Source organism: Lissotriton vulgaris, chromosome 12 (assembly GCF_964263255.1).
Source record: "Lissotriton vulgaris chromosome 12, aLisVul1.2, whole genome shotgun sequence".
Classification (NCBI taxonomy): domain Eukaryota; kingdom Metazoa; phylum Chordata; class Amphibia; order Caudata; family Salamandridae; genus Lissotriton; species Lissotriton vulgaris.
In genome coordinates, this window is record NC_141700.1 from 732,238,672 (window position 1) to 732,527,029 (window position 288,358).

Consider the following 288,358-nt stretch of genomic DNA (forward strand, 5'->3'; position numbering starts at 1 on the left):
GGCACAAGCAGGCAACAGGGGCACACAGAGGCACAAGCAGGCAACAGGGGCACAAAGGCGAAGGAGGTGAGACGCATGAGAATCTATGAAGGATACCAGTGCTGCAGAACAGCACTTACAGGCCTGCAACATTTTTCTGTTAATCAGAAACGGTAATTAAGTTACCTTGGAATAATAAGGTTTTGATTGAAGAGAATTAAGATTTCATAGGAAGGGGAGATGACATTTTGGTGGAGGGTGGTTACACCAATGATTCAGTAAATATAAGGACCATTAATCTATCCCACCACCTCAAGTGTAATGACTTCAAATACAGATTTAGCACTAAAAACATTCTGCAATTGAAAAAGGAAGAGGCATGCCAGAAACCGCATAAGTATAAGTATCAGTATGAAAGCTCAGCGCAGAAACTAGAGACTATGTCAGGAGCTTGAAGAAGTGGGGAAAGTAGCCAGCTACACTAGGCTAAGAATACCCACTTAAAATATCAACGTCAGACCCAGCAATGTTGGAAAGGCAAGGAGTCCAAGCAAGAGCACGCACTTGTGTCTTAGACCATATCCCTCACAGGAAGAAAAAAACATTTCAATATATTAAGAAAAGCTTTCCAGTCCCCCCGGATCAAAAGGCAGCTGACTTAACATTTGCTTTCCATCCCACACCCGATTTGTGACCTCCAACAGCTTGACCACAATATGACCTTCGATCTCCTACCTTCCAGACTTGGTGAGGACGATAATGGCTCCACTGGAGCATTTGAAGGAGGCCTCCACAGCTCCAACAGCAGTTGCTTCAGTTGGGTCACAAGTTAGGGGTGATACCCGCCGGAGTTCCTCAAACAGCTGACGGTGAAAGATGGCAGCTTCTGCCTCGCGGGCAATCTACAAAGCAATACGTGTGCAGGGGAGGGGGATGGAAACAAGTCAGTCAGCACATGGTGGGCACAGGATAGAGGCAGCCTGAGAGGAGACCACAGCAGAATTAACAAGCGTGTCATGCCTTGTAGAAACCATTACAAAGGATGGTTCGATATACACTGATGCACTGTGTAACAAGTGCACTTTGCACAAAACTCAATTAAATGAATGACATTCCTATGGAATGGTTTCACATGGTCATGCTAAAGTTTTCTGCCGAGTCATCCAAAGACCTTCCTCCTTCCAGTGTCCTCCCTGACACTCCTGTCGAACTGCCAAGATTCTGCTCCCCTTACCTACCTTGCACCAAACTGAGCAGCAATCTGCAAAACCAGATCGCTCAAGGTCCCTTCTGCCTCGTGTAAGTGGTTCATTTTAACTAAGTTATTTTATTTGTATTCTGGGTCTTGTAACTGATTTTCTCATTATAAGCCCGAGAATGCAAAGAACAAGACTGGACTGGATGAAAGAGAAATAGAATGAGCATCTCAAACAAAGACCTGGAGGGTCTCACCCCTGCCCCAGTTCATCCCTGTAAAACCAGTCACCCTGAGCTCCCCTGCAGAGTGGGCCTCCACGCTGCGCATTCGCACACCAACTCTCCACACCTAAGACGTAGGCGTAGCAGCCCTCACCGAGACCAGCCACACACCTTGTTCTACCCACTCTAAGCATCCACGCACCAAATCTAAAATCCGAGAATCACTCCTGGGAAGCAATCAAATTTTGAGCACACCAAAATGACCCAGCCAAAGTTTTAACCCAGAATATACACCAGAACTGATCAAATAAGAAACTTTACAATGCAATGTTAAATCCCAGAATAAATACGCATGCCTTCCATGGGCACAACAAAGTCTACAATTAGGACGAATATGCAGTCATTACTATCATGGCTGGGTGACTGGGGTAATATTAAACAAACGCTGCACTCAGATCTGTTCGCTCCGAAGCGAACAGCGTTTCTTCCATGAAAGCAGCATTGCATGTTACTCAGAAAAAAAATTACAGCAGATTTAGGAAAGAATGACAGCAGTTTCGGGCTTACATTAAGTTGTGTACTTCCTGTTGCAAAAGGAAAGATTGCTAGAGCAGATGGTAATTAAAGAGGGTTGTGCTGCAGTTTAAAGGCGTGTGTCTGGGTTATTGTACTACAACATCACTACAAGCAGGGAGCTGTCACACTGTGGCGTCACATTGTTGCTGTAGCTAGTTGGACGGTCAAGGGCATCACATTTGAAACGAAACAATGGGTGCACAGTTTTCGCTTTCAGCTGTAAAACTTCGAGTGTTTGATAACTGGAAGTGTGGGGGAGGGAGAGAGGCGAGGGAACGGCACAAAAAATACACCACATATACAAAGAGGCATGCAGACAGAAGTGCACACAGGACAGGTGCACCGACACCTGCACACACAGAGCAATCCAGACACACTCACAAACAGACGCTGCCCCAAACATATACACGCGCACGGGACACCCGGACGAACCACACCGACTCGCCCTCGAAGAATACACAGACTCACGCTGTCACACACAAACACACCGACATAAAATGCACCGAAAATAAGGTAAGTGGCATACAGACACCACAATACCCAATCCCACACACAAAAAGCCCTCACTCGCACTCAGTTGAATACAGAGTCACACACTCTCCGACTGATACAGATACCCCTCTGCACACAGTCACGCAAACAGGTGCATACACCGACTTAAAAATACACGTAAACTCAGGGGCATGGCACACAGAGACCGGAACACGCGAACTCACACACTAAAAACCAACATGTGGACACAGCCAATACTCAGGCACATACACGCCGGCAAACACACAAAGACACAAATACCCCTGTGCACACCAGCACTCACAGTTACACAAACACGCCACAAATGTGCGTTCTCTACCTAACGTCGTGCAGTGAATCTCTGCCGCGTACATAGCTTCGGGTGCCCTTCGCTGCACCTGCAGACACCCTGCCGCTGCGCATGCTCAAACACTAAAAGGCGCGCTCCACGGCACGAGCAGTATTCGGTGCAGGTGCACCTGCCTCGCGCCTTCCCAGCTACCGTCACGCGCTTCCTCAGCGTGAACCCGCCACTGGGCTGTGTGTGACTGGCGTCCTGACCTCACACCTTGCTGAGGTTTGGCTGTAGTATAAACGCATGAACAGAAAAGACAGACTCCCCCCCCCCCCCCCTCCCCCCCTTCGGAGACAGGCCGAGAGGCTCTTACCTGGCAGGTGCACGAGATGCACGGGTTGTCGGTGATGAATGGCACTTTATTGATCATAACACCTGTTGTGCGTAGCGCTTAATAACTCTATTCTGCCGTTTAGATACCTCTGCACCTCTCTCCTCAGACCTCGCCAAGCCTCAGTACCTCTCTCACCAGCATGTCTACAGATCTTTCTAGCTCACTCTGCCGAACCAACAAATGTCTGCACTTGTCTCTGAAGAATTCACGGAGGCTCTCGAACCTCTCCTCTAGTTCGTATTTATCCGAGAACACTGCCGAGTTTACAGATCACATAACCTCTCTCTGCAGAAGGAAGGTACATCGTGTGGACACTCTGTATGACGAAATTGCGCCGCCATACTGCTTGCCGTCTTCCTTCTGCGGGGGGCGGGCACTTCCGGCCGGCCGCGCTAGGATTGGCCGGCCGGCCAGTCACGGGGCGGGAAACGGGGGAGAAGAGACGCAGTAGTGCCGGCAATGCCGGACCAGACACGGGGGCGTTCCCGGCGTCCCGTGACGTCGGCAAAAGCCAAAGAATGTCGGGAACGCCCCCGTGTCTGGTCCGGCATTGACGGACAGGCCCCTCGTCCAATGGCAAGGCTCCGTTTACGGAGCCAGCCAATCAATGACGAGGGCCGAACCAAGCCACACTACAGTTCTCATCAGGTTTTCGCCTGCGCCGAAAAGATGCGCAGAGCGCATCTTTGGCGAGGCAAAACCTAAAAAGGATCTTTGTGAATGGGAGTTTTTCTATGTGTGAAACTCAGTAAAAATAGTTAAATTTAACTGTTACCTGGCTATCTTTTTCACTTCAGGATGAAGTAATGGCCAGCGTAGCCTAGTTGTTTTTAGGCTGCATTATTGCCTATTATCTCTTAATTGTCTATGCAGGACTACAGAAGAGGACAACTTAAGAGAGGATATATCTAATGAAGTGCTCCGGGGTCCACACACATGGGCGGGACTATTCACGTGATTATGAATATCAGAGATACCCCTACTACAGAACTGGAGTTACAGGTAAGAAAATACTCTTTTGAGAGAAAAGTGCATGGACCAGAGATCCTGATACTGGATATAAATTCCTAGTGTTTTGGAGGAACTTTTGCTCAAGGCTCTGGACCTTTACAGCCTTGAATAAACAATTTAGGGAGAGGTTGTGAGCAGGTTTTCCTCCTTTCCAAGGGGATATCATTATTAGAGAATAATTCCATATTCAAGTAAACGCAATAATCCAAGATCGTTTGAGTGAAGTTAGTTCTTTTTATTCACCACATTTTTATGATCATTTCACTTTACCCTAGGACCCGACGAGAGACTATTCTCCTTACGATCACCAAGAATTGGCTTTTAATTACAATACCCGTCTATGAAAATGTACAGATTCATCACTGATATCCTGATGCTAGAATGTAAAGATTAGCCTTGAGAAAGCCCTGGCTCCATCAGCCACATATGGCGAAACACGTGTCTGCTGTTCATTCTTGCTAAAAAAAAACGACTTTATTAAAAACTATTGAAATGATCATAAAAATGTGAATAAAAAGAACTAACTTCACTCAAACCAACTTGGATTATTGTCTTTACTTAAATAAGGAATTATCCTCTAATAATAATATCCCCTTGGAAAGGATGAACACCTGCCCACAACCTCTCCCTTAAAAACTACTCCTCACCTCCTGCCCAACGTGTTTTCTGTGTCCTCGCTGCTGCAGGCTCTGGATGCAGTGTGCTTCCTCCTGGCGCTCTCCTCTGCTGACTTTGGTGGAAAGAGAAGGCCTTCCGTCCTAGTACAACGCAAACCCAGCCAATCCTGGAGCTGCGCTGCAGCTACCGGATTGGCTGGAGCAGGCTAACACAGCGCTCCTTTTGAGGCTGGGGGCCTGCAGCTGAAATCCCTCTGCTGTTTCTCAGCCTTTGGATTGCAGGCTCTGAAGTGCGCAGGTCATTTTGGTTGCCTGTAGCCAATATGACCTGCACACTGGCAGGGGGCTGCATTACTAGTGCAATCACACTGATCAGCGCCACCCCCTGCCATCGCGCTGCAACAGCGCAACCCTGGGACACATTAATAAAATGGTATTCATTACCATTTTATTAATATGCATGCCTACTGCACTCACTGCAGATGGGGGTGACGCTTCACTGCCATACGGAGCAGCCGACACTGCGTGTATATCTGTATTGTATACACCACAAACCCCAAAAGGTGGTGAGAGTACAGTTTGCTAGTTGGTGTGGTTATGGCCACTAGAATGGTTTGAGTCATTTGTAGAAGGAGGTTGTTGTTAGCTAAAAGATGGATTTGGGATGCTTCTAAAGTGTTGAGGAGAGTTCCTCTGCTGTTTAACTAAAAAGATTGGGTCTCCATATCCCTTGCTTGAGATGGATACTACGCTTAATTCATTCTTTCTCTCCCAGTACTATCCACCCCCATCCTCACTGCCCATCCTCCTTTAACATCTTCCCTTTACCTGACTCTCCATCCATCCTGTTCTAAATCAGTCCTATTTCTACATCTACATCCTTCTCCCTTTCTGCCTTAATGTTATCAGTCCCTCTATTTTTCATCCTGTGATTAATGCCTTGGGCACTGCCTTATTATTAGCATCATTTAATGTTATTTGCTCTAACCACTCCCTGCCTCTGCAGTTACTCCTTGATCAGAGGACTCACTGAGCTCCTTTATATAATGAGCAGCTCCTAAACCTCTTGGTCTGCTCCGCCACTGCTGAGGTATCGCTTGTCTTTGACACTGTTTGTCCTTTCAGTTCAACTGTTTTAAACTTTCTCTTAGTTTTCATTGTATTACTGCGCTGCAGTTGTTAAACTTTGTTTTGTTGCTATTGTAGTGTTTGCGCTTCTCCTGCTGTTTTTCTCCGGCTAATTTCTTCCTGCTTCACACCTCCTGCCAGCCCCTCCCACCTCCCAGGACTAATTATGGAAGCCGTAGTGGGTGCGCTGCTGGCATGCCAAAGGCAAACCAGTCTGCTCCTGTCCGCGCCTAGTCTGTGCCCAGCGCCTAATAGAACACTGGCTCTACCACTACCCGAAGATCCAGAGCCGACAAGCGCCAAGACTAAGACCCAGGACCTCTCAATAACAACTTTTCCGCACCTCTCCCCGATGGGACCTTTTTTTACCTGTCGGCACTGGCTATTCGCCTGTAACACGAAACGCCAGCACGCACAGTGACCACTACTATGACCACCACATAACTTCTCCATGGCCTCCTGCTCAACACACAATCTCTATGCAAGCACCCCACAGAGATTTGGGACACCATCATCTTCTCCTTCCCCCAGTCATCTTCCTCGCCAAAACCTGGCTCCGCCCTGCATCCGCCCCCGATATGGTCTCTGCTACGCCCGAATGCACTGAGCTAACATCCTTCTGTTGCTCTTTTTCCTAACTCCATTTTGACACAAGATCACACACCGAGATCGCATCTACAAGCACAGGGTGGAATCACCATCATGCACAAGAAAAATATCCACTGCAGACAATGTCACCCTGATCATGGAACACCTCAACTTCAAACCAACAGAAAAACCACCATCAGAGGCATCCTCACCCACAGACCTCCAGGACCTTGCCCCAGTTTCTGCAACGCCATTCCTGATTTCATCCCTCCACTTGCCATCGACTCCAAAAACGACAAGTTCTCAATTTTCCCCTCGACGACCGCAACAATACCAACACTCCAACCTCCTCGAAAGCATGAGCAACATTGGCCTCACCGAGCTTGTCACCAGCACCACACACATTGCCGGACATGCACTCAACCCCTTCTTCATGTCCGACGACAGAGTCAAGTACAGCCATGTCACCAAGCTCACCTGGACAGACCTTGCCATCATTCACTTCACCATCTCAGGATCACCCGCCACTACCCCCAAGCTGCATATCACTCCATACTTCAGCAGGAACAAGGTCTCGGAGAACAATTTCCTCAATTCCACCCATCCTCACACTGCAACCAACCTAGAGCAGGCGGTCACAAACCTCTCCGCCTGGATCACAGGCTGAACTAACAGTCGCCCCCTAGCAAACCCATCAAGCTCAAGAGGTCCTCCAAGCAAGCCAGGTGGTATACCACAGATCTACGAATCACAAAAATAACCTGCAAATTACTCAAACGGAGATGGAGCCCACAGACCGAACCACATTCAAGACAACCAATACCACCAACTTTTGAAAAAGATTAAAAGAATTACTATGGCAGATCACATCGAAGCAAGCTCCAGCCGCAGCAAGGAACTCTTCAACATTGTCAGTTTCTAGCTCCATATCCACCGAAAACATCACCCCTTCCCAGGAACTCTGCGACACCCGGGCAGATTTCTTCCACAGCAAGATCTCCACCATCTACAAACACTTTGCACCCCAATCCACTGACATCCACAGCCATTATTCATCCACGAATGAGGAACACTACAATCACCTGCTCACCACGCAGAAGTCAAACTGATACTCAAGAAATCATCCACCGGACCAGACAAACTCGAGAACTACCACCCTAGTTCTCTGCTGCCCTTTCCTGCTAAAGTATCACGAGAAGGTCATCAACCCCCAATTCACAGAACACCTGGAGAATGACAATTTTTGGGACACTTCCCAATCTGTGTTCCACACCAACATCACCGAATCCGCCCTGATTGAAGCCACGGACGACATCAGATCTCTCCTTGACCAAGGAAAAACAGTGACCCTGATCCTCCTTGACCTCTCAGCTGCATTCGACACAGTATCACACCACACCCTGATCAAAAGGCTTCACAACATTGGAATCCAAGGAGACACCCTCAAGTGGATCACCTCCTTCCTCACTGGAAGAACCCCGAGAATCCGCCTTCCTCCCGCCACCTCGGAACCCTAGAACACAATCTGAGGCATCCCTCAAGGTTCCTCCCTCAGCTCTGCCCTGATAAACACCTACATTACTCCCCTGGCCAGCGTGGTCAGATTCCATGGACTGAACATTGTATCTTACGCCGACGATACCCAACTCATCCTCTCCCTATCGGAAGACCGCTCTGACACGCTGACCAACTTCCTGGTTATCTTCGCTGACTGGATGGCAGACAACTGCCTATAACTCAACACAGACAAAATAGAAATGTTAATCTTCGGGAACAACATGTCCCCATGGAATGACGCCTGGTGTCCCCCTGAACTAGGACCCTCACCCACTCCAACCGACCATGGCGCAACATCAGCATCATCATAGATATCAAACTCACAATGAAAATACAGAGCAACGCAGCCTCGTTCGCCTGCTTCCTAAACCCTCGCATGGTACACAAAATCTTTACATGGCTCCCCATCGACCCAAGACGGACCGTCACACAAGCCCTTCCCACCAGTCGACTGGACTACAGCAACACACTATGTAGGAATCCCCTCATACCTCTTCAAGAGACTGTCCAGAACTCAGCGGTCAGACTCATCCTTGACCTTGGACTTGCTTGCATGAACTACTGATGAATTTCCACCTTCCTCCCAACACCTGCGATCCCCTTACTTCTGTCTCACCCACACCCCTCACAATCGCCACAGCAGCAGTGGAGGATGCTGGAATTCGGAAAAAGGACTCCACCTAGCTGTTCAACTCAGCGCCTCCCCTGCAGCAGCACTCACAGCAGCTGGATACCCTCATGGGCGATTAGCCAGGCTATACAAATCTAGATTGATTGAGCTTGCAATTTGTTATGTCCTGATGATGACCTTTTAAACCACTTATAAGGTTGAAATGCCATCAACATCCCTCCAGCCAGACTAAGGAATGTAATAAGTTACTGAATGTCTGGTTGTTTATTTAAAATCTGCGAGACCTTGCTCGATTATATACCTTTGTGAATACACATGCTTATTTTATTTTTTTAACTATCACTGTTTCACTGTGATCACCTTAGAGCACATCCCATTATATGAGACATGCATACCAAATGAGTCTGTAGGGAGCCACTGTATTTATGTTTGTGGGAGTGAAACCTTCAGCATGAAGATCTTTGAATGGACCCTTGATGCACTGAGCTAACAGCCTTCTGTTGCTTCTTTTCCTGAGTCCATTTTGATACTCTATACATCACCTACTTTTTGGGTACCTTCCTCTGTTTCTGAACCACAATCCCAGCTTGCCTTCCTCGTTGTCTTTGCATCACTGCTTGTTTCTTCCACCTCTTCTTTGCTTCTTACCTCCGCTGCTCGTACCTCCATTTCCCCTTCTCTTCTTTCTCCCCATCACGCATCCCCTCTTTCAGCACATCTTTTACTCAGCCTCTCTCTTCTGTCCTTCTCCCTGCTTTCAGTTGTTCTCCATGTACCAACTTCTCCAAGTTTCGCCCACCCTCTCTGTCCTCTCTTCTCCTACATCTCCCACTTATAGCATCACTCGCCACTTATCTACAGCTTCCTGTGCTCCTGCCTCCTAGTTACCACTCCTTTCCAGTTACCATTTTAATTCATTTCCTTGCTCTACGTCTGCTTTTTCCCCCCTAACCACCTCCCTTTTCTTTTTGTGTGCCTCTCCCTCCCCCTTCAAATGGCTTCTCCCCCTTGGCTTTCATCATCTACTTCCCTTAGTCTTCCCCCTTAATCTTCTGCCTCCCCTAGAAGTCTTAAGTTGTCTCATGACATATGTCCTGGTGTTTTTGCACTCTGGCCTTTGCATTTTATTGGAAAAACAAAACTACAAATACAAGGAGCCAAAACAGCTATTTAACCTACTGGCCTAGCCAATGCTTCTGTTAAACCACAAGAATGGCAGGAAAAAGAGGGAGAAACATGTAAGAGATTTGAGGCACATCAATATTAAGAGGTGGAACCTTCATCTCTGCACTCAAAGCAGGAGAAGGTTTGAGAGTACATGCTAGTCTGTGCCCTGGCAGCCAAAATACTAGTAAATGAGACTCCCTTATGTCAATGCAATGCCTTTACTCCAGCCATGGATTTCAGAATGTTTGAGAACTTAGACCTGAACCTTCAACAAGGCACCTTCTACGTTCATATTTGTAAGTGCTTCCTTTTGGGAAAATTAAATCCTACATATATGTTACCAAGCTGAGTCAATAAGTTTGCATCAAATTTCCACCTAAAATTAGTTCTATCTATTGGTTGATTAATGACTGCTTCCTCGCTGGGTGAAGATCTAGTGATAAAGCCCCACTACTGCATTGTGAAAGTCAGCAGGACTATCTTTCCAGTGATTGATTTTGTCTCCATGTGCTGCTTTCTTAAACTTTAGATAACATGGGCACAAGAGTTATTATTGAACTCTTCATGCAAAGAATATGTGTTTCCAAAAAATAAATATATAAATAAAAGTTCTAGCACAGCGACCGCGAATGTGCATGCGTTCACGGCAGCCATCTTAGAAGTGGATTTGCTAAAATAACCTTTATAATCCTCACCCACAAATGCCTGCACAACACCGGACCCAAATACCTCAATGACAGAATCAACTTCCACGTACTGAAAAGGAACCGCTGATCCTCCAACCTCGCACTGGCTGAAACCCCGCGCATCCACGGAGCCAGAGCAGGCGGAATCCTCATTCCCCCATATCGGGGCCAAAACCTGGAACGAAGATGGCTGCTCAGGATGCATGTGTGCGCAGGCAGCCGTCTTAAAATGGGGAAAAACATTTAATAAGCACCAGCCAATAGGATGGCTGGCAATCAAAACTTTAAAATAAAATAAACGGAAAAGGGGCCTCTTGTACAATGTAGACATCTAGTACCAAGGTAGATTAGATGCGTTGGTATATGTAAGATAGAAGATAATAAGAGCCTCACCAGGAGCAGCCGTCTTGCTGCTCAGCCCATCCTCCAACTGACTCCCTCACTCATCCAACATTCCACAACATCATCACACACACACCACCATTCCACGCCAGTCACACTGGCTGAGCAGCAGGTATAACACATCTCCCTTCTTTTCACAGAATAACATTAGACTCTTGCATGGTGTTTACCATATTACAATGAGAAGCAATGCAGATGCACGAAGAAAACAGGTGGAAAACATTGCATGCATTATGCACAACTAGACAAGAACCACACACAAAAAATGCATGTGAAAAACAGATGAAAACATTGCAAGCATTATGCGTAACTGAATGAGCAACACAATAATTGCAACGGCCCATGAATGTAACAGCAAATAGTAATAATAACCCCTTCTCCCTTTCTACCCAGAACACAACATACACACTTCACCACACCACTAATCTTCAAACAGACCACAAAATGCCACAAACATGCCAGCTGGCCAGGCTGACATAAAGATAGCAAGAAGGGAACCAACCACAGAGGCGCAGTGGTGGACTGCCTATAGCAAAAGAACAAAACAAGAGGAAAGATGAGCCACCTTGACTGGTGAACACAGTTGGCTTGAATAATGGCCTTCACCCTAAACCGTAGTAAGGGTGGTACAAACCTTCAAACACACGTCACTTGGCTTACACACAGCCCCTCACCCTAATACACCGTAAGGGTGGAATAACACACCTATCACATGTAACTTTACGCTTAAATACAGTCCCTCACCCTAACATAGTGAGAGTGGAACAAAACTTCACACACACGTGGTTTGGCTTCAACCCTACCCTTCACCTTAACCCGTAGTAGGGGTGGAACAACACTTCACATAAGTCATTTGGCTTAAACCTTGCCCTTCACCCTTACCCTGTAGGTAGGGTGGAACAACATCAACTCTGCCCTTCACCCACACTCCCATGGATAGGGTGGCACACCTACTTAAACCACAAGTAGTTTGGGCTTAGCTCTGTCCTTCTAACCCAAATGATTACTACTCAAAGTCAATACATAAACTGCAGTAGTTGGTGATATTACTGCACCATCCCACACCCACATAGAGTGGTAGACTCCAACCCAACCGCTACGCCATCCCACAACCACATGGAGTCGTAAAACATGAATGACTTCTCCTCACGCAGATGGGTGACTTACCACCTCAAAGTCGTCCCCCAAGGATACATCACTAGTAATATATATGTGCTTATTTTATGGGAAAAACCAAAACAAATAAAATGACAAGCAAGAACATCCTTACATAACACAGCAAATCATGTCAAAAATGCACCTAAAAAAAACGTTTAAATATGGTGAAACATTTGAAAGCACGCCATAATGAGCGTATGCGGAACAAATACCCAAGAAGGAAACATGACATTACTGTTGGTACACTGGTGTTGTTCAGAGTCATAAAGGCCTATCACTTTGGATTACAGCAAGGGTATTCAGTGTGACCTCTGGCCCGACCAAGTTTCTCCCTGCAACTGACGGTCATACTCAAATGTCTCCCTGAGAGTGAGCGCAACCAAAGGCTACCTTGCATTCTGTCCCTTATTGTGCCCTCCGAGTCCTTACACAAACGAGCTACGGCCAGCAGGGAAGACTTCCCAAAACGTCGTGACCACGACGAAAATAAAAGTACTTCTTCCCTACGACTGAAAATGGCCGCCAGTGCGTAGGTTTGCGTGTGTTTTTGAAGATGAATGGACCTTCTGATACTGACATATGTCCGTTTTCGAAGGGAAATAGAGTTTCAAGCTAAGTACAAAGGTAGACAACGGCGGACACACTGACCGCACTTCCTCTGCTGTGTTCCCTTGGTATTAAGATTAACCCCTTGCATGCTCGTGACGGAACCATTCTGTCACGAGCCACGGTGGTGCTGTGCTGGTGACGGAATGGTTTTGTAATGACCCGGCCGCCGTGCCTGCGCGGCGCTGATTACGCACCTGCGCTGAGCGTTCTATTAGGCGGGCAGGAAATTCCGTCACAAGCGCAGCACAACCCCGGCTTGTGCTGGAGCGGTTCCATCACGAGCATGGCAGCCCCGCGCGGCCCCCCTTTCCCCCCTAGTGCCGTGGCGGAATTACTGCTGCGGCCAAGGGGTTAATAGTCAATCAGGTTGGGTGTGCACTAACTACTCCAGCACCTGCTGTTGTTTGGTGCTAACTGCAATGCAGAGAGTTGCTGAACCCTAGTTCTAGTGAAATAGAGTTTCCTTCCGATACTGCCATGCGTCCATTTTAGGTGGGAAATAGAGCTTCATTCCGATCCTGCCCGTAACAGAGACAAGTTCCAATTGCGGTAAGGCTCGCACGTACCTTGCGCTGCACATGTGGTACATTTCAAATCCTAACCGCAGTGCAGACCATAACCGCAACACAACACTAAAGTACTCACTGAAATGTATCAAGTTGAGACTTCCATTCTACAGGTTCTTGCACGAATCAGTCCTCTGTAAGGGAACTCCAGTCGATGACCCTGGCACAGGTCTGTTGGTCCTCTCGCTGCCACTTCACTTCTGCCACTTCACTCAGGCAAGTGTTGGCATTAACACATGGACCACACAGCTGACCACTTGTCACACATGACGTTGCCGAGACACAGCTATGTCCCCAGCACAGCTCGCAAAAATTCACTAGTTCCTCAGCCGGTTCACAGAATTGAACCGCTGCTGGTTACCACCTCAACCGACCACAGGCTGCAGACGTCATCCACATATGTCTTCGCCTTACTTTCACACCCTCCATTTGACCACTGAAAGAAGTGAAGTCCTGAGGCAACAAACACTCAGCTCACTAGCGGTGCTGGTTGTCCTTATTTCCAATTGTAACACAGAGGACCCCAGGGCCACATGAAATTCCCATCCCTGAGACCTGATGGATGTTACAGCAACAAGCTGTCCAATTGAAGTATGCCCTGGCTGGTAGGCTGTCCGGTGGAACGGGAGGCTGGTGAGGCTGAAGGGCATACTGTTTTTCTCTGTACATTAGTTTGCTTTAAAATTCTTCTTCCAATTGTTTCCTCAGCTTAGTTTCTTGTCGGTTAGTATCCATAATTTGTCTTACACAGTTCCCACATGTAGATTCTTCTTTGGTTCCTTTTAAAATCGTCGCCAAAATATGTTGTACAATGTAGACGTCCAGTACCAAGGCAGATTAGATAAGTTGGTTTATTTAAGAGGGATGATCACAAGAGACCCACCAGGAGCAGCCATCTTGCTGCTCAGCCCATCCCCCAACTGACTCCCTCACACCGACATTCCACACTACAGTCACACTGGCAGAGCAACAGGTATAACGGGGCGGGAGAGGGCAGAGAAGGAACATAGGAGCAGGTAGAGAGAGAATTTTTTTTTTTTTAATGCAGAATGGGGAGGGGTGGCGGAAGCAATGGTCAAACTGGTACGGGCGAAATGGTCTCGGCGCAACATGGAAAATGAGGCAGGGAAAAGCGAAAGGGGAAACACTAAATAGAGTAGAAGAAAAAAATAATTCCTTCAACGGAAGCAAGATCAGCAGTGTAATAAGACAAGTCATCCAATCAGAATACTGTATGACTGAAATGCTCATGAGTGGAACAAGCACATGATTAGGGAGGAAAGCTATTGAACCTGGAGCAGAGAAGTGAGGTAGGCAACAAACCAATACAATCATGAGCAAAAGGCTGACCTAAATCCCACTCTATGTATGTTGGAAATATTAGGTCTGGCCAATAGACATCCAGAGCTGCCTGTAGTCGAGACCTAAAGATTGGTCTGAGCGAATTGCTAACTCCTATCTTGAGATGAGTTGAGACCACTGCTCTCCTGCCACTAACCCTGGCCCTTCTTTCCCCTTCATGTTTCTACAATCCTTCTTCTGCCACTCTTGATCTCAGCTCCTGTGTGCCAGTCTTGCCTCGCCCCACCCACTACCTTGATCAATTTGACTGCAGTGGTCAAATGCCTGCTACTGACTGCACTGTTTACTTTCACTCAATATTGAAATAGCTCAGGTTGCCAGGCGGTCACCTTGCAGAAAAGCCAGCCTAGCTGACAGGGTAGTAGAATGCAGAGAAGATGACCTGCAGATCTACCCTGAGACTTCGCCGGCAGCAACGCCTTGATTGTTGTTGTCATTTCTTTTATTCCCCTAGCTGATAACCCCAAGCACACACAACTCTGCACCAGTCTGCATCCGATTTGAAAAGTGTCTTTGAAGTTGTAGGAGGCCTGGGACGTATTACACAAAGTGCCCTGGGGCACTACAGGTGTGTATGTTCAATTTCCACACCCAGTGGTGTTATTACATAAGGGATGCTTACACTGCATCTTCTGTAGTACAGATCACACCAGCACAGTCTCAAGGGGGCGCTATATCATTTTCATGGAGGTGGGTCCCTTACAAATGAGGCAACACTACGGGTCTGAGCCCATGGCGTGTTACTGATATGGATGCAGAGGCAAATGAGCTAATAGTAGACGCGCAGAGTATGTGCAACAAAAAGGTAGTGCACAGTCAGTGCACCTTTTGAAGAAGCCCCTTCACAGTAAGCAAGTGGAGATCCATGGACCTTCCACTCATCCCCCTGCAGGTAGGTGCAGTCACTTACTGCACAGGCTTTCAAGAGGTGTGCTGCCTCCCTTTGCAAAGGAATGGTCAGAAAAATAAATTCCCCCTACCTCTGAACCATTTCCCAAGTAGCTCTGAGCGAGGATGTGGCAAGGGAACCCAGCAGCTGTTTGGGAGATTGCTCCCCCTAAGGGAATTTGAAGTTCCAAAATGTCCTTCCTTCTGTACAGCTTTCTTTCAGTCTTTTGTCTGTTTTTCTACATTCTGTCTTTTTCCATCCTGCTTTCCTTCTCATGGGTCAGCTCCTCCGTAATTGCGGCGAAGCGTCGCCCCAGTCATTAGAGTAATTGACAGAAAAATAAAATCATAAAACAACATCATTTTATTTTTCTGTGACTGGTTTAGGCATGTGTGTAGGGCAGGGCCGGGAGGCGTGTTGGGCACTTAGAAGTGTGCATGTAAGTTTGGCCGGCCAAACAGACAAGCACATTTTTTATTTCTTCAACCCAGCTGTGTACACAGCTGGGTTGAAGAAAAGCCACAGGCTCCCAGGAACTGTCTGAGTGGCTGAGTAGGCCGCTCAGACCAATCCTGGTGCTGCTCTCATAGAATGAGAGACGCGCCTGGATTGGGTAGGGAGCCTGATTTCCCAGAGACTGCTGGGAGAGCACCAAGGCAGACGTCGGAGGCAGCTGCAACAAAATGAATGGCACTTTTCTTTAAAATGATTATGTTCCCTGTCCCTCGCCCCGGTCCATTCGCCGACCTCCCCCTCACTTTTGTTTTAGGCGGCCGCTGCTGTCCTTCTTTATTTTCACCCATTCTGTATTTTTTCCTTCCAACCATCGTTCACTTCTTCTTTGTCTGTTTCCTTCATTCATCATCCATCCTTCCTCCTCGCCATTCATCCATGCATCCATTGTTCTACCCATCCATCCAGCGAACCTTCTTTCTCATCCATGACAGTACCGTTCTTTCCATGCAAACATCATCCATCCTTTTCTCCATTTATCCCCTCATCCTCTTCTCCAGCAGTTCAGTATCCCCTCCATCATCTATCCATCCTTCTCTCCATCTATCACTTCAGCTTTCTCTGCATTCATCCATCCTCTTTAACTCCCTTCTACTGCAAGAGATCATACTTATGAGCTTCTTAGAAACTAGAGTCTTCAAATAACTTCACACCAGCCACAAATAAAAAAAATTCATGTTCCTGAGATCTGCCAACATACACCCACTACTGCTCAAGTTGCTAAGGTTGTGTAATGATGCCCTACCGTTTGTTAAGCATGCTAGTTTGTCGGCTGCAAAGATGAACCAGTGGCTTCAAACAACTGGCCCATCTTTCATGAATGTGCTGTCCTCAGAGAAGGCCTGAGCAGTTGTGCTGAAACAGGTTTTGTATTTGGGGTGTTAGCCCTGAATGTTATTCCTCAAAGTTGGGAGAGGTTCCCTGTTTATCAAAAGGGACAGGGTCTGAAAGTGAATTCACAACTAGAAAAGAGTCCTTTGTAGCCCTCCTTCACTTATTCATACCAACCATAACTCCATCTCTCATTCAAGTAAAATAAAAAAAGTCACCTATTGACTACCAAATAACAACTTTCTCTAGTCACTGACCACTATATTATGTAAATGCTACAGGAGACATTAGTAAAGGTTCACCTGGCATCCACACGATATTAGTCAGGACTCCGAGTGAGACAGAGACATGAATTGTGTGATGCAGGAGTCCCATACTTATCTGGAAGTCTGGGGATGTGCAGCTCTGGCCATCCACCTGGTATCAACGTCGGAACTAGAAAGGGAAAAGAGGAAGGGAAACAGGACTTGGGAAGAAGTCGGTAGCGGAAAGATGTACACACTGGAAACTCTATGTTGGAACTGGCACGTTCTGTTTGGGCGAGGCAATCCCTCAGCTAGGCAGAACCTACCACTCCCATCAGGCGCGGGGGATTACACACACTGCATGACCTGTGCTCACCCTTGGGTAGCTTGGCACCGAGCAGTCAGTCTTACCACAGAGGCAATATGTAAGGCATTAGCACAGCACTCAAGATAAATAACTGGAGCATCACAAAAGAGGCTTCACACATGATGTATTTAAAGAACGTTTATATTCAACACACACATAATAATCAGCATAACATGAACATTGTGTACTTCTTGGAATACATAACATTGAGAATTATTTCTAGCAGTACTAGGACCAGTGGTGTTCTAAGACATCTATAACAACAAAAAATGTCCATGGGTCTCCTGCATTCAACCACGAACCTGTGTGTGGCTTACAAACAACCATAAAGGTATCTCTCAAGCATGAAAGATACCCATCAGTTACTGTCCGTTGCCGCCCTTGTCATCATCTGGGTTTCCTCATACCAAGGAGATAATGGCTGTAGCTATGATGTAAAGCTGAAAAGTGCTACAAACTCCGTGATGCAAGAATTGAATATGCGATGTCGACAATCGTTTGACATAAACTGATTTGCAGTGCGTGTGAGACAAAAAACTTGATCTAAAATTGGAGAGATAAGAGGCCAAGAATCTTTATTAGTGCCCCTCAACCTTCCAATATTTAAAAACAGTGCAAAAACGTAGCAGTTTAAATAAATATCTGCTACCATATAATCAGGGTCAACATGTTTCAGCAGATAAGATGGACGTGAGCGTCCTCTGCCTTCATCAGGACCTATTTTAGCTACTGCAATATGTGAAAGAAAAAATAAAAGTGAATCGTCACCATGTCACCTGGTCATTCTTGGGACATCTGGTTGCTCCTCCTGATTGCTGTATCATGTAAGAGAGAACAGAAAAAATTCTTTGCAAGTCACACACAGGACACAATGAAGTCCATAGATGTTCTATTTATCTAAACATCCAAAAAGGTACCATCAATACCACATAATCAGTCTGAGTATAAATACGTGATTAAGGCAGGGGAAACCCAATATACCCTTGTAGGCTTGGGCGCTGGATGATTAAGGTCAAAATATGCTACAAGGGACTTGATTTGGGGAACAATAAATCTCAGTTAGGAGTCGTACTCAATTATCACACTCCAGTTTATCCACAGGATATCACATTTAAAAATCAGAATAGAATAAATCACGGGAAGGAGAAGAGAAGCACGGAGGAAGTAAAATTGTATTGAAAGAAAATTTTTATATTTAGTGATGAAGCATCAAATGAAAATCTGGGGAGACATATACAGAGAAATAAATTCAAGCAAAAAGAAGTTATGAACAGAGGTATAAATAACATCTACTCATCAGTTCACAACTAAACATCAACTCCTGATAATTATAACAGACAACCAAATTCATTAATAAACAATGGTCGTGTGTTGGTGCCAACGCAACGCTTCTGGAGATGATGGAAATGTCGACGTTTCAGTCTAGTATGCAGTCGTCATGAAGACCATCATCAGGACAAAATAATTCATTGCTGGGAAAACCCCCTATATTAAAACAGTAAATCAAAAATTACTTTCTATACAGGTTAAAAAGTGTATCATCAAATTATTAAAAATTATTTAAACTCCTTGTGTCAGGTAAAAAAGGGGTGTCCAACATTACTAAGCATATTACCCCTTCAAAGTACTGCTTAGTTGGAGAAATCGAACCACAATTATTAGTAAACTGGACTTATTAATAATCTCTCAAATGTAAAACGATAAAGGTAACTGTTAACGTATCCTAATCAATAACAGGCGATAAGTAAATCATTCTTATATCTAAAAAACATAATTGAAAAGTAATGCAGAAATTGACATTTATACAAAAAGTTGTAAAGAAGATTTCATCATGCTATACCTAGATATTCCAGCAAAGCTGATAAGGAACAATACTAGTAAAATTGTCAGCTTTGTTACAGAATTGTTTTTGAATTAGGTTTGCTGGTTCTTGCTAGAGCATTGCAAAATCGGGGGAAACTGTAAAGCATCTCACAAAGCAATACACAATGACAGGCGGTAGATAATGAATTATTGTATCCTAGTTCATTATTACAAAACACCAAATAATTGACATTTTATGTAACTGTATTGAAGAGATGATTTTAAATAGCTAGTAAGGTACAGCGCTAATAAACGGTCACGTATGTCACCTGAAATTTCCACAAAAGAGTGCTTCTCTTTTCAATGAGCAGCAAGGGAAGTGGAAGTGGGATCCAGAAGATAGTTTCGAATCTAGAGAAATGTATGACTAAAATAAGTAAATTGGAATTCTTGTATCTGGTACCTAACTGCAGGAAAACGGTTCAACACATACCTGCAATACGGCGTGTTTGAGCTTACTGGTGCAACGCTATCGAAAAAACAACCGTAAAGCACTCAGTGCAGCCGTAGGAATCTGCAAAAGTTAACATAGCGTCTTAGTTGGCTAATATTATTACAGCGGATGTCTGGTTTAAACAGAAAGTATATCTGATAATCAAAGAAAGTGAGTCATGGTGCTCCTTGGTTAAATCAGCGTAGCTGCGTAAATCTATCAACGTGAACATCGCGTATTCATTAGTAAACATTATGAGAAAAATGTCTGGTTTAAAATGCGAAGCATGTCGAGTAATTGAACCAAATGAATTGCAATCACAAGACATAAACAATACGCTGTAATAATATTAGCCAACTAAGACGCTATGTTAACTTTTGCAGATTCCTACGGCTGCGCTGAGTGCTTTACGGTTGTTTTTTCGATAGCGTTGACAGTATGTTATATATCGGTACACCAACATTTTTTTTCCAGAGTTACATTGAGTCAGGCTAGCTTATTTACCAAAAGATGAGTGAGGTAGGTTGGTGTACAATGAGTTGTTATATCGACCTCCTCTTTGTTTTAATGGAGCGGTGCTTCACTTACCTGAGCCGCAGCCAGGTGAGGCGATGCCATTCACTCCTACTGAAATTGGTAAGCAGTCAATCAACTATACAGTTCTAATCAGCTGCTGTATTTATACTCAGACTGATTATGTGGTATTGATGGTACCTTTTTGGATGTTTCGATAAATAGAACATCTATGGACTTCATTGTGTCCTGTGTGTGACTTGCAAATAATTTTTTCTGTTCTCTCTTACATGATACAGCAATCAGGAGGAGCAACCAGATGTCCCAAGAATGACCAGGTGGCATGGTGACGATTCACTTTTATTTTTTCTTTCACATATTGCAGTAGCTAAAATAGGTCCTGATGAAGGTAGAGGACGCTCACGTCCATCTTATCTGCTGAAACATGTTGACCCTGATTATATGGTAGCAGATATTTATTTAAACTGCTACGTTTTTGCACTGTTTTTAAATATTGGAAGGTTGAGGGGCGCTAATAAAGATGCTTGGCCTCTTATCTCTCCAATTTTAGATCACATTTTTTGTTTCACACGCACTGCAAATCAGTTTATGTCAAACGATTGCTGACATCGCATATTCAATTCTTGCATCACGGGGTTTGTAGCACTTTTCAGCTTTACATCATAGCTACAGCCATTATCTCCTTGGTATGAGGAAACCCAGATGATGACAAGGATGGCAACGGACAGTAACTGATGGGTATCTTTCATGCTTGAGAGATACCTTTATGGTTGTTTGTAAGCCACACACAGGTTCGTGATTGAATGCAGGAGACCCATGAACACTTTTTGTTGTTATAGTATTATTTGTATCGGATTTGTTGATGTTCTAAGACATCAGCAACATGCACACTTGGGAAAGATTCGATCCACCACTCCCCAGCACCCTCATGCAGTGCAATAAGATGTCCACCCCTGGCCCACCCCAACAATTATTATACGTCAACACCACACAGTTAGAAGGTGCACCCTGGGAAATAACAATATCAAATATATATACATCCACCAAATGAAACCACTTTTTAGCAGCACCGCTGGCCGAGGCTGCTCGGTAAAACCAATGTTAAAGGTAATGGATTTCTAGCAAGAAATCATTCATACGGCAAACCACCGGCCAGTGACGTGAATCTAAGGCAGTTCAACTGTTGTCAGTCACACACTCACTCTGCACCACTACGCAGTGCAACAGCTATCAGGCAGATCTGTATGGCACACACACATACGCACCTAGCACCCTAATGTGGTGCCACTGATACCCAGCAGGTAAATTGGTAACACGCTGGTAATGCCTGTGGCCCAATACTCTCTCCACTTTCCAACTCACTCAGACTATCCTACACCCCGGTGATTGAAGACACCCTGTCCTTGCCCCTGGCACAAGGATGCATGTGGCCAAAGCCACTCAGTTAGGGTCCCAGGGAAGCAGGTGGGGGTAGCCAGTAAGGTCAATTTGGAGAAAATCGGCAAAAGGGTTTTTTGTAGCCACTGGAGAAGTTCACCCACAGGATGCAAAGCAGGCATGGGCTGAGGGCAATTGTCCACAAGGGCCTTTCGGCACCAGCCCAATTACCCAAAGTACAGGGGGTTCGCGCAGTCTCTTGATTCACTTCCAATTGTTCTCAAAAGCATTCCTCTAGCCCAGCCAATCACTCTCACTCCCCAGGCTCTAGCCGGGCAATACTACCTGACACCAAGGTGTCATCAGGGAAAGCCAGGTGAGGAGGGGGCAGTTGGTCTGCTGCGCTGAGGGCCAGAAAAGGAACAATCGCGGAATGAGGAATGAAGCAGAGATGGGGGTCCCCCAGAAGTAGGAGGAAGCCCACCAGGTACACATCGATCAGAGTTACACCCCACAATCTGGGCACCATGGCTGGTGCGCGATGATATGAGTCCCACCCGTGGGCATCAATTAATCAAAATCCCTGGGGTAGCAAAAGTGATATCACATGCCCTTTGACCTTAATGGTATCACAGGATGTGACATTATATGACCCTCAATCCTGTTTTTTTACAAGAAACTCATGTCATATGACCTTAACCATGATGATATCACAAATATCCATGTTAGATGCCACATATGCTGATATGATCTTTGAAATTTCTGGGAAGTAAATCTCACCCTGTATTGTAGTGAGCAAGCTAAGCCAAAAAGCCAGGCTTCTACTAAGAGGTTCCCTCCTCATTCAAAAAAGTTGTGAAAAGCATGTGGTCATAGAATGCATATTACAGCACAATTTTCAAATGAATTTGCTAAAATGTCATAGGCTCTGAATGGCACTCACTACATTTTCAAATCCTTTCATGGTGTGCCAAGCTGATGTAGCCTTATCCTCCCCAAGTAATAGATCCAATTTTTTCCAAAAGGTGTTATGGATGCCACCATGTGTCAACAATTGTACCAGGGACAGCATTTTGTCATGGATGCACCAAATGCCACGGGTACCCCAGATGTTCCAGTGCCAGAATGTTTCCATTTATGCCATCTATATATCACAGATGCCTTATTGTAAAAAATGACCTCAGTTTATCATGACACCATTTTGCCATAGGTGCCCTCCTCCCTTTGTGCCAAGGAATACCTCTAGTGTACTCGCACTAACTATACCTCTAGTACAGTGGTTCCCAAACTTTTTGGACCCGTGGCTCCCTTGACCTAATTGGCAGATGGCCGTGGCTCCCCACCGATTTTTTTTTGGTGGGCAGGTTATTGGCCCTTATCTGACTTGCGGCCTGAGCGCCAGGCATGGGTACATGAAAACGGTAAAAGACGTTTATTTGTCAATAGAGTTATTAGCCATACCTATTGTCAGTTGTTATATTGGCACACAGAAGCATCTGGGTAGACTTCTAGACATCGTCCCTTACACTTTCTGTAAGGATACAGCCTCTGCTGATGGCATTTATCAGGTTGTTATGGATTGAATTTCAAGGAACGTAATTAAACAGACAGCATCCTCATACTGCACAGGACGCGAGGGAGCACAGCTGGTATCAAGAGGCACAAGGTTCAGGATTGAAGAAAAGATTACAAATTTGCTCATTTGAAATTCTAAGACACTGAGACACGAATTTAAAAAGGCTTTGTGCCAGTGATTGTGTGAAGGGACGCTTTACAAATCAGCATATGCTTTTTATTATCCTAGGCAAAATACCATGAAGCATGATAAAACAGGTAAAATGAATCAAGTGACCTCATCACATTCACCGCAGCAAAGACGCACAGACAAATGACAACACTGAACCAAGAGAGCATACCTGTGTAAAACACACAAATGCTAACCCCAGGGCAGTGTGCACGATGCCCTTCATCTCTAAATTACATACTTGGGGCCGCACGAGCAATCTGGTCTTCAGGCACTATTCTTAGTTCAACGCCCATGCCGTGCTACTCATTGGATTTCAGCAAGCGATGTGGGCACGGCTCTCCATATATTACAGGTAGAAGATGTGGGTCCCTTGTAGGAGATCTTTAATGTCCCTGAGACCTCCGAAGAACAGGGGGCAAGCTTGACAGGCCCATGACGGCACACTTCAGGGCACCACACAGCAGCAGATAGTTGACCCAGGCCAGACACTAATCAGGGAGCACACGGTCTCTTTCAATGACAGCAATCCTTCTTGTGCACAACAAATTCCTCTGACAGTGTGCCCCATGTAGCTCCAGGTTCTTCGGTCCCATGTCCCCACAAGTGTATCTCACTGTTTGCTGAAGTGTGTCACCCGTAGTTATACTACTGTGTGATCATGAAGTTGTGGGATGGTTCAGAGGATCTCCCTTTGAACCACAGAGGTCTCCCCTAAATGTCAGTCCTGCCAGCCATGAGGCGGGGAAATGTAGACCCTAATCATTAGTGAGGCCATGATCTGGCTCCAGAGGCCAAGTGTCAAAACCTCTCCCTCCAATCATTCAATTGAGACCCGCACACGGCAGATGTCTGTTGTTCCCGTTGCATGCCCAGTGTTTTACAGTTGTCACTGGGGAATGCCCAGATGTTCTCCCCCAACATTCAGTTTGGACTGAAGCCAAGCACAAAGGCACACCAGAGAGTTGTAGAGCAAATACCAGCCCATGTTTTAGTAGTGGCATTTCCACTCGAATCCAGTTGAAGCCACCTTTACCAAGGAAAGGGGTTGTCACTATGAATCCAATGATAGGAAACGTAAGGAGGTTGTGCCACTGCAATCCATGGTTGTAACCCACAGTACCAGTCTGCAATGGCAGGCCGGACACTTATTTCAAGGCACCAATCAATGCCAGTACGCCCACCAGGGGCGAGCCGGACACAAGTTTAGCCACACCCTCGGTGCAACACCCCAGTATGCAATGACAGATGTGACATGTATTTGGGAATACCAGCGGTGCACACAATTATGTAATGGCAGGCTGGCCATGTATTTGGAAATACTAGTGGCACAACACAAACCAGTCTGCAATGACAGGCTGGTCACGTATTGGGAAATACCAGCAGTGCACACGCACACCAGGTAAGCACCACTTCCCAACGGGTGTAGGGAAAGTGCGCATGCACTTACCCCTTGCATCTACAGTAAGAAAGTGCCCTAATCCCTAAGGCCACCACAAGAGAATCAACAAAACCTGGGAGGAGAAAGCAAAAAGTCTGGGGAAACGCCACCTGAAAGGTTCAAGTCTAACACTGTGCTCCCCACCCGACGGATCTGCTACAAAACGGTGGACGTCGAACACCTGTGGAGGACGTCCCTGACCCTGAGCGACAGGAAAAGGGAGCCATACCACAAAGAGAGGAACAGGCGAAGAGTCCCAAATCGGACTGAAGCCAGATGACTTCATACCAGAGTCCGCTCCAGGGGGCGAAGACAGCAAAACCCAGCTAAACTGCCGGCTGACCGAAGGATGCAGAGGGTATTCACCAGCCCACCCCGTCCACACCATTGCCCACCAATGTAAATGGTTTTGGTGTGGTGTATGTATATCAGGCGTGTGAATTGATAGTAAAGTAGTTGGCACCTTGATGTGGCATTCTAATATTAAAATGATCTTATTAATACAGATTTCTGAATTTAAATGATATGATATCAGTTGTTAATAACAGATGCTCTTGAACCCTGCACATCTGGTTGTGCTAAAACCAACTGGCACGAGTCTGCACTTGAGTAATGAATGGGTGTGCAATATTAATCAGAATTGCCTCATAGAAATTCAAATGTCTTTCAAATAAGTATCTAACATAATTTGACCTCTCCTTGTTAATCCCAAATGTTATACATGAGAATTAACAGCCAATTAACATCTTGTTCACATTAACAATGCTAACATTGTGGAAAACAAGACAGGAAACTGGTATAGTCAGACTTGAGTCCCGTGCTCTCCATGCCACTGGAGTCAAGCTAGCCTGGCTGATGAGGGCTGAAAGCCCGAAACCAGTCCTAGGATGCTTGTTTCTTGTCCAGGGAGGATCTGGCTTGGCAGTTCAGGCTGGACTGTTCCCATGGGGCACAGGGTCAAGTCTGATTTGCATATGGCTGGGTCCAAACTGGAATGGCATGGTGAGTAAAAAAATGATGGATTTATGCCCAGCTCTCTGTACTGGGGTGAATGTATGACATTGTTCTGCATTCTGTCCATCAACTATTGTTTTTACATTTGTAATTCCAAATGTCATACATGAGATTTAACAGCCAATTAACATCTTGTTCACATTAACATAGGTCAACATTGTGGGAAACAAGACAGGAAATGTCCCTGATGTCTTAGGTTAGTTTTCTAACTTTCACTGCCAGAGTGCAAGTCTTCTTCGAGGACAGGATTAATGAACAGTAAGAAAGTCATTTTAGGGGCCATCCTAACACAGATCCCCATATTGATGTCAGTCTCACCTATGAATTTTCTGCTGCAAGTATTTCCTCAGCAGGTGAAGAATCCAGTATTATAGAAGTTCCACTCCTCCTTGAGTGCTTGCAAAATTCCCTAGCAAACTGTATACTCTGTGTTGGCAATGGTGGAGTGAAACAGATCAAGCCGCCCTGGAAAGCCAGATTAGGCTGTATACAGCTACATTTCTCTTACCATGTTGAAATTAAACGTTATTCCTAAATCAGGTCTGGTGCTAGTTACTTGTGGTTTTTCGCATTCATTACAGTGTTTGCTAAAACATACAAATCGTCGAACAGATGTATTTAAATTTCGACTTTTGGTCACAAATCTGACGGATTTGGCTAACTTGAAGCCAAACAATTGAGGACTTCAGTTATCTCCTTTTGCTGGAAAAGAGGATGTGTAAAGAGTGAACAGTATAGTGTTCCTGGCTGGCTATTCTTTGTCTAATTAAATATTGGTATGTTTTCAATAAATATTCCTACATTCAACCATTTTACTGTTTAAGCGCTGACGAAGAGGTGGACTGAGAAAATATATCATCCGAATGCCCAAAAAGGAAATTTTTGAGAATTGCCAAGACCTGCTTGGAAAGTATTTTACCCCGCTGAGGACTTTTCGGCTCCTGGAAACTGTGGTTTCCACTAGGTATTGAGTGTCCAGGGGCACTCGCAGATTTATTATGGATGGCAAGTTATTTGGGTATCAGAAGAGCACCATGCCCAGGACTGTGAGGTGAGCCGGTGGTGGTGCTTCAGTTCTTCTGTGGGGCACGCGCAGACCTTTTTCCATAAGTGGATGGAGTCACTGGAGGCCTGGCCTGAAGAATCCTGAAAGAAAACTACTGGGAACATCTTCGAATAACACTAAAGAGTACAGATTTGCATCAAGGTTTGCCCCAACCTTTCTCGCTTTGGACGGAGGCTTGCATGTGAATGTCCCTGCTACTCAGCTGCCTTTGACAGCCATTTATAATAATACTATTCTGGATATGGAATAATGTATTCATTTTACTATTTAAAAGCATTAGGAAGGTGTGCATCTGAAGGAAGTTCATAGAGCTGCCACCCATGCTGCATGAGATCTGGGGGGAGCTTATACCACAGCTCGCTCTCCGCTGCACCTGTTCAATGTGTGAAGGAAGCTTGCAAAGCTGCCACCTAGGCTGTATCTGTTCTGTGTGACAAGCTTGCACTGCTGCCCTCTGCTGCTTACGTTCACTGTGTGTAGGAGGCTTGCAGAGCTGCAACCCACGTGGTATCTGTTCTCTGTGAGAAGTCTGCACTGCTGCCCTCTCTGCGGTATATGTTCTATGTGTGAAGTAAGCTAGCAGAGCTGCTAACCATGCTGTATCTGTTCTCTGTGAGAAGCTTGCACTGCTGCCCTCTCTGCGGTATATGTTCTATGTGTGAATTAAGCTTGCAGAGCTCCCGCCCATGCTATATCTGTTCTGCGTGAGACGCCTGCACTGCTGTCCTCTCTGCTGCTTACGTTCACCGTGTGAAGGAAGCTTGCAGAACTGCTACCCATGCTGTATCTGTTTTGTGCGAGAAGCCAGCACCGCTGCCCTCTCTGCAAATTACATTCTGTGTGTGAAGGAAGCTTGCAGAGCTGCAACCCATCCGGTATCTGTTCTCTGTGAGAAGCCTGCACTGCTGCCCTCTCTGCGGCATATATTCTATGTGTGAAGGAAGCTTGCAGAGCTGCTTAACATGCAGCATCTGTTCTGTGTGAGAAGCTTTCACTACTGTCCTCTGCTGCTTACGCTCACTGTGTGAAGGAAGCTTGCAGAGCTGCTACCCATGCTGTATCTGTTTTGTGTGAGAAGCCTGCACTGCTGCCTTCTCTGTGGCATATGTTATATCTCCCCCTTTCACTCATCCTCTTTGTCTTTCCTCCGTTTACACTAGTTTTTCACTGATTTAATCTTCCCCTCTCCCTCTCTTTCTGTCTTTCCCCCACTTTTCTTGCACCTTTCACTGCCTCATTTCCATTCTTTCCTCTCTTTTTGCCTTTTCTGCCCGTTTTACCCTGCCGCTGCTGCCCCCGCGGCCCCTCCCCCAGCACGACCAATGCGACCGGTCCAATCCAGCTCCCCTCCCCACCTCCCAGCTGCCCAGCCCTCCCGACCCCTACTGAATAACGTCAACGCAGCGGGCGCGCCGCTGGCGTGCCAAAAGCAAGCCCATCTGTGCTCGTCCGCGACCCGACCCGACCCGACCGCGACCAGCGCAAGGGACCCGACCCGACCGCAACCAGCGCAAGGAACCCTGGACCTCCTCATCGCCAACGCTATGACCCAGCGGCAATCCACGCTCTCAACCCAGGACGCAACAACAACTGCAAGCTAGCATCACCAGCCGACACCCACGGACCACACCTGCAGCACCGCCAAGACCACGGACCCTGCACAACCCACCCACAAGACCACAACCCAACCGAAGACCCTGCAATGCATCCTCCACAACGTTCGATCCCTTCACAAACACGCCACCGAAATGTGGGACCTCCTCAACAGCACCACCCCGGACGTAGCGTTCTTCACCGAAACATGGACCAACACCATCTCGGGACCGGACATCCCTATCGCTATTCCCCAAGGATACAAACCCACAGACCTGATGGAAAACCTTCACTTCAAGATACTGGCCACAATACCACCACCCACCGAGGAGCCCTCATCTATCGACCCCCTGGACCCCGTGGACTTTTCGCCAACTCCATCACTGACATCATCTCCCCGCATGCCATCGCGTCCACTAACTACACCCTACTGGGAGACCTCAACTTCCACCTCTACAACCAACTGGACCCCAGCACCACATCCCTCCAAGACAACGTCCACAACATTGGACTCTGCCAGATCTTGACCGAACCCACGCACTCAGCAGGACACACCGTCAACGCCCTCTTCACAACAGGTGACTCCATCACCTTCAGCCACACCACCGAACTCCCATGGACTGACCATCGATGCGTCCACTTCACCCTCAGAACACCCACCATCCACAGACACCTGCACCTGCTCCCACTAAGCTGTCCCAGAATCACTGATGACCAGCTAACCTCATCACTCAGCAACTCCACCCCAACCATCGTGGATAACAACAAAGCCAACACCGCAGCCCGAACCCTGCACAGATGAAATGAATGAAATGAAATTTGATTTGTAGAGCGCATGGCTGCCCGAAAGCGTCCCAGCGCTTGCTTAGGGAACCCGTCCTGGTATTTCCCTGCGAGATAACCCATTACTGGGCATCCCCAAGGTGAAAGCCAGGCATCCCGCTGCGAGTGGCCGTTGTGGAGATTAAGCAAGCTATTGCCCAGAGTTACAGAGTGGGACTCCATGATTGGAATAGGCACCGAGGCGAGAATTGTCAGGTCCGGGGAAATTTGAGCCCAAGACCCGCCGAGGCGGGGAATTGAACCCTGGTCCGGGCCAGACCTCTGCATCAGGGTCTGCCGCTCCAACCACTTGAGCCACACTTCTCCACAGATGGATCTCCGACAGCGCCAACACCATAGCCCCCCTCAAGAAAAACAACAAGACCCACGCCAAAAAAAGCCAGATGGTTTACCACCGAACTTCAAGAGTCCAGACACACTTGCCGCCACCTCAAAAAGGCCTGGAGAAACACCAAATCCACAGAAGCCTACTACAACTTCAGAGCCGCCACCAAAGCCCACCACCAACTCATCAGAAAAACAAGGATAAAAGCGATTGAAGACAGAATCTCCACTCACACACACAACAGCAAAGAACTCTTCAACATCATCAAGGAGTTCGCCCAAACCACTAGCGAGTCCAAAGACACCCTCCCTCACAAGACCCCTGCGACAAACTCAGCACCTTTTTCCATCACAAAAACAAGAGCATCTACAACAACTTTGATGAAGACAACCAACACACTGAACCCTCACCACCCACCCCAACACCCTGAAGCCAGCGATTGAAAACTAGACAGCCCTCACCACCGAAGACACACTGAAGACGATGAAGTCAATCCACTCCGGGGCCCCCACAGACCCCTGCCCCCACCACATTTTCAACAGAGCCGCCGACACCATCGCACCGATGCTCTGCCACACCATCAACCACTCCCTGGCAACCACCACGTTCCCTGACGACTGGAAACATGCCAAGGTTAACCCCCTCCTGAAGAAACCATGGTGGACCCCACCGACCTCAAAAACTACAGACCCATCTCCCTGCTCCCGTTCCTAGTGAAAGTCATTGAGAAAGCCATCAACAGCCAACTGACCACATTCATCGAAGCGCACAACATCCTCGACTCCTAGCAATCCGGCTTCAGAAAAAAACACAGTACGGAAACCACCCTCCTCGTGCAAAAGACAACATCCGCTCAATACTGGACAAAAGAGAAACAGAAGCCCTCATCCTCCTCGACCTCACAGCGGCTTTCGACACAGTCCCTTACCGCACCTAATACACAGACTCCACGACGCAGGGATCCAAGACAAGGCCCTCAAGTGGATCTGCTCCTTCCTCTCCGGCAGAACGCAGCGGGTCAGACTCACCCCTTTCCTCTCTGACCCTACACCTACCACCTGCGGAGTCCCCCAGGGGTACTCCCTCAGCCCTCCACTCTTCAACGTCTACATGGCTCCGCTAGCCCCCATCGTCAGAACTTACGGACTCAACATTGTGTCATATGCAGACGACACCCAACTCACCCTCTCCCTATCCAACGAACCCAATACCGCCAGACAACATTTTTGAGACGGCATGGAAGCCGTCGCCAAATGGATGAAAAAGAGCTGCCTACAACTAAACACCAACAAAACAGAAGTACTCATCATAGGCCCAAACTCCGACGCATGGAATGACAAACACCCGGTGGCGCCCACCCACCCCCTCAGACCACGCACACAACCTGGGAATCATCCTGGACTCCAAGCTCAAAATGGACCGCCAAATCAATAATATCTCATCCTCCTGCTTCCACACCCTCCGCCTCCTACGTAAGACCTTCAAATGGATCCCCCTCGAACACAGAAAGACCGTCACTCACGCCCTGGTCACCAGCAGACTTGACTACGGCAACACACTCTACGCCAGAATAAACAAAAATCTCACTGCAAGCTACAGAACATCCAGAATGCTGCTGCAAGACTGGTCCTCGATCTGCCAAGACACTGCCACATCTCTCAGCACCTGCGCACACTCCCATGGCTCCCCATCAAGGCTAGAGTCACCTTCGAGATGCTCACCTACGCACACAAGCCCCTCCACGACACCGGACCAGCATACCTGAACAGCTGACTCAAATTCCACGCACCCCAGAGGACCCTACGATCTGCCCAGCTCTCCTACGCTGTGGTCCCCGGCACCAGAAAGACCAGATCTGGAGGCCGCTCCTTCTCCTTCCTCACAGCCCGAGCCTGAAACCCCCTGCCGCTCCACCTCAGACAGACATTATCGCTCCCCATCTTCGCAAGAAACCTCAAAACTTGGCTCGTCGACAGACCCCCCCCCTTGATGGACTGGAGCCTGCTAACCCCCCCAGCTCCTTGAGACCCTTACGGGTGACTAGTTGCGCTTAACAAACGCTTGATTGATTGATTGATTGATTGATCTATGAAGGAAGCTTGCAGGGCTACTACCCATGTGGCATCTGTTCTGTGTGAGAAGCTTGCACCGCTGCCCTCTGCTGCTTACGTCCTGTGTGTGAAGGAAGCTTGCAGAGCTGCCACATATGTGGGATTTGTTCTCTGTGAGATGCCTGCACTGCTGCCCTCTCTGCGGCATATGTTCTATGTGTGAAAGAAGCTGGCAGGGCTGCTACTTATGCAGCATCTGTTCTGTGTGAGAAGCTTTTACCACTGCCCTCTGCTGCTTACGTTCACTGTGTGAAGGAAGCTTGCAAAGCGGCCACCCATGCGGTATCTGTTCTGTGTGAGAAGCCTGCCCTGCTGCCCTCTCTGCAGTATATGCTCTATGTGTGAAGGAAGCTTGCAGGGCTGCTACCCATGTGGCATCTATTCTGTGGGTGAAGCTTGCACCGCTGCCCTCTGCTGTTTACGTTCACTGTTTGAAGGAAGCTTGCAAAGCTGCCGCCCATGCTGTATCTGTTCTCTGTGAGATGCCTGTACTGCTGCCATCTCTGCTGCAGACGTTTTATGTGTGAAGGAAGCTTGCATCTCAGCCCTCTCTACTACATATGTTCTCTGTGTGAATGAAGTTCATAGAGCAGCCATCCATGCTCGATGAGTTCTGTGGAATAGCTTATACCACAGCTAGATCTCTGCTGCACCTGTTCTGTGTGTGAAGGAAGCATGCAAAGCTGCCACCCATGCAGTATCTGTTCTGTGTGAGAAACTTTTATCGCTGCCCTCTCTGCAGTATATGTTCTACATGTGAAGGAAGCTTGCATCGCTGCCTTCTCTGCTGTATATGTTCTATATGTGAAGGAAGCTTGCAGATCTGCCACCCATGCTCAATTAGTTATGTGAGAAGCTTGTACCGCAGCTCTCTTTACTTTACCTGTTCTGAGTGGGGGAGGAGTCGGCTCGCATTGCTTCCAGTGGGGAACGTCCTGCTCGATAGATATTGTGCAACTGATAAACCTCAGTGAATAGACCATTAATGAAATGTCACCGGCATGACTCACTCTTTGTGATCAGAAACCTGTTTGACAAGGGCACAGCCTTGGACCCTTCCCTCCCTGTAAACAGCGGCTTCTTTCTCTCACTTGGGTTCTGTACTGTGTGCCCTTCTGCAAGTCACTCCTATAGGGTGTGTGTACAGTCTGGAGGCCACGCCTATAGTGTGTGCACAGTTCTGGAGGCCACGCCTATAGTGTGTGCACAGTTCTGGAGGCCACGCCTATAGTGTGTGTACAGTTCTGGAGGTCACATCTGTGGTGTGTGTACATTTCTCAGATCCACATCTGGAGTATTGTGTCTTGTTCTGGCCACAACAACTGAGCATTGGAAGCAGTTCTGATGACCGAGTCTAGAGTGGGAGTAAGTTCTGAAGTTCACATCTGGAGCCACAATGTGTGTAGGATGTACTGCCTTGGTCTGCTGCCTGGTGTGCCTCTAATAGGGCGCGTCATACTCAGACGTGGTAGTGGGTTCTATTACAATGAATGTGCGGCCCCCATGGCAGCAGGGATTATTGTTTCTGCCCTGGTAGCAGCACATTATTGAAAGACCAACAGGCTATTTTAAGCAGCTTGCCCATCTTTCACTGTGCGACGGCAAGGCGGCCTGGCTTTCAGAGGGCGATAGAGATAAACCTACAGGCAGGTGCGGGAATTACTTCACCCATCTGCAGGGGGTTGTTAGCCCCCTTCTGAGGATCACTCTCAGAAGGCACACTGACTGTGTACCACCACTTTGTGGTGCACTCAGTGCGACCACATGTATAATACGGCACGGGTGCAGAGGCAAAGTGTTCCCTCATCTGCATTGAGCGATGCCTTGTTGCATAAAATGTATGCAACAAGGTTACCAGCTAGGTATATTACGAACTGCACATTTCCATATAGGCACGACTAACAGGGATACCCTGCACATTTGGTTTATTATATTCTTGCACAGATCGTATTACTTTTACTGATCTTTCAATCCCTTTGCACAGTTTGGATGTACCTCACACTTGTTTACCATTTCTCATTATTAATTTTTCATTTCAGAGTGCAAATTCTATTCACTTTGATTGTAAGAAATGTACATATTGGTTCTGTATATATTTGCTACTTTTTGAGACTTTGGTACTTATTGCATTTGTAGGTTCCTTTGGAAAGAAAACATGAACATTATCTGGAACTTAGAATCATTTATATTCCCCTGAAGAAGGGTTTGTGCTTCATAGAACCCGAAATGCATTGGGATTTGCTTCTTGCATTGCTCGTTTGACTTTTGTATAACCAAAGTGTATATTTTGATTCACTTTAGCCCAATATGAATTGTTTGATAGCTCACAAATTTATGTTGCTCCAGAAATGAAATGTTAATTCAGTTGCAGATTAAATAATTCTTGTGGAATAATCAAAATGTGCTAAATGTTCAATTAAACTCAGCACCTTTGAGTGTACCAATTTAAAGTTTACTAATTTTGGTTTCAAATACCAGGAGACGACTTTGGTCGCCCCACTAATGCTGTGCTCCACCCAATAGGTTGTGGAGATTCCACAGCCCTTTCACAATTGATTGATGCATAAAATGGCACCATCCACACCTCCACCCCCTCCCCATCTACTGAGTCCACACCGACGCATGTAGCACTGGGACACTCTGTATTACAGAAGGGGTCGTGCAAGCATCTGCAGTCCATTTTGTAATAATAAAGTGCCACAGAAGTCAGAGTGGGTGCACAGGCCCATTGCACTCCCAGGGAACATTGTCTAATAGAGCCCTTGGAGTATTGTGTACACTTCTGCGGACCACATCTACTGTGCAAGAACAGTTCTGAAGGCCATAAATGGAGTATTGTGTCTAGCTATGGAGACTGCATCAATAGGGTGTATAAAGCTTGGAAGTACATATATCTAGAGTGTTGTGCCAATCAGGTCAATAGTGCGGGTACAGTTCTGAAAATCACACATGTAGTATGCTCTCTCTTTCTGGACTCAAGATCTTAAGTATTATGTCCAGTTCTGAAGGTTACATCTATGGTGTGTGTAAAGTTCTGAAGTGTTGTGTCGCACTCTGGATGCAACATCTAGAGTATTTTGGCGAGTTCTGATAGCTGCATCTATAGCCAGTATATAGTTCTGAAGCACATATGTACATACGTGCAGCACTGTGTGCAGTTCTACAAGTCATATCTGTATTGTGTATAGAGTACTCAAATCAACATCTGTAGTGTTGTGTCTCATTGTGGTGCAATCCCTAGAGGATTGTGTCCAATTCCCGAAGCCACATCTATTGAAGGGTGTAAAGTTCTGAAGTGGAGTGGTGTGGCTCACTGATTAGAGGCGGCAGACCCGGGAGCAGAAGTCGGCCGGGACCAGGGCTCAATTCCCGACGCGCCATGTTCGTGGACTTGGGTTAGCGGACTCGATAATTCTCGCTTCGGTGCCTACTCTAATCAGGGGTCCCACTCGGCAACTCTGGGCATTAGCTTGTCTAATCTCCACAACGGCCCCATCAACACCGGGGATGCCTGGCTCCACCTTGCGGACTCCCAGCAGGGACCATCCCACAGGGAAAGCCAGGACGGGTTCCCCAGCGTTATACAGCGCCAGGAAACCTACGGGTAGCAGTGCGCTTTACAAGCTGAAACATTAATTATTTAATTAAATTAAATAAATTAAAGTACATATTTGAAGTACTAAAAAAAGAATAAGACAATTTATAAAGCAAATGGTTACACCTTGCGGTGTGTCCCCACACTAGTACTGCATGTAGTTCTGCAAGGCAGGTCTATAGTGAGTGCATAGTTATGAAATCCACGGGTGGAGTGTTGTGCCTCATTCTGGACACACAATAGTGTGTGTACGGTTCTGGAATCCATGACTTGAATATTGTCTCTTGTTCTGGAGGCCACATCTAGATCATTGTGTACAGTTATGTAGGTAATCTTTATAGTGTGTGCAGAGTCCTGAAATCCACACATGTACATTGTCTGTGGGACAGAAGAGAGGTGAGAGACATGATGGACCCATGCAAAACACAGGTGTATAAACTCAGTCCTGGAGAGAGAAGAACATACAGGAAATGAGCATTCCCAGTGGAGGAGTAACTATAGTGATGTCACAGAGTAACAACTCTAGAGGAAAAGGAGCGTGTGTGTGTGTTGGCAATGTCACCCCCCTTCCCCACCCCCAGGTGACAATGTCCTAGAAGGGGACATGTTTTTTTCTGCTAAAATATGCTTCTTTTTTGAAACTGATGCCCAGTGAGACTTACTAGGGCGAATCCAGAGACTTTGTGATAAGGCCTGACAGTTATTACACAAACTGGGGCTAAAGTCTTTTTCTCTCTGCATTTTAGGTCTCACCTGCGGACAGCGCATCAATATTGCTTGTGACGCATTTTGGTTACTTCAGGGGCCAAGGGCCTGTCCATTTCTTAAAGTTGGTTGGCTTCATCGTGACTCATTTCCTTGCTTCTCCTTGGTCAGCGTGTGCCGGCTTCACTTCCTCTCTGTATGTTTGTACCGCCCTCGGAGCATGCCCAAAGTACTGCTTCCTTACCCAGAATGTGTCCTTCCACTGCTCGTTGGACTTCAAATGTACTTTTATTTTAGTTCCAACAGTGCATGTCCTTGCAGGTTGTCGTTGCTGTTGTTTTCCCCATTGTTTTTGCCTGCTCCATTGTTGTTGCATTGTTGCTTGGCCAGTCCTTGCTTCCCCGTCCCCAACTACGTTGCTACTTGCCATGTCCATCTCACATTGTTCCATTGATGCTGTGGCCAGCACCCCCACCCCTGTTGTTGCTTTGCTCCACCACCACCTGCTTCCCGTGTTGCGTTTAGGCTCGCCCCACCCCATCTCACCCTACCAGAAAAAAAATGTGCTATGACGTGGCCAGCACTAGCGGATGCTGTGCAGCATGACTAAAACCCTATAGGTCATAAAGGCGAGACCTGCTGACTCTGCCAATGCCTGTTACATTAGAGTTCTTAATAAGCTGGGAGAATGACACATTTGCTAGTGTTGTGCACATGCTGGTACCACTAGCATTTCACTGATAACAAAAGTGTGCACAAGTATTACAAAATTGGGTTTAACGTGTGCAACACTCCTACCCCTCCATGACTCCACGTGAGTTGTTTTACGCCACGCTAAACATATGGCACAAAATCTCCTGAATAGGTCAGTCAAATTCTATTTGCACTCTAATGGTTTTGCACCCGTTAATTGGCAATGCCAGCTGGACAGATAACCAAACTAAGTGAGGAGCACAACCAACAATGTTTACAAGAGTCTAAAAGGATCTCTTACACATCATAATGTCGGTAACCGAATTTGTAACACAACTCTTGACAGCAAACATTCATATAATACACCACATTCTTCCACGTTTTTTTCATCAATTTTTATTCATAATTTTCAAGTAAAAACAAGATGACATATCCTGGTGTTAAGAAGTACTCTGCAGACTGAAGTAGTGTGAAGTAGGATTTATTATAACAGCCCCACACGGTGGTGATGCGTGGGTGAACGGAACATCAATAATGACAGTTGGTGTCAACGTAATCAGCTGGGGTTAGGAATGGAATGTGGGGGAACCAATGGGAAGGGGAGAAGCTGGGAAGTTTCACGCGCAGGGGAAAGGAAGGTACCATGCGCATGGGTGCAGGGGGGTGGCATGGGTGAGATACAACACATCTTCCTCTCTATAGAGTATTGGCAACAGCGCCACAGGAAGGGGTGGCAAATAAACAGGAGGTGCAAAAACAGTAGGGTAGTTAGTCACACTCATAATCATCCAAACGTTTAGGTCTGCGGATGGTCCTACCAAACCTTCCAGAGGTCGCAGGTAAGTGTGGTGCACATTCGGTGTCCGAATGAGAGTCAACGTTGGATCTGCCGAACCTACCACTGAATCTGTGACCATCAGACACCACTTCAGAATCCGAATGAGGGTCATCCTGACAACTCCGATTACAAGTCGAAGTGCTGGGATGGACACCTGCAGACCGATCTGTCGATTGGCCATCATCAGAGTCAGAGTCGGGTTGGAGGTCACGTGTGCTGTTGTTTCTAGGCCTATTATCCTCATCAGTACTAGATCTATCAACATCTACCCACAAATCATTGCTAACGGTAACATGCTGCTGGTGACCCTGGGCCTTGTCACTGGGATGATAGTTCGCCAGTCTGCTCATGTGCCAGACCTTCCCATCACTGAGTCTTGCCGCATTGTTAAACAGTTCGTCAATGTGAAGTGGGGCGGTAAATCTGCTTTCTCCTTTCTTTACTTTTTTCTCCAAACGAACTTTCACCAGATCGCCAACCTTGAATGAATGATCTTTTGCACTGTGTCTAGAATCATACCATTCTTTGTAGTACTGCTGTGCCTTGATGATGTTCTTTCTTATGTTTTCAGGTGACCATTCAATTTGTTTTGATTCAGACATCCATCCTAGATCAACGCTCATGGGCTGTCTGCTTCTCATGAGAATGAATGGTGCAGTGCGAGTGCTTGCACAAGGAGCAATCCTGAATGCCCAGATGAGTTTGTATATTTCCTCTTCCCAGTTTAAGTTTGCATTTCTGGATAGTTGAGTGTGTCCCTTCAAGACACGGTTAAAGCGTTCAGTGAGGCCGTTTCCTTCAGGGTGATAAATTGACGTGGTGTGGTGGGTGATGCAGTTCCTAGCAAGGAATGACTTGAATGCTTCGGAACAGAATTGCCGGCCATTATCGGTGAGGACGGATTTTGGTAAACCTTCACTGAGAAAGAGCTTGTCCAAGAAGTCTATACATTTGAAACTGTCAATTTCCTCTACAATCTTAATTTCTGGCCACTTGGAGAAGTGATCTATTGCCACCAAGATGTACTTGATTGCTCCATCATGTCCTTCTACAGGCCCCACGATGTCCAAACCTAATTTCTCCCATGCCATTTGCGGGGGTTGAATCGGAGAGAGACTGACTTTTGACGTTTTGAGAGTTTTGTCTGAGTCACAGCATTCCAAACAGTTCCTGACCTGAATTTCAATTTGCTTGTCAATGCCCGGCCACCAATAACTTGCTCTGACACGCTGCTTGGTTTTGGTGATGCCTAGGTGGCCAACGTGACACAAACTTAGGATTTTGTCTCTGAGCGTGGCAGGGGCTATGGCTTTACCCATTCTGTACAACACGCCATTTTCCAAACTGAGTTCATTCCTAGTTTCCCAATACACCTTGACATTGTCCTGTAGGTTGCGCTTATCTGGCCATGCGGAGTTGATGAATTGGCATACCATTTGCAGAGTGGAGTCGCGCGACATGTGTTGACCCCATTCTTCCGCTGATATTCCATCCAGGTCCGTGTTGAAGAGTAGAGCAACCTTCTCCTCGTCTTCTTGAGCGACTATGCTTTCCATGTGAGGCAGGGGTAATCTGCTGAGGAAGTCCGCGATTTTGTTTTTCACTCCTGGCCAATATTCTGCCGAGTAGTTGTAATCCAGCAGCTTGATCGACATTTTGCTGAGTCTTGGTGAAGCGTTTTGTAGACCTGAGGCTGTTAGAATCTTTATTAACGGTTTGTGGTCAGTGCGGAGATGGATTTTGTAACCCCACACATAAGCTCTGAAGTAATTGAGCGCCCACGAACAAGCTAGCATTTCGCGTTCTATGACAGAGTACTTTTCCTCCGCAGAGGTGAGCGACCTGGAGGCAAAGGCTACAACCCACTCTTGGTTAGATGAGTCCTTCTGTGCTAGCACTGCTCCAATACCTTTGTTGCTTGCATCTGTGGTGAGGTAAATATCTGCTTTGGGGTCAAAACCTTTGAGGAAGGGCGCCTCGCTGATTTCTTTCTTGATGGTAACAAAAGTGTTCTGACAGTCCGATGACCAGACAAATTTGGTTTTGTTTTTCAATAGTTGTCTTATGCTGTAGGTTTTTTCAGAGAAGTTTCTTATGAATTTGGAGTAATACTCCGTCAAGCCGAGAAAGGCTCTTACATCCTCTTTGCTTGAGGGACATGGAGCATTGTGGATGGCATCCACCAAACCCTGTTTGGGTTTGATCCCATCACGGCTGATAGTGTGCCCAAGGTAAACCACTTTGTCCTGTGAAATTTTACATTTGTCTAACTCTACTGTTAACCCATGCATTTTCAGTTTGCAAAACACTTGTCTAAGGCGTGTGTCATGTTCCGATTGGTTGCTGCCCATGACCAGGATATCGTCCTGGAAAAACCTGATACCTTCAACACCTTCCAGAATGGATGTCATGACCCTCTGGAAAAGTGCTGCGGCAGAGGCTAAACCAAATGGTACCCTGGTAAACCGATAGCAACCAAAGGGTGAGATAAAGGTAGTGAATTTTTTACTGTCTGCGTGCAGGGGTATTTGGTGATATGCAGATTTTAAGTCAATTATGGAAAATACACACATATCATTGGTGGCACTAAACATTTCGCAAATACGTGGTAGGGGATACTGATCAACAATAATGTTCTTATTGAGGTCCCTGAGATCGATGCAGAGTCTGATTTTCCCATTGGGACGTTTGACAACAACCAAGGGGGAAACCCACTCCGCCGATTCCACTGCTTCTATAATGCCATCCTTGACAAGCCTGTTCAGTTCTGCTTGTACATCACTTCTCACCGAAACTGGTAGATGTCTTACCTTGTGAATGCAAGGAACAGCCGAGTCCTTAAGTTCAATTTTGTGTTCGAAACTGTTAAGCAGACCAACTTTACCTGAGAACACTTCGGGGAAGTCTTTTTGTATAGACTGTTTACAGGAATCATTTATGGACAAGACAGGATCATCACTATTGGGATCGAGCATGATGCCTAGATCAGCTTGGTCACTCCAGCCAAGGACAGAGGGGCCTTTTTTTGCAACATACAGTCGGCAAAATGCTCTTCGATTTTTGAATTCAAACTCCAGATCACGTGTTCCTAGGAATTCGATGTTGTTTCCAGTGTAGCTTCTAGCAATAACTCTGGGTTTTTCTAGATTTTAACCTATTTTATCCGTGAATTGCTTCCAAATGTTTTCGTTGATAATCGTGAAGGGTGACCCAGAGTCTGCCATCAGATTGACTGTCACCCCACCCAGACTGACATCACACATGGGTTTTTTCTTCTTTGTGGGCGTGACTTCTAACACGTTGTATTCAATTGAGAAAACATAACTGACATTGTCGGAGTCAGAGTACTCCGAGTCCTCTTCGGTGGAATCACTCTCTTCCTGAATTTGTCGTACCTGTCTGCTTTGTCTGTACATTTTCTTGTTGCAGACCTTAGCGATGTGTCCAGTCATGCCGCAAGACAAGCATTTTTGATGAAGAGCTGGGCACTTTTTAGAATCGGCAAGATGAGTTGGAGACCCACAGCGATAGCATTTAAGATCAGGAAAATCATTGACTCTTGTATTCATGCGTCTATCACAGCTATGTTTCGATCTGGTAGACTCACTTCTCTTGTGAAGATCATGACTCATTTCTTTTTTGTTTCCTTTCTGTTTGTATTTGGAGGATTTAATAGCTTTTATTTCTGCTGGTTCATCAATTACTGCTTTGGCACATCTGCCAGTAAGTTCAGCCTTCTTGACAAGGGCAACAACCTCCTTCAAGGAAGCCTCGCCATTGACCCAGAGTTTATCTTGGATGTTGGGGTTGCTCGCATGCATTATTATTTGATCACGCACAAACTCTTCCTGCAGCGCTCCGAATCTGCAGGTCAAGGCCAAGTTATTCAGAGCAGCCACATAATCCTCCACGCTCTCATCTTTTCCTTGCTTCCTTCTTGAGAACTTGTATCGATCAACAGCAACACATACAATGGGCGAGAAGTGATCGTCTAGATCATCTAGGGCATGTTGATAAACATCATCACCTGTTCTCACTTTCTTCTCAATGTTATTGTAGGTCTTAAGACCACCAGGACCCAAACAGTACAGAAGTACCTTTTTCTTCTTTTCAGCAGTGAAGTCATCATCCTCAACTGTCTCAATGTAATTGACAAAATACTCTTTCCACTCTTTCCAAGGCATGCAAGGTGCACCTTTAAGAGGTAGAAATGCTTGAGGTTGTGAAAGATTCAAGGAACTGAGAGCACACATGACGGTTGATTAATTTAAAGGCTCAAGATACACACTGCGAGGATTCCAATGACACTTTGTACACAATCCTTGTGATGAGTGAACCTTCAATCAACAAGATCAGGTTAAACGACGTGCTGCTGGTAGTGTGTGACACTTATTTATTTTATTTCATAGACACGTGCTTGCCCTGTCGTTTGTGACCTTTCTTTTATTTTGGTTTAAATCACAAAGTCACACGAGTTCGGAGCTTGGACTAGACTCGAACACTAGCTTGAAGAAAACGAGAGTTTTTTTTTTTCAAAATGGCACCCAGCGCCGCGTTCCAGTGACGTCACGCGTCACCAGGCATGCGCAGATGCAAGGAAACACAGGCGCGAAAACAGCTGACAGGAATATCCGTTCCGAAAGCGCCAGGAAAGAACAGTGCCACTGACAGGAATCAAAGCGCGTCAAGGACAGCTCGGCCAGGGAGGAGCGTCGAGCGCGCGAAGAAGGCACACACGAAGGGGAGTCCCCCAAGCACTGCAGCGGTCCTACCTCCGTGTGGCGCAGCAGCCGGTCGTTGTGAGATGCGCGGCCGGTCGTTGTGAGATGCTCAAATCTCGGAAGAAGGTACGCGGCCACTTCACCCTGGACGGCTGTGTAGTTCGCGTCTTCGTTCGCCACGAAGAGAAGGCAAGGAATTCCTCAGGTAAGAAGATTTGCCTCAATGAATCGATGGATTACCGAATGCAGCAAGGTGAAAGTCCATCATCTGTCCCACGGTGTGAGGCTGTAGTTCCTCTGCTAACCTCGTCGCCACTGTTAAGAAGTACTCTGCAGACTGAAGTAGTGTGAAGTAGGATTTATTATAACAGCCCCACACGGTGGTGATGCGTGGGTGAACGGAACATCAATAATGACAGTTGGTGTCAACGTAATCAGCTGGGGTTAGGAATGGAATGTGGGGGAACCAATGGGAAGGGGAGAAGCTGGGAAGGTTCACGCGCAGGGGAAAGGAAGGTACCATGCGCATGGGTGCAGGGGGGTGGCATGGGTGAGATACAACACCTGGATGAATAGCCTTTGCGTTTCGTCCCTATTCACTGTGGGACTTCTTCACGGATGTTAGACATAAAAACATAAAAACATACAAACACACAATACATTATAAAAAACAATCAAACACAAATCTATTACCAATAACTACAATTCCCCTGAAAGGAGTTATCATTCAAATCTGTTCCTTATAATTTATTGTGGAAGTAAACAATATATTTCTAAAAGTTATATAAATATATATATATTAAGCTCACTGTCCATCTGCTCTCCTTCACTCTTGGCCGGGTGCTCGAGCGGCGGGTGACGGCACCACGCAGGTCACAATAGGACAAAGCTCTACTGCACAAAGGCACACAGCACTCACGGGGAAAGTTCCAATATGTTTATTGGACAAAAGACACTCTTGCAAGACGCGTTTCGGCCACCGCCTTTCTCAATTAGAGGCCGGCGCCACCATCAGGCAGAGTTTAAATACATCCAATCAGGAAAATAAAGAAAGGACAATTTCTATGCATTATCAGCCACCATTACTAAGTGGTGTAAGTTCAGTTACAATCATTGTTATAATTGTGCCCTGGATGGGCAAACACAGTACAAAACGCACAAATTATATAGTAATTTTCACAATTTAGCCCTGAATGGGCATATCCACAGAAATGTATGAGAGCATTATTATGTACATCTTACAGTTTTAAGAAAGAATCAATGCAGAAGAAAATCATAAATGGACCGCTAACTCCTCCCCAACATTGAGGCCACCTGGTTTCTTAGTTTGGATCTCAATGATATGTTGAGATTCCAGCCTACGAAGCTGGAGCAGCCTGTTCCCTCCCCTAATATCTGCAGGCACCTGATCCATGCAGTAAAAGCTGAGGAGTTCTCAGTTACTTTGGTGAAACACTTCAACGTGTCTCGCCACTGGGTACGTGGGATCCTTATTTTGTATGGCCCTCAGGTGTTCTAAGATCCTGTTCTTGGTTGGGTGAGTTGTACTCCCAATGTAACGCAAGCCGCACGGACATACAAGACAGTACACCGTGTGGCTTGTGTTACAATTCATTAAAATAGTGATCTTTTTGGGCTCCTTCATCCCAGGTATTTGGTAATTAGTCACCTTTTTACTGTTCTTGCAAGCCTTGCATTTGAGGCATGGGTAAAACCCTGTCAGTTTCCCAAATGGTGGAGGTTTCTCCTCTTTCCTACAGTGGCTTTGCACTACACTCGAGCCCAGTGATCTTGCTCTCCTAAAAGTTATTAATGGAGATTTGGGTAAATCCTTGCCAATGACTGGATCGGATTTAAGTATGTGCCAGTTCTTCACACACTTCTTTCTGATGTCATAGTCATCACTGGAATAATTCATAATCAATCTCATGCTGTTCTGGTTGGTCTTATGTTTTTTAATTGCCACTGTACTGTCCTTTGAAATTAGATCAGATCTCAATTTTTTATCCGCTTTCAATTTAGCCTCCTGTAATATATCTTTACTGTATCCTCTCACTCGGAACCTCATCATACTGTCATTGGCCGCTTTCTCATAATCACTTTGTCGTGTACAATTTCTTTTTATTCTCAGTAGTTCGCCATAGGGTATACTGGATATGGTTTTTCCCGGATGGCAACTATTCGCATGAAGCACGGAGTTACCCGCTGTGGGTTTCCTGTGTAATGCGGTACAGATCTTCCCTTCCCTTCCCTTTAGATTATTTCTGTTTAGTACCTCGACATATGATTGTGTGACGTCAGATTTATGGGCCGTGTCTCCAAGTACCATTTTACATATATATATATATAGTTTGACGTATTCAGCGTTGCACTGTAAAATTTATTGAGCTCCATACGGTGTTTGCTATATCTTCATCTCGTTATTGGAGTTTATTGTTTAACCTCTCACTGTCTGTACATTGTTTGTGTTTCACTTTTCACTTTATTATCGCCTCTCAGTCCATTTTCTTTGGCTGATAGGCTTTTAGCGCACTTAAAATTGCACAGCCTACAGTGGTGCGTCATGTGATCAAGCTCCGTCCGCGGAGCGAAACGCGTAATGGAGGGCAGCCGCCCGAAATTTGCACAATAAATACTCTGCAACTGCTTACACTTTCTGGTGTTTGATGGCTCGTCATTGAACGTTTTGATTCTGGGGAGGAGGTCGGTACCTGCTTGGTGCCGTTGTATATGCAGCGGCCAGGACTTGCTCTTTGAGATATATATATATATATATATATCCTTCCCAAATTGCTTACGAACAGCCGCCGCATCTCCTGATCAGTGGGCGCGTCGTCAGGCGGACCTCTCAAGCTCGGTGTCACGTTTACAACCAGGTTGAGAGGATGAATGTGGATATGAAACTTTAGGACTACATATCCCAGAAAACCTGGAGATAAGTCTGTCTTCCCTGCCTCTTATTACTTTTCTGCTACTTCCTAGTTATGCTCCTCCTTTCCCTCGGTGCGGTGCTTGTCACCTGTATTCATTAGTGGAGTCCAATTCCTAAGGAGAGGAGCGCCGTGTTTTTGTTTCTTATGCGCCTGATTGCCGGTCTTCCTAGTGGATGCCGAGTGGAGTGGAGACTCGCCGTCGGTGAGTCCGGTGGGCATCCTGTGCACTCGTCGGCAGAATTCAGGAGCTGCGGTTGTTACCTGATAATTGCCGTTTTTCTTTTTTAGTTCGCAAACGCGCTGGAGCGCATACGCGACCTTTGTACCGCCCGCAGTAACAGACGGCCTCTGAGGAGCTCACAGCTCATGACGCTCTGGTGCACAAGGACGAGACAGAGCCTGTTTATTCTTTTTTCATAAACTGTAGTATTTTCCTGCTACCGGGCCCCACACGAATGCGCTCGTGAGGAAACTAGCGCATTCATTGAGTTGTTTTTCACAGTTCTACCTTTTCACCTACAAGAACGGGTGTTTCAAGAAAACCTCTCTTGGACTACTTTGACTTTTGGGATAATTGCCTAGTAGAGCCGTTGAGAGGCTCGGATCAGCAACTTAGGTCCTGGATACAGCAAGGTGTTCCCTGTTCACGAAGGCACTTTCAGATAAGTAGATGTCTTCCATGACTTTCTATATTGTTGAATCATTTAAGTGCTGAAACAATTGCAACCTTGAACAATTTAAAGCAAGGAACTATTTTCTTTTCTTTACTTTATTTTTTCCATGTTTGTGCCTTTTTACCTTCTCAAGATAATTGTGGCAATTGTTATGTGAGTTGGTCACTTTTTCAATATATATACACATACTGCTTATAGTGGGTAAAGGGGGGAAAATGTCATGCCTGTCTGTTGTGTCTTTCATACAGGGAACAAGATACAGTCATAGGAGTGAGACCACAACTCCTTCGACCCATGCTGTAGAAGGTTCTGGCAGCCACATTGTTTTGTTTTGTTTATCCCTTTTTTCCCCTTCCCCTACTGAGGTCATATCTGTGGAGTGATTCATTACAACTTGCAGGTAGTGCTGTAATCAGGGAAGGGGTTAATCAGCGTCATCATCGCTCCTGCTGTACCCGGCTTTTCAAGGTCAGTCAACCATCCTATGTTGTGACACACGGTCCGTATTAATGAAAACAAAACTCCTCCACAAGTTAGGAATGACGACGCAATGGCTTGACAGTTCAAATTAGGATGTAATCATTGGCTGTGTCTGACGTGTTTGCCTGAATCAGCAGGCTTGTTCACCAACTTTGTTTTGCCAAAAACCATCATTTTTATGCTGTGCATGTGATTTAGTCATTTGTGAAACTACAACTATAATGGGCTATACAACAGACTCGTTGTTTTTACATTCAATCCTATTGCGAACTACCATGGAATACAGAGCAGTAAACGTTACAAATCAATAAATGTTGGGGCAACAGTATAAAAGCATGATAAAGTGCAAAATGGTACAAATCACATACCTCAAACTTACAAATCCATTGCTTATTATCCGAACCTTAATATGGCACATGTCAAGATTAACATATTTCAAGCTTTGAGCGCCTTCGCCGGCCCCAGTGGGCGTATCCTGCCCCATAAGCTCTGATTCTCATTGATTCATTTTTATGCCCGATGGTTAAGCTATTACCCTCTTTTATTCAGGACAAGGGTGATTTTTTGAAAGGCATCTATGATCTACCATGGGAGATGGTATGCTTTTAATGACCATTGATGTAACCACGCTCTATACGAGCATTAGGCATGAGGATGGTCTTAATGCCATTAAACACTACTTAGGCACAAGATCGATATCACTGTGGTCCCATACACAGATGTTGTCCTCCATGGTGGAAACTTGTCTAAAAAATAAGTTTTTCCTCTTTAATGGGGAATTGTTCCATCAGTTGTGTGGTACTGCGATGGGCACCTGCTTCGCCCCCAACTATGCAAATCTGCATATGGGCTGGTGGGAGGAGCAGGTGATCCGGAAGCAGTACCAGGAGGAATGGCACAATAACATCCTTCATTGGAGTCGGTTTATAGACGACTTATTTGTCATCTGGAGAGGGACTGAGTTGTCGGCCAGGCAATTTGTCAAACAACTTCAAAATAATAGTCTTAATCTAAAATTCAAAAGCACTATTAGTGACAGTGAAGTGAACTTTCTTGACCTTACAGTTTATGTCAAAAATGCCAACTGCCCACTAAGATTTATCGTAAACCAACAGCGGGGAACACGTTGCTGCAAGCAACTAGTTTCCACCCCAGTAACCCAATTAGAAGCATCCCCTATGGTGAATGCATAAGAACGGTGCGTAATTGTAGTGAACTTGCTACAATTGAGGCAGAATTGAAGACCTTACATTCTCGTTTCAAAACAAGAGGTTACAGGGAGGATTGTATCCAGAGTGCAATTCATAAGGTCAAGTATAAAACAAGAGAGGAAATTTTATTCCAACAATCTGAAACCAGTAAGCGACTGCAGAGTAGAGCGGATGGCATGAATGAATGCAGAATGATAACGACATACAATAAACAACATGGCCAAGTAAGAAACATCTTAGCGAAACACTGGCATGTGATTCAGAATGATCCAGTGTTAAGTCAAATTGTATCTAATAAACCTTTTGCAACTTTCTGAAGAGCAAAATCATTCAAGCAGATGCTCGTGAGTAATATGGCACCTAAACCCAAGGTTCAGCCAATTAAATCGTCATGGCTGCAACGTAAAAATGGGTTTTGTTAAATGTATGAAGTGCAAGGCATGCTAGCATGGCAAAAACGCAACAAAATTCTTGACAGGTTGCTCTAAAATTGAGAAGAATATAAGAGGGCAATTTGATTGCTAAACAGAATTTGCTGTGTACTTATTGAGCTGTCCATGCAATTCTTCCAGTTCACAGGGGGGTGCTTCAACACCCAAGAGCCATAAAACATGTAGATAGAGCTTACCCTGTGGCCCGCCATTTTGCAAAATTGCCATGAGAGCAATGTGGCTGGCCTTACGTACTTTGTCATTGATGCAATCGCTCCCAATCTAAGAGGGGGTGATAAGCAAAAAAGTTGAAGAAAACTAGAATCCCGCTACATTGTAGAACTTAATACCAATGCCCCTATGGGCCTCAATATGGAAGAGGATCTGTGTACACATTTGTAAAACATCTAAGAAAAGGGCCTCAAATAGCAAACTGTAATATAATCAGTAACTTAGCTCTCTTGAATTTCCGTTTTAATATATTTTGTTTTGTTAGTTTGCTTTTAATGTAGGTGTGGCACTTTTATTTTTATTTGCACTTTGTTGTGAAAAGCTTTGTCTGTATAAATGGGTAATACACAAAAATTGGCATGCCCACTGGGGCCGAATTAGGAGAATCAGAGCTTATGGGGCAGGATACGCCCACTGGGGCGTCATGTCAGTTAAGCCAGCGAAGGCGCTCAAAGCTTGAAATATGTTAATCTTGACATGTGCCGTATTAAGGTTCAGATAATAAGCAATGGATTTGTAAGTTCGAGGTATGTGATTTGTACCATTTTGCACTTTATCATGCTTTTATACTGTTGCCCCAACGTTTATTGATTTGTAACGTTTACTGCTCTGTATTCCATGCTAGTTCGCAATAGGATTAAATGTAAAAACTATGAGTCTGTTGTTCAGCCCATTACAGTTGTACTTTCACATGTGACTAAATCACATGCACAGCATAAAAATGGCGGTTTTTGGCAAAACAAAGTTGGTGAACAAGCCTGCTGGTTCAGGCGAAACGCGTCCGACACAGCCAATGATTAAAACCTAATTTGAACTGTCTAGACATTGCGTCGTCAATCCTTACTTGTGGAGTTTTGTTTTCACAAATATATATATATATATATATATATATATATACACACATTTCAAAGAAGTTGCACCATATGCTCTCTTATGTACAGAAAAGCCACATGTTCAATTCTTACAAGGTACCTTGGCATTGTGCACTTGTCATCTGAACATTTTTGGTTGTGCTCCTCACTTGGTTTGGTTATATATATAGATTTGGGTTTTTGCGGTTGTCCCAAAAGAGTGAGCATATCTAACAACACTAGGGACAAACGGTGTGCAGGCGAAAATATACCATAACCGTCTTGCTATTGTGATATTGCCTGCTGGATAGACGTCACTAAAAAAGGCTAGGGCAGAGTCAGACAGTGCAGTGATCAGAATGTGAGAGCAAACCCATGATGGGGGGGGGGGGGGGGGGGCAGGTGTCCTTCCTCGGAGCCCACAGTACCCCCGTCAGAGACAATAACTCATCTGCGCCGTTTTCTTCCATTGCATTCTGGTACCTGTAGTTCCATTTCTGTATTATAAATGTGTAGATGTAAGTAGGTTATTGCAAAGGGGGGAAAGAACTGGGTGAGCTACCAACTTGACATATAACAACTTGAGAGTTCAATATGTCGACCAGGCAGGGGCGTAGCTTGGTCAGCAAGATTGGAGGCGGGGAGGGGGGGGGGGTTCAGATTCCCCAACAATCATGCTAGCATAGCCCGTAAAAATACATTATATGAGAAGCAGAACATGAGGGGGGGCTTAAGAGGCAGTGGGAATGAGTGCAGATTGTTAGGGGTACTTAAAACACAATATTCTGCGAACTAACCAAGATTTAAGGCCTCCAAAACTGAGACGAGCGAAAGTGTGTTAGTGTGGGCATGTAAAGTTCCAGGATAAAATCCGACAGATACCTCGCCATACCCCACTGAAAGCACCTGTACCCAATTATTTGCAGCAAAATACATTTTTAAGGCGGATGTAACACCCCCCGAAGCTACGCCTCCGCCGTCAGGTCACTATTCGCAGACCCTATTACCTTGGGGTAGGAGGTCCTTTCATTTAGCTGTTGTAGTATTGCCCTACATATCCCCCCCCCCCCCCCCCCCCAACCACACGCATCGATTGACAGGATGCACTGCCCTATGTTAGCACAGCGACACGTAGTCCAGGTCCGCGACTGACGCACCGTGTGCTCCTGGGCCGGTTCCTTCCCCGCTGCTGCCCACGCCACAGGTTATGGTGGAGGTGCTGCTGCCTTGGGAGGTGCCAGTGTTCATACGCCCGGGATAGGCGTCGTCCCCGGAGGGAGACCTGTTTGTAAAGCCAGTTTCGAGAGAGGGAGGGAGGGAACTGCCCAGGCTGTGTCGGGACGTCGTCCGGGAAGTGGCTCTCTTCAGGAAATGTACGCCGACCGGTTCTGTAAGGCGCCGATGCATGGATAAAGCGCTGCGAAACATCTGCGAGGGGCTGTAGGGACCTTCGGGTTCGGCCACGAAGCTCATCTCCCGGTTTCATCGTCTTAGACCAAACTTAACGCGCCCTGAAGCTTCTGCGGGTGTGACGTTCTAGGCTGGGCGCTCTTGCAAGGTAAATGTTTACTCCACAGCATTCCCTTCGTCACGCGACGCTTTGCGCAGTGAATAATGTATACATTTGTTTAGGTTCTGCTCCGAGATAAACCTACCTGCTACTAGGACACCTTCAACCAGTCCTGTCAGGTCAGATGAAACCAAACTGCAAGTCCCAGAATGCAACATGTTCTTGTACAAAGACAGGAGCGGCTGAAGTGGTCAGCCATGACACTGGGCCACTTTCCAGCGAAAGATAAGATCCCAGGGCGGGATCGACGCGCCCTGCGGGGCTGGCTCGAGCACAGGTGTCGTTCGGGAGACACTGGAAGAGGCGCTAGCCCTGCAGCTTGCACCTTCTCGGCGCTGCTCCCGAACGACGTTGTGTTTTCAGACCCCACACCTGCGGTAAGGGTCCCTATTTGTTTTCATACACCCGTTGTCCATATTTGCGTGCAATCCGAAGCGCAGGTGCGGCTTCTCAGCATTTCATCATTCTGGGGACAAGTTAAAACGAGCGCCCCCGAGACGGAAAATAGTAACGCCTAGCGCTTTGAAACTAAGGGGGCTGTACAGCAAATTATTGACTGTTTAGACTAGAGAAAGTGGGTGTTCTTTGAGCGAAGTTTTGCGGTGATGAAACGCTGGATAAGATGCCGAGCTGCTGAACAAGTTTTGACAAATGGGCTTATTGCTGCTAGGCGGACTTTGCCGTGCGTGTCACTGTTGCCTCTTTGCATTCTGGGGGTTGCAGTACTAGACGTATGATATGACAACAAACACATCAAGATGATGGACGGAGTGCCGACATTTTTCAACCCCTCACCCCCAGTCTCATCTCTGGGTTTAATTCATGGTTCCTTTGCCCACTTCACCACCCTAGAATAGATCTGGCCATATGCAGATCAGTCTTGATCCTGTTCCTCATGGGAACAGTCCAGTCCAGGCCAGGTCCTCCTTGGACCGGAAACAAGCATCCTAGGACCGGTTCGGTGTGAAACCCAGCCAGGCTAGCGTGAATCCAGTGGCAGAGCGAGCCCGAGACCCACGTCTGGGCATACCCTGCCAACTTAGGGCGAACAAAGCAAACACAAGGAGATGATGGACAGAGTGCTGAAACATTTCAACCACTCCCCCCGCCCCCCAGTCACAGATCTGGGTTTAATTCATCATTCTTTTGCTCACAATGCCACCCAGTTTTCTTTATGTGTTATTTCTATGGCACAAACCTACCCAAAGGAGCGAGAAACGCTGTACATGGTCTAAGGCGAGCTTAAAGTGTACGAGTAACAGGAGAGGAAGCCGAGGTGTGGACTGTTGATGCAGTGTTCTTTAACCCCTTAGCTGCGGCGGCTATTCCGCCGCAGTGCTAAGGGGGGGTGGGGGGCGCTCCCATGCTCGTGACGGAACCGCTCCGTTACGAGCCTCGGGTGGGCTGTGCTTGTGACGGAACGGTTCCGTCACGGCCCCGCCCGCCTAATAGAATCTTCAGTGCAGGTGTGGAATTTGCGCCCGGCAAACGCGGCGAGTGGGCCGTGACGGAACCGTTCCGTCACCAGCACAGCCCACTCGAGGCTCGTGACGGAACGGTTCCGTCACGAGCACCCAAGGGGTTAAAGAGAGGAGTCTTCAACTTGCTTCCCAACTTGAGTAGGGTGGGAGCAATCCGGATGGATACAGGGCGTTGTTCCAGATCCTGGGTGCATGGATGGAAAAGGCCTCCTGCCTTTCTATTTTCTTAGTCTGCAGTCTGATGGTGTTCTGCCTGCCCGTGTGCCGGGAACCACCAGAGATGGCGCACTTGCCTTCAAGATAAGCAGGGTGTTGGTCGTGATGGCTTTGTAAAATGATGGCGCCAGCGCTTAATTTGTATAAGAATGAGTACCAGTGCCCACGGCTCAGAAGCCCACAGTCCGTGCAATTAAATGTTGGCGCACTGAATACCAAGGCTGCATAGTCTCGATTCGACCTCATGTCTCTTCCATCCACTGGCGGACACTCCCTGCCCCTTTGACTTACCCTTGCGGGTTCCCCCTTTCTCCCTGTGTGGTGTTTTTTTTTCCCAATCTTTCCGCTTGGTCTGTTTTTCCCTCTGTTGTTCTCGGTAAAAGTCTGATGGCCAAAAATACATGCCGGTCCCCAAAAATGAGCGCCAATGGCCCCCAGCAGCTCAGATGAAGCACTGAATGCAGCTGGTTCTGAAGAGGGTGCGAGCCTGCAAGGGGAGCCAATGGAGGGCCACCAGTTGGGGGGGATGGGACCATATTTCTTCAGGCCTTGAATGAGATGTGCTGTGGCACGTAGGACGCCCTTAAGGGGTAGATTAATATGGATTATTTGTTTTGTTTCTTTGCATTGTTATAACGCCTTAGGGTACTCTCTTATTTACTGCCTCTTCAGAACATGTTGAGACACTGTAAAGCTCTATAAACAAGCATTTGCAATGCAATAGGTCTAGAATCTTCAAGAGTTAGAGCTATTGGAGTTTTAAATGACAATTTCTTTACCTATGTGTTTTGGTTTGGAGTGGAGAGGATGTAAGTGTTGTGGAATTATGTGGATTGCATTGGAATTGTTAGTTGTGGAATTGTGAGGTATGGAGTGTATTTGTGCAGTGAAATTGCATAGTATGGTGAATAGATAGAGGTGAGAACTGTACTGAAGGGTAGAAAGGAAGATCGAGAGGGATAGGTCGTTTGTGGATGAAGTGGTGAATGAACTCCGGACAGAGGAGCAAAGGAGTGTGTGAGGAAGAGAGAAAGAAGAGGCGAGCAGGCCACAGACACATAAAGAAGGAGCGCCTGTGTATGCAGAAGGGACTCTAAGAAGAGGAGGAGAGCGTGGGTTGGAAGGACGGAAACCTTGAAAAAGTTTTGAAAATAAATTATGCTTGAAGACCTGAAGTGAACTATATAAGAGAGGTGGGAAGAGTGCGTGAGAGAGCGAGAGAGAGGGATTAGAGAGAATACGAGAGAAAGAGAGAGATAGAGGGGTGCGCTGGAGGGTTATCTAGAGGGTGCGGTGAGAAGTGGACTACCAGACAGTGTGAGAGGTACAGGAAGGTAGGATGTGTGAGCAGGCAGTATAGAGCGCGGATGGAGTGTGAGATGTGGCAGTGGGATTTCGAGATGAGATGGGTTAGTGGTAGTGTGGTATGTTTGAGAGCAGTGTTGCTGCTGTGTAGTATGTTGAACAGTTATAACATGTTATAAGTATTCCTGTCTCTTTATATATAACATAGAGTGTGAAATTAGCATTATGTAATATACATAAAAGTATAGAGGTGAGAGATAGAGAATGAAACAGTGAGGTAATAGGGTTTGTGTAGGGTCAAAGAAATAAATATGTGAGAAAGACAGAGTGAGTTAGCATTTGAGGCGAGCAATAGAATGGAAATATTGGTAACCAGAGGAAGGAGAAATGGTGCCAGAAAGAGAAATAAGAGAGAAAGAATAAGAAATAGTGTTCTTGAGAGAGAGTAAGCGAGCGAGAAAGAGTGATTGTGCGAAAGGGTGGTTAGATATTGTTTGTTAAAATGATAGTAATTACAGGAGATATTAAAAGAAATAAAGAATAAGTTCCTGTGTTGTATGACAGTGAAAGATTTATAGCAAATATATGACAAATTATTGTGATGGAAAATGTTCTATGGGCTGTGTTTTCCCTCTTTGAATGCAAACTAAAAAGATATATGAAGGTTTGAAGTCTAACGAAATTTTTTCACAAACAAAATGTTGAACTTTATTTAAGAAGAGTGTTTTATAGCACATATTAGATTGGCACACAGACTGCTTTGCTTATGCGGTGCAATGTTGGCTGGAGAAGGGGAGTCTCAATCCTTGCATGTAAAACAGGAGTGTGATGTTTTGTTAACATGATATGATAATAGTGGAGCACTTATGTTAATTGGTTGTCACGCTTCGCGCTTGTGTAAAGGAGGTGGAACCTAAAAATAACATGAATGCCTCCTGTAATAGTAAAGACAGAGATGGAGGCTAGGTACTACAGTGCTGCTGTTAATACATGTTTGCATTCAAAATAGACGGATCCCTTCCTAATATTAACCCCTTTGTACAGGGTAAGAAGACAACATCAAGAGGTTCAGCATAAAAATGTTTGTGTATGTATGTGTGTGTGTGTGTGTGTGTATATATATATATATATATATATATATATATATATATATATATGCTACAGAAGGTCGGCTTGGGATCACCTGTATCTCGGTGATCGAACACAAAAGACCAACGAATCCCAAATGATGGCAAAGGATATTTTATTCCTGAGAGAAGTACAGCAGCGTGGCAGACGACCCGTTTTGGGCAGTTGCCCGTGTGTGTGTGTGTGTGTGTATATATTACCTACTGGCGGTCGCCAGTAGGTATATATAGTTAGGATTTTTTTCCTATGGAACTTTTGAAAATTCTATGTCTAATAACTTTGGCGTTTGTGGACGGAATCGGCTGAAATTTTCAGGAAAATGGCATATTTTGTTTCTGAGCAGCCCCTGAAAATTTGGGGGGGTTTCGTCAAGGGGGGGCCGAGAAAAAAGGGGGGTCCCAAAACGCGTTTTCCCCATGTTAATTTCCATAGGGCGGTTGGCCTCACTTTTAGCTCGAACGGCTGAATGGATTTGCACGAAACTTGGCAAAATTATAGGGACTGTTAGCCCGATGTGCCTTTGCTAGGTCTCAATATATGTGCTTCAGTGGATTTTGAGAAATTAACGTTTAAAACAAGATATATATCTGTGACAGCGCTCCGGGCTGCGCTCCGGTCCGCTTACTTTTCGCGAAACGGAACTTTGCGATGCGAAGCTGATTGGCTCCCCGGTGTCTGTCAATATTCTAAACAGTCCGGAGCGGCCGCCATCTTATCTCTCGGTAGGATCGAGAGAAGAAGAGGTGAAAAACGAAGGGGGAATTTAATGAAAGGGGGCAAGGTATACCCCTCTTGACCCCCTAGGAATGTTGTTGGGGTTATTAAAGGGTCCCGTGGGGAAAATAAAAAAAAAAAAATATTTTTCACGGTAGAAGCGCTTCACGGGCCGCGAACTGGGCCGCAAACTGGTAGCGAAACGGGAATTCGCCATTTTGTGCTTCGTTTTAATTAAATTACTAGGTATAAGGGGGTGCGGGAGACGTATCCTAATCCCTTATGTTTTTTGAGGGGGGCTGAGGAGGCTCATATATGTTGATACATGTCTTCCAGCGGCTGTGCGTGAGCTTTTTTTTTTTTTGCTGCGTGACGTCTGTTAACGTTCGATTCGATGGAAATCAGGAAGTGTTGACCGCCAATTTGTCAGTGCGATAAAATATTTTGTAATAAATGAATCCTTATTGTTAAACATTGTCTACGCCATCTTGCCTTTTTTCCAATGCCACAATTTTGTTGTGCACGACAGCCATTTTAGATGCCAGGCCGGTCCCAGGCTATCACCTAGCCCTGCGGATGTAGTTTATGGCCCCAGCTGTAGAGAATCCAGACATGCCAACCCTCCCGATTCAGGCGTGAGACTACTGATTTCAGTGCTAGTCTCCCGCCTCCCGATTTCTGCAAGCAAAAACCCGGGGGCATATTACCAACAACTAGCGATAATTTTTGTCTCTAACTTGTTTAGAGACAAAAATTATCGCCGCACATCGGCGATTTTTATCGCAGATAAACCTTGCTATTAGCAAGGTATATCGCAAATGCGAAAAAAAACGGCCGCAATGCATGAATATCGCTGAAAAGTCAGCGATATTCATGCATTATCGAGCAAATGCTCTTAGCCATGTTATCCACCTCCCATTGGATAACATGGCTAAGAACTGCTCAGGGCAGGTGTTAGCTTTTGGAGATATTCGCGCTTAGCGCGAATATCTCCAAAAGTTGGTAATAGGAGATAGCGATGTTAGGGACTGTTTCCAGTCGCTAACATCTTGGCACGCCCACTTTGCATGTCATTAGTGATAAATATCACTGACATGCAAAGCGGGGCCCAAGATGGTCGCTATCTCCTTTTAGCTGTCACTAACTGGTGTTAGCGACAGCTTGGTAATAGGGAGATAATTTTATCTCCGCTTTCTTGGCTTTTAAAGCCAAAAAAGCGGAGATAAACCCCCTTGATAATATGCCCCACGATTCCTCGGGGGTTTCAGCTGACAAGGCTTGGTATTGTGTTATGTGGTAATTCTTCCAGGAAACGTCAGAGGGTCGATGCAGGGGTTCTAGAAGGGGTGATAAACCATTTAAGCCTCATGAACAAGCGCATGGTCTTTTAAAGATCTGTGAAGTACTCAGGGCGGCGGTGTGTGTGTGTCCTCTTTCAGGAGCGGGCGGGGGGGGGGGGCACTGCCAGTAACTTGCCAGGCCAGGCAGTGTTCAACACTTGCATCACCCTTTCTCTGCCTGCTATTGCGCTCCATGCTTCGGAAAAGTAAGAAAAAGAACGTGCATTTGAGTTTGAAATGTCCGATCCTGTAGCAGTACACTTGCAAAGCCCACACATTACAATAACCCGATTCAAGGCCCCATTCACCCGATTTTTTAAAAATATATAGCACTCCAACAAAGTAGGATTATAAAACTTTATTAACTTTTAAATATAACGAACGGAACAAAAACTGTAACAAACATTTAAACATTTTTGACAAAAAAAAACAACAATGGTCAGAAGCTGTCTTTTGTGCGAATAGTCCCAAGGCAGCACAACGTGCTGAGTTCTGGACGGCACCCAGGTGATGTCACCTGGGTGCCGCACTGGTTTTTGGGATCCTACAATGCAGCTCAAAAAAACAGCGCGGGGCGTCCCGGGTGGTGCGGGGGGAGGCCTCGTCAGTAGCGGTCTGTTGTGCGAATAGTCCCAAGGCAGCAGAACGCGCTGAGATGTGGATGGCACCCAGGTGATGTCCAGTAAACTGCCGCACTGGTTTTGGTATCCTACAATGCTGCTCCGAAAATTGGCGTGGGGCGGCCCGGGGGGGGGGCGTGGGGGAGGCGGCGTGAACGGGCCTCCCCAGGTGGCGGCCATCCAGCTGAGTTGCGCCCGCTCTTGCGGCTACAGCGTCTCGCTCACCATGTAGTTGAGTTGCTCCCACTCTTGCAGTGCAGCGATAGGCGGCTGCCACAGGACTCTTAAAATGGCGGCCGGCTCTTCGGTTTTGGGCCTGGTCCACTAAAATGGCCCTGGGACACCTTGGAACTCGGACGCTTGCCTGCTAGGGCTTGGGCTCCATTCTCGAAAGTGTCCCCTCAGCCGTGAAGATTCTACAAAAGTCTTGGGGGCCCTCGACTCCTGCAGGCTTCCGGTGGGGAGCGGCTGCCATGATTGCTCGCGGAATGACCACGACGGAGCCACGAGATGGTGGTGCTCTCATGGTGACGCCAGCTTCAGTCTGAATCATCCAGAAACAAGGTGGGGCTTTCATCGTTTGGGAAAAAAAATGTTCTAAACCAATGAAAAGTGTTATTTTTAGGTCATATGACCAAGCCTTCCATCTTTAGGAAACCAAAAGTAAAATGAACCAATGAAAAGTTTTATAAACAAGTCACATGACCTGTTATGCGGCATAAGGCTACAAAAAGCGTAGAAAATCCGTTGGCACGTGAGGCGGCGTCAGTAGCGGACCGGTGTGCGAATAGGCCGAAGGCAGCACAACGCGCCGAGATCCGGATGGCACCGAGTTAGTGTCCAGCAAGTTGCTGCACTGGTGTGGCTATCCTACAATGCTGCGCCGAAAGTCGGCGTGGGGCGCCCCATTGGCCTGTGAGGTCGCGTCAGTCAGTGGGGGCTGTGCGTCTCCCCCAAGATGGAGGCTCCTCGGCTGCAGTGGAGCGCCCCTTAGCGTTTCACTCGCCGTCCAACTGAGTTGCGTCCGCACTTCCGGCTACAGTAGGCCGAAGGCAGCACAACGCGCCGAGATCCGGATGGCACCGAGGTGGTGTCCAGCAAATTGCCGCACTGGTGTGGCCATCCTACAATGCTGCGCCGAAAGACGGCGTGTCCAGCTGAGTTCCGGTCACTCTTGCGGTACAGTGACTCGAACGCGCCGAGATCCGGATGGCACCGAGGTGGTGTCCAGCAAGTTGCCGCACTGGTGTGGCCATCCTACAATGCTGCGCCGAAAGTCGGCGTGGGGTGCCCCGTTGGCTTATGAGGTGATGTCAGTAGTGGATCGATGTGTGAATAGGTTGGAACCAGCACAAGGCGCCAAGATCCGAATGGCAAGTCCTGGATGTTGAGTGCCATAGTTGAGAGTTCTGAGCAGTGCTTGTAAGACTGTCTGAAGCTTATTTGCACCTGCTGCAGCTTCACTATTGCCCTGGTGTGGCCAAAGGTCGCACATGACATAGGCGGCCGGCTCCCGAGGTCCGGCTGAACTTTTTTCCTTTTCCTTTTTGCTTCTTGTCCCACAATCCGTTTCATCTGAAGACACGACCAGGTCCCTGAATGTGTGCAGGGGGACGTTATTGATTGAATCAAAATGGCGGCTTGACACAAAGCTGACTCAAGCGTTGCTGTTGATGCTATACAGACAAAAATTGGTTTTCAGTTTGTACATTCTTCAGGATTTTTTTTTCCATCCAAGGCTGATTGAGAGTTTGTAGAAAAATGGCTTCAGATTTTCCACATACTACTCTTCAACATTCTTCCTAAATGTAACAATGTGAGACTCACTAGGAGAACGGCTGTTTATCTTTCCTTTCAAAATGCTGCCAACAATATTTTCTGAATGGAAGACACCATCTTGTAGCATAAAGGGCCGAAAGGGGTTCTGGTCTGGCCGATGGTTGGTGGAGACATTTTGACTATATCTTGGACCTGCCCGGCCTCGCCCAAAATGGCGCCGGTATAAATGGGACTCGTAACTCCTTGTTGTGTACTGGTTGAACAACCTTGATATCACGAGATATGAATGCAGTTTTGATGCTAATGGCGGGCGGGGATGAGAATTGATTGAATATTTCGACATCCCTATTGATATTAAGTTCTGATGTGTTATTGATTACTGTACTATTGAAAGTTCGAATTAACGTCACCCATGGTACTTGCACGCAAATGTATATCTAGATAACTTTTTTGTAAGTGGCCCTGTCGTATTTTAATTACAAAATGTACGTCCACCGATTCCGCAACTGTTAGACACCTTAGTTCTTGCAACCTAATGGCTCGCTCGTTACGTTCCTCTATAATGTCAATGTCTCCTCATCATATACGATTTCAGTTTGCTCCGTGGCCGGCCCACGTGGTTATAGGCCCGTATTTGTATACTGACATTTTCACAATAAAGGTTTTTAAAACAAAACATGGTAGTAGTATTTACATTGGTAAAGTTTTTACTTTTAGTCACTGTTTTCGAATCAGTAAAAGGCAAGTGAAATAAAGCAGTCCAATTACATGACGGATAAAAGGTATAATATGTAGGAACGCAGTAAAGATAAATGGTCAAGGGCAGTTGTGTTTTCCACTCCTGCAACATAAAGTGATCGATAAGAATCTGATAATCAGGCGTATCGGCGACTAAGACAGCAGGCCGAGTCTCTTTTACTCAACGGTTCCGTCATGGAACGAAGAAACGCCCTTTTTCTCGAAAAAGGAATATATTTTACTTGCAGGACAGTTGTAAATTTTCCGGGAAAGTACATTAGCCTGGAATATTATAACATATATGTTTTAAAAAAAAAAGTTCGAAATCAATAAAAAGCGTATTTTTTAGGTCATATGACCAAGCTTTTCATTATTAAAATAACAAAAGTAAAATGAACCAATAAAAAGTTTTATTAACAAGTCACATGACCTGTTATGCTTACGTTGCGCGCCGCGCCCCGGATCACTTCCGGGTGCGCTAACGCGATACGCGACAACGTAGGTCAAGAATATAGTCAAAATGTCTCCACCAACCAGCGTTCGGAACACAACCCCTTTCAGCAGTCCAAAAAGTTCTGTAAAATGACAACAGAGGGGACAGGCAACAAGAACCATCAGTCAAAGAGGGGAGGGCAAGTTCTTCTCTACCGGGTCATGTTGGGGCGCTACCGGAACTGATTGAATTGGTAGTCTACAGTGTTTCTGGATGTTTCAGACTAAAGCTGGCGTCAGCATGAGAGCACTACCATCTCGTAGGTCCGTCGTGGCCATTCCACGAGTAAACATGGCAGCCGCTCCCCACCAGAAGCCTGCGGGAGTCGGGGGGCCCCCAAGACTTTTGTAGAATCTTCACGGCTGAGGGGACGCTTTCGAGAATGGGACCCAAGCCCTATCAGGGAAGCGTCCGAGTTCCAAGGTGTCCCAGGGCCATTTTAGTGGACCACGCCCAAATCTGAAGAGCCGGCTGCCATTTTGAGAGTCCTGTGGTAGTCGCTTATTGTTGCATCGCAAGAGCGGGAGCAACTCAACTACATGGTGAGCGAGACGCTGTAGTCGCAAGAGCGGGCGGTAAACAGCTGAATGGCAGAAGAGGCACAGTGTAGCAAAAGCGGCCGGAATGGCAACTAAAACGGTAAAGGGGCGCCCCACTACAGCGTGTCTTCAGGTCAAACGGATTGTGGGACAAGGTCCAGAATAGAAGAGTCATCAAAAGGCAAAAAGTTCCGCCGGACCCCGGGAGCCGGCCGCCTATGTCGGGGGCGATCTCAGGCTAAACCGGTGCTATAAGACTTGGGGAGGGGGTCGGAGCCAAGCGTCTTCTCCGAGTCCGTGCCATCACACCGCCCCTCGGGGGCCTCCGTCAAGCGGTTTAGGGAGGTACCATATCACATTGTTTTCAAATGCAGTCAGGTCCACAAACGACACTCACTTACTTTGAGAATAGTGAAGCTGCAGTAGGTGGAAATAAGCTTCAGACAGTGTTACAAGCGCTGCTCAGAACTCTGAACTATGGCACCCAACATCCAGAACTTATGCCATTTGAGAATGGCAGTGACATTGAAGCAACTCAGGGACCAAAACCATTAACGTACTTTCACGTATAAAAATCTTACTTGGGGAGGGGGCAGGAGCGAAGCGCCCCCTCCCAGTCCGCGCCACCACACCGTATGTTGAAAATCTGAAGCCATCGTTCTACAAACTCAACCAACCTTGGATGGAAAAATCTAGAAAAATGTACAAACTGAAAACCAGTTTTGGTCTGCATAGCATCAGTAGCATTGCTTGCTATCAGAGTGCATGAGTTTCATGCTCGATCGATTGAGCTAGCCGGATCGGGCAATAAAAAGTATAAAATAGTTATGTAAATAGTTATTTAATAAAATGTTTTACCCTGTTTGTTTGCTGGTGTGTTGTATATATTTTTAATATTTGCATAGGGTTTGTCGTTATTTTGGGCGGGGTGGGTGACGGAGCCGAGCTGTCTTGCAGCCCTCATGGTGTGGAGCTCAGTTCATCTCACTATTTTCGTATTTCTCATGAAGGGTTGTTCCTAATATTTCTATTTTAGCGAGGTCAAAAAGAGATCCAATTAGTGGCCTACTGATTTTGCTCGATTACTTTTATTTTTTTACTCGATTTTTCACTATCTGCAAAGACTAAACAGAGTATTGCGACTTTGTGCTTGTTTGTAAATAGAGAATGAACCAAAGAGAATCAATTGTAAAACAGTAAATGCTTGGATAACAATCAATTAAATGGAGAGACAAGCAGGCACGACGGATTACAACGGTGGTAAAGGCCTGCGTTAACTACTCTTCACTATCTGCAAAGAGAGAGTACTACTAAGAGAAAAGAGGGGAGGGGGGCAGCGTTCAAAGCACATCAGCGTGCATAAACACAAAAAAGTTTTTACCTATCACGTACTTGACATTTTACAGCTTTTGATATTTGCTATTAAAAAAACAATGAAATTCACTGAAAAAAACATAGGTTATAGGCCATATATAGTTAGGAATTTGCATTGACAAAACCTTGAAAATTCACTGAAAAAACCATTGGTTATAGACCATATATAGTTAGGGATTAGCCTTTTCAAAACTTTATTTTACTCACACAAAACCATTGAAATTTCATATATAGTTAGTTCCACTAACTATATATCGCGCACCCGCCATCCACTGCTGATGATGTCACATATTACATCATTCATGACATGGTTAGTGACATCACTGATGACATCACTGATGACATCTCAAATGACATCACTGATGACATCTCAAATGACATCACTGATGACATCTCAAATGACATCACTGATAAAATCACTGATAACATCTCATTTGACATGACTGATCACATCACTGATGATATCATTCATGTGATAATACCATGAACCTCTTCAGACTCTAATATAACCTTAGATACAATCAGTGTAAACAGACAGTCACAGACTGTCACTCATTCATGGAGTTACTCACACACCTAGTCAGTTATGCAAAAAATCAATCACACCTCCATTTTCTCAACTATACAGTTATACACACCTTACTTATTCAAACATATACTAACACATATTTACTTTACTCTCTTATACAATCCCTGATACATGTTCACAATGATCCATACAGCCACTCACACATTCACTGGCTCTTATGCACAGTTATTTATATATGTCAACTCTCACATGTACTGTGTTTTACATATGTACTTACTTTGACATGTAGCACTGAGATATCCATTCACTCACTAATACACTCATGCACAGTCAACCGCCCATACAGCTGTTTCCACATGCACTTTTGAACCCATACATATAGTGAATCAACTACTCACACATCTATGTACAGAGTCACACACCTCCCAGCCACCCATACACACACACTCAGTTTCCCATACAAATACTTGGACAACCAATGAATAACCCATACAGTTACTCATATAGCTACTGATCAACATATGCAGCAGTTTGTAGAACAACAGATATAATGATGCACAAATTAAAACAGTTTAGTCACTAACCCATGCACTCAGTGAGACACATTTAATCACTCACTCATACAGTCAGTCATGCACCTACTAAATCCTTCATCCAGACACTTATACATCCACTCATTCTTCAATATGTAAGACATATTTTAACTTTACGGAAGCATACAGTCACTGGATGTTGTCATCAGTGATGTCATCAGTGATGTCATTTGAGATGTCATCAGTGATGTCATCAGTGATGTCACTAACCATGTCATGAATGATGTAATATGTGACATCATCAGCAGTGGATTGCGGGTGCGCGATATATAGTTAGTGGAACTAACTATATATGAAATTTCAATGGTTTTGTGTGAGTAAAATAAGGTTTTGAAAAGGCTAATCCCTAACTATATATGGTCTATAACCAATGGTTTTTTCAGTGAATATATATATATATATATATATATATATATATATATATATATATATATATATATATATATAGTAGGAAGGTAGGCTCCTTCTTATGGTTACCCCTACTTTTTGCCTGGTACTAAGCTGTGTTTTGAATAGTCTGACTGTGACCCTGCTAATAAGAACCCCAGTGTATTTGCTTTTTCCCTAAATTGTTGTGTTCAGTACTTGGGTACATCCCAGATTGGATACCGGGGTACCCTCATCAGTCCCTAGTGTGTGGTACTAAGGTACCCAGGGCACAGGTAGATCTAAGGTCTCCCAGGGGCTAAAGCATGTATTATGCCACCAATGAGACACCATTCAAAATGGAACTACAGGCCTGCCATTGCAGCCTGTGTGAGTAGGTGCTTGCACAACTTACTTAAGATATAAGATTACTGTATCTAAGGGTCACTGCAATGAAAACCTATAAGCCACCCCTATAGCAGGCATATGCAATTCTGAAGGCAGGGTGCTTAGTTCTAAATGAGAGGGTGCCCCTGCATGAGCAGGACACCCCTGCAGCCTACGGAGTCCATTCTCCCGGGATGTCAGTGAAGCAGCCATATACTATATAGAGGGGCTTCGCGTAATTGCACGATGACCATCCAGAAAACAGCTGCCACAAATCCCATCATGTTTGGTATCAAACATGTTGCAGTCATACCCCCACACCATAAACGGTGTGGGAGGTATGATTCCAAGCACTGGAACAGCCATCCGCTAAGCTCTGTGTTCCTGGTACCAGCCTTCTTGACCCGGACAACACAAAATGGTTGCTGCCACCCAGAGACCCATTTCTGGCCTCCTGCTGCTGCGCCAAGTTCGAGCAAGGGAAGACAGAACAATAAGCATCCAGTCACAGGGAGGTGACCACCTCCCAGGCAGAACTTAGTGTATTGGGATCAGGTGGGTGCGTTTGCCAGCGCCAGAAAGTCTGCATGAGGGGCCCATTTGGTGTTCCTGTGCATAGTCCTGTTCAAACCACTCTTGGGAGCCATTGTCTCCAGCTCTGGCACGGCACGGAACTGGACAAAGGACATGGGAGTAACCTCCCCCTGTCCAGACCCTCCCCTGGGAGGGTCCCCTGAATCATCCCAATTTTTTCCCTAGGCTACTTAAGGGCTTACCTGGGGTGTAGGTCCCTAGATTTATTGTGGGACACAATTCAATTCTAACACCACTTACTCTTCGACCATCTGAACACTCTGGACTTCGTAAGGGCCCGACTTAGTCCTCCTGCTTGTCTGCTGCTTCGTTGGTACCCGTGCTTCATTCAGAACCCATCTAAGGCCTGTGGATCTTCAAAGACACTTGAAGGAATCTCCCTTGAAGTGAAGGAGCCACTTCCCTGCATTTGCATGCACCTCAACACTGCTGATCGGTCGGCTGATCCCAAGCTCCTGCGGACTCCAAAGGGTTGAACAACACAGGTTGTGGCTTTCTACGCCCGTTGAGGCCTGAGCTGTCATCTTACTGAATTTGAGGCCAGTATCCCTTGTGGGGGCTGCAATAACTGAACCCCTGTGCACCGCGTTCTTTTGCAAGTGCAAAAGCTTGTTGGCCACTTTGCAACAAGCGCATTGAGCTCCAAGTAGCCCCAACCTCTGGAAACTCCTTCCACCAAGATCTTCAGCCACACCGCCTCGTGAGCACTGTGGCTTGCTCCTTTGGTGAACTGCTCGAGGTCCTCTCACGACTCCAGTGCCTCCGGCCTGTGGGTCCATTTGAGGGTCACCTTTGTTTCCTTTGGGCTCCCATGATTGCTTGGGGCCTGCCCTGACTCCCCTGCTTGTGGTGAGTCCCCTGGCTGGACACTTTACAACTTCTTGACTTCCTGCATGGGATGCATTTGCAAAGGCTTGTTGGTGCTCCCTTCTGGACACCGAACCCTCTGCACTCTACATCCTTAGTGTGGCAGCTCGTATCCAGGTCCTGGTCTATCTCAGCATCGCCTGGTTCTCACTGCTGCAGAGTAGAAGTCATCGTCATCTTCCCTGAATCACCCGACATCGGAGGGCATTCGTCTTCCAAGTCTCCTGGTCACTCCAGAGTGACATAAACTCTGTCCCCTTTGCTTTCAGGTACTCATCTTCAACAATCCACGTTTTCCCACGGACACTTTCTCCTCTTCCAGCAGTGGCACTATCTTGAAGTCCTCCATTGGGTTCCCGACACCACTTCACCCCTTTGCACCCGGCATCCATGGTGTAGGTAACGTGGGTACTAGGGTATCCATGGGTGGGGTGACTCTTCCAACCTTCTGTCCTCCAAGCAGTTTCCTCAGGGTCCCCTGGGAAGGGTCCTTATTCTTTAAAAATCCAACCATGACTTGCACATAGACTTGTGCGGAACCTGCAGTCGTGTTACCACACTGCGCACACTCTCCGTGGGGTCCCTATCTACTTGCCATTGGTGGTTCTGTGGGTCTCCAGAAATTCTACGTCCTCCTGACACTGTCTTGATTCGAGTCGTGGTTCTTATACCACTTTCTTAATATATGGGTTGGTCCCCCCTGGGGTCCACTGTGTATATCGTTCTATTTACTCTGTTTCTAACTAAAGTATTGTATGCATTGTGTTTTTCTTTGTTTGAGATATTTGAACATACAAGACAGTATTCTATAATAAATACATATTTTTATAAATATTTGATGTGGTTCTTTTCACTTAATCTACACCATAAGATTGCAATCTGGTAAAACAATCTGCTTTACACTCTTTCTGGACTAAACCTCCAGGCTGCGCTCCACAGCTACCCCTGAAAGAGCTTTCTAAGGTTGTCTAAGACCTCTTAAATGACCATAATGGTTGTCTGGACTGGTGCAAGGTGTCCACTCACATAAGTGTACATCATATACCATGCCAGCTTTTCACATATATAGCACATGCACTTAAATAACAGTCCACAAACCAAGGGTATATTTCTGCTTTTCCTTACAATGATAAAAGGCGGAGCCAACTAGAACGGATTGCAGTCTGTGAGCTGAAGGACACATGCTTATTTATGTAAGAGCTCCAACAATTGAGGCCGCTTAGCATTGATCAACCCACCGAGCTGTCTTACCAGACTACCAGGGGCCATCTCACAGAAAAGTTTCACTGATGAAAAGGGAGCATTACTACTTTTGTATCCTCTTTTGCTCTCTTGGAACTAAAGAATGGAATAAACAGATTTTACCCAGTACGTATTACAGAAAGATTTTTCCACCAGGCCAAAAACATAGAAAACAGACTCTAAAAGGAAATGCTGCACAAATTTTGCGTGTAAATTATTTAAGTGATCAATATTTTAACAGTGAAATCCTATTCCACAAATAACTCTAAAAGATAGAGCTAACTTATTTTGCACTACGTTTCTTCTTACGTAGTAAACAGCTGGAGGGGCAAATATGTGCTAAAATAAGCAAAACCCAAATCAGTGCATATGTGCAACCTTCTCAGTTGCCTATTCAAAGAAGCAGGGCCTTGTGTTTGTGGCATGGATTGGATGGGCATTTACCTGTAGTAAGTCAAGTTAAAGTACTGCATATCAAAGATGGCAGTAAAAAACAAGAGATGGGCAGTGGGAAGAAAGATGTAATAAACCAATGGGCGGGTAATTGTGGTGCACAGTGGGTGCATCAAGTTAGCTAAGCTGCAGTACTCCAGAGTATATAACGGGTGAGGTTTCACTGCAGTACCTGGGGGTATCAAGTAGTGTATGCCATATGTGCATGAGCACCACAGGGGACATTAGTACCAAGGGGTGAGGGGCACACAACAGATTAGGGCGTCAACATGCAATGCATGAGTGTACAGGCTGCAGACTGCAGAGCGAGAGACTGCAAATAGAGGGCTAGAGCAGACAGCACAATGGGGCTAGCAATCGGTGAGGTGGGCTTTAAACTTAAGTGGGGTATATTAACTGGTGGAGGCTTGCTGCACATAATGGATATTTAGAGATAACTTCAGGTCATGTTATTAGGTGAGATGCGTTGGATTTGACCTGGTGAGTTCAGTGCTCCTATAAATAGAGGAACACTGTGGCACATAGCGACTGCCGCAAAACCTCCATCTAAAATGACCAAAAATCCAAATTGATAGGGGCCAGGACTCCACTATAATGATATGAGAAAGCGCACAGCTTCAAAGTGGAGAAATTAAGCAAGGCAACTCACCTCTACTGTCCACTCCACACCGGCTCTTACGTCCTCATCCTCGGGGCGGGGGCAGTATGGTGGGATACTAGAAGCGCGGACGGACAAAGAATAGGCCCGAATGGGGCGGGTGGTGGGTGGGCAGTGCATCATGTAATGCATTGAGCAATGCTAACTCTACACAACAGAGAATGGGCACGTGACCTCAAGATGTCCGGTGGGTGCGTATTCCCTGGTGGGTGCCCCAGGGCAACCTGAAAAGTACAGAGTAAAAAGCGCTTCTCTCGTATCAAGGTGAGGAGAAAGAAATTGAAACCCTGCAAGGGTAAACATCTTTTTGTTTTAAACTGCAAGACAAGCTCATGAAAACATAACAGGGGAGGTATGTACTTTTTTTTCATGCGGAACAGTAAAGATTTCTGCTCTTGCTTGCCAAAAGCTGTTATTTCCAAATAGAAATGGGAGTGTTGGGGGCAAGTTTCCAACATATATGCAGCAGTTATTGTTTTCGGTGGAACCTCAACTGATGCCTTCTGCCACGTCGACCAGAGAGGCAGCCGGATAGTGGTATAAGCCGCAGGTGAGGCAGAATATAAAATAAGAAACACAACACTTCACAAAAGACAACAAGAACCCCCCACCCCCCTTGCAAATGTGAATTGCACGAAGCCTGGCATCCATGAACAGTGTGAGAAATGCAGAATGTCTGCATGCGACCTCCTGTCGAGTGCATGCTAGACGAAGTAAAGCAAACCGGGCCAGAAACACCTCATGACAACATAAGCTGATGCAGGAAACAAAAAAAAGAGTTCTCCACACAAAAGATTAACAATGAAAGCGTAGCTAAACTTTAGTAGGCGGGTGTTCTTCAGCATAAAATAAAAATGATGTATCTGGAGCACCAACCAATAAGAAGCTAAGAAAGAATAGCAACGCAGGAGTGAACCAATGGCAAGCAGCAGGCGGGATTACACTCCGTACAGTGAATACTGCAGGTCTTCCAGACAGCGCATGCGTGCTGCTTAGGCTCAACCTAAAGAAGAGTGAGATTTTACGGAAAAAGGCAGTTGCAAGATGCAGACCACCACTGGGTGTGAGTGCACGAGTCCAGGGTTAATAGGCAGCACTCCTATGTACAAATATTCATGAAAAAAGTTCATTCTTTTCAGTATTATTTAATACTTTGAGAATAACCTTCTGCTGTTCATATTTTCTGTTTATATTTTTGAGTTATGTCTATTTCTCTTCTTACCAATATATATATGTTTAAGCCCACACTATGGTATGGTGTCCACTACTCAAATTTACTTCACATCCCAGTTTTTTACTTTTTTCCAATGTTTTTTTCTCTGTGGATTTTTTTTCTCATCCGAGATTTCTCCCCTGCTCACTGACTGGCCCGACTGGTTGCCTTGAGAAAATCAAGACAGGAAGCATCTCTCGACATTGCCCGGAGTCTGCCTATCTGGTTCCACCTTTTGAAGGCCATCTGGGTGCAATGTATGCTTCAGGTTTATCCTTGCTGTGCCAAGAAGTATGATGGCCCAAGAAAATGCAATTTTTGTTTTCTTAACCAATGAAGTGACTCATTCAATGACCTGGCATCGTATGTCAACATCACCAATGCAGTAGATAAGCATATTGGGGTTGGCAGTGCTTAATTTGTAAAATAAAAGACACACAATTGATGGACGGAATTCAGAACAAATCAAAACATTCACCCCCAGTCGAGATCTGGGTTAAATTAATCATTCTTTTGTGAAATAAGGCATGCCGGTGCCCAAACCTCTGCTCAGAAGCCACGGCCAATGCAATTTAACATCAACGCGCCAAATACCAAGGCTGGTGGTCTAGAGTCCACCTCGTGCCTCTGTAATCCACTGCCAGACACTCCCCGTCCCCAGTCTTTAAATGGAAACATAGAACTGCTGGTACTTCACTATTTGGAGTACCGGTCTGCGCCTGAGAAGTGCCGGTACACCCATTATATGTACCGCAACAGTGAGGAGAAGTGCAAGTACTGTCCCTTTCAAAATATAGGAGTGCAGGCCTTCCACTAAGGACAGTACCTGTCATTTAATGCACTGCTCGTCTCTCTAACTCAATCTTGCAGGATCCTGCTTTCTCCCTTTGTGACGGTTTTTCTGTCTTTTTCTTACTCCTTCTTTCCGATTTTGTTTTTTTCCCTCTTGTTCTTGGGGAATATCTGATGTGAAAATGCAAGTGCCGATCCCCTAAAGTAAGTGCCTTTGTGCCCCATCATCAACCACCGGCTCAAATTAAGCCCTGGTCGAAAGTGTCAATTTCCACTGATAAATCAGGCAAGATCAGGAAACTGGCCCTGATTGTGCTCCATGCAGAGGTTGTGCATAGCCTCAACCATGGCCGATTCCATTCTATTACCAGGGAGAGCCAAGAATAACGTGATTTTTTTTTCTAAAATACAACCCAACCTCACCACAGATATGGGAGAGGATGTGGCGCTATGGACAGAGCTGCTGCCATTGGAACTGGGGAGCCTGGTTCAAGTCTCAGCCACAGCTGGACGTCCTGGGATCCTGAGCAAATCACTTAACCTCCCCGAGCCCCAAAAAAATAATTAATGTGCCCTTGCATCACGTAACTGGTGCTCAGGTAAAGCGCTCCAATACCTTCTGGTCCAGTTAGCTCTACATAAAACTGCAACAAAAAAAGCTGTTGTAAAAGAATTGAAAAAACCACAGTTGATGGACAGAATGCAGAACAATGTCATACATTCACCCCAGTACAGAGATCTGGGCCTAAATCCATCATTTTTTAGCACTCCACACCAACCCAGTTCAGACATGGCCATATGCAAATCAGTCTGACCCTGTGCCTCATGGGAACAGTCCAGCCCGAACTGCCAAGCCATGCCTTCCCTGGACCGGAAACAAGCTTCCGAGGACCAGTTTCTGGCATTCCAGCCGTCTTCAGCCCGGCTTGCTTGAATCCAGTGGTGTAGAGTACATGGGACTCACGTCCGAGCATACCCATCCCACTCGGGGTGACAATTGCAAAAACCACAGTTGATGGACAGAATGCAGAACAATGTCATACATTCACCCCAGTACAGAGATCTGGGCCTAAATCCATCGTTTTTTTGCACTCCACACCACCCCAGTTCAGACATGGCCATATGCAAATCGGTCTGACCCTGTGCCTAATGGGAACAGTCCAGCCCGAACTGCCAAGCCATGCCTTCCCTGGACCGGAAACAAGCTTCCGAGGACCGGTTTCTGGCATTCCAGCCGTCTTCAGCCCGGCTTGCTTGAATCCAGTGGTGTGGAGTGCATGGGACTCACGTCTGAGCATACCCATCCCATTCGGGGTGACAATTGCAACAAGCAGGCGCATGCTTTGCGGGCTCTCAGAGGGATTGGAAGAGCGGTAACTGCTCCTTAGCAGGCAGACCTCGGTTGAAGCTGCATGATACAAATAGGGCGGCACATATAGTAAAATGACAATTATATAGTTGGTTGTGCTTTTCATTTCTACTATGTATCCAATGCCCTCCTTTGAAATTAGGGCTCATTTAATAGAAGCGGTTTTAAGTACCCTGCTGAGTAGTGTGTTCAGAGCAGCCCTGCTTTGCCCGCTCTGTCCCTTACACATTCAAGCATACGCACATACACAACACACAGACTCACAGCTTTATGAATACGCACACATACACTCACAAAACACTGACATACATCTGCAGATATGTACCCCTGCACTAAGTGCACAGATAAACACGCTAACAGCACTGATGCACTCAGAGATATTCCGATATGTGAAAACGCCCACATGCACACACTTGTACAAACACACGCACGTGCATGCGTACACACTCACCAAAACACAGACGCAACAGACATGCAGGCACAGTCACAGATCTGCACGTGCGTGCCCCCTCCCTCGCCCCATACATATATATCACCAGGTCAATGCTTTCAACATCGATTGGTTACAATATATCCCTTCAACGAGGGAGGGAACAAATTGGCGTGAGGATGACCGAATGAGTCGAGGTTTGGGTAAATGAGCGACTTTTGAGTCGAGGTGTGAAATAGCAGGTGAAAAAATCCCGAGAATCTGAGTGAGCGAGTAAAGCCATTTGCCTAGCACTCGTCAGGACACATAGGGGTTGAGCAGTCAGTCAGTGGTAGAACACCCATATTCAGATCGGGTGAAGCCAGGGCACTTTACTAAGCTAATTTACAAAGCCTCATCTCCTCAAGCTTCAGTTGTCGCCAGTAATTAACCACATGTCTAAGCTCACCTTTGTAGAGACACTCCGGCCACCGTCCAGGACATGCTTTCACTAAACACAATACACTCATGGTTTGTAAATCCATTTTAATGCTCAGTTTAAAGTATTTTAAGTACTCCTAAAGAAATCCCACTGTCTGATTTACGGCATGCGGGCCCTAGCTCTGAATGTGCAGAGGGTTTTTCATAGTCATTCACCATGCCAGACGGTGTAAGTGATACTATGGCACTATTTATGAAGGCCGGGTTCATCTCGCAGAAGGTTGCACAATTTCTGAGAGCGTGAAATCTGTGTTAGATGGAAGCCTCACTTGCCCCATGTGTGTCGTTCCTCTGATCTGCAGTCATCAACGGTCTCCCACTAGACAGGGCTTTTGTGTTTTCAATAGTACTGGCGCTGCATTACTGCTCAGTTGTGTAGTCTAATTTACAAACACGGCTATTAATCGTCTGAAACGTTAAAAACAAGGCGGAAGAGACGCGAGACGCCAGCGGCCAGTCGCGTGCACATTTTGTAGTGATCGGGAGAGTGCCGCCGCGCTGCCCGTGGCGACCCGGAAGCTCTTGGCCGGCCGGCCAATCCGCTCGCGGCCGACCGGAAGTCCCGCCTCCTGAGGTCCGTGAGAAGGCCTGCCGGCGCATGGAGCGCCCTGCCAGTCCTGGGTTGCCCGGGTCCCCAGGAGGGGGCCGGGGAAAAGGAGGAGTGTGGCGCCTGTTGCGGGGCTCCTCTGACCTGAGGAAGCCCCGATTGAGAAGAGGAGATGCGCCGTGAGGAGCCCCGCCGGAAGAGCGCAGTCGGTGAGTGGGGCCCAGGGCTGATGTGAAGTCCGTGCGTGCCTGTGTGTATGCCTGTGGGGGAGGGGAGGGGAGGGGGGGGGAGTGTGCGCGCGTGTTCGCGCGTGTGTGCGTGAGGGAATGTGTGTGCGCATGCGTGACTGTGTGTGATTGAGAGAATGCGAGGCAGGGGATAGTGTGCCGTGTGCCTGTATGTGTGCCGTGTGCCTGCGTGTGCATGCGCGCGCCTGTGTGTGTGTGTGCGTGCGTGCATGCAGAGGGGTGGGGGCTGCCTGTCTCTGTGTGTGAGCAAGGGCTTTGCTCCATGCAGAGGGGTGGGGGCTGCCTGTCTCTGTGTGTGAGCAAGGGCTTTGCTCCGCGCAAGCGCAGCTCAGACGTGCGCTCCCGAGGTGAAATCTGACATTGTCAAAGCGCGCGTCTGATAGCTGTCCACATTCCTAAATACGGGCCACAATAGGTCTGAAGCAGACACCTTCAATGCTCACGCATTGAGGGTAGGTCTGCTCGACCTAAAAACCACAGTTGATGGACAGAATGCAGAACAATGTCATACATTCACTCCAGTACATAGATCTGGGCCTAAATCCATCGTTTTTTTGCACTCCACACCACCCGAGTTCAGACATGGCCATATGCAAATCAGTCTGACCCTGTGCCTCATGGGAACAGTCCAGCCCGAACTGCCAAGCCATGCCTTCCCTGGACCGGAAACAAGCTTCCGGGGACCGGTTTCTGGCATTCCAGCCGTCTTCAGCCCGGCTTGCTTGAATCCAGTGGTGTGGAGTGCATGGGACTCACGTCTGAGCATACCCATCCCACTCGGGGTGACAATTGCAAAAACCACAGTTGATGGACAGAATGCAGAACAATGTCATACATTCACCCCAGTACAGAGATCTGGGCCTAAATCCCTCGTTTTTTTGCACTCCACACCACCCCAGTTCAGACATGGCCATATGCAAATCAGTCTGATCCTGTGCCTCATGGGAACAGTCCAGCCTGAACTGCCAAGCCATGCCTTCCCTGGACCGGAAACAAGCTTCCGAGAACCGGTTTCTGGCATTCCAGCCGTCTTCAGCCCGGCTTGCTTGAATCCAGTGGTGTGGAGTGCATGGGACTCACGTCTGAGCATACCCATCCCACTCGGGGTGACAATTGCAAAAACCACAGTTGATGGACAGAATGCAGAACAATGTCATACATTCACCCCAGTACAGAGATCTGGGCCTAAATCCATCGTTTTTTTGCACTCCACACCACCCCAGTTCAGACATGGCCATATGCAAATCAGTCTGACCCTGTGCCTCATGGGAACAGTTCAGCCCGAACTGCCAAGCCTTGCCTTCCTTGGACCGGAAACAAGCTTCCGAGGACCGGTTTCTGGTGTTCCAGCCGTCTTCAGCCCGAGATTCGCGAAATTCGTTCACCAAATTAGGTTCGCTTTAAAGGTCAATAACGAAAGTATTCCAACACATGGGAAGCCCACGGCGAAAGCACCATTGATATTGCCTCTCCTGCAAGCCTCCTAAAGAAAGAAATGTCCCCTGCACAGACTAATTCCAAGGCATACAAGGTTGGAAAAATGCCAACCATATGGGACTCAGTCAGGGGTGCCGTATCCTTTTATTATATTCTGCTTTCTTAAACAGTTTTTTAGTTATTTTTTCTTTTAATTGTCTAGTATAGTAGCATACATTTTACCAAGCAAAGAAGCTTACAATCACTGTTCTTTGTACCCTTTCCTTTTACTGTAAAGATTTTAATTAATTGTACAGTTAACAATAAAACGTATCGGAGACTTGTTCTGTTTTTTAATGAGGAATTTCCCAATGGGCACTCGATGGAGTGTCCCCGGCCCCACCCTGTGTTATTTGGGCTGATGGCACTGCCTACAGTGTTAAGGGATGTGATAGGTTAGAGGCAGAGTAGTGACCAGTCTGAGGGCCGGCGTCTATTTGCCAAATCATTCTCTCTTATAGGTGGGACCAATTAGGTGTTTGGGATATGTGTGAGGTTGAAGGGGGGGATAGGTACATCTGATGTATGAGAGGCTGGGTCTTGGTTTGTTTTATTGACACACAGACCTGTCCTATTAAGTGGCCTTTTTCACTTTAAACGTCTGGGCGCTCAATACCCTCTTTAATTCCTTCAGGACCAGGCCTGGCTGAGGAGCACGATTAATTACCTCTGTCAACAAGGCACTCAATAGGGGGAGACCTTTATGTAGCACAACTTAATGTATGGATGGGTTCATGGGACACCCAGACTTGCATTTTTAATGACAATGTTCTGGATTTCAGTTGAGAGAATCGCTCAGAAAAATGGACAAGTAGTGCTGGCGGCTTCAAAGAGCTGAAAGTAGGACTTTCCTGGGTCCAGTCCTGCCTGTAAGTTAAGCCGTGCCTGAAAAATCTTGTTGATTTATAAAAAAAAAAACTAAAAAAAAAACTAAAACAAATTGCACAGGGAATTAAATGAATTAACCGTAGGACAGATAATGGAGGATACTAGCGGTTTGTTAAGGATTTAACAAAAATCGTCAAGTTTTCTCTCCACTGACAGAACACGGTCTGAATTGGAGGCAGGGAGGACAAGCACCTTGTGTTTTTTGTTTTTTTAAGCAGATTTTTTGTGAATTAGGTGCTAAGAGGCCTAGTCTCAACAGCTATTTTGAATTATGTAAAGTGTAGCTTCCATTGGTGCAGCTGGTGCAGTGTACCGGGGCCCACTGAGCCCTAATTATTGCTGTATTTTACAATTCAAACAGCAGCCAGTGGGCCAGTTTCCTTCCTTTCACTCTGGCCTCTTACACACTGGGTACACTGCGGGTACTACTTTACGGACTCCAAAATTCAGTTCACAAACCTCTTGCCGGCGGTCTTTGCCTTTCCTATCATTTCTGTACAGAGAGCTACACCCTCGTGGCAGAGATGTCCACGCATGTAGGTATAGGGTTTAGTATTTAATGTGGGAAGGGCAAGGAATGGTGGCAAAATGAGGAATAATTATTACAAAATAGGCGGGCTAAAGGAAATTGAAGAGGGTAGGGAGGTACATGTTAATTCAAATTAAGTAATATATAACAGCGATCCAAGATTGCGACACATTTAACACAAACGATAGTGTAACGTCTTAGTTTGAAAAAAAAGAATGAAAATTATTTATTTTTTTAAACTTACTGTTAAGTTTTAGTATAGGATTGTTGTCCCCTGTTACTATGGTGGTTCGAGGTGGACAGGAGTCCGAGGAATGTGTTTTGATATTTTTAATTAGAAAATAATATATATTTTTAATTAAGAAATAAAATCTGAATTTTTTTTGTTACTTTCTGTAAAAAAAATATCCACCCCGTTGGTGAAGATCTCCACAAACGGGTTGAAAGTTACTAATAGTAACTTTTAGTTGGAAATTCAATCCTTTACTCACCAGGTGTCAGTCGCTGGTTTTATCGATGCATGAGTGTGTTTTTAGAACAATTTCTTGTAGTGTTCTGTATTGTCACTCCATATATCCAGCTGGAATGTAAGTCTGCGCTCACTCAAATGTTGTGTTGAAACTTGTTACGGTGTACACCAAGCGTCGTGTTGTACCGTGCTTGGCCTACTTTTGTTATTCTTTTGTTTGTCTATTCATTCATTGTTGTACATAAAAGGTGTGTATCCATTGATTGTCCCTGTACCCTGTGTTGGAAAATGTTTGCTTCCGGGACTTCTTTTTAAATGTATTCTTGGGCGTGGTTGGGCTCCTTAGATGTCAAACAGCCTAAGAGCGCCAGACATTAACTCTTTATCGCTGTTGAAGCGACAGACTCTGATTTGGGCACGGTGCCCAGGTTGTAGCGTGGAGGATGAGCAGAACCGAGGGATCCACTCTCGGCTTCCCTGCTTGATCAAATGGTGTGATCCTGGCCAATTTATATGTAAGTTCCAATCAATGTAATGTTGGGAGTCGGGAGAGTGGGAGTTCCCAGCGATTCCTCGTGTATCTGGCAACTACTTGCATTTGTCTCATTCGGCTTTCATGTATGTGTGACCAGAGGACATCATCCAGTGAAAGTTGCTAGGAAGTAAAAAAAAAAAAAAAAGCATTGACAAAGCCAATAGGCCTCCCCTATGTGAGGTATAGACTTTGTCAATGTTTTTAGCCATGCTGCTCATTAGCATGGCTGAAAGGTAAAAATAAAAAGAGTGCTGTAACGCAGTCCACGCTGACCACATCGTAGTGTTTTTTAAAACTATCACCCATGCTGCACAGGAGCCACAATGCTGTTTAACGTGGCTAAAACCATTGGCAAAGGCAATAAGTGGGGCAGGTGAAACCTATTGGCTGTGCCAATGCTTGTTTAATGAGAAGTGCCACAAAGCTACATTATAGGATGAGGATTACCCAAGTGATAGCGGGACCTGAGGGTGGTGGTAGCCATAAGGAGCAGGCAGGAAAGTAGGAATCCCTTGAAGCTTCCGAAGACAATAAAATTCAGCTGACGAGAACATTCCTGGATGGGAAACTGGTGGTTGATGCACTGTCCTGACCACAGTGATCGAGATTCCAAAGTTGTCCCGCGGAGCAGAGGTGATCACAGTCCAGATTTCACTGGAGAACTGGGAACTGAGTGGCCAGAGGAGCCGCAGCGAGTGGAAGGGTCTCTGCCACTGTCCACTCAGGCTGTGCAAAGGCCGGGGTGGTGGGTGGTTTTAGTGCTGGTGAAGGCCTTAAGCTGGTTAAGCGATGTGAGAAACAGAGAGGTTGTCATTGATGTTTGCTCAGCCCGGTGGACCAGGGGCTGGCAGAAGCCATTCTAGTAAGAGGTGACGGGTGGGCCCTTTACTGGGCAGGGGTTTTGCGGTTACTAAACATCAGCAGGTGAGATGGGGAGGAGGATTCTGGAAGGTTGGGCTTGGTCCACTTGTGCTACTTCAGCTCTGAAGAGAAATTGTGGAAGGCAGTGTTGATATACATATTATTTAGGGCAGCTGGTCTTTTGTAGCTGGTGGACTGAGGTGGGAGAAAATGTATGGCCAAATTGTCGAGTCGGGTGAAAAGGAAACCAGTATTTTGTGACCTCACCCAAAATAAATCGGAAGGGCATTGGTTTGGGGTATGACCGGGTGAAGCTGGCCACCGTGTATTATGTACGGTATCGGCAAAGCAGGAATTTTTGTAGATGTAAGAAATGAGGGTGGCAGCGGTGGGTCGTGCAGGTATGTGCGGTGGGGCAGGGCGGGAGCTGGGCACAGGTATCGGAGCCATGGCATTTGTTGCACCCCAATGGGGTCAAGCTCGCTAAGTTGCAGGAAGTCGCCCTTTGCACTGAGTGCCCCAAGATGCACCAGATAGCGCCTTGAGTCGTTCTGATGGGCTAATATTCCCCATCTCTCATTTGAGAACTCCCTTTAGACCCGGCAGAGAGGGGAAAAGGACTTCAGGTTGTCATGGGGATGGTTCAAACCAAATAGGAGGAAGAAAGAAGCAGAGGCTCATTCAGCTTCCAAGTGACAATAGTCATTATTAAAAAATAGGGGGGAGGGGAATTAACCACAATAGTCTATATACCAGAGTCTCAGGGAAAATTGTCTCGGTGACCCTCAACCACACGTTCACAGTTGGCGGGGTACATCATCTCTGCTAGGGTGGATTGGTGCATCGTGTCATCAGTGGGTCCCTTTCTCCAAGTGAATAAACATCCTCCACCAGGAGGAAGAATGTCTGGATGTTGACAGTGGTGTATAGACTGTTCTGGTTCATTTTACCCCCTTTTTTAATTATGTCATAGGGTTGGCTCAGGGGACTCACTGCAAGAACTGTGGAAGGTCTCAAGTTTGTAGTCTGCTATTTTGGGACTTAATAGCCTTCACCTAAGACTGAGCCATCTGTGAGGTGAAACTGGTTTCCACATGGTGACACTGTTACAGAGGCGTCGGCCTAGCCCCCACCTGCGGTGTCACTCTCTCATTCAAGCTTGTATTGCTCACAGAGTGTCCCACTCACCCTGGGGCTGCTGTCTGAACCTTGAGGTACAAGACATAAGGCACCCACTTCGGAGGCGGTAGTAGGGGTTGCCAAAGGTGCCATGTGGTGCCTTATGTGTACATGGGTGCAGTTTCCCTCCTGATTTGGGAAGATTAAGTTAACTTACCTCTGCACCAACCCCTGCAGCCCTGTCCATCCTATCTTTCAGCACAGGTTGCTGAAAGGAATTTGTCCTTGACTACTTTCTGTTTGTGGCATATAGTGAAGGTAGAATAGCAAGGGCCTCAGCAAAGGCGTGTACACAGAGAATAGAATATCCCCCACTTTGAACCGTGTCCTAAAAAGACCTAAGTGAGCGAGTGAGGCTGGCACTCATTGAAGGCAAGTGCTCGCTCCCCCGCCCCAAGTTATTTCAGAAAACAATGTGACCAATTGGTGCATTTCAGACCTCGGTTCTCAAAGAACTTTGCAAAAAAGTTAGACCCTTCCCAAGCAGCTCTATATTGGCACTCATTAAAAAATACATTAATCAAGGGTTTCCTACGAGGCTGCCTTCCTCAGGAATGGTCAATGGTCAATCCTTCTAAAGAATATTTTTTTTAAAATAGGCCCACGGTGTTCATCTTACTGAAAAAATTCAAACACATTGGCTGAAAAATGCTATATGTTTTGCAGGCAGTTGAGAAGGAGCACTGACTCACAAGAGAAGGTGTATCCATTTATAATCCATCCGTTCTTCCTTCCATTTTCTCATCCTTTTGTCTTTTTCCATCCATCTATCCTTCTTGCCTTCCTTCCCTTCATTTAGCCAAGGAAGAAAGCCTCACTCTCTCGCTCAGTGCCATTTTGGACTTGGGGGATCGTTCCTTTCTTCCTCCTCCATCCAACAACAGTCTATCCACCCATTGTAATTGTATTTATATAACGCTTACCACCCCTGACGAGGAGTCAAAGTGCTTTTTGGCGAGTAGCATACTACTCAGGGAGCCAAAATAATTAGTGGTGAATTAGTATAGGGAAATATGAGTTCGTTTGAGCGGTGGACATGTAAGTCTGTTACTTGGATTGAAAAGGATAGTGGAGGAATGGAAGAGGTGGCAGTCTAGAAAGTATTTATTGAGAGATCATAGAAGTAGGACGAGGTTTGGGATAAGTAAAGAGGAGATGGAGGGAAGAGTCTCTAGAAATGGATTAGGGAGATCATGTTCCATCTTTCTCTCCATCCACGGGTCCTCCTCTTCACCCGTCCCTTTTTATTCATCCATTTATCCTTTCTCTCCATTCATGCGTCCATGCTGGTCTCCATCGTCCCCTCTTCTTTGCATCCATCCATCTTTCTCCGCAGTCCTCTCTCCATCCATTCTAACTTGTCTTATGGTCATTTGTTCCCCTCACCCCACAGCTGCAGTGTTGGTATATATAAGCATGTGTTTGGGGACCAGCATCTCCAATTACAGGCACAGAAGAATCAAACAACTTAACAACAATGAAAAAGTGGGAGGGGAGGGGGGGATCATGATGCCCTGGGCACCAGGAGCTGGTGGCCATAGCAGCGGGGACGTTTGGTAAGGGGTGGCTGTGTGAGGCGTGGGAAGAAGGAATATGGTTTGCCTGGTGCCGGGCTTAATTTAAGCCGGTGGTTGCAGTTGGAGCCCACCTGCACTCTTTTGGAGATCAGCACTTATGTTTAATCATCATAGATTGAACCAGAACAAGAGAGCGGAAAAGAGGAAGAGAAAGATGGAAAAACAGTGACAAAGGGAGAAAGCAGGAATGAAATAGAACCTATGACACTGCGATATAGGGGCAGAGAGTATAGGTTGGTGGATAAAAGAGATATGATGCCCCAGTCTGTAACTGAAAAAACAATGATTATGTATGTCATTATTTTAAAATTATGTTAAGCACAATACAAGGTAGACTTCTGTAAGCATTCAGTGAGTGTTTTAATATTAAACAAGTGCTTTCATAATCTATATTTTAGTAATAGACACTCGGACTGTTCATAGATTTTTTCTGTGTGTCTGCTGAAAAAGTCTTGCAAAATTATACAGGGCTTTTGATGGTAAAGTTGAACATACTTCAAATACATTTATTTCAACAGTCTGTTACAACTAAGGCAACTCCTTATTCTTTTTAGGTGGTACTTGTGTTTGATGTATACAGAGAAGCAGGGTGAATTACAAATTGCTTTTTGAAAGTCAGACCAGTTGACTTTGCCAATGCTTCTTTTATCCTAGTCCAACCCAAGCTGTGTGCCAAGTGGCTTCCGAGGATTTCCATAGGACAGAGACATTTCCAGTTACTCCTCGTCTTATACTTGAGTATAAGTCTAGTAACTTGGTAATCGTGCTCTTCAGACGGCAGGGCTATAGATCCGGCAATAGGGCAGCACGCGGCTCACAGCAGGATGTGGCGGTGGCTCTTGTTTGCATATTTAGGTTCACCAGAACAAGCCTTGTGCTTCTCACACTTTGCATAAAACAGATGTGTGCCAGCAGTGGTTGGGGCACAAACAGTGCATGAATTCTAAAGTGCCTGAGGGCAGAGCGGGTGGAGTGGCATGCCTGAGTAAGTATGGGTAGAGCTGGGGGCAGCAGGCCTCCTGTACAAAGAATGCATTAGATAAAATAGGTCACAATTTGTGCACCAACTTTACCAATTGTATTCTTATTTTGTGAACCGAGCTATGCAATAAGAGGTTGGTAAACAAAAAACAGAATCATAGTGGGTCCAGAGAAATTCAGCAGTTCCAGTTACCTGAGCTAACTATAACTCACCACCCGCAATGCACTGCTTATGACTTCACATATTGCATCACTCATGAATTGGTCATTGACATCACTGATCTCATCATCCAGTAAACCACTCACACACCCACTAACATCCCTATACAATATCTCACACACCCCCTGTCACACCACCACTGACTACCCATTTACAGTGGCGGCTGGCAGGGAATGAAGGTGGAGAGCTGGGGGAACAAACGGGGGTGAGAGGGAGGGGGGACAAAAGATTTTTTTTCTAAATACCACCTACCTCTTCCACCGGCTGTGAATCCTGGAAGCAGGAGGCACCCAGGTTCCCCATAGCCATTCACAATGCTGTTGCAATGCGCCGTTGTGAATGGCTCCCCTAAGCCCCTCACAATGCTTTAATGCCGTACTGTGATTGGTCTGAGCACCATGGATCGCAGCTCAGATGGGGACTCGGGTCCTGGGCATGTTCCCCACCAGGCTGTGTAATGCAGCCTCGTGGGGAACCAGCAAAGTGCACATGACTGTTTGGCCGGGCCAAGACGGACGGCCAAGCAGTCATGCACACCTGGAGGGTGCAAACCACTGCTCCCCCTGTCCCTCGAGCCCCACCCTAACCCAGCCACTAACTGGCAAAAAAAATTATCAGAATAACTATGTTATTATAATTTTATTTTTCTTTCTCAAAGAGCAGTGGGGCAACGCTCCTCCGCCTTAGCAGAGGAGCCCTCGCTGCCCATTCACAGGCCCATGGAAACCTTCACTCACCTACTCACTTATCAATCGAGGTACTCACACATACTCACCCATACACCCACTAACACAACTCACATAAACAGCCACTCATGCTCCTGCTCACTGAACAATAAAGGCACTCGCACATCAAGACATACAGACACTTACATGTCCACACATACACCTATACAACCACTGACACACTGAGTCATCCTTACACATACTCACACTTACTTACTCACCTATACAGTCCCTCATATAGCCACTCACTCATCCATATAGTTACACACACATACACATACTCATACATATATGTATTCACTTGTATTCACTCACATATACAGTCACTAAGACAAGCATATAGTCTCCCATACAACCTCACTCACAGTAATTTACTAAATTAGCATTCACACACCCATCCACTCACCCATATATCCAGTCACACACCCTATTAATCATCGATACACCCAGTTACATGCCCATTCACGCACCTGTACAACCATTCATATATCCTGTTACTCGCCAATACAGACACGTAGATCCCTCCACAGCCACCATTCACTCACTCATGCAGTCACACATTTACCATTTACAGCCACTGACACACCCGTTCACTCACCCATACAAGCCACTCCTTCATCCTCTTATTCACTTTTACAGCCACTTCCACACCTTCTCTCTCACCCATACAGATATTCACACGGCCACTCACTCATACATGAACTCACTCATGTTAGTCTCTCAATACCCACTCACTCTTCTACACACCACATACGCAGCCACTGACTCACCCATACAGACAATCCTTCAGCTATTTACCTTACTATATATATATTTAACACTGAATACGTTTTAGAAAACACACAATCATTGGATGATGTCATCAGTGATGCCATTTAAGATATCATCAGTGATGTCACTGACCATGTCATGAGTGATGTCCTAAGGTCATAAGAAGGTCATTGCGGAGGCATGAGTTATAGTTTGTTCAGGTAACTATAACTGGTGAATTTCTCTGGTTTTGTACGAGTGAAATGTGGGCCTAACTATATTGTTCCTGTAACCTTTGTTTTTTTCAGTGAATTTCTAAAGTTTTTAAAAAAATTCTATTTCCTAACTATAATGTCCCTGTAACCTTTGTTATTTTTTAGTGAGTGATTGAATTAGGATATGAGTGGTGCATGCATGATTGAATAAGTGCATGAATGGTGCATGAATGATTGAATGAGTGCGTGGGTGATGCATGGATGATTGCATGAATGGTGATGGATGATTACTGGAGTGTATGAGTGGTGCATGAATGAGTGCACTGAGTGCTTTATGGATAATTGAATAAGTGCATGAGTGGTGCATACAAGATTGAGGATGTAAGTGGTGCATGGATGATTGAATGAGTTCATGGGTGGTGCATGCACGGTTGAATGAGGATGTGAGTGCTGTATGGAGGATTGAATGACTGCATGAGTAGTGAATGGATGACTAAATGTGTGAATGAATAACTGAATGAGTGCATGAGTGGTGCAAGGATAACTTAGTGCATCAGTGGAGCATGGATGGTTGGGTGCATGAGTGAGGCATGGATGATTGAATGAGTTCATGAGTGGTGCATGAATGCTTGAATGAGTGCATGAGTGGTGCAAAGATGAATGAATATATGAGTGGTATATACATGTTAGAATGAGTGTGAGTGGTGGATGAATGATTGAGTGGTGCATGTATAATTGAATGAGTGCATGAGGGCTGAATCAATGATTGCATGAGTGGTGCATGGATGTTTGAACGACGGCGTGAGTGGTGCATGGATGATTGAATTAATTCTTGAGTGATGCATAGATAATTGCATGAGTACATCACTGTGCATAGATGATGGAATGAGTGTGTGAGTGGTGATCGGATGATTGATTGAGTGTGTGAGTGATGCATGGATGATTGAATTCATTCTTGAGTGATGCATGGATCACTGCATGAGTACTTCTGTGCATAGATGATGGAATGAGTGTGTGAGTGGTGATCGGATGATGGAATGAGTGTGTGAGTGGTGATCGAATGATGGAATAAGTGTGTGAGTGGTGATCGGATGATTGATTGAGTGTGTGAGTGGTGCATGAATGATTGAATGAGTGCATGATTGGTGCATGGATATTAGAATGAGTGGTGCATGGATGTTAGATTGATGCATGAGTGGTGGAAAGATGACTGAGTGCATTAGTGGTGGATGGATGATTGAATGAGTTTGAGTGGTGTATGGATGTTAGAATATGTTTGAGTGGTGCATGGATGATTGAGCGCATTAGTTGAATGAGTGCATGAACTGTGTATGGATAATTGAGTGCATGAGCTGTGCATGGACGTTAGAATGAGTGTATGAGATGTGCATGGATGAGTTAAATAGTGCATGAGTAGTGCATGGTTGATTGGATGAGTTATGCATGAATGATTGAATGGCAGCATCAAATAGTACGTAGATTATTGAATGAGGGTGAAAGTGGTGTATGAATGATTAAATGAGTGTATGAGTGGTGTATGGATGATTGAATGAGTGTATGAGTGGTGTATGAATAATTGAATTAGTGCATATGTGCTTTTTGACTACGACTACGCCTGTAAGTGGGTGTGTCAGTGTCATAGTGCAACTATGAGTGTATGTATATATATGTATATATATTTTCCTCACAAAGCAGTAAGCATTCCTTCGCTTCCCAAATTAAGAGGCACACGCAGGGTGAAGATATAAAGCTAAAAATGCTTTATTAGGTGCTTTTGTTCCCTCTCCCCTCCTTCTCGACAGACGCGTTTCACCTCGCGGCTTTTAAAAAAAATAATTAGGATTTTTTCTCTATGGGACTTTTGAAAATTCTATGTCTAATAACTTTGGCGTTTGTGGATGGAATCGGCTGAAATTTTCAGGAAAATGGCACATTTTGTTTCTGAGCAGCCCCTGAAAATGTGGGGGGGTTTCGTCAAGGGGGGCTGAGAAAAAAGGGGGGTCCCAAAACGCGTTTTTCCCATGTTAATTTTCATAGGGCGTTTGGCCTCACTTTTACAACGGCTGAATGGATTTCCACGAAACTTGGCAAAATTGTAGGGACTGTTAGCCCGATGTGCCTTTGCTGGGTCTCAATATATGTGCTCCAGTGGATTTTGAGAAATTAACGTTTTAAAAAACAGATATATCTGTGACAGCGTCCTGGATAGCGCTCCAGATCGCGTACTTTTCGCGTAACGGAGCTTTGCGAAGCGAAGCTGATTGGCTCTCCGGTGTCTGTCAACATTCTAAACAGTCCGGAGCGGCCGCCATCTTGTCTCTCGGTAGGATCGAGAGACAAGAGGAGGAGAAAAACGAAGGGGGAATTTAATGAAAGGGGGCAAGGTAGACCCCTCTTGACCCCCTAGGAATGATGTTGGGGTTATTAAAGGGTCCCGTGGGGAAAATAAAAAAAATTTGATTTTTCACGGTAGAAGCGCTTCCCGGTTCGCGAACCGGGCCGCAAACTGGTAGCGAAACGGGAATTCGCCATTTTGTGTTTCGGTTTAATTAAATTACAGGGTATAAGGGGGTACGGGAGACGTATCCTGAACCCTTATGTTTTCTGAGGGTGGCTGAGGAGGCTCATATATGTTGATACATGTCTTCCAGCGGCTGTGCGTGAGCGTTTTTTTTTTTTGCTGCGTGACGTCTGTTAACGTTCGATTCGATGGAAATCAGGAACTGTTGACCGCCATTTTGTCACTGCGAGTAAATATTTTGTTAAAAATAATTGTTATAAATGAATCCTTATTGATAAACATTGTCTGCGCCATCTTGCCTTTTTTGCAATGCCACACTTTTGTTGAGCACGGCAGCCATTTTAGATGCCTTGACCAGACCCACTCTCTGCACGCCGCCGATCCTCAGCATGGCTCCCCACCCTCGCAAGCATCTCCCCCACGCACTGGTCACCCCCGCTCTCTCTCTCATGCATGGGCCAGAAACCTCCTCCCATCTGCGCTGTTCTTCTCTGAGAATCACACCCTGTGCCCGCCCGACACCTCCCTTTCACCCTATTCACTACCGCACCCTCTGACACTCCTCTTCCTCCGTGTCCGATTGTCCAGGCCGGTCCCAGGCTATCACCTAGCCCTGCAGATGTAGTTTATGGCCCCAGCTGTAAAGAATCACCCCTCTTCAAAGGAGTTACAGTAGATCAAGGCCCCCACCCGATGAGATCCGTCACACCACACGCGTTCCTACTATCTGATAACCATCCTGTATTGTGCTTGGGGAGGGGATTCTCACTGTGAGGGTGTGTGGGTCCGAGCCTGAAGCGGAAGATTCCAGGGATGCCTCTTTGTACATCAAAGTTTTTACAATTATGTGTCACATTAAAAATATATAGCACTCCAACAAAGTAGTAGGATTATAAAACTTTAATAACTTATAAATATATACAACGCAACAAAAACAGTAAATACATTTAAACATTTTTTTGAAAAAAGAAGCAACAATGGTCAGTAGCTGTGTTTTGTGCGAATAGTCCCAAGGCAGCACAACATGCTGAGTTCTGGACGGCACCCAGGTGATGTTACCTGGGTGCTGCACTGGTTTTTCTTATCCTACAATGCAGCTCAGAAAAACGGCGTGGGGCGTCCCGGGGGGTGCGGGGGGAGTCCTCGTCAGTAGCGGTCTGTTGTGCGAATAGTCCCAAGGCAGCAGAACGCACTGAGATGTGGATGGCACCCAGGTGATGTCCAGGAAGTTGCTCCGAAAAACGGCGTGGGGCGCCCCGGGGGGGGGGGGGGGGGTAGGGGGGTGGCGGCGTGAACGGGCCTCCCCAGGTGGAGGCTCGTCTGCTGTAGTGGGGCACCCCTTTACCGTTTCAGTTGCCATTCCGCCCGCTTTTGGTACACTGTGCCAAAATCCGCCATTCAGCTGAGTTGCGCCCACTCTTGCGGTTCAGCGATAGGCGGCTGCTACAGGACTCTCAAAATGGCGGCAGGCTCTTTCCTTTTTGGGCCTGGTCCACTAAAATGGCCCTGGGACACCTTGGAACTCGGACGCTTGTCTGCTAGGTCTTGGACCCCATTCTCGAAAGCGTCCCCTGAGCCTTGAAGATTCTACAAAAGTCTTGGGGGCCCCCGACTCCTGCAGGCTTCCGGTGGGGAGCGGCTGCCATGATTGCTCGCGGAATGACCACGACGGAGCCACGAGATGGTGGTGCTTTCATGCTGACGCCAGCTTCAGTCTGAAACATCTAGAAACAAGGTGGGGCTTTCATCGTTTGGGAAAAAAAAATGTTTTAATCCAATGAAAAGTGTTATTTTTAGGTCATATGATCAAGCCTTCCATCATTAGGAAACCAAAAGTAAAATGAACCAATGAAAAGTTTTATAAACAAGTCACATGACCTGTTATGCTTACGTTACGCGCTGGTATAAAAAGCGTAGAAAATCCGTTGGCACGTGAGGCGGTGTCAGTAGCGGACCGATGTGCGAATAGGCCGAAGGCAGCACAACGCGCCAAGATCCGGATGGCACCGAGGTGGTGTCCAGCAAGTTGCCGCACTGGTGTGGCCATCCTACAATGCTGCGCCGAAAGTCGGCGTGGGGCGCCCCGTTGGCCTGTGAGGTCGCGTCAGTCAGTGGGGCTGTTTGAGGATCTGACTGCATTGGAAAGCAATGTGATGCTGTGCGTCGCCCCCAAGATGGAGGCTCCTCGGCTGCAGTGGGGCGCCCCTTGGTGTTTCACTCGCTATCCAGCTGAGTTGCGTCCGCACTTGCAGCTACAGTAGGCCGAAGGCAGCACAACGCGCCGAGATCTGGATGGCACCGAGGTGGTGTCCAGCAAGTTGCCACACTGGTGTGGCCATCCTACAATGCTGTGCCGAAAGTCGGCGTGGGGTGCCCCGTTGGCCTGTGAGGTGGTGTCAGTAGCGGACCGATGTGTGAATAGGCCGGAACCAGCACAAGGCGCCAAGATCCGGATGGCACCGAGGTGGTGTCATAGTTGAGAGTTCTGAGCAGTGCTTGTAACACTGTCTGAAGCTTATTTGCACCTGATGCAGCTTTACTATTGCCCTGGTGTGGCCAAAGATCGCCCATGACATAGGCGGCCGGCTCCCGGGGTCCGGTGGAACTTTTTTCCTTTTCCTTTCTGCATCTTGTCCCACAATCCGTTTGACCTGAAGACACGACCAGGTCCCTGAATGTGTGCAGGGGGACGCTATTGATTGAATCAAAATGGCGGCTTCACACAAAGCTGACTCAAGCGTTGCTGCTGATGCTATACAGTCAAAAACTGGTTTTCAGTTTGTACATTCTTCAGGATTTTTCCATCCAAGGCTGGTTGAGAGTTTGTAGAACAATGGCTTCAGATTTTCAACATACTACTCTTCAACATTCTTCCTAAATGTAACAATGTGAGACTCACTAGGAGAACGGCTGTTTATCTTTCCTTTCAAAATGCTGCCAACAATATTTTCTGAATGGAAGACACCACAAGGCGCTGAGATCCGGTTGGCACCGAGGTGGTGTCCAGCAAGTTGCCGCACTGGTGTGGCCATCCTACAATGCTGCGCCGAAAGTCGGCGAGGGGTGCCCGAAGGGGGGGGGAGGCGGCGCAAACGAGCCGAAATATAGTTATGGTAATTATACCATGCATCGTCATATGGAGAGGTGGCACCGATTAATTATAGTGCTGCACAAATGAGAGATTTGGTGGACAACCCCTGACCTGCCAGTACATCCACCAATGAAGTGGCACTGACAGCATCAGAGGCAAGGGAAACGGTCCCAAATATTCAGAAGAACTTTGGAAAGATTAAAATGACATGTTTAGATTGTGGCAAATTAATTTCATGTGGACAGATGAGTGTTACTCTAATAAATAGAGCTTATGAACATCATCATAGTCGATGGTTGGTGGAGACATTTTGACTATATCCTGGACCTGCCCGGCCTCGCCCAAAATGGCGCCGGTATAAATGGGACTCGTAACTCCTTGTTGTGTACTGGTTGCACAACCTTGATATCACGAGATACGTATGCAGTTTTGAAGCACATGGCGGGCGGGGACGAGAATTAATTGAATATTTCGACATCCCTATTGATATTAAGTTCTGATGTGTTATTGATTACTGTACTATTGAAAGTTCGAATTAACGTCACCCATGGTACTTGCCCGCAAATGTATATCTAGATAATTTTATTATAAGTGGCCCTGTCGTATTTTAATTACAAAATGTTCGTCCACCGATTCCGCAACTGTTAGACACCTTAGTTCTTGCAACCTAATGGCCCGCTCGTTACGTTCCTCTACAGTGTAAATGTCTCCTCATCATATACGATTCCAGTTTGCTCCGTGGCCGGCCCACGTGGTTATAGGCCCGTATTTGTATACTGACATTTTCACAATAAAGGTTTTTAAAACAAAACATGGTAGTAGTATTTACATTGGTAAAGTTTTTTATTTTAGTCACTGTTTTCGAATCAGTAAAAGGCAAGTGAAATAAAGCAGTCCAATTACATGATGGATAAAAGGTATAATACGCAGGAACGCAGTAAAGATAAATGGTCAAGGGCTGTTGTGTTTTCTACTCCTGCAACATAAAGTGATCAATAAGAATCTGATATTCAGGCGTATCGGCGACTAAGACAGCAGGCCGAGCCTCTTTTGCTCAACGGCTCCGTCATGGGACGAAGAAACGCCCTTTTTCTCGAAAAAGGAATATATTTTACTTGCAGGACAGTTGTAAATTTTCCGGGAAAGTACATTAGCCTGGAACATTATAACATATATGTTTAAGAAAAAATAATGTTCGAAAGCAATAAAAAGCGTAATTTTTAGGTCATATGACAAAGCCTTTCATCATTAGAATAACAAAAGTAAAATGAACCAATGAAAAGTTTTATTAACAAGTCACATGACCTGTTATGCTTACGTTACGCGCTGCGCGCCGCGCCCCGGATCGCTTCCGGGAAGCTGCGCTTCGCGCACCGGAGCACTTCCGGGTGCGCTAACGCGGCGTGTCATATAACGCATTACGCGACAACGTAGGTCCAGAATATAGTCAAAATGTCTCCACCAACCAGCGGTCGGAACACAACCCCTTTCAGCAGTCTAAAAAGTTCTGTTAAATGACAACAGAAGGGACAGGCAACAAGAACCATCAGTCAAAGAGGGGAGGGCAAGTTCTTCTCTACCGGGTCACGTTGGGGCGCTACCGGAACTGATCGAATTGGTAGTCTACAGTGTTTCTGGATGTTTCGGACTGAAGCTGGCGTCAGCATGAGAGCACCACCATCTCGTAGCTCAGTCGTGGCCATTCCACGAGCAATCATGGCAGCCGCTCCCCACCAGAAGCCTGCGGGAGTCGGGGGCCCCCAAGACTTTTGTAGAATCTTCAAGGCTGAGGGGATGCTTTCGAGAATGGGGCCCAAGCCCTAGCAGACAAGCGTCCGAGTTCCAAGGTGTCCCAGGGCCATTTTAGTGGACCGCGCCCAAATCTGAAGAGCCTGCCGCCATTTTGAGAGTCCTGTGGCAGCCGCCTATCGCTGCATCGCAAGAGCGGGAGCAACTCAACTACATGGTGAGCGAGACGCTGTAGTCGCAAGAGCGGGCGGTAAACAGCTGAATGGCGGAAGAGGCACAGTGTAGCAAAAGTGGGCGGAATGGCAACTGAAACGGTAAAGGGGCGCCCCACTACAGCGTGTCTTCAGGTCAAACGGATTGTGGGACAAGGTCCAGAATGGAAGAGTCATCAAAAGGCAAAAAGTTCCGCCGGACCCCGGGAGCCGGCCGCCTATGTCGGGGGCGATCTTAGGCCACACCAGGGCAACACGACTTGGGGAGGGGGCAGGAGCCAAGCGCCCCGTCCCAGTCCGCGCCACCACACCGTATGTTGAAAATCTGAAGCCATCGTTCTACAAACTCTCAACCAGCCTTGGATGGAAAAATCTTGAAGAATGTACAAACTGAAAACCAGTTTTTGTCTGCATAGCATCAGCAGCAACGCTTGCTATCAGAGTGCATGAGTTTCATGCTCGATCGATTGAGCTAGCCGGATCAGGCAACAAAAAGTATAAAATAGTTATGTAAATAGTTATTTAATAAAATGTTTTACCCTGTTACTTTGCTGGTGTGTTGTATATATTTATAATATTTGCATAGAGTTTATCGTTATTTTGGGCGTGGTGGGTGGCGGAGCCGAGCTGTCTTGCAGCCATCATGGTGTGGAGCTCAGTTCATCTCACTAGTTTCGTATTTCTCATGAAGGGTTGTTCCTAATGTTTCTATTTTAGCGAGGTCAAAAAGAGATCCCATTAGTGGCCTACTGATTTTGCTCGATTACTTTTGTTTTTTTTACACGATTTTTCACTATCTGCAAAGACTAAACAGAGTATTGCGACTCTGTGCTTGTTTGTAAATAGAGAATGAACCAAAGAGAATCAATTCTACAACAGTAAATGCTTGGATAACAATCAATCAAATGGAGAGACAAGCAGGCACGACGGATTACAATGGGGGCAAAGGCCTGCGTTAACTACCCTTCACTATCTGCAAAGAGAGAGTACTACTAAGAGAAAAGAGGGGGGGGCTGCGTTCAAAGCACATCAGCGTGCATAAACACGAAAATGTTTTTACCCATCACGTACTTGACATTTGACAGCTTTTGATATTTGCTATTAAAAAACCATTGAAATTCACTGAAAAAACCATAGGTTATAGACCATATATAGTTAGGAATTAGCATTTACAAAACCTTGAAAATTCAATGAAAAAACCATAGGTTATAGACCATATATAGTTAGGAATTAGCATTTACAAAACCTTATTTTACTCGCACAAAACCATAGAAATTCGCATATATAGTTAGTTGCAATAACTATATATCGCGCACCCGCAATCCACTGCTGATGATGTCACATATTACATCATTCATGACATGGTCAGTGACATCACTGATGACATCACTGATGACATCTCAAATGACATCACTGATGACATCACTGATGACAACATCCAGTGACTGTATGTTTCTGTAAAATTAAAATATGTCTTACATATTGAAGAATGAGTGGATGTATAAGTGTCTGGATGAAGGATTTAGTAGGTGCGTGACTGACTGAGTGAGTGAATAAATGTGTCTTACTGAATGCATGGATTAGTGACTAAACTGTCTGAAAGTGTGCATCAATATGTCTGTTGTTGTGCAAACTGCTGCATGGTTTGATCAGTAGCTATATGAGTGGCTATATGGGTTATTGATTGGTTGCCCAAGTATTTGTATGGAAGACTGAGTGTGTGTGTGGCTGGCTGGGAGGTGTGTGACTCTGTGCACATCAATGTGTACTTGTATCAGTAATTGTATAAGAGAGTAAGTATGTGTTAGTATATGTTTGAATAAATAAGGTGTTCTGTGTTTAACTGTATAGATGAGGAAATCGAAGTGTGATTGATTATTTACAGGACTGACTAGGTGTGTGAGTAACTCTATGGATGAGTGGCAGTGTTTGAGTGTCTGCATAGGTTTATGAGTGCATATGATAGTGTTGTAATAATGAGTGACTGTATGTATGAGTGATTGTATGGGTGAATGAGTGAATGTGTGTGTAGACGTAGGAATCAGTGAGTGCGTATGTAGTAACTGGTATTGGTGTGTCAATGGTTCAAAAAATTAAACTCTGTATTTAACACTGGGTGTAACAGAGGTTATTTTAGAGTGTGAGGAGGTGCATTGTATTATCACATCAATTATATCATCAGTGATGTCAAATGAGATGTCATCAGTGATGTCATCAGTGATGTCATTTGAGATGTCATCAGTGATGTTATCAGTGATGTCATTTGAGATGTCATCAGTGATGTCATCAGTGATGTCACTGACCATGTCATGAATGATGTAATATGTGACATCATCAGCAGTGGATTGCGGGTGCGCGATATATAGTTATTGCAACTAACTATATATGCGAATTTCTATGGTTTTGTGCGAGTAAAATAAGGTTTTGTAAATGCTAATTCCTAACTATATATGGTCTATAACGTATGGTTTTTTCATTGAATATATATATATATGTGTCAAGAACTTCGTTACTACACCAGGAAACTGGAAGTAAAAAACGAACCGGACCCAACCAGGTATTTTTAGCACGTATTTTTATTTGTGCATCCTATCGTCCGCCATGACGCGTTTCGGGCCCTGGAGCCCTTGATCACAAGATATATATATATATATATTTTGGTTTCTGAATGGGTGTTTCACTGGGTGCATGTGTCGTTAACTGAGTGAGAGCTGAAAGGAAAAGTCAGGGTGGGTGTGTGTGAAAAATTATATATATTTTTTACCAATAATCGCGAACTCACTGCAGTGTTACATGGGGGACAGAGCTGATGATCACGATGTCATCGTAAATATTGTGCGTAGTCAGGAAAATCGATTTTGGATACATAACTTGTCATTACCACCCTCATTTGTCAAACATGGGATCAGAGTATCTCTACCCTGACCCCTAATATCAACTTTCACTGACATTTTCAGCCCTGGGAACCGTTCCCCAATCCATTTAGTGGCAGCCACAACTTTCTCTTCAGGTTGCGGCGAGCCGATCTCAGCATTGCTGTTGGCTTGTGTCGTCACTATTAATTGCAGTGTCTCCGCAAAATATGCTCGACCACAGATATCGCTAACTTCTTCTTCTTAAATTTCTCCAAAACTACGAACAAATTTACACCAAATAACCAAAAGCACAAATCTACCTTTCTACCAAATGTTGTGTCATTCCCTCCAGCAGTTTGGGTTGTAGTCGTGTTGACAGGTCCTATAGGAATTAACATGGCAAGTGCACCCTTTTGTTCAACCCCATTTTCCTCAGCCCATGCTTCATGAATCGCCCCAAAAATTTCCATCCACCACAAGACTCACAGGAGCACTTTCTGGAGAAAATGTTGTGAGGATTCATCAAACAGCATCAAAGACATAGGCAAGTCAAAAAACGCTTTACCTATGGAAACATGGCCCTAACTAATACTACCTACTGGCGACCGCCAATGGGTAATGAAATAAAATGATACACAAATGACAAAAATCCAATCAGTAGAACCAGCATTATTCATTTTTTAAGATTCTACTAAACATAGCGCCACAAAGCGCCAAGTGGGTTACCTTGTTGCACTGGACAGAGTCAAAGCCACAAATTCCGACTGACCACGCTGGAGGGCAGGTTGGCCACAGGAACCAGGTTTGTCCTGCTGAAGATTTTACCTTTTCAGAGTCCAAGTCCACATGTGTAGCCACAAGGCAGCTTTGCGTTGGTGGTCGACGCAAGGAGTCTGTTGGTGGCAAGAGGAGGATGTCGGGCATCACAGAAGGTCTCTGTTCTGTATGAAGAGTCAGTAGTCCCTGGAGTTTTACTTTGGTGAATGCCACAGACGGTCACCATTGCAGCTGGATCTCAAAGCAGATGTGAAAAGCAGGCCATCGCTGGAGGTTCGCTTTGACTGGTGTAACGGATTGTCACCTGGAGTTTGTTTGCAAAGACACCAAAGACTCCTGGAGCTCTGGACTTGTTATTTGAGGCAGGAGGAGTACACACTGATGCCAGTCAAGGCCCAGAGCCTCGAGGGGCACCTCTTTGGGATCAGACTCCTAGGGCAGCTAGGCATAGGTATAAGCTACATTTGGCAGTGGCAGGGCAGGCAGCCCTTAGAAGTCAATAAAGGGGTTGATCAAGCCGCGGTGCTACTCTTAGAAGCTCAGGAAGGTCGAAGTACAACCCCAGGACATCCTTCTCTGGAGTGCAACAGCCGACCCCAAGCCCCTTTTGTTCCCCATATCTGAAAGGAATACACAAAAAACCACAGGAGAGCCATTTACAGTCATGTGACAATTGACATTGGCAGAATGGCTCATTTGGTTTAGGCAGAAAAATGACAACTTTCTCAAAGTGGGATTTTCAGACTAGTAACTTAAAATCTGACTTTACCATTCATTAAATATATAATTTTACATTTTAATTCATTTGAGTGAAATTAATCTATCTGTCTTTTATCTATCTGTTCCCTTGGGGTCCCCTTTCCATTAGCGAATGAGCTACTCCTTTTGGTTGGTGGTATAATGTTAACATTTTGCAACTGGATTACCGTCACAAAACATTAATGCATACCAAAAAGAATCAGTATTTGTAAGGAACACCCTCAAAACCCCCTTTCAAATTGTGAATTATTCATGTTTCCTAAACCCATTTAACATTTCCGAAATCCTTTTCCAAATCTTTAAATAGGTTTAGTACATGTTTAAGTGTTTTAGCAGCTGCAAACCCCCAGATTTACAAAATGTTAAATGTTGTACACGAGGCCATGCGTGCCCAGAGCTGGGTCTGGATCCACTGTCTACAAGGTAAAGGCAAGTTGATGGGCCTTGGAGGTGCCTATCTGCAGGGAATGGCCAAACTTGATGGGTTCGACTTTAAAAATCTCTGAGGGTGGGAGACCGGATAGGCCCAGCAGTACTTTTTTGCAAGGAATGGCCAGACTGAATGGGTGTGGCACAATTATCTGCAAGGGATGGATGGATGGTTGGATAGGCCTGTAGGTTTGCACATGGAGGGAATGACCAGACTGGATGGGTCTGGCTGCATGTCTGTAAGGAAGACCGGACAGGTCTGGTGGTCTTCCCATGGAACGGAGGGCAAGATTGGCCTTGTTGTCCTTCTGTGCTGCCACAATTGTCTGTTTTCATCTTTGTCAAATTATCACTCCCCCTACCCTGCCTAAAATAATAAGGTTGGGCTGGTAGCATTTTTTTTCTACAGCACCAACCAATGAGCGTCATAGTAGTTTTTAGAAAGTTAGTGTGTAGTACCAGGATCCGAAAGATGACATTGTCCGAAAAGGGTATTTTTTTCGTGAGTCTGGGCCTAAGGCTAGTTGCATTGTATTGCAACATTTACATAGCGCTTACTACCATTATCTGGGGTGCTGAAGCACTTGCCTATATGGGTAACTGTTCTAATACAAAGTCCACTAGCTGAGGTGTATATTCTATAGATGAGTTATTTAAGGTTAGTTACAAGGTAAGTTCCAGGCAAGTAGGTAGATGATAACAGCCCCACCAGGAGCAGCCTTCCTGCTGCCCAGTCTGCAGACTCCAACTGACACTCAGTACATCACCAGGCACCCATGCACTCTATGACATCACCAAGCATTTAGCATTCCACTCATCACCAAGTACTCCAGCACTCAGCCTGACTGATCAGTAGGGAAGGTGTAGCTGAGGAAAAGGAATGGCTACAGTTAAGTCACAACAGCACACTACACTGTATAGGGTGTGTGACCGGAAGTGTGTTGTCTTTGTTTGGATTCTATGAGGCTAATGTTTCCATGCCATTTTGGACGACCGCCAAGCATGAAGGAATTTCTCAGGTATGATAAGCTTGTGTCTGGGCTCGAATAATTCAGCTGCATGTTCTTTATTTTCTCTCTCTCTGTCTCGCAGGTGCGTCTCTCTGCTTTACTGCCCCTCCTGAGGTCTGCAAGGGGAGATGCCCAACTCGGTGGTGCCCTACAAAGGCCAGAACTATGCCAAGCTGAAGAAGGCCTGCCTGCAGCGCCGCGCCCTCTTCGAGGACTCGCTCTTCCCAGCTGCGAGCGAGACCCTCTTCTACACCAGGGCCCCGCCCGAAGGCGTGGTCTGGAAGAGGCCAAAGGTGAGACTGGTGGAAGTAGAGGGCAGAGTGTAAAAAAGTAAGTAGCCTCTTTGTATAAAAAGGGTAATTTATTCCAAGTTAAATAGAGGGAAGCACAGCACATCCGTTAGGTAACAGGTACAAGGTAATAATCACAGTTGGGAAAGAATCTGGAACCAAGTATGTAAGATGCAGGCACGCATCACACATTCCAGGTTCCAGCACAATAGTAATCACAGTAAAAAAACAAGCAGTGGAAAGGCAAGAATGCAACACATCTTACCCCAATAAAAAAAGAAAATTAACACAGATACCTGCTAGGAGTTTTCTTGGGTCTAACATCAGATTTAACCCTAGAAGCAACAGACAAATCATTACGAGCAAAACTCTGGAGTGGTACATTAACTTGCACATGAGGAGAAACATTGACATGTGCGGGAGAAGGCATATTGATCTGCGCTTGTGATGGTGGTGGAAGAGAGGTAGAAGAAACAGGACATTTAGCAACCCTACGAACGTTCCAAACCCTCCCATCTTGTGTGGCAACACAGTTTTTAAATACCTTGACCACTTTAATAGGAGGAAAAAACTTGGAGAAGCCTTTAACCAAAAAACCAGGTTTCTTTACTCTCACCCACTCACCAACAACAAAATCATGAAGTTTAACATTCATTTTAGAATCAAATGCAGCTTTCATACACTGTTGTTTATCTTCAACACGTTTGGCAACACTTTCAATATCAACCTTAGGGTCATTCCTGTTAAGCTTTTTGACCCACCAAGGGCAAATGACAGACGATGGTTCTCTACCCTTCAAGAGTTTGAAAGGGCTCACACCAGTGACAGAATGAGGCGTGATGCGGTAGACCCAAAGTCTTTTCCTGACAACATCCAACCAAGAATCGTCAGAAGAACCAATCCCAGAAATACAATCTTTGAGGACACGATTAAAACGTTCCACCTGACCATTCTCCCTAGGCTCGTACAAAGAGACAGTATGATGTTTAATACCACAGCAGTCAAGAAACTGTTTAACCTCAGAGGAGATGAGTTGTGTACCGTTATCAGTGACAAAGGTCTCTGGAAAACCTTCCCTGGCAAAGGTCTCTTTCAAAAAAAATAAAACAACTTGAGAAGAAATGCTATTTACAAACTTAACTTCAGGCCATTTAGAATGGTAATCAACCAAAACGAGGGCAAAGCGGGCATTGGAAGGCAACTGTTTAAAGGGGCCTGAGATGTCAAAAGCCACCTTTTGCCAAGGAAATTTGGGCCAAGCCACAGGTCTAAGGGGAGCCGAAGACAAATGAAGCATTTTGTCACTGCTGATATACTGAGAACATTCCCTAACCATCCTATCAACCATTTTGTCAATGCCAGGCCACCAAAAGTTTTCTCTAACCAGGCGTTTCATGGATGACATACCAATGTGGCCTTGGTGAGCTAACAACAAAATCTTCTCTTGCAAAGAAGCAGGGGGAATTAATTTGCCAGTCTTGAACAGAAAGCCACCAAATTCCTCAATTTCCGAAGCAACTTGGGAAAAGGAAGCCAAATCAGAGGGAATGGATTTGACATTAGGCCATCCACCCTTCACAAAGTCTAAGATTTGTTGACAAACAGAATCCTTTCCCATTTCTTTAAACCATTCCTCCTCGGATAAAGTGGAAAACTCCTGAGATATACAATCATCAATAGAAGCAACAACATCAACATCCTGGTCAATGGTAGAAACCTTATCAACACTGCATGGTAACCTGGACAAAAAATCTGCAGTCACATTGCTTTTCCCAGGAACATACATGATCTCGAAGTCATATTCCTGAAGACGTGAAGACAAACGAGCAATCCTTGCTGTCGAGTTCCAACCACCACCAGGGGATAGGATTCCAACCAACGGTTTGTGGTCCGTTCTCAAAACAAACCTGTTTCCCCAGACATAGTTTCTAAAATGTTCTACAGCCCAAATACACGCTAGTAGCTCCTTTTCAATAACGGAGTATCTCCTTTCAGTGGGGGACAAGGTTCTGGAAGCAAAGGCTACACACCATTCATCCTTACCCGCAGTTTGACTCAACACAGCACCAATGCCGTACAAACTAGCATCAACAGTGATAACACATTTCTTACTAATACAGAAAGATTTAAGAGTAGGGGCATTAACAATCTCACTCTTAATCTGCTTGAAAGCAATATCTTGCTTGTCAGTCCAGACAAACTTGGCTGAACTTCTGGTCAACTCTCTTAAAGGTTCCATCTTGTTGGCGAAATTTTGAATGAATTTACTATAATATTCGCACAACCCCGCGAAGGAAAGTAACTTCTCTTTACTATCCGGGGCTGGTGCCTTCATAATGGCGTCAACAAGATTCTTCTTCGGTACCACCCCCTCCCCAGAGAGAGTATGTCCCAAATACTCAACGGATTTGCAGAAGAACTTACACTTACTGGCTTTAATGGTCAAGCCAAATTGTTCTAACTTGGAACAAACCTCTTTAAGATGAATATGATGCTCATCGTTATTCTTTGAAAACACAAGGATATCATCCTGAAAACATTTAACGAATGACAGGTCTTTAAAAATATGATACATGGCTCTCTGAAACACTGAAGCCGCTGAAGCTAGACCGAATGGCATTCTTTTGAATTGGAATAACCCATGAGGGGTAATAAATGCAGTAAATTGTTTGGAGTCCTCAGTGAGCTCGATCTGGTGATACGCAGATCTCAGGTCTAATGTTGAAAATACGCTAGCCCCATCCAACATGCAAAGCATTTCGTTAATATTAGGAAGTGGATGGCAGTCTGTAACTAAGCTCTTGTTGAGTGCCCTTAGATCAACACATAGCCTAATACTTTTATCAGGTTTAATGGCTAAAACAATGGGGGAAACCCATTCGGATGATTCCACTTCCTCAATTATGCCATCTTTCACCATGGTGTCCAGCATATCTCTAAGTTCGTCCCTAATGCTAATAGGCACTCCTCTTAACTTCTGTTTCACAGGGACAGAGTTAGGTTTAACTTTAATCTTATGGCTAAATCCATTCAATTTGCCTAACTTGTCAGAAAACACTTTTGGAAAAGTATGAGAAATTTCAGTGAATTCAGACGATTCTGTGGAGTCACGAGAAATTTCAGTGAACTCAGATGATTCAGTGGAATCACCACCAGATATAGCTAAAACTAACACAGGATCTTTAAGTCTAGGATTTAGAGAGACACCAAGTCTCGCTTGGTCCCTCCACCCCAAAACATTCACACCTTTCCATGCAATATAAAGCTTTACATTAGCAGAACTATTTTTGATAGTGAGCATAACTTCCTTAAAGCCAATGATGTTGATCTTGGACCCATCAAAGTTGTAACCACGTATATCAGGTTTCGATAAAGCATTAACATCAATTAGATCTCCAAAAGACTTAACACAATACTCGTGTGTGATAATGGTCCAAGGAGAACAGGAGTCCACCATTAGTTCTAACACTTTACCCAAAATGGTTACAGGGCTTTTTGGGGAGGAAAGAGTATCAGCTTGGGATAAGTCAAACGACTCCTGTATAGCAATGACAATACCAAACTCCTTAATATCAGGATCATTACATGCATCATCATTGATATAAGACACATTACCAGAAGGACGTTTAGATGAAGAAAAGGAAGACTTCTTTGTGTCTTGGAAGGGTCTTGCGGGAGTTTTACACATTTTGGAAAAATGACCAGAGCGTCCACACTTATTGCATTGCCTAGAAATAGCAGGACATTGTGGAAAGGAAGCAATGTGGTCAGGATTTCCACATCTAAAACAAAAGAATTGTCTGGTCTTCCCATCATTTTTGTTGGAAGGTGCAACATTTCTTTGTTCCTGGGGTTTGACAACACTGACTTCGCTAGTAGAAGTAGAACTACCTGAAGAGGTGGAAGAAGTAGAAGCTTTGTCTAATGTTTTTATCCACTTATCGGACTGTTCAAGAGCCTTAGCAGTACTAATTGCTATTTCCAAACTAGGATCACCTAATATCCATAATTGCTCTTGAACCTTCTTATTCTTTACATGCACAATGATCTGATCTCTGATCATTTCGTCTGTCATAAGACCAAAATTACAATGTAATGACAATGCACGTAGAGCTGTAAGGAAATCATCAAAACATTCTTTTTCCTCTTGGACTCTGGTATAAAACTTAAATCTATTCAAAGCGACACTAGTAACAGGCTTGAACCTGCCTTCAATTCTAGCCACAGCTTCATCATAAACACTAGTGTCACCCCCAGATCTTACAGGTGGTAGTGTTCTGAAGACTAATTGCCCTTCTGAGCCAAGACAGTGCAGAAATATGTTCTTTTTTCTCTCTGCAGACATGCGTTCTCCATCCATGGCTTTTAGATAAGTAAAAAATTCTTCCTTCCATCTTGCCCATGGGATGGGTGGATCACCCTTCGACTGTAAAAACTTAGATGGTGGATCAAATTGCATGTTAAAATAATAGTCAAATAATTGCCAGAGAACAATACAAGGAGCAAAAGTAAAAAAAAAAATATCAAAAATATCCAGTAGATGGCAGTCTAATAAAGGAGAATAAACATCCACTGAAGATTTCCACAAAGAGTAAGAACGTGAAAACAGTCTTTTTGATCAAAAATATAAATGTATTAGAACGTGAAAGCAGTCTTGAAGCAAGTAATGTAAGACACTGAGAGTAAAAAACAAGTGCCTTAATGTTTTCCAAACAGTACCTTAATGTCTTCAATGTTATCAAACAGTACCTTAATGTTTTCAGTTTTCAGTCGATGTACACGCTTTTCCTCACAGAAAACGAGGAAATCCTTCGTGTAATGCAAACACAGTGACTCTGCCGTTAAAGAGACCAATGCAGAAAGCCTTCGCACTTTGAAATGACGTTGTCAAGGCAACACAGTAAGCCTGTGTGAAGCAATGTGCAATCATTCAGAATGACGCGATGACACACAAAGGCCGGTTGTCAGCAGCCAATGAGATATGGCGAAGGTTGGCCAAAGCAGATTGGATAGGTGCATAAAGGCTGGTTACCAGTAGCCAATAGGAGACGGCAGGCACTTTGCTGACGTAGAGCAGATGCCGTTTTTTTGACGAAGGAAACAAGGAAAACACGAAGAAATCTTTAAAAAGTAAAATACTTAGTGCAGCTTGACCGGATTTGAAGGAAAATCCGTGTAGAGAGTTCCGCTTCACTTCTGAAGTAGGTGAAGAGCTTTATGAGGTTGATGACGTGGATTCTTTGAATTTCTGCTCCTGTGCTTCGAAGAGATGTGGCAGAAAATAGATGAAGGTCCGTCGTCGCCAGTGTAAAAAAGTAAGTAGCCTCTTTGTATAAAAAGGGTAATTTATTCCAAGTTAAATAGAGGGAAGCACAGCACATCCGTTAGGTAACAGGTACAAGGTAATAATCACAGTTGGGAAAGAATCTGGAACCAAGTATGTAAGATGCAGGCACGCATCACACATTCCAGGTTCCAGCACAATAGTAATCACAGTAAAAAAACAAGCAGTGGAAAGGCAAGAATGCAACACAGAGGGGAGCCATCGGCTCTCGCTTTCACTAGTAAATATTGCCTTTTCCTGTAGCAGCAAGTCCTTTACTAGGCTATTTCTTGCAATCTGGCTCCCTCCGGTGGGCATAGGAGGTGTTGCGGGTACGCCTTAAATTTGCACTGTACAGTCAGTGGCTTTAAAGTAACACCGGCCCCGAGAGTAATGGGAATGGATTGTTTTATTTTTCTGATTTTTATTTTTTCTTTATTCAACTGGGGTGGTACCTGTGTAATAAGAGTCTGATGGTCTTTTAAGTTAAAAGAACTTGACGTTTAATCCAAGGTATTCACCCACAATTTCTATGGGTCCTGTCAACCCGGAGTTCGTTCAGTAACTGCTGTCACTGAACGAATCTCGAGCCCAGAACACTCTAAGTGGTTCAAATCAATACAATACAATCTTAAAGAAACATCTCAAAGAAACAATCTTAACATTCTACTACAACCTGGCGTTCTGAACATAATTCTCGATCAGTTTTGTTCGGCGCATCGCATGTATTTCTTTACCCTCTACTCGCGTTCGAAACGAACCCCCTCTTGATAGAATATGTTGTATAAAGTACCGAGGCCGGGTCGATTAAACACCACTAACTTTTTTTCTTTACTAACCCATGAGGCCAGTATTACACTGGTCCCTTTCAAGACTACACCGGTAGGCAACATGAATGCAACCTCTTGGCTAGGTAACACCTGAGATATATGAAGTTTGTGTAGTTCAGCTCCGCTAGTGGATTTACTGACAGCTGAGCAGCGAGTTACCTGAGCGATAGCCCTGCTGCCCAAGTCTTTCTTCAGACTTCTGTCACCCCATGGACCATTCTTTCGTCTAAAGCCTCTTCGACAACTGTAGCTGCTCCGAGTTCAAATCTGTCCCTTCGAAGAAGGGCCGAAGAGCAGACTCAGTCTTTCAACTGTCCGAACTCAATAACATGAGTACCATTGCACTGGCCAATAACATCTCACGGTATTAAACAGCGAGTGATGCTTACTATTAACGTCGCCCCCACCTGAGTCTGACAGGTTAGTATTATCAAGGGTAAACCTTGTTATTAAAGTTTTAAAGCCTGACCCTCAGTGATGTATGGGGTACTTATCAGATGTTTACACTGCCCAGTCGCATTTCAGACCCCCATGCTATGATTCATCACTTGTCACAGATCTGTATGGGCCCTCCTCATTCCTGATATGTCACTTACACGTTCCTATCGGCGCTTCAGGGCAACAAGTCTGTTTGGAAACCCCCTGCTTTCCCCACAGCGGTGGCCCACGAGGGTCAGCTGAGCTCCCTGCCAGATGTTCAGTATGCCACTTATGTAAAATAGTCCCATTTAGATGCAGTGCTTGCAAATTAATTTTACGTGTATGTCCTAAGAATCTATACTGTGTCTGGCCACCCTGGACCTATGCTGGTCACTCCTTCCCTGCAAGCGGGTCATTTTAGGGACCTGGAGGACTGTGATCGAGTCAGTCTTCTGGTATAACATAACATGTGTATTTGTAAAGCGCACGTTCCCCCCCATAGGGGCACTCCTAGAAAGATATTTAGTGGAGTCGACACTGGAGTTCACTTCAGTTTTGGGAGTGACCTCTGCTTTCGGGAATACTGCTCTTGAAAGTCAGATCTTTGACTTTTGGGTGTAAATTACAGTCTTTTTGTGTTTTTTTTTAAATAGTCCTATTTTAGTGTAAGGTTGCATGAAGGCCAGCTGCTGCACTCTTTATGAAAACACTGGCAGTGTTTTCCTGCTCCTGCAAAATGAACTTCCTGCTGAAAAGCTCTAAAGACACCACCAGGACTCGGACTCCTAACAAAAGGACATGTACAAAGATAATGACTTTCCTCCCGGTTTAAATTATTCCTTGGTGATACAAAACAGAATTGTCGATGTTATGGCGTTTTCTCCTTGATCAAAGGTGTCTCGCCTCCTGGGGGTTGATCCAGCCGTACAGCTTCACCGAGCTCAAATGAAGACCGTGTCTATTAATGACACCACAGATGCACACGCGTGTGCCATGTTGCTTGACAGGAAGCTTTACATGTTGCAGCCTTTGCTTTGAAGCAGGCTGCAACAAACACTCAAATGAGGGAACTCACTGTGCCTCTGATGCTGTAGATTTGAAGCCTCTTCTTTTAAAATGGGCCTTTCCATGGCATAGTTTATAAAGTCTAACAATTGTTGATGAGAATTCCCCTTCCTTGACCAAAACCCCAACTCCTCACCTGTTTCCCAGGTTATCTATCCTCTCTGTCGCTTTAATTCCCTACTTTTTAATTCAGAACATGTTGGAAGGCCACAAAGCGCTTTTTAGCCATGCATTAAAATGTGTTGGAAGAGATGTTGTTTAGGACCACAACCCTATTTACAGATAGATGCCATGCTCATAATGAATAATTAATTGTGTGCCAAAGTGCCTGATCAGATGCGTAAAAGAGACAGTGTTTGCACCTACATTGCACTGGCTATGAACTCATTTTTTGTAATTTGTAAAAAAATTTAAATGGCCTATTTAGGCTTTTTCTACATACTTGCATATTACATCCTTGGGTGCAGTATTTTAAATAACACCTATATATAGGCACATGTGAAATATGGAAAATGTTTCACAGGTGCTGTGAAATGTGTTTCATCATCAAAATGACTTTGCCAGGGTGTAGGAAAGAGAATTGTTATTTGTGGAGTACACCTTCAAGGATAAGGCTGACGCCTGCTAGATAGCACATAAAGTAAATACAATTAACCAGTGCTCAATATCAGGTAACGTGACATGAAGAAGTGAGGCTTAAATCAAAGGCAATGTAGAAAGTATTTAAGCATTGCATACACAGTAGAAAAAATCACACAAGCCACAATAAAAATCTAGACCAAATTTTAAAATATAGAGAAAAAGTTCATGAGTAAAATAAGACCAAAACAACAACAATCCAGTAAGGCGTGCCAGAGAACCACATTTGTACATATTTACATAACATAAGTATTTGAAAAGCGCACGTTCACCCGTAGGTACCTTGGCGCTGAATAACAGATGTTTCTTGTTACCCTACTCAATGGTACTCATTTTATCGACCTCAGATGGATGAACGGTTGAGTGGACCCGCCAGGATTTGAACCTGCGACCATGAGGTAAAGCTCAGGCTCCTTCAGTGGAGGCAATAATCCACTGAGCCACCAGACCTGGTTTAAATATCAATAGCACCAAAAAGCCCAAAGCATCAATGAAAATCCACTGAAGGGGTAGACCAGGATCTAAGAACACTTTGAAGCTGACCACGGCGGAGCCCTGGTCGGATACAAAAAGTGGATTGGTCCCAGTAAAAGTCTGGAAGTCACAAAGGTCAAAAAAGTTTCAAAGTCCTACCAATAAGGGAATTTTTTTGACGAATAAGTTGTCTTCCTGTGTGACAAATCTGGAATTGTAGCCACTGCGGTGGAACTGCTGGTCAGATACCTGCCGCAGGTTGGGCCTGCTAAGGCTCTGGAGCTTTTGAGGTTTTTGCTTCAAAAAGTTTGTAAGGTCCAAGATGTGCTAGAGCATGGTTAGTAACAAACATTTGCCTGGACGCTGCAAAGATTGGTCGTTGGTGTTACCGAGGGCCACACAGATGCCAGCAGGGGTGTAAAGTCGGTGTCGGGGAAGCAAAGCATGAATATTTAGTGGCTGAACGAAATTGCGCAATGTGAAACCAGAAAACATGGGAGGAATACCGGCTTCTCCACTTGACCAAATTGTATGACCCAGGGCAATTGTTTTATTTTAATTTCCTTCCATTTTCTTAATTATCATATAAGAGGAACTTGAAATACATGACTTAAGGATGCGTGCTGTTCAAAACCATGTCCTGTGCCTGGATGCGATCACTAACGGCATTGTTGTCAGGGTGGGGGTGGGCCCGCATGCACGTTTCTAAATTCATGTTTAAAAAACATCACTTTAAGAAAAATACTTCTGAATGCACTGCTATAATTTGATTTACTAAAGTGAAATAGTTCTACAGGCCAATTAAATACACTTTTTTGAATTTTGAAAAGACTATCGTATTTTTACGCATTTGCTGTCTTTAAAAATGAGGGTGTTCCTAAAGGTAAGGGCCTAGTTACTGCCTTCCCCTAACTGCAATTAACCTTTAAAGAAATTCTTGCTGTATATTCAACATTTTTCTTCATGTTAGTGCTGTGTGGAGTAAACAACAGCCCAGTGCTGCTGCCCAGGGGGCCGCACGTGAAGGTCAAGAGGGCCACATGCGGTCCCCGGGCCGTACGTTGAATATCACTGTGCTAGAGCCTTTCAGGAGACAAATCTGAAATTCAATCTGCTGGTTGGGTATTTTTCAGGCTAGTTGTCCTTGGCTCTGTGGCTTTGGAACAAAACCTTTCAAAAATTTCCAAAGTTTTGTCTGGTACCCAAGCCACCACAGAAGTACCTTTATAAGTCTCCCAGGCTTAATTTCACAGTTCCAGCTTAAAAAATTAAAAAAATATAACTAATAAATAGAAGTATAAATAATGGTTTCTATGGTCTACTCTCACTGTTGAAGATGGTAAACCTGTCGAGGGAAGCCAACGGGGGTTATGTGATAATAATTCTAAGGCCCTGAACAAATGCGCTGCGGCGTGGAGGATGTCCCAAGGGGTGCAAAACTGGAGTATGGGACGCCATGGAATACGGCATTAACACCAGAAGCGAGAGTAAGAGGGCTTGAACAGCAGATCTAAAGTTGCTTTCTGGAATCAACGGTTCTTCTGAAGAGAGAGCTGGTACCAGGCCTTCTTTATGTTTTTTGGCAGTGTGTTCCTTGTGAGTGAGGTTAAATCCAAGTGATTCAGCACTCAGTGAAAGTTGGGGGTTTAAAGCCATCAAGGTTCATGTTATTGAGTCAGGTTTGTACTGCATCTTGTTTGATGTTCTTGCCAAATAACGGGAATTCTGCCTTGAGCTTCAGGTAAGCCCTGGACATCCAGATCCGGGTGATGTTGAAGCTGTGTTTGAGGCCCTATATATCTGAAGCACGGGAGACTTTCAAGTAGAGTTTTGTATCATCAGCACATTGGTGAATCTTGATGCTGTTTTGTGTGAGTCGAGCATCAAGTGGCTCCATGTAAAGGAGGCGTATGGAGCACTGAGAGAGGCCACAGGTGATGGGGATCAGTTGGGACCTGCAGGTGCCCAGGTGAACAAATTGGTGTTACTTGGAAAGGTATGAGTAGAACCAGTAAAGGACATGGACGGTGACTTCCGGTTGAGACTCCAGGGTGCGTATGAGGATGGGATCGTCAACTGTGTCGAAGACACTTGTCCATCAATATCAGGAGGCAGTGGTCTTCTTCATCTGTGGTCAAGAGGGCATCGTCTATGATGTGTAAGGTAGCGATTTTGATGTTACAGCATGTTCTGAAGCCAGATTGGTAGTCATGTGGGAGATGGCTAGCATTGACGTTATAGTGAAGCTAAGCATAGGCTGGTAATTCAGTGACCTTGCTGATGAATGGTAGGTGAGTGGCTTCGAGGGGGTTGAGTACATCCGTGAGATCTGGGAGAGACAGGGCTTTGAAGGATGCCCACCGTAGGATTCTCCAGGAAGGAGTGGGTGTAGGAAATGAAGCAGGCTTGGTGTTGTCGATGGCTCTTATCTATTTTTTCACTGAAGAAGAGTTTGAGGGCATTGCACTTTTCTGTAGCGTGATGAACAGGTGGGTCTGGGAGGGGATTCATGCAGTGCTTGTCTTGAGCAGTGGTCTGCTTCTGTTGTTGACTGCATTGATGGTGTTGGTATAGTACTTTGCTCTGTCTGATGGGATGTGCTGTCTGCGTGTTGAGCACACGAACTTCAGTATAAAACCCCTACGCATGGGCCTTACACACGGGTTGAAGGAATGGATTTCAGTGGAAAACATCAGAGAATGACAAAGGGAGTTGCCTATTGAAAGTAACCCCTCCATTTGATAGCTGTCTCCTGGTGGAGAGGTGTGAAGGTTATTTTGTGACACAGGACTGCCTTACATATAAATTGGCGTACCCAGGGAGCAAAGTAAGAGGTAAATATTGTAACTATCAGTTCCAGCGTGGGCGGCTCCTCCATTCGGGCGGAGGAGCATCACCCCACTGCTATCTCACAGTGCGAGAAGCAGAAACATAAAATGGTATTTTAAATACCATTTTATGTTTCTGCTTCTCACGCTGCGAGAAAGCAGAAGGGTCTGCCAGGTTGCGGGCGGATGGGTGGGTCAGAGAGGAGTGGCTTGCCCAATGCTTTGGGCCCTGACTGTTTGGTCGGCCCTCTGAGGCCGACCCACCCAGTAATGCACACTCCACATTTTCTCATGCAGCCTACATAGAGAAAATGGCCTCCCCATAGGCGCCTTGCAGGGCACTGTCCCCACCAATCACAACGCAGACATTGCAGCATTGCGATTGGCTTAGGGGACGGAGGCTGCCTGCTTCCTGTTCATGCCGGAGGCAGAAAAGCAGGAAAGCAGCAAAAAAAAGTAGGGGAGGTGGCGCGGGACCCAGTAAGGTGAGTTTTTAAAAATCCCATGCGAACCCCCCACCCGCGAGTCATGTGAGCCACGACTGAGTTCCAGGAGCAGCAAAGAGTTCTTTTGCAACTCCCCAGAGTACACATGTGCTAGCTTTTTTCTGGACAAATTGTTCATCAGTCACTGGACTTTTACCAAGCAGGTCCAAAGGAGAGCCTCCCTTTCAACAAACAAAAACTAAAGTAACGCCCTTTCTCCTACTTTCCACTCTATTGTGTGGACGCAGATTGTACTGCATGATTTTCTTTCATGTGCATACATCTGGTACATTTCTAAATAAATATACCATTGTTATGTTCTTAGGTTCCAGCCTTGGTGTTATAAAGTTCAGCCTCGAGCCTGCTTCCTATTATTAATCTTGGGAGTGACTGGATGTGGGCAATTCTTGCAAACCCAGAGTACCTCTGCTCAGAACAACCGAGGCATTTGATTTAGATAACAAATGTTCACAGGGACTCTGCCCCTCTTGAAGAACTTCTACTGTAGGTACTTACACCGACGTCTCACCTCCATGGTCCTCGAGGCAGATGGGATATGGACTTCAATATGTAGAGGACCTCCGCAGTAGGCGTTAGATGTGAGTTTGGAGCATCCGGAAACACCACTCCTGCACTCTCATCAGGGCCACATGATGCTCGCTTGTAGATGAGGGCTGTGATGCCTTCTTAGAGGCAAGGGCAAGAGTAGAAGAGGTCATAGGTGCAGGCCTACAGAAGGTGATTTGTTGTGCAGGTGATAGGTGCCTCTCTGCAGAGGGTGCAGAGATCTGCACTACCATGCAAAGGGTGAGGTGCCGGGCGCCGCTCACAGGCAGGTGCGGTGGAGATCACCACCTTACAGCAAAGGGGATGATGGGTACCAATTGGTAGGCTACACAAGCCATAACTATATGCCACTCTCACTGACTGTTCTCTTTGTAGGAGATCTGCGCCAACCCACAGCTGTTTGTGGATGGCATCAGCTCCCGCGACCTGCACCAGGGTAGCCTGGGCAACTGCTGGCTGGTGGCAGCAGCGTCATGTCTCGCCACCGAGCCATCTGTATGGAAGAAGGTGAGAACCTGTGAACTCGCATCACTGTTCCTTCCTGACTGCGGCCTTTACTGGCAGGCTCTGCTTATTTCCCTCTCTGATGCCTATTCCTTATGCTAATTCCAGACTGCCAGTTCCTGTGCTCTTCTCAAATTTCTTCTTCCTAACTGTGGCCCTATGTGTGCTTTCCATACGTCCACTGCTCGTGCCTTTCACGTACTCTTGACTCCACCTCTCCCTGACTCCTCCCTCAGTTGTCTTTCTTGGAACCTCACTGGCTGCTCTAGTAAATGCCTGGTCCACCAGTCTCCTTGCTCTTTCTCTCTCTCTCCAAAGGACCTAGTGTGCATGCTCTATCAGACCTGCTCTGCCACCATCCATTCGCATGCCCACTAGATGCCATTACTGCTTTCTCTCCCCCTCAGGTGATTCCCAACTACAAGGAGCAGGACTGGGACCCCAAGCGGCCGGAGAAATACGCTGGCATCTTCCACTTCCGCTTCTGGAGGTTTGGCAACTGGCAGGATGTGGTCATCGATGACCGGCTCCCCACGAGGAATGGCCGCCTGCTCTTCTGCAGCTCCACCGATCCCAACGAGTTCTGGTGTGCCTTGCTGGAGAAGGCGTATGCCAAGTAAGATGAGACGCATGACCAGCATTACGGAGAGTCTGAGGCAATGTACGTTGCCTATGTATTGCTTTCTCTGAGTTGCAGCTTATTTACCATAGATGGTGCATAATTCTTTAATGTGTTGTCATTCACTTCCTCTCTAGATGGTGTCTATTTTGGCCAGGCAGATGTTGGTGGCCAGTGGGTGCCACTTGAGTGGCTGGATCACTCCTGACCAGCTGCTAGTTTCCACCCCAAGTTGGCAGCTTCAGATCAATTATAGGGTGGTTACCCTCCTGTGTGGTTTCTAGATTCCAGGCTAGGGTGGCAGCTGGTTTCCTTCCTTTGAACTGTCTAATCTCCCTGATGGCAACTGGTTAATCCATATACAAGGTGGTCCCTCCTGGTGGTGGATAATTTATTTTGTGGTGGTAACTGTTTTCCCCTGGTTGGGCACTCTTTTCCCCCATATGTGCCAGTTTGAGTCCCCCCCTTTGGTCTACTCTCCCCTCTGTGGTGTCTTGCTTGTCTCTCCCACCAGGTGTTTATAAGTTTCTGCATGGGAGAGTGCAGCTAATTACCACATCAAGTAGTATGTGCTTTTTTCAGCTGGTTGATTGTCCCCAAAGGAAGTGTAGAGTTTTCCCACTAGAGCACCTTTGTTATGGTTTGCCCAACATGAGGTATCTGGTTTACTTGTAGGTAGTGTACTGAATCCTACAGCGGGCCAGGTTCCAGATTGAGACTGATTCCTTCCAGGTGGTATTTGGTTTCCTCTCAGTACGCAAAAGCTGCTAGGGTTTTCTTGAGTTCCAACATACAGCCTGCCACACCTCTGTTGCCAGGGGTGAAGACTCTTTCACTCCCTGAACAGCTCCCTCTTGGCAGTGCTTGGCTGTGCTCCAGACACTTGCAGTGAGACAGAATCCCTATCAATTAAAAGTGAGGTTTATGGTCTCAGCTATGTATAATATTCTCTAGTTTCAGAAAATCCCCTATCTTGCCACTACACAACCACACTGCATGGCAGTGCCATTCAGTGCCTAGCTCTATCTCACAAATAGCTCCCTCCATGTGCCCCGGAAGGGCCCGTTGCACAGCGCCACCCTGCCACCACCAGTCCATTGTGCCAAGAGTGCCCTGTGCACTACACTCCAGGGAGAGGCATGATCGCGCCATAGGCCGTGACCAGGCAAGAGTCACAGAGAGGAATCATTCTGCCAGCACAAGCATCCCCTCTAAGCCTCAAACCAAGTGGCTGTCACAGAGCCACACCCACCAGACTCTGTGTGGGAGAAAATAAGTACACAGACGTGCAACCTAACCACTACACATGGGAGACGATCCCAAAGTTGTGCCAGGGGGTTTGAGGGGGGACAACCTTTTGGTGTCAGATCTTTGGGTAGCAGGTTCTACAGCCATTGGGGAGAGGAGTTGGCCTAATGGCTAGGGCGGTCGACCTCTACTCTGGGGAACCGGGTTCGAGTCATGGCAATGACACTGAACATCCTGTGATTCTGAGCAAATCGATTAATCTCCCCGTGCCTCACAAAAATGAATGTGTCCTCATGTAACGTAACTGGTGCTATGTAAAGCACTCTGATACCTGATACCGGGTCAAGTTTGCGCTATATAAAAACTCCGTAAAAAAATATTTGTTCAGCGAGGTAGCTGATCCGTTCACTGCTGCACCATGTTGGAAAAGTCACCTACCTAATTAACTACTTCAGGGCAACACAAGAAACTAACAGAACCAATAAAAGATCCTTGTTGGCCCACTATGCAGGGGAAAAAATATACAATCTATTCAAACATCTCCCTGGTGCCGGGGCTTACAATGACACAGCTCTAAGAGAACGCACTTTGATCCCCAACTCCACCTGGACTTTGAACACTTTAACCTGTGGTACGTGCAGCAGCCTGAAGGGGAATCCATTGATATGTTCTATGAATACTTACATGAGACAGTGAGCACTTTCACCAATGATGATTAATCAAAAGAAATTCTGGCCCAGCTCATACAAGGTAGCAGATATGTAACGTTGGGAGACCTCATCCTGTGTCAGCCGGGAATAAGCCTCAATTACATTCTAATCCTTTCACACATGCATGACCTGTCCACATCCTACACAGGAGAAATGGAAATAGCTCTCAAGGCCAGCAAGTCCATCTCACAACCAAGTAAATAGTCAACCATCAAGACGGAAGTCCTCAATGCGATACGAAGGCGATCCGCAACATGAGCGTAAAAGTCCACAACACCAGAGCCCAGTTTCGAAATTGCGGAAGGGAAGAACGTCCACTAGAGAAGCTGTTCAGCCCAGGGAAAGACATGCTCCATCTGTGGGCAGCTGAATCATTTTACAAGGGTCGGTCGAGCGAAGGGAGGAGTCGAGGAAAGAAGGTGAAGGCTATGCCATTGACGGCAATCTGAAACCTCGTGCTTAAGGGTTTGGACCAATGTAGCTCCAAATGCTGCTCATCGTGGGCACACACTGACCATGAAGAAGACCTGTCGGAGGCCAAAACATGTATCCAATATCATGCAGAGCACTAATGAAACAGGCAGGAAGCTGCAACCAATATGTGAGGAGATGGTGACAGGAACAACCATCAAATCACTGATTGACACAGGAGGACCAGTAAATGTTATGAGTAGCGAGCAGTACAACAATCTAACACCATAGCCTGTCCTGTACCCTACCAAGATGAGACTCTGTACGTATGGCAGCCAATGACCACTATTGTTAGCCGTGGTGATATACCTGATGGTAGAGAACGACGAGAGAGAAACACCGGCCAGGTTCCACATTGCCTGGGAAAGGGCAGAGATATGATTGGGCTGCCAGTCGGCTGAGGAGAGCTGAAGACCTTGGACTAGAAACCTTTGCATGTGCTCTCCAAGCCACACAGATAGACCACATCCCAGTACAATTTCTGAAGGTTTTCTAAGGACTGTGGTGCCTTAAAGAACCACCTGTGAAGCACATAGAGAAGTCGGGAGAGTGCCGTTCCGTTTGCTGCTGCTTGTGGAACAAGATCTTGAGACGCTCAACCAGCTTGATGCCATTGAGAAGGTATCTGACCCAGCTCCCTGGGTATCCCCAATGGGCATTGCAGAGAATGGCCAAACAGCCAGGAACAATCAGGCTCTGCATCAACATGTTTACCCAACAGAGCAATCAAAAGGGAGATGAACAACACCCCTACAAAGGATGATACAATTACTGACCTGAATGGAGCAAAAGGTTTCTCCATATTGGATCTTAATGCAGGATATCATCAGCTACTACTAGACCAGGACAGCTGCTATATCGGATATGTATCGACTTACCTAGGCCTGCATTGCTGCATACAGCTGAACTTTGAAATGTCCTCTGCAGCAGAGATGTTTCAGAACTCTCGCTGGCCTACAAGGTGTCATGAATATCAGTGACTATCTTCTCAAATGGGCAACCCTTGAAGCACACCACCACCGCCTGCAGGCTACACTGCAGCGACTCCGCGAACATGACCTCAAGCTACACTGTGAAAAGTGCTTTTTCTTTGAGTCACAGATTTAGTCCTTCGGCTATGTATTCACAAAAGGTGGGCTTAAGGTAGATCCCAGGAAGTTAGAAGCAAGTGCAGCGTAACGCCACTGAAGTTCACAGCTTCCTGGTAATGACCATATACTGTGACTACTTCATACCAGCCTTTCAATGCTGTCCGATCAACCCCGAGCACTAACGAAGACTAAGACTGATGGGAACTGGGCATAGGGTCAGAAAGGAGACCTGGCATTTGAAACCATAAAACAAGCCTTGATTTATGGTGCCCTAATGAAATATTTCAAGCCTGAAAAAGAGACAGAACTACTTATGGATGCCAATCTGGTGGGTCTTTGAGTGGTGTTGACCCCTTAAAGACCCCATTGCTTTTGCCAGCTGGATGCTCACTGCCACAGAGACTCAATACGCCCAGATTGAGAAAGAAGCCCTGACAATAAAATGGGGTTGCAGACACTTTCATCTTTACCTTTGCTGATAGGAGTTCAAAGTAATTACTGATCATCGGCCCCTGGTTTCCCTGTTTGGAGGAATTGCCCTTTACCCACCACCACTTCTCAAACGATGGGCAGTACAACTACAGCAGTATCAAGTCACCATAGCATACATGCATGGGGCAAAACATCCTACAGACATTCCCTCTTGGCATTCAGTGGTCCAGAAAGGGAGCCAAGCCAATGCCATCTTGGTGACTGGAGACTAGGTGTGGACAGTGAGCGAAACCCCATGGCCGAAGGCATTCACTGTTCTAGAAATCCGACAAGCCACTCTTGCAGACAAAGTGCTCCGGAAGGTCAATATCACCCTTCAAGAAGGGAGGTGGAAAATATTCCTGAGGGATGCCCACTAGTGGCTAACCCCTGAGAGAGAGCGATTTTCACAACTGTGGAGGGCGCAGAATGAGCTTCGTGCAATCCCAGACGAGTTGCTGCTATGAGGGCACTGCATCGTGATGTCAGCAACACTGTGCAAGAGAGTAATAGAGCTAGCTCACACTCCTAGCCAAGGAGCAGCAAAGACAAGAGCCCATCTGGGAGGAAATGCTTGGTTGCCAATTTGCCAGGACTTCATGCCACAGATGATGACATGGTGAAAGACTTTACTGGTTGCCAACTAACAAATGGAGCAGAGGCACCGGCAGCAGTAGCCACAGAAGAAATCTGTGAGAAACCATGATCAAAAGTCAGCCTGGACTTTGGCGGCCTGGGTGGAAGTTCTGTATGCTGTACAAGAGAAAGCTGTGGACTTTGACTGCAGTCATAATAGTGGTGGCTGCTATTTAATGCCAGTGGGTGGGGAGCCGTTTGCGGGGGGAGGTGGAAGGTTCTCTTCGCCCGCTTCCAAGACAGAAACAGGAAGCACCCAGGCTTCCAGGCTCACCTAAGCCAATCACAATGCTGCAATGCAGCGTTGTGATAGGTCTGAGCATGTGGTTCGGTGCTCAGACGGAGACAGGGAGCCTGGTCATGTTCTCCACCCAGGCTATAATGTGGCCTGGGGGGAGAAGTTGCAAAGTCCGCATGACTGTTTGGCTGGCTCGAGACGGCCGGGCAACCTGTCTGGTGCACTTAAGAGAGTGCAAACTGGTCCTCCTCCAGTTCTACTGTTCCCGCCCAGTCCCGCCTCGGCCCTACCCAGCTGAGAAACAACGGGGAAAAAAATGATAATAACAAAGAGGTATTATCTTTTATATATTTCCATTTTAAACTGCACAGTGGGGCGACGCTCCTCCACCTTAGCGGAGGAGCCGCTCCTGAGTAAAAAGGTACTCTAGTATCTGACCAATGAGACACTGAGATAGCAGCCCAAAATGTCACCTGGTTTAAAAATGTGAGAACACCCATAGGGGGCGAAGGTAATGCCTCTGACGGAAGCACCAACTGGGACAATGGTGAATCCTAGGAAAGAGATCCAGGGTGAACCAACAACCACGACAACTGCAGCAGTCTGAGTGTGGTGAGCAGAGTATAGTACTTTTTCCTGCCCGGGTCTCCATATTAGCTAAGAGGATGCCGAACCAAGAGACCCGGGTGGTCCCAGAAGCACCATGAACCCGTTGGTACATCATCCGCCCCAATCCAACTCCAAGACAGAGACTCCGAGAATTAGCTTTAAGGGCCTTTCGACTTTATATGGTTTTGATTTACGAAATAAATTATTTTTGGCTGACCGACTGACTTTGTGTGCCTAGTCCGAATATTACCGCAAGTGGACTAATTGTGGACTTACGCTGGATGGGATGTAGTGAGACATGTGGCTCATAAAAATGACCCCCTGACCCATGTCACTGTAGCATGCAACCCTACGGCCGGGAGCAGCCGCATGGGATCAATAAAGGGGACTAGGACCGCTCGTGGCCCATCCCAAAAAGTATAAGGAAAAGTCTATGTGCTTACATAGTGGCATTATCACCAGGTCTGGCAAGGTGTTTTGCCAGCCTTGCATGGTTTAGTAAGCTTTGGGCATTTGTTTGTTTGAACTAGTCGCGGCTGGCATGACTTGCGAGTGGAGGGGCAGGGTCCCAGGGTAGGGGCGGCTTGATTTAAAAAATACATTTTAAAAAACTTGCCAAGTCCCATGTCGTCTCCACTCCTGACCTCCTACTGTCCTGTCGCCAGCAGGAACAAGAAGCAAGTAGCCTCCCTCCTCTAAGCCAATCACAACGCTGCAACGGCAACATTGTGATTGGTTGTTACAGCGCCCAGCCAGGCGCCTATGAGGAGGCCATTTTCTCCATATAGGCTGTATTGCAGCCAACATGGAGAAAGGGCAGAGTGTGCATGACTGGTTTGGGTGGCCCCAGAGGGCCGACCAAACAGTCAGCTTCCTCAGCAGTGGGCAAGCCACTCCTCCCCTGCCCGAGAGCAGACCCTACTAAACCCTTCTGCTCTCTCGCAGTGCGAGAATCAGAAACATGAAATGGTAGTTATTACCATTTTATGTTTCTGCTTCTCGCACTACGAGAAAGCAGCGAGGCGACGCTTCTCCACCCTATTGGAGGAGCCGCCCCGGCGGCCTGTTTGCTTCTTTTTTCCGTGCTACGGAAAAGCATATTTCACATTTTTGGTAGGTGCGCTCAGAGTGTGATTACAGGCGCCCGTCTGGTTTACTCGATTCAGCTTTATGAGAAGGGTTACCCGAGGGGTTGTATGTTTGCGCCTCAGATTTTTCCTCTACAGTAAACGGGCTGATATAATAAAGATTTGAAACCAAACACAAATTCATGAAAGCCGTATTACAGAGTTCTCTGTAATAGCCACTGCCTATTATATCATATCTTGATAAATGGTGAAATAACAAAAATATCTGACCTTCGAGAATCTTTTTTCTACATTCGTCTTGTTAGTAGTCTTCCTGAGGCCGGGCGCAAAAGCCTAATGCAGGACCCTCGGGACGCTTCTTCCGTGCTTGCCAGGTGCCGTAAGCATCTGTTTCTGAGTAGCGCGAAAAAGAGAATCCACGGCGTCTGGTTCCATCTAGCGGTACAATGATATATCCTGCCTCTTTATTAAGAAAGACGACAGGCCAACTTCAATTAAAAAAAATCATTAAAAATCTATAAATACATTTTGCTAAGAATGTGGGGCCCTGTTTAGATAGTGGCCTGCGTTGTCATGCCCCCTAGACGCCCTGTTCAGGTGCTTTTTATCCCACTCTAGAAATGTGCATAGTTGAGGCAAATATTAGTTTACCTGTGCCAGTATTGTTACACCCTAAAGCAAATAGTTGCCTCCCACGTCGCACTGAGTCTCTGAGAGCACAGTGGCATACAGGCTGTAATTTTCGTTATCATTGAAAGGCGCAGAAGCCTCCTCCTTACCCTGTGGGCATCAGGGGCGGCTCTAGGCTCATGGTGGCCCTGGGCAGGGAGCGTAGGTAGGGGGCCCCGGAAGAGGGGGTCTGGGCGGTGCGGAGCGCGGAGGCTATTGAAGAGGGGGGGTCAGGGTGTTTGGAAGTGGAACAGAGCCGGAGGCCGCCAAATCCCTGCCAGGGGCCACCACGCAAATATGTATCCATCCTCGGAGGATTATTATATTAAGTATATATATTGGTATGGTGGCCCCTGGGATCTGGTGGCCCTGTGCAGGTGCACAGCTTGCACATGCCTAAGGCCGCCCCTGTGGGCATTTGCCACCATCTTCCGAGATAAACACTTTTCTTGCTCCTTTTTGACGGAGAAGGTAGGAAACGTGTATTTATGCATGGTTTGTTCCAGGTCTTTCCTGCAAGATCCAGTGAGGAGAACCGTGGTCCTGCATCAGTGCATTTCCCCATAGCCACAGACTGCGTAAAGCACTTTGGTACATTAGATCTTAGCATCCAGGGCTCTTGTGTGTATTCCGGCCTCTCCCTCTGCACCTGAAAATCTACTAATGGATTCCTTTCACTTCGCATGATATAAGGGTTAAAGGACGCCGTGTCCGCACATTAAACGGATATTGCAAGACATAAAACAGTTTTTTGACCATTTAAAGTCAGGGAACTTCGATGTGACTCTCTGTACTCTTTAAACATAGGGCCGAGGGAATTTTATTCCTTCGATTACGTAGTATCAGGCGCGCAACACCCATTGGGCTAACGGAGCTTCATCCCCCCCGTCGTGTGTGTCAGCCCGGGCAGAAACAGCTTCGCGGGCTGTCGAGCATCTCATTGCAGCCGCACCCGAGTACTTAACATGAAGGAATAAGAGGCCCTCGGCCCTATGTTTGAAGAGTACGGAGAGTTCCTGCAAAAACGGCCCTGTAACAAAATCGGCCTGAAACCGGCCCTGGCAAAGAGCTCGGCGCCCCCCCCCCCGCCCCCCCCCCTGGGGGATGGTGGGGCAGTTGAGCTCTTTGCCATGGCCGGTTTGGGTTCCCAGTCCAGCCCTGCTGCCCAGTGAGATATTCGGAATGACACCTTCGCCTGCTTGGTAAAAGGGAGGTAATAGAGGCCCATCTGCCTCCAGAAAGGCCACTCAGACCCCCACTGGCCCGCTGGCAGCACAGACACAGCCCAATTCGGCCACCACACTGGCCAAAAAAAGTGCCCCACAGCTGCAACTCCAATACCTGCCATTGCCCAGGTGCACACCTTACCAATCCAACCCTGCTCACAGTACCTGCAGGCATTGCAATGTCCCAAGTCAACTGTAATGGCCTGGTTACTTACTGGTAAGCTTCAATACTCCAACCTTTGGTCATCTTCGTCACAGTTATTACCCTTCGACTTTGCCCGATCAGCCTGTCTTAGCCTATGGAAAAACAAGTGTCTTCTAATACCTACAAAAGTCCAATTGGTCGCACACTGCTTGTCCTACCAGCGTGTTACCCCAAAGCATTGTGGTCCTTGAAGTAAGCATCAGCGGTCTTCTAATACCTATAGTTTTCTTCTATCCGTCTCTGGAGCCTCATCCTTTCCTGGGGTAGAAAGGAGGCAACGACTAATCCCACTGCTTGTTATAAAAAGCTGCGTCTCTGAACCACTCTGACGCTTCCAAATGGGGAAGAGGGAGCGAGATTCAAGGACTGTGATAAGGAACACCACTGGTTGGAGTAATGAAGGTTACCAGGAAGTAACTATGTCATTACCGCCTTACCCATCTTCCTCATCCCAGTTCTTTCACGTTACAGATCTACTACAGCCGTAAAAGAGGCGTGTCCGCAGTACTCAGTACCACACATGGACCGCACCAAAGACCAAAAGTGTATACCATCCCAGTGATTCAATTATTTAGCAGAAAACAAAACTACATCTTCTAATCAATCAAAAGAGAGCTCAACACTGAAAAACCAAAATAATACAATTAGCAGGTCAATTTTCCCCCACCTGCCACATGCAACATTCACGAAAGTGTTGGGAGATGCCCAGGTGGGCACATCACAAATGTCTTTAATGGATGCACCTCTAAAGGCTGCCCAAGATAAAGAAACTAGTCTATTAGATCTACCCATAATGGGTGATGGCAAATCAACTCCTGCAGCCTGATACCAGACTGAAAAAGCAAACTAAATCCAGTTGCTCAAAGATGCAATAATGGAACGATGACCACTGCTAGCTAAACCATAAGTGACAATCGCAAATCTACTGACCTAAAGGAAGCAATCCTTTCAGATAAATCGAAAGAACGCTATGTGCATCTAACATATGAAGAGCAATCTTCAAAAAGGAAAAAGAATACAAAACTGGGAAAACACAAGACCCGGGAAGGAAAAGTAATCTGAAAGGATCTTGGGCACAAAAGACTGAGCTAGATAAAAGACTACTTTGTCCTGAAAAAATCAGAGAAAAGAAGGCATGGAAAGCACAGCCCCATATTACCCTAAACAACAGCTTGAATAAATTGCCACTAATGAAAAATACCTTCACAGTGAGAAATTTAAACCTAACCTTTTCTAAAAATTCAAAAGGGTCTTTCTGAAAGAGCTGAAGAAGAAGGGGAAGGTCCCAGGGAGGAACCGGAATATGGATCTCGAAAAGCCTGAATAGTTGCCTCTGAACTCTAATCAAGGAGACAGTCAATCCTAAAAGAAATCCATCTCTAATAAAATCTAATTTGTTCCCTGGGTCACAAGAAGACCTTTGCAAACCAAGATTCAAAATTACACCAATTGTGATTAAAAACTCTAAGTGTGTCTGGCCTCCCAGACTGCTGGATAGTTAAATCAACTTCCTTTGAACCCCAATGATTGACATAGGCAGGAGTTACCTGAACACCTGTCTCACAAATCTGGCTTGATTCTACAACTGGGGGGAGGGAGGGAATGAATTTGGTTCAGCTAAACTGCTAGTTCCTTCCAGTTTAGAGAATTGGACCTTTTTTCCTGAGAGCAGAAACCCTAGGGTGAATCCTCTTCAAGATTGCTTCCCATTCCAACCCACTGGCATCCAAGGTCATAATCTCAGGTGGAGGGTCTAAGAACCATTGAAGGGATCTGGAATCCAAGCCTCCTAGTTCTCCAAACTCAGTTCTCAATGTTATAGGATCTTATGCGGGAGGGACTGCAGATGTACTCTGGCCCAAACAACCCCCTAAAGGCAAGCCGCCAAGTACCCCAGTACCCTCAACCAATCTCTCACTATTGCTCGGGGCGTAGACAACAGGCTTCACAAGGGAACAATCCATTTGTAGGTTTTTTCCCTTTTGGAAGAAAACCACAATCCAGGCGTATGGGAAAAAATACTCCAATGTGAAGGAACTAGATGGCACTTGGCCAAGTCCAGAAGAAATCCAGGGCTCTGGAGAATTTTGCAAACTCTTCTGGCATCTATGTACTTCTTCGAAAGAGAAACAGAAATTAGCCAGTCATCCAGATGCAGAAAGACATGGATTCCCTTTAAAAGAATTCAACAAACCAGTGCAGTGCCTAATTTGTGAAACATTAAGTACCAGGGCCCATATATACTTCAAAAGAGCACTGCAACTAGCAGTATCCACTGTCCTTGCCAGCACTGATGCTACATGCCACCCGCCACACTGGCAAATGTAACTGTTTAGAATATTCTAGGTCTCCCAAAGCTGTAAGAATTCCTAGGCATGCTGGTATCATTTTTTTTAAATATGTATTGCATTATTAATCACGCTGCTAATGTTCTCTGTCTAAATGTAAATAGACATCTCCACCATGTGGTGTAAAGTCATAAAAATGTGCATATATCAAAAATCAAGTGCTGGTGCCGAGCCCAGGCAAACACTGGCACAAATTAAACACTACACAAGTGGGGCTATTACCTTGGTGAACACTCTTGGAGCTGAACCTAGACAAGAAAAGGCACTTGGAACTAGTAGTGAAGGTCCAAGAAACTCAAGCAGAGGAATCTTTGGGAACTTGGATCAATCTGGATCTGTAGATATGTGTCCTATAGGTTTAAATGAGCCAAAAACCTCCCGGAGAGGAGCAGCAAAATTGACTTAAAGGCCGCCATCTTTAGTGACCGATATGGAATAAAGGAACTCATGCTTGGTGCGTTTAGAAACCAGAATAGAAAGGAATAACAAAACTGACGAATATCTTAATGTCAAACTTTTACAGCAGCTGACATGGAACTCCTTTTGTAACCATATTTATTCAATATGTTTACAAAATGAGTTCCATGTGAGCTGTTTTAAAGGTTTTGCTTTATAATACCCAAGTTTGCATGAACATATTGGTTGCTCTTGTTCTATTGAGATAGGACCTATATCTGAATGTGGCAAAGAATTACTGCTGCTTTAAAAAAAAATGTTACTCCTTGAAGAAGAGCCTAACAATGACCTGGGCAAGGCAAACGTGCAGACTGGCGAAAACAAATTGTTGTGGTTCTTCTCGGAACGTAATTAGATAAACCTTCTCTGTTATCCAAAACCCAAGCATCTGCCAGATTTCGCGAACGTTCTTCAGAATGCCAAAGGCACAGCCTTTGAGTAGTGATGATTGTAAAGGGAAAAGGGCAATTTACAAAGGCCTTGAGTTAGGATTGACCAGAAGATGGGACCCTCCAGCCATGACCCATTCCATGAAAGCGGTACAAAAGGGGGTGGTGATGGACGGAGCATCTGAACCAATCAAACACTCACACCCAGTCAAGGTCAGGGTTTAATCCATCACCAATCTTTAGCCAACTCTGCCACCCAGTTCAGACATGGCCATATGCAAATCAGTCTGACCCTGTGCCTCATGGGAACAGTCCAGCCCGAACTGCCAAGCCATGTCTTCCCTGGACCGGAAACAAGCTTCAGAGGACTGGTTTCTGGCATTACAGCCGTCTTCAGCCAGGCTTGCTTGAATCCAGTGGCAAAGTGAGCAAGGGACTCACGTCTGAGCATACCCTGCCCACTTATGGTGAACAAAGCGGTACAAAAGGGGGTGGTGATGGATGGAGCATCTGAACCAATCAAACACTCACACCCAGTCAACAGATCTGGGTTTAATCCATCACCGTTCTTTAGCCCATTCTGCCACCCAGTTCAGACTTGGCCATATGCAAATCAGTCTGACCCTGTGCCTCATGGGAACAGTCCAGCCCAAACTGCCAAGCCATGCCTTCCCTGGACCGGATTCAAGCTTCCTAGGACCGGTTTCTGGCATTACAGTCTTCTTCAGCCAGGCTTGCTTGAATCCAGTGGCAAAGTGAGCAAGGGACTCACGTCTGAGCATACTCTGCCAACTTATGTTGAACAAAGCGGTACAAAAGGGGGTGGTGATGGACGGAGCATCTGAACCAATCAAACACTCACTCCCAGTCAACAGATCTGGATTTAATACATCACAGTTCTTTAGCCCACTATGCCACCAAAGGTCAGACATTGCCATATGCAAATCAGTCTGACCCTGTGCCTCATGGGAACAGACCAGCCCGAACTGCCGAGTCATGCCTTCCCTGGACCGGATTCAAGCTTCCTAGGACCGTTTTCTGGCATTACAGCCGTCTTCAGCCAGGCTTGCTTGAATTAGTGGCAAAGTGAGCAAGGGACTCACGTCTGAGCATACCCTGCCAACTTATGGCGAACAAAGCGGTACTTAAGAGGGCTGAACTGTCCCTCTGGATGATGAAGTCGGACCAAAGGCTCTTTTTGTACCCAGTCGGGCTCTCTGAAAGCGAGAGGAACAGGAGTCCTCAATTTGCTCGGCTGATTTAATAGCCAGGTCTAGCTGGGAACAAAGCAGTTTGGCTGCAGTATTGGGAAGGTGTATCAACAAACTCTTCTGTATACTATCCCATTCCATGACCTCACTAATTTATGATGTCTTGCTGCAATAACGGACCCCGAGGTCGCTGCCAATACACACAGTCAAATTATAGGTCCAAAAGGAACGTAACTTGTTGATACTTTATGGTCATGGTGGAAGTACAGTCTTTACGCTTTGCCATCCCTTCTACCAAAGTCTGGAAATCCCTTCAAGGAGAATGCACTGCATATCTTGCATAGGAGTTTGCTATAATGGAAGATTTGTTTTCAGATTATGCTTGTTTTGTCACACCCACTCTTCTATCAACTGGATGGATCATGACAGTACCTTCAGATGAGACTCCACCTATCGAGTCCACCTTCATAACAGAAGGGAACTCCTCTGCATTATGGTGGAGTAGATCTCTTTTAGGGCTGAATCTTGGAAACATAGATGTTTCCACCTTCTTCCATTTTCCAGAAAGCACACTTTACATGGCCTCATTTAATGGTGTACTCTCTGGCTCCCTTTAGTGGTACTGCTTAAAAAACACCTCTTCCTTTTCCAAACAAGTGGATCAGGAAAGGCAAGATCACTGCAGAGATGAAGAATTTCTGTGAGTTGTGTGTCTTGCACATAATCCCTTCTCACATCTTCATCTTTTTTAGGATCTTCCTTATCCCCCACATAATCCATTCTGGGCATCTCTGGGGCAGGGAAGTCCTCTTTATCCCACCCACATTATAATACAATAATATACAATAGAATACATTTGTAAAGCGCGCTACATACCAGAGAGGGTCTCAAGGCACTGAGGGGGTGGGAGGGGGCTGCTACTGATCGAAGAGCCAGGTCTTGAAAAGTCTTCTAAAGGTCGGCAGGTCTTGGGTCTTTCGTAGGTAGGTGGGGAGAGAGTTCCAGGTCTTGGCGGCGAGGTAGGAGAAGGATCTGCCACCGACGGTGGTTTTCCAGATGCAAGGGGCTGTGGCGAGGGCGTGGCTGGCCGAGCGGAGGTTGCGGGTGGGTGTGTAGAAGTTGAGTCGGTCGTTGAGGTAAGCAGGTCCGGTGTTGTGGAGGGCCTTGTGTGCGTGGATGAGGAGCTTGAAGGTGATCCTCTTGTCGACGGGGAGACAGTGCAGGTCTCTCAGGTGGGGTGTGATGTGGCTGCGTCGTAGGACATTGAGGATCAGTCAGGCCGCGGCATTCTGGGTGCGTTGGAGGGATCTCAGGAGCTTGGTTGTTGTTCCTGCGTAAAGGGTGTTCCCGTAGTCCAGTCTGCTAGTGACGAGGGCGTGGGTGACTGTCTTTCTCGTGTCGGAGGGGATCCATTTGAAGATTCGGCGGAGCATTCCGAGGGTGTTGAAGCAGGACGTGGAGACGGCATTGACTTGCTTGGTCATGGAGAGGGAGGAGTCGAGGATGATTCCTAGGTTGCGTGCGTGTTCGGTGGGTTCCTAGCGAAGTGGGCCACCAGGAGTTGTCCCAGGCTGAGGGGGTGGAGCCGAGGATGAGATCCTTCATTTTGTCTGAGTTCAGTTTCAGTTTGCTCTCCTTCATCCATTCTGCGACGGCCTTCATTCCTCTGTGGAGATTGTCTTTGGCGGTGTGGGGGTCTTCGGTGAGGGATATGATCAGCTGGGTGTCGTAGTCGTAGGAGATGATGTTGAGGTTATGTCGTCGTGCGACCTGGGCAATCAGTGCCATGTAGATATTGAACAGCGTTGGGCTGATGAAGGACCCCTGTGGGACGCCGCAGATGATCTCGGTGGTCTTTGAGCAGAAGGGTGGGAGGCGGACGCTCTGGGTTCTGCCGGAGAGGAAGGATGTGGTCCATGCCAGGGCCTTCTCTTGGATTCCGGCATCGTGGAGGCGTGCTGTTAGGATGCGGTGGCAGACCGTGTCGAAGGCTGCTGATAGGTCCAGAAGGATGAGGGCGGCTGTTTCTCCTTTGTCCATCAGGATCCTGATGTCGTTGGTGGTGGCGATTAGGGCGTTCTCGGTGCTGTGGTTGCTGCGGAAGCCAGACTGGGATGGGTCTAGGATCTTGTTGTCTTCGAGGTAGCCGGTCAGCTGTCTGTTTACAATCTTCTCTGTGACTTTCGCCGGGAAGCGGAGCAGGGAGATGGGCTGGAAGTTCTTGAGGTCCTTGGGGTCTGCCTTGGGTTTCTTCAGTAGGGCGTTCATCTTGGCGTGTTTCCAGCTCTCCGGGAAGGTAGCTGTCTCGAAGGATGTGTTGATGATTTTCCAGAGATGGGGTGCGATGACTGTGCCGGCTTTTTTGAAGACGTGATGGGGGCATGGGTCCGATGGGGATCCGGAGTGGATGGAGTTATTGGTCTTGATGGTGTTTTCCTCGCTGACGTTGGATCAGGTGGTCAGGCGACTGGTGCGGGTGGAGGTCACGGGGCGGTGTCGGCGGTGGAGGTGGGGGTGTCGGAGTTGAAGCTGTCGTGGATGTCGACGATCTTGCGGTGAAAGAAGGTGCCCAGTGCATCGCACAGGTCTTGTGAGGGTGGGATGTCGTTGGTGTTGGAGCTGGAGTTGGAGAGCTCTTTCACAATGCTGAAGAGCTCTTTGGAGTTGTGCGCGTTGTTTTCCAGGCGGTTCTTGAAGGCGGTCCTCTTGGCGGTCCTGATGAGTTGGTGGTGTCTTCGGATGGTGTTTTTGTGGGCTGCGTGGTTGTCGTGAGTTCGGTCGCAAAGCCATCTCTTCTCCAGCTTCCGACAGGTGTGTTTGGAGGTCCGGCGGTCTTCGTTGAACCATGCGGCTTTCTTGTTGGTGCGATGGGTTGTGGAGGTTTTGAGGGGGGCGAAGGTGTCGGCGCAGTCGTTGATCCATTTGTTGAGGTTGATGGCTGCGGTGTCGGGCATCTCCAGGGCAAGTAAGTCCTCCTTGTCCCCCCCCCCCATTATCCATTCTAGCATCTCCAGGGAAAGAAAGTCCTTCTTATGCCCCCACATAATCCATTCTGGGCCTCTCTGGGGCAGTGAAGTCCTCCTTATCCCCCCACATAATCCATTCTGGGCATCTCTGGGGCAGTGAATTTCTTCTTATCACCCCACATAATCCACTCTGGGCATCTCTGGGGCAAGAAAGTCCTCCTTATCCCCCACATAATCCACTCTGGGCATCTCTGGGGCAGTGAAGTCCTCCTTATCCCCCCACATAATCCATTCTGGGCATCTCTGGGGCAGTGAATTTCTCCTTATCCCCCCACATAATCCACTCTGGGCATCTCTGGGGCAAGAAAGTCCTCCTTATCCCCCACATAATCCATTCTGGGCATCTCTGGGGCAGTGAATTTCTCCTTATCCCCCCACATAATCCACTCTGGGCATCTCCTGGGGCAAGAAAGTCCTCCTTATCCCCCACATAATCCACTCTGGGCATCTCTGGGGCAGTGAAGTCCTCCTTATCCCCCCACATAATCCATTCTGGGCCTCTCTGGGGCAGTGAAGTCCTCCTTATCCCCCCACATAATCCATTCTGGGCATCTCTGGGGCAGTGTAGTCCTCATTATCCCCCACATAATCCATTCTGGGCATCTCCGGGGCAGTGAAGTCCTCCTTATCCCCCACATAATCCATTCTGGGCATCTCCGGGGCAGTGAATTTCTCCTTATCCCCCCACATAATCCACTCTGAGCATCTCCTGGGGCAAGAAAGTCCTCCTTATCCCCCACATAATCCACTCTGGGCATCTCTGGGGCAGTGAAGTCCTCCTTATCCCCCCCCATAATCCATTCTGGCATCTCTGGGGCAGTGAAGTCCTCCTTATCCCCCCCCCATAATCCATTCTGGGCATCTCCGGGGCAGGGAAGTCCTCCTTATCCCCCCCCATAATCCATTCTGGGCATCTCTGGGGCAGTGAATTTCTCCTTATCCCCCCACATAATCCACTCTGGGCATCTCTGGGGCAAGAAAGTCCTCCTTATCCCCCACATAATCCATTCTGGGCATCTCTGGGGCAGTGAATTTCTCCTTATCCCCCCACATAATCCACTCTGGGCATCTCCTGGGGCAAGAAAGTCCTCCTTATCCCCCACATAATCCACTCTGGGCATCTCTGGGGCAGTGAAGTCCTCCTTATCCCCCCACATAATCCATTCTGGGCCTCTCTGGGGCAGTGAAGTCCTCCTTATCCCCCCACATAATCCATTCTGGGCATCTCTGGGGCAGTGTAGTCCTCATTATCCCCCACATAATCCATTCTGGGCATCTCCGGGGCAGTGAAGTCCTCCTTATCCCCCACATAATCCATTCTGGGCATCTCCGGGGCAGTGAATTTCTCCTTATCCCCCCACATAATCCACTCTGGGCATCTCCTGGGGCAAGAAAGTCCTCCTTATCCCCCACATAATCCACTCTGGGCATCTCTGGGGCAGTGAAGTCCTCCTTATCCCCCCCCATAATCCATTCTGGCATCTCTGGGGCAGTGAAGTCCTCCTTATCCCCCCCCATAATCCATTCTGGGCATCTCCGGGGCAGGGAAGTCCTCCTTATCCCCCCCCATAATCCATTCTGGCATCTCTGGGGCAGTGAAGTCCTCCTTATCCCCCCACATAATCCACTCTGGGCATCTCCGGGGCAGTGACGTCCTCCTTATCCCCCCACATAATCCACTCTGGGCATCTCCGGGGCAGGGAAGTCCTTATCCCCCACATAATCCATTCTGGCATCTCCAGGTCAGGCCTCTTTTATCTTCAAGGGCAGCAAGTGCTTGACTCTTCTTCTGCTGCAAGACTGCCACAAGAGCAAAGTTTCAGAAGGCTGTTCTCCTTCAGAGAAGAGTTAGTGGGAGGCAGGTGACCATGAAGCCCCTTCCTTCTACATTAGTCGGATGGCAGGAAAGTGAAAACAACCCACTGCTGCAACTTAAACAGACTAGTAGCCAGGAGTGCTTTTGGATTATATTTTTGTCCTAGGAAAACCTATAACACTGTATGTGCAATTCTTAGAGCTTGACACCATTGTATTGTCAGGCAGGGGCAGAGGCACCGGCATGCCATCCATAGACCAATGTTCACAGACCTCTTGCAAGAGCAGAGAAGGCTTCTCGGTAGCAGCAAAGAGGGCGAGTTCTTGCAGAGCTCTTCAGAGTGGAAGCCAGACACAATGGCTGTTCAAATGCCTGTTCTAGTATCTGCCTCAGTCTAGATTCACCAGTTTCTCTTCGGTGCGATGTTACTATATCAACCCTGGAACTGCTGCATCCACCGAACCCACCGGAATGCAAGTCAGACACAATGGCTTTGGAAGTGCTTTCTTCCAGTATCTGTCTGTTGGTCTCAGTCTGTTGGTGGCCTGTTTGTCTTTGGCACTCTTGGACTTTGTATTTCTTTTGGTTTGTCCCAGTCTGTCCTCTCTCATGGCCCTGATGATATGTTTCTGTCCCCGTCTCCCTCAGGTTGAATGGCTGCTATGAGACAATGGAGGGCGGTAATACCAGCGAGGCCCTGGTGGACTTCACGGGCGGTATCTCGGAGCCCGTTTGCTTGGATGAGGAGAACATTGCTGCAGATCTGGAGAAGAAGAAGAAGCTCTTCAAGTCCCTGATGAAGGCTCATTCCCGGGGCTCTCTCATCAGCTGCTCCATCAAGGTAAGTGAAACTGAGTGAACCTGAGTGGCCCTAGCAGACGCTGCTATGGTTAGCGTCCTTACCCTGAGGAGTTTATGGGGTCTCATCAGCTGCTCCATCAAGGTAAGGGAAACTGAGTGAACCCAAGTGGCCCTAGCAGACGCTGCTATGGTTAGCGTCCTTACCCAGAGAACTTTATGGGGTCTCAATAGCTGCTTCATCAAGGTGAACTTGTCGGGAGAGTGTTTATACAGTGAATACCACCCTTTGGGTCAGTGAATGCAAGCAAGCGTACCCCACATATGGATCAGGAGACCGTGGTCTATGAAGAGTTTCTCCACCAGATTATATTCAGCTTCTGCTGCAGGAGGGAAGCAAACATAATAGAGGTCTGTGCAAAAAAGCATTAGTAATACTTAATATTAAAGATCATTCTGAAACAAGGGAATACAAAGAAACTGGGTGGAGTGTCCTTAAAATGGTAGGAATTCTATCTGACAAGGGGAACACACCAGGGCCTCCTACCATGTCTCTTTCCACGTCAAAAATGTGCAGCCTACCCTCATCATGTCTGATTCCCGATCATGGAAACATTTCCAGTGATTCCACACTTCAGGGTAAGGAAGGTGTTGTGGTTGCACCCTTCTGGAATGTGTTGTGAGCTGTTTGTACATGCAAGGGACATGGAAGTTTACTATGTCACCCGGAGTGTGGATGTGGAAGGGCCAGAATGCGGAAGGTCGGTTGTCACGGACTGCGTTGAATTCAGCATACTTTGTTTCTGATCCAGACATACTTTTGTCGGAGCGGGCGATAGTTATTGACTATTTTTCTTCTCGCCTCCTTGTCACCATGCAGCAGGTGCGAATTGGTGGGGACTGCAAGTGCAGTGAGGGACCTCTCACATCCTTCAACCTACTTGGGCATGAGTGACGCACATTCTTTGTGATATGGCCATTTGGCGGGCCAGTGTTCAGCTAGTTTGTTTCAGTTTGAGGGTACCCGGTTTGCGGGTAGCTGGGGTGAGCTAATTTCTCCAAAACCCAGGAAAAGTGATAGTTGCAAGTCGCAGAACTCCAGGAATTTCACATCTCATGAAGAATGTTGGTCTGAGGCTTGGACTGAGGTCCTCTTTTTTCCACTTGGTCCATGTCTTCTCCTCATTCTAACAGTACTTAACCAACCTACTTGACCCCATAGAAGCAGAACTGACCGTTGTCAATCGACAGCTTGAGGTCTTCTTTTATCAAGAGCTCATATCCTTTGCTTGTGCACTTCTAGTGTTTTTATGAGAACAATAGTGCCACCCATACCCATCAATGATTTGATTTATGGTTGGGTCTTAATGTAAAATCCTTGGATGGTGAAGAAAATGCAACGTTAATTCATATGATGGTGAAGAAAGTGCTACATCTGTCAACCTTCCTACCCAAACCACAAACTGAGACTATGCCCTGGGTGACTTACAGCTGAACAGCCTTTAGCCACAAATGAAGTGGATACCAAACAGGTTTAATGTTAACAGTGCACACAATCTTCTGCATCATTAAAATTGCTCCCAAGAAAAAAAAAGCTTTTGTGGCAATCAAAAAACAGTCAACCCCACTTCGCACTCATAGGGCAAGATTTTGTCTCAATGTGGGAACCACCTGACGACCCTTTCCGCCACAAAGGACGTCAGAATGAGTGGTTTGAAGGCATTGTTCAATGCCTCTGTTGAGGAGCTTAAACAAGAAATGATTGCTCTCCATGCTTTAGCATCCGGTGACCTTCTTCAGGTTCATCTTGTGACCTATAAAGGAGGGACCTCAGAGAGGGTCTATTATACGAAGGTGTGACAAAGGCGTCACTTTAAGAAAGGGGCTCAACCAATAGGTCCCCAGTGGAATACAGCTGTTCCTGAAGTCACAACAGCTGTATTGAAGCTTACTTTGAATTTGGAGAAGATGCTTCTTGGATGGAATGTTACAATAATTAGGGCAGGAGGGCTGTCCTATCAGCATGACTATGGGAAGAACCGGTCCATTCACAAGTGCTCAGCTGGCAATAAACATTCCTATCAGGTTTGGTATAGCGATAAAGCCCATCTTTGAATGTATATATATCTGGAAACTATTGTGAAAACTCTGCTGGTCAATGCCTCTAGTGCCGCTCTGCATGAACCTGCGGCTCAAAGGCATTGCTGGCAGTGCTGTCCCAGCCTTTGTTACTTTCAAGGTTGATAAAATGGGCAGCATTGATTTGGATAATAGTAACAACTGATGCTACTGCAGTTCAATATGCTTTTGCAGTGAAGTCCTGTAAAACAAATTGTTTATCTAAAATCTTTTTAGGTCTGACTCCAGACAGCTTTCAATACCTGACCCCATGTCACCACAAAACACACATATACACATACACACAGGAAACACAAAATAAAATGTCAAGGTACTCTGGACCTGCACTGGTTTTACTAATGTTCTTGGTGATATAGGCAGAAAGATGGTAGTGCGCGAACTGGGAACCTGACCTCCCTTCCTCCCTTGATATTTTGGAAAACCAAAATTAATTCCACAAACAAAGGTGCTCAGCACATACCAATATATTTAGAATATTAAAATTTTTAAGAATGCAGCCTAGTGTCAATCACAATCATAATAGATACACTCCCAAAGCCCAATAAGTTTGCTGAAGACTTCGTTTTGTCAAAAAAGTTTTCTTCTTTCTTTATTTGATAAATGAAATTTTCATTCAATTTTTAAAAACAAGATACATGATCATAGCCGACGGGCGCGTTTCGTCTCCACGAGACTTCTTCAAGGCTTTATTTATAATCCTTTATTCGTACTTTCTCATGAGTCGTGCTCAAAAGAGCGCCCGATAGCTTGATTTGCATATTTCTATCACTGGTAAAATCGTGCCTGCCACAAAGCAGAGATAAGTATTCCCCAAAATGGCGCAGTTTGCCCTCAATATTTTCCACAATAGTATCCTTCTGTCCCAATTAATTATCGATGGAGCAAGTTGTTCAGTCCGATGTCCGAATTCGTAAAGTTGCAGGCACACAGGAGCTTTGAGTCCTCCCTCTAAAGCCACTGGTGTGTGTGGGTCACCCTCCTCTAGTCAGTGGCTTACCGGCTGTCCTTCATGATTTGGAACCCGGTCCTGGCATATAGTAAATGATTTCACATTTTCAGAGTAATCCCTTAATACTGATTGTAGCTATGCCAGTGTCTTTGAGAACCCCCTTCAGGGAAATTGGGGAATTCCACAATTTATAACAGTGGGGGGGAGGGGGGACCCGACTGGCACAACAGAATGTGACAACTATGGAAGAGGGTCAGCAAAACAATTAGATCCACCGACAATCCAAGAAGTTACAAAGGCATTATGCCTGACAAAGAAAAATAAGGCTGCCAGTCCCGATGGCATACCGGCTGATCTCTTCCTGGCAAAGCCTGACCTATGGCACCCGATTTTAAACAATATTTTAAGTTGCGTCACAGATAGAGGTCCCCCAGAATCCTGGTCAGCAGAAATAATTGTCCCCATTTTTATAAAGGGAAATAGGTCGAACCCTGAATGTTATCGCCCAATATCACTGATTGACACCACATGTAATTGATAGGCAGGGTTTTACTTGACTGTCTCGAAATATGGATAGCGGACAAAGGGACATTTTCAGATGTCCAATACGGTTTTAGAAGGGGCCTAGGCACGGTGGAGCAATGCCTCAATCTGGTAATCAGTAAATATACTATGGCAAAAATACTAATCTATATCTGGGCTTCATGGACCTGACATCGGCCTTTGATTGTCTGATGAGAGGGAACCTATGTCAAAAGATGTTCGGTATGGGTATATGTTCCTCTGGTTCACTTTCTAGCGTAGATGCATCGGACGTGTCTGGCAGAATGAGATATGGGGCGGATGGAGAATGATCACCCCTGATTAAAATGAACAGCGACCTTCGACAGGGGTGTGTGTTAGACCTTTTCCTGTTCTGTTAATATGTAAATGATTTGGAGAGTTTCTTGAATGAAGGGGCAATTGATGTGCCAACGGTGCGGCGGAGAAACCTCCCTGCAGTATTATATGCTGATGATTGCGTATTAATCTCAAGAACAGGTGTGGGTCTGCAAAGCCTTGTCAACAGATTTAATGAATTTATGAGTGAGTTGGGTCTAAAGACCAACCAACACCCCCAAGTCACAGGTCATGGTGGTGGGAAAAGTTAAACGCAAAATGAGACCCTGTCTCATTAATAATGAAAAGCTATCCTAGGTTTCAAACTTTTGCTACCTATGCATCTCATTTGACCAAAGAGGCTCCTGGACCCATCTCTTACAGGTCAAGAAAAGGAGCTTCGATTAAACGCTTGAAGCCCTATTCAGGTTCTCTAGGAAACTTGGCTGAAGACCGACCAAGACCCTCATTAACATCTATACCACCCGATGCTGTGCTGTGAGTTTGCACAGAGCTGGGGTGTGGGGATTCTGTAACTTATCTATCTTGCATACTACGGAAAATGTATCCCTCAGAAGATTGTCTGCCCCGGATCTATGACAGAATTTCGACAGACAGAATTTCGACCTACACAAATATCGGCGTAATTATATCGATAGCAAAAATATCGACGCCCTATGTACAACATGGTAAGTACCAAAATATCGAAAAATTAATATCGATGTAAAAAATATCGTTGTTAAATATATCGATTTTTTTTAATTTAAAATAACATAAAAAAACTGTAAATAATACATAATAATTACTTAAACATATTTAAATATATGTAATAATTGTTAAAAAAAAAATAATACATATTTAATTAAAAAAAAAAAAATCATATATAATATATAATTACTTAAGAATAAATACTATTCCCACTCCAGTGGGTGCAACAGTAGGGAAAACTGACCCTGAACACTAAAAATACCCCTTTACCCAAAAACCTAAAATTGACCCTGAACCCTAAAAATACCCCTTTACCCATAAACTGAAAACTGACCCTGAACCCTAAAAATACCCCTTTACCAAAGAACTGAAAACTGACCCTGAACCCAAAAAATACCCCTTTACCCAAAAACTGAAAACTGACCCTGAACCCTAAAAATACCCCTTTACCCAAAAACTGAAAACTGACCCTGAACCCTTAACAATACCCCTTTACCAAAGAACTGAAAACTGACCCTGAACTCAAAAAATACCCCTTTACCCAAAAACTGAAAACTGACCCTGAACCCTAAAAATACCCCTTTACCCAAAAACTGAAAACTGACCCTGAACCCTAAAAATACCCCTTTACCCAAAAACTGAAAACTGACCCTGAACCCTAAAAATACCCCTTTACCCATAAACTGAAAACTGATCCTGAACCCTAAAAATACCCCTTTACCAAAGAACTGAAAATTGACCCTGAACCCTAAAAATACCCCTTTACCAAAGAACTGAAAACTGACCCTGAACCCAAAAAATACCCCTTTACCCAAAAACTGAAAACTGACCCTGAACCCTAAAAATACCCCTTTACCCAAAAACTGAAAACTGACCCTGAACCCTAAAAATACCCCTTTACCCAAAATTAATTAATATTACAAATAAATTACTTCCCACCCTATTCCCCTATAAACCCACAACCCGCTCCAGTAGTAAAACATATAATTTAGTTAAAAATACACATAAATTATCAATTAATTAATCAATTAATCAATTAAAATAAATCATTGCCAATTAATATTTAATTGCAAAATAAATTAATCATTGAAAAATAATTATTTAATTACAAATAAATTACTTCCCACCCTATTCCCCTATAAACCCACAACCCGCTGTGGTAGTAAAACATATTATTTACTCTTATATATTTTTAAATTATAAAAACATATTAAACACATATTATAACAATTAATTTAAATACTTAACTTATATTTCTAACACATATTAGTAAATCGAAATTACTTACATCGATATATATGCTATCGATATTAGTAATTTCGATATATATGCTATCGATATTAGTAATTTCGATATTACTTACCTTAGGGTCGATATTCTGGCCATCGATATTCTGGACATCGATATTCTGTCCCATCGATATTAGCAACTCGATATAAGTGTAGGTCGAAATTAAAAACTCGATATTTTGACTGTTTACCGTCTGCCCCCCCCCCCCAGTTTGCCCTCTATCATATGCCATTGGGAACTGGTGCTGACCCCCATGGCGGATCGAATACAAAGTGGCTCATTTATGCTATGGTGCTCGATCTGGGTAAATGAAGAACCGCCCCTCAACCGATAAATAATTCAAGATAGTTTAAACTGTGACGACGCGCACAAAATACCATGGCTCAGCTATGTGAAGATCCAGTTGGCTCGTATGGGGAGGCAGTTTTTTTTTTTACAAACCCTCACCTTATTACCACTGTCACGAAACCCGAACTAAAAAGAAACTTTTTAAGCATTTTAGTATATGCAGAGAATATGTGGAGCATAGTAAAGAGCAGGTAGTCTACTATTTACCCATGGTTACCACTGAAAAAATTGAGCCATATCTTCTGTACCCTTTCAGCCATTTTTGTTTAGCTCACTCGATTCAGATTTGGCATCGCTCATTTAGTGGTGTGGTATCCTAGCCATACATATCATGATGCCCATCTGGATCCCTGTCCCTGTGACTGTAATTCAAGCCAGAACATGTTGCATTTACTCTTCTTCTGTGAGTTATATAATAAACCACGCAGGGAATTCATTTTCCCACTCTTAAGATCTTAAGGTCACGGATCATTGCTACCCCTGTTCCCCGGACAAGAACCCCTCCTGCAGAAAATGCAGGCCAGCTTTGTTCTATCTCCAACTACTTCAATCAGAATATATTTGCGGAATTATATATTTATTTCTGCTGCAGTTAGCGTAAGGAGGTTAGTTGGAAAATAATGATTCTTTTTTCTCTAGGACCTTTCTCTTTCTGGCACTGTCAAAAAAGCACTATGCACTTAAACAATGATTGTTTACAAGGTAGTATATGAATTTGAATTTAAAATATTTATATAGCGCAACGTTCACCGTGCGGTTTCTTGGCGCTGTGGAGGCAAATTTAGCAGTAGGAACGAGGGCTGGAAAGGGGGGATCAGTATACATTAAGAGAAAGCCTGAGTGAACAGAAATGTCTTGAGATCTTTTCGAAAGATGGAGTATTGCGTGGCCAGGCGTAAGTGATCGGGGAGGGAGTTCCAGAAGGATGGTGCTAGAACTGAGAAGTTGGCTCCGCCCCATTTCTTACGTCTGTACCGGGGGACCTGAAGGAGAGATTGTGTAGATGAGCGGAGCTCACGAACAGGGGTGTAGTCTTTTAGCAGCGAGGAGATGAAGGCAGGGGCAGTGCCCTGGCGCGCCTGAAAGACCATGCAGCCTGTTTTAAAGAGGGATCGCTCCCTGACAGGTAGCCAATGTAGTGCCCTCAAGAGGGGAGTAGAGTGATGGGAACGGGAAAGGCCATACACCAATCTGGCCGCCTGGTTTTGAACCAGCTGGAGCTTCCGCAGACTATATGCTGGGATGCCGTTATAGAGGGCGTTAGCGTAATCCAGCCGGGAAATAACCAGAGCGGACATGATTAACTTAAGTGCAGGGGGAGAAAAGAAACGAGAAACAGAGCGAATAGTTCGAAGAACGAGAAAGCAAGAAGAAACAACAGAACTAATTTGTGAGTGAAGGTTAAGGTGATTGTTAAGTTTGATGCCCAGAGTCTTAACTGAGGGAGAGGGTTTGGGAGGGGATCCTAAAGCAGAGGGCCAAAAAGAAGAATTCCAGGGACTGGAGGAACCACCCGTAAGGACCAATTCTGTCTTATCAGGGTTCAACCTCAGATGGTTGTGGTTCATCCAGTCCCTGATAAAAATCATAATGACTGAAAATTAGAGATAGAGTGGGGAGAAGAAGACAGATTAAAGAAGAGCTGGAGGTCATCTGCATAATTATAAACAGTGACCTCCAGTTGCTGAAGGGCAAAGATAAGGGGATAGATGTAGAGATTAAATAGAAGGGGGGAAAGAGAAGAACCCTGGGGGACACCACATGTGACTTTGAGTTGGGTGGCCGAAAAGTCCCCTAACCGGACCGCCTGGGTGCGGTCCCTCAGGAAGGACGATAGCCAGACCAGGGCTGAGCCCTCGATCCCCGCCGCTCCGACACGGGAAAGTAAGATGGAATGATCCACCGTATCGAATGCGGCGGAGAGATCGAGGAGCACCAGAGCCTGGTGGTTGTTTTGGTCCATGCCCTCCCTGAGGTTATTAAGGACCGACACCACGACGGACTCGGTGGAGTGCCTGGGCCGAAAACCTGCCTGGCGGGACACTAGGCCCCCATTGGCTTCCACATGGGCACTGAGGACCGATGTTACGTGTCGCTCCAGCACCTTGCCCAGGTAGGTCAGGAGAGAGATAGGGCGATAATTGGCTGGAGCAGATTGGTCCGCGCCAGGCTTCTTAAGGATGGGCACAATAGTGGCAGTTTTAAGTGCTGGAATTACCACCCCCTGAGCCAACGAGTTGTTAAGAAGGGAGATTGGGGGCTTAGAGCAGACGGAGTAAATATGCTGCAAAATGTGGGCTAGGCAGATATCTGCCGGGGAACCAGACTTCACTTTGGGAAGTATTGCGAGAAACAGTTCTTCAGTAAGTGGGGGAATAGAAGAAAGACAACGGTGAACAGTAGGTGGGGAAGGCTCAGAGAAAGTGGGGGAGGGAAGTGGGATATTGGCTTTGATATTCCCAATTTTATCTAAAAAATAAACATTCAGAGAATCACAGAGGGATTGAGTGGGGGGGGGGGGGCTTGAGGGAGGCCCTGTCTGAATAGGCTAAGTCCTGAACGATGGAAAAAATTTCCCTAGATTTATTCTCCGCCATAAGGATTTTTGTTGAGAAATGTTCAGCCTTAGCCCTTATTATGGCCTTTTATATCTTGGCTGAAACCCAAATTATATCTGAAAGTAAATGAAAAAAGGACAATGGATTCCATCAGACCAAAACCTTTCCGCCACTTTGAAAAGCCGTTTTGCACTTTATTGAATGTCTACATTCTGTGTTGAAATACTTTTGTTAATCAGGAAAGTTCTGCACTAACAAAAGGCACTATGCACTTTTAAGAACGATCGTCTTACCTTCGGGGTCTGGTCCTGTGTTTGAAAATAAAAAATGGTCCTGTTGAGGGTGAAAACTGATAATGAACTTTTTCTGATCATTAACTTTACGTGTGTTAAGCTGCCCTTTAGCCTTATGTTGTCTATACATTTTATGTATATTTTTTAATGTGTGTGACTTTTACGGTTTACTAAAAAAACTAATAAAGTTTTGATGATGATGGGATACAGGAAGTCCATGTCTCTTGTAAGGAAGGGTGGGGGTCTGGGACGGTGGCTGTTGCACCTCCAGAGCACACGTGTAAATACTGTGTATGGGATAAAAACAAGGATGTAACTAATTAAGATTGTTGAAGACGACACATGGCATTGGCCTTCCTCTAAAAAAACAACAGATTCAAAAAAGAAACTCTTTGCATGCTTGAACCTACCACTATTATTGAAAGAGGAGCTCATGCTTAAACCCACTGCAGTTATACATATGAGGCTGGAAAGGTCCAGCGCCTCGAGCAAAGTTCCTCTAAAATAAGTATAAAAAAAATGATCAATCCATGAAGGAGATCTCCTCGGGAAACAACCTTTACAACGCAGTCATTACATCGCAACATCCATTACAACGCATGCCACTACAATGCAGGCTTTACAACGCATACCATTACAACGCATACCATTACAACACATAGTACTATCCCACACTTACCCTACTGTTGCATCCCCTGGAGTTAGAATAGTATTTTTTACCCCTACACTATCCAATACTTACATTAAATGCAATGTAATGATATGCGTTGTAATGGTATGCGTTGTAACGGTAGTATGCGATGCAATGGAATGCGTTGTAAAGGTAGTTTTTTAAAATGCGATGTAGTGTCATGCGATGTAATGGAATGCATTGTAGAGGATGTGGCTTTGTAAAAACTGTGTTGTAAGTGCATGCGTTGTAAATGTATGCATTGTAACGTCATACATTCGATCTCCTCCAGTTTTAGGATGCCTGGACCTCGCTCACACCTTTACTCAGGGCCCTCTCACACCTTCTCTTTCCTTGTGTCTCCCCAGCCCTCCTCCGGGGAGGAGATGGAGATGCAGATGCCGTGCGGGCTCGTGAAGGGCCACGCCTATGGGGTGACCGACATCAAGCCAGTGCACCTGGGCACAGGCCTCCTCTCCTTCTTCAAGACCAAGAAGCTCTACATGATACGCATGCGCAACCCCTGGGGCTCCACAGAGTGGTGCGGGCCCTGGAGTGACGGGTAAGACTCGCGCAGTTTCTCCTCTTCCGAAGCACTACCTGTGTATTGTCATGTAATTGCTTTTAAATAGTGCTTGCTACCCTTGATGAGGCATCAAAGCACTTGATGCTGAGCAGCACGCGGCTCCCAAATCCACAGGTTAGTGGTTAATGCAGTATTTATTGGTTATTGCTGGTTATTAGTGATTAGGGCATATATTCATGTGACTCAGAGTAGGCATGCATAGGATGGAAAGTAAAGAGAGGGTCATTCGCAAGAAAAAAGGCGAGGCAACTATGGAAGGTTTAAGTCGGGGTCAATTTTTCATGCAGGTATTTAGGAATATATTTTTTAGATAACTTGCAATCTGAGGATGCAAAACTGTAGAAAGAAACATTATTTGATTGCAAGACCATGGTATATTTGGTACCTTTTGAGAATCGGGCCAAAAGTCTGTCTGCTGCTAGATTTATCATTTTCATTGCCGGGCACATTATTTAGTAACTTGTATGTGGTGCTGTTTGTTATTAAATACACATTTTGAACAATTTTCTGGTCACTGTAAAGAACTATTACCCAATTTAATGTTGCTCCATTTCTCTACCTTGAAGTGATTAAAAACAGAGTAGATGCAACTGCGCCCTTAACCCCTCCCACGCTCATGATGAGCTCAGCTCGTCATGTCATGAGCCACGGTTCTCGTGTGCTCTTGACGAGCTGAGCTCGTCATGACCGTTGGAACGCTTACACGACGGGCTAATTCCGCTGCTGTGCTGGGCGTTCTAAGGAATGGGCGTGGTCATGACGAGCTCAGCTAGTCATGAGCACACGAGAACCGGGGCGCTGTGCGCACCCCCCCTCCCCCCAGCACGGCAGGGGAATGAGCCCCGCAGCCAAGGGGTTAACTCCTGACCTGCAGATCACACACGGGTGTGGGCCTCAAGCACTTGTCTCACTGAGCAGTTGTGCTTACAGCATGCAAGGGAAGAGTAGCCAAGCTTCAGAGCACAAACATTTCAGGAGGAATTCGTACCTACGTGAATAAGGGGAACCCAGAAGGGTAACTGACCGTATAAAGATGCCATTGGAAAGCACGTGAACACTCCCATTTCAGGCAGGTGACTCCCAATTTTTAAGCCAAAAATGTTGCTTTTGTTCCCTTGAGAATTGTTCCACTTCATTGACAATTATTGGGAGAAGCCAAATGCTCCAACTCGTATTCTCCCAAATCTCCCTCTTATCTGTTCCTCAATGGCGGCCGGTGTGCATTGGTCCATCAGTCTGCCTTGCATCAGGCACGGTGGCATCACCAGCACCAGTGCTGGCAGCGGGCCCTCGCGAAGGGTGAAGAAGATTAGAGAATCAAACTATAACACTCGCCCTCGCCATGCACTGCTAATTACCTCCATATTACATGGTCTATGACATAATTCATCACATCACTGCAACATCTGAGATGACATAATTGATGACAACACTGTGCGTGGCAGGGGTGCGAGTTATAGTTACTTGAAATACCTATACCTAGTGAATTTCAGTGGTTTTGTTAGTTCAAAACAGTATGTTTTAACTTACATTTTAATCCAATTATAACGTTCTTTTTAACTTTTGTGTTTTCTGTTTAAAATATATGTATTTGTTTTTGATAAACCCATGTTTCGTTCTCTGAGGAGTGAAGCCTAGCATCAGTAACATATTCTTGTTTCACTTTGGTTCTACGTGTGAATCTTTTCCCCTTTGACTCTCTTAAAACTGCCTCACAAGTCCCTTCCTTTGGCATCCCATTCACATGTGGTAGATGCTCCTGTCAGTCGCCTCAAAGTCGGTGTCAGCCAGGAGTCTGACCCCCCTTTTGTGGGGAAACGTTGCACAGAGTCCAAGGAAATGTGGATAAAGGGACACCAACATGTTAAAATTTGTTAACATAGCCTTGCACTGGCAATGGTGAGATGTTCCAGGGTGTTGTGTGGTCTTAGAAAAGTCCATAGATACTTTGGGTCTTGGTAAACTGTGGGGCTTTTGTAGAGACACAGTGAAACCTAGAGCTGCTGTTAGGACTGAGTACATCCCAGAACTCTGTAGGGCTTTGGTGTAAAACAAGTGGATCTGAGTACAATCTCATGGTTGTCTGGGATGACATTACTGCTATCACAATACAGAGCACAAGTATCTGGAGATCTTTCTACACACCAAAGATGTTTAGGATTACTGTAAAATGATGGTCTGTGGCAGTGCTTGTAATGGAAGTCTAGAAGTGCTGGTACTCGATATCCGAGAGGACCTGTTTGCTGCTGAGAAGTGCAGGTATTCTCCATGAAAAGCATTACACCTCTGCTGAAAAGTGCTGCTACTCTCCCTCTCAAGTAAAGTACTCAGTTCTGGATAGTACCTGCTTATTTAAAGCACTGGTCTGTGGGAAACAAAGAGAAAACATTATTGTTGGCCATTGCTGCACAATCTGCTGCTCATTATCTTTGCAAAACTTAAGCTAGTCTATATTGTTTTTAAGATCTCTGCTCCTCAGGGGACATGTTCACACTTTTCTAAGTTCACTGTGAAGCCGCAGAACCCTGCTGTCCTGATACACTCTTTGTTTAAAGTGCTGTCAGTAATGCTTGAACCCTTTGCTCTACAGGTCCGAAGAATGGAAGCAGGTGGGCAAAGGGGAGAGAGAGAAGATGGGCGTCACTGTAAGCGATGACGGGGAGTTTTGGTAAACGCCTTGCTGGAGGTGATGGTGGGGTCTTGATCATTAAATTACTGTATTGTACATTTACAAAAGGAGTGATTATGCATGCTCTAATCTGTCTCTCAACAATGTTGAATTTCTTGGTGAGGAGGATGGTGGCTGTGCAGGTGCCATGGTTGTGCGTGTGCCGTGGTTGTGGTGTTCCATGGTTGCATTGGTGATTTGATAGTGCTGGTGCCATAGTTGGCATGGTGTCCTAGGTTGGATGGTTCTGTAGCTGTGCTACGTTGATTGTGCTTCATCAGTGGCTGCTTCATATGTCGGGTAGGGCTTTGATATGCGTAGGGATGTCAGGGTGGTAGTGTTGTGACAGTTGTGGTGGTGCAATGCTTGCGATGATGGGATGCCTTCCATAGTGGGTCATTTGTAGTCATGTCCTGGTGTTGCCTTGGCTACAGTAGCATCTTAATAATGATGGTGTGATCCTTGCAACCGTATCATGGTTATAGCAGAACAACGGCTTTCATAGTTTGATTATTGTGGTCTTCTTTTCGATGCAAAAGTGTGATCGTTTTAGTGCTGTAAATGTGGTGTTGTATGAAGGTCCCTGCCATGGACACCAACACCACGCATAACTTTACTATGCAGTCACAGCAAAGAATATACTTGCAACTCATCAAAACAAGGACTCATTTTCGCACAAACCTCAACCACACATTTACATTGCATTTTATATATATATATATATATATATATATATATATATATATATATATATATGTATATATGTATGTGTATATATATATATATATATATATATATATGAACGTAATTTCGTCAAGCTGAAGCAGCCGCCCCAGTACACAACTATACAATGACGAAGGAACAGACCCAGATTCAGTGCTCAATTGAAGTCTTTATTCTCCAGCAAGCCTGCCGCCGCCATTACGCGTTTCGCCTCTCGCAAAGCTTGGTCACATGGCAAGTTGCTGAGAGCAAGTGCCGAGATTTAAAGTGCCAGTGCGCGCGTTATTTTTCCACCAGAAGTAACAAACACGGAAAAAATACTTAGTTTTACATGCTTACATTGTACATTTCATCTGTGCATACATACAAGTTATAAAACATGTAAATAAATAAACATTTAAATATTTTAAATACTTTAAAACTGCACAACCTGATCTAATATTAGGTCTATTTACATTTACGAGAGCATTTCATTGACCTAAAGCGGGGGCACGATTAAATCCCCTGCTTAATTCATATTGGTCAGGTTATATAATTAACTCTCTCATCTAGTATGCCCAAATTCAAACACACAGAATAAAGCCCAATTGGGCAGCATCAAATATTGTTTGTGAAAAAATAAAGCTCAAGTGAGCATATACTTCATTGGAAAATTCATAACTACGCTGTTTGGTGTAGGTTTCATTCTCGGCACAAAACAATGAGTGCATAATTGTATAATTTTTTCTTTTTTACTTTTCCTCTTTTTTTGTGCAAGTGATAAATTAAAAAAAAAAAAATTCCACATTCTATATGTTCTTGTTTCAACACAAAAATTCCATGGATAGCCATCCAAGGTAGCCCTCTCTAGATGTTATTGCTCTCATAAATACATGAAACGAGAAAAGGCAGAATGTATTAATGAACATGATGTTCCATTAATATAAGTACTTGTAGTCAGAGCATTTGGCACAAACGACAACAATCAATATACCTATGTGTTTGTATATTTCATATCAACGAAAATCCCTTCTTAAAAGTAATATCTACCACAGTCTCGATATCCTACTAATAGTGTATTTACAACTGAATTAGCCATATGCTATTTTTAGAACACGTTGTCAAAACAGTCCTAACATCTGGTTGTTAAAAAAGCACATGCTCAAAAAAGATTGTATGTCTAAAATAATGCAAATTATTTACAGACATGTATACAAATCTTCAGTTGCATTAAGCCCATGTGGTTGCTTACTGTTCATTTCCAGAATATATCTGGTTTCGAGTAAACGAAGCCTCGCATCTCGATTGCCACCTCTCTTCATGGGCCAAACTGTGTCTACTGCAAAATATGTGAGATGAACTGGATTGGAATTATGGTCTGACTCGAAATGCCTCGCCACAGGATAGGCCTGATCTTTGTTTTTGATGGCTCTAATGTGCTGGAGCACACGTTGGTGCACCGGCAGGCGGGTACTACCCACATACCGGAGCTCACAACTGCACTCCAGCACATAGACCGCATAATCTGTTTTACAGTTCAAACGCTTGGAAATCTCTTTTGGGGTCTCTGAGAATGGGACAGCATAATTGGTCTTATTAATTCCATGCTTGCAAGCTTTGCACTGCGAGCATTTTTTGAAACCCCTCCCCAGGGCCTTCCAGGTATTTGACACCTGTGGTTCCAAGCTGTTTTTGACTAAAGATCTGGCCATAGATACAGACCTCCTAAAAGTGACGAGTGGACTGTTGACAACCTTACTGCCAATAATTGGATCCCCCAATATCAGGTTCCAATTACGATTGAAAATTCTTCTAATGGCAGAATGCTGACGGCTGTATGTAATGATCATGCGGGGCCTAATTAGCTCGCCACTCTGGGGTACCTCTTTAACCCTCGGCAATAGTGCAACTTCACGGGACATAAGCCTAGTTCTCTTTTGGGCATTCTCTAGTACATTTTTGGAATACCCTCTGGCTAGGAACCTGTTGATACTGGCTCTCTGTGCTAGTTCGCACTCCTCATCACTGCTGCAAATCCGCCTGATCCGCAGTAACTCACCATAGGGAATACTGCGGATCAGGTGGCGTGGATGGTGGCTAGAGGCATGCAGGATGGTGTTGCCCGCAGTGGGCTTTCTATACAGTTTGGTCCGAATACAATTACTTTCTGCATAGACCTCCATGTCTAAGAAACTCACAGCATTAGCACTAATACATGATGTAAAATGTAAATTCAAGCCGTTAGCATTTAGGTTGTCAACAAACTGTTTTGCCAATTCTTCCGTTCCTCTCCAAATGAAGAACAAATCATCTATATATCTTAGGTATGTTACTACATGCTGATCCATAGTGGTACGCAGTTCCCCCCTCAGGACCTGTTCCTCCCACGTATATAGATTAAAGAACTCCATTTTTACTACCCCTTAATGCTAGCCATCCGTAGTCCCTAAAAAACCTCTTATTATTACTGGAACGCTACTCAAAAAACTTATAGGCCATAATCCTAATCTTCCAAAATCCTGCAAAAAACCCTTACTTCCATTCAACGCTACCCTTTGCTGATCCCTAAAAACCCATTCTACCCCTTAACACTACCCTTCACTGATCTTGCAAAAAACCTAGCCCTTAATGATACCCTTCCCTGAACCTTAAAATAAACCTTAATACTTCTTAATGCTGTCCTTCCCTGAACCTTAACAACACGTGCACCCCTAATTGCACCAATCCCTAAACACTTTTACTACCCCTAAACACCACCCCTCCCTGAGCCCTACCCATAAATCCCACCCATCCAAGCTCTAAAGACTCCTTACTACCCCTAAATATCCCCCATCCCTGAGCCCAAAAAACTCCTTAGTATACGCCTAAACTCTACCTGCCTCTGAACCCTAAAAACCTGCCCGCCCACCACTACTTTTAAAAATGCATTATAAATGCAATGAGTTTTGACTTACCTCATACTACATTACCTTGAAGTGGTAAATGCATTGTAAATTTCGTCACTGTCTCACATTTTTAGCGGATGCATGGCAAGGTGTAGGCCCATTGTGCCTTGGTGGGCTGGTTCTAATACTTTGATGGTTTTAGCGCTGGACAGCTGTGATGGTTTAGTTGTGACCGGGATATGGTGCACTAGTACACTGGAAATAGTGATAACAGGTTGTGGTGATGTCATTGTATGGTGATACAGTGGTGGTTATAGGTTGTTTGGTGGTGTAGTTTTTGACAGCGACTGATGGATTCAAAGCAGTCTGCTATTGATGGTGGTGGCTCCAGGGCTATGCATGGTGGACCATACGAGGCAGTCGTCTGCGAGATGGATGTCAAGCTCTTAAAGCATCTCTACAGTTCGTGACAACTTTCAACAAGTACTGCAACCCTTTAGATGCCCACATACACAGACCTCTCTCTCCATTGGCTGTCTAACAGGATGAGCTTCGATGACTTCTGCCAGTACTTCACTGACCTGGTTGTCTGCCGAAGGATTAACACAAGCCTCCTAAGTATCCACAAGACCTGGGCGGAGGCCATGCTCTTTGGAGAGTGGATTCTAAACGAGAACCCCCTGAAGAATCGAAGCGGCGGGTGCAGCAACAACCGAGCAACCTTCTTGCAGAACCCGCAGGTCAGAACTTGGATTGTGTGCGATTGATGCCTAGTCATGTGCAGGTCTGACAATCGGTGGCCCTTCAGTGCTCAAACGTATTAATCTTTTGTAGAGCTCATCATGTCAATTTCAATAGCATTAGAAAGGGGAAAGCTGTTCTGGATCCCTGTTTACATTAAGAAGTGAGGATAGACACTCTAGGCCTCTAGGCCCATAGGAATGAATGGGAAGCTACTCCTTAATTGAGAATCGCAATTCGCAATTAAGGAATATGTAGGAATCGCCATCTTTTTTAGCGATTCCTACATGCATAAGGAATTGCGATTCCTAAATAGTGATTTCTAAAAAATCGCTATTAAGGAATCGCAATTCCTTTTGTTGATGCATGTGCCCCCAAGAGCTTAGAAAGTTATGCCTTGATGTATTTTGCAGAAACTGGAAGATCAGACCCCTTTTTTATGTACGAGTAGGAGGGGATAGGAGATGTTTGCAATGCAGGAATCAACAATCATGCCAGAGAAAAGGGATTCCTTTAGACATGTATCCATGCTCCCTCTTTCAAATAAGTAAAACCCCCAGTGGGATGTGAAGATGGCTGTAGCACTGTTCCTGAAGTTGTCATTTACGTTGTAGTTTGGGGTTTGAATCTTACTTCTGACTTGCAATACTGTCTACTAAATGACCATCTCTTCCTCCAAGAGGGCCAGTGTGCTGCTTCTGAAACATAAGTGTAGTTTCACACGGACAGGGAAGTACCTAGTACAAATTAATCCTGTAACCCAAACATTATGCCTAATTTGGCATTAATCATGAGATCTTTCTTAAGGTCTTTGATAGAAGAACATATTGCACACCTACAGTGTAATGCATTCGTTTGAGTTCTACTATGCCATAATGAAGAACATTTTCACCAGCCAATTTTCATGGGAGTGATGCTGTGATAAAATAATCTTCCATTGCTTACATGATTAATTAAATGAAGTCATCCTCCAATGCCAGGACATCCTAGGGGCACCTCTCCACAAAGAAACCTATGTTTCTTTTACCAGAGCAAAGGCACTACTTTTGTCTTTACAGAAACGTATTTCAATGTAGGAGATGTGCATGGCAGCCACGTGGCCCACACCATAACCCTTCTGTAAATCCTTCTGTCTGAATATTTTCTTCAATTTTATTTTCCTTCTGGCACAGGTATTTTTTGCGTAATATTTGCCTGCAACCTGGATTGAATCAATACAGTCGAAGCCTAGCACTGTTATAGTTTCTGATTAGATGAGGATAGGAAGACATGTGGACTTTAGATAGAGGGCAAATTCTCCAGAATAAATGTTTTCATACATTGACATGAAAGAATGAATCCCCATAATCAAGCTATGAAGCCAGCACAGTGGCAGGGACTCCAGGCAGAGTGATGGAATATAGCAGTAATGCAAACATACATACCAAGAGTTATAACAGTGTTTTGTAGGCAATCCACCTTATTGGAACGTTTGCCCTGCAGCTAATGACTTTGTTGGGCACTGACCCCCCACTCCACACAGTACCCTCTGCTTGGCATCATTTTAGAAATGAATCCCCTAATGAAAGTGAGCATAATGCCCTCATATTCACAATGATATGCAAAGATATGATCTCTGTAAAGCACTTCTGAAGGGCTACAAACTCTATATGGAGTCATCAACTAGATAATGTTTTTGTTTAAATTCTTTAAACAGGCATTTGGGTGAGCATGCTTGCAGTTGATTTTATTTCTAATGTTAGTGAATGTAAAGCTTTACTTTCCTGCTCACAATTTCAATGGTTTTTATTTTGCAAAATGCCACACATTACATTGCATGTAACAGAACCTGGTTTAATCGTGAAATCTATAATAAGCAGTGTTGTATTAGAAGGATGAGTCAGACTCTTAAATATGCTCTTGAGGAATTGTATGCTGAGCGACTGAGGTAATGCCAGCAACTTAAAAGATAAATATAAGAAGAAAAACTTAAAAAGAAAGAACTGAATCATTATAACAGCTGCACCTGAGAAGAATGATTACAAAATGTTCTGGCATTTAATTGTTAATGGCATTATTCCTGTTTGGGGTGTAAGGTAAACTACAGATGTGGCTGTGGATAACTAACAGCTATACCTGGAGCACTTATCTAATGGAAGAGTGACTATTCTGGTATTCTGAATTCTGTGGCCACTCCTGATTAATGGACTCCTTTTTCAAAAGACCAAGTTAGTGGCCTTACTTCCAGTAGTAAAGTGTCAACGTCAATGTGCCCAGATGGTTTGTCACCCAACTCTTTAAAGGCCTACCAAAAAGATTGGTCCCAAATGTTAGACTTTGTATTTCAATATGCACTTGGAAGTTGTCTGAACCTTCATGACTTTTGGAAAGCTACATTGGCCCCAGTAGTGTGTGTATTTATCAAGCATTGGCAAAGCCAGTAGGGTTGACATTAGCTGCCAGCATTTTAGCTTTGTCAATGCCAGTTTTTGGCATTTTTTTAATTGTATTGTTGAATGAGGTGCCAGGCACTCAACAAAATAGAAGAATGGCCAAAACCAAAATAATATGTGATCTCAAAAAGAAAACATTGCCGCAGTAGTCCCTGGCGCTGAAGAGTACTACGTTGTGTGCTGATGTGCTCCATGTGCAGCAGCAGAATGTCGTCACTCGCATTGAAGTTTGGCAGTGCCTGAATTGGGCTCACCCTTTGCCCCATACTTTATGTTGTAGTGGGCAGAAGAAAATGCGAATGACACAACAGACCAATATATAAAGATGGATGACGGAAAAGCACTATAAGTTTATTAAATATATCTAATTTTTGTGAAATCAAATGGTCCTGGCTAACCCCAGACCTAAAAAATAGTCCTGCAGACTTGTGGCTACAGGATACTAGCAATGGTTAATCTGCCAGCAAAAATGTTCTCAAGAATTCCATCTGGGCTCATGTTACATATAGGGCACACATGAATAGGGCACACTCATTTGCGCCACTGCACATCTTTAAGCAGGTGCACCCGGTGCAAACAGGGACAGTGCGCCCTAATTCAATGAATACGCTGCCCTCAGGGCAGCTTAAACTTGCACTGAACTGGAGGCAGAGCATTCTGTGAAATACGGAGCGACTGCCTCAAAGCTGCTCCATGTTTCTCTGTGCAGTGACAACTCACCTGAACTTTAAAGAGGGGTCACAGACCTCCCTGCAGGGAAGTGCAGTGAGTGACGTCCCTTGCCCGCAGGGGGATGTTTAGGGGATCCGTGGGAACCCCCTTTTACCCATCAAGATGGCTGCCCTCATGGATGCAGAGACAGTGTAACACCTTATTTGTGGCGCAGTGCCCCTGTCCTGAGGCCATGTTTGCTTCTGCACCCATGTCGGAAATGCAGCACTGACTCAGAGGCAACCTGATTCCATCATTAGCATGGGGCCACACCCAGTGCACATGAGGGGACGCCCTCTCAGGACACTACATGTGCATTAGTGCTATCAGTAGTGCAGAAGGATGCTGCGCAAGCATCTGCAGCCCCTTCTGTGTTACCAAAGTGCCCCATGGGGGTAAAAAGGGGGCGAACGCACCCCTTGCGGCCCCAGGGCACTATGTGTAAAAGGCTCCATATGATTTAAATCATAGTATCTCTGTGTGCGAAGTGTGGTACCCAACTCAGGTCACTTTCCTTAAAGAGATGTCCACTCATCTTCACCACCTGGTGTGTTGGCGTAGCACTCATAGAAAGTAAGTCTCTTCCCTTGGGTGTGGCACCTTTGCACTGTTTACATTTCCTTCTCCAAAGCCTTGATGAGCATCCGATGCCCTCTGTTATTGGGAGAAAACTCTGAGATTTGGAACTCTGCCACCCTTTGTTAAGAAAATTATGTCATCTTCATACTAGCATGAGCTATCTGGGACAACAAGTTTGGCCAATTGTCATAGAACTGTGACTGGATTGGGTGCTGTGAAAGGCTATGCTTTAGCACCCATAGTGTTTAATATCTTCATGAGTGACCTGGAACCTCTTTAAACAGCTGTGAATCCGCCTTTCCCTGCCAAATGGCCTCCTAACATTAGGCCAATGGTTTTTAAGTCATCAAAACATAAATTGGATTGCTGTAGTCGCTAAATATGTTAAAATGCCTCCATGAATGGATAACAGGTAAATCTGATTATAGTTTTTGGTTCCACTAACCTTCTGGTTTCTTTTTATTACTATTTACCAGACTTGTGGTGAAGCAAGTCTATGGATCTCTTGACCGCAAGCATATATGGGGTAAAGCAATGATGGCTAAATTAAAAGTCGATTATCGGCAGTTCTTGCTAGCCTTCATCTTAAGTTCAGGGGCTCTTCTGTGCACTCCGGTTTGTGCATATGAGAGGAAATGTCTTCTGATATGACCTATGGGCAGCTTTAGCTGAACTTGCCTCAAGCCACTGTGGACAAAATAGAAATTGAGGTACAGAGAAAATTACTTCTGGTTTGGTCATTAACTCCTATGGAGCTCATCAGACGGGAGTTTGCATGAGTTGCACCTGGTCAATTGCCTTGACCTTGTCTCTGTGGTGGGTACTTCAATTAAGTACAGCAGCATGGAACACTTTGTCTACAAGGTTGTGGATGAGTTGGGTACAAGTGCCATTGAGAATAATAAACACTCCTTTTATTTCCACTTTAAATGGCTTGAGAGTTTTAACCCCTTGGGCGCGGCCGCAATTCTGCGGCTGTGCGGCGTGTTTCGAAGTGGGCGGGTTCATGACGGCCCCCAGCCGTCATCAGCACACGCCCACCGCGTTGCATGACGGCCCGGGGCCGTCCTCAGCATAGAAGGGGTTAATATATTGACCAATTTTCAAAACATATCAGTAAGTATAGATCAGTTTAAAGCAAGAGTAAGGTGCGCGTGCACCACATCACTCTCATAGCAACTCTTCATCTCATTGGGAGAAGACGCTTGTTTCATTGTTTTTACTCCTAATATAATGGCCTATCCTTAATGGGAAATGTTGATCAATTGAGCTATCTAAATAAGCTTCTGAAGTGAGTGTGATGATGAGTAGTTCATCTGCCATTCTATGGACATATTCTGATGATCTGGCCACAGTTTTGAGCAGATATTACAATAATGCTGAGAACATTGCCTATTGCAGTTAAAGCCAGAACTATATGAAAAGCATTTATATCTATTAGGCAAGGTCTTGATTATGTTTTTAGATGAGTTGGTTGTATTGTTTTGCTAAGCTTTATTGTAATGTTAATGGGTTTTAGATGGTTAGATTGTTCTATAAGGTCAAGCAGTGGTGTGGAACCTCTTAAGTATGGGCAGTCTCCTATTCCTCTTTCCTGCTTTCTAATCTTAATTTTAGCAGGCGAAATGACTGCGTGCTGGAGAAGAAAAGTTACTTAACTGTAACCACAGTTCTCCAACACTGTTAACTTTATTAGATTCAAATGCAACCCTTTATTCTCCCTGGAACAAGTATTTTCCTTATTTCTTCATTTGTGTAATGAGAATCTGATGGTCAGTGCTTAATTTTATCCAGGGGGGGGGGGGAGGAGGAGAGGCACCAGCACTTATTAATGGGGACCGCCCCTTATTTTCCTGCATTAGACATTTCCTGATTTCAAGAGAGAGAAACACACACAGATGAGAAAGTTGGAGGAAGAGAGACTGAAAAACCATTGCAAAGGGACAAAGCAGGAGCCTGGAAGAGTACAATAAAGGGGCAGGGGGTGGCTGGTTGTGGATTAAAGAGGCATGAGGTGGATTCCAGACTACGAGTCTTGGTATTCGGCACACCACCTTTATTTGCACCGGCTGCGGGCTTCCGAGCAGACCTTCGGGCACCGGCACTCAATCTTTTACAAATTAAGCACTGATGGTGGCCCATCAGGGAGTGGGATTTTACCATTAGTGCTTCATTGAAACAGAGTACTGGGAGTCTTAGTCTGATAATAATTTCAGCTTGCAAATACATAGAAGATGCCTAGCCTTGAGAGTATTTCTTAATGGTAAGAAACATTTTTATTTTGTGTGTAGTAGCTCCTGTTGGCTGTGTCCAGCTGGCAGCACCCACTTTCAATCCCAGATTAAGCTAGGTTTAAAGACTGTGGTGCGTGAGAAAATACTGAATTTGTGGGAATTAATGTGTATGGAGAGTAGGCTGCACTCACTATCTGCACTCTTTGCAAGTTAATAGAAATGTTCTGGTCTAATCTCTACATACTCACCGCACTTTGGACCAGCAGGAATTTGCAGAGTTGCGTGACCTATCACTTCTCCCTTCAAGATACACAGGCAGGGCTAGATTCTGTAAAACTCAGAAGAACTTTTCTCTCTTTTTCTCAGTTTGCTTTTGATATCTCCCTGGAGCACGACTCTGCGCTGATCTGTCTCCAGCAAGACGACAAGAGAGCCCAACGCAAGTCTGGATCAGGTGGAAACCTGGCCATGGGCTTCGATCTCTTCCAAGTAAGTGTTGGTAAATGGATGGGAGTATATGTGATTGACATGGAGCAAAAAAATGCAAATTTGTTTGGAAAAAATTGACATTTTTTGTATGGTTTGTGTGCTTCATCCAGTACAAAATGTCATTCATAAACAACACAAGTCAGTGAGCAGTAATGATTTTTCCTTTGCTGGTCTCATAATCTCCTTCTTGGGTGTTCCTAAATGTTGGTAATTATGAGTTGGGAGCTGTGGTTCTCCAGGTACCAAAGTTGGGAATTCTGAAACTGGAGATGCTCTCTGGCCACTAGAAATCTGACTGGGTAGAGGCATTCCCGGAGTGACGTTTCCTGGATGTGCTTGGATCAAGTTTTCCTTAGAAAGCTTACATGGTTTGCAACACTCCCTTAGTTTAATAGAAGCTTTCACATATACAGAGCTCCCATGTCTTATCCTGTGGGAAACAGAAGCAGATGGCTGCTATGCTAGGTTAGGTGCCCTCTGACATCACAGTTTTAGACCAGAGAAGACATAAGTACCACCAATGCGTAGGCTGGATTATAACAAAAGCCCTTTGTTGAGGGCATTCCTGTCCCTCTTGCACATGGTTTCAATATCTGCTAACCTCCAAGTTTGTCTTTACTAGCACACCCAGCTCCACCAAGGGTTCCTTGGGTTATCGAGAGCTTTACAAATTGTGATGGGGCCAGTTGATCTTAGTTCAGAGGAAGACTAGGGCTTTACTTCGGTGTGGCTTGTTTGGAAACCCTAGTTTTTTCTTGAGATAGCAGGGAAAGTGACATGGCTTAAATGTGAGTTGAGCCTAACTATTGTTCATGCAAGGCTGTTGCAACCATTGGGACACAGATACAGATGCACACACGTGCCGTCTCTCTGCCTTATTCAGTGGATCCCTTTTATGGCTAATTAATTCCGTTTCAGTCTAGAAAGGAGGATTATATTTGAGATCTGTTGCCTAGACAAGTAAGTGGAGTGGGGTGGCTCACTGGTCAAAGGCGGCAGACCCGGGAGTAGAGGACGGCCCGGGACCAGGGTTCAATTCCCGACGCGGCAGGGTCGTGGACCAGGGTCAGCGGACTCGATAATTCTCACCTCGGTGCCCACTCTAACCAGGGATCACACTCAGCAACTCTGGGCATTAGCTTGCCTCATCTCCACAACGGCCCCCCACATACGCCGGGGATGCCTGGTTTCACCTTGGAGATACCCAGTAGGGACCATCTCACAGGGAAAGCCAGGACGGATTCCCCAGCGGTCTATTCACGCCAGGATACTCCGGTAGTAATTGAGCGCGTTATAAAACAGCATGTAACATAACATAACATAATAGAGTGGAGGTATGTTAACAGGTTGGCCCAGTGGCGAGAGAGGTTTCTGATGAGAATCACAGAATGATAATAGTTCTACAGCCAGTATTGGTTAGGTAATAAAAGTTAACGTCATTGGTATCTCTTGGAGAACAGAATAAAGACTGATTGGCCTAATAACACAAAGTGATGTATTTGCTTTGTGACGGCTAATAGTATCGCTGTGATGTCTTAATGGGAGATGTGGGAATGTCAACAGACATTCCCACATCTTCCCATAGAGGTGAAGGTAGGATAGCTTTACAGTCTCTAGATTTTGCTTGCTGTTCACATAGGAAATCGAGGAACACCTTACTGCAGTTCAATATCATCACTGTCTTTATAGAGATCTATAGATACTCTGGGGAGGGAGGTAGATGCGTATAGTGGGCAGATCTATCCACTGTCTAAGCCTTTGTTGTTCAATTTTGAGCAGACTCTGTGTGATGTGATGAGACTCTGGCGAGGGTAATATGATGGAGCCGTGTTGTCTGTTTCTCAAGGTGGAGCAAAACCGGAAGTACCGGATGCACACGGTCCAGAGTAAAGTGGCTAGCTCCACCTACATCAACTCGCGCAGCATCGTTCACCGAGCGGAACTGCCGCAGGGGAAGTACGTCATCATCCCCACCACCTTCCAGCCTGGGATAACCGGAAACTTCCTGATTCGGCTCTTCACGGACAAGTCGTCTCACCTGAGGTAGAGCACAAGTGCTGAGTAGGGCCTGTCCACCTCCATGAAGGATAGGAGGGAGCTGTGTTTAGGTAATTAGTCTGCTCTCCTGGGTGACCGCCCTAGGCGTCCAGTCTGGCATCCTTGAGGAGGAGGCAGAGAGCCTGTCCCCCTAGGTATTGCTCTGTATGAACTTGTCAGACAGGGCTCCTAGGTATGGCCTTCTATAAAGCTATAAGTGATGATTCATGGATATGACTTTAGGGTAGCTATCAAAAAGGGCTCATTGACAAGGTACCCGTCAGTCAGCACTCCTGGTTATTGTGTTTAATCCCGCTGTCGATCAGAGCTCCTAGGCATAGCCCTGTAAGTACTTGTCAGTCAGGACTCCGAGGTATGGCCTTCCATGGAGCTATTAAGGCAGGATTCATTCATATGGCTCTGTTTGTAGGGCATCTTTGAAACAGGACCCTAGGCATGGTTTATGTATGTACCTGTCAATCAGTACCCATAGTTATCATTCTTTGTCCTGCTGTCAATCAGAGCTCCTAGGTATAGCCCTGTAAGTACTTGTCAGTCAGGACTCCTAGGTATGGCACTGCATGCATCTGTTAGTCAGGAATCCTAGGTGTGGCACTGCAGGCACCTGTTAGTCAGGAATCCTAGGTGTGGCACTGCAGGCACCTGGTAGACAGAACCCCTAGATGTGACACTGCGTGCTCCTGTTAGTTAGGGCACCTATATGTGGTATTGCATGCACCTGGTAGACAGGACTCCTAGGTATGGCACTGCATGCATCTGTTAGTCAGGAATCCTAGGGGTGATGCTGGATGCACCTGGTAGACAGGACTCCTGGGTATGCTATTGCATGCACCTGGTATGCAGTGCCACGAACCCTAGCTGTGGCACTGCATGTACCTGTTAGTCAGGAATCCTAGGTGTGATGCTGCATGCACCTGTTAGTCGGAAATCTCAGTTGTGACATTGCATGTACCTGTGATCCAGGACTCCTAGGTATGGGTATGGTATGGTATGGTACTCCTAGGTATGGGAGTGCCACGAACCCTAGATGTGGCACTGCATGCACCTGTTAGTCAAGGTATCTTTATGTGGCATTGAATACACCTGTTAGTCAGGAATCCTGGGTGTGGCACTGGATGCACCTGTTAGCCAGGGAGCCTACATGTGGCACTGCATGCACGTTCGTCAGAAATCCTAGGTGTGGCACTGCATGCACCTGTCAGTCCGGGCTCCTAGGCCTGGCAACTGCATGCACCTGTCAGTCCGGACTCCTAGGCCTGGCACTGCATGCAACTGTCAGTCTGGAATCCTAGGCCTGGCACTGCAAGCACCTGTCAGTCCGGACTCAGTCCGAACTCCTAGGCCTGGCACGGCATGCACCTGTCAGTCCGGACTCCTAGGACTGGCACTGCAAGCACCAGTCAGTCCGGACTCCTAAGCCTGGCACTGCAAGCACCTGTCAGTCCGGACTCCTAAGCCTGGCACTGCAAGCACCAGTCAGTCCGGACTCCTAGGCCTGGCACTGCAAGCACCTGTCAGTCCGGACTCCTAAGCCTGGCACTGCAAGCACCTGTCAGTCCGGACTCCTAGGCCTGGCACTGCATGCACCTGTCAGTCCGCACTCCTAGGCCTGGCACTGCATGAACCTGTCAGTCCGGACTCCTAGGCCTGGCACTGCAAGCACCTGTCAGTCAGGACTCCTAGGCCTGGCACTGCAAGCACCGGTCAGTCCGGACTCCTAGGCATGGCACTGCAAGCACCTGTCAGTCCGGACTCAGTCCGGACTCCTAAGCCTGGCACTGCAAGCACCTTTCAGTCCGGACTCAGTCCGAACTCCTAGGCCTGGCATGGCATGCACCTGTCAGTCCGGACTCCTAAGCCTGGCACTGCAAGCACCTGTCAGTCCGGACTCCTAAGCCTGGCACTGCAAGCACCTGTCAGTCCGGACTCCTAGGCCTGGCACTGCATGCACCTGTCAGTCCGCACTCCTAGGCCTGGCACTGCATGAACCTGTCAGTCCGGACTCCTAGGCCTGGCACTGCAAGCACCTGTCAGTCAGGACTCCTAGGCCTGGCACTGCAAGCACCGGTCAGTCCGGACTCCTAGGCATGGCACTGCAAGCACCTGTCAGTCCGGACTCCTAGGCCTGGCACTGCTAGCACCTGTCAGTCTGGACTCCTAGGCCTGGCACTGCATGCACCTGTCAGTCTGGACTCCTAGGCCTGGCACTGCAAGCACCTTTCAGTCCGGACTCAGTCCGAACTCCTAGGCCTGGCATGGCATGCACCTGTCAGTCCGGACTCCTAGGACTGGCACTGCAAGCACCTGTCAGTCCGGACTCCTAAGCCTGGCACTGCAAGCACCTGTCAGTCCGGACTCCTAGGCCTGGCACTGCATTCACCTGTCAGTCTGGACTCCTAGGCCTGGCACTGCAAGCACCTGTCAGTCCGGACCCAGTCCGAACTCCTAGGCCTGGCATGGCATGCACCTGTCAGTCCGGACTCCTAGGACTGGCAGTGCAAGCACCTGTCAGTCCGGACTCCTAGGCCTGGCACTGCAAGCACCTGTCAGTCAGACTCCTAGGCCTGGCACTGCAAGCACCGGTCAGTCCGGACTCCTGGGCATGGCACTGCAAGCACCTGTCAGTCCGGACTCCTAGGCCTGGCACTGCATGAACCTCTCAGTCCGGACTCTTAGTCCTGGCACTGCAAGCACCTGTCAGCCCGGACTCCTAGGCCTGGCACTGCAAGCACCTGTCAGTCGGGACTCCTAGGCCTGGCACTGCAAGCACCTGTCAGTCTGGACTCCTGGATAGTTGGGTTGTCATGACTCCTTGTTTCTAAGTGTGCACCATTTTGCAGACCGTGGACTGTTGACAAGGACTGGTAGCGCTGAAAGCTGGGACTTGTAGGTTCTAGGTATGGAGCCATCAGTAAGGGCACGCACTTTCAGGATTTGGAGTTAGCAGTGCTTGGTTTGAAATGTAGATCTGTTCTTTCAGGTTGAAGCTGGCACTGAAATCTGTGACCTTTACTTCTGGGGGAGATCTGTACTTTAAGAGGGGCAGGGATATTGGTCTGCATTTGTGGGTTCTAGGTTGTCTAAGTGTTTAAGTGACTTATGAGACTAGGGCTGCATAATGCACGAATACACCCTTCTAGGTCCGCTTCTGTCTCTGCAGGAAACGGATGACCACTTTCCTAGTGAAAGACGGGAACTATCATTTCCTGGTTTAGAGTTGCCCTTCTCAGGGGTGGTTACAGACAGGCGTCACTAGGAGCCAGGACCTTTGGGTTCTAGGTATACATGTGGCTTGAGCCTTATGCCTTTGGACTGGAACACAGGAAGTAAGGAAGCATCAGGTCTAGGTTTGGGATTGTCTTTAGGGGAGCACAGGACCTTCGCAGTCAGTAACCAGCACAATGTTCCCCTCCCTCGCGCAGGGCGTCTATTGGGGATGCATGACGTTACAACGCATACTTTTACCACGCATGCCTTTACAACGCGGTTTTTACATCGCAAACCTTTACAACGCATAGCGCTTTGGGGTGCTGGATAGTGAAAAGTTTAATTTACTATTCCAACTCCAGTCCCCGTGGACACTAGGGAAGGTGTTGGATAGTAAATTAAACTTATTCCCTATCCTAGAGCGCCCCCCAGTGCAATGTGTTGTAATGGTTTGCGTTGTAATGGTAGTGCGTTGTAAAAGTTTTGTTGTAAAGGTTGTTCACCGTCTATTGGTTCCCGCCCAATAATGGTCTCTGATGTTCTTCTTCCTTTGTCAGAGAGATGAATAAAGACCTGCCAACGCCATCTTTCTGGAAACGGATCGTGGGATACCCGGTTATGGTCACCTCCATCAGTGTGTACAGTGCTGCAGGACTGGCCCTGCCAGGCTCTGCCAAAGGTAATTATGTGCCATTATCAGTCAGCAGGGTGCACACAAACTCACACACATAGCATGCCTTCAGGACCAGCTCCCTACCGGGAAAGTGGAAAGAAACAATGATGAAAGGTTCACTGTCATTTTGTTTTCAACCGCCCAGATCAGAGTGGGCGTGGCTGCAACATAAATTTGCATATGTTCTTTCAGAAGTCTATTGGTTTTTTTCTCATTCTTAAATGAATATACTAATGTAGTATTGTGATAATAGTCATTAACATGACTCTAACTGCAATCCTGTGTATTCTTCCTGAAAGAAGTCACACTAGCATTCTTAGGTAATTCCAGGCACTTGCAGTGACAGCCGGTTTGTTGACCGCCCACTCTGCCCCTTCGCTCTTACCTGCACCAGCCATCACTGGGCATTTGTATATAGGGAAGTTTGCTCGTTTCTAAATGCAACAGCTGTGTTAGTAAAGATGGTGCTTTTGAGGTGATCATCTCTAGTTGGAGGAATGATGAATAGGTGAAGGCTAATGACCCAGGACTGAGCAATAAAAAGAGTTCCCTGAAATTGGCAGTGGAAGGATGCAACTCATCCAATCAATACATTGTGAGACTGAAACACTCCAGGGCGAGGCAAACAATAGAATATGGATAACAGCCATCAAATGCCCAACACAGGCATGAGAGAAACAACAAAGCATCCAGTCATGACCCAAATATGTTAAAATATTGGAAATGAAAGATCTGCAGCAGACAGCTAAAGCAGTCTGTAGCAAGGCCTAAAACAGGTACTGCAGGGTGTTAGAGTTAGGATTCGAGATCGAATATGTTAACCCCTTCGACACTCATGACGAGCTCGTCATGAGTTGCGCCTGTCGTACGCTCATGACGAGCTGAGCTCGTCATGTAACGCGGGTTTTTAAAAAAACTCAGCGCACAGCGGGAAAATGGCCCGTGCGCATGAGGTTAAAAGGTTAAGGATGGGATACCAAAAAAGTCTTTCAATTATGGTCTAGTAAGCGATAGCTGGTAGGCTCGGGGTAGGGATGGGCATAGGGAGATGTCAAGGCAGGTCATAAATGAGGTTTGGAGTTAGAGTAAGAAGTCGGAATAGGTAGTGAAGGGGTTAATTTCAGGGTACTTCACTGCACGCAGGAAGCAGGAAGATGCTCAGGATCAGTGGATGAGAGCACCTTTAAGAGGTCATCCTATTGGAAATAGAGCGCTACACAATCGCCGCTAACTTAAGGTTGATTGACAGGATTGCAGGTGGTGGATGTCAGGGGTTACCTTGAGGTAATAAACATCAGGGTTTAGGAGATTACACAGCATGGGGGAAACGCAAGTCCTGAAGGTTGAGGCCAGAGTTGGTGTGCCTGCACCACAGGAGACGGTCGTGAACTCTCTCTTCCGCCCTGATGGGGTGAAGGGAGTTGGTGGGTCGTGCCACAGAGCATGACAGAGTGCTCATGTGGAGTGAGCTCAGGGGAGTGATTGCTGACCCTCAGCACCAGGACTCTTCCATACCTGTATTCCAGGCAGTGTGAGGTCAGGGGTCACAGAATCCCGTTTCTCCCACCAGTTGTCTCGGTTTGAAGGTTCTGGCTGGCACCACAGATGTTCGGATGGTCTGAGGGTGGCGGGAAACACAACTCAGTACAATACTATCTGAAGCCGCCTTACCAGACCCCTTAAAGGGACTGCCTTAGCAGTTGTTAGCAGAGGTCACTTGTGTTTTAAAACAACACTGTGAGAAAAGAACTTTGGGTTGTGAGGTACCTTCTAGCATACCTTCTGACGCTGTTAGTCAATAAAAGTTACTCTATTGTACAACTTTGATGTGTTGCTGACTAAACAAATGGGCAATGATTTAGGGAATAACTTTGTACAAAGATACAGTAGGATACCGTAACAAGACCATTTTATTGAGTACGTTGTATGGCTTTGGGCCAGATTGTCAAAAGTTTGTGGAAAACTAAGAAGCATGCTACCCTAGGAGTACGCCAATGTCTTCTGGAATCCTCGATGAATCCCGGTAGTGTTCGTGAAACCTACTACAGTCGTCTTTTCCCGGGAGCTCTTCCCAAAAGGTAGCCGTTTCTGCACTGTAGGAAGATCTTTATCTTCGTATAGGTGCTCCGAGTCCTCAACAAAGCCCTGTGTGCTCATTGCCACCTTTCCACGTTTACTCCTTCTTTTGCAGGGCAAATGTGTGCCAGTGTTGATTCTGTAAATCAGACCGCTGGGGTTCTTTTCATAAATGAATGTGTTAGCTCATCTGAGCAACATAATGAAACCTACCTGTGCTGACATACCTGTGGCTTAACTCTACAAAAAGCACTGAGTTAAAATGCTGTCGAGTGGGTATACTTGCTTGATTTGCTTACACACAGGGCTTTAAGTGGGAAAAAACTGGTGTTGCTCTAGAAGGGGCGTGGTAAATTTCCTGAAGGGGTGTGGCCTATCCTTGTAGGGGCGTGGTCTAAATCAAGATAACTAGCATTGTGTGCTTAAGGAAATCATGAAGTCGCATCCAGCAAAGGATAATAAAATAGGCAAAAAAGTATATTTATTAAGTATAAGCCCCTGTCACTCACAAACCAGACAGTCAATACACAACCAGGCAGATGCACACAAAAAGGTTGAACAGGAAAACAGCCACTTTCTAAAGGTGCTATTTCCAAACTTAGAATTTAAAAACCATCTTCACTAAAGGATGTGTTATTAAATTCTGAGTTCAGGGATACCATATTCCATATGTCTATCTTGCTGTTATGGGAAGATATGCAGGTAAACATGTAACACAGCATTCCACATGTTATCCTATGGGCAAGATGGCCTTTCAATAGTGAAAAACGAAATTGGCAGTATTTCACTATCAAGACATGTCACCCACACTAGTAACACCAAATAAAAACTGGGATGTCTGGTCACCCTACCTTTGACCTTTGAGACCCGAAAATAGAGCCCCCTAGAGCCCCCTTTTGAGGCCCCACCAAACAAATTGGGGGGGCTCACACCCCCCACCGAAAGCCCTGCTGACACAGTAATTGGCTGTCAGGCTGGTAAACCATCTCCAGGCAGTCACCAGGCTGCACCCGTCTAGGTGCGCCGGGGGAGGGGCGTGGGGGGGGGTGTTAGTGTGTGTGTGTGTGTGTGCCGTTTGAATGGTCGTGCACTTCTGTTGCTAGGCTAATTTGCACGTTCCTCCCCGGCAGCTCCAGACGTCTTTGCCAGGATCTCGTGCGAGGGGAAGCAGGTGAAGTCCCGGGTGTACCCAGCCTCCTCCAGCCCGGAGTTTGACCTGGGGGGCGTCTTCTACCGTAAGAAACCCCAGAACCCGGTGAAGATTGAGGTAAGCTGTGACCAGGGCCGGCTTTAGGGCAGCGGGACTGGTGCAGCCGCACTGGGCGCTGTCCTAGGAGGGGGGGGTGCTGATCTCAGGGAGGGGGTGCTGACCACATGGGGGCGCTGTGTTAAGCAATAAGGTATGATTTATTTTAAAGGAACCTGCGGCAGAGTTAGTTGTGCGTCCAGTTTTCAGCCAGACTTTAAAATGTCAAGATGACTCTTGTGAAAATGTTCCTGCTAAAAAGAGAAACCAGAGTTTGGTCTACTGGCAGTTTTGACTCCATAAAGAAGCAGAGGGTTAATCTGCCTGCTGCAAAGAACATATACTGTGCAGATCACAAATCTGTATTTTGTAGGGATAAGTGAGTGGATTACTGCTTTTGTCACAGAGATCCTTACGTTACAGCTGTACATAAGATGCATCCCTAATATAGAACAGCGACCTATGAACTGTAACCAAAGAGCTGCACGCAGACTGCAAAAAATAGAATAGGACCCCCCCCAGTCTTTCGTTATCGATTCCTAAATTTGCTAAAAAGTGAATCCTTACATTTTTTTAGTAGTCAGGCTTTACTAGTGCTTTAAGACAAGTGAAATGCATGGGAGAGAGGGGCTTTGGAGAGATGAGGGGCACTTTTGTGTGGTGCCCCTGAGGCAATCCGAGGAAACGTCATGGGGGGGGGGGAGCCAAAAATGATTGTCTCGTGGGGTGCCAACAACGTTAAAGCCACCCACAGACCCAATGCTGGAAACAACAGCACAGACTCGAACCCTGACACACACGAACTGCAAGGTGACTCAATGACTCCGTTCCACCAAGGGCGGAGCGCCCCAGACCAGGGTTTTCATTTTACGCCCACATGCATTCTGGGAATTGTGTCCTGGTTCAAGTTAGTTGTTCCAATTGAACTAACACACTTGAAAACCACTATCTTAAAAAGGAAAAGCCAGAATCATTGCTCTCTGTCACATAGTCATTTAACTAGCAGCTGCCTGCCCCCCCCCCCCCCCCCGTTCAGTTTGAGGGTCCAGAGCCTGGTTTTGATGTGTGATGTTGAAGTGTGCTTCATGCCTCTTGGCACTGTAGCCAAAACAGCAAGATCCGCCCAAAGGACGCACAGAGGAGAGATGGAGAGAGCATTGATCTATGGAAAGAGAGGGATTCTGCGTGGAGATGAAGACAGTGGCGCTGGTTTGAGCGTTTTTACCAGGGCTGCTTTTGATACCCTGGTCCGATGCTGTATGAGGAAGAGCCTGTAAACCTGGCATTGGTTCGTGATTATAATCTGCTGATCATGGATGCTTCTGGAAGGAGAATGGACAGAGGAACTGGGTGGTGCACACAGGCCATTCCAAACCCAGGGAGGGACAGAATAGCAGAGAGGGAAATGTAATGGGAGTGGATTCTTTAAAAGTTTACATGAAGAATGGGAGGGGGAGGGGGAGTGTGTATGAGTGCGTGTGAGCCCACAGTGCATTAGTAAAAAGTGTGGCGGAGCCCTGTAGAACAGGTGTATTTGGTAGGTCAATAGGGGAGCTTTTAAGCCACCCCTGATATTGTGCATTGTTCAGTAGACCCTGAGGTGTCACCATTACTATGGTTATTGCTGCTCCAGGGAATGCCAGTGCTCCTAAAAGTATCTTTTGCCTTTCCTTCTTCTGTCCATCCGGAGATGATGTCTCTCCTCCCAGACTCCACCTACTTTCTGTTTTGAGATACACTCGAACAACTGAGGACAAGATTGATGTGTTGTGTCTCCAGTGACGTCACTTGTTTGATTCAGCATCTTCTACCGTGGTGCTGGAAGCACTTTGTGGGGGAGTATTTTGTTTGCACTAAGACTCCTACTATCAAGGCCATCCACTCAGATATCCTTGAGGAAGAAAAGTTTTAGCCACAGACTGACCAGCTGCCTCCCAAATAGGGACTTATTGAGCCAAATAAATGAAGTGTACCTTCAGACATTGAAGTCCTGATAAATTAAAAGCAAACTGGGCCCCCCGCTTCAGCCGAGGTCTCGCCCTCTTCTACCCTGCCTGTGGTGTCATGTTCTCAGTCTCTTTATAGGGACAGCAAATCTCTATAGTATCAACATCCACTATGGGTGACCATACCCCTGTTTCCACAGGCACTATTTACTTCTGTTTCACTACTTGTCCTTCCACTATCCTCTGAGTAAGAAATAGAAGGCCATTGAGGGTCGAAGAGTGCAGCAAGAAGTTAACCGGTGGATGTCTTCGGGTTTAAAGTGTCAATGGTGTGCAAGTGAGTGGCCAATAGAATACCCCCTGTTTGAACATTGGCCTGATGGGGCGGCGGGTGCAGGTCCAGTACTCATTTGTTTGCTTGCTCAAAGGAATTATGAAAATAACCTTACCAAATGCTGCCTTCCAGTCCTCAGTTCTCAATTAATTAGGCTTACTTTCCTTCCATGTCATTCATCCACCCACACCTTCTCTCCATCCTTTCTTCTTTCTCCATCCATCCTTTCTTCTCTCCACCCACCCTTTCTTTCACCATCCACCCTTTCTTCTTTCTCTCATCCATCTGACCGTTCATCATTATTTTAGTCCATTCTTAATTTTCTCCTTTGCTTGATCAGTAAATCCATTCATCCGTCATCAGTCCATTAACATTCCATGTGTCCATCACTCCATCCATCTTTCTGCCTCTCCATCCATTTCTCATCCATCTTCCCACCCATCCTCCTCTCATCCATCTTCCCACCCATCCTCCTCTCATCCATCTTCCCACCCATCCTCCTCTCATCCATCTTCCCACCCATCCTCCTCTCATCCATCTTCCCATCCATCCTCCTCTCATTCATAATTCTGTCCCTCCATCCTCCTCTCATCCATTCTTCTGTCCCTCCATCCTCCTCTCATCCATCCTTCTGTCCCTCCATCCTCCTCTCAACCATTAGTCTGTCCCTCCATCCTCCTCTCATCCATCCTTCTGTCCCTCCATCCTCCTCTCATCCATCTTCCCATCCATCCTCCTCTCATCCATCTTCCCATCTATCCTCCTCTCATCCATCTTCCCACCCATCCTCCTCTCATCCATCTTCCCATCCATCCTCCTCTCATCCATTCTTCTGTCCCTCCATCCTCTTCTCATCCATTCTTCTGTCCCTCCATCCTCCGCTCATCCATCTTCCCATCCATCTTCCCATCCATCCTCCTCTCATCCATCTTCCCATCCATCTTCCCATCCATCCTCCTCTCATCCATCTTCCCATCTATCCTCCTCTCATCCATCTTCCCACCCATCCTCCTCTCATCCATCTTCCCATCCATCCTCCTCTCATCCATTCTTCTGTCCCTCCATCCTCTTCTCATCCATTCTTCTGTCCCTCCATCCTCCGCTCATCCATCTTCCCATCCATCTTCCCATCCATCCTCCTCTCATCCATCTTCCCATCCATCTTCCCATCCATCCTCCTCTCATCCATCTTCCCATCTATCCTCCTCTCATCCATCTTCCCACCCATCCTCCTCTCATCCATCTTCCCATCCATCCTCCTCTCATCCATTCTTCTGTCCCTCCATCCTCTTCTCATCCATTCTTCTGTCCCTCCATCCTCCGCTCATCCATCTTCCCATCCATCTTCCCATCCATCCTCCTCTCATCCATCTTCCCATCCATCTTCCCATCCATCCTCCTCTCATCCATCTTCCCATCTATCCTCCTCTCATCCATCTTCCCACCCATCCTCCTCTCATCCATCTTCCCATCCATCCTCCTCTCATCCATTCTTCTGTCCCTCCATCCTCTTCTCATCCATTCTTCTGTCCCTCCATCCTCCGCTCATCCATCTTCCCATCCATCTTCCCATCCATCCTCCTCTCATCCATCTTCCCATCCATCTTCCCATCCATCCTCCTCTCATCCATCTTCTCATCTATCATCCATCTTCCTATCCATCCATCTTTCGTCTTGTGCTTTTCATTGCAGGTGTTTCGTTTCCCCACTCCAAGGCTTCATCATGGTAGTCCCTTGCAATGGTTTTTATTTGGGGGCAGTAAAGGCAAAGGAACAGTAAACCTCTTTTTAAACGGTTTATGCTACACACGCTCGCTAGTGGCACCCAACCCCCACTTAGGCTGCTAAAGTAGGGGCTTCCAGACCCCAGTTCCTGACGCCCCTGATGGTGTGACTTCGTCTACTACTGTTATTTCGTTGAATCGATGTCCAAGCTCCACAGGTGCCTTGAAACACCGTACAGATGATATGTTCAAAACACATAAGAGTATCTGTCTCTCAGGCGCGGCCGGTACAGGTAAGAGCGGCGAGACAGGGGAGGGGAAGTCGACATACGACGAGATAGGGAAAATAAAATCAATAAGTAAATAAAACCACTTACCTTGCGCTCGCGGCATCCCGGAGTCCGGTAAGTGGTTTTATTGACTTATATATTTTATTTTCCCAGTCCTTTTGTATGTCGACTCCACCCCTGCCCACCGCTCTTACCTGTACTGGCCGCGCCTGCTGCCTTACTGAGCGATGTTCAAGCCCCGGGGGTGCTTCGGAAGTCTGACTTGTGATCAGTCGTTGTCTCTCCTGTCCAATCAGCTGGCTTCCTCTGTCTGGTCGGAAGGGGTGAGCAGAGGAAGAGCTCATCACACAGCACTGATGCAGATTCAGGGCAGACATTGAGAGACCCCCCTTCCTCTGGTGAATTACCTCAGGATTCTAAAATCAAAAAACCTAAGTTTAATGATCTGTGGGAGTTTATATTATTGACACCCATGTAACACTTATTCATGATTATCTGAAATCATAGATATTACCCAGAAGTACTTGTAGTTCATTTTCTGTCGTGATACTCGGCCACTGTATAGTAGATTCGCGCAATGTTCCTGTAGAGACTGTAACAAAAACAAAAGAGCTTATGTGTCAATATTTGCATTAGAAGTGATGTCAAGGTCCTCAATAAAGTATGCTAAAAAAATTATCCGTGAGAGAACAAAACAAACCGAACATCTGGAAGGATGGAAGTAAGTAATAAAAGGTAAGGTTATAGGCTGTGGTAAGAGTGAATTTTCAGCATGTGCTACTGTAGATCTCATGGTGTGCACATTCCTGCCACCTGGTGTTGGTCTCAGAGCATAACAAGTTGTTTGCCTTCCAAGGAGGAGTTTCAGTTTTGAGGGGACTTGTAACACCTCTCCTGAGACCCACAATGCACCAGGATGCAGACTCCACCTCAGATTTTATTTCACACCATTGAAGTAAGATGTCTCTTCACTGCGCACTGAAGACACGTTTCTATTCCAGAAGACTGGGGCACCAATATCGTCAACTCACGGAATACGTTTCATGGTAATGGACCAGACTTTTGGACAAGCCTGATGCATTTTATACAATAGCGACTTATTTGGGGGAAAGGAATGGAGAATGCACCGTTTAAATTTTACCCTCTTCCATTAACTTACAGTGGTCAGGCCAGCCTCAGATCTACTACCTCTGTTTTCTGAGGGACCACAAAGAACGTGCAGGTTTGACGTAGAGCGCCCTCCATTCTAAGAAGGCCCTTAAGCTTTGATGTGACGGAAGGTGGGCACATTGCTCTAAGAAGCAGCACCAAGAATCTACCAAGTTGCCTTCTTCCAGTGTCACCATTATCTTCGGTGTCAGCTGCTGATGAAAGAAGTGGTCTGCAGTTGCCCAGAATCCCAACAAGAACTAAGACCCATGTGGAGTGGTGTGGCTCACTGGTTAGAGGCGGCAGACCCGGAAGCAGAGAACGGCCCGGGACCAGGGTTCAATTCCCGACGTGGCAGGGTTGTGGACCAGGGTCAGCGGACTCGATAATTCTCGCCTCGGTGCCTACTCTAACCAGGGAGCACACTCGGCAACTCTGGGCATTAGCTTGCCTCATCTCTACAACGGCCCCCACATTCGCCGGGGATGCCTGGTTTCACCTTGGAGATACCCATTAGGGACCATCTCACAGGGATAGCCAGGACGGGTTCCCCAGCGGTCTACAGCACCAAGATGCCTCAGGGCAGCAGTGCGCTTTACAAGACACATACATTACATTACATTACATATGTCCCACCAAGATTTAAACTCCTGATTCTCCAGGGCCTTCAACAAAACCTCAGGACCTGGGCTGCATCTCACGTTTTAGACACTGATGCCAAGGACCTGGAAACCCACAGCTTTGACTGGACACTGTCCATCTGCACTCCAAGTAACTTATTTATTTATTTATTTATTTTTTGCATTTGTATGGCGCTCAGCTACCCAACAAGGGTTTCCCCGGCACCTTTGACATTAAGTTGGTCAAAGGAAAATGCTGAGTTGGTTGTTCCAACTTCCACTCATGATGGACCTCTAAAGGAGCCTTGGCTAGGAATGACCCTGGGAGCGCCACGCCTGGCTGGAAGAACGTCCTTCAGCACCACCCACTGAAGTCGAGATTGTTCAACGTCGAGGAATTGCCTTGATGCCCGAGGACTGTCATAACCAGGACACCAAACCTCTTAGACAAATGGGAGCTGACCAGCTTTTGGCATCCAAAGCAATCCTCGAATCCGGGCACATTACAATCACTAGAGCACAACAGTGGACTGCATGATAATAGCCGGAGCACGATCTTATATATCCTTACTGTCCCTAGCCCTCCTCCCACCACGCGGTCATCCCACAATAAATGAAAGTCAACTTTTGCGGAGGATGTTCAGTTGAACTTGGGGCCTATCCTGTCCTTAAGAAGCAGAGCGTAGATGTTCCTTGTGCACCACAAATGTCACCTTCACCCTCCATTCATGTGGACTCTGACCTGGATGCAGATCCACTGTCCTAGTATCTGGACCCAGGGCCAACCAATCAGCAGCACGACACTTGACAGGATTACAGCGGGGTTCATCAGGATGAATAGGCTTTGAAGCCCTGCCCTCTGAAGGCTTCTCTGCCTGATGCCAACTCTGCTTATAACCCAGTAGGATGCAAAGCACCATAATATATCCTTGCATACTGATGAGGAAGAGGAAGATGTCCTCATTGATGCATTCTCTAAACCTGAGCACTGCATTACACGGTTGTATGACGTTACAACGCATGCTTTTACCACGCATGCTGTTACAACACAGGTTTTACTACGCATACCATTTCAACGCATAGCGCTTTAAGGTGCTGGATAGGGAATCGTTTAATTTACTATTCCAACTCCAGTCCCTGTGGACACTAGGGAAGGTGTTGGATAGTAAATTAAATCTATTCCCTATCCTAGAGAGCCCCCCAGCGCAATATGTTGTAATGGTTTTCGTTGTAAAACCTGCGTTGTAATAGCACTGCGTGGTAAAAGTTGCGTTGTAAAGGATGTTTCCCGCATTACACAGTTCCTGCTTGTGCTCGCACACTTGCTCAAGAATGTAAGGATCTGGGTAAAGGTAGAGTAGGTATTACAGGGTTGAGGAAGTTTAAGCCCTTGCCCGTGACCCTTTCCTCATACGCAGGCAGGTACAACCTAAGTCTCTTGTGTTGCACGTGGCATGTGACCAGGTATGTTAGATCTCAATGGGAGGAGTTGGAAGTATTTAGTAAACATCCCTCGGAGGCACACAAAAGAGAGAGAAGGGGATCCCGCAGGCGTAAAACTCTTCTCTGGTGCCAACATCTGGTGTGCCTTTGGTTGGAGAGAAGGAGAATGATCCTACAACAAAATGTAACTTAGCCTAGTGCTCCAAAAACCCTTCCACTCAAACTCTTTGTCCCCTCTTGCGGTTAGAGCATAAGCCCCTTAGCATGTTTCTCAGTCCCCTGCTTTGGAAGTTTCCGTTCGCCCTTTTAATTGGAAGTGCAGTACGCTTATGTTTATTAATCAATTCTTCCACCGGTGCAGGGTGGGGAGGTACTTCTAAGGCATTGCTGGCATTCATGGTTCAGTCTGTGACTCCATAGGACATCCCTGGTCCAGCCCTCCAAATTCTTTTAGGAGTGGCCTAAAGATAGCATGAGCTCTCATGCCAGCCTCTTCTAATTAAAAAATCATAATTTAAAATAAATGCTTATATTAGTGCCTAGAGGGGTCTTTGATCCGCTGTCTTCATCCATTGGTCTCCCTAAGTGTCATTTACATTGTGCCTACACCCACCACGACACACAGCACGGGATAATTGGTTGTTACACTGTGAGGGGGCACCATTATGCCGATCACATATGGACATCCACCTAAAAAAAGAAAAGTGCACTACAGAGTCAAGGATGATGGACCAATGCTTCATATTGTCACTGCCTTTTTATTTCAATGTTTAATCCTTCTCCATTTTGTAGTTATCTTTGTGTGCTTGACTTTTTCACATTTACATTTTTATTGCAAGCATATGGGTGCCACGTTTACTTAGTGGTATGTTTTTTCTCCTCGTCATTGTCTTTGTTTTGATTTTGTGCCATGCCTATAATGGAAAAAAAATAAATAAATAACCATTGCACCAGCTTGCCAGACCGATTGTCCTTGCCACTGCTTGTCTGGTACTGTGTTCTCCCTCACCTATGTTGCATTATTATAAGATTTTGATGACTCTCAACAGTTCTTTGTTCTAGATTGCCTATGTTCTCTCTCTTTAGGCCTGTGATGTTCCTCACTGGTGTTTTGTTCTTCTGAACTATGTTCCTTGTGTGTTCTGTTGCTTTTGCTCTACTCCTGATGTTAACTTCTGGCTCTGGTTTCAGATCTGGGTGAAAGGTGTTATTCGCAACACCCTCTTGGGCTCCACCAAGGTGACGGCTGATACGGAAGCGATGGATAAGAGTGAGGTGCTGCGGTTAGACCCTGCGGTACCTGGAGCATCTGCTGGTTCTATCGCTGTCCGCATCTCGTCCAGTCGAGAACTCGTTGCGCTCTGATACCTGTCGGCGTGAACGCCCATCCTCGTGGCCAGGTCCTTGTGGATGCTAAACACTGGAATCGCAGAATATCTCTTCAGCATTCATGGCCACTAACAGTGGTGAATTGACTGGTCAGACATGTCTTACTCCAAGGAGTTGGAAAGTTTTATCTTTGTTTACATAGAACAACCAAAGACATCACCGGTGTGGGACACTGGCAACCCCAATTGTTCTGCTGCGGACCCAGGACAACTGCATGCATGGCGCAGGAAGTGGAATCGGTGTCATATTTTTAAGGTTTGTTGTCCAAAAAACTCTGCTTCACCAGGACATTTTACTCTTATATCAGCTAAGTTTGCGCTGAGTTGAACCGATAGTGTGCACCTTCAGTTGAACCTCAGATCATGTTGGCATCAACGCTGTTGGAACACGGAGACCCAACAAAAGCAAAAAAACAAAAAGAGAACATGTCTGAACTTAAGTCCCCCTTTACCATCCTCTATGTGGCACCTGCTAGCTGCCAGTGAGATCTCAGCAGCACCTTCAAACCTTCACCTCACCTGGATGGCAAGGTGACCTCGTGAATGTAGACACCTGGCAGATTGAAGACATGTCTCATTAGTGATCTTCTGTTAATGCTTATAAGTTTCCCCTGTTATCTGCTGAATGCAAAACCTTTTTTTCTGGAGGGCTGAATGGACACGTGATCAGAATGCCACATTCCCTGATTTTCGCTCTTGTTGTTTGTGGGAGGGAATGTCGCGGGAACCATAAAGTGATAATTTTTTTGACTGAAGTGACATGAAGAGGAAGGGGGCGATGGAAACAGTAGATGGTGACATGTGGGCAGGCTTCCTTTCTTCTGCTGCCCTGCAATCCTTAAATCTTGATCTATCCTTTTTAATGAACCCGGCCTTCCCGAATCTATCAGCAAGCAGCGACTCCTCCAGCGCGACTACCTTTCCCTTCCGCATTGCTGGTTGTTTCTGATGAATGGTTCATTGGAGAGGGGCCAATCATCGACAAAGCCAAACGTTGCCTAGAAGTCGCTGTATTTCTATTTGCTTTTTATGAAAAGCCCACATAGAAAGACTGCTGCTATGCAAGTCTCCCTTGGAATGTCAGAAAACTAGCTAGAGTTCCCAACCTTCTAAAAGATTGCTTAAACATCTGGCAAACTACTAAAGTGGAGGTAATTTGGAATGTCCGAAGGATGCAGTGTACCCTGAAAATGTTCCCATTGGAGCATGATTTTTAGGGAATTCATAATTTTGTAGGTTTGAGGGATGTTGTCCTGAGTCAGAGAGTGCACTTGGACCTTCTGTGCCAAACATCCGAAATGCATTTTTATATCATGAATAATTTCTCCATGTAGATCACCCAATTGTTGCAAGCACACACGTTTACATCGTAGTTCTACGTTCAAACTAAAAATCGGAGCTCTTTCTGTTTAACTTTTAAAATGTTCTGGAGAAATTAATGAACAAGATCCAATTGCTGCTTTTTGATATTTCACAAATGTTTTTAACAATGATCTTAATAAAGCTAAATGCCTCTGCATCTTTTCTGTGTGTCTGAATAAAATGAAATTCCTCCAGGCTTTGTCAATAGAGCCAACATCTCCGAGGCTAGAAACTGTAGGTGCCAAAACGAATGTTTAGGAACCACCAATTTTCAGGTGAGTGGAATTCAAAACACAACTACAAGAGCACAAGCAGTTTGACCAGATTCTGGAGGGGCGGGAGGCTGTTCTGCTGCCCCTTGTTGATTCCTTTGCTCCAGATCAAACCGGTGTGAAACTGGTCCCAGATATCCAGATGCTTGGGAAACCACCACTTCAGGGATTTCCTCTACGTCTCAGGATGGTAGGTTCCTTGCTGATTCACTGGACTCTGAATCGATCAATCAGGTGTTTGTAAAGCACGACTACTCTCCTTTGAGGTTCTCGAGATGCTGGGGGCGTGGGGGGGGGGTTAGGGGGGGAGCCACTGGTCCCTCTGGTTTGGGAGGATCATTCGAAGACCCAGGACTGGAGGTCCTTCTTGAATTGGGTCGGTGACACGGATTGCCTGAGGTGGAGGGACAGGGTGTTCCAAGTCTTGGTGGTGAGGTAGGTGAATAAACTTTCTCCGGTTCTGGTCTTTTGGATCTTGGGGACGGAGGCTACGCACTTTGGGCAAAACAGAGTTGTCTGGCGGGTATGTGGAATGCGGGCGGTGTTTCAGATATGCTGGTCTTATGTTGTGGAGAGCTTTGTAGACATGTGTGAGGAGCTTGATGGTGAATCTCTTGTTAACCGGGAGCCTTTGGAGTTGTCGGAGGTATTGCATGATGTGGCTGCGGCAGGAGATGTCGTGGACCAAACTGGCAGTGGCGTTTTGAATGTTCTGTAGTTTCTTGAGTTGTTGCTGGGTGACACCTGCATAGAGTGCGTGCCGTAGTCCAGTCTGCTGGTGAGGAGTGCGCGGGTGACAGTCTTTCTGGATTCTGTGGGGATCCATCAAAATGTCTTTCGAAGAGGGCAGAGTGTGTGGAAGCAGGCAGAGGAAACTGCATTGATGTGGCGGTTCATTGTGAGTGATGAGTCCAGTATGATGCCAAGGTTGCGTGCATGGTCTGTAGGGGTGGGAGGGATGTTCCAGAATGGTTGCCCACCAGGAGTCATCCCAGGCTGAAGGGGTGAGATCCTGGATGAGTATTTCGGTCTTGTCTGAGTTGAGCTTGAGGCAGCTGTCTTTCATCCAGGTGGTAATGGCCTCTGTATTTTTCAGGTTAGAAACAGCTGGACATCAGCCAGTGCTTGTCTGGTTCTATCTGGTCTAGTTGCAGACTTTGCTAACATGCCGTTGTGCATTCTGGTTATGGACTATTTTCTGCAAGGGCTGAGGTGGTTCTGGCCTCTTTGAGACCACCCTAAATCTTACCTGTACAGATCCTGTCACTGGAGGCAAGTCACCTCCCAGCCCACCCATGTGCATCTGTGTTGCTCCCAGTCCTTTCTGTCATACTGTCTCACTACCACAACTGATTGCAGTTCTGCGGCCTTTTCTAAACCCATCCCTGGACATTCCAGTGGGAGCATCTGACCCTACAGAAGCTCCTTCTCAACAGTCTCCCAATCTACCTTCTTGGTTGTCCATGGCGGAGTCGCTGATAATTAAAGCGAGCATGGGGAACTGCATTCTCCCAAGCAATAGTTCTCACTGCTTTCTATAGCCCTTGAGATGCTGTTTGGCAGTGATTTATGAGTGATTAACATGGTGTGAGGGCACTAAAACAGGAATTGCTTGACAAACAGTGACACAAGAATAGGCCTATGTAAATAAAACATGTGATGTAGCATCTTGTATTTAACAAATTCATAATAAGTTTGGCTGGACTAAGCATCATCAAAATCAACACAATATTTTATTTAAATATTTATATGGCACCATCTTTATACAGAGTCAAAATAAAATTAAAAAAAATTTGACAAGGTAAGTTTAAAAGTAAGTGGCACTTCTCTAGTTCTTCAGTTGAAATGAAATAATACTTTAGACCCTGGAACACCAAACGAAAACAACAGTGAACCTGGCACTTTGTCAGTGAGTCACAAACGAGTCTTCTGGTGACTTTGATCTGAAGCACGAAGGAAGGAATGGTGTTTTTTCTTCAGCAGGTGAAAGACAGAAATAGATGCCCCTAGTTCAAAGTCCATTTTTTAGGTCTCACCTAGGCAGCGCATGCGCTGTCACTTGAGACATGCTGTATATACACTACATGGACTGGCAGCTGATCTGGCTAGTTCACTTTCGAACTTCACCTTATTGGGTGATTTTAATCTCCGCTTCTATGATCCACTGCAGACGTCGGCCAATGAACTCACTAAGGATCTATCAGCCTTCCATCTTACTCACAAAATAACTGAACCCACCCACATAAAAGGTCACCTCCTAGATCTGTTTTTTTTCGAACTTAAAGGATCTATCGGGAGGGAAACCTATCCCTGTTCCTTGGTTGGACCACTTCCTGGTACCTCTTATTTGGTCTCCACCACACTCAATCCCCCGCACCCATTTAACATACTCTAAGAATCGTCCTTGGTCCAAACTATCAATCGAACACTGGACCTCAGTACTGGAAGAAACCCCCCCCCCCCCCGAGTCCTCGTCGGCCCTAGTCTTAGCCAATGATAACTTCAATCTCTGGGTGCAGAATTCCCTAGACTCTCTTGTTCCAGTAAAAAACGTTAGAAACAAAAAGGATGCCACTCATGAACCCTGGTACTCCACCCCTTTACGGGGTTTGAAACAAAACTGTAAAAAACTTGAGAGAGCATGGAGAAGAAATTTCTCTCCTGATAAGAAAAAATTATATAGAGAGAGTATCCACCACTACAAAGCAGAATTGAGAGCTGCACAGGCAAATTACTTTGGAAAGAAAATCTTAGCGGCTCCCAACTCCCCTCGTGAGATTTTACGTATAGTTAAAACTCTCTCCAAAGTCTCCCCCCCTTTGGCTGAGTCTGATCTTTCTGGAGCCCACTGTGACCAGCTAGCAGAGTTTTTCTCAAAGAAAATTGAAACTATCTATTCGTCTTTTCCAAGTGCCAAAATGGATTTCCCTGCCCTCCCAGTCCCTGATACCCTGACCCCCTGGATAATATCCCGGCATTGGAGATGGCTACCCTAAAAAGCCTTTTCTCTAAAGTGAAGAGCGGCTCATCCAATGATCCTGCCCCTCAAGGGAAACTAAAACTAGTAGCAGATGTGGTCCTCCCAGTGATTCTAGACCTCATTAACACCTCTCTTTCTTCTGGGATAGTCCCCCCCCAGGTGGTAGGAAGCGATGGTAAAAGCCTTGTTAAAGAAACCAAGCCTAGATCCTGCAGATTTGGGAAACTATCGGCCCATCTCTCTGCTTCCAGGAATCAGTAAACTCACGGAGAAACACTTCAACTCAGTTTTATCATCCTACCTGGAGACCAACAACCTTCTGCACTTGACCCAGACTGGTTTTCAACCGCAACAGGGAACAGAGACAGCCCTGCTCTCAGTAGTGGAAAAATCAAGAAAAATAGTAGATGCTGGCGGTACCGCAGTGGTCTTGCTTCTTGACCTCAGCGCGGCCTTTGATACCGTAAATCATCAGATCTTGATTCATAGGCCTAGCAACCTAGGTATCTCTGAGACAGCGCTGGATTGGTTAAAGTCCTTTCTGGATAATGGATCCTTTCAAGTATTTAACAACCAAACCACCTCCAAATGAACATCTCTTTGCTGTGGAGTACCGCAAGGATCACCCTTAAGTCCTACCCTGTTTAATGTTTACACCCATACCCTGGCTGAGGCTGTCCTACCCTCCGAAATCAGAACCTGGCCAATATTCCCAGGATTCGTAAGGCCAGAAGCGGAGGTCGATCTTTCTCAGCCAATGCCTCCAGACTCTGGACCGCCCTTCCATCTTCCTCACGTTTAGAACCCAACCATCTTGGTTTTCGGAAAGGTTTGAAAACATTTCTCTTTCCTAAATGAGGGACACTCCCCCGCTGCAACTGCAAGCGCTGGGATGCCTCCGGGTAGCCATGCGCTATATAAATGTGTTACAATTACAATTATACTGTATGGGCTTTCAGCACGCCCATCTGTTTTCATTTGTTCCTTCATGTGCCTTTCGAAATTCCGTTGGTGAATAGTTTACATTTGTCCCTCCTTCTGCTGTTTTGGTACTCTCTAGGGACTGGCCCTGTTACATGAATCACTTCATTATCGGCCATATATGTCAGTTTCGGCGCACAATTTTTGTCTTTTGCCGGGGCTTGTTTGGCTTTCTGAATGTGCTCAGGCGAGGACTGCAAATCATGTCCTTATCTTGTTTTCAACTGTCTTTGGTTTCAAGAGTGCTTTTTCCGCCAGAGGCTATGCTGTGTTTCATCCTAGAACTTTGTTGGTTTCCTTAGCTCAAATGTCCAATCCTTAAATAATATACTTACATAATGGAGGTGAAGTTTAAGAAGACTGCTTGGAGTATGATCAACCTATTTATTTTGTGCTTTTGAAAGCATGATTATTTTGATACAATTAAAGAGGTAAACATGCTGTTATTGTTCTGTTTTATGACAATGGACACAGATTTAAGTTGTGCCCTTTCAGCTTTTGATGCTTTGTTTTAGGTTTCAATCGTTGGTGAAATAAAACCAATACTAGAGATGCTCTTCAAACGCCACATGTAATGTGAGGTTACTTAACAATATATCCTGTAAGTAGACAGTGTAACACCACCTCAGCACCACTGCAGTACCACATCTGCATCAGCACAGCACCACTTCAGCATGAGTAAGCATCATTCAGCAGCACAACTGCAGCACCACTAGAGCATCACTCAGCACCTGAGCACCACCGCAACACCAGAACACCACCTCAGCATCACCCAACCCCGGTGCAGCACTACCTCAGTCCCAGTGCAGCACCACCTCAGCACCAGCATACCAGCTTGGCACCAGCACAGCACCACCTCTGCACTAGTGCAGCACAACCTCACTACCACTGCAGCATTACCTCAGCATCAGCACAGCATCACTCAGCAATAGTGCAGCATCTCCTCAGCATCACTCAAAACCACAACAGCACCACTTCATATCACCAAGGCATCACCTCCGCATCACTTAGCACCCCCTGACCACCAGCACAGCATCATCAGAGCACCACCTCTGCATCACCTCTGTATCACTCAACACCACCTCAGTATCACTCAACACCACTTGAGCACCATCTTGTCACAAGCCTTCCACCACCTCAGCACAACTTCAGCACCACCTCCGCACCAGCACAGCACAACCTCCGCACCAGCAGAGCACCACCTCAGCACTAGCACAGCACCACCTCAGCACCAGCACAGCACCACGTCAACATTGGCACAGTATAGGTGCAGCTCCATCTCAGGATCAGCACAGCATCACCTAAGCACCAGCTCAGCATCACCTGAGCACCAGCACAGCACCACCTCAGAATGACTCCGCACCAGCACAGCATCCCTCAGTGCTAGTACAGCATCATGAGACACCACCCCAGCATCTCTTCAGCATCACTCAACACCACCACAGCATAGCACTACCTACACATTAGTGCACTGCCACCACCAGCACAGCCACAACATCAGTGTAGCACCACCTCAGCAGCAACGCAGCACCATTTCAGCATTAGTGCAGCACCACTTTAGCACCAGTGCAGCATCACCTCAGTACCAATGCAGCACCACCACCACACCAGCACAGCACCATCTCGGCTTCAGCACAGCCCTAACTTAGAAACAATTAAGCACCAAAGCAACACCACTTAAACAGCAGTGCACCATCACCTCAGCACCACACCAACTCAGCACCACCTAGGCACCAGTACAGCACCATCATCTCAGCTTGGCTCAGCATCATGGCATCACTCTGCACCACAGCATCACTAGTCACCACCTCAGCCTCACTCACGACTACCTCAGCCTGCTTGTTCTGTAATTCTGATTCTATTTTCCAACCACACCCTCCATTTGTTTATGTCTCCCCACCCCTCCCCCCAGCAAAAAAACCCTTTAATAATCAAGCATTAGAACAAGATGGAAAAAGTTGCCAGCATTGCAAGAGTAACAAACTTGGAGACATTTTTTACGTTAATTTATTTTTAATAGGGTTGTTCAGTTGTAGCTAATGTCTCCGGGGTTATATATAAGATAACAAAGAAGTATTATAAGCATTTTTATGATAATTTTTTAACATGCTGGACAGCAGCCTCATAGCGTAAAGACACTGGCAAAGCCAATAGCTCTGACAAAACACTTACAAGGTCCCAAAGGCGAGACCTATTGGCTATGCCAATGCTTGTTTGCTCATCAGACCCCCGGGCAATTTAAAGCACTGCTGTCGTTTAAGACGCAAACTCCCCTACTGGAGAATGAACATATATGTTGGTAACGACCTCCGATAAACACACTCCAATCAGAAACCGACAGCGGGCCGACAGCGGGAATGTCACAGTGCTAGTGCTTCTCGATATGTCGGCCGCATTCGACACGGTTAACCACTCTATTTTGCTGGGAAGGCTTGAGAGCATGGGGGTGTGGGGATGTGCACTACAATGGATGCGTCCTACCTCTCAGGACGACAGCAGGTGGTCACATTGGCACCCTTCGCTGCTAATAAAACGGCAATAGATCATGGGGTCCCTCAGGGGTCGGCCATTAGCCCCATTTTATTTAATGTATATCTACAGCCGCTCCTCCCCCTCATTAAATCATTTGGGGTGGAGGTAGTAAACTATGCAGATGACACGCAGCTGGCGTTCTCCCTGGAAGGGAAGCACGCAGTCACAATGGACACATTCCAGGAATGTATGCGCCATACAGCCAAGTGGCTCAGGAAGAACTCCCTACAATTTAATGGGGAGGAAACAGAGGTGTTGTACTGTGCCCCAGCAGGATTAACCAAGCACCTACCGAGGGAATTTAGACTTACCCCGGAGGAGGAGCCAGTGCCACCGTCTGATATTTTAAGAAATCTAGGGGTCCTGCTTGACAAAAATCTACAAATGGAGTCACAAGCCAATAGGATAGCTGGCGTGTGTTTCGGTCTCCTACGGATGCTGCGCCGGCTCCTCCCGATCCTGCCAGATGACAAACGGTCGATGGTGGTGAGGAGCATTGTCCAGAGCAGGCTGGACTATTGCAACTCGTTATATCTGGGAGTGCCTCAGTTTGTCATTGACAGGCTGCAGAGAGTGCAATTGGCAGCGGCAAAGCTGGCACTAAAAAGAAATTGCTGCGCCTCATCTCACCAAGCCCTACGGGATCTGCACTGGCTGCCGACCAAGGAGAGGGTACTTTTTAAGTCTCTGTGTATGGTATTCAAAGCAACGCATGAACAAGGCCCAACTCCGCTGCAGGGGTGTTTCTCCTGGTATCGGCCACAGAGACAACTTCGTTCAGCTGGTGCAGGTCTGCTGGAAGTTCCAAGAGTCAAGCGGGCTAGGCTGGGGGGCAGGCCTTCCGGGTGGTTGCGGCGCGCCGGTGGAATGAACTTCCCCTGAGCATTAGACAGAGTTAGTCCCTTATGAGTTTCAGGCGCAGCCTGAAAACCTGGCTTTTTCCGCCGACTTGTTAGTGCTTCTCTGCGCCCATGATTCTTCTTCTTCATCTGAGTCTGATATTGTAAAATCTATGCGCCAGGATACCCGTAGGGTGACAGTATGCGCGGTACAAAACATTCATACAATACAATACAATACAAACCATCTCTCTTCATTGACCTAAAGTCCTGGAACGGGGTCATAGGTTTTGAAAGAAGTCGTTCTCTAAACCACCCATCTCAAGTCTCAGCTCAAAGTCTCAGACATGTCCTTTTTCTTGGTGATCTCCCTTTTCATTCTGTTGTTGTGTTTGCAGATTTCTGAAGGGTAAAGCATTGTTCTCCTATGATTCACCAACTGTAGCGAGGCAGGGCTTTTATGGCGAGCTACATCTGTGGCACAAGATCAACCCCTATGTCTCCTTCATCCCTGACTATATGCGGGAGGAGAGTGTTTATTGCCAGCATAAGGATTGAGGAGTCTCAAAAGATATTCTAAATACCCAAGGACTTCATCAGGTCTGCTGCCGAGACCACTGTTGCCACCACATGTGACTGCTGTTTGAGGACCTAAACCCAAAGGTCCAGGAAAAAGTTATTGATGTTCTGTTTTATGATAAGGACCTGTGGTCCTTCATTGACACAGTCCTCCAGCAGTACAAGGCAGGCGCAGTCGCAGCCACATCCCTGGGCCTCTGAGTTGCTTTTGACACCGTCTGCCACCACACCCTACGCACACGCCTCCACGACGCAGGTATCCGAGGCAAAACTCTGGACTGGATCACCTCCTACCTCACCGGTAGAACCCAGAGAGTATGCCTCCCCCCATACCAATCCGAAGCCACTGCGATCACCTGCGGCGTACCCCAAGGATCATCCCTCTGCCCGACACTCTTTAACATCTACATGACACCGCTCGCCAACATCGTCAGAGCACACCACCTCAACATCGTCTCGTCAGCGGACGACCATAATAATTTACTATTCCGACTCCAAATCCAATTAAACTCAGGGAAAGTGCTGGATAGTAAACCATAATAATATACTATTCAAACTCCAAATACAAATAATATAAAGGAAAGTACAGATTAAACCCCCCATATTGATCTTTCAAACTAACGAAGATATATTCTTAACACATTTTCTAATAAAAATGTTTATTATTTTTTAAAAATACAATTCAACTTTTGTTTATTTTTTCTAAAATATTAATAATTGTCAAATTCTCTTTAAAAAAGATATAGATATTTAAAATTGTTTTAATTTAATTACATTTTATAATTTTATTTACAAATACAAATTTATAATAATTTCTAAAATCATACATTTTATTAAAAATCGCAAAAAGTTTCACAAATTTACTATAAAATATTTTGCTACACAAATAATTTTGAAATTCACAATTAAAAATTTTAATAGTTTTTTTTTATTGGAAGAGCCAAGATGGCGGCGGAGACGGACGTGTAGTCGCCCGGCTCCCCGAGCCTGTGTTTCCTGCAATACTATCCTGTCCTTTATCCTGCTACAGCGCTACCGCGGAAGGACGAAGAAAGCGCGCTGTTGCCGGGGGTGTTTCTACGGTGTCCCTACCTGCCCGCTTGCTGGTGATATTGGCGTGCTGACCCGACAGCCATTGCCGAGCCCTGGGACCGGACCCTGTGTCGCTGTGCACCGCCGGAGACGGCTGGAGCTCCTGAGGGTTGACCGATGAGTGGTGTGACTGCCATCCCCTGCCAATCTGTTGGCTGTGAAGGCGCCTGCACTGGCCCCTCCAGTGGAAAGTGTGAGTCGACCGATTGTGGGTCTACACTGCTGCTCCTTCTTCGTGCGACACTGAGGTGAGCCGCGCTGTTCCTTTCTTTGTCGGCACGGATCTGGCCGCATTGGCTCGCCTTTGTGCTTATTCCTGCTTGAGCCCGCACGAGGGGAACTTTTGTTGATTGTCGCTCGATAGTGGCGGGCCCGGATTATGCCGTGAGATCGCACTCCCACTGCCTACTGTAAGATTCGCCTACGCGATCGGTGAACCCATTATTGTACTCAACATGGCGGCCGCCCCCTCTGAGGTACTGGTGGACTACATCTCGGCTCCCGACTGGGTCGCCCTGCATGGCCTCGAGAGGCGTGTGGAATACTGTGGTGCACCTCGGATTGTGGATACATCGGATCACCCGCCTGATTTTACCTGTGCCTCCGTTATTGCCGCGATTGCCGAATTGAGAGCAGAATGGCATGAGTGTTTTCGCGCACTCGGCGCGAAGCTGGATGAAGCCGCTCTCGGATCGGAGGGTGCATCGCCTGCCGGCTACCCTTGCTGCACCGATCGGCCCCCTCTTTGCATTGATAGAGAAACATTGTTGCCGCGTGACTGTGCAATGGAGCAACTTTCTGACAGTGATTACTCTAGCGGACTGCCGTCAGCCCATCCCGTCGATGCTACACTGTTTCCCATCCTGCCACAGTTCTCACTCTCGGATACTGAATCACTATTTTTGTTCATGGATCCGCTGGCGCTGCAACTTTTTTTCTTGACTGTATATGCCATGCACGGTGCGACCTCAGTTCATTGTTTTATGCAACAACAGGCAGAACTGGGAACGGCACTCTTCTGGATCGCTATCATTGCGTGTGGCTGGAGGTGTCCATTTTGTGTTTGGGGACCTTCTCCTTGCCGAGGGCGGCCATCTTACCCCTTTGTTCTATCTGGGGCGGGTCCCTTTCCGGAGCCATGTTCAGGGGGACGCTTGAGATCTGGCCAGGGCTAGGGAGGCCCTCTTCCTATGTACTGTGAATGAGGGGCGGGTGGGGACCCGGGATGGGACGCTTCCTCAACGCGTGCTGCTGTGCCATGCGATGTCTCTCCCTATTCCATTTAGTGCATGAAGGTCTTGATTTTGTCATTACGTGTAGGGTGGAGAGTATTTTATGGCCGGGGAGCTCGGGAGACTTAGAATTTGGCCCTCCTCGGGTATTAAATATTTCTTTTTCTTTTCCTCCTTTTCTTGGTCTATATTTCGGGTTCTTTAGTGGGCGACAGACACACTGCCGGGGGGGGGGGGGTAGGCCGTAGCCTCTGCATGAGTGTAGGGTGGGGGGGGGGATTTAGTTTTCTACATTTAGTTTCTATGGGCTTTATTTTTATCTATTTCTCTGCGCTTTTCTTCACTTATTTCTGTTCTGGGTCCGCGATAGGGGTTAGTAGGGAGTGGGTGGCGCTGTACATGGTGCGTAAATGCTAGCTGATGATCTTGTTGTTTTACTTTGTACCGCCATACTGCCTGGGGTGTTAGCTTCCATTGTTGTTTTCATGCGATGATGTTGTCTGCTCATGTTGTGAAGCTATTGTACGGACTCAGTTCTCCTTGGTTCCTATTCTTCACTGTTTTATATTTAGAACGAAAAAACTTTAAAAATTAACCTTCAATGCTCCTGCTTCTCGGCGACATGATTCTATTCAGTGTAACGTTAATTTATTGTTGCTATGTCACCTGGTGCCGCTGGGAAACTGTATTGCTCGCACTTGTGTTCCAAAAGTATCGTGGCCGGCCTGACGGTTGTGGGCCCGTATTTGTTCTTTTATTCATGCACAATAAAGGTTTACAAAAATTAAAAAAAAAAAAATTTAAATAGTTTTTTAATTATATAATTTATTTAAAATGTATTTTTTATCCAAACATTTGGTAAATTACTCACCACCTATATACCCTATAAACCCAATATTCCACTCCTAAAGTTTGATGATAATTAAAAAAATTAAACACAATATTTTTAAATTACTCCCCACCCTTATCCCCTATAAACCCAACATCCCTCCCCTAAAATATATACAAATTTGAAAATTATAGTCATTTTTCATTGACATTTTTAAATTACTCCCCACCCCTATAAACCCAACATCCCGCTCCTAAAATATAAACAAATTTAAATTGTATATTCATTTTTCATCAACAATTTTAAATTACTACCCACCCTTATCCTGTAAAAAACCAACATCTCTCTCCTAAAAATTATATTAAAACAAAAAAATAAAAAAATGTAAACATTATAAAATTACTAATACAAAATTACTTAAAAAAAATTAAAAGTAGAACATAGAAAGATAGAAACCATAAAATCGATATTATTTACATTGATATTTTTACCATCGATATTTTCAAATTCAATATTTCTAAATAACATTAAAATTTATATTTTTAACATCGGGAAAACTTACCTCAACACTTTACACCATCGATATTCTTACATCGATATTCTTGCATGTCGATATTTTTCCATTGATATTCTTTCTCTGCACTTCTACGGGGCTCGGTTCTTGCTAAATAGCTTTTCATCTTTTTTCTTTTAATACGCTGCAGGCATCTACAGCCATCTAATGTCAGTAAGCTTCACCATTATCTATACTGTACCAAAAACGCATTTTCATACAGGGCGATGATGATGCAGCAGAGAAGTGCGGACAGGCCCAGCTTTAGGGCAGTGAGACTGGTGCGGCCGCACTAGGCACTTAGCTGGGGAGGGGGGCGCTGACCTCAGGGAGGGGCGCTATGTTTAGTAATAACTTCTGATTATGGGATGAGGGGCACTTTTGCCCGGTGGTAGTGAGAAAATCTGAGGATGTGGTCATGGGGTTTGGGGGCACCAAAAAAGATTGTCGCACAGGGTGCCGCCAGCGCTAAAGCTGGCCCGAGTGCAGAGGAGCATCAGTATGCTGCATCTCCTCCTCACAGGGTGTCTATGCTGAAAATAACTTTTTGCCCAGGTAGTAACAAAATGTTATTAAGTTAGTTGCAATTTCCCCACAACATCCTAAAAGATTTTCTTTATACACATCTAACAATTAAGTTTTAACAGCCAAGTAGCAGGGGGTTACTATACCACTATGCCCTATATCACCCTACCCCTTGCACTTACTTTCTCAACTTACCTGCTCCCACCCTAGCAATTGTGACAGGAGTGATCTTTAGTGAATTACAGAGGTGAATGGCAACTTTACCAGGCTTTTATCTTTGTTCTGCAAGTCTCTTGCATGGCGTTCGGTTCACTGAGTAACTTTCTTAGCTTATGACCAGCATCACAATTAAGACACGTACATATGAAGACAAGACAGAGCTACAAGCTACAGACAAAATAGTGTCCCTGTGAGGCGAAGAACTCATAATGGTGTTTCCGCAGTTCTTCCAGCAGCGCACAAGGGTACGATATTCTTTAGATTGGTCAGCAAGGACCTCTAGGTGTGGTCGCCTTCTACACACTGACCACTCTGATTTCTTCTAATAGAGAGATACCCCCCAATGCCAAGTCACGTCCCCAGTAGCTCACCCGCTCCTATGAGGCAGTCACAGATAAAAAGATCCAGGTGCAAGAACCTAGATACCTTGTACTCAGACCATTCCTTTTTTCCTATTCCTATTTGGTGCTGAAGAGTAAAGTTCCTGATCTATGGTTCATAAGATGCCCACTATTAGGATATAGGGAGTGACAACACTTCCACTGTCGATGCTCCCCTCTTCCATTCATTATAATAGCTCTCCAGTCCCAGAGATCACTGTGTGGCCATCCTCTAGCCAAAAAAGCAACAAGCTGATGGATGGAAGGCTTGAATGAATCCCCGCCATTGACGATCACGCAGGACGCATTCCAGTCCATCGTTTTTTATCCAACATGCCACCCTAGACAAAGGTCCACCTTATGCAAATCATTACTGACTCTATGCCTTGTGGGAGCAGTCCATCACCAACTGCTCGGTGAGGCCTGCTCCAGGAGAAACCACTAGCAACCCTAGACTAGTTTCATCCTATTTGGGCAACTTCAGTAGGGTGTAGCTTGTGTCGTGTGGGACAGTGAGCACAGGACCGTACTCTGCTACAAGACAAACTATACCTTGATGAAAACACCTTTGTAGGTCAACACAGGACCGTGGTTGCTTGTGTTACGATTTGGAGAGGACTTACACTGACTGTTTGAGCTGGACTGCTTCTACAGGAGCAGAATCAAGTCTGATGTGCTTATGATGGGTCTCTGTCCGGAGTGGCATTGTGTGTGATAAACAATGGACTGGGTTGCAGCCATGAGTGATTGCCAGTGGCTGAGATTAATTCATACATTCCATCCATCACTTTTTGTCTTGATACAGTAGATGCCCTAAGTGTGACAGATGTGGCCTGGTGTAGGTTCTGTGCTCACTGTGCCATACCTCACTGAAAAAGACCTAAGTAGGTGGACACCGACCTGGGGTTGCTTGTGGTCCCGGCTGCAGGAGACTAGATCTGGAAATTTGGCCTGGACAACTCCTATAGCAGCAGAATCCAGAATGATTTCAACAAGAACAATCTCTGACTAAAGTGCCAAAGTGGGTCAAACACTTGGGATACAGCCCAAGTAATTGCCAGAGGCTGAAAATGCAAGCATCCCATCCATCACGGTGTCCTTGCTGCAGTAGACATCCTCTTGCAAAAGGCACATCTAAATCAATTATTCATAAATCTTCTGAAACGGAAACATAGCTCCTCTCTATCCTTCTCTGTTTATGTACCAGAAGAAACAGAGAGCCCTATTTAAAATTTGGCAGACTAAATACTCTTGTCAAACATGGCAGATGCCCCCTCTGCTGTATAACTGTGGAATTATATCCTTTGCATATGCAACTGGAATATCCATTGGGGCAGATTTCCAATAACTGGTGCATCCCTGCATATCAGCAGGGATGCGCCAGTTATTGTGCGCCATGCCTCCGCTACCATAGATGGGCTGCATTTGCAATGCGGCGCACCATGGGGCAAAAGCGGCACAGATGCGTGACGCATCTGTGCTGTAAAGGCGGCCCATTGCTGGAGTTGCGTCGCATGCGCGATGCAGCTCCAGCAATGCTCTGGGGGGGCCCTATTCTCCCAATGCTGCGTCAATCCTTTTGACGCAGCATGGGCCCAAAAGTGACTGAGTGAAATCTTGTAAATTTCACTCAGCCACTTTTAGGAGGCGTTTCTGCGCCGGAACGCCCCCCCGCGCACAGGAACGCCTACTTCTGGCACAGGGCTTTACAACTTGACGCATCTCCCAGATGCGGCACGTTGTAAATACCCCGCAGCATGGCGCATATTTTGCGCCCCTGCTGCGTCACAAAAGTGACGCTACGGCGGCGTAAACGAGGTGCAAGGGGCTTGTAAATCTGCCCCATTATATTTTGACAGACTATCCCTTCCACCAAACTCTAAATAAGGTCCAGAATCCTTCATAAGTAAGGCTCCCTGTTTTTCGTTTTTACAGATAAATACAGACAGAAAACATGTAGTCTTGTCTGTATTTATTTTTAAATGTGGATAAAAACGGAAATTGTATTGCTTTTTGAGTAATTCTAAATACTGTCTGCCATGACTGCCAGGCCAATAGCCGTGTGGATTGATGGGTAAGGGGGCTAAAAAAGAAAGGAATTTTACTAAAGGGTCTTTAACAGCAGTTGATATGCGCATGGTTGATACTGAAAAATGCATATTTTCTTATAAGTGCATTGATTTATCTTCTGTGGGTGTTTACAACATTAAACCCTAGCAGGCATTCAAGTACAAGTGCATATTTACTGGTTAAATAAATGTGGAAATATACAAATTTCAGCTTCATTTTTCCACAAAACCCAAAATAAATATGGATAAATACAGATAACATTAGTAAAAAATTAATATGGATAAATACAGACAGAAATGTCAAAAAAATAAATACCATAAAACCGGGAGCCCTATTCATAAGTTACAGATGGGAAGGACAGAATCATGCTATATATGGACTGTATTGCAAGTAACAGCATGCAAAACCCATGGGATCTTTCTCTTGCGCGCCTGAATAGACCGAGAGCAGTGAGTGTAGTCTCTAAACAGAGTTGGGTACCGCCTGCCAGACTGGTCTGAAATAAAACAAGTCAACTGTGGCAATTTCAAATAACAGAACCTAGAACACAGTTGGTCCCACAAGAACAACAGACAATGAAGTCTCTACATTAAATGTTTTATTTTAAAGGATTGTAAGCATACAGAAGCTAATTCAATATAGACAACATTAATTAGTCAATGGTGCAAAGCTCAGTTAAAGTACAGAATCAATCAAGAGTTTAGGAAAGTTCAGATCATCAAAATGCAGAGTGTGAAATGAGACAGAACTCTGACATAGAAAGGGTCTCTCTGTCACATGAAGGAATCACACACTTTTATAGGGTTCTAAACAAAGTATTTTTAATACTTTTTTCATTTTATTAATCCCAGAGCATTACAAATTACTCCTTATACATTATACAAATGATGTCTTCAATACCAATTCATATCTCAAATATACAATTGTATACCTTTAAATAGAAGAAATGAAAAATAAGTAACAACCTTAAGAACAGCCTGATTAATACATTTCATACAGATTCTACAGTACAGTACACCGATATCAAAAATATCTTTGAGCTGAAGATACCATTCTTGAATGAAAACAAAAACATTTCATGGGTCCTCTCTTAATTTACTAGATAAATAAATATTTAGGGTTCCATTAGCATATCGGGCGGATCGCCACTGCCCGCATGGCGGCAGCAATCCGCCCGACATTTGTGCCTGCCGCATGCCAATTCCCCCACCGCCATATTACTATGGCAGGGGACCCCGGCAGACTGAAAGACCGTCTGCTGGTTTTCCGCCGGTAGGCAATCCATCCGATTGCCTACTGGGCAGAAAACTGTTAATATAGTGGCGGTGTCTGGTAGACACCGCCATTCATATTATGATGCATGCAGGATTTTGCCTTTCCGTGGCGGCGGCAGGCGGTTCTCGCCATTCGGGGCCCGTAGCGGGCCCCCTGGGATTCGGGGGAGGGTGGGGGGTACACATGGCGGTGCCTGCCATGTTGTACATTGAAATACACAACTTGCTTTTGTGGCATTGTGGCGAGCGGTGCTTTCAACACCGCCTGCCGCAATTTTACAAATGCGGGATGCGCCCTCCAGTGTGGCGGGCGTATCCTAATCGTAGGTGCGGGACCGCCGCATGCAGTGCAGGCGGTCCCGTTTCCCGGGGCTATGGTGGGCAGAAAAAGTTCGCCGGCCATTCTAATGAGTCCCTTAGTGTTAATAAGTGCCCATTATGGTATCATAAACTCTGACCCAGTTGTTCTGCAGAGTGGTACATATTATCTTTCCAGTCCATAATAGGGGGCCAGATCTTTTTCCCCAGCTTCCTGGCCTGTCTACCCCTGCATTCGTAGAGGGGCATCTCCTGTTTGTATACAGCAAGCAGCCGAGCTAAGCAGGCCTGAAACGGGGGAACATCCAGGTACTTCCACCTGGTAGCAATTAGTATCTGAGCAACAGCTACTAATAGAAATATAAAATATGTCTGGGTTGTATTAAGACTGATATTATCATTCCCCAAAATCATAAGAGTTGGGCTAATGTTGATCCTAATGCCAAACAATCCTTTCCAAAATAGCTCCACCCCGTTTTTAAGGGTAATAACACAATCATAAAACATGTGAATCAGGATAGCTGGGCCTTCTATACATCTATGGCACTTATTGTCTGTTCTCTTTCCTCATTCAAAGAGTTTATCAGATGTAAAATATTAAATAAAGTTTTAAAATGTGGCGCCTTCAAGCTCGCTGATAAGAATATCTTTGCGGCTAGTTCCAAAGCATTTTTGATATCAATCTCCAGGTCCCCAAGCTTCCTAGCCCAGTTTGTGTCAATTTTTTTCAAGATCATATGGGAGATTTTCTGAAATAATGCTAAAAATATCTCTTATTTTACAATCACCACGGGTGATTGCCTCCATCAAAGGTATTTTATCAGTGTTTATAACCTCCCTGTTGTTATTCCAGAACTCAACTTGCATATATTTAAAACACTGAGTTACCAAGAGACCAAACCGTTGCTGTAAAGAGGTAAAAGGAAGTAGCTGGCCTAGTTAGAGTATGTACCCGATTACTGTCAGAACACAATGATCCCATTGTTTGCCCATTACATCATAGAAAAGTGTAGGAAAGAGAGAGGAGCGCCACAGTGGAGTATGTCTGCTATATTTTGGGAAGTTCATAACTCTGCAGACTTTACTCCATACCTTCCATGCACTAAATACAATCTTAAAACATACTTTTTTTTAAATAACTTGGCTCCCGCTGCCCAGCAGCACTCCACCAGCCCTTCTTCCCAAGGCAAGTTCATATATTTTTGGGAGTCTGTTGTGGCTCTGCTGATCTGTCCCTTCCTTATTTTCTGAAAGAAATAAGATACGCATCTGTTGTATAATACCAGCCCAATAATATAGTCTAATGTAGGGTACCTCTGCGGGAGAGAGACTTTATTGAGCACCTAACCTTACCATATCGCCGAATAAAATTTATAAATATAGCATCCAGGGTCTTCAATATTGTTTCATCGATAACTACTGGTAGTGATCGAAAGAGATATAATACCTTGGGCAGCATGGTCATTTTTAAAACATTAGTCCTACCAATAATTGATAAGTGCAGTCCATTTATATGTGTTAGGTCAGCTGACATTTTCTCCGTCAGAGGGTCAAAATTTATTTTTGCTATGGAGTTTACCTTGGTGCTGATACGGACTTAAAGATACACGGCTGAATTGACATGCAGAGGGTCTTGAAATAAAAGATTATCTGTGCAGATGATCTGTGTTTGTTAAAAGAATAGCATGAGATTTTACCAAAATATTCGGCTATAGCTTTTATTTCCCTGATTGCTCCTTTAGTGCCAGGGGTATTGATAGCGATGTCATCGGCATATGCAAGAACCTTAGTCTCATACCCTTCGCTGATTATAGGGCTTATCCCCAGGTCATTTATAATCTTTTCAATCCGAGGGTTTATATAGAGTGCAAATAGGATGGGGGAATATGGACACCCCTGCCGAGTCCCCCTCGGAACCCTTATGACATTTGATTCCTCTCCCATTAGTTGGAGCCGTGCATATGGTATGGATAGGAAAGCATAGCTTTGATAGCAGTAATTATTTGGGGACCAAACCCCCATAATGTTAAAATACCCCATAAAAACCTCCAATCCACCCAAACAAAGGCCTTCTTAGACCAGGAGAAGCAAGATGGCGGTCGCATAGTGGCAGTATGTTAACCGGTGCATGCACTATGAAATAGACTAACCTGCTAAGATGCCAGTGGACCACGATACTCACAGCTGCCTGAGAGCTCCTGGGGCTTGCCCACGAGCTGCGTTAATTTTGAGGGGCCTTGTGATGTTTAGGTGTTTGACAGCGGCCATCTTATCTCACTCGGATTGCTCTCTTTGCTGCAACTCAACATGGGGAATGGGACCCAAGACAGCCGGCAGAGCCCAGAAGAAGTCGGGCTGCCCTCCATCCAGGCGGGTTCGCTACTGCAAGAAGACAAAACCATGGAGCCAATCCCGCGGTCAGGACAGCACACTCACCTGCAATCTGAGGCTGAGTGGAAGGGGGAGGCGGGGCTGCTGGCGGAACACGTCCGGCCGGCCCAACTGCTGTTGAGCTCCAAAGGGGGTCAAGTCTGAGACCAGACCTGTAGGAGCAGGAAGTGACTGTAGGGAATGTACCGAAACAACAGAAACCCCCAGAGGCAGTCCTTCCAGTGCTGCAAAATGGATCCATTCCTCCTTCTCAGCCTTATGAAAATAAGATCTTGGTGACAGGACCTTTCGCTACGGAGCATAATAAAAGTATGCAGGAGTTTTTTTTCTACCCAGCTAAAGGCAATGCAATTACAACAATCAGTAACTCCTTAAATATGGCTGAGGGGCTTATGACAACTACTGTTGCTCCTGAACATACAGGTGGGAGTAAAGGTGCTGCCATGACTCTTATAGGGGGGGGGGTATAAGCTGAGCTCCACAGAGCACACAACCACCGGATACTACACACGATCAGTATGATTCTAACCCTCTTGATTCTGCTACTGCTATGCCATTGGGCCGGAATAAAGAACTCGCTGTGGGCTCAGCAATGCTTGGATTACAGCATGGGGGGCCGAGGCTGTCAAATCTGAGATTAGCGATTGCTTTTTTTTCGTTATCTGACACAGCTGAGTGGTCTTTGGAGGGGTCAGACATCCTTCAGCATTAGTGGGAGCAACAGTGATCTTGAAGAGGGCATAAAAAAGAACAGACCGCCCATAAGATAGGTAAAAAAATCAAACCAAAGAACCTCAAAAGGAAAGGATCTAGCCTGGGACTACACACCTACATAGCGCATGGCTGGCTCTCCCCATGTGAATCTGTAGGGGGCAGGTGGTACTGACTCCCCTACACTAGATGCAATTTATCAAGCTATCTCAATGCATCGCAAGGAGACACATCAAGACAGTCCAAAGGCTCAGACTGCATTGAGGAAAGTTCAAGGGGTGGTCAGGAAACTGACAAAATTGTGAAATATAATTGGGGATCGCCTTATGGACCTTGAGACCAGAACGGCCGCAACTCAGACAGATCTTGTTGTTACTGAAGTACAAGCTGTGGATAATGAAGCGCGACTAGTCGATATACAATGAAAGCTGGAAGATCGAGAAAAGTGCCAGAAACGCAACAATCTCTGCTTGCTTGGGGTCCCGTAAGGGGTCAAAGGCTTGGATATTTAGACCTTTGTCATAGAACTCCTGTGGACCGCCCTCCCGGAACTCTCAGGTTGTAATTGGGTACAAGAAGTCCAGCGGGCCCATAAGGTACCCTTTGTACTAAGACAGCCTCCTAGGGAAGAAGCGAGGCCTAGGGCTATTCTTATCTATTTCGGACATTTTCTCCTCAGACAAGCTATCTCAGAGAAAGCAAGACCTGATTCAAAGCATCTTAGCGGAGATATTTTGTTTTTTGTCCGACCAGACTTTTGCCATGCTAAGGTCGAGAGACGCTGGTGTCTAAGGCATATGATAAAACCTTTCCAGGATCTAAATGCCCAGGCTTATGTGATCAACCCAGCCCACCTTAATGTAATCTGGCAGGCAACACTCGCTGTTTTGATTCGGAGGTTAAGGCAAAAGAGTTTTTGAATGAGAGAACAGGGCTATAAGCCTACTCCGCGAACTCTGGTAAGAACGGCTCTGATGTCAGGAGTAGGATTAGGTCTGGGGGGAAACAGGGATTCACCTTTTTTGTATTCATTTATTATTGAGCGTATGGTGTCTCTTACCTACATATGCATTTTTTTCTGCACGTTCTCCTTTTTCACTATTATGTTAATATCAATATAATCCATGGGTCACATGAGCTGCTTCCATCTCCTCTCAGACTGCTTAGCAGTTGGTTAGCTTCTCAGAGTAGGGGGAGCTTGGGGGGGTTGAGCGGGTCCAGGTTAGGGGAGCTCGGGCGGGGGGGGTGCAGGGGGCGGTTGCAAAATGAGAAAACACTGAGAGCAGGAATTAAATTGGTCCGACGCATCTATTTTTGTAGTAAAATTTAATAAAGATATAATTAAGAACAGTAAAGTCTATCCTGAATATAGTTCATATGGCTAAAATCTATATATGCTCAGGAATTTAGGGGGGTTCAATGACAGGACAAAACGGACAAGGGTGGCAGAGTATATGTGGCTAATAGCCCCATATCTTATATGTATGCAAGAGACGCATATCCCATGGGAGAAAAAGAAGTTGATGACCATAAAGGGATATAACTTGCTGGCATGCTCTTTGCAGAGGTCTAATATTCAGGAGCTCACCATATTAGCTAAACCACAGATAGGGCCTGCTAGGTGGGCGGTAGTCTCACTTGAGGTAGGTCTTGTAATCTGTGTAGTTTATGGATCAAATCAAGATGACCCAAAGATACTTGAGGTTGAATTAGCCTCTTGGCCACAGCCACTGGTCGTATGTGGAGACTTCAACATACATCAAGCTACTGGTCTCCAGCGAGGGCAACAATATCAAGGCAAGAAACCTCACATATATAGGGCATTAACATCCCTTATGGATAGTCATGGTCTGGTAGATACATGGAGTCGTCATCATCCTAGCGATCCAAGGTACACCTATTACTCTTGCCCCCATAAGAAATATGGACGTCTCGATTATTTTTGTATTGCAACTAACTCATTGAGGAAAAGTAGAATTAATAAACTCCAGAGGATTGTTTCAGATCATAAAGCACTCGTTTTAGAGGTTGAAGTCCAAGCAACCGTTAAACATCGTAGAAAGTGGACCTTTGACAGAAAGTTACTTGCAAATACCACTTTTGTCAAGCATATTAGGAATTGGTTACTGGGGTTCTACGACATTAATAGATATAGTGCTTCACGTGCCATAGTATGGGACACCTTCAAGGCCGTCTTGAGGGGAGAGATTATAAGTTTTGTCACTCAGGCAAGGAGACAGTTCCAGGCTGAAAAAGAAAGATTGCTGAGGGAATTGGCAGAGGTGGAGCAAGAACATGTGTCACAGATATCACAGGGGCAGGGGGTGGCTCAAACCCAGCCTAAAATTATCACTTTGAAGGCAGAAATTAACAGCTGGATAAATCGGTGAATGGCTGAGGACTATCAAATACATAGGAATGAAGTATACAATTATGGAGAGTCATGCGAACAATGGAGCGGTGCACTCCCAAGTCAATAATGCGTCAATGAAGAAGCTTGATCAGTGTCTTCGTTGCAAAAGTATATCAATCTTTATTTTCAACAATCCATAGGGTTTGTAAACACATCAGCCAACGCATTTCGTTCAAGGATTGAACTTTGTCAGGGCAAAATAGTGAAAGAATTGATAAATAACTATTAATTAGGCAACATGGGTTTAACTGGCCCAACCTGGTCCGGACCCTGTTCTGGAATAAAGTCACCAACACTCGGTCATGTCGCTGCGAAAGGTGTGTGGGCCTCCTTGATAAGGGCCAGCAAAGTATTCCTGCAGTGTCAGTTACGGAGTATCAGCTCATAGGACAGCAAATATGGAGAGTCAGTGGGTAGAATGCTTATGTTACTTATAAGCAAAGGAAAGCCAGAAGAAGGATAGCCTCAGTACAGAGGGATGGAAGAAGCTATACAGAGATCAGTGATACACTTGGGATATTTCAGGAAATGTATCAGGCTTTATACAAAGGAGATGATGGGCCACCTTTGGATATCTCTTATATAATCCCAGAAGAGGATCTTGTGGGGTGGCTCTAGAACAATCTGCTACGGCTAAGCTAGAAGCAGAAATAACATTAGAGGAGGTCATTGAAGCCATGCAACATCTGTCTTAAGGGAAAGCTGCCGACCTGATAAAATACCTATTGAAATAAAAAAATGGTTCAACCCCAACTAGCTCCTATTCTATTAGATCTGTTTCTAGGGGTGCAATATACCGGGTTTCCCCCGGAATCATGGAAAGGAACTGAAATTGTCATATTCCCCAAGAAGGGAAAACCTGGACAATCCAGCCTTGTACAGGACAATCTAACTGATAAATACAGATGCCAAGACTTATTCTAAAATATTGGCAACTTGGCTGAGTAGAGTCATAACCCATTTACAGTCACCATGGCAACATAGGTTTATTCCTGGCAGATGGACTACAGATCATGTATGGCGGGCGATAACTCTCTTCAACATTACTGCAGGGACAGGTGACAGAGGATTTCATACATTCAATACAATAGTACATGGTTCACAGGCTCCGAGCCAATCCAAATAAAGAAAGGAGAGCGCTTTTTCAACTAAATACATTAAACAGGATTCTCATAATTGTGCTACTAAGAGCTTCTCATGAGCAATCGTATACACATTGAATACCAAAAGTTACATGGTATGCGATTCTCCCTAGGACAGGTAGATGTAACCTTGAATGTGCACATTTTATTCGGAGCAGTCTGTGAAAGTCTTCATCCTTCTGAGGGACACATCTAATTTTGTTCTAGAGAGACACAAAAACGTGAATCTATTCATGTAGTGCAATGAAATATCACAGAAAAAGATTGCGTCTAAGGTCCAGTTTGCCTTAACTTAGCCTGAGCATGAATTTTATTTATGGACAAGCATCACATTCGGCAAAACAACTATATCACAAGTGCCTATACAATTACCAATTTTCAAATTGAGGGGTGAATGGATGAAAGACTCAAATGAAATGGACCAACATGTTCTTATCCGGCATGCTGTTTTCTTATTGATGCATGTATGATTTGCTACTCTGTTATGTTATGTTATTCTCTCTTTTATAGCGCACGAATCACCGGGGGCATCTCAGCGCTTTACTCTGAGTCATCTCATTGGCGGAGTTGTCGAGGAGCAGGAGTTTGTTAGAACAGAAATGCTTTTAAGTGTTTCCGGAAACTAAGATATGAAGGGATTTCTCGTAGTGATTGGGGGAGACTGTTCCAATATTTAGGGGCGATGTACGAAAATGCCATGCCTCTTGATCGCTGTCGTCTAATACGGGGTACCTGAAGTAGCTGCAATGAGCCGGATCTTAACAGGCGAGATGGAGTGTATCTTGCTAGTCTGTCCTGGAGATACTGAGGGCCTTGACCATGCAGTGCGCTGAAAGTGAGGCAACATATCTTGAAAACCGGCCTTTGTTTAATTGGCAGCCAGTGCAGCTGACGTAGCAGTGGCCGAGAGGGGAAGCCTACCGGCATATTCAGGACCAGCCTTGCTGCCGTTTTCTGAATGACCTGCAATTTTTGCAAGGCAGTGGCTCCCACCTCAGCCAGCAAGGCATTGCCATAATCCATACGGCTCATGACTAAGGCCTGGGTTATGGTTCTCCGATGTTCCGTGGGGATAAAAGGCAGAATCTTTCGCAGTAGCCTCAGTATGTAGTAACATGCCCCTGATATTGCGGCCACCTGGTCATGCATGGACAGGGACTGGTTAAGTTTTATACCCAGATTGTTTACACATGGCTTTGGAATGGGAGGGGGCCCCAGTTGTGATGGCCACCACTCATTGGTCCAGACCGCGTCAGCCTTCCCGAAAAGCATGACTTCCGTCTTGCAGGGGTTAAGTTGTAAACAGTTGGAAGTCATCCACTGAGCGATTGCCAGGATCCCTTTAGCAAAGCGGGTTCTGTCTGCTTCGGGATATTGGCCGATGTTAAAAAGCAGCTGGGTATCGTCGGTGTACGATATTATTTCAAACCCCAGGGCTTCTACCACCTTAGCCAACGGAGCCATATAGATATTAAAGAGCGTGGGGCTAAGGCAGGAGCCCTGGGGGACGCCCTTATCCAATGAGGTTCTTTTAGATTGGTGGGGACCTAGTATGATCGCTTGAAAACGATCTGCCAAAAAGTTCCGAAGCCATTTGTGGGCTAACCCCCGCATGCCGTATGCGCTTAGCCTCTCCGCAAGCCTACAATGAGAGATGGTATCAAAGGCCGCGGAGAGGTCAAGCAAAATCACGATGGCTGAACCGCCACTGTCCTTGTTTATTCTCAAGGAGCCAGTCACAGATAGAAGAGCCGTCTCTGTGCTGAATCCTCGGCGGAAGCCTGACTGTGAGGAATCCCAAGATGTTATTCGATTCCAGGTATCCATTCAGTTGTCTATTAATCAGGCCTTCCAGTAGTTTACCCCACAGAGGGAGCAGGGAGATGGGGCGGTAATTAACCAGTTCCGCCGGGTCGGCCGTGGGTTTCTTCGAAATAGGGCGCACAAAGGCCTCCTTCCACAAGGCAGGAATCACCCCCTCACTAATGGAAAGGTTGAATATTTTTTGTACTGTAGGGGCTAGTATATGTGATAGGAGTGACATAGTTTTAGGTGGGCATAGATCCGTTGGAGACCCTGATTTGGCAGAAGTTAACGCCCTTTGGGTCTCTACTAAGGTGATAGAGTCAAAATGTTCAAGAGAACAACTAGGGCTAACAGGGTCATCCTCAAAGTTGTCTAGAACGGGGGGGGGCAAGCCTGGATGTCCAAGGGAAAGTTCGCATAGATCTTTTCAATCTTTTCATAAAAGAACTCGGCCAGTGAGTCACATAGATCCTTCGTCTCAATAACGGGTAATTTGCATACCGTGGGTTCTACGAACTCTTTTACTATATCAAAAAGGGCTTTGGCCGAATTTTTGGACTGTTCAATTTGGATTGCAATGGTCGCGCACCGAGCTGCCTTCAGATTCCGATGATATGTGGCGAGTGCGACTTTGTATTTGTGTTTTGTTTGCTATGTTTTTTTGTGTCTCCATTGCCTTTCCAATTTTTTGCATGCCGACTTTTCCTGTCTCAAGTCTGAAGTGAACCATTTAGCCGACATACCGCTAGGAGTGGGACTAGGTTCATGTTTCAAAGGGATAATGGAGTCCAGTGCCTCCTTCATCCCCTTGTTGAGTCCTGACAGTCTATTCTCTACATACAGGTCTTCTAATCCCTCTGTTAACCGGAAAGCCATCTCAAAGGCCTGAGGGGTAAGTTTGTCCCAATGCCTATAAGCCTTAGGGCCCATGACGTTAGGCAGGCCAGAGGGGGCCTGGGTTGGCAGGGGGGAAGTAAACTTGATCATCCGGTGGTCCGACCATACCAAAGGCTGCGGATGGTCACATCTAAGATCCTCGATATTAGTGAAGACGAGGTCTAAGGTATGGCCGCCTTTATGCGTAGGACCGGATATTCTTTGATAAAGGCCCATATGTTCCATGTCTGAGAACAGTTTGTTGACCTCAGGGAGGGAGGTTTGTTCCCCGTGATAATTAAAATCCCCAAGTACTCTAAACTTAGTGGTTGCCAGGGCATAAGTAGCTATCAGATCTGTGAGAGTGTCGGAGAATGCATTTTTTGAGCCAGGTGGTCTGTAGACTAAAAGCGCCCGTCCAATACTCTGAGGCTGAGAAATTTGCTTTGAAAATGCCAATTTCCATCAGCTCGTCTTGATATGAGTAAGCCCATGATATGTTGAGGTGCTGTTTAAAAGCAATGGCTATGCCCCCCCCCCCCATTTTACCCTTCCTGTCAAGATGCATACATTTATAGTTTTCCGGGATCGCAATCTTGACGGATGGGAGGTTGGTGTCATTCAGCCAAATAGTGCTACATGGCAGAGTGACAGTTTCCTGGATCGAGGCTTCTCTTAGCCCAAGTGAAGAAGGTTGGGCTCACTTGCTGCACGTACTTGTTCATAGTTGTTTGGGGTTGACCTAGAAATTACATTGTGATCAGGGCTGCTTTATGTTCTCAGTTCAGTGCTTAGCTGCTCCCTCTGGACATCTTTGTACAGAGCAATGACAGGAACCACCAGCCCAAAGAAGCACTTTTTGAAGTGGTCTGTAAATGTTTTAAAATCTCTCTCGTAGAATGGGTACCAAACCAGGGGATCCTCAGCATCATAGAAGTACACTGCAGTCCAGGTGATCGGCTCGACCACTCCCATATTGAACATCATCAGGAATTTCTCCTTTCGACTGAAGTTGCCTTGCTTGGTGTAAACATTTCCAAAATCTTTACACTTGTCAAAGGGAACCTTTGATGTTTTTTTGGGTTTTGGCATCTTGATCTCCAATATAACAGACCCATACTTTGGGTCTTCATAAATCAGGATGTCCTCTGCTAGCAGACATTGGTACTGTTCATGCGCCCTCTCGGTGATATTGTCCACACTCTCAACCAAATCCTGTGTCTTCTTCAGGTCTTCTGTCTCCTGTGCTCGATCCTTAAAGTATTTCTTGAGAGCTTCAATTTTCAACTGACTTGAATGTGGAAGCGACCCATTGGGTAAACTTTCCTCAATGGAAAACAAACTTGCGGATGGATTGAAAAAGCTTTCAGATGCACCCTCCTGTTTAAATGAGAGTGTAGAATCAAGGGGTGCGCTGTCAGGAGGGGATAGGCTACCGAGGGGTGCAGCATGGGCAAAGGATGTGGCTGTGGGGTGGTTATCGGGAGATGGAGGACATGTGAATGCCGTGTTGCGACTAGGCGCGGCAACAGTGGGTTTAGACATCTTTGCAGTTGTAGGAGTTGACATGACAGGGCTTCCTGCAGTGCGCTGGTGGAAGGGGGCAACTTTCTGTGCTGCACTAGGAGAGGATGCGCAAATGACAGGTCCATTGGGCAGGGGCGGTGCAGCGGTGTGTGCAATGGTGGAAATGGGTGGAGCAATGGCCATCATGTTAGGAGTGGATGTGACAACACAGTGTGCAGGGGAGGAGGCTGCAGTATGTGCATTACTGGGAGGGGAGGAGGCTGCAGTGTGTGCAGTACGGGGAGGGGAGGGGGCTGCAGTATGTGCATTACTGGGAGGGGAGGAGGCTGCAGTGTGTGCAGTACGGGGAGGGGAGGAGGCTGCAGTATGTGCATTACTGGGAGGGGAGGAGGCTTCAGTATGTGCAGTACTGGGAGGGGAGGGGGCTGCAGTATGTGCATTACTGGGAGGGGAGGAGGCTGCAGTGTGTGCAGTACGGGGAGGGGAGGAGGCTGCAGTATGTGCATTACTGGGAGGGGAGGAGGCTTCAGTATGTGCAGTACTGGGAGGGGAGGGGGCTGCAGTATGTGCATTACTGGGAGGGGAGGAGGCTGCAGTGTGTGCAGTACGGGGAGGGGAGGAGGCTGCAGTATGTGCATTACTGGGAGGGGAGGAGGCTGCAGTGTGTGCAGTACGGGGAGGGGAGGAGGCTGCAGTATGTGCATTACTGGGAGGGGAGGAGGCTGCAGTATGTGCAGTACTGGGAGGGGAGGGGGCTGCAGTATGTGCATTACTGGGAGGGGAGGAGGCTGCAGTGTGTGCAGTACGGGGAGGGGAGGAGGCTGCAGTATGTGCATTACTGGGAGGGGAGGAGGCTGCAGTATGTGCAGTACTGGGAGGGGAGGGGGCTGCAGTATGTGCATTACTGGGAGGGGAGGAGGCTGCAGTGTGTGCAGTACGGGGAGGGGAGGAGGCTGCAGTATGTGCATTACTGGGAGGGGAGGAGGCTGCAGTATGTGCATTACTGGGAGGGGAGGAGGCTGCAGTATGTGCATTACTGGGAGGGGAGGAGGCTGCAGTGTGTGCATTACTGGGAGGGGAGGAGGCTGCAGTATGTGCAGTACGGGGAGGGGAGGAGGCTGCAGTATGTGCATTACTGGGAGGGGAGGAGGCTGCAGTATGTGCATTACTGGGAGGGGAGGAGGCTGCAGTATGTGCATTACTGGGAGGGGAGGAGGCTGCAGTATGTGCAATACTGGGAGGGGAGGAGGCTGCAGTATGTGCATTACTGGGAGGGGAGGAGGCTGCAGTATGTGCATTACTGGGAGGGGAGGAGGCTGCAGTATGTGCATTACTGGGAGGGGAGGAGGCTGCAGTGTGTGCATTACTGGGAGGGGAGGAGGCTGCAGTATGTGCAGTACGGGGAGGGGAGGAGGCTGCAGTATGTGCATTACTGGGAGGGGAGGAGGCTGCAGTATGTGCATTACTGGGAGGGGAGGAGGCTGCAGTATGTGCAATACTGGGAGGGGAGGAGGCTGCAGTATGTGCATTACTGGGAGGGGAGGAGGCTGCAGTATGTGCATTACTGGGAGGGGAGGAGGCTGCAGTATGTGCATTACTGGGAGGGGAGGAGGTTGCAGTATGTGCAGTACTGGGAGGGGTTGTAGTAAGAGTGCATGGAGTCCAAGGTGGGGAAGGGGCTGGCTTCTGTGCAGAACTATAAGGGTTTGTGGCAGTAGGTTCTTCAGTGGAAGGAGGAGATGGGGTAACTGTTTGTGTAGTGCTAAATGGGGAGGGAACAACAGTTACTGCAGTGGTAGGACTAGATTTGAGCTCACGGGGTACATCGTTGTGAGTGGGTGCAGCAGTAGGGCTTGCCATACTAAGATGGGGTAGGGTAGAAGGGGGGGTATTCATAGGAGCGGGCGGGGCAGCATTACTGGTTCCAGGGATGGCAGAGGAGGGCACAGCCGTGGATGGAGGCCGTGCATCCTTCACGTTACGACTGGGTGAACTCTTGAACAGTAATGCAATCACTTTTTTAATTTGAGAATCTTTTAGCTTGACCCTTGTCTTGGGCAGTTCTTTAGCGAGCTCTTCCACTATATTGTACATGTCATCACCCTTGAATCTTAATGGTTTCACTTTTTTGTCAATTAACTTTGCCTTAAGTTCGCTGAATGTGTCACTATCCAGCTTTTCTTTCAATTCCTTCACCAACTTCTTTCGGTTCTCGTCCACAAACTTCTCGATATCAGACAGGTAGTATTTATCTGCAGAAAAAAAGTACAGTAAGTCAGATGTAGGAACTCGTTCACTTAATCACTGGTTTCTCAGAATGTAACTGTTTTTCCTGGAAGGAGAGAGAGCTTTTTCTGGGTTACAGGATGCTGTCTCACGAACTAATACCCTTTATACAACACTTATCCTATAAACATCTTTGTCCATTCATCGTCGGGATCAGCTCCAGTCTCAACAAATGGCCCAAAAGGGTTTTTAGGTTTTGCCTAGGCAGCGTTTGCACAGTCTCTTCGAGACATGCTGTACTCAGGTGTGGACTTTAAGATCCACCCATTTTCCGCCCATCTTTTCAGTTGGCTCCTCTTACTGTCGTTTGTAAACCATAGCTTTTGGTTTGTTAATAGGCTTACTAGTCCCTCCCTCTCTTCTGTTGTAGAGGACTGCCCCTGTTACATGTATTCTAACTTGTGATGCTATGTTGAGAGGTTCAAGAGCACTCTTTTTTCTTTGTTGGCCTGCCTCTGCTGTTAAGTATTCTCTTTACTTATCGTTAGCAGCTTTATTTGCCCTGTTTTCACTGTAATCTCACTGTGCCGTCCCCCACCCCCTCATTCCTCTCAACACTTGTTGCCCGGCCCACCACTCCTCCAAGATCACTGCTTTTCTTTTGTCTAATTTAAATTATAATTCTTATACTTTATCTCTCTGTACCCTCTCTCCCCACCCCCTCATCCCTCCCACAAAACTACTTGCCTGACCCCACCACCCCTATAAGATCGCTGCCATTGCTGCTTTTTTCTCCAATTATATTTGTACATATACATAGCTGTGATCGCTGATTTTTTTCTCAAATACAGTTGTATATTTATATAGCGCTGGCAGGGGAGACCATAAATGATTTGTAAAAAGTTACAAAATGTTGAGCTGAGGCTTGAACACAGATCTCCAGCTCCCAAGTCGGAAGCTGGCAGGGAGGTTACAGTAACAAAAGGCTCATTGATTGGCCGTGCCCCCTCTCCTCACCACCTCATCCCCCCCACAACACTACTTGCCTGCCCCCTCACTCCTACAACATCACAGATTTTTTGCATGAGAATTTGTACATTCTGTTTTAACTAAAACTCTCCCTGGGGGTAGAACTTCATTTTGCGGATGGACCGTAATAGCGCGACCTCGCCCTGATGGTATTAAAACATTTTGTTTATTCAGCCATAGCAATAATTCCAAACGGGTGTTGATTTGTCTCCCCCACCCCACATTGTTTTGTCGTCCCCTATGTTGCTTCACCTAACTCCAAACTTTGGGGATGGCGGACAGACTGGAGTCCATCCGCCATCCTGGTGTAAACCGGGACCTTCCGCCATGCATGAGGCGGTCCCTCACACCCGTTCAGGATACACCCGCCACCATGGCGGACGGATCCTACATGCCGACACCCGCCGTTATGTTAAAATGCCATGTGGTGCATCACATGGTGCTGGCCACGTAGTGCTGTGAAATGTAGGGTGGTACCATGGGTACCCCCCCGCACACCCTCCCCTCCCCCCCACCACAAGGGGGGCCTGCAACGGGCCCCCGTAACAAATCCCCACCAGCCTTTCCATGGCGTAGAAATGCCGGCTGTAGCCAGCATTATGATTTGGTGGACAGTGCCTGCTAGGCACGACCACCATTTTTGGCTCTAGGGACCGCCCGCCAGGCAATCTGTAAGATTTCTTTTAGCGGGCCTGTGGCAGACGGTCTTTGCGTCCGCCATGTTCCTAGCGCGATTCCCTCCGAAATCGTAATGTGGCGGGGGGAATATCGCTGTACGGTTGTGGAAGGACCGCCACCGCATGGCTGGCAGTAACGGCCCTTCCGCAATCGTAATCGGCCCCATTGTATTTTTGTGGCTCGCCATGTGATATTTCTGTATCTGAGGTGATATATATATTATTATTATTATTATTGCAACTTGTAGAGCGCACAGCTTCTTCCAACTGAGGTGTCCTGGTGCTAACAACGGGTACAGAGTGGTAATTGCTGGTGGGGATAGCTCTAAAGTAGGCCAAAAAGCCAGGTCGTCAAAGTCTTCCTAAATAAAGGTTCTGGTTTGGCCTTTTGTAGGTGCTCTGGCATGGAGTTCCAAAGAGAGGTGGTTTTAAAGGTGAAGGAGCGGGTGGTGGCATGCAGTGGCCTATTCCTCGTACCCACCCCCCAAAGCCACACAAGCTCTTGGTGATTTCTCCCTTTTCAATTACAGACACTAAAAGGTGTCAGAGCAGATCTGTATCTGTTGTATCCAGGTCCAAGGGAATGTGGAAAAGAGTCAGTTTATCCTTTCTCAATTGATACCCCGTCGCTTTGTGCAACTCTCCCCTCCCAGAAAGGTCTAATGCTTGGACATCGCAATATAGTGTGGCTAAAACCTCCTTGTGCTCCCAATCTCAGCCAGTCGGTGACCTGATCCTCCTGAGACACCATAAACTAGCATGTGAGACTTACCCAATGTAAGTATTTAAGTTGGATCACGCAGAATTGTTTGGTTATGGAGGCTTCTTTCGGTGCCAATTTGGAGATTTGTCATTCCTCAGCCGTGAGTGGTCCCACGTCTCCCTCCCATGCACATATGAGAGCGTCGAAGGTGTCCTGAGTAAGTAGACACCACGCCATTTTATGTGCCGATTTCCTCCCCCCCCCTTTCTTCAGGATCAATGTGCGGTTGGTTGCTTCCTCCAGTCTTGAAATATTACTTACCAATCGGCCTTACGAATTCATATGTAACTTTCTTCCCAAGATAAAACGTACAGCACAAAGCAAAGACATCTGCATGCACAGGCCATCTTCAGGATGTACTGAAGACACTGTCCCTTTGTCAAGTTACTACTGTGCAGTATTGTGTTGTGGCTGCCTATTAAATTCACTACTTGCAAAGTAATTGTTATTTTCTGACTTCTTTTCATGATACTTTATTTATAGGTATTTCTGAACTCAACTAATGTTCAGCAAAAGGGTCCTGTTCCCACCTTTCATATTGTTGCAGGAAGAGTGGTCGCAAAGTGGCCAGATCGGTTTTTATTCATAAACACACACATTAGCACTACTTTACAGAGTTTGCTAAGGAAGCACTACTTTCGTTTTCTCATCTTTCTTTGACCAACACTATTTTCCCGGGTGGAGAAGTGCACCATTCCTGGAGGTACTGCAATATCCGATTGATGCGTGGTGTGAAAAACGTTTAATGTGATCCTTATCAGAATGTTTTCCTTATTTTAGTTTATAAAATGTGTACCGCTGCTCTGTCTTCATGGAAGTGTTCTTTTTAATCATACTGCTTATGTTTTATAATGATCTAAGCAATGGACATTTAACTGGTCTCTTCCGGGCCCTGTAGTCATGTCCTTAACTTTTCAGGCAAAAACATACACTCATTGATTTCTGAGTAATAAGTGGAAAAGTATTAACATAATCATGTTGTTCCTGCTTACATTTCACACACTTTACTTAATCTTGCATTATCTATGATTGTGCCCACACCGGACAGTGCTGGCATGATGCATTATGGCGGCCAGTGTTTCCTAACCTGTATTGGCTGGGCCCCAGCACGACGGGACACCCAAGTACTGTCACTAGCCGCATCCGATTAACAGGGCCAGCAACCCCAACCTGCACTGAGCATACATCCATGGGTTGGTGCACGTCTAGTAGTGCCCTGCCCGCGCTTTTCTTATAACCACCCCCTGTTGCCTTAATGGGCACTTCAAGAAGATCAGTGCACGCGCAGTAGTGACCGGCCCGTGCTGTGTCTTTTGCCACCTCCTAATGCAGTAACTCCACCTGAGATACACATGCCCCGTATGCGATCACTTGTAGCAAGGTTTCATGGCCTTAACGCTAGGTGGGGACACATTTGAGAGCACCCCATAGGCAGGAGGGGTCTTCATTTTTAGGTCCACCTGTATATCCACCCATGGTGACCCCCTTAAGGGATCCTTGACATGCAACATCACAGCACTAAGACCAACACCATCCAGACTATGGGGACCATGAGTGGTGTGGTCACAATCTGCAACAACAACAGAGCGAACGACGCACCACACTAGAAGCGTCAATACACTCAATTTTAATGTACTGAATCATGAGTGCTGTCTGTCTTGTCTGTGTTTTCTTGGTGTGACATGCGTATAACAGGTTGATTATTACTCAACACTATGTTGTATGCTCTTTCAGCTGGGTACCATGAGATGGTACATGAGCTTGTAGAGTGTACCTGGCAATTTCGCACCTCAAGTAAGCATGATAAATACTTGGTGAAATAAAGAACTTCTTGTACTATGTTCTTGAAGACATGATTATGCCTGATTCACACTAACATGATAATTTCTTCACAGTATACGAATCGCTTCGAAAGGAAGAGGGTCGTTGAACAACTGGCCACACAGTTCCAGTGGTGGCTTGTATAATTTTTCTTTTATTTTTCTCACATTTGCAGAGTGACTTTACATTTTAGGTCCCGACGAATGCCTTTGGGTCCCTTTAGGGAACCCACGAACGGCAGAAACATGTTGACCTTATGAACTAGGGTATATCTGTTGAATCCCTAGCCCTCTTGCATTTGATTATGTCACTGTGACCACTTAATAAACTTTCAGTGGACCCAGTTAGACATTTTTAATATCACCAACTCCCTTTCTCTGCACTCTGCCCCTCATTCATGTGAACTCTTTATGCTCCTCTATTGAGAAAATACCTCTGCTCCTCCCCTTGGGGAGTCGTAGCCCACAACACGGTGTGAGGAGGGAAACCATATGATGAAGCAAGTCACCTAATGGTGAGCGAGGGTTTCTGTCCCCTCCTTCTCTATACATAGTACTCAGTCTCTATTTTTCCACTCACTGCTTTTCTCTACCTCTCTCTTCTTCCCCTGATGCATAGCCAGATGGACTTTTATGTGTATAGTATTCTCTTGAGGGATCAGTACCCTCTGGCTTTTCATAGATCCCCCTAGGATCCCATGTGTGTTTATAGAAGAAAGATACTCCCATTATCATACAAGATAGCTATAAAGAGGCTCACGTCTGCAATTCAGGGCAGTGTTTAAGTTGCAAAGATACACTTTATAGGTGTTTTTTTGGACGTGTGGGAATCTGCATGGATTTCTACTTGCTGCAGCCAATGTTTGTTTTAATATCCAGGAAATCAGAAGCAAACACTTGCCAACCAGACCATAAAACAGGCCCACAATTTGTCAAAGGAATCTCACACACCGACCTGTCAGACCATCCCTTCTGGCAGTGAGTATTTTGAGTTAATTAATTATGAACATCAATTTCTTGCTGTACCACCCAGCCTTAGTATTTTGCCAGCTTTTAGGCATTACTTTTTAGGTCAAGCCTAGACAGCACATGAGCATGTCTCTGCAAGACATGCCATATCCACTCTGTGGGCTTACAACCCGCCCATTGCCTTTTTATTTGTCCCTTCGATTAACGTTCAAAAATGCCTGTTGCTAGTGGTTAATCCTTCCTCTTTGCCCCTCCTTTTTTTAGGTCTCGCCTACGCAGCGCGCATGCGCTGCTTAGGAGAGGACCTCGTGTCATTGATCTGCGTTTCTCCCCGAAATCGTGCACGTGTTGCATTGCTTTCTATTGCAACGCGTGCACTTTTGGTGATTTCCTTGCGGGAGCCAGCGGCACCATATGCTCGCGCTTGCTCCCATGAGGGAAATGCTGGGGAGTCAGCAGGGCGCACAGGGCCATCAGTCTGGAGTCAGGTTTCCTTGCCGTCTGCTGCTTTAATTAATTTCCTGAAGGGCTTGCGCATTCCAAAGCCGCTTTTCTGTGCCCGACCGCGCTGGTTTTCTTTCATTTGTTCAACTTCTGATTCCGGCTGACTATAACCTCTTCTTCCCAATCTTCTCAGGAAGGAGCAATCAGGGTTTGTCTCAGATCAGTATCTTTCAGACACCACTTGTCTGTTCTTTGATATTATATCTTAGTCTGCTGATCTCCCTGGCGGACATTGCTTTAGCTGCGGAAAAGGCCTTTGACAGAGGTTTTTGGTCTTTTTTATTTCATGTTCTTTGTTGGTTTGGTTTTGAACCTAAAATATTTTAACTTGGTCTCCCTCTTGTACTCATCACCACAAGCTGCCCTTTGTGCTAAAGTTCTTACTTCTGCTTTCTTTCCTCTGGACAGGGGAGTTAGGCAGGGTTTGCCTCTATCTCCATTTCTCTTTAATTTGGTGCTTGAACCTTTTTTGACCAGGATTAGCCAAAACCCTCTAATCAATGGGTTTTCCTATAATACTTTGAATATCAAATTAGCATCATATGCAGATGACATATTATTTATGTCACAACCTCTTTCCTCTCTCCATGTCTTTCCATCAGAAGTTCCATCTTATAATTTGGTTTCTGACTATAAATTAAATGCTGACAAATGTGAAATTTTACCTTTAAATAAATTCACTTTTAAACATGTCTTGTCCTCCTCTAACTTTACATGGAGACCTACTCAAATTAAATATCTGGGTTTTCAATTTACTCCCATCTCTCACTATTTCTATTTCTATTCATTTATATGCATGCATTCACAAGATTTCTCCCTCAACTTCTAGATGGCAACCTTTACATTTTCTTGGTGGGCAGGTTGGATACAATTAAAATGATATCAGTTCCTATCATTTTATTCACTTTTTCTAATATTCCGTTAAATATCCTGCTCAAATCTTATAAAAAACTTTATTCCATTTCATATTCTTTTCTTTTGAATAACAACAAATCTGGTACATCTGTATCTAAATTGACGCGTCCTAAAGCAGTGGGGGGGTGTACATTTTCCAGATTTTTGCTAATTACCATAAAGCATTTCTTTTAAAGCAATCTGTTAATTGGATTACTTCTCCTTCTTTATTTACTCCATTATGGGTGGACTTAGACCAAGAGTTTCTCCCTTTTCGTTTCTTAAAATCATCAGGTTTGTGCACACACCTTGTAAGATTTGTACTCTGATTGCTCATCATACAGGTATATTATTAAATTCATCTATTCCGTAGCATCCTAAAGACCTGGGAACTTTTTGGGAATCTCCAATGTGGCAGAACAGTTTGATACAACTAAATAATGGACCTATCTAATGGCCTTTGTGGAGAACTAAAGGACTTCTTTGGGTATACAAATTATTATTTTATTTCTTTTTCAGAGGTACATTGTTTGGTTTATCATCTACTTCTCGTTCATAAAGTTTTCCTCCTTCAAAATGTCATCTCTCAATCATACACTTCTTTTCAGTCGGTTGCCCTCACTAAACCACCATCTCTCATTAATTTAAACAATCTTTTGCTTACAAACCCAAAAGCCTCCTCTATTTATTCCTTTCTTCAACATAATATTAGTGATCATCCTCAATCCCCAATTGAACTTGCTTGAGAAGCTGACCTTCAAGTTAACTTTCCTGTTTCAACATGGACACAGATTTGGATCAAGATTAAGAAATCCTCTTGTGCAGCCAATACTACAAAAACAAATTTTTGTATATATAACAGACTTTTTACAACACCTGCTCTTCTTCATGGGATTCATTCAGATACTCCAGACATATGTTGGACGTGCTCTGCACAACATGCTGACAAACATCTACTATTTACTTGTCCCTATGTGCCCATTTTCTGGCACTAAGTTTGCTATCAAATTAATTTCATATTTTATTTAAATATTCCCTACTCTATTTTAAATGTTTTTCAAGAAGCGTATTGACTGTGGGGCTTAGGTTTCATTTAATGTGCATATAATACACCTTTTGTTGGCAGGTGCCTTTCAACAAATTACTAAACATAGGAACAATTCTACCCAGTTGTTGTCAAAAGCATGGTGGCACGCAGTCTGTTACAATCATAGATTAGATCCTGAGTATATGCATCCTATATCTCTTATTTCAAAACGGCAAGAACTATGGTCACCAATTACTCGGTATATAGATGACTCTGCCAAACGATGTTAAATGCTCTGCTCTGCAATTCAATAGGCACTTAACCCCCCTGGTCTCCCTTTTTCCTTGTAATGTTTTTTCTAGTCTAATGATTGTTGTTTGATTATATATTTAAGGCTTTTTTAATACTTACAATCAGACACTTATGCAATGTTGTTTCATTTGTATTTCAGTTCTTTTTTCTTCCTCCCCCTTCTTTCAATTTTCATTAATTGTGCTTTCTTTTGTAGTATTCATATATATTTCAATTAATGTATTCACTTCACGGTTTCAATAAGTCTCTCTTTTAACTTAGTGTACAATACCCCAGCTGCCCCTGTTCTCTCTGAAATCCCACTTTCCCGATGCACGATATCAGACTACCCACTTAGGCCCAGCAGAGGCACACTGAAATAAATCAGAATACCCCTGGGGAGCTCACTTTAACCCCTTTGTGAGCATTCAAGGACAGCATCTGCTATGACAGTACTGAAGACACAATCTCGGAAGGACATGGGCAGGGAGAAGTAGCACCATAACTCACATCCGTGCAAGTGGAGTGAATGGGAAAACACATTTACTTGTATTAATTTATCGGTAATCAACATTAACCATATTTGTTTTACTAACATTGGCCACAGGAAGTGGCCATCTCTGCTGTTGAATTACTTCTGCCTCTTAGAGTTAAGATGAGCTTGCTCTGCTGAAAAGGTTTAGACACTTGGCACTATCTTTAGGTCACATGAGCTCACAATAGCCACCTGCTTGTGTTCATTGCAAAAACTAATCACATTTAGAACATTTTTTATAGTAGGGAATACATTGGAGTTCTGGACCCAGAGCTTGGACTTGTAGTGTCCTCCAGGACCTAGGGCTCACGACTTTACAGGTCCATCACAGTTTCTGGGAAACCGTCTGTCCAATGGACTCTGTGATTCATAGGCCATTATGCTTTTTTTGTTAAAAAAAACCTGAATCACGTTCCTCAACAAAATTAGGGCTTGCACCACTACTGGATGACTTCTACCTTGCTTATTCAGTCAAATTACTAGCAATATTCCAGAAACAATATAAGAAAAAGGAAGAGGATGTATTAGTTGTTTTCTCATACCAGTAACTGATGCTGGGGGTGATCCACAGAGCGGACCGGGGAACGGGGCAGACACTGCACAGCAGAGAGTGTTGGCAAGTGGCCATATGCCTGCTGGTAGAGTGGACAACGACAGAGTAAGACAAGAAGCTGACATGACGACAGCTGATGTACTACCTCCAGTGTGCTCTTGCTACCTACCCCAAAATGTTGAAACACCAGGGCGGTCGTACACACATTCCACTATAACCCAGAATATTCTAATGTTATTTGCAGGATGAAGTACAAGAGTTTCAAAGAGCACCCTCACATTTGAACAACATACTTCTTTGCACAACAAGGATTCAAAAGTCCTTCCCATGCTCATTCTGGTGCCCTTATTTTTCCCTGAGGCAGTAAACTACCACAAGCGTAGGAGGCTGAGTTACAATCCAGGTCTCTGTGTCCCCAACTAATCTACTGCATATCAACCAAGAACTTTCCAAACTATCTAATAACCCACAGAAGTTGCAAACATGTTTTTTCAGTGTTAATGTTAAAATCCAAAATATGCTGAATCAATTGCTACATCTTATCATGCCTGTGGAGGTGTGCTGCTGGTCAAAGCCAATTGGTTGTGGTAGGCACTTTCAGACAGTGCTATATTAACTGCTGCAAGAGATGCTTTGCTTGATGCTGTGGGGAAAGTTTGTTCGATCAAAATGAGTTAGTTAGAAATGTCTTTATTTAGATATAACACAGATATCTTTAAAAGAGGATTACATAGTTCACATTATATACAACTCATTAAAAATGAAAACAGCAAGACAGTCAATTAGCCAGCCATAAGAATAAGGGTCTTCCGCATCCTCAGCCTCCTAGGTCCGTAAAAAACATTTTTTAAAAGAAGGATAAAAACCAGAAGAAAAAGTAGTACAAAAGTTAAAATCTAATATACAGGGAGCTTCACCCCATTTTCTTTACTCTCGCTGAATTGGATATCAAACAACTAAAAGACGACCCAATTTTCCTAGGGGTACTACTCATATTCTTTTCATTTCATCCCCCTAGAAGTTTGGGATGTATCGTAAGGATCATTAAGTAATAAAAAGGAAAAAGGAAATAAGAGGGAGGATTTAGCAGGACCTCTTTAGCTTAAAATTGCGATATGCTTGCTGGATGAACTTTGTTAGTCTGATATTTAAGTCAGTGTTTTGTTCGATCAAAAGATTGGACAAAGATTAATAATTGTAAGCAGAACAAAGGGTAACCCCTGCCGATTTCCTAGATTGTTTAAAAGATGTATTTGATCTTTTTTCTAGTAACATTAATGTTGCTGAACCTGCCCAGGAAGCTGTACGAGTTGCGGTTATTCAATGACTGTTGCCAAAATTACAAGAGCAACTGAGAGAAATATGCATTGGATGGCAAAACAAAAAAAAAACAGAATTTGTTTCAGTGGGAAATCATTGTGCTGTAGTTCGAGAGAGTAAGAAAGAATGCACTGAATCTGAACTCACATATTTACAAATAACAGCATTTCCAAAACACATTCAGGAGAAGGGGATGGAGAGCCAAGGCGGAAAGGAAGAACAGGATTGACGGGAAAGCCAGAGAGTGAGCAAAGGGCTGAGAAGGTGAGGGGATGCTCCACCTGCCAGCATCTCATGTTTCGGTTGTGGTTAACCAGGTCAGCAGAAAGGAGATTGCCCAAACCTCCCTCTAGGTACATACAAATACCCTAAACAGCCTGATTTCCTTCCTCCGCAACCTGAATCTATACCCAATCTTTTAAGACAACCAGTGAGGAATCTACTGATCTGTACACGCTTTTATTCCTGCAGATTGGAAAGGGCTGCCTGTACAATGTGCCATTAATGGAAAATCCACTTCAATACTGAATAGCAGAGCTGTCCTGAAAACTCAGATTTCTCTACGCTTCCTCTCAAGCAAAATAACCGATGTTGTTGGCATTTCTAATACACGTGTTCCACAACAGATGGCAGTGTCCATTTTTATAATGCCAATTACTGATCAAAATGCTTTCCTTTTGAACCCTATCTCTCAAGCAAATTTGCTAGGGAAGGATCTCTTGTGTAAACGGAATTGCTCTCAGTTTTGCACTGGTGGAGTCTTTATTTGGTCAAGCCTGTGAACATGAAAATGTGGTCTTAGATGTGAAAATAATCCTTGTGAAACCAATACTGTGAATGTTTCCCCTTTATGTCTGATTTACTGAATGAAAGTCCAGCTACTTTATGGTCTCAGCACACTAATGATATATAACCTTTTCCATCACGGTGGGCGTGTGCGGAGGATCTGCTCACGCATTAGATTCGGCCGCATCCAGGAGGAATGTCCGCTGCGGTGAAGTGGATAATGTGTTTTAACTGCTGAATTGGTCAAAATGAAGCTTAATCCAATTACACATTCTCTGATAAAGCAAGGCTTGGTACCCATTGTATGTATGTGCAGAACCTCCCTCTTGTTCGTCACAAAGCCTGGCAAAGATACATTATTTTTTTGTGCAAGAGCTGCATCCCACAAAAGCTACTGTGCTACTCAGTTTTTCTGTGGTGCCAAACTGGACTACTATTTTGTCATGCATCTGCCATTAGCCACTTAGTTCACAGTTGTTGACTTATGTGCCAAATTCGTTTCTGTTCTTATATATGCACACTCATAGCAATTCCTTTTTTTATTCACATTCTCTAGGCCCCAACTTACAAGGACACAGATACCACAAGGATATACAAACTCAGGTCTTCACAAGTGAGTTCACACTGGTATATTATGTTGACAATTTACTAGTTGTCCCTCACTAATTGGACCCATGCAAAGTTAATTCACTGTAATTACTCAATGAGTGAGCTAAGAAAGGGCATACGGTTTCTAAAGACAAATTGCAATTTTGCTTAGGCCTTATTCCATATCTAGGTCACAAAAAGCACATGAATTAAAAATAGCTGTACCAAAGACTATGATGGAGTACAGAGAGATAAACAGGGAACAGTGGTTGCTCTGAAGCTACTGTTCCCAAATCTGGCCGAACGATTCCATGGTACTGCCCACGTTAGAAGAGAGACAAATGATTCATTGGGGAAGGCAAAGCATTGTATTTCAGAACACAACTAGACAATGCAAGGAATCGCCCAAGACGACTATTTGAAATTGTTAACCAACAAACTGGGGCAAACCATGTAACCAAACTCAGTAATGAAACAGTGGACACATGTGAAGAGTTCTCTTAATTTTTCATTGAAAAGATCTTAGAAATCGAAAAGGACATTGCAACCGACAAACTGTTCACAAGCCACTATAATCAATGATCGCCATCCTGTCGATGACCCTACATTCCAGGTGGTGGAGCCAATGATGAACCACCCCTCCAAGACCAAAAATCAAGCAGTCTGGAGTGAGTTCAAGACACTAACTGAGGAAGAGGTCCACAAGATCGTACTATCTATATAACCAACTTCACATTTCAATGGCACCATCACCTGCACAACAGTAAAGGAACTCAGTCACCTTTTCTCACCTATACTAACAAAGATTGTAAACTCATCACTAAAACAAGGCAGTAGCCCCGATTTCCGGATGTATGACGTTACAGTGCAAACAATTACAATGCATGCTTTTACAATGTGGTTTTTACATCACATCTACAATTACATCGCATGATTTTACAACGCATGCCAATCCAACAAATTTTTAGAAACTGCCATTACAATGCATTTTATTACAAAGCATACCATTACAACACATGCCATTACAACCCATACCATTACAACGCATAATACTTTTAGGGTAACAGTAGGGTAAATGTTGGATAGTGTAGGGGTAAAAATTACTATGACCATGTACCCCAAAACCCATACCCACCCTAAAACTACAAAAAAAACATTACTTACCTTATAATGTGTTGTAATGGCATGCGATGTAAATGCACTCGCGTTGTAACAGCTGTGTTGTAAAGGTAGTGCGTTGTAATGACCATGTGGTAATGGAAGTTTCCCCAGATGTATTGAAGACAGGGCAAGGGACGCCCCTCTTGAAAAAAGTTGATGTTGACCCTACAATCCTGAGCAAATTTTGTTTGGTGTCAAATATGCCCTTTCTAGCGAAATTGCTGTGAAAATGAGGGAACAACCAACTGAGCCTGCACATTGACCAATTCAACCTTATTAGCAAATTTCAATCAGGATTTAGAACAGGACACAGCACTAAATCAGCCATTGTTCACAACACCCTTAAGATACTAGACAACGACTCTTGCCTAACTCATCCTCCTAGACCTCTCATCAGCGTTTGACACTGTCAATCACAGCATCCTACTAAAAGTACTAGAAAACAGTACTAGTCTAGGAAAGTGCTCTCATGGTTCACATCCTTCCTGCAGAATCGCAAACATGAATCAAACTAGGCAACTCATTCTCTGACTCCTCACCAGTGAGTTGCAGAGTCCCTCAGGGGTCGACATTTCCCCCACACTCTTTAACCTATTAATGGATCCACTAATGGAAACCTTCAAAGAATTTAACATTGTATACCACATGTACACAGATGACACACAACTATACTTAAAGATATCCTCCCGAGATGACATCATTCAACTGAATAACACTCTAGTAAACTCAGTCCTGGCTCTCTAAAAATAACCTCAAGCTGAACTCTCTGAAAACAGAATTCCTTCTTTTCTCCCCGCAAAACAGCTCAACACTCATCCAAGATTGGCTCAAGTACCTAGATGCCATCAAATGAAAACCTACCATTATTTACTCCACTAAATCCCTTGGAATAATACTAGACAAGAACCTAAGCATGATAGCTCACATCAGTGCTACAACGCGCAGTGCGTCATTACAACTCAGATTACTGAAGAAATTGAACCCATTTCTGCCACCTCCAGACTTCAAACAAGCAGTGCAATCATTAGTGGTCTCCAGACCTTAATACATCGCAACCAGTGCGAATTCAGCTCCGCTGCTGTACAAGGCAATGCCTAAGACGCCTACAGGTGGCAGTTGCACATCGACATCTCCTTTTGGCGTATCTGCTCCTGATAGACTTTGAGAAGGCTTTTGATACGGTGGACTGGCGTTACATGCTGGTCCGGGCAGGCTTTGGCACATATTTCAGCGGGCTGGTGCAAGTACTATACTCTAACCAGTCGGCCCGAGTCTTGATCAACAGGGTTCTCTCACAGGACTTCCTGATCTGTTGGGGACGAGCCAGGGTTGACCCCAGTCTCCCCTGTTTTTCGTTCTGTCAAGAGAAGCACTAGCTCTACATACTTAAGTCCAATGATGGAGTTGGAGTACTTCTCACGAAGTAGATGATGCTCTCTTGTTTATGACAGATCCGGCTCGTACAGGCCCCCGCTACCTTCAGATCCTAGAACTCTTCTGAGAAGCGTCAGTTCTGAGGCTCAAATCGGTTCTGGTTCCCCTTCTCACCTCAAGGAAATGTATAGAAAGGCAATCAAACATTCCCATTTGGTGCCTCAGATTCCTGTACCTAGGGGTCTGGGTAGCACTGCACCCAGAGCTGACTTGGTCCCTCAACCGGACCCCACTGATAAAGAAGACCAAAGATGATCTGCGGAAATGGCAGACCCTCCCGCTAAGCCCCATGGTGAAAACGGCCTTGTACAAAATGATGATACTCCTACGCTTCCTTTATGTACTACAGAATCTCCTGCACCAATGGTTCCGCTACTTAGACAAACTAACAACATCATTCCTCTGGGGCAATACTAGACCAAGGGTGGCACGGTCCCACTGTCAGAAAATTCCATATGATGGTGGAATCAGAATGACCAATCTCTTTCTTTATTACATCGCAACGCTCCTCCTGGTAATTAACGACTGGTTCACTGGGGGACGGTCGCACCAGGCCTACCAACAAGAAATGGAGAGCCTGGGGTTCTCAATGATTCAAGCAATGCTCTACGGGTCACCAATCCCTTGCACTATCCCAACCGTGACTAGAATGGTTCTCCTAGCTTGGAGATGTCGATGTACAAGTGCCACCTGTAGGAGTCATAAGCAGTGCCTTGTACCACAGCAGGGCATCAATACGCACTGTATTAAGGTGGCCAATACGTGTTTGAGGCAGGCAGCGAGGATTGAGGCATACATTTTGACTTCCGTGCTAATAAGTGAAATCGGACGGTCTCCAAGCAGGAAGTAGAAGGTGGGTTTGCTTGGGTATGACCACGATCATGGCTACATCGATATCTTGTGAGAAACATCCTTATTTCACCGCCTCCCCATAGAGGGCCTGCAACTGTGGGCTCTCCCTAAATGCTGAATAATACCCTGCCAGATAGCCATCTGGGCCCGGGGTTTTGCCAGCTGCTATCGCTGATATGGTCTGGTCCATTTCTTCCCACGAGATGGGCTGATCCAGCATCTGGACATCAGTCTCCGACAACCACAGCAGCGGAGCATCTCGCAAGAAGTCGGAGCCAACCCCGCTTCTGGGCCAGGCCCTTGGAATAGAGGCATTTGTAACATGCCACAAATGTGTGGGCTATAGCCTCTAGTTTCCACCGAATGCATCCCTCTGTGTCCACGAATTTGGGAATTCTCTGATTTGCTAAGGAACGGGATGCTAGCCAGTATAAGAGCTTACCATTTTATCACTCCATCCATAGACACTGACCATCAAAGATCGCCACATTTGCTTTGCCGACTCTAGGGAGACATGGCAAATTTCTTCATGTATGAGCTCGAGTTGGTGAGACTCATTGTCTCCCTCCAAGATGCCCATGGTGCGCTCCAGACGGAGCGCGCAAGCTTCCAGGTGAGAGAGGAGTTCCTTCCGAGCTCGGGCGACAGTTTGATGTATCCGTTGGCAAAAACTCTGATGGTGGCCTTACCAGTTTCCCATAGCATACTAAGTGACCCAACTGTACCTTCATTACATTGAAAATATTGCCTAATTTCCTCTCTCAGGGCCTTTTTGCAATCTTTGTGTTGGAGGAACCTGGCGTTAAACCACAAGATTGAGCAGAGCACAATGCTGGGTCTCCCCAGGCAAAGAAGTTGAGGTGAATGGTCGGAAATTCCCCAGACCAGTGCTTGGATGCTTGCCACTAGACGACAGTCAAGGGCGGGTATAAACACTAGATCAATACATGAGTGGGTGTGGTAGGCTGCGGATGTATGAGTGTATTGGTGGAGCCTGAGATTCCATGTTCTCCAGACATCACATAGTCCAAGCTGGGAGGTCCAAGCTGAGAGCCGCTTAGCAACTGAGCACCGGCTATGCCGGTAGCATTGCTAGTGGGGCCCATTACTGCATTAACGTCCCCACCTATTACTGTCAGCCCTTGGAGGAGCAGGGCTGGAAGGTCTTAGAGGGATGTCTCAGGGAGTGTTGGAGACATACAGACCGTAATGAGATTTAGGGTGTGTCCCCCCATCTTTACTGTGAGGGCTAGGAAGCGTCCCTGGGAGCCGTGGATATCTCAGAATACCGTAAAAAGAAGGGAACGGCGGAGGAGAATGGCCACCCCCCTGAAACCCCTGGTGAATCCCACATGGTAGCCCTGATCATATCCCTGCCGGGCTTGGAACGAGCAGTGATTGCCTAGTAGGTGGGTTTCCTGCAGCATGAGGACTCCGAGGGCGGAGCGTTGTGCAAACTTCAGGACCGATGCGTGCTTCACCCTGTCCAAGAGTCCATGGACATTCCAGGAGAGGACGCCCAAGGATTCCAGGTCAGTGCAAGATGATGCCGTGAGTGCTAGTACTCAAAGGGCAGTGACTGCTGTCTCTGGGTGCCCATGGGTCTGTGTGCACTAGGACTGTGGGCGGAGAGTAGTAACTCCGCTCTACTGTTTGGCCAACAAATGAGTAACATGAGCATGTCGTGTCTGGTGTAGTAAAGAACTGGACAATAAGACAGTTCCCCCAAACCCCCCATGCTTCTGTCCCTGAAGCATATGTTGCCCTTACAATAGCAATTCGAACTGGTGTAACCAGTATGGTTGGAGGATAAAGTGGTGGACCCCTCCAAGTTGCAGGATTTAAGGAGTCTTAGGAGTCTAAGGTATCTATTTTTTCTGAGGCTGTCATAGAGCCTTGGTCTTGTACCTGGGAGCCTCACTTTATATTGTTCGACTGCGGAGAGATCTGTATCTCTGGATTCATTTAACTGTGGGCTTTGGGGGACCCCTCTGGAAGGTCTCCCGGCCAGGCTCAGTCTCCTGCGACAGACTTTCCACAGAGGATGCAGACATGCTCCTCGCCATCAGTCAAGGTGATCCGGATGGTTTTCTACGGGTGTTGCGCCCCCTTCGAGACTGGTGCGCCGTCATGGTGGTTTTGGTGCCTTGCTCCATAAGCTGCCGGTATTGTCTTGTATTGGGGACACAGCAGTTGCGTTGTGCAGGGCAATGGGTCGTTCTTCTGTGGCCCACATCCATGCAGCCTGCGGGGTGCTGAAGAAGTGGCTTTTGTTGTTAAGGATTACCCTGAGATGGATAGGGACCCGGAGCCAGTAGGATAAGTCGAGGGCCCGTAATTTCTGTTTGACAGCAGTATAGGATCACCTCTGCACTTGCACTTCTTTCATATAGTCCGGGAATACCATCACTTTGCTTCCTTGGCAGAAGAGTTGGAGAATAGAGCATGCCTCCTGTAATATGACATCTCTGTCCTTAAAATTGAGGATGCATGCTATATTTGGTCTCTGTGGGGCCCAACAACTCAGTGCACCCCATCCACCACGAACCATGTTCCTACGAGATTGATTCTTAGCATTGTCCACTTGTCTGTGGAGTTCGGCCGTGTGGGATGAGAGCTGCGATACCTAGCCCTTCACTGTTGCCATGTCATGTCGACATTGGACAAGCGGGACTCAGACTTTCAATCCTGGCTGTGGCATTATGGAGGTCTTGCCAGATGAGCGCTACGTCCACGCACACCTCCCCTATCTTGTTCTCTACTGAATCCTGTAAGGTGCATATTGCCTGAAGGATGGTGGCGAGATCTCCCTCCGGCAGAGGCACTTTGGTTTGGGCCGTACTGCTGGTGACTGACTTGCCCATAGTGTATTGATCCATGCGAGTGTAGGAGGGAGGCGGCTTCATGACTTTGTCCTTGCCCATGGTTGTTTCCCTGGGCACCACACCTGTTCCCAGCAGCAGGAGGTGGCCCCCTTGGGCCAGCAACCACCCAAGATTCAGGGATGTCCAGGATCTGTATCCACTCCAGTCCTCTTGCCTGTGAGAGTATGCTAGCCAACTCTTCCCTTTTGCACCCGATCTGCTGTGGATCCCCTCCAACGGGTAGGGAACAGGCTCAAGCTCCAGGGTCCCACCCCACCTCTCTCCAGGATCTGGAAATTCTCAGCTCTGCCCCACCATTCAGTGTGCGGACTCACGTGGGCCGGGTTTTCCGACCTGCCCCACTGTACATGTTGATTCTCTTCCTTTCACACCGGGGTCCGGTACTGTGTTACACTCTTTCACCCACCTACTTCTACTTCTTCTACTTCTGCTCCAACCATGAGACGAAGGCTTCTCGCTAGCGGGTTCAGTCTCTCTCTCTCCCAGGGGCTCTCCACTCGTCTATTACATTCTCAGGGTCTCAGCCAGTCAGGCTGGGCAGCCTCTCACACCCTGCAGGACCCAGCTTTCATCAGGGGGGACCCCTGTCTTTTCATCTAATGGGGCAGCCATTGCCACGTCAGTGGCAGGACCCTGGAAGGATTGCAGGGTGAGTGGGCCCCCCATCCTCCTAAGGCCCACAGGCTAGTAGTGGGGGTTGCTCCCGCGTTTATCAGCGTGAAAGTCCAGGGACTCCTCCAACCGGGCACTCCCCACCGGTATTTCTCTCAGGCACGCCTCATAGGTGTTACCTCTAGTTGGCCATAAGACTCCCATAGGGGCTCTCTCCCCCCTCTCTGGAATCTGCGCTGCCATTTGGCTTCTCCCTCCACCTCCTCACCTGGGCGGATGTTGTGTGGACGACACCTTCCCAGAAGCCTTCACTAGCTAGCCAGCATAGGGCCAGGTGGGACTCGAACACACCTGCCTCTCAGTCGGGGCCTTCCTCCACAGGCAGGTTCGATCTTGCAGCCTGGAGGGGGCTTAGGCTCCGCAACCAGGTATGATCCTTCATAGAGGGAGCGAGGGAGGGGGAGGAGGGCGAAGTCTCTCACCTCAACCCCAGGTCTGCCTCTCCGGACACGTGCAGCTCCTGAGACTGGCAGGACTTCTGCTCACCAGGCCACGTCCCGTTCACTGGCCGTTCTCCGGGTTCGTGACAAATTCAGCAACCAAAGCCGTTTTCACAGTGTCGGTAGTGGGCCCGGAGGCCCGGGACGTCTTCTCATCCAGCAAGCCAACAGATGACAGGTGGGCGCACCCAGCTCCAGCGTGGCCAAGGCCGTTTAGCAAATCCCGCCGGCGGGCCGCTCACCATGCGAGCCCTTAAGATAAAGACCGATTGCAGATGGCAGTTCCGCCGGCCTCGAACGGCCTCTCCCCAGAGAAGCAGGCCTGCCCCAGGCCCATCTCGGCAACAGGGATGTCCAGGCACTCTTGCCAGCATTTATTTTATTTATTTATTTATTTACAGACTTATACCGCGCTAGGAACTCGACTCCCTAAGGAGTATCTCCGCGCCTTTGGCAGCATCTATGAACAAGTCCTGTCTGATGTATAACAATTGCCCTATCAGAATTAGTAATTAAACAGGAAAGTTTTTAGTTTTTTCCTAAAAGGAAAATGTTCCTTACAAACTCTGATATCATAGTGAAGATCATTCCAGAGCTTTGGACCAGCCACTGACAAAGCCCTTCCCCCTTGTCTGGACTTCCAAAACCTAGGGACGCAAAGCAATTCTTGATCTCCAGATCTCAGAGACCTTAAGGGTGTGTAGGGAATGAACTTTTTAGTTAGGTAGTCAGGACCTTTACCAGTGAGGCATTTATGGATGGTGCAGCACGTTTTAAACAACACCCTCTGTTTTACAGTGAGCCAGTGGAGTTTATTTAATAGTGGAATTGAGGGAGTGCGGGCCGGGGCATTGAAAACAAGCCGTGCAGCTGTATTTTGCACGACTTGTAGTCTGGCAATGACCCCCTCATTGGCGGCTAGCAACAAACCGTTACAATAATCCATTCTGCTCAGCACGAGCGACTGAATTAGTGTTTTCCTGGTGGTATCAGGTAACAGGGGAAATACCCATCGGAGAAGGCCAATAACATGGAAACAGGAGCTTACTACTTGATTGGCATGATGTTTAAGGGCAAGCTCCTGATCCAGCTTGACTCCTAGGTCTTTCACTACCACTCTGGGTACAGGGACTGGGCCTAGATCTTGAGGCCACCAGTCTGGAGTCCATAATCGTTTGGCTTCCCCAAAGAGCATAACCTCAGTCTTAGAGACGTCACACTGAAGTAAATTTGCTGCCATCCAATGTGCCACCTCTTTCATTCCCCGTGCAAAGGAGTTACGCACCTCAGGAGTCATGATTTTAAACGGGAAGAGGAGTTGAGTATCGTCTGCATACGATACAGGGATAAACCCATGAGATCTCATGATGTTAGCTAGGGGTGCCACATAGATGTTGAAAAGCGTTGGGCTCAAGCAGGAGCCCTGTGGCACCCCCTTTGAGATCTCAACCTCCTCTGACTGGTAGGGACCCAGTATGACTCTCTGAGTGCGATTGGTGAAAAAACTCCTTAACCAGGCCAGCGCCTTGCCTCCCAGACCGATGTTGGGCTTAGGAGGTCAGAGGCACCCCCAGCAGATTCTCAGGGTGTAGTCTCTTCTCATTATCCTCACAGTGCGCCGCCATTTTGCAAGGGGACGGCCAGGCGGCACGGCCCACGTAGCTCCCACAGCGCTAAATTCAGACATGGGATTGCCACAAGCTAGTCACCGGAACACACGGTAGCAATCAACTGTGTCTAATTGTCCTGAGCTCAGAGGGGATTCGAGCGGATGATGGAAGGCTCCGAAGCACTCTCAGAGTGCGACCTCCATCTTGACGCTCATAGCCACCGCCGATTGCTCATACGTTAAACACTACAATTAAAGAAAAACAGATTACACACTTGTAATGTACTGTTACAGCACAGGGTAGGGAACAACAGTTCACTTGGGAACACTATACAGTGGGGCAATTTGTTCAGCACCAGAGAACTGTAACCAGACACGTATCCCTGTTAGAAGGGTCACTGTCAGAAAGGATTAAATTACTAGGTTAAAAAAGAACACCAATCAATCCATCACCAACAAAACTGAAGTTTGAGGGAAGAAAAGTACATTGTAACAAATGGATATTTCAAAGCTTAACAATCATGATTACCTCTCTAAAAAATGTAGTTACAAAAATGAGATTGTGAGAGAAATGTCTATAATGGACAGTTGCCTTTGTGTCCTACCAGGCATATACAGTGGGCCTCATTTATGAGGCTGTGCGTCACTTTTACGCCGCCGGTGCGTCACTTTTTGTGACGCACCAGTGGCGTAAAAAATGCGCCTTGTTGCGCCATATTTACAAAGTGACGCATCTAGGTAGATGCGTCACTTTGTAAACCCCTGCGCCACATTATACCTGCGCTAGGTATAATGTATGCAAGGGCGGCGTATTGACGCAAGGAAGGGTCGTAGAAGTGACGCAGTGAAATCTATGAGATTTCACTGCGTCACTTCTAGGACACTGTTGCGTCAAAATCTTGCGCCTGCCTCACAGCAGGCGTAAGACTGACGCAGGCCCTTTCACATGGGGCTTGCCCCATGTGAAAGGACGCATTGCTGGAGTTGCGTCACTTTTGTGACACACTCCAGCAATGCATCACTTTTGCGCTTACAGATACGTCAGAAATACTGACGTATCTGTAAGTCCTTGCGCAATGATGCGTCATACTGTAAATATGACGCATCATTGGGGTTGCAAGGAGGGCGCAATGAAAAGTGACGCATCGCTGTTTTCTCGCAGCGATGCGTCACTTTTCATAAATGAGGCCCAGTGTCTTTTGTTTTTTATCTGCTTTGTTGACCAACCTGTGTGGTACATGACGAAAACCATCTCTCCTTCAGATCATTGGGAACATCTGTACACACAACAATGCATATCTAGTGACTCTCTAATGAAATGATAAATATTTTTATTGTTATTTGTTACTTTTGTCTATGTCATTGATTATCCCTATGACCACTTTTATCACTTTTATCAAATTAAATCTTTAAATGCTATTTTTTGTGCTTGTATTTTTGTTACCATTTTTTATCTAATTTGTCATTGCCTGAACCTTGCCAGTACACCTGTTCTTTGCCTGGGTACGTTACCTTTTCATACCTTGGTACATGAGTAAGACCTTGGTAAAGTTATTTTAAAGGAAATATTTACCAATTTTTCCAAACATGGTTTCTTCTATTGCGTCTTGGAGACCAGGAAATAAAAGAAAAGGGAGAGTTGGAATATAACAGAGACAAGCCCAGTGCCTTCCAAATAATGCAAAGCAGAATAGAGAATGTCAGACCTCAAACTTTTCTATCCTGGTAAGCGCGTCATGTGCAGCCGCGGCCCGTGCACTTAACAGCAGTGAGGCCGGGTTGGGGGATTCGACAGACGAGGGGAAATGTAATAAATAATTAATGTTCCCTCATCGTCATCTGACGAAGTCACCCCCACCCACCCAGCCCCACTGCCCCACCGCCCGTACCTGCACAGCTGCGGCTGGTCATGTGTCTTTCAAGTTGGACAGTTGATGAAGGGCAGAGTTGACCATCACTTCTTGTAAGGTAATCTGACCTTTGGCCAAACAGATGCAAAGCACACTGTAGCTTCATTCCTAATCCCACAAGAGTGTAGGCCAGGCCTAATGATGCACAAACATTTTTCTAGGAAAAAAAAGAACATACTGATACATCCTTATCATACTTCCACTCATATGGAAATATATACACTTGAACAAGGCATTTTTGCCTGTGAGAGACTGACAGGTAACTAATTATGCATGAAAACCCAGACACAGTGACTCAGGATATATGTACACAGACCAATGATGGGTTGACAAATATTTATTATTAGTGTCTAACTGGATGTTCAGGCACTATTCGTAAAATCATTTGATGGGTTAAAATTATACCAAAAACATTAAAAACAACGAACAAAGTCAGAAGAAATAAAACAAAAAGCAGAAATCAAGACATTGTATGGGTATATCTTCAGTTAGATTTAAAATCATTCAATTGTTGATTTAATGCCAAGACAAAATACTAAACTAAACTAGACCCTGCTTTAAGTTTCTACCTAAAAAACAGGAAGATCCATATAGGTGTGATTGTGAAAACAAATTATTAGACTTAGTACTATACCCATTAATATTTGTTAAGTACAAATAATAAACAATAGAAGGCTATTATCAGCTAATTTGTATAAAGTACTATTTTAGTAGTATTTTTATACAACATAAAAACAAATAAAATATTTATAAACGAGTAATCAGTTTGATAAGTGAGCACACAGTGCTCAAGATCCTGAAGCCGAATTCAGGGTTGAAACGTCGTTGACAATAGCTCAGCTTAAAAGACATTAGACAGGTATTAAACATACAAATACTTTCCAAACATGTGTGAACTTTTCTTTTTTTGAAACACATCTATGTATTATAATAGGAAATAGTTGTTGGTCTTTTAACCAGGTTCTTTGTTTGTGATCACCTCTGCACACAGGGCCGTTTCTAGGTGTTTTGCCGCCCTAGGCGAGAATTGAAAAATGCCCCCCTCCCTTTTACTACCATCACTCTGTCTCCTGTTTTAAGAAGCCACCGGCTGTCTATGCTATAAGACAGCCGAGGCTCCAAAACTGAGAGCGCCCTGCCCAGCTATAAAGTACTATATAGACGCTCATGTACGTATTATTCAGAAGCATTCAAGCAGGCTGAGGTAACAGCGAGCAGACAGCCTCCCTTCCGGCCCCACTAATGCCCTCATCTCTCCTTCGCTCTTGGCCCATTCTTAAGGAAATGCCGGACGCCCACATCAATGGACTGCAGGCAAGGAGCGGCCTCCAGGGAAGTGTCTTTACTCTGTCCCTCATTTCAATTTCTGGACTGGAGTGTCGTGGGTCCTCTTGCTGATACCATACAAGTGAAAGAAAGGAGGGGTATTGCAACCCCAGGGCACCAGAGATGTGTACACCCTCTGGAAAGATTCAGCTAAACAAGGATCTGTCATGATGCTGGAGAGGTGTGGCTCACTGGTTAGAGGCGGCAGACCCGAGAGCAGAGAACGGCCCGGGACCAGGGTTCGATTCCCGACGCGGCAGGGTCTTGGACCAGGATCAGCGGACTGATAATTCTCGCATCGGTGCCTACTCCGACCAGAGATCACACTCGGCAACTCTGGGCATTAGCTTGCCTCATCTCCACAACGGCCCCACACAAACGCCGGGGATGCCTGGTTTCACCTTGGAGACCCCCAGGAGGGACTATCTCACAGGGAAAGCCAGGACGGGTTCCCCAGCGGTCTATAGCGCTACGAGGCCTGCGGTGCGGGTAGCAGTGCGCTTTACAAGACACAATTTACAATTTTTTTTTTATTTTACTGACACACAACCCTGCTTCATTTTTTATGCAAATGATACTGGTCTCTTTTCAATAAGCTACTCGGCTCGATGCTTCTTTCTTAAGAAAGTACAATTCGATTCCCAATCACGATCCCTAGTAACAAAACAATAATCGATTCCTAACATAGCACAAACCAAACTGAAAATGTTGCACGCAGATTTCTGCCGCAGGTACCCTAATCCACTGAGCTGTCCAGTCTGCACTGGGCGGCTCTTTCTTTAGCTGTCTAGACATTGGAGGTATTAAGTTGAAAGGTTTCGTACACAGACACTGAGCCAAACATTGCATCAATATCAAAGTCAATAAGTCCAAGCACACGGAAGCAGCCCTGTGCTGAACGCAGTGCTATACAACACTCACAATAACAATATTGGAGCAGGGCATTTCATATGTTTCTCTTATCTTACTTTAGTGAAAATCTATTAAGCTCAAACCCTTCAAAACCACTTCTTTCTAGGCACGTTGTCTCACAGAAATATCTTGTCAGTTCAATTCCACGCGATAGGGAGTCTGATGCCAACTGGTGCAGTTTTCTATTCTGCAGTGTGGAAAACTAGTTTCATAGTTTTGCAGGGTATCTGCCAAGTTTGGCAATGGATGAAAAGGGGGCATCTAGACTTCAGCATGACACTTGTAAACAAGAGACACCGAGATCCACAGCTGCCCTCCCAAAAAGTTTGTCACTGTATTCCAACCAGTCCCCTAATCCCTCACTTGTCCCACATACTCTCCTAACCTATGCCGGCACTCTCGCACATTACCCAAGTCACACTCAAAGGTCACACTAGAGGACCCTCACCACCACCCCCTATATGCTCACACTTCAGGTTTTCACTCTTCACATCTCCCTTAGCGCCTTGCTGATCCACCTCCCTTCTGGGTTCTCTAAGCTCCCACAGCTGGCCTCCTAATCCCTCCCTGCACCCCACTTCAGCTCATCCACATCCTGTCGGCACCCCTCACCTGTCGACACACACTCTCCCACACTCCTCACATGCACTCCTCCACCACACTCCTGCAACCCTTCTGGACAATCTTTCTGCACCCCTACACCTCCCTGCACCCCCTCGTGGGGAACTTCAGCCCCGCTGCCAACCTGAAACTGGCTTGAGGCCTGTGCTGTGAGTCTTCTTGTGAGATGTAGCACGGCAGGATAATGCCCCCGAGGCCTGTCCTGTGAGTCTTCTGGGGGAGATGTAACACTTCAGGATAATGTACTCGAGACCTGCGCTGTGTCTTGAGGGAGAGATGTAGCAGCGCAGCATAGTTCTCCTTAGGACTGTGCTGTGAGTCTTCTGGGGGCAGATGTAGCACGGCAGGATAATGCACCCGAGGCCTGTGCTGTGAGTCTCTGGGAGTCTCTGGGGTGATGTAGCACCACAGGATAATGCACCCGAGGCCTGTGCTGCAAGTCTTCTGGGGGAGGGGTGTGCAGCACGGAAGGATAAGACACCTGAGGCCTGTGCTGGGAGGAGTCTTCTGGGGGAGAGGGGTGTAGCACGGAAGGATAAGGCACCTGGGGCCTGTTCCGTCAGTCTTCTGGGGGAGGGAGGGTGTAGCACGGAAGGATAGTGCACCTGAGGCCTGTGCTGTGAGTCTTCTGGGGAGACGTAGCATGGCAGGATAATGCACCTGAGACCAATGCTGTGAGTCTTCTGGGGGAGGGAGGGTGTAGCACGGAAGGATAAGGCACCCCTTAGGTCAGTGCTAGGGTACCAGGAGAGCGAGAGATTGTAGTGTGGAATAAAGCACCAGTCCTGAGGATAACCCGAAGGCACCCTTGAGGCGAGGGCTAGCACAGCAGGAGGATAATGTACATGAGGCCTGTGCTGTGAGTCTTCTGGGGGAGATGTAGCACTGCAGGATAATGCACATGAACAGAGAGGCTTCGCTTCTTACATGAGCGAGGAGTCCTCGGGCAGGCCAGGGGAGTCGCCATAAGGTGCTGAATAAGCCGGAAAGGGGGAAAAAAGCAGCGTGTCAGGGAGGGTTTGTCACAAGCTTTTGAGGCAGGAAAGAGCCACCCCTCCGCTTCCCTCCCCTTCTCTTTCTGAGACCTGCAAAGTCCGGCTACAAAGGCAGGCGCCACCACCTCTGAAAAAAACACACAAAAGACGCAGGCCTCTAGAAAAGATGCAAGCGGGCTAAACAATTTAAGGCAAAAGTTTATTCAGGGCATGCTCTTCACCACTACATTTGTGGGCGACGAGCACAGGGAGCTCGTTATTCCAGGTCAGGTGTGCAATTCTACTAAGGGGATTCCCAAATCCATGTTTTTTGCCGCCCTCCCCCCTTTGCCGCCCTAGGCAGCCGCCTAGTCCTGCCTAATGGTAGAAACGGCCCTGTCTGCACCACCTTTTCACTTCGAGCACTGTGTGTTCACTTATCACATTGTTCACTCATTTGTAAATGTTTTATAAGCATGGGCGTAAAATCCGTTCCGCTCGCGGATTTTGCGGATTTTCGGTAAATTCGCAATCCGCGAACTCTCGCGAATTTGCAAAAAATCCGCAAATTAACACGCGGCGGATTTTTTTGCTTGGTGATACAATATTGCGGTGCGCGGCGTTCACTTACTGTCATTCAGCATTTGTCGAGTTGTTTTTCTCGATATTTTGCGAGTGCTGCGTCAATTTGGATCTTGCTGCGGGATCCCGCGGGAGTTTGGCGACCGTGATTACGTAATCGCGGCTTGCCACCTTGCACAGCACGCATCGCGAGAGTTCGCAATTGCGAACACGTAGATGCGGCGGGCAGCAACAATCTCGCACTCGCAAAATTACAGAATTTGCAATTCTGCACAAGAAATCCACCAGCAAGCAGCATAAACCTTCTGAAAATGATGATTTTTAGCAGAATAACTCCTCAGGTTGACATTTGCCTGCACTTTTTTTTGCAAGGAGTCCATTTGGGGGGGGGGGTGGGGGGGGGGTGGGAGGAAGGAAGTGCCCCACAGTCTCCAACTTCCTGTTCCTGTCCAGCAGGCTCCTCCCAGTGCTTTCTTCATGTGCTGGTCACTTTCATTCGGATCTTGACCTGGAAGGATTACTTTTTGTGGATGCTGCTGGATATTTGGATTTGAGGCCTTTTTGACTTTCTTTGGATCACTTTTGGATTAGAAATTTCACAAGTAAGTTTGTTTGGGGCATTACAGTTGCTGCAACTACAATATTGTAATTTTCGAATTTTGGGCTGTTGTTGGGGCCTTTTGCCCAGGGGTAGTGAGTGGTGCATGGACTGAGACTTTCTGTGGGGTCTCTTTAATGTAAACATCATGGAGGGCATGGATGGCATGGGATTGTGCTGATTCTTGTGTGTTTTTCGATTTTTGGGCTGTTGTTGGGACCTTTTGCCCAGGGCTAGTGAGTGGTGCATGGGCCTAGTCTTTCTGTGGGGTGTCTTGAATTTAAACATCATTGAGGGCATGGATGGCATGGGATTGTGGTGATTTTTGTGTGTTTTTTTTTATTTTTTGGGGTGTTCATGGGCCTGTCCATGTGGGTGGGGGCCATTTTGAGGACTGGTGCAGGCCGGGCCTGTCCATGTGGTGGGGGTCTGGGGGCCATTTTGAAGCCAGGCAGTGTGGTTTGTTGTGCCATAGGCCTGCACCCAGTCTGCCATGCTTTCATCCAATACGCCCAGGGGTACTCAGGGGTGCATGGGCCTAGTCTTTCTGTGGGGTGTCTTGAATTTGAACATGATTAGGGGCATGGATGGCATGGGATTGTGGTGATTTTTGTGTGTTTTTCGATTTTTGGGCTGTTGTTGGGGACTTTTGCCCAGGGCTAGTGAGTGGTGCATGGGCCTAATCTTTCAGTGGGGTGTCTTGAATTTAAACATCATTGAGGGCATGGACGGCATGGGATTGTGGTGATTTTTGTGTGTTTTTTCGATTTTTGGGGGTGTTCATGGGCCTGTCCATGTGGGTGGGGGCCATTTTGAGGACTGGTGCAGGCCGGGCCTGTCCATGTGGTGGGGGTCTAGGGGCCATTTTGAAGCCAGGCAGTGTGCTTTGTTGTGCCATAGGCCTGCACCCAGTCTGCCATGCTTTCATCCATTATGCCCAGGGGTACCCAGGGGTGCATGGGCCAGTCTTTCTGTGGGGTGTCTTGAATTTGAACATGATTGAGGGCATGGATGGCATGGGATTGTGGTGATTGTTGTGTGTTTTTCGATTTTTGGGCTGTTGTTGGGGCCTTTTGCCCAGGGCTAGTGAGTGGTGCATGGGCCTAGTCTTTCTGTGGGGTGTCTTGAATTTAAACATCATGGAGGGCATGGATGGCATGGGATTGTGCTGATTTTTTGTGTTTTTCGATTTTTTGGGGTGTTCATGGGAACTGGCCATGTGGGTGGGGGCCATTTTGAGTGCTGGCACAGGCAGGCCCTGGCCATGTGCTGAGAGGTAGGGGCCATTTTGAATGCAGGCAGTGTTCTCAGGCCTGCACCCATTTTGCCTAGCTTTCATCCATTATGCCAAGGGGTAGTGAGTGGTGCATGGGCCTAGTCTTTCTGTGGGGTGTCTTGAATTTAAACATCATGGAGGGCATGGGTGGCATGGGATTGTGCTGATTTTTCTGTGTTTTTCGATTTTTTGGGGTGTTCATGGAGACTGGCCATGTGGGTGGGGGCCATTTTGAGTGCTGGTACAGGCAGGCCCTGGCCATGTGCTGGGAGGCAAGGGGCCATTTTGAATGCAGGCAGTGTTCTCAGGCCTGCACCCATTTTGCCTAGCTTTCATCCATTATGCCCAGGGGTAGGTAGTGGTGCATGGGCCTAGTCTTTCTGTGGGGTGTCATGAAATTAAACATCATGGAGGGCATGGATGGCATGGGATTGTGCTGATTTTTGTGTGTTTTTCGATTTTTTGGGGTGTTCATGGGGACAGGCCAAGTGGGTGGGGGACATTTTGAGTGCTGGTACAGGCAGGCCCTGGCCATGTGCTGGGAGGAAAGGGGCCATTTTGAATGCAGGCAGTGTTCTCAGGCCTGCACCCATTTTGCCTAGCTTTCATCCATTATGCCCAGGGGTAGTGAGTGGTGCATGGGCCTAGTCTTTCTGTGGGGTGTATTGAATTTAAACATCGTGGAGGGCATGGATGACATGGGATTGTGCTGATTTTTCTGTGTTTTTTGATTTTTTCGGGTGTTCATGGGGACTGGCCATGTGGGTGGGGGCCATTTTGAGTGCTGGTACAGGCAGGCCCTGGCCATGTGCTGGGAGGCAAGGGGCCATTTTGAATGCAGGCAGTGTTCTCAGGCCTGCACCCATTTTGCCTAGCTTTCATCCATTATGCCCAGGGGTAGTGAGTGGTGCATGGGCCTAGTCTTTCTGTGGGGTGTCTTGAATTTAAACATCATTGAGGGCTTGGATGGCATGGGATTGTGCTGATTTTTATGTGGTTTTCGAGTTTTTGGGGTGTATAACTGAACTGATGTTCCTCTGTCTTTCATCGCTTTTAGGTGTACAAGACTCAAGAGAACCACCAGTGCCAGGCAGAAGTCCTGCAGCGGTGTGTGTGTGCAAGCATAACGTCACGCGACGTCACGTCTGGCAACAGACAACTCTGCAACTCATGCAACTGCGGCCTGCTGTTCTGACCTCTGAAGAAGATGGCCCCAAAAAAAGATCCCCGTAGCTCCTCTAGCAAGAAAGTTGCCAGTAAGGAGCAGAAGAAGCAAGTTACCAAGGAGACTGGTGTGCCGCCTGCCACATTTTTTGGGAATAAAAAAAAAGTACGCCTGCAGCAGCAGCGGGATCTGCTGGGGACCAAGCTGGGAGCAGCACCCCTGCTCCATTGGGCTCAGTGCCACCACCACCACGCCAACTTAAGTCCAAGCCCTTGAGTGCTTTAGAGGCAGCCAGTCTAGTTGTTCAGTCACCATCGATCAGTGATGTTGGCTCATCGCAAGAAAGTAGCAGCATCCCTCAATCAACACAGGTTGTTGTAACTCATCTGACGAGTGTTGAACAACCACAGCCGCAACAACGACCACATGTGCAAGTACAAGCCCAAGTGCATGTGGAAGGAGAGGCAGCGCAAGGAGATGCGCAAGCAGAGGTGCATGGAGGGGCACAAGTGTCCACAATAGTTGGTCCTCCCGAAGTAGGGACACATCAGGAAATCGACATTCAAGCCGAGCTATCATTTGAGGAAGCCACTCATCCTGCTGATCATTCATTGTCTTCCACATCCCTAGCAAGGAAAAGATCAAGGATGGTGTCTACATCTTCTTCGAACCCACCTCCTTCTGATGATATGGATCAAACTTGGGAATCACCACTGCTGTCTGAGAGAGAGGCACACCATGATCTGACAAAGGTAGCTAAGCGTAAAAGGAAGGTCCCCGAAACTCTCATAGTTATGGAGTGTGATGACGCTCAACAAGAAGTGGCGTATACTCCTGCTGATGAAGACTCTCACGACGACGACGCAGTCATCATAGGCTTCACTCCAGCCTCAGCGGGCATGCAGCAAACATACATTTTGACCCTAGCCCGAAAAGCTGCTGAGCGTGATGATGTTGTCGACGAGGAGGCAAGGGGATCACCACCATCATTGGAGTTAACTAGTACACCATCACCTACCGCTTCCATATTTCTTCCTTGCCAGAAGGGACCTCCATCCACCTGGACCTCAATCAGTGGTGGTGCAAGTGCACAACGTAGTAAAGTTCGGCAACACACATCCTCCACTTCATCTGGCATTAGCAGCATGACCACCACCAGTATCGCCTCCTCCGGCCCCCACAGACATTTCAAGTCTGCAGTTTGGGACTTCTTTAGTGTTTGCCCAAAAAAGGAAAACATAGCCATTTGTAGTATTTGTAAGTTTGCAGTTAGTCGTGGTAAGTTTGGTACCAACTATGGTACCGGAGGCCAGAGAGGCCATCTTGAGAGACAGCACGCTGTCCAATGGTTTGCGCACCTAAAGGAGATCAAGGAAGCCCGAAATGCAAGTCAACAAAACGTTTATGTTTCATCTGATGATGACAAGGAGGAAGAAGCGTCAAACACTTCACTTACACCCAGTACCCCTGTCAGCACACCCCCTGTGAGCCACACTAAGAGTGTGGGAGAGAGTGAGACACCAATGCGAAAAAGTTCATCAGCGAGCGTAACTGGGTTGAAGAAGTCATCATCATCATCCCGTAAAATGGTCCAGGCCAACATTAGAACCATGTTGTTTTCAGAAGTGCCATATGAATGCAACCACCCACTGATGCGTCTGTATAACACTAAGCTGGCTAAAATGCTAGCTCTGGACCTTCTCCCTTTTTCTTTTGTAGAAGGGGTTGGTTTTCTAGAATTAGTGGCAGCACTCAGCCCTACATGTAAGGTTATTTTGCCAGTGTTGCGGTTCCAGCACTACATGAAGATGTGCTGGAGGTGATTGGGGCAGCTTTGCAGAAGAGTGCTGTTCACACTATACATCTGACAACAGACATGTGGACCACTGGCCCAGGCACTGATTACATGTGCATCACTGCACACTGGGTCTCTTTTTCAGGGGTTAAAGCAAAGCTAAACGCAGGTGTTGACCCGGACCAAGTTTTTAAACCTGCTCGGAAACATGCAACACTAGCCATGTTTGGCTTGGAGAAATGTCATACAGCAGAAAACATTTTGAATGAGTTGAACACAAAGGTCTTTCATTGGCTGTCCCCAAAAAAACGCAAGATTGGTTATGTTTCCACGGATAATGGCGCCAATGTAGTTAAGGCCATGGATCTGGGTAACTATTTCAGGGTGCCATGTTTGGCGCACTGTATAAACCTGTCGGGCGAATAACAAGCTCCAGGCAGAAACCAGCTTCCTCAGAAGTGTAGACAGTGTCCCTCTCTGTTACAAACGACACCACACACCCAGCGAGCATATACACACACAGGTTTGAGTGGTCGTCAGAAAAGAGAGAGACCAAAACCCATAGGTCTCCTGAATAGAAGATAGGGCAATCAGGAGTGACAAGCGATTAGGACGCAGTATCCTGCAGAGGAGAAAATAAAACAAAACACGCAACAGGGACTTTAGTAGATTCAAAAAGGCAACAACAAGGAGCTTAATTATATTTCTGTACTGAGTGTGCTGCAATGCTCTTACCTGCCCAGAGATTGCAGTAAACCCAAAAGGTATCCAAGGAATAAAAGGAATATACGAACCAAAAGAAGGGTGTATACTTTGGTCTCTCCAAAACAAAGAGAATTAGTTCCACGTGAGAGTTTAATAGTCTTGAATCACCTCCCAATACGAAGAATCCAACAAATAGTATTGTAGGTAAATGATGATCCGCTCTGCGCAGGCAAAACAAAAAACAAAGTTCGCCAACGAAAGTTTGTTCACAGACGTAGGCGTTTTTTCACCAAGGATACGTAAACCGGCTATATTCACCCGGCGTGCCTTAGTACAAAAATAAATACTTGAAGAAAAGAAATACGTGGACACTTGTCTTCAATCAAACAAAATGCAGCGAGTTAGCTGCAGACTTCCACATCGTTCAGGTTCGAGGGAACAGGGGAGCCGAGGAGAGACTCACAGGACAAGGCAACGCTTCCAAGCGTCTCACCTGTGAGCAGTTTAGGATGCAGAGGAAATCCAGTCTCACTTCGGGTGATTGCAGAGGCAAGAGACTCGGACCAAAAACACCGTAGAAAGTTCTTGGATGTGACCGCGTGAGCCCACACGGTCTCGAGGAGCGCTATCTCGGGGAGAAGGAGGAACACGAACACAGTTCACGGGAGCACAGGATAGTATCGAGGATACTCGGGTCGGGAACCAGGCAGGAATCCAAACGAGAAAACCAAGCACCGCCAGGAAGAGGGAGGAGGCATATGAACCTCCCAGTCTGCAGTTGATTGGTGCAGAAAGGAGCATGGTTTCCTTAGAACGCCTCAAAGCATCCTGGGACTTGTAGTCCATGTTAGGCGGAAAAACACATTACAACACACTCAGAACAGACCCTAAAGACTTAGGCTTCCCCTAAGACCTCCGGGTTCTAACAGTACCCCCCCCCCCCTAAAGGTCTTCTCACAGGTCGAGGTTTGGAGGGATTAAGAGCATGGAACCTACGTACCAGTCTAGGGGCATGAATGTGTTCGGCAGGTTCCCAGGTTCTGTCCTCTGGAGGATAACCCACCCAATCAATTAAATACTGGAGTCTACCTCTGTGCCTGCGAGAGTCTAGTACCCTTCGCACCTTGTATTCGATGTCTCCATTAACCATGACTGGGGGCGGAGGGGGTTCAGGGAGTAGAGGGGCCACATAAGGTTTCAGAAGGGAAGTATGAAAAACAGGATGTATCTGCATATCAGGGGGCAGAACCAATTTGAGGACCACAGGGGAGATGACTTTTAGTATTTCAAAGGGCCCTAGGTAGCGGGGTTGTAACTTGCGTGGTCCTTCTAGTCTTAAATTCTTTGATGATAACCAAACCTTATCACCACTGAATAAACGGGAGCAGGCCTTCGATGTTTGTCCACTTGGGCCTTCATTTGCTCTTTCGCCTGGGTTAATTCTGTTTTGGCTTGTTCCCATATCTGTAACAGAGTTTGGTGATGATCAAGAACCGCAGGGTTTAGCGTGTCAGAGGGGAGTACCTCAAGAGGGAGTATTTTGGGGTGATAACCAGTGGTAAAAAAAAATGGAGAGATCTTAGAGGCGGTGTGAGTAGAATTATGTAAGCAAATTCTGCTAGAGGTAGTGCTTGCACCCAATCCTGACATGTAGTGGTTATTAAACACCTGAGATACTGCTCTAAGGTTTGGTTTGTCCTTTCGGTTTGACCGTCTGTCTGGGGGTGATAAGCAGAAGATAGTCTATGATCAATGTAGAGAGATTTGCATAACCCTTGCCAGAATCTGGAAATAAATTGGGGACCCCGGTCTGATACTATAACAGAAGGCAATCCATGTAACCGGACAATTTCTCGGATAAACACTGCTGCTAACTCCACAGCTGAGGGGATCTTTTTTAGGGGTACAAAATGGGCCATTTTGGACAACAGATCTACGACAACCAGAATTGTGGTATATCCATGAAGGTTAGGTAAATCTGTTATGAAGTCCATGCTAAGGGTAGTCCAGGGACAGTTGGGCATGGGAAGGGGTTGTAATAACCCTGCAGGTACAGAATGTGAGGCCTTCTGGCGGGCACAGGTGGAACAGGCCTTGACGTGTTGCTTAACATCGTGCGATAGTTGTGGCCACCAAAACCATCGTTGACAGAGACTTTTGGTCTTGTTTTCCCCCGGATGACCAGCTAAGGGCATATTGTGACACCATTGTAAAACAAGGTTGTGCAATTCGGTATTAGGTAAAAAGATTTTTTTGTCATGATACCACAGATTGTCCACAATGGTGTTGTTTGAGTCTTGTAACCAGGTGAGAGGGTCTAGAGGGGCATAAGCCTGTTCTAATTGATCCATGAAGGTATGTGAATCAAGAATTCTTTCCCCTATAGCCACTATTCTACTCTCAGGCATAAGAGGCAACGGTTTCTCCTGAACCCACTTGTTCTCCTTACCTAGTCTGGATAGAGCATCAGCCTTACCCTGTCTTATCCCTGGTCTGAAGTGAATCAAAAAATCGTATTCCCCAAAAAATGCAACCCAACGTAGCTGTCTCGGTGTAAGGGCTTTGGCTGATCGGAAGTATTGCAGGTTCTGATGATCAGAATAAACAGTGATCACATGGGGGGAGCCTAAAAGGTAGTGACGCCATTCTTGAAAGGCCCGTTTGATTGCAAGGAGTTCCCTTTCTCCAATAGTATAGTTTTGCTCTGATTGGGTCAAGGTTTTTGAAAAATACGCAATAGGATGGAGGGTACCTTTTATGCGGTCACGTTGCGATAACACACCACCCACCGCGTATTGTGAAGCATCCACTTCCAAGAAGTAGGGTTGCGTTTCGTCAGCATGTTTCATAATGGGAGCAGAAGTGAAACTGGCCTTAAGGGCCTGAAAGGCATTTTCAGCTTCCGCATCCCAGATGAACTCAACCCCCTTTTTAAGCAGGCGTGTAATGGGAGCTACCAGGTCAGAAAAATGGTCAACAAACCTTCTATAAAAGTTGGCAAATCCTAAGAAGGATTGAATCTCCTTTACTGAAGTTGGACTTGCCCACTCTATGATGGCAGATATTTTGGCAGGATCCATATGTATCCCCTTGGGGGAGATAACAAACCCCAAAAAGGCTACGCTGTGGGTATGGAAGATGCACTTGTCAAGTTTAGCAAACAGGTGATGTTCTTGTAGTTTTCCCAATATGGTTTGTACATGGGACACATGTTCAGACTCATTAGAGGAATAAATCAGTATATCATCGATATACACGATGACAAAAATGTCCAGATACTCCCGCAGTATCTCGTTTATAGAAAACTGAAACGCTGCGGGAGCATTACATAGCCCAAAGGGCATGACATTGTACTCATAGAGCCCGAATTTCGTTCGAAAAGCAGTCTTCCATTCATCCCCTCTTTTAACTCTGATCAGGTGATAGGCTCCTCGTAAATCGAGTTTGGTAAAAATAGTGGCCTTCCTAACCTGATCAAGCAGCGTGGAAATGAGGGGAAGAGGATATTTGTTTTTTATCGTGGCTTTATTCAGTACCCTGTAGTCCAGGCAAGCTCTGAGTCCCCCTTCCCGTTTAGGAATTAAAAAAATGGGGGATGACACTGGAGAGGTGGAATGACTGATGAAACCCTTGGCCAACATGTCTTGTAGATAATCTTGAAGGTATTTAGTCTCTGTCTCCGTAAGCGCATAAATGCGACTAACAGGTAAATCAGCGCCCGGTACCAAATCTATCCTACAATCGTAGGGACGATGTGGCGGTAAAGCAACTGCTTTCACATCATCAAAAACGTCAGAAAATTGTCTATATTCAGAGGGTAATGTAGCCCCATCAATAGTGGTGGAAGCACAATACACAGGAGTATGCCAGTGGTTGATGTCTCTATAACAATGAGTAAGGCAGTGCGCGGAGCGTAGGGTAACAGTTCTGGCTACCCAATCTATATGGGGGTTATGAGTCTGAAGCCAGGGTACTCCCAATATAGCACCAAAATTGGGTGTATCGATCAGGTCAAAGGATATGCTCTCACTATGACCATTGTCACACAACACAATAATCTCAGGGGTATGGTATTTCAACATCCCAGAGGATAGGGCAGACCCATCTACTGCCCTGACATTTTCAGGTACTTCTTTTTTAATGAACTGCATGCCCAAGGATTTAGCTAGAGTAATATCCAAGAAGTTTCTGTCGCCCCTGAATCCAAAAGAAGAGCCATGGAATGCCTTCCTTGTGAAGGCAACACTAACACAACCGTAATGGTAAAAGGTTTAGGAATGGGTGAATATGTGTTAGCCACATATTTAGAGGTCTGAGAAAGCGAGGGACTTGGAAGAGCGACCTTGGTACTCCCCAAGTCAACTAGTTTCCCGAAGGCATGGTCTTAGAGTATTTAGGGAACCCTTCGCTCAAGGAACTTTTGGGTTTTACAGGACATTCTCGGGCAAAATGGCCGGCCTTTCCACAATATAAGCAAAGATTTAGTTTACGCCTTTTTTCCTTTTCTTCGGGCGTTAGGGTGCCACGGATACCTCCTATTTGCATGGGTTCGCTTGTGTCTTTGGGTTCTCTTTTTTCAGTTTTTGTTATTAAGAATTTAGGGAGGTCACTACGAGTTTTTTCTCCCTTTCTTTCAGCCAGTCTGTGGTCTAATTTGACCACTAGGTCAATGAACTCGGAACAGTTTTCTGGAGGATCCACTATTTGCGATAAGATGTCCTTTAGTTCGTCTCTCAGCCCTCTATAAAATATAGAAGTTCTCTTATCGTCAGGCCAGTGGGTCTCTGTCACTAATCTATTGAAGGCGGTGATATATGTCAATAAATCCTTTGAACCCTGTTTCAAATTAAGAAGCTCATTATCACTTGCCTGCATATAGGTATGCCTAGAAAAAAGGCTTTTCATCCGCTCTTTAAATAGGTCAAGATTATATAACACAGGATCGTCATTCTCTACCAAAGCCACCGCCCAAGAGGCAGCATTCCCACTTAAATAGGAAATGATGAAAGCGACCTTAGCCGCGTCATCCGGGAATGAAGCGGCTTTACACAAAAACATCAGGTGGCATTGATTCATAAAGACCTTGAATTTCTGACTGTCTCCGCTAAATCTTTCTGGCATTGCTAATGGAGTTTGAGGTGGGGTAACCACTGTGACCTGTACCGGAGTGGTAGAGACATGAGAGTCCCCAGGGGAACTAACGCTAGGCGTTTGAAAATGAGAAGGCTGTATATAACTTTTTCTATGTCTAGCTTGTATCTCGGGGGTTTTACTTGCTTCTATTAATCTAGCGTTTTCAGTCAGTAACCTTTGATTATCATTTCTAATCAACTTTAGTTCTGTTTGCAAGTTCACAACTGTGGTTGCTAATTCTCTTAATGTTACCTCATCTGCCTCTCCTAGCATGGCTGCGTCGTCCATGACTGTCTACACTCGGGAGGAGAGATAAACGTGGGCTTGGTTTTCTGTCGGGCGAATAACAAGCTCCAGGCAGAAACCAGCTTCCTCAGAAGTGTAGACAGTGTCCCTCTCTGTTACAAACGACACCACACACCCAGCGAGTATATACACAGACAGGTTTGAGTGGTCGTCAGAAAAGAGAGAGACCAAACCCATAGGTCTCCTGAATAGAAGATAGGGCAATCAGGAGTGACAAGCGATTAGGACGCAGTATCCTGCAGAGGAGAAAAGAAAACAAAACACACAACAGGGACTTTAGTAGATTCAAAAAGGCAACAACAAGGAGCTTAATTATATTTCTGTACCGAGTGTGCCGCAATGCTCTTACCTGCCCAGAGATTGCAGTAAACCCAAAAGGTATCCAAGGAATAAAAGGAATATACGAACCAAAAGAAGGGTGTATACTTTGGTCTCTCCAAAACAAAGAGAATTAGTTCCACGTGAGAGTTTAATAGTCTTGAATCACCTCCCAATACGAAGAATCCAACAAATAGTATTGTAGGTAAATGATGATCCGCTCTGCGCAGGCAAAACAAAAAACAAAGTTCGCCAACGAAAGTTTGTTCACAGACGTAGGCGTTTTTTCACCAAGGATACATAAACCGGGTATATTCACCCGGCGTGCCTTAGTACAAAAATAAATACTTGAAGAAAAGAAATACGTGGACACTTGTCTTCAATCAAACAAAATGCAGCGAGTTAGCTGCAGACTTCCACAGCGTTCAGGTTCGAGGGAACAGGGGAGCCGAGGAGAGACTCACAGGACAAGGCAACGCTTCCAAGCGTCTCACCTGTGAGCAGTTTAGGATGCAGAGGAAATCCAGTCTCACTTCGGGTGATTGCAGAGGCAAGAGACTCGGACCAAAAACACCATAGAAAGTTCTTGGATGTGACCGCGTGAGCCCACACGGTCTCGAGGAGCGCTATCTCGGGGAGAAGGAGGAACACGAACACAGTTCACGGGAGCACAGGATAGTATCGAGGATACTCGGGTCGGGAACCAGGCAGGAATCCAAATGAGAAAACCAAACACCGCCAGGAAGAGGGAGGAGGCATATGAACCTCCCAGTCTGCAGTTGATTGGTGCAGAAAGGAGCATGGTTTCCTTAGAACGCCTCAAAGCATCCTGGGACTTGTAGTCCATGTTAGGCGGAAAAACACATTACAACACACTCAGAACAGACCCTAAAGACCTAGGCTTCCCCTAAGAGCTCCGGGTTCTAACAAAACCTGGTTGTTAAAAAATTCTTGAGTGAAGACAGTCCAGTGTGCGAGTTAGTGGCCACCTGCCGAAGAATGTGCAACCATTTCAGCCATTCTTTTAAGGCCCGGAAGCATCTGAGGGACCTGCTACATGAACGTCGAATGCCAGTGAAAGCACTCTTCCAGGAGGTGCCAACACGTTGGAACTCAACCTTCTACATGCTTGAGCGTCTGTATGAGCAGTTTACGGTACTCGATCAGCATTTCTTAACACTGGGTACAGCTCAGAAGGACCTGAGGCTAGATGCGGCGCAATGGAAGCTAGTTAAAAGCCTGACAGACATGCTTCGTCCTTTTGAGGTCTTCATGCGTGCAGTCAGCAGGGAGGACTGTAATTTGGGAAAAGCTATCCCATTGTTGCGCATGCTGGAGCACCAACTGAAGGCGGAGTCTTCTATGTTTCAAAAAGATGAAGAAGAGCAAGAAGCTTTTGTTTTGGCAGAGAAATTATTAGAGCGCCTACTTGGCGATGAACGTCTTCAAATGATCCACTCAGAACAGCATTACATTTGTGCTACTATTCTGGATCCACGCTACAAAAAGGCGCTGGCAGGCAGAGCATTCTTTCCTTTGGGTAACGAAGATGTTACAAAGTACAAACGTTGGCTAGCCTTGTCAGCCATGAGGTTTGAAAGAGAACGGCAGAAAATTAAAGGAAAAGGCTGTACATCAGCATCAGCAGGCCATCCCCAGTCAAAAGAATCCACTTCTGCACCTGTGGCTGTGGCAGAAGTGACCTCTCAGCCGTTAAAGACACCGGCAACCGGATCATCTGCACCAGACACAACAGTAACATTGGGTGAAGAAGAGGATTGGCTAACTCAGCTTGGGTTTGGTTCTCAAAAGGTCCCAAGAAAAAGGAAGCAAAGTGGAGGAACCGTGGAGAACCTTGAGTCGATGGTGCAGGACTATCTGAATGACTCAACAGTGGTCTATGTTAATGCTGACCCATTGGCGTATTGGCATGGGAAAAAAGAATTGTGGGCACAGATCTCCAACCTGGCTATAAACTACTTGTCTTGCCCACTCGCAAGCGTGTCTTCTGAACGTGTTTTCAGTGCTGCTGGTGGCATTGTAACTTGCAAACGGACCCGCCTCTCGCCCAAAAATGTGGAGAGGTTAACAATGATCAAGATGAATCAGCACCTCAAACCACCAGATTACAAAGTACGAGAACACACGCCGGATGAAGACGAGGAGGACAGCAACTTAAATGAGGGAATTTCTTCTCTGTTAGGTGACACTGACCTACTCCTGCCTGAATTCGCAGAGTATGAGGACGAACTCTTATTCCCTGACCCAGAGCCCCGAAAATTAGCCAATGAATCAATAACTTTCTTTTTCGTCCTTATTCACTTTTATTTCTGTGTGTCTGTCTTTCTTTGTTTTGCACAGTTAATATAATTAAAACTTTATTCACCTGATCACAAAAACAAGCCCATCAGCAGAACTGTCTTCACTTATTTGCTTATTGATTTGAAGGTGCCGCAGTCTGCATTTCTCAGGTTCACAAGTTCACAAGAACATGCTCCTCTATCCTCCTCCTCCAGACTCCTATTTCCCTCAAAGCAGAGGGCTGGATTATGCCCAATGAAGAAAGACTTTGCACTTGTGGGTGTGTTCTACTTCTTTGCGGGTGAGTTGGCGGGTCTTGGGGCATTGTTGGGAAGGTCTAATACCGGATAAAACTGGTTTTGACCAAATCAGACTTGAAAATGATTTTTGACTTTTTGCTCACTATCATGTTTTTGGGGGCCTGTTTGGGGGGCTTCCTGGTGTTTGTGGGTGGGTTTCGGGGTCTGGGAGCACTGCTGGGTATGGATACTTTTGGTTGCAAGAGGATTGAAGCAAATTCATGGTGGCCGAGAGGAGTTAGGGCCTAGCTGCAGAGCGGGCGCGGAGTGATTTTGGAAATTGCCATAAAAATGACTGTCCCCATTTTTGTACTTTTGCTTTTTGGCTGTTTGGGGGTCTTCTACTAGTTTTCGCCTGGGTTGACGGCTCTGTGGCCATTTCTGGGAAGCTCTAATACCGGATAAAAGTGGTTTGGACCAAATCGGAGGCGAAATTTTGTTTGCGTTTTTGCTGACTTGCTTGTCTTTGAGGTTCTCTTTGGGGGGGTTCCGGGTGTTTGTGGGTGGGTTTTGGGGTCTCGGAGCACTGCTGGCACAGTCTAATTTTGATTGCATTTGCTTTTCAGGAAATCCATGGTGGAAAACGGGAGTTATGACCTAGCTGCACAGCGCGTTTGGACAGAAGGCCGAAAAATATTGTAAGTATGAGATTTTCCATTTTGGCTTTTTGGCTGTTTAGGGGTGTTGTGCTTTTTTGCGGGTGGGTTGGCGGGTCTTGGGGCATTGCTGGGAAGGTCTAATACCGGATAGATGTGGTTTGGACAAAATCCATGAGGAAAAAGTTTTTGCTATTTCTGACATTTCGCTCAATGTAGCGTTTTCGGGGGCCTGTTTGGGGGGCTTCCTGGTGTTTTTGGGTGGGTTTCGGGGTCTGGGAGCACTGCTGGGTATGGATACTTTTGATTGCAAGAGGTTTGGAGCAAATCCATGGTGGCAGAGGGGAGTTAGGGCCTAGCTGCAGAGCGCGCGCGGAGTGATTTTGGAAATTGCCATGAAAATGACTGTCCCCATTTTTGTACTTTTGCTTTTTGGCTGTTTGGGGGTCTTCTACTAGTTTTCGCCTAGGTTGACGGCTCTGGGGCCATTGCTGGGAAGCTCTAATACCGGATAAAAGTGGTTTGGACCAAATCGGAGGCAAATTTTTTTTTGCATTTTGCTGACTTGCTTGTCTTTGAGGTGCTCTTTGGGGGGTTCCGGGTGTTTGTGGGTGGGTTTTGGGGTCTGGGAGCACTGCTGGCACAGTCTAATTTTGATTGCATTTGCTTTTCAGGAAATCCATGGTGGAAAACGGGAGTTATGACCTAGCTGCACAGCGCGTTTGGACAGGAGGCCGAAAAATATTGTAAGTATGAGATTTTCCATTTTGGCTTTTTGGCTGTTTGGGGGTGTTGTGCTTTTTTGCGGGTGGGTTGGTGGGTCTTGGGGCATTGCTGGGAAGGTCTAATACCGGATAAAACTGGTTTGGAGAAAATCCATGCGGAAAAGCCTTTTGGCACTTTTTGTAACTTAGGGTTCGTTAGGGTTAGCCCTAGCAGCAGGATTGCATGTGTTTCGGGGTGTTCTAGATTTTTGCAACTGAGATCTGGGGTCTTAGAGCACTCATGGGAATGTGTAATTTTGGTTGCAAGTGATTTGAAGAAAATACATGGTGGGAAAGGGGGGATTTGGCATAGTTAAAGAAAGCGTTTGCCACTATTCTTAACTTAGGGCTCGTTAGGGTTAGCAGTATTTGTATTGCATGTGTTTGGGTGGGGGCTTGTTTGTGGGGGGGTTTGCGAGTCTTGGTGCGATGCTGGGTATGTCAAGTCAAGAGATTTATATAGCGCGCTACATACCCATAGGGTCTCAAGGCGCTAGAGAAGGGGTGGGGAATTACTTGTCGAATATCCAAGTTTTAAGTTGTTTTCTGAATGCTAGGTGGTTTTGAGTAAGGCGAAGGTGAGTGGGAAGTGAGTTCCAGGTTTTAGCTGCCAGGTAGGAGAAGGATCTCCCTCCCATGGTGGTTTTGTTGAAGCGAGGTACAGTGGCAAGGGCTTGGTTGGAGGATCGTAGCTGGCGGGAGGGGGTGTAGAATGACAGTCGTGTGTTGAGGCATTCGGGTCCAAGTTCGTAGAGTGCTTTGTGTGCGTGGGTTAGGAGGCGGAAGGTAATCCTCTTATTTACGGGGAGCCAGTGGAGGTTTTTCAGGTGACCAGAGATGTGTTCTTTACGCGGGATGTCTAGTATGAGCCTGGCTGAAGCGTTCTGGATGCGTTGGAGTTTTTTCTGGATTTTTGCGGTGGTACCGGCGTATAATGTGTTTCCGTAGTCCAGGCGGCTCGTAACCAGTGCGTGGGTGATCGTTTTTCTAGTTTCGGTGGGGATCCAGCTAAATGTTTTTTTGAGCATGCGAAGAATGTTGAAGCAAGATGATGAAACGGCGTTGACTTGTCTGGTCATCGAGAGTGAGGAGTCCAAGATGACGCCCAGGTTCCGTGCGTGGTCCGTCGGGATGGGTGCTTTTCCAAGGGCTTCTGGCCACCAAGAGTCATCCCAGGCGGAGGTGCCTAGGATGAGGACTTCTGTTTTGTCTGAGTTCAGTTTCAGACGGCTGTGCTTCATCCATTCGGCTACTTCTTTCATTCCTTCATGTAAGTTGGTTTTGGCGGTGTTAGGGTCTTTGGTGAGTGATAGGATCAGTTGAGTGTCATCCGCGTAGGAGATGATGTTGAGATTGTGTTGGCGAGCGATGGTCGCAAGGGGGCTCATGTATACGTTGAAGAGGGTGGGGCTGAGTGACGATCCTTGTGGTACGCCGCAGATGACTTCAGAGGCCTCTGACTTGAATGGTGGGAGGCGGACTCTCTGGGTTCTTCCGGTGAGGAACGAGGTGATCCATTCCAGTGCTTTTCCTTGGATTCCTACGTTTGAGGCGCTGTAGAAGGGTGCTATGGCAGACTGTGTCGAAGGCAGCGGAGAGGTCGAGGAGGATGAGGGCGATACTTTTGCTTGCTTGCAAGTGGTTTGAATACAATCCACGGTGGGTAAGGGGGGATTCGGGCCTACTTTTACTTTCAAAGTACGTTTTGTCACCAGTTTTCAACTAGGCCTCGTTTTTTGAGATCTGATTGGGGGTCTTCTACATTTTTGCGACTGGCTTTAGTAAGGGTCTGGGTGGGAGCACTGCTGGGAAGGTCTAATTTTGTTCTAAAACACAGTTTGCGAACACGTAGATGCGGCGGGCAGCAACAATCTCGCACTCGCGAAATTACAGAATTTGCAATTCTGCACAAGAAATCCACCAGCAAGCAGCATAAACCTTCTGAAAATGATGATTTTTATCAGAATAACTCCTCAGGTTAACATTTGCCTGCACTTTTTTTTTGCAAGGAGTCCATTTCGGGGGGGGGGGGGGGGTTGGAGGAAGGAAGTGCCCCACAGTCTCCAACTTCCTGTACCTGTCCAGCAGGCTCCTCCCAGTGCTTTCTTCATGTGCTGGTCACTTTCATTCGGATCTTGACCTGGAAGGATTACTTGTTGTGGATGCTGCTGGATATTTGGATTTGAGGCCTTTTTGACTTTCTTTGGATCACTTTTGGAATAGAAATTTCACAAGTAAGTTTGTTTGGGGCATTACAGTTGCTGCAACTACAATTTTGGAATTTTCGATTTTTGGGCTGTTGTTGGGGCCTTTTGCCCAGGGGTAGTGAGTGGTGCATGGACTGTGTCTTTCTGTGGGGTCTCTTTAATGTAAACATCATGGAGGGCATGGATGGCATGGGATTGTGCTGATTTTTGTGTGTTTTTCAATTCTTTTCGCTGCTGTTGGGGCCTTTTCCCCAGGGCTAGTGAGTGGTGCATGGGCCTAGTCTTTCTGTGGGGTGTCATGAATTTAAACATCATTGAGGGCATGGACGGCATGGGATTGTGGTGATTTTTGTGTGTTTTTTCGATTTTTTGGGGTGTTCATGGGTCTGTCCATGTGGGTGGGGGCAATTTTGAGGACTGGTGCAGGCCGGGCCTGTCCATGTGATGATGGTCTAGGGGCCATTTTGAAGCCAGGCAGTGTGCTTTGTTGTGCCATAGGCCTGCACCCAGTCTGCCATGCTTTCATCCATGATGCCCAGGGGTACTCAGGGGTGCATGGGCCTAGTCTTTCTGTGGGGTGTCTTGAATTTGAACATGATTGAGGGCATGGATGGCATGGGATTGTGGTGATTTTTGTGTGTTTTTCGATTTTTGGGCTGTTGTTGGGGAATTTTCACCAGGGCTAGTGAGTGGTGCATGGGCCTAGTCTTTCTGTGGGGTGTCTTGAATTTAAACATCATTGAGGGCATGGATGGCATGGGATTGTGGTGATTTTTGTGTGTTTTTTCAATTTTTTGGGGTGTTCATGGGCCTGTCCATGTGGGTGGGGGCCATTTTGAGGACTGGTGCAGGCGAGGCCTGTCCATGTGGTGGGGGTCTAGGGGCCATTTTGAAGCCCGGCAGTGTGCTTTGTTGTGCCACAGGCCTGCACCCAGTCTGCCATGCATTCATCCATTATGCCCAGGGGTGCTCAGGGGTGCATGGGCCTAGTCTTTCTGTGGGGTGTCTTGAATTTGAACATGATTGAGGGCATGGATGGCATGGGATTGTGGTGATTGTTGTGTTTTTTGATTTTTGGGCTGTTGTTGGGGCCTTTTGCCCAGGGCTAGTGAGTGGTGCATGGGCCTAGTCTTTCTGTGGGATGTCTTGAATTTAAACATCATGGAGGGCATGGATGGCATGGGATTGTGCTGATTTTTTGTGTTTTTCTATTTTTTGGGGTGTTTATGGGAACTGGCCATGTGGGTGGGGGCCATTTTGAGTGCTGGTACAGGCAGGCCCTGGCCATGTGCTGAGAGGCAAGGGGCCATTTTGAATGCAGGCAGTGTTCTCAGGCCTGCACCCATTTTGCCTAGCTTTTATCCATTATGCCCAGGGGTAGTGAGTGGTGCATGGGCCTAGTCTTTCTGTGGGGTGTCTTGAATTTAAACATCATGGAGGGCATGGATGACATGGGATTGTGCTGATTTTTGTGTGTTTTTCGATTTTTTGGGGTGTTCATGGGGACAGGCCAAGTGGGTGGGGGCCATTTTGAGTGCTGGTACAGGCAGGCCCTGGCCATGTGCTAAGAGGCAAGGGGCCATTTTGAATGCAGGCAGTGTTCTCAGGCCTGCACCCATTTTGCCTAGCTTTCATCCATTATGCCCAGGGGTAGTGAGTGGGGCATGGGCCTAGTCTTTCTGTGGGGTGTATTGAATTTAAACATCATGGAGGGCATGGATGGCATGGGATTGTGCTGATTTTTCTGTGTTTTTCGATTTTTTGGGGTGTTCATGGGGACTGGCCATGTGGGTGGGGGCCATTTTGAGTGCTGGTACAGGCAGGCCCTGGCCATGTGCTGGGAGGCAAGGGGCCATTTTGAATGCAGGCAGTGTTCTCAGGCCTGCACCCATTTTGCCTAGCTTTCATCCATTATACCCAGGGGTAGTTAGTGGTGCATGGGCCTAGTCTTTCTGTGGGGTGTCTTGAATTTAAACATCATTGAGGGCTTGGATGGCATGGGATTGTGCTGATTTTTATGTGGTTTTCGAGTTTTGTGGTGTATAACTGAACTGATGTTCCTCTGTCTTCCATTGCTTTTAGGTGTACAAGACTGAAGAGAACCACCAGTGCCAGGAAGAAGTCCTGCAGCGGTGTGTGTGTGCAAGCATAACGTCACGCGACGTCACGTCTGGCCACAGACAACTCTGCAACTCGTGCAACTGCGGCCTGCTGTTCTGACCTCTGAAGAAGATGGCCCCAAAAAAAGTTCCCCGTAGCTCCTCTAGCAAGAAAGTTGCCAGTAAGGAGCAGAAGAAGCAATTACCAAGGAGACTGGTGTGCCGCCAGCCACATTTTTTGGGAATAAAAAAAAAAGTACGCCTGCAGCAGCAGCGGGATCTGCTGGGGACCAAGCTGGGAGCAGCGCCCCCGCTCCATTGGGCTCAGTGCCACCACCACCACGCCAACTTAAGTCCAAGCCCTTGAGTGCTTTAGAGGCAGCCAGTCTAGTTGTTCAGTCACCATCGACCAGTGATGTTGGCTCATCGCAAGAAAGTAGCAGCATCCTTCAATCAACACAGGTTGTTGTAACTCATCTGACGAGTGTTGAACAACCACAGCCACAACAACGACCACATGTGCAAGTACAAGCCCAAGTACATGTGGAAGGAGAGGCAGCGCAAGGAGATGCGCAAGCAGAGGTGCATGGAGGGGCACAAGTGCCCGCAATAGTTGGTCCTCCCGAAGTAGGGACACATCAGGAAATCGACATTCAAGCCGAGCTATCATTTGAGGAAGCCACTCCTCCTGATGATCATTCATTGTCTTCCACATCCCTAGCAAGGAAAAGATCAAGGATGGTGTCTACATCTTCTTCAAGCCCACCTCCTTCTGATGATATGGATCAAACTTGGGAATCACCACTGCCGTCTGAGAGTGAGGCACACCATGATCTGACAAAGGTAGCTAGGTGTAAACGGAAGGTCTTATATCAAAAAAGGAGGGAAGAGGATTAGGAGTCCATTCATTTCCCCGGGGTAAACGTTCAATAATCAAAAATAGAATGGACACTTGTTTCTACAAAACCATTGGTTTGTATTCGAAAACCCTCATAGACATCCTGGTATTGTCGTTTGCGGTGTATCTTTTTTCCGCCCCATCAGGAGTCATGGCGTATTCATCGGGTGATCGATTGACGTGCTGGGTGCCTGCCTCACCTGAGGCTACATCTGGTGCAAGTAGAAGTGTCCAGAGATCAAAAGAATATATGTGAGGGAATAGACTAAAAATAGTGTCTAATCAAAACAGGTTGTTTATTCCTTTTCTTCGTACTCACTGTGTAAATGCCACAATGTTGGCGCGCATTCTATATTTGGAGTAAAGCAATAGCGCTCCCCATAGACTCCTGTATAACTGTCTACTCACCTGAATAGAGTTCTGACCTTAACAATAGTCTGTGGCGGTTTTTGTCTCCACAGCATGGGAACTTACCATTCCTCAAACTCTGAATCCCACACAAATTGTGTGAAGCTCATTTCTTAGATTTTCTTTGTTTGTCTGTATATACGTTTTTTTGTCCTGACGAAAGCTCCATAGACCCGACCGGGCCGAGCGAGCTGAAACATGTCGACACGACCTCCAAAAGATATGGTAATCCAGTAACTTGACTACCTACATATCGCAATTCCTTTTTAAACCTTAGTGCCTAACTATCCAGAATAAACAACCTTTTTTGATTAGACACTATTTTTAGTCTATTCCCTCACATATATTCTTTTGATCTCTGGACACTTCTACTTGAACCAGAGGTAGCCTCAGGTGAGGCAGGCACCCAGCACGTCAATCGATCACCCGATGAATACGCCATGACTCCTGATGGGGCGGAAAAAAGATACACCGCAAACGACAATACCAGGATGTCTATGAGGGTTTTTGAATACAAACCAATGGTTTTGTAGAAACAAGTGTCCATTCTATTTTTGATTATTGAACGTAAACGGAAGGTCCCCGAAACTCTCATAGTTATGGAGTGTGATGAAGCTCAACAAGAAGTGGCGTATACTCCTGCTGATGAAGACTCTCACGACGACGACACAGTCATCATAGGCTTCACTCCAGCCTCAGCGGGCATGCAGCAAACAGACATTTTGACCCTAGCCCGAAAAGCTGCTGAGCGTGATGATGTTGTAGACGAGGAGGCAATTGGATCACTACCATCATTGGAGTTAACTAGTACACCATCACCTACCGCTTCCATATTTCTTCCTCGCCAGAAGGGACCTCCATCCACCTCGACCTCAATTAGTGGTAGTGCAAGTGCACAACGTAGTAAAGTTCGGCAACACACATCCTCCACTTCATCTGGCATTAGCAGCATGACCACCACCAGTATCGCCTCCTCCGGCCCCCACAGACATTTCAAGTCCGCAGTTTGGGACTTCTTTAGTGTTTGCCCAAAAAAGGAAAACATAGCCATTTGTAGCATTTGTAAGTTTGCAGTTAGTCGTGGTAAGTTTGGTACCAACTATGGTACCGGAGGCCAGAGAGGTCATCTTGAGAGACAGCCCGCTGTCCAATGGTTTGCGCACCTAAAGGAGATCAAGGAAGCCCGAATTGCAAGTCAACAAAACGTTGATGTTTCATCTGATGATGACGAGTAGGAAGAAGCGTCAAACACTTCACTTACACCCAGTACCCCTGTCAGCACACCCCCTGTGAGCCACACTAAGAGTGTGGGAGAGAGTGAGACACCAATGCGAAAAAGTTCATCAGCGAGCGTAACTGGGTCAAAGAAGTCATCAGCATCATCCCGTAAAATGGTCCAGGCCAACATTAGAACCATGTTGTTTTCAGAAGCGCCATATGAATGCAACCACCCACTGACGCGTCTGCATAACACTAAGCTGGCTAAAATGCTAGCTCTGGACCTTCTCCCTTTTTCTTTTGTAGAAGGGGTTGGTTTTCTAGAATTAGTGGCAGCGCTCAGCCCTAAATGGAAGGTTCCTAGCCGGTTCTATTTTGCCAGTGTTGCGGTTCCAGCACTACATGAAGATGTGCTGGAGGTGATTGGGGCAGCTTTGCAGAAGAGTGCTGTTCACACTATACATCTGACAACAGACATGTGGACCAGTGGCCCAGGCACTGATTACATGTGCATCACTGCACACAGGGTCTCTTTTTCAGGGGTTAAAGCAAAGCTAAACGCAGGTGTTGACCCGGACCAAGTTTTTAAAGCTGCTCGGAAACATGCAACACTAGCCATGTTTGGCTTGGAGAAACGTCATACAGCAGAAAACATTTTGAATGAGTTGAACACAAAGGTCTTTCACTGGCTGTCCCCAAAAAAACGCAAGATTGGTTATGTTTCCACGGATAATGGCGCCAATGTAGTTAAGGCCATGGATCTGGGTAACTATTTCAGGGTGCCATGTTTGGCGCACTGTATAAACCTGGTTGTTAAACAATTCTTGAGTGAAGACAGTCCAGTGTGCGAGTTAGTGGCCACCTGCCGAAGAATGTGCAACCATTTCAGCCATTCTTTTAAGGCCCGGAAGCATCTGAGGGACCTGCTACATGAACGTCGAATGCCAGTGAAAGCACTCTTCCAGGAGGTGCCAACACGTTGGAACTCAACCTTCTACATGCTTGAGCGTCTGTATGAGCAGTTTACGGTACTCGATCAGTATTTCTTAACACTGGGTACAGCTCAGAAGGACCTGAGGCTAGATGCGGCGCAATGGAAGCTAGTTAAAAGCCTGACAGACATGCTTCGTCCTTTTGAGGTCTTCACGCGTGCAGTCAGCAGGGAGGACTGTAATTTGGGAAAAGCTATCCCATTGTTGCGCATGCTGGAGCACCAACTGAAGGCGGTGTCTTCTATGTTTCAAAAAGATGAAGAAAAGCAAGAAGCTTTTGTTTTGGCGGAGAAATTATTAGAGCGCCTACTTGGCGATGAACGTCTTAAAATGATCCACTCAGAACAGCATTACATTTGTGCTACTATTCTGGATCCACGTTACAAAAAGGCGCTGGCAGGCAGAGCATTCTTTCCTTTTGGTGACGAAGATGTTACAAAGTACAAACGTTGGCTAGCCTTGTCAGCCATGAGGTTTGAAAGAGAACGGCAGAAAATTGAAGAAAAAGGCAGTACATCAGCATCAGCAGGCCATCCCCAGTCAAAAGAATCCACTTCTGCACCTGTGGCTGTGGCAGAAGTGACCTCTCAGCCGTTAAAGACACTGGCAACCGGATCATCTGCACCAGACACAACAGTAACATTGGGTGGAGAAGAGGATTGGCTAACTCAGCTTGGGTTTGGTTCTCAAAAGGTCCCAGCAAAAAGTAAACAAAGTGGAGGAACCGTGGAGAACCTTGAGTCGATGTGCAGGACTATCTGAATGACTCAACAGAGGTCTATGTTAATGCTGACCCATTGGCGTATTGGCATGGGAAAAAAGAATTGTGGGCACAGATCTCCAACCTGGCTATAAACTACTTGTCTTGCCCATTCGCAAGCGTGTCTTCTGAACATGTTTTCAGTGCTGCTGGTGGCATTGTAACTTGCAAACGGACCCGCCTCTCGCCCAAAAATGTGGAGAGGTTAACAATGATCAAGATGAATCAGCACCTCATACCACCAGATTACAAAGTACGAGAACACACGCCGGATGAAGACGAGGAGGACAGCAACTTAGATGAGGGATTTTCTTCTCTGTTAGGTGACACTGACCTACTCCTGCCTGAATTTGCAAAGTATGAGGACGAACTCTTATTCCCTGACACAGAGCCCCGAAAATGAGCCAATGAATCAATAACTTTCTTTTTCGTCCTTATTCACTTTTATTTCTGTGTGTCTGTCTTTCTTTGTTTTGCACAGTTAATATAATTAAAACTTTAATCGCCTAATCACAAAAACAAGCCCATCAGCAGAACTGTCTTCACTTATTTGCTTATTGATTTGAAGGTGCCGCAGTCTGCATTCCTCAGGTTCACAAGTTCACAAGAACATGCTCCTCTATCCTCCTCCTCCAGACTCCTATTTCCCTCAAAGCAGAGGGCTGGATTACGCCCAATGAAGAAACACTCTGCACTTGTTGGTGTGTTCTACTTCTTTGCGGGTGAGTTGGCGGGTCTTGGAGCATTGCTGGGAAGGTCTAATACCGGATAAAACTGGTTTTGACCAAATCAGACTTGAAAATGATTTTTGACTTTTTGCTCACTATCATGTTTTCGGGGGCCTGTTTGGGGGGCTTCCTGGTGTTTGTGGGTGAGTTTCGGGGTCTGGGAGCACTGCTGGGTATGGATACTTTTGATTGCAAGAGGTTTGAAGCAAATCCATGGTGGCAGAGGGGAGTTAGGGCCTAGATGCAGAGCGCGCTCGAGTGATTTTGGAAATTGCCATGAAAATGACTGTCCCCATATTTGTACTTTTGCTTTTTGGCTGTTTGGGGGTCTTCTACTAGTTTTCGCCTGGGTTGACGGCTCTGGGGCCATTGCTGGGAAGCTCTAATTCCGGATAAAAGTGGTTTGGACCAAATCGGAGGCGAATTTCTTTTTGCTGACTTGCTTGTCTTTGAGGTGCTCTTTGGGGGGTTCCGGGTGTTTGTGGGTGGGTTTTGGGGTCTGGGAGCACTGCTGGCACAGTCTAATTTTGATTGCATTTGCTTTTCAGGAAATCCATGGTGGAAAACGGGAGTTATGACCTAGCTGCACAGCGCCTTTGGACAGGAGGCAAAAAATATTGTAAGTATGAGATTTTCCATTTTGGCTTTTTGGCTGTTTGGGGGTGTTGTGCTTTTTTGCGGGTGGGTTGGCGGGTCTTGGGGCATTGCTGGGAAGGTCTAATACCGGATAAAACTGGTTTGGAGAAAATCCATGCGGAAAAGCCTTTTGGTACTTTTTGTAACTTAGGGTTAGCCCTAGCAGCAGGATTGCATGTGTTTTGGGGTGTTCTAGATTTTTGCAACTGAGTTCTGGGGTCTTAGAGCACTCATGGGAATGTGTAATTTTGGTTGCAAGTGATTTGAAGAAAATCCATGGTGGGAAAGGGGGGATTTGGCATAGTTAAAGAAAGCGTTTGCCACTATTCTTAACTTAGGGCTCGTTAGGGTTAGCAGTATTTGTATTGCATGTGTTTGGATGGGGGGCTGTTTGTGGGGGGGTTTGCGAGTCTTGGTGCGATGCTGGGTATAGATACTTTTGCTTGCTTGCAAGTGGTTTGAATACAATCCACGGTGGGTAAGGGGGGATTTGGGCCTACTTTTACTTTCAAAGTACGTTTTGTCACCACTTTTCTACTAGGCCTCGTTTTTTGAGATCTGATTGGGGGTCTTCTACATTTTTGCGACTGGCTTTAGTATGGGTCTGGGTGGGAGCACTGCTGGGAAGGTCTAATTTTGTTCTAAAACACAGTTTACAGTACACCTAGCTTGAGGGGAAAGATCCGCTAAATTATTTTGCCCATACTTATTTATCCTTCAAAAGGAGACTCAGACAGAGTACGCACTTTCAAAAATATTGTACTGTCTATTAGGAAACTCAAAGTGTGACTTGTTGCGCTACACAGCGTACATACCTTATATTTATTTGTCAGTGGTGTTCTAATATCACTTCCTGTTTTTCCATCAATAATTACAGGCCGGGTTTCAGTCTGTGCAATGGGAAAAATAGGTTGAAGTCAGGCTTCACATTAGCGAGCCGCAATTCAGCCTCCGCCAGGCAGGCAGTGGACAGGGTGTCTTCTGGTCACCAACATTGATGGACGGAGCGTCAGCTGGAATGGAGGAGTGCCGCTAATAAGAGGAATGGTTTGATGCGTGCAACTTACTTACCAAATTCAACAGGACAACTACAACAACATACAGATACAGTATCCGTTCTTTTCTAATTATCTTTTAAGTAATGATATTGCTGTGAACTTCTATGAGTGTGACTCTGCATTTCTTGGATCTCTCTCTGCTTCTAAATTGATCCCTACAGCCATTCTATAGGTTTTACTTTGGCTATTTTTTAAACCTAATTTAATGTAAAAAGTGTTTCTCTGAGTGCAGAGATAGGCAAGTGAAAACGCTGCAGCCCTGTACTGTCGCATTCTGTCATTCGCGGTTGTCGAAAGTACTACTTACTTTTCAGTAACCATGCATGCAGTAGTGCATGCACTTCCTTTATGTCACTTAAACGATTTATGGTTAGCTTTGTACCCAAAGATTTCTTTATCTTTGATTATTGTTTGTCCATGCTGTGCTTTTTTTTTCTTCTCTCAAAAAAACTTTCCCAAAATCTCCCATTCCCATCCATTTTACAAACCCTAACCCTCTTCCCCCGGGCTGTGTGGTTTTGATTGATGTGTGACTAAATGACAGCAATAATTCCACACACTTGCTGGGGAAGATAAGGTCATAGCAACAGGCTGGTGAAGGAATCCGAGGATATATTCTCAGCTTCACACTCAGTGACTATTGGCAAATGAAAGCAGATTTTCATGTGCGCAATCAACTTGATAGGTCATCAAGAACATCCTCCTCCTAGAAGTGGCAAATTATTACGCTGCTGTATCCTTCACCTTCAGTACTATCTCTTGTAGTAGTAGCCAATGTCAAAGAAATTCAACGCAAGTACTAGTTATACTTTCAATACTTTACCATTTGTTAGGCTACATTGTGGCACTGTTCTAGTGTACTGTCACCTGCTATATTCTCTATCGTACCGTTCTAATGCTACGGTAAGGACAAACAAGGTTTCATTTTCTTTTTTTTCAGATGCTGCAACTGCCACTGTGTAACACCACTAGTACCAACGCAATGATGACATTTCATCCGCCCAGGATTGCCAACCTTAATCGCCATTTGCCGTGCAGCCAGCCCTGTGCCTAGCCCTATTTCCAAACACAAATTACAGGTAAGATAAGCGTTTGGGGAGAGGAAGTATAATGGAGTATTAGGAGAGACGAGAGACTGACGCTAGTACTAGTAAAGTCCTAGGACTATTGAATTCACTTACTCTGTGAGAGACACTTAGTTTTGAAAACATTTGGGCAATTAATTACACAACTTGAATCAAGATGCCACTTAAGTGTCACCAAAACAAAGTTACTGTTAAACCCCCACCCACCAGCCTCAAAAGCAGTAAAAAAAACACGTATGCTAAGATAAAGTTTAAAGTATATTTATATCCCTGACAAAAAGACCCAACCCACCCCCACTCCCTAACCCCAACAAATGTCTGTGAAAAGTCCAAAAAAGTGAAAAAACCCAACTCCCAATTCCCACCCCCCGAAGTCTTTAAAAAAGGGGCAAGGGACAGTCTCCTCCTACTGCTGGCTGCTGCTGTTGAATTTCCGGGCCAGGTCGGAATGCTCCTTGCGGAGGGTCTTGAGCAGGGTTTTCGTGTTGAGCAGCTCCTGCTCGAGGTAGGAAACCCTCAGGGAAAGGCGGTGCATGAGTTTCTTGCAACTGCTGTGGGGGGCAGCCGATTTCTTTGCTCGGCGGTGGCGGGTGGCTGCGGTACCCCGGTTCCATACCGCTGGAGACCTGCGCTGACTGGGTGACCCAGGGAGCGCGGAGGAGGATGCAGCTGTCCCAGTAGATGTTGTGGTAGACTGCGTGTCCCCCTCCTCCTGGGCCACCAGCTGGCGATATTCAGCGACAGTGGCCTCCAGCCTCCGTTGCCGGGCCCGTCTAGCCAGCTCCTTCCGGGTTGGTATTGAAGGAGCATTTATATGAAGAAAGAAAGACATAGTCTGTAACCAATGCTCTTTAAGAATAACAAAAAATGATTCAGCAGAAAGGTGTCACAGTAGAACTAGCAACTTGCAAGTGCAGTACATAACTATTGTGGCCAGTATCTATCTAACCTCCCACTTCTTCACCCTTGCTCTAACATTAGTGGGAGTTTAAGGAATCAATTCTACGAGCACTATGGACTCACTCCATTAGAGTCGACTATGACAGTACACCAGTCTAATTCTTCTTCTTCTCTCTTGTTTAGCAAAATTGGTACGTTAACTTCTGCAAGCCGGCATAATGCCAGCGCAGTCAACTTGCACCCGAGGAAAACAGACGCCCGCCATGATGAGTGCGACAGACTTGCGTTACTGTACCAGTCCAGTACATGCAGGTGGTGATGCTCTTACTTTTCTATTACGGGTGGCACTGAGAATACTCTGTTACAAGGGCTACTGCTTAATTAATTTAACTTTCACCCTACAGTGCCATGAATACTAGAAAAGGAAAATGAAGAAGATAAATAATCTGATTATCTATCACTGCACATGGTATGTATTTACTTACATATGGGATGACTTTAGGTGCTTTGCTTTTTATTGAGTGAACAGTGATACATCCACACATGAATGACCGAGTTCTACTAAACTTATTAACAGAGGTAGTGAGTGGCCATTGTAATAGCCGGATATATGCTGTGCTTGCAATACAAACTACTGCTACTATTCATGGTAGTATTCGGACAAAATTACAACTTCTTTTCCTTGCCTTTCCTACACTGGGACGGACATGCGGGTGCGGTGTTACATGCTCTTCAAAGTAACACTTAGTTCATCCAGTGACCATCTACTCTCTCTAGATACACATATGCTATCTAAGAGTCAGATAGTACCATGATCCAGGCATCCATCCATTCAAACTATGGGGCTGATTAGGATTGCGGATTTCCCGCATCCTCCGGGCCGGCGGAATCCACCGCCGGCCCGGTGCATGCGGGAAATCCGCAGCGGACTGAAAAAGACGCCCCGCCAGATTAGGATGGCTGGGGGATCGTTTTTCAGTCCGCAGATTTTCCGCCGCGGTCGCCTCCCGTCAGCGGCGGAAAAGCACTAACATGGCTGGCGGTGTCTATCAGACACCGCCAGCCATATTAGGATGTCTGGAGGAACATGCCTTTACACGGCGGCATTTCCGACGTGCAAAGGCATACGGATTTTTGTTTGGGGGCCCGTTGCGGGTCCCCAGAGGTGAAGGTGGGGTGGGGGGTGGGGGGTGCACATGGGGGGTACTTATGGTACCCCCCTGCATTTGCCTGCACAAAGCGGCAGGCACCGCGCAGTGCCTGCCGCTTTGTGCATGCAAATGCACAACTTACATTTTTATCATTGCGGCGGGGGCTGCTTCAAGCAGCACCCGCTGCAATGATAAAAATACAGGATGTGACCGCCAGGGTGGCAGTCACATCCTAATTACCACGGAGGGACCGCCGCTGCCCCTGTGGACGGTCCCTCCTACTCTATCATAATAGGCCCCTAAATGTCAATCCTTCTTCTTCATGTCTCTCATCTGGACAAACCTTACGTTTTATCACGGGGAGCAGCACACTATGCAGTCTGCAATCTCAATAAGTAAGGAATATAAGAGCTTACCACTGCTCGCCACTACCGTAGCAACCCGCACAGCAGTTTGGTCCGGCACTTGCTCCGCCTCCTCCCCAGAGCTTCCCTCCACCTCCGCGCTGGGCCCAGCACCCGATTTTCCACCTACAAAGTACATTTAAGAATGTTAGATGTCATAGACATACACCACTCACTAGTATTTTGTCTAGGAATGAAGAAATGTGAATACAGAAACCAATCTAATAATTTGTGACTGTCTACTCTAAAATAAAAATGTCCCTTTTTCCAGGGCAGGGTGTTGTCTTGCAGATTTATTTGGCACAACTGATGAATGCTTGCTTTTTAACACGCACCATTTTCCTCATAACAGACAGAAGCTTCACTTCTAAGAACAAATCATTAGGACGAAGGGACCAATGATTCAGCAACAAAAAGAAAAATGAAAGTTCAAACCAGGTGAGGGCTCGGCTCCCCACAATAAATGTGTGAAATAAAAAATGAGTATAAGCATTTTTCCATTTTTAATCAACCGTTTATGTTTTATGACAAGCTAGATTTTAATAAATATTTTTACTTATAATAAAGCTTTAAAACTTAAATAGACTCTGTGATTTTTGGTCATGAGTGAATGAGCAAAAGGTTTTGCAATTTGCAAGCATGAGTCCGTGCCTCTGACACTTCTGGACTCTGACTCCGTACTCTTGTCTTGCGTTGGATAAACATCATTGGGGATCAATCATCGATGAATTCGGGAGCTACATGACTCTGCCACACTATCTAGTCAGTAAGGAGATTGGGGGTTCTTCAAAGTCTGATATCACTGAGGTATGTGGAAAGTCTACCTGCGCCTATTATAATTGATAAACAATGCACTATTTAGTGTCCATAGTTCTGTTTGTGCAGATTTGTCCCTGCAACAGTAGTAGAATGGATTGTCCTCCTGTCCAAACCAAAAGTAAAGTAGTATCTTATATGGCCGGGATGCCTGTCACCCCCTCCCAACACAATCCCCAAGGATGGGAAGACGGACGCAGTTCTGAACTTTTGGAAGGCGGGAGGGAGTTACCCTCCCGGCCGTATTTATTAAAATATGAAACAAAATTAAAACATTAAAATAATAGTTTCATATCATGTACAATTTTCATTTATTACATTTCGATGAAGACATGTTCTTTGGCTATCCTTAACAAATCTCTAGTACAGAGGATTTCCTAGCCGAGTCTAACATCCTGCAAATGCATAGTTTCTAAATTAAAATTGTACATCCTAACATTACGGGCCAACGGCAAGGTCGCAACCGGTGTCAGATCCCTACTACCAGAACTCTCCCCCTCACGGTGTGAGGGCGGGCGCGCAGAGGACTGTACCTCTGTGCCAACTCCAATTTCCCTTGTCTTGCGGGGGCCCAATATTTTAACTCGAAGCCATCTTAAGGGTCGTCCGAGGACTCGTGTGAGGTGTCCGTAAGAAGGTAGCGTGGACCCCCCTCCCACCCCACACTGTCTATCATATCCGCCGTCGCGGATATCCGGGCCCCGGGAAATTCGTAGGAGGGACATCTAGCCGCCTCCTCCCCTGGAAGAGGCCTATGACCGTCTTCCCTTAGGCGACCCATACTTAGTGGGTGCCGCCTCCCCGTGTGAGGGGCCAATGGCCGCCTCCCCCCAGGCGCTCCCATCCATAGTGGGTGGCGCCCCCCCTCTAGGGACCTTGAAATTACTGCTCACCGATCATGACCTTACCGCCCGACCAAAAGAATAAATACGACATTTGTTTAACTACTAAGGGAGAAAATTACACTGTATATAGCAATATCTGTCACTACTACTAGACATTCATCACATCAATAAACTCAGACCGTTATCGTCTGCTAAACCAAGGTGAGAAAATGTTATCAAACAAATTCCTTTATTTGCAGAACTAAACATCATCATGGTATCGATCGAAGCACATCACTTTATTGCAGTACTAACGTTGCCATAAGGGGCTGGTGGGTGGGTCAAAATTGCTCCTTGTTCCGTCGAGGGCTCACGTGCAACGAGTGGGTGCAGCTTCCAAGCACAGGAACAAGAGGATGCTTCTTCGGATTCCCGCTCTCTTTATTCCTCTTCGGGAGGGCGTGTACCCTCCTCCGATATGCCTCCTGGGCGTGGCCGATGATGTAGGTGTCTAGGACAACCCCTCTTGGGCGGGAAAAGGCGCGCCCCGGCTACGCCACTTCGGGCATACCAGCCGTGACACGCCCCCCGCCCAAAATGGTTTCCCGGGAGGATCCGGGCCCCCTACCATACGTTCGGGGGGACCGAGTGGTCGCCCCTTTCCATATGTATATGTATATGACACATAGAGACCCCCCCGCCACACCTTCCTGGGAATCATGTGGGACCATCCTATCGTGCACCACGGGATTCTTCTCGCCAGCCAGCTAACAGTAGATAAAACTCGCTCGAGTAATACTCGCTTCCCGAGTGTCACCAAGTCATTGCTCCCCAGGTGTACTATGAGTATAGATGGCGGTGACCTCTGCCGCCCTAACAGACCCTCAACAAAAGATTCAAACTGGTCAATACAGAGCCCGCCCCTTCCGTGGAAGGTCACCCTGTACCCGTATTCCCCAGCTGCGTGAGTCACGTCACCTGCTTTGAATACGTCCCCGGCCCGTCTCACGTATGAGTGGCCCACGACCCCCACCACTTTTTCCTCAGCCGGTGATTTCTGACCGCTGTTCCCCAGGTGCCGAGTCGACTGCCCAGTCCGCCCCGCATAGCCTGCTCGCGAAACTGTAAACCAAACAGAAGACAGGGAGCGTGAGTGCATGCAATTGACTTCATTTATTTATTTATTTATTTTCTGACATTTATAAAGCGCGAACAATTACCCTTGGGTGTCTCGGCGCTGGACTGCAGTAATGTCATTCCCTAGAGGTAAGGATGCGGCTGGTGTGCTACTTTTATTGGTTAAATAACCACGTCTTCAGCTTTTTCCTAAACTGTAGGAGCGATGGACTGGTTTTAATGTGATATGGTAAGGTGTTCCAGATCTTGGGGGCCGCAACTAGGAAACGGCGGTCACCCCAAGTCACAGTTCTGGTACGTGGGACCACTAATTGGTTAAGTGCTGAGGATCGTAGCTTTCTAGCCGGACTGTAGGGTATTAGGTGATCTTTAAGGAAGCGAGGCCCCTGATCCTGCATTACTTTGTAAATTATGCACATCGCTTTAAACTTTATCCTGTTTTGAATGGACAACCAGTGGTAGGACCTTAGAGTATCTGAGATGGGTGCGAATTTTGGTTTTTTGGACAGCAAGCGTGCTGCCGCATTTTGGACCATCTGCAACTTCTTTGTGACTCTAGATTGTACATTCAGAAAGAGTCCGTTGCAGTAGTCTAGTGAACTTAGAACCAATGACGTGACCAGGGTCTTGGCGGCTGTGTCAGGCAGAAAAGGCAAGATTTTCCTAATTATTCTAAGTTTAAAATGGGCCGTGGACGCTACCTTATTGGCATGAGCCATGAAGTTCAGCTGATTGTCAAAGGTGACTCCCAGATTCCTCACCTTGGGGGTCGGGCAAGGTGGGGTGCCAGATGTTGATGGCCACCAGATATCGGGCCACGGTGGCAAGAGACTGCCAAAGATTACGACCTCCGTTTTCTCGGAGTTGAGCTTCAGGCAGTTTCCTGCCATCCACTCACCGATAGCTTTCATGCCACTTTGGAACCTTTCTGCCACCTCCTGTCCGTCACCCTTAATGGCCAACACCAACTGTGTGTCGTCTGCGTACGAGGTTAGGCTCATCCCATGTGCCTTGATGACACTGGCAAGGTCCGACACATAGATGTTAAAAAGTGTCGGACTAAGGGATGAGCCTTGCGGAACCCCACACGGCAGCGACAATTTGGCAGATCGAAATGGTCCAAGGGTTACCGCCTGAGTTCTATTGGCCAGGAAGGAGGCAAGCAGGTCTCTCGCTGCGGAGTGGATCCCCATTTTTTCGACACGGTCGACCAAGGTCTTATGGTCAACCGTGTCGAATGCTGCCGAGAGGTCCAAGAGCACCAGCAAAGCTGTCCCTCCTTGGTCCCGGATGAGTCTGATATCATCCGCTGCCTTGATGAGGGCAGTTTCGGTTCCATGATATTTACGGAACCCAAACTGGGTATCATCAAGCAGATTATTTCTCTCAATATATTCTGACAGCTGCTGGTTCATGGCTTTCTCTGTCAGTTTGGCCAGAAATGGAAGATTTGCTATGGGCCGGTAATTTTTCAAATCATTCCTGTCAAGATTTGGTTTTTTAAGCAAAGGCTTAATCAATGTGTTTTTTAAAGAGTCCGGATAGGTCCCAGAACTCAATATTATGTTGCAAACGTGGGTAATAATGGGATTAACTGTGTCTGAAACCATGGCTAACACCGAAGTGGGGCATGGGTCCAGGGCAGAGCCTGATTTAATGGACTTCAGTATGGATTTAGTTTGATCGGTCGTTAGAGGTTTAAAACTCATCATGGTGTTACTCGGAACTATCCGCGAAGATGGAACAACAGTAGTATTGGGTTCCGAGGTGAACGCTTGATATATATTGTTCACCTTTGTGAAGAAGAACTCAGACAAGGCATCACATAGTAATTGTGATGGGGGCGGGTTTAGGTCTGGTGTGTTACCCGATAGGGTTTTAGCTAAGTTATACAGCTGTTTGGTAGAATTTTTAGCTTGCTCTATATGTAGAGTAAAGAAGTGCTTCTTTGCTGTCGTGATCATGGTTTTATAAATGGCTAGCGCTTCTTTATATCTAATCTTGCTTTCGCTGTCGTAAGTTCGTCGCCAGTACCTTTCCCTGTTTCTCGTTAATTGTTTCTGTAATTTTAGTTCTTCTGTGTACCATTGAGCAGTCGGCATACTTCTGTTCCTTGAGTGGGACTTAGTGGGTGCCAATTGAGAAGTGGCATCACTCAGCCATTCATGAAATTGGGAAGTAGCCGTACAGGGATCATTAGATAGTTCAAGCTTAGTATTATTTAAAAGTATATTTAGGTTGTTGTTGTTTATGTCCTTCCACGCCTTGAAGGTGCCTGGCTTGGGACGGGGAGTATTCTTCCTACACGGATCTTTAATAGTCAGCCTGCTGAAAATGGCCGAGTGGTCGGTCCATGTCATGGGAAGGATTTTAGTCACCTGAAGGTCTTCCACGTTCGTGAACATGCCATCTAGCGTATGTCCTGCCTGATGGGTTGGGGCCGTAACCAATTGTTTGAGTCCTATAATTTCTAAATCAGATGTGAGAGTCAAGGTGTATCTATCATTATTTTGCTCAAGATAAAAATTAAAATCGCCCATTACCGTAGTGGACTCATCTGTGGCTAATGATTCCATTAAGATGGTTACGTTTGTTAGGAAAGCTGCTTTGGCCCCAGGAGGTCGATAATAGTACAATAGTACAATGCACCTCTACCACCAGTACCCCAGTAAATGGCCCACCTGCTGTTAACGCACGCCACTCCCCAAGGACAGTCACGAATATCCCCACCGCAAATACTAGTAGCCCCTCCAACATGACACTTCTTATCCCCACACACACCCCCTCCATCCCTCTCCCCTCGGACAGACCATCCCCCACCCACAACACTCCACCATTTGAACAAGCCACCGCCCAAAGTTTATCCACCCCCTCCCATCTCCCCCTCGACAGACACCTCTCCCTCCCCATCTCTCTCTCCACTCCCACCCACGTGTCTCTCACACCTGACACAACAACTCCCACCCACAACACGCCTACATCTGCACACACCATCACTCGGAGTTTATCCACCCAACCACCCCATCCCCCCCATGGCAGACACCTCTCCCTTCCCCGCTCCCTCCCCACTCCCACTCATAACGTCATCCCCCTCCCAACACAAGATACAGAACATACCTCCTCACTTACCCTATCACCCCCCTCTCTCCCACCTCCTATTCTTAGCCCTCACTACCCTCCTGTCTCCCCCACTGTCTTCAACCTTCACTCACTCTTCTACTCACCTGTACCGTCTCCCACTGAAGTCACTATCTATGCTTCCCACCCTCCGCCTGCCTCACCTTCACCACTCACACCCCTCGCCCACAAACACGTCCACACCTTGAATACCATCCCACCCATTAGCACCGCGGAACACCTCATCAACCCTCCTGACTTGACCTTATCCACACTCCAACAAGTCAAGGAGGAAATTTTACAAATCAAAAAAGACATCCACGCAATCAAAGACCTTCTCTCCTCACAGCCCAGTCTACCTCCCACCATCCCATTACCCTACAAACGACGCACCCTTCCTACATACACTCGCCCCCGACGACACCAGCGATGGTCCACTATCCCCGTTCGCAATAACTCCCACCGCCCCCGTCGTGTTCTCAGCCCCTTGTCGGACCTCGACCTTTGCTCTCTCCTACGCTCTTATGGCCCAGGTCCGGTAAAAGGTTTTTCCAATTCGCACATCCCCATACCCACAATTCCCACAAACGCTCTGAGGCTCCCAACACTCAACAACAGAGGCTCCGTCCCTAACAACCTCAGGAAAGTTCCCCTCACACTAGAAAGCTCGACCACCCTTCTCTCTCCCAAACTCAAATGCATCCTACTAAACTGCAGATCGGCCCAGAGACATTCCTCCGACATCGCGGATCTTGTCTCAAATAGGGAGCTAGACCTAGCCTTTCTAACGGAAACGTGGCTCACTGAAGCCTCTACCCCGATTATGGACATACTAGTCCCCCCCAACTATCACATCATTAGGCTGGACAGGTCTCCTGGCAAGACGGGCGGGGGAATTGCATGCATTGTTAAGAGCAACCTCTCCGTTACTCAAGTCACCTCACCCTCCCTCTCCTCCTGTGAACTCCTCTGCCTAGACATCATCAGTGAGGGCAAACAAGTATGTACTCTACATCTCATTTATCACCCGCCTGGTGACAATCTCATATTCACCCAACAAGTCATGGACCTGATCACTTCCAACGCCGGTCGGCAGACCACTCAAGTCTACCTGGGTGACTTCAATCTCCACTGGAACGATCAGAAAGACACTTCAGTGAATAGTCTAAAAACTTTCCTCAATGCACTTGACCTCACCCAATTATGCGATAAACCAACACACGACAGAGGCGCGATACTCGATCTCATCATTGCCAAAGAGAACGCTATTCAACTGGAAGCGATTCTACCCTGCGATTGGTCAGATCACCGCATTATCACCTTTTTTATCAACGAAAAAGTTAAACCTAACCCTACTCAACCAATCAAATCCAAAACATGGAAAAGGGATTTGAAGAATCTTAACCCCTCCACCCTACCTCCCCACATCGGCAACCTCCTCCTTCCCCCTTCAGGTGCCTCAGATGTTCAATCACTGACTGACCACTACCTTGACTCTATGAATACAATAGTCAATGAAGTCGCCCCTCTGCAACTGAAGAGAGTCTCCACCAAAATTTCTAACCCCTGGTATGATGACAGTCTCAATGACGAAAGGCGTAATATGCGAATGGCAGAGCGCACCTGGAGATCGGACCCTTCAGCACTGCATCTCAAAAAGCTCAAGAACAAGAGAAATGCCTACTTTAGGAAAATAAAGCGCACAAAGTCGGACTTCTTCAGCCGCCAGTTGGACCAAGCGAAGAATAGGCCAAGAAAACTGTTCGAGCTAATCAAGACCCAAACAAAGGCACAACCCACACAATCAAATAGCACAACAAATGACACTCCACACTGTGAAGCCTTCTCTGCTTTCTTTAAACATAAGACTGACAACATAAGAAATGACCTCATCATGGATGTAAATCGATACTCCAACTACACCAGAACGGCTGACACTCAACCTAAAAACAAGGCATCCTGGCAGTACTTCGACACCTACTCGGAAGAAGCTATACACAAACTGCTCTGCACTTTGAAGCCCTCTAATCACCTCACAGACCCTCTACCTGCTAATGCTGTAAAAGACTTTATCCCCTTGCTCCTCCCTCTCTGGACCAAGATCATTAACAGCTCTTTGCAACAAGGACACATTCCAGACTCCCTTAAGGTGGGGCAAGTCACGCCTATACTCAAGAAACCTACAGCTGATCCGTCTGACCTAAACAATTATCGGCCCATCACCAATATCCCCACCCTGGCCAAACTGTTGGAGAAATGTGTCCAACTCCAACTAACAAAACACATTGATCAATTTGACCTCCTCAACCCTCATCAATCAGGTTTCAGAGCGAAACATAGCACGGAAACAGCTATGACACACATAATTGATGACGCCCTCCAAATTCTGGATCGTAATGAGTCCTGCCTCCTCATCCTTCTTGATCTCTCGTCAGCATTTGACACGGTCAAACATGAGAACTTGTTGGAGCTGCTAAGTACTAGGATGGGGATAGCGGGAACTGTTCTCAAATGGTTTTCGTCTTTCCTTCACAACCGGTCTCAGAGGTTCAAGATCGACAATGTACTATCTACACCTGTGCCTGCAGATCTAGGGGTTCCACAAGGATCCACCCTCTCTCCTACACTGTTCAACCTCGTTATGGAACCCCTCGCCACCTTGCTTCAAGCATCCAATGTTCAATTCCATATGTACGCTGATGACACACAACTCTACCTAAAGTTACAGTCCCCGGAAGATATCAAACAGCTGAATTCCACGCTTATTAACACCCAATCCTGGCTGGCCGATAATCACCTCAAACTGAATGCTCTAAAAACTGAGTTCCTACTCATCTCACCTCCGGCGAAAATCTCCACCACCCAAACCTGGCTCAACAACCTAACAGCACTCAATGTCCAACCTACCATCGTGGACTCGGCGAAATCCCTAGGCATCACACTCGACGCCAAGCTCGACATGCAGCAGCACGTCAGCAAAGCCACAAAAGCAGCTAATTTCCAAATTAACACGCTGAGGAAAATTAAACCCTTCCTCCCGGCCAAAGACTTCCAAACTGCTGTACAAGCTCTAGTCATCCCTCGAATAGACTACGGAATTGCGACCCTCAGCGGTCTCCCACAATCCACAACAGCACCCTTAAGAGCCTCCCTGAACGCTGCCGCGAGACTCATTACTGGCTCTAGAAAGCACTCGCACATATCCCCAGACCTAAAGTCTCTAAAATGGCTGCCTTTTGAAGCCAGAATACAGCTAAAAATTGCAACTATGACACACGCGGCCGTGCACCACAAGGCACCCAACTACCTCGCTCAAAAGCTGTCTATATCAGGAGGTTCGAGATCCAATAGGAGTGCTAAAAATCTACTCCTGAAACCTCGTAGATTTCGGAAAGCGAAAACTTACAAACGCTCCTTCTCTGGAATGGCACCCAGGATCTGGAATGCGCTCCCTCCTGAAACAAGGCTAATCACCTCCACTGCACTCTTCAAGAAAGAGGTGAAAACATTGCTTCTGGCCAAGATCTCCTGATCGCTACAGATGTTGGGTCAGAGACTCTGCATTGCTTGTACCGCTGCTCTGCATATCCCCTGGCACTATACTTGACTTGTTGGGGGCACTATTACGCTACTCTCTTACTACCGACCAAGATATGATACACGTTGGTTTACTGATCCACCTGTACGCCATTGTAGTCGGATCAATGACCTGTGCTGCTCTATACTACTCCCTTACCTTATCATATATGGATTGGTTTTATGTTTGTTTTTATCATCCATGTTATTACCATGTTACTTACCATGTTATTACCATGTTATTACCATGTGACCATGTTATTTACCTGATCATATATGGATTGGTTTTATGTTTGTTTCTATCATCCATGTTATTACCATGTCACTGACTATTATACTGTTCCCATTATCTCTGTTTACTCCTATTGCCCCTCCCTGTCTTTGTGAAGCGCTCTGATATCTGTAAGGATCCTGTTCGCGCTATATAAAACTTTGAATAAATAAATAAATAAATACAATGTTCAGGTTTCCCCGAATAGGAAATTCAGAAAATATTACGTCTGAGTTAGAATAGTAATACTGTACGTTCAGTCTCATGCAAAGTAGTACAATTTCCTTAAGCAATCTCAATATCACAACATGTGCAACCGCACATACCTTTTATAACAGTTTGAGGACCATCGTCCCAGTTGTTTCACCTTCTCAACACTCTGACCCCTGGCTGTAGCCTCTGTAGCAGCCCCTATCCTAAAGGAATGGGTCCCGAAATCGCCCGGGTCCTAGCCCGCTGCAGCGATTGCCATTGTTAACACCCTCTGGAACTGAAACCTCGTCAGTGGGGTGGCGTCGATGTGTCTCAGCAAGCTTCCCCCCCATGTTTTCCCTCTTTGTGCCAGATATTCCTCCACGCACTTTACCGGGCACACGGGGGACCCTCGCATGCGCTGGACAACAATACTGTCTCCCATAGCACTCTGGTCGGTCTTGGACCTGGTTATTGTGATCATCATTGAGTCACCCTTAATCAGAATGCAGTCCCGACACAGACCTCCTTCCACATCATTCTTATTTCTAGCCACCAGCTCGCTAACCCGCATCGCCCCATGGAACGCTAATGCGAAAGCGGCCCGGAACAGCACTGCCTCGAACTGGGAGGAGCATGTCGTGGGGAGTATTGCTATCAGGAGAGACAACCTTTCTAACCCAATCGGGAGCCTCTCGTCGACTCTACGACCCTCAAGGCGTTGCCAACCCCGAAGGGCTTTCCTCACTAAAAAGGACGATGTCGGGTCCTTGATGCCATGCGCCTGCGCCATGAATGAAATGGCGGCCCGGTGTCTATTGGCCGTTGCCACTGATCGGCCTGCACTGTGCAGTGCTACTAGAAACTTCAGGACATAATCCTCCTGACCCCAATAGTCCCCCCCCAGCCGGACCCAAAAATGCACAATAGGAACGAAACGCTCCTTCGTATGCCTTCCTTGTCCTGGGAGCTAAGCTTGCTGCCACGAGGTCTTGTAATCCGGGGCACCGAGTAGCCAGAGTGCTTCGGGAAATGGTGCCGCCACTAGGTCTGCGGAAGGTAGATAACCCCTGAAAGCCTGCATGTGTGAACGAGAGAGTGCATCAGCCGCCTGGTTCAGTACACCTGGCACATGCTTCGCCCTGAATTGTACGTTCAGTCTCATGCAAAGTAGTACAATTTCCTTAAGCAATCTCAATATCCACTTGCAGCGTGCTGCCTGATTATTTATACATTCAACAACAGTCATATTGTCAGACCAAAACACAACTGAGCGATCTCGGAACTCCTCCGGCCATGCCTTCAGAGCCACCAATATGGGGAACAACTCGAGAAACCCAATGTTACCTGTGAGACCGCTGGTGTGCCACCACGTCGGCCATGTTTGCGCCGACCATCGATTACCAAAGATGGCGCCAAATCCCACGCTCCCAGCCGAGTCGGTCCACAAACCCAGCTCGTCCGAGGACGCAGGTGGCTTGTTCCACACCACTCGACCGTTGAAATCCGCCAGAAATGCCAACCAAATGCGCGTGTCCTGGCGAACTTCTGCAGACAGTCTCGTGCGGTGGTGTCCTTCCTTGAGACTAACCATGGCTTGTGCAATAGAGCGGGAAAAGGGGCGGGCCATTGGTATCACCCTTAAGGCAAAGTTAAGCTGGCCCACTGCTTGTTGCAACTGATGTAGGGTAACTTTCTCTTTGCTAATGCACAGTTCTAAGGAAGCCCTGAACTTCGTAACTTTCTCCACTGGCAGACGGAAACATCCCTCCACCGAATCGAGCTCAATTCCCAGAAACTCGAGTGAAGTAGATGGTCCTACCGTCTTACCCGGTGCCAATGGCACCCGAACCCCTTCATGAGAGTGCAAAATTCCTGTAACGCCTGCGCACATTTCTGGTCGCCGGCTGGCCCCAAAAATAAAAAATCATCTAGGTAATACATAACCTGGGCATGGCCGGTGTCCTTGGTGAACGCCCATTCCAGAAAACAACTGAACTTCTCAAAATACGCACAAGAGATGGAGCAACCCATTGGCATACATCTATCCATGTAGTATTGGCCCTGGAAAACGAAGCCTAACAAACGCTGATCCCGTGGGTGTACCGGGAGCAACCGGAACGCTGACTCAATATCTGATTTCGCCATCAGCGCTCCGGGCCCCAAGCGATTCAGCATGGCGACAGCATCATCGAAGGATGCGTACCGTACCGAGCAAACCCCCGGGTCAATGGCCTCGTTCACTGAACGACCCCTTGGAGCTGACAAGTTATGGATCAGCCTAAATTCCCCCGGGTCCTTCTTGGGAACCACTCCTAACGGGGAACAGATGAAATTAGTTACTGGCGGGTGTCTATATGGGCCAACTACCCGGCCAAGGGCAACCTCCTTTGCAACCTTCCTTTCGACCACCGCTGGATTATGCTGAACCGACAGTTGGTTTCTACAAAGTGGTTCCCCCCGAAAATCCCCCGCCGGGATGTGGAAACCGTATAAGAAGCCGTTCCTCAACACCCCAGCGGAGACATGATCGGGGTATTCATTTAGCCAGGGGATCATTGCCATGATATCAATAGGGGTAGGTAGCGGTACCCAATGGTCCTGCTCAGACCTGTTTGGCCCCTCTTCTACCCCCTGTATCACCATTCTTGGCTCGGCACGAGCTCTCGGGGTGTGAAGAGTTTCCGCAACCTGCACACACATGTCTGAACTTACATGTCCCTTGTGGTCTAGTGCAATTGGCTCTGTTAAAATTCCAACAGACCCCTTTCCTACCCCCATTTCCACCGTTCCTTGGTTGGTAGTCGCCCGCGCGGCCCGCTCGAAAGGGCACCGCAGGCTGATGGCGGAAGGTCCCGACCCATTCCCGCCAAGCGAGGACGACTTTGTCGCGCCCGGCAGGAGCTGCTTCTGCCAAGAGATTGAGTCGAGACAATCCCACGTCAGAGATGAATCGTACTCTTTGGCCTTACGAAACTTCATATCGTACCCCATCCATTCATCACCCTCATATGTATCATAAAAATCCATTATTCGTGCCTGGTAGCAGGATAATTCGGACAAAACCTCGGGCTTACGTTCCCCAATAATCGCTGAAAACATTGCAAAGGCCCTGGCCCAATTCGAGATTGTCTCATCCACCCTGAATCCCGCCATTTTGGCTCGCCATACACTCGGGTGCCACAACTCCTTTTGTGCCTTAACATACTCCATCTCGCGATGGTCAGTCAGCAGGGAAAACATGTTCACATACTTATCAGCCCATATCAATTCCTTTGTGGCCAACGGTATATGTTGGACCACCTTCTCCCGTCTTGAGGGCAAAGACCCCTCCCTTGCCATCGGCAATGCTTGCTTACCCGGCTCCGGTGCTGTTCCCGCTGTTGCCTCGACACCAGCTGCCGGTCCTTCCGTGATCGCCTGTGGGGGAACAAAATGGAGATTCACCTTCGCGGCCTCTCGCGACTGCCGCAACTGCTGCATTAGTAACTTGGCCTCCTCGGCCGTGTCTGCTGGTGCCGTAGCACCCCCTGTCTTTCTGCCAAGCCATGCGGCCAACTGGGCGGCTAGTTCCGGAGGCATGTCCTCCTCGCTGGCGGGCGTAACAACAACCGGAATCGGTTGACCCGCGTCTGGGATCGGTATCGGGGCCTCGACTGGGATAACCGGGCTTGCCGGGGGTAACTCGGGGACCGGGACCTCACCCCCCGCCGCCCTATTCCTAACCCGCTTCCCCCCACCCTCGGGGACAACCTTCGGCAAAGCCGGGCCTATTACCTTCTTTGGTCTACCCGGATTGTTCATCGCAGCCATCTGCTTGTTCATGTTCGCCATATCTCTTACCAGCATGCAAAGCTGGTCGGTTCCGGACTTCTTTCCTGCCTTCTTGCCCGGCATTATTATCGAGTGTCCGATCTACGTTGATCAATACGGTCCTGAACCCTGAGCCTCGAAGTCGCTGAAAGAGAAACACAAGAGTTACAAGTTCTCAAAATTGCTCCTTGTTCCGTCGAGGGCTCACGTGCAACGAGTGGGTGCAGCTTCCAAGCACAGGAACAAGAGGATGCTTCTTCGGATTCCCGCTCTCTTTATTCCTCTTCGGGAGGGCGTGTACCCTCCTCCGATACGCCTCCTGGGCGTGGCCGATGATGTAGGTGTCTAGGAAAACCCCTCTTGGGCGGGAAAAGGCGCGCCCCGCTACGCCACTTCGGGCATACCAGCCGTGACACGCCCCCCGCCCAAAATGGTTTCCCGGGAGGATCCGGGCCCCCTACCATACTTTCGGAGGGACCGAGTGGTCGCTCCTTTCCATTCTTTCTTGGTGGTCATTCACCTTTTTATTGTTGGCAATTGTCAAAGCATAAACATTTAGAAGATTTGAAAAGACATTATGGACAATCTAAGAGGACTGCACTCAGTGCATAGAGCTATTGCTGACTAGAATGGGAGTCCAATGGAATTGTCAAATGTGCAATCTTACTTAGCTACACAGACAGACTAATAAGAATAATCTAGTAATACCACAGGGAGTCATAGTCGAGGCAGGATAAGAATTTAGATACAGTCTACAAGAAGATCAAAGACGATTTATAAAAAAATCGAATGAGGAACGCTAGGAAAAAATAGGTACTCTATATTAAAATTAAAACTTACCGGGGCCAGCAAAGGAGCCCTCGCCTGACGGATCCTGGCCTTGTTCAGCAGCAGCAGCAGCCTCCTCCAATGCCCTCTTGCCCCTGGGGGTAGCTGATGTACAACATGAAAGAAAGAAAGACCAGAAAACATGGATGATATTTGTCAACCAAATCAAACATTTCAAAAGAACAATAACAAAATATTTTGGCGAAATAGCAAATGGACAAGTATTCCACGGGATATATTGACCTATCTCATGTGGTCTACTACGATATTAGTATTGCTTGATTTGCGGACAGTCGACTTGGAAAGTTATGTAACTCACTAAACAAACTACTAAAAAGGTTCACCTAGGACTGGCAGGCAGCAGTCCGCAGCACGCGAAGTGACAGACAAAGTCCATCGTGATTGCAGATCAGCGACAACACTAAAAAGTTTCCTACTACATTAACCAGTCATTAAAATACTCAAACTATCAATCCACCACCACTATTTCTTCTTATTGCCAGGTGTACAAAGGAAGGACTGGACTTGAGTCTGTAGGGGCTGATTCAGAAACCCCTTGCGGCTCTTTTGCGCCATTGTTGCGTGACTTTTGTGACGCAGCGGCAGAACAAAAGAGGCGCCATGGTGCAGCGTATATTTCCAACGTGACGCATATGGGAGATGCATCACGTTGTAAAGCCCTGCGCCATCAGGGGGCGTTCCGGCGCAAGGGAGGGCGTTCCTGCGCAGGAACTCATCCTAAAAGTGGCTGAGGGAAATCTACAAGATTTCAATCAGTCACTTTGAGGACAATGATGGGTGACTCAAACCCTGCGCCTGCTTGAAGCAGACATACGGCTTGACGCAGCATTGGGGAGATAGGGCACCCCAGAGCATTGCTGGAGGTGCGCTATCGTTGCGACGCAACTCCAGCAATGCGCCGCCTTTACGGCACAGAAGCGTAACGCTTCGGTGACGTTTTGGGCCTATGTTGCGCCGCATTGTAAATACGGCGCACCATGGGTGGTGGTGGCGTGGCGCACAATTACTGGCGCATCCCTGCTACTTTGCAGGGATGCACCGGTAATTAAAAATCTGACCCTTAGTGTCTAGCATTACGCAGTTCTTTAAACTACACTCATGCATAATTTCACAGGCCAATGAAATGAACACAAAATCGAAAACAAATAAGCATAGTAGCAGCGCTACTGAGAAGGAGAGCAGTGCACCTGAAATGCACAGAAGATTTGGAAATATAATTTACCTACAATGTAATGAGCAGCATTATTGCTCTTGGTAAAAACCAAAAATTTGCAAGATAATAACACACAGAGCAGGAGAAAACAGAGTAGTAAAGATATAGCTACTACTACTCACCAAGCCCGGGGATCTCAAGGCCGAGCAGGTCGAGTAGATCGCGTTCCCGGTCCAGGAGATCCGTCCAACGGTGGGTGGCCTGGTTGTAGGTGCGCCGGACCCGAGAGTGTTGGTACATGGCCCGGCACACCTTCTCCCACCGCTTCCGGCGCTCCCGGATCCCCTACCCGCTAGCGATCTTGCCGCCTGCCATGATGGTCCTGGGGAGGCGGCGCTGAACATAAAAAACTAGTGTGGCCACCTCTTCCGCGCTGAAGATCTCCTGGGCTGTGACTGTCTCCCCCCTCAAACGCCCGCACGGGAGCCGGGCACGGGGTGCGGGACCCTTCCCCTTCTCAGGATGCTTCCCGGCTCCCTTTACCATGGTCTGGGCAGAAAGGAAGCTAAATAATAAAGAAGAAATAGAATAGGGAAGAAGAAAAGAAAAGAGTTTAAAAAGTAGTTTAAAATTAACCAGAAGTAGCAGAAAACACAAAAATATAGAGCTAGAAAAATAGAGGGATAGATAATAAGTAAAATAGATTTAAAAAAAACTTCAAACAAGCAAAGGATGGCAGAGATTCAGAGAGGATGCAGAAAGAATGCCCAGAACCATAGCAATGAATGAGAAACAAGATGGCCGCGCCCGTTCACGACCACGTGGGTAAGTTCGCGCAAGATTTTCCTCGCGATCACACACGAAATTGTACTAGCGAGCCGCACACTTTGCGAGATTACACATCGTGCCCGGAAATGGAAATACGTCATGCAAACAAGATGGACGCGCCCGTGAACGACCGTGAGGGTTACTTCGCGCCGTTGCGCTACAAGCGGCTCGCTAAAACGCACAAAACCTTGCGAACTAACACGCCGCAAAAAAACAAAATCGCATATTCCCACAAATTCGCGGCTTCCGAATTCGATCTCGTGCAAATTTGCGCCCCGCGAATCCCGCGAAATTGCAGAAAAACGAGTTTTGCAAAACTGAAAGCACTCAGCAGGTGCAAAAGTTCAAATTCATCATTAGTAACCACTCCCTGTAGTTCTTCCTGAGGGGCCCCTCCAGAGTTCAGTTGCCTACTTGCAACTATTCTATGACCCTGCTCTGACCCTCACAGCAGGCTCATAGAATAGCTACAAGTAGGCCACAAAGGTCCTGGAAAAAAAAATTGCACTGCAACAGAAAGCAAGTTACAGATAAGGAAGCAGGTGCCAGACTGGAAGTTTAAATTCAGTGACACATTAATAAATCAACCCCAAATTAATTCATGTCAGTTGAAGCAGGGCAGGCGTGCTTGCTTTTCCCACTCATAATCTACAGTGATGAACCAGAGGGTGGCAGTGATGGACCAGAGGGGGGCATGGGTGAACCAGAGGGTGGCAGTGGTGAAACAGAGGGTGCTGTGAACCTGTGATGATGAACCAGACGTAGAAACAACATAGTCGCGACAGTTGCGAGCTGACAAGTAAATTTGCAATTGCGAACTGGTACAAAACCCTTGCGAACTGGCAGAAACCCTTGCGAACACAAAAAAAATCCGCAAATTCGCGAGAGTTCGTGAATTTCACGGATTGCAAATTAGCGAATACGCAAATTTGCGAACGCCAGATTCGCAAAATTCGCCCATGCTTAATATTTTATTTTTCATGCTGCCTAAAACCACTACTAAAAGTATTTTGGGGCAAATTATATTAGAGACTGGACTACTTCTCGTCCAAGAGATTTCTGGGGTCCTCTCTGCATTTATGAGGGGAGCCTGGAAGAGTCTGAGTTGCCAGCATAATGCCATATATTGATTAGGAATTGGGGGAAGAGATGGTGCCTTCATGAATTATTGCCTTGGTATGATTTTCACCTTTGCCATGATGAGTAGAGCTGAATTTGGGAGAGGGGACGGAGTTAGGGCGAGCTGGGACATTTATGTAATGTCAAAATATCCTATTCCTCTGTGGGGCTATTGCAGGATGTAATGTGGTTAATTATTGTTGGTTGTGATTCAATATGCGGTAGTTCAATGACTTTCATTAAAACAAAGGAAGAAAAACAAGAAAATAGCATAGAAACTTCACTATTTACCCGCCTGCTTGCTAAATAGTAGAGATTCTGCACTGTTCGGCTGATAGGCGTGCAAATAGTATTTATAGAGTTTCTGCACTGTTTGTCCGGCAGCCATGCAAGTGACAAGGAAACTTCACTATTTACCTGGCCACTGACTAAAGAAGAGGTTTAGTGTTATTGGGCTAGCAAACAATCAAATAAAAAAAACATCACTCATTACCCAGCTGCTGGCAAAGCAGCAGAAATGTACAATTAGGTCAGCAGCCAAGTAAAATAGAAATGTGTATATTTACCCTACAGCTAGCTAAATAGTAGAAACTGTAAACTGTATTGGTAGTGGTTTTGCAAATATCTTGAAATGAAACTTCATTATTTACCTGGTCGCTGGTTAAATAGTTGACAACAGGCACGGCCCGTGCAGGGCGTTATACCGGGGCGGTGACGTCAGGTGGAGGAAGTTCAGGGTGGGGGGGGTTGTAAAATGCGGGATATGGACCATTACAGGTAAGTACTGAAAAAAACAAAAAACCGAATTTCGTTACCTGCGCTGCATCGCCAAATGAGATGCAGTGCGGGCAACAAAATTCGTTGTTTTTTTTCATATTTAAATGTATATATATATTTTTATATATATACATATATACACACATACATATATATTTATAAATCTACATTTTAGATAACTATATCAGTGAAAACCATATTTTTTTCTATATTTTTTAATTAATTTTAATTATAAGTATAGGGAGTTGTTTTTTTATTTGATATTTTTGACTCAATATTTTTGTAAGAATATGTTCTTTAACTCAATATTTTGTCAGTGAACAAACCAATAGTGATCTAATGAGGTAAGTTAGGGGGTGATTAGGATGGTGGTCGGACTTAAATCCGACTGGCACCCTATCTTAGACGGGACCGCCCGACAGGCTGTTTGCAGTCCTGCAATAAGCATTAGGGTGTGACCGCCACCACGGCGGTCGCAATGCCTATCTTTTGCATTGTGGCGGGTGCTGCTGGCTGCAGCATCCACCGCAATGCAAAAATGGGACACTTCACGTATCCCTGCACTATGTGGCAGGCACCATGCGGTGCCTGCCACATGGTGCAGAGATATGTAGAAGGGCACCATAGGTGCCCTCAAAACCCACAGCTTTGGGTCAGGGGGGAAGGAGGGCCTGCAATGGGCCCCCAAATTCCCTTACACCTGCCTGGTCACAGCAGGTTAAGCAGCGCTGACAGACAGGTGGAAAGGAATATCATTATCCCTACAGCGGTGCATGGCAGGCACTGACCCCATGCTGTGGGATGCGGGAGGTCCTTTGGGCAGTCGGAATCATTCAAACTGTCGGCCTTGTGGCGCCGGTCTTGACAACCACCACACATCTGCCCGCCATCCAAATGTGGCGGGCGGAAAACATGATTGCGATGGCGGTGGGACCGCCACCAACGGGCTGTTCGTGATGGTCCCACTATCATCGTAATCGGGCCCTTGGTTTTTATGTGCACTATTTGGGTGGCCTGGGTTCCTAGTGTACAAGTGAAACATTATAGTTTATCAAATCAAACACAGGAGAAGGTTTTGTATAGCGCTCATCCTGAAGTCATGTATTTCGAGGTCCTCATATATATGATATTGAAGAAAAAGAAGAGAAGTGAAATAAAACTATTGCCTAGGATCACACAATTTGGTAAAGTGGGAAAGCCGGTATTAATCCCAGGTTTGGTTTAACATTGTGCAATTCAGCAACTAGATGTATATGCTTTGCTTCCCCAACACCCACATTATGGCCAATGCAAAACCCCACCCCTGCCCCGACCGCACCCCGCTGGCATCAATGCGACCCCCAGCCACATCACAGAGCATACCTTTTGGCTCCTGGGTGAATGGTTGCGAGTATCCATGTACTAGACAAATTAATTTTCCAAATCATAAAAAGAGTTTCGTACATATTATACACTTTGTGGTCCCAAACACTGTGATTTTGCGACATGAGGCCCTTAGTAATAACACTGGCTTAGATGAAAGCACTAACTTATAGGTCTACTGGCCAGAAATGTTTGTATGTTTCTAAGTTATTTTGGCAGACATGGCACAGGATGCCACCCATTACATCATGGCCCAAGACATAGCGGCTTGGAAGTCCCTTTATGGAGCAGTCTCATGCATCATCATAAATTATCCTGCACTATTACATTTCCCAGCAGAAGTGACTAATGATTAAGATGATTAGAACCTTTGCAAAACTAGATAAAGCTGTTTACTCTTCTAAAACTAAGAACTCGCTTTTACTCACAAAGCCATGGGAATGTACCAGGGCCAGATATAAGATTTCCTAAAGTTTTTATGATATCAGACACCTGTTTTTCTGCCGCAAATCAAGGCATTCTAAAATAATTCATTCCGGTTCACTTTAATCAGACCAAAACACCTGAAAACAATGAAGTGTCCAAGCAAAAACCAGAACTGCCAATGCTGTATCCCTGAGACATAGAGCCATCTAATATTTGGGGTTATTTTATCAAAATAGAGACAATTGCACAGGCCCCCTTTTAATGTAACCAACCTGGCATAAATGGAGGCTGCATTCCAATCTCATGACGGAAGAAAGAATAACTATGGACCTGATTTGGAGTTTCAAAGACGGAGTTATTGCTATCAAGGTGGCAGAGGACATATCTCCGCCATCCTGTGGGATCTCTTCATGTGAAATGTAAAGCTGTCTGCTGGCCCTGTGGACAACTCTGTACGTTGAAAGAACTACTGTCATGGTGGTTCCAGTCTATGCACAAAACGTTTGAAGGACAGTACCGTCAGACATGAACGCCAGTCAGCAAACTTTTCAGACATTTTTTGTTTTTCATTAAACAGACTCCCAAAGCAAGAGTTTTTTTTAATCTAAAAATCTAATGGTCCCACACTCTGGGAGTTTTCTCCCATGGTGCCAGGGGTCAATATGTTTTTCTTGCTCTTACAGCTAGGTTTTAGTCTATATAGGGTAGATGGTATAAAGTCCTACTCTGCCCGGCCATCAGTGGAAGCATTCCATTGAGGAGCCACAAGAAAATGAATGGGACTATAATAACTTGAACTGAATGTCTTTGGAATATGAATGAATTTTCACTGTGAATCAGGAAAAGACACAGAAAAAAGGAAACTCACATAGATTTTAATTCATTGACTTTATTACAATTATTGAAAAAAATAAGGCACTGAATAAACAGACATTTTATTACCTCCACTGTTCAATTTCAATACTCCTTTTCCTGACAGGAATCAACTATTGACATTTCAGAACTGATTTATGGTGATTCTCTTTTAAATATCATTTTCTGACTGTAGTTTAGAAATAGCCTCTGTTCTAGGTGACGGCTCACACCAATTTAGCAATAGTACTGGCTCCAAGCAGAAGAACCAAAATAAGGGCACAGTGAAGCATGAGATCTCAGCACCCAGCTATCATCAGCCTTCCTGAGTAGTCATCAGTAATACGCTAAATGGCAAACCTGTTACGAAACGGACACCTATGACTTACCTCTATCTCCTGCCACCTACCATAGGTGGTCACTCAGGAAGAGCTAAATCGACAGCCCTTTGCTAAAAAGGACCTCACAGAATTTCTTTGTATCCTTTGTCGTTCTCCGTCACTTCAGCTCTGGTTCTCCACCCTTCACCACAGGGATGCAGTCAACATATTCCCACTATGGGCCGTTGCAAATCTCGCTCGGAAAGCATACTGACCGAATTGGTTCCGGAATGCTTTTCCTTTCGACTCAGATAGGAGGAGTTCTACCGACCCAGTACGATGCATCCGTATACGATTCAGTCAGACTCTTATTACCTTCAATGGGAGCCTGTCTACTGAACGTGAACACAGGCTCCCACTGAAGAAAGGGGTGGGTGGGGAAAATCGTGCAGCCTGCTACGGGACCCCCATGGTGCCTGCCACAATATGCATGGTTGGGAAGAGGGTACCCCTACCCACCCGATTTGGAGGTCCCTGGGTGAAGGGGGCCCCCAAAGACCGATTCCAGCAGCCATTTCGATCTGGGCAAACCAAATCGGAAAGGCTGTCTGAATCGGTCATCGTTCTTGCTCGCTCGGAAACAGAGTCCATAGAGCTGTAGGAATCAGCTCCAGAAAGGCTCGACCTGGGCATCGTACTTAGTCGTTCCGAAGTGTGTCCTAATCAGTCGGAAACATGGGCTCTGCATCGGATTCGGTTAACCCGAATCTGAGTCGGATCCCCTCCAACCGACATTGGAATTGACCCCTGTGTAGTGAAGCGGTATCTACTCTCCATCACATAATGCATTCCACTGGTACTTGCTTAGTGTTTCATCACAGAAGGAGTTTTACTATGAAGCACTGGCTACATACCCACTATACACTCACATGCAATGTCAGCAAAAAAGATCTGTGGGTCACACAGAATCCCTATTAAGGTCATCTGAGATCATCTGGAGCCTCCATTACCCTGAATTTTGCTAATTTAAGCCTTCTTAGGAGTCAGAGATCCCCTTTTCTAATTGGAATAGCCCTTTGTCCCTTTTGTTAGTCAATAACTTTCCTGACTCCAGCCATCTGAGTTTCTTAAACCATTTCTGCCATCCTTTCAGAATCCACACTATTTTTACCCATCTAACTTTAAACTCCTCTGCCACGTTTCAGCCCCTATGCCCTCAGATCCACCCACAGCCTACAGTGGCAGCATCAGAGAGAATCTTCGAACATTCAGAGGTCAGAGTGTTACAGTCCTGTTTTTTATTAACTTTGCAAACACTTACCAGTTCTATATATGAGAGCTGAAGAGGTGGAGATTTCATGGGGTTGGAAACTTAGAAGCATGAATAAGAACCATTTACAAAAGGGATGTCCTGGAATCAGATAGGTGTCCTCCTGCTGCCAGTCTTCTTCCTTCTCTTCCAGGTCTTTCTGCACCTTTAGGCGTTGGTCCTCCTCCTCCTAGCCCTGTTCCTAGACCTCTTTGCCCTGTTCCAAGCCATCATTTTCTTGGCTGTTTTGGCCCTCTGATTCTCATTGTGGCCCTTTTCTAACTAGTTCAGGACACCGTGGTTTGCTGAATCAGGTGCTCCTGGTTGTAATCCTTCCTGACCTTTACCTTCCTAGCCCTGCTCATCCATGTAGTAGAGCTTCTTGGGCCTCCTGATCCTGGTACATCTGATCCTCACACTGATCCATCTGGTCCGTAGGGTCCCTCCTCACCTAGCTCGGGTGTACGGGTCTCCTAGGACTGGGCCTGGTCATTTTAAATCTGGTCTGGTCCCATTGAGCCTTGTGACTCTGGTCGCCTTAGTTCAACTAATCCTCACCATCCTGGACCCAATACTCACGTTTCTAGTCCTCCTGCTCCACTCTGAACTTCAGGTCCTGGCCTCGTTGGTTCTTTATTTGTTTATTTGATTTATTTAATGCGATTTTATATAGCACGAACATTACCCATAGGTGTCAGAGCGCTTTACAAAAGAACAAGTTGCGTTACATAAGGACTTTGGATTACATGAGTTACATAAGAGATACAAACAGAAAAAAAATGCAATATACAAGTGGAGTGAAAGGAGGGAAACATTGCAAATGTACAAGTTGTAAAGTCACTCAAGGAAGAGATACAAACAGATAAACTCTAAAATCACATAGGAATAGTAGTAAGTACAAAGGTCTACTACATATACAAGTGGTTAGAGTTATAGAAATATACAAATAGCAAATTCACTCAGGATTACATTTTAACAGCGATTAGGCTGAGACAATTATATGTTACATATTTAAAGAACAGGAAATTCTTGCCATCTGTCAGCCAGGTGTTCAGCAGCTCCACCGGGAATCGGCCATGTGGTTCAGGTTCCACTGGATTTAGGCTGAAGATCTTGAAGTGACCGTAAAGTCTTGAGTCCAGAAACAGGGGTTGGGGGTGTGGAGATGATGAGGATGGAATGGTGGGGAGGGAATGTAGCTTGGTTGCCATCTTACAGTAGCTTTACTCCAGCATGTTGCTCATCTACTGTACGGCGGGTGTCAAGTCCGGGTCAGGCATGTCTCGTCTTGGGTGCCATGTTGAAGTCAGGCAGGGCTTATCTAGATGTCAGCACTGTCATCTAAGTCCCCCAAGCCTCTATGATTCGATTCAACAAGAGTAAGAATTTGCCCCACAGGTTGATCTCTACCTTGCAAGGGGGCCGTTCACAATGGTAGTCTGAGGTCCATGCAGGCCAAGGTAACAAGGACGGACAGATTCTGGTCAGTCCGACTGCCATCTTGAGGTCAGGCAGTGCTCAGGGCACCCACGAGGGTCATCGCCCCTGGAATCCGCTCCTGTCCTTCTGACTGTAGGCTGCTGGTTGCCTTTTCTAATTAAAGGCCTGCGGCGGGTGGCTGGTCGGGTCCTGGAGGTTCCACTGCCTGCTTCATCTTGAGGAGGGCAGGGGAGAGTAAGCGACATTTCAGGCTGCTGCTCCCCCGCTTGTCCGACACCCCTGCCCCGCCTCCTCACTACTGCCCGCATACTCACTGGGTCTGCCGATCTCCGGTCGTACCTCGCTCACCGGTGAGCAACTGGATCGTGTCTACCTGCTCGTCTTGTTCAGAGTACTCCGGTCGCCATCTTGCTTCCAGGCTGGCATTTACACCCTGGTCTTAGACACCTGGCTTGGCCCTCATGGCTCATGTCAGCCTAGCTTTCCTCCATCTGGTCCTTCTTTTCCTCCTCATCTTGGTCCGGCTTGCCCTGGTATGCCTGTCTGATATTCCTGGGCCACTGTAACTTGAGGTTCCTTCTCCCCTTGGTTGAGGTCCTTCTGATCCTCCTGGTCATGGTCCTCTCGGCTCTTGTGCTCGTGCTAGTTGCCTGGACATTCCCTTGTGACTCTGTGGGTCCTGTTCTCCTACTCTTTCTCACTTTCAGTCTGGTTTTCCTTGCATTGGTTTTCCTATTTCTGGTTCTAACATTTTGTGCTCTCTTGCTGTATTTGTGGCCACTAGACTTGATCCTTTTGTTTGTCTCTTTGTAGGCCTAATCCTCTGCATTTTGGTTCTCCTGGTCATCCTGGTCTTTTTAGGGCCCCTTCACCTAGCTTTTCCTTTTCTTTCCTGATCCTCTTAATCCTTCTGCATTTGACCTTATTCTTCTCACCCTGCTCATCTGATTCCCACGACATCAGTTCCAGGTCCTGCTTGTTCACTCTGTCTACCTGGCCTCTTGTGTCCTGACCCTCTTAGGCCTACCCCTCATAGATCGTCTTTCTGGTTTGGATCATCCTTGTCCTCCTGGCACTGTGCCTTGTCCTCATGCCCCCCGGCACTGCACCAAATGTTCTGGGCCCTCTTAGTTCTTGCTTTTTGTCTGGGTCATTCTGAGCATCAATTTGATCCAGATCCTAATGGACACTTAGGGCCAGTCCCCTTACTCTTCCTAGCTCTGGCTTTTCTGGCCCTCTTTCTCTTCCTTATTCAGGGCCTGCTACCGCCAGGTACTGGTCTTTCTGCTCCACGTGGCCCTAGTGCTACCGTCATGGTTCACCAGGCATTCCTAGGCCTGTAAGACTCAAATCATCAAGAAAATATCCCTTTAGTATTAACATAAACCACAATTACTTTGCTACAGGCATACTTTCAAACATACACTGTTCAAATTTCACACACCATTCTATAGCAACCCCAACGCTCAAATACCACTGAGTTAACAATATCAAATGCTCACATATATGTTTCAAATCAAGATCAAGAATGTACACAAACTGTTCAAAAGTGGCACCAGGTCACGTTCAGTCATCAATTAAAATCCCAAAAATTATCGCAATTCATACACATAAAAACTTATATCAAAACAAGAAATTTGGGAAAAGGGAGAAAACATACAAGACCAGAACATCAGTCTTTGTATCATGCTAAACAATATATATAAAAAATTGGACACATGATTGTTGGAGAGTTCACCATCTATTGTGTTAATCAGATTTAGCATAACATAAGCATCTACGCGTTTCGGTGGTTTACAGGTTCTAACCACCTTCTTCAGGACAACAAAATATCTTCCATATATAGCTGCATACTATTAAAATATCCCCAATGAAAGCTTAAGCCTTTCTAATTCAATCGGCCCGGTAGATCATATGAGTCCAATATACAACAGCATCTAGGTCATTTTATAAGAGGGTCCTTCACTTCATAAGTAGGCTCAACCATTCTGTTAATAAGATGCCTGCTAGAATGGGATGGAGACTGCAACGCTATGCAGTTCTTCCTAAAGGAAACTGACCCTTCTCTGTGCCACAAGGTCCATTATTTTCAAAGACCTTCAGGTTCCCAATATCCAAGGGCTTCCGTGCCACGCATCAGCACTAACACTGTGTGGGGATTCTGTATAATATTCCTAGGCCTGTTCCAGGTCCTCTTAGTCCTGATCTCTCAAATCTGCTTTTTTCAGTCCTTTTCCTCCTGGCTCTGGTCCTGTTGGTATTCCTGGTTCTGGCACCTCTAATTTCTTGCTTATTCTGATCTTCTGGTCCTATAGGCCATAATCCTCATGCCCCTAATCTTCCTAGTCTACTAGGATCTGGTCCTGATCCTCCTGCTCTTTGTCCTCATGTTTCTACACCAATAGATCACGGTCCTCCTTGCTGTGGTCATCTTGATACTCGTCATCCTGTTCCTCATCTTCTGGCCATTTTGTTACTAGCCCTGTGAAATGGACCTCCAGGGTGTGGTCATATCAGTCCTGATTTTCCTTTTCCTATTTATGCTCGTCCTCCTAGTCCTGATCCTCTTTGCCCTAGTATTCCTGCCCCAATAGTTCTTTGTCTCCCAGCCCTCTTAGCACTTTTCATTCCTCTTCCCACCTCACTGACACGCTTGGCCATGGGACAGGCAATTTTTGTTTTTCATAGTCCTTTTCTTCGAAATAATGTGCCAATTGGTCATGATCCTCTTGGTCCTGGTCTTTACAGTTTGGTTTCATCTGCACTTAGTTCTCATGGACCTGGCTCCTCAACCATCCTAGCATTGTTTATGGTTGTTCTGGCCCTTGTTGTATTGTGCTTCTTATCATAAACCTTGCCCTTCTGCCATTGTGTCCCTTATTGGTTTCCCCAGTCAGGGCCCAACTGTCTCTGTTCCTTTCTGGTCCTCTTAGCCCTGGTTGCCTTGTCCTGATTCTTCTCACACTAATGCTCCTATCCCTGGTATTGCAATTCCTTGTCTCTCTCGCCACTTGTGTCCTTGGCCTCGTGTTTCCCGGCCCTCTTAGTCTGTGTCCTCCTGTTGTGGGTTGTGTTGGTCCTCTGGGGTATTTTCCTTGTCCTTTTAGTCCTACCAGTACTGCAGCTATTGATCTTGGCCCTTTTGATCCAGGTTCTCCTTGTTCTGACCCTCTTGAGCCTGGTAATGTTGGTCCTGGTCCTCCTGGCCACCATTGCCCAGTCGCCTTGCTCTGTCTGACTTTGAAATCTGAGCCATTGTCTCCTAGGTCCGAAGCCTCATGGCCCTCTTAGCCCTGGCATAGTCATGATGCTTTTACTTCACATAGTCCTCCTTGCTCTGGATCTCTTAATGATGGTCCCTTTGGTATTCCTAGTCACTGTCCTGCTTATCCTGGTTACCAGGTACTCCTGGTGGATGCCCTCCAGGTCCTGATCTTAGTAGTCCTCTTCAATCTGGTTCTGACCCTCCTGGCACTAGTCGTCCTACTCATTGCCTTCATAGTTATGCAGGTAGCCTTATGTCAAGAAGTACAGTGTCAGTAAATTCTGTCTTGTCATAATTCCTTTTTTTTTTTAAGTATTTTTTATTTTTCAACAATAGTACAATGTCCAAACAGAAGAAGATTACTTAATTACAACTACCCCCCTCCCACCCCCCACCCGTCAAGGCCTGTAAAATCATTAATGTATTGAGATTAAGGAAGGCGCAAGACACTGCGAGTAGAGCAAAAGAAAAAAAAGACAATGGAAAAAAGAAGAGAAAACACAAACGAAGAAGAGTAGGATGAAAGAGGATTAGGCAGGTATCAAGAGAGAAAAAGAAAAAAAAAAAAAAAAAAAAGAAAAAAAAGAATTCTTTAGGGCATCGCTAGCTATCTGCCCGGGTCATGTTGCCCTTGTTGCTCAATCCAGGTAGAATATTTCCCCCAAACCTCAGTGCCTATCTTCCTCTTTCTTCGTCCTTTCTTGGTGTATATTGCCTTTTCAAAATGGAATGTGGCAACCAGTCTGGCCAGCCATTGTGCGAAAGAAGGGGAATCAGTATCTAACCAGCCGGAGGAGACACATATCCTCCATATTGCCATTGCTATAAAAATCAGCCCTTCCTCCTTAATCCTGAGTGAATCAGTTTGGGTCCCCAGAAGGATGATCGTAGGGTTTAACACAATTGGTTGATTCATTATTTCGCTAAGTAGGTTTTGTATTTTAAGCAAAGTTGGGGCTAGTTTTGGACAAGTTGCGAAAATATGTATTGAGTCTGCCCCTACT

The 288,358-nt window shown here is 46.2% G+C and overlaps 1 protein-coding gene across 2 annotated transcripts; it reads left to right on the plus strand.

Annotated features, from left to right (window-relative positions):
- The first annotated feature begins 50,410 nt into the window (after positions 1-50,410).
- On the plus strand, positions 50,411-173,365 carry LOC147678424 (calpain-5-like). 2 transcript variants are annotated; one of them, XM_086946021.1, is made up of 13 exons: positions 50,411-50,765; positions 97,163-97,373; positions 110,377-110,508; positions 110,913-111,121; positions 129,681-129,873; positions 140,033-140,226; positions 142,841-142,918; positions 147,050-147,245; positions 153,569-153,691; positions 155,538-155,734; positions 159,514-159,635; positions 162,836-162,972; positions 171,649-173,365. In XM_086946021.1, exons 2-13 carry the CDS (start codon positions 97,209-97,211, stop codon positions 171,820-171,822), a joined length of 1,920 nt encoding a protein of 639 aa, XP_086802147.1. In that variant the 5' UTR covers positions 50,411-50,765; positions 97,163-97,208; the 3' UTR covers positions 171,823-173,365. The 2 variants fall into 2 exon arrangements, with proteins under 2 accessions (XP_086802147.1, XP_086802148.1); XM_086946022.1 differs by lacking the exon at positions 50,411-50,765 and adding an exon at positions 51,071-51,154.
- Positions 173,366-288,358: the final 114,993 nt, after the last annotated feature.

Bases quoted from the DNA above. Each gene is read 5' to 3' on its own strand.
- LOC147678424 (XM_086946021.1), top strand. From the start codon at position 97,209: ATGCCCAACTCGGTGGTGCCCTACAAAGGCCAGAACTATGCCAAGCTG. The intron at 129,874-140,032 runs GTAAGTGAAACT...GTGTCTCCCCAG, and splicing joins TCATCAGCTGCTCCATCAAG to CCCTCCTCCGGGGAGGAGAT. The intron at 162,973-171,648 runs GTAAGCTGTGAC...CTCTGGTTTCAG, and splicing joins AGAACCCGGTGAAGATTGAG to ATCTGGGTGAAAGGTGTTAT.